Source organism: Antechinus flavipes, chromosome 1 (genome assembly GCF_016432865.1).
Source record: "Antechinus flavipes isolate AdamAnt ecotype Samford, QLD, Australia chromosome 1, AdamAnt_v2, whole genome shotgun sequence".
Taxonomy (NCBI): domain Eukaryota; kingdom Metazoa; phylum Chordata; class Mammalia; order Dasyuromorphia; family Dasyuridae; genus Antechinus; species Antechinus flavipes.
This window is the reverse complement of record NC_067398.1, coordinates 694819726-695108083: the sequence shown is the minus strand read 5'-3', so window position 1 is coordinate 695108083 and position 288358 is coordinate 694819726. Positions and strand designations below refer to the sequence as shown.

The 288358-nt window shown below is 40.2% G+C and overlaps 4 protein-coding genes and 1 long non-coding RNA gene across 9 annotated transcripts; 3 read left to right on the top strand and 2 right to left on the bottom strand.

Annotated features, from left to right (window-relative positions):
* Nucleotides 1–9114: 9114 nt before the first annotated feature.
* LOC127545454 (uncharacterized) lies at nt 9115–13082 on the bottom strand. Its single transcript, XR_007949663.1, has 2 exons — nt 11980–13082; nt 9115–9576 (listed from the first exon to the last, which is right to left on the bottom strand). It is a non-coding gene; the product is annotated as an uncharacterized LOC127545454 (long non-coding RNA).
* LOC127545453 (P2X purinoceptor 7-like) lies at nt 9560–50525 on the top strand. The gene is made up of 13 exons (XM_051972760.1): nt 9560–9684; nt 14920–15064; nt 19037–19105; nt 26767–26839; nt 29721–29817; nt 32067–32147; nt 32245–32374; nt 34717–34853; nt 39466–39556; nt 42022–42087; nt 42825–42974; nt 45282–45383; nt 49620–50525. Exons 1-13 carry the CDS (start codon nt 9560–9562, stop codon nt 50145–50147), a joined length of 1794 nt encoding a protein of 597 aa, XP_051828720.1. The 3' UTR covers nt 50148–50525.
* A 77459-nt stretch (nt 50526–127984) lies between these two features.
* Nucleotides 127985–159910, top strand: LOC127545452 (P2X purinoceptor 7-like). The gene is made up of 13 exons (XM_051972759.1): nt 127985–129046; nt 130529–130673; nt 135119–135187; nt 139167–139239; nt 141323–141464; nt 143739–143819; nt 143957–144086; nt 146491–146654; nt 152666–152756; nt 154191–154256; nt 154343–154492; nt 156744–156845; nt 157641–159910. The coding sequence occupies exons 1-13, from the start codon at nt 128877–128879 to the stop codon at nt 158187–158189; spliced, it is 1932 nt and encodes a 643-aa protein (XP_051828719.1). The 5' UTR covers nt 127985–128876; the 3' UTR covers nt 158190–159910.
* Nucleotides 159911–178536: 18626 nt separating this feature from the next.
* On the top strand, nt 178537–210377 carry P2RX4 (purinergic receptor P2X 4). The gene is made up of 12 exons (XM_051972758.1): nt 178537–178740; nt 187186–187333; nt 196048–196119; nt 196281–196353; nt 196977–197073; nt 204368–204448; nt 204854–204995; nt 205252–205388; nt 207611–207704; nt 207836–207901; nt 208992–209087; nt 209681–210377. The coding sequence occupies exons 1-12, from the start codon at nt 178607–178609 to the stop codon at nt 209708–209710; spliced, it is 1170 nt and encodes a 389-aa protein (XP_051828718.1). The 5' UTR covers nt 178537–178606; the 3' UTR covers nt 209711–210377.
* Nucleotides 210378–215712: 5335 nt separating this feature from the next.
* CAMKK2 (calcium/calmodulin dependent protein kinase kinase 2) lies at nt 215713–284463 on the bottom strand. Of its 5 annotated transcripts, none has more exons than XM_051972752.1 (17): nt 284357–284462; nt 257561–258079; nt 251870–251917; nt 250656–250709; nt 249226–249277; nt 247506–247639; nt 246254–246290; nt 241211–241232; nt 240986–241074; nt 239387–239586; nt 238658–238711; nt 234693–234766; nt 234049–234136; nt 232587–232715; nt 228365–228465; nt 222891–222933; nt 215713–219114 (listed from the first exon to the last, which is right to left on the bottom strand). In XM_051972752.1, exons 2-17 carry the CDS (start codon nt 258020–258022, stop codon nt 218941–218943), a joined length of 1761 nt encoding a protein of 586 aa, XP_051828712.1. In that variant the 5' UTR covers nt 258023–258079; nt 284357–284462; the 3' UTR covers nt 215713–218940. The 5 variants fall into 5 exon arrangements, with proteins under 5 accessions (XP_051828712.1, XP_051828713.1, XP_051828715.1 ...); XM_051972753.1 differs by lacking the exon at nt 284357–284462 and adding an exon at nt 267639–267658; XM_051972755.1 differs by lacking the exon at nt 232587–232715.
* Between the last annotated feature and the right edge of the window lie 3895 nt (nt 284464–288358).

Below are 288358 nucleotides of genomic sequence, written 5' to 3'. Positions count from 1 at the left end.
TAAGTGCCTACTATGTGTCAAGCCCTGGGTTAAATACAGGGGATACAGAAAGAGGAAAAAGACAGCCCCTGTCCTCAAGGAGTCTAATGGGGAGACAATTCAATTCAATAAACATTAAGTGCCTGGTGTCAGGCAACGTGATAAGTTTTGGGGCTACAAAAAGGGAGAAAAGACAGTCCCTATTCTTAAGAAGTTTACAGTGTAATGGGGAGATAACATGTTAAAATATATATATATATATATATATATATATATATATATATATACACACACACATACACAGAGAGAGAAGCTATAAACAGGATAAATAGGAATTAACAGAAGGAAGACCCTGAAATTAAGATGGGCTGAGAAAGACTTCCTATAGAAGATGGGATTTTTTTTTTTTTTTTTTTGCTGAGGCAGTTGGGGTTAAGTGACTTGCCCAGGGTCAGCAGAAGTTGGGATTTTAACTGGAACTTGCAGGAGGACAGTAGGCAGAGATGAGGAGCGAGAGCATTCCAAGCACATGACAAAGGCAGAGAAAACACCCAGAATTGGGAGATGACATGTTTTGTCTGAAAAAATAGAAAGAATCCATATTAATAGAACACTTGATTCGGGTCAATATTGGTTAAATCCCAACAGGCTTAATGTGAGGTACAGCTAAGTAGGTACTGAGACAAGGGTGTCAAACGAATAGCTGGTAGGCTACAAACCACCACTGGGTAATTCTGCCCAAACCAGATTAAACTGCAGTCAGGAAATATTTATTTATTTATTTTATTATAGCTTTTTATTTACAAGATATATGCATGGGTAATTTTTCAGCATTGACAGTTGCAAAACCTTTTGTTCCAACTTTCTCCTTTCTTCCCTCCACCCACTCCCCCAGATGGCAGGTTGACCAATACATGTTAAATATGTTAAAGTATAAATTAAATACAAAATAAGTATACATGTCCAAACCGTTATTTTGCTGTTCAAAAAGAATCAGTCTCTGAAATAATGTACAATTAGCCTATGAAGGAAATCAAAAATGCAGGCAGACAAAAATAGAGGGATTGGGAATTCTATGAAGTGGTTCATAGTCATCTCTCAGAGTTCTTTCGCTGGGCGTAGCTGGTTCAGTTCATTACTGCTCCATTGGAACTGATTTGGTTCATCTCATTGCTGAAGAGGGTCAGGTCCATCAGAATTGATCATCATGTAGAAGTGTTGTTGAGGTATATAATGATCTCCTGCTCTTGCTCATTTCACTCAGCATCAGTTCATGCCAGTCTCTCCAGGCCTTTCTGAAATCATCCTGCTGGTCATTTCTTACCGAACAATAATATTCCATAACATTCATATACCAGAATTTATTCAGCCATTCTCCAACTGATGGGCAGCCACTCAGGTTCCAGTTTCTGGCCACTACAAGCAGGATACCACAAACATTCTTGCACATACAGGTCCCTTAGTCGGGAAATATTTACAAAATAAATAAGAATGCAATAAAACACAGACAATATTATGTCTTCAGACTAAGTCAATATGAGATCTGCAAGAATCCCTGTGTGTGGAATAGTGGCTCCCATTTTTATCTAAGTCTGACATCACTACAATATAGTACACGAGACCCCAGCTGTTGCTGGCAATTTATACCTGAATGGGACAAGACTTATTTCTATGTGTGAGGTTTTAAAAAAAAAGTCTGCCTGCAATCTGGGGCAGTTCTGTACTGGGAAGGTGGACAGCCATTCTCCCCCACGGCAGCTTTATTAGGAGAGGCTCTGGAGGAGGCTAGCTGCAAGGGAAAGCAGTGGACTGGCAGACGTTAAGTGGGAGACTGTTCCAATGTAGAAGAGAGCAGGGAGGAAGTCCTGGAGGTGGGCATGGAAAAGGAGAGAGAGCCAAATAATATCTGGCTTCCTAGGAGTGCAGGCGACACCGGGGAGAAGAGCAATGGGAGCTGGGTAGGAATAGGCAAGTGTGTGAGTGTTGGGGAGATGGATAGGGATGGTAAAAGCACCAGATCTGTCTCTTCACGTGTCCCAGTCTATTCCTCTGATGATTATACTGGTCCTGATCTTGTGTAATGGTTTTCAGATTTCAGATTTAGAGGTAGAAGGGACCTTAGTGGTCTTTTGGGCCAACCCACTCTTTACAACTGTGGAGACTGAAGCCCAGAGAATCAAGGTGGACTGTACCAATCCCCTCACTTTATAGAGGTCTACAGGGGAAGCTATGTGCCATAGCTGGTAAGGGACAGAACAATATGGCACCTTCATCTCCCTGCCCTACTGTCCTAGGAGAATGGCAGGCTCTTTGACGGGTTCTCATTGGGAAGCCTTCTGCTGCTCTCACTTTGTTCGATTCCTTTATCAACAACATCAGATAAGAGATTGTGTTTTTAAAGAGGGAAGTCTTGGAGTCTTCCCACTAAGAACAATATGCAGTCCCATGGAACAGACCCAATCTTTTGTTTTTGCATTTGTTCTTTTTTGTTTTGGTTGAAGACAGTGACCTTGTGAGTTCTGCAAGGTCAGGAGATAAAGCCTCTGGGAGCCGTCTTTCACTCTGGATTCTGGAAATCTGAATTCATGCTGGATTTTTGCCACTATCACGTCATCAATACAATGAGTGACTCTCAGGAGTGACCTTCAGGACCCACCCCAGCTGTATCTGAGACAAGAACTCATTAGGCATTAGTGTCACATATGGACATTAATGGAGCAGAACCAATCCTGTGCTGTCTTTTTTTTCCTTTTAAACATATTTCCACATTTATTATGCTGCACAAAATAATCAGATCAAAAAGGAAAAAGAGAGAGAAAAAAAGAAACTAAAGACAAGGGTGGTATATAGGGGAGAGTGTACCCCTAAAATGTTGGGGGGAGATGTGTATAATTTTCTTCTTGTTATAATTTTGAAGTAAATGGCCCTTTCAAAAAATTTAATTGATGATAAGTGGTTAAAAGAAATAGCTATTACTCAAAGGATGTTTCATTCTCAAAAAGGACTAATGACATCAGGAGGGTGATGTCTTGACTTGTGAGTAAATTAGATTTAAGTGAGACAGAGCTGTGTAAAGTCATCAGCCTTTCTCTCTCCTCCGGAGCCATCTGGATCCACCAGCAAGACAGACATAGGTCAGGATGACTAGAGATGGCACAGGATGCAGTGGGAGACTTGGTCTTTTTAAACTAAGCTCTTTCCAGGTCTCAGTTTGTACCTAATAGTAGAGTGAAGTGGTATAATTGAGTAGAACCAAGAGAACATTGTACACAACAGCAACAGGATTGTGTGATGTTTAACTGTGATGGACGTGGCTCCTTTCAGCAATAGGGAGATTTGGGCCAATTCCAATCGACTTGTGATGGAAAGAAACATCTGCGTCCAGAAAAAGGATGTTGGGACTGAATATGGATCATAACTTAGTATTTTTCAAATTAATTAATTAATTAACAGAGCATATGCATAGATCATTTTTCCAACATTGACCCTTGCAAAACCTTTTATTCCAAATTCTCCCCTCCTTCCCCCCACCCTCTCCCCTAGCTGGCAGGTAGTCCAATACATGTTAAATATACAACTTGGTATTTTCACCTTTTTGTTGTTGCTTGTTTTTTTTTTTCTCTCTCTCTCCCTTTTTCTTTTTTTATATGATTTTTCTCATTCAGCATAATAAATGTGGAAACATGTTTAGAAGAAAAAAAATAGAAACTTCAACCTTTCAGAGGTAATCTAGAACCTTGAAGGAAGATATAACTGACCTGGCTCTGGGAGAGCCCAGAGCATAGTTGTATGGTCATTGATAATTTGCTCTCACATTTCAAGAGACCTTAAGGTTAATAAAATGTTTTCCTCACAGTTATGTGAGATGACTATCACATACATTATTATCCCAACTTTGCATATGGTAGACTCTTGATAAATGCGTGTTAAACTGAGTTGAATTATTCCCATTTTACAGAGAAAAAAGCTAACTCTCAAATTCTTTTGTCCAAGATCACTCAGCTTGCAAAGGTCAGGACTGGGATTCAACCCCAAGTCTCCTCCTCCAAGGTTAATGTTCTGTTTGCTTGGCTGTTTTTCTTGGGATATACAGTGCTTGATGGGGACATGATTTCATAGCATCATCCCAGCTTCTGCCCCTTCCTGAAATCACACTAGAGCAGTGTGAGCCATTAAAAACCCAGGATAGACCCAGACTGACTCATAAACACTCTTCAAATACCACTGTGATGATACAGGTGTTGGAATCAGAAAGACCTGAGTTTGAATCCTTCCTCATATACTTGTAGCTTTGTGACCCTGAATAAGTCAGAGTCATTTTCAACCTCAGTTTCCCCATTTGTTAAAAACTCAGGTGATGATTGCACTTACCAGGTTGGATTATTGTGAGGAACAAATGAATGCCTAAGCATTAAAGGGCCATATAAATGCCAGTTATTGTTATTATAATAGGGCCAAAGACTTGGGATCAGCGTCACACTGGGCTCTATTTACAGCCTTGTTAGATCTCTGCTTCCTCACTAAACACTATCACGATCATCTACACACTGTCTGATTCTTACATTCCCAAGATGAAAGGGCAAAAAATCCCCAAATGGAATCATGGAAAGACTGAAATGATTGAACAACAACAACTTCTCACAGAATAAAATAAGGGACTTATAATAAATCACTTCCCAAATCTTAAAACACTAAATAAATATTTTATTATCATCATATTATTATATTATGATATATGATAGGATAGTATTATAACCAAATTAAGAAAAGCAATGAGACATAATGGAAGGGTGACTTGCATTCACAAAAATCTGGTTTTATGTCCCTCTTTTGGATACCCACTACCTTTTCTTCTTCCTTCTTCTTCTTCTTCTTCTACTTCTTCTTCTTTTTCTTCTTCTTCACATTCTTCACATTCTTCTTGTTTTTGTTCTTGTTTTTCTTGTTCTTATTCCCTCCTCTTCTTCTTCTTCTTTTTTCTTCTTCTCTTTCTTTCTTTCTTCTTCTTCTTCTTCTTCTTCTTCTTTTTCTTCTACTACTTCTTTTTCTTCTTCTTCACATTCTACATGTTCTTGTTCTTCTTCCCTCCTCCTCTTCTCTTCTTTTTCTTCTTCTTCATCATCATCATCATCTCCTCTTCTTTTTCCTCTTCCTTCTTCTCCTCCTCCTCTTCCTCTCCTTTGTCTTTTCTTCCTCCTCTCCAAGCAAGTCACAATCTCTCCATGCCTCAGTTTCCTTATCAATAAAATAGTTATAGCAATTGAACTATCTCTCCAGGTTGTTGTGAGGATCAAAAATACTTTGGGAACCTTGAAGTCTTAAGAGAAAGCTGAGGAGAGGCAGCTGATACAATGACAAGAGGACTGATTTGGAGACAGAGGACCTGGGTTCAAATTCTATCTCTGTAGCTTCCTAGCTGTGTGACCTAGGGTTAATTACATGGACTTAAAAGCTTCTAAGGTCTCTTCTAGGTCTAGATCTTTAATCCTGAAGGGAATTTTTTTTCCTTTATTCCCTCCAAGAATCCTTCCTGATCATAGCTTGTGATTTCACACAGAAATCACATGAAAGCGATTTCTCCCTTCTTGAACTTCCCTTGTTCTCCTTTCCCCGAATCCTATTCTCTTTTATCTCACACTTAACAAAACTTAACCTCAGGGAGAACTTCTGGCCAAGCACCTAATCACATTCAAAACTAACTTATTTCTATCTATCCTTTTAATGTTTATTTTTCATATCTTTAGGTACTTTTAGCCTCTCCCCCATTAAGATATAAGGTCTTTGGGCGGGATTTACAAATGTAAAACTCTTTACTTGCCACCCAATAGGTGTTTAACTAATGTTTGTTGATTGACTGATTGGTGGATTGATAAGGACCTGGGCTTGGCCATTTCACGTCCAGCCCCATTATTTGCCCTTCCCAACACCAGAGGGTGCTAGGAAAACAATAATTATCAGTCTGGCACCTTTTTTTTAAGTCCCTCAAACCCTTGGCTTTCAGTTAAAATCTTACTGCTGCCTCTCTCCTCTCCCCCCTCTTCAATATGAAAGGAAATAAATTCAAGAAATTCTAGAAACTACCGTGCACATGAACATAGAATAGGTTAATTACAATAAAACTATTTATAATACAACACAATTATAATACGATAGAATATTTTTTCATAAAAACTTTAGTAATAATTTTGAAAATATCTAACTTTGTGTTTTTTGATTGTGTTAGACTCTTTGTGGCCCCACTTACGGTTTTCTTGGCAAAAATACTGTACTGGTTTGCCAGTTTCTTTTCCTGCTCATTTTAGTTGAGGAAACTGAGGTAAACGAGTGACTTGCCCCAGCTCATAAGTATCCGAGACCAGATTTAAATTCAGGTCCTTCTGACTCCAGGTCCCACTAGAGTGGGTGCTTAATAAATACTTATTGACTACTTGTCTGCTTATGAGGCACTTAAGAATAATTAGTATTCACCCTGAATTTTAAGATTTTCAAGGCGATTTACAAATAGTATCTCATTTCCTCTTGTAGCGATCATGGGAGATAGGTGCTATTATTATTCCCATTTTACATGGAGTAGAAGCATAAAATATTATTGCATTTCACAGACAATGAAATAGAGGCACAGGGGGATTGAGTGGCTTGTTCAGGGCCTTACAACTGATGAGTCTCTGAGTCTGTATTCGAACTTAGTTCTTCCTAACCCTTGCTTTTCTTATTTTAAACTTGGTTGCCTGGAGGCCCATCCGATTGCTGAGACATTAGGACAGGGATAGAACTGAAGCGGATCAATTTTTTTTTTAAGGGAAGAGAACACTCTGCAAATTGTAGGACTGTGACCTTGACATGGTTTCACAGGAAAATTCTAGAACAAATTACTAGAGATAAGACTATTTAATCTTAGTCTAAAAGGTCTACAAAGGGAAGCAGTGATCACAAAAGTCAACATGATTTCAAAATAAATAGGTCAAGTCAGATTAACCCATTTTCCTGTTTTAGTAAATTTCTTTTCTAAATCTCACAATAATGGGAGGTAGTTGCTATTATTGTCCCCATTTTACAAATGAGGAATCTGTGTGTGTGTGTGTGTGTGTGTGTGTGTGTGCAAACATATTTATACAAATCTCTTGTTGCACAAGAAAAATCAGCTCAAAAAGGAAAGAAAATGTGGGGCAGCTAAGTGGAGCTGTGATTAGAGCACCAGCCCTGAAGTCAGGAGGACCTGAGTTCAAATCTGGTCTCAGACACTTAACACTTCCTAGCTGTGTGACCCTGGGCAAGTCACTTAACCCCAATTGTCTCAGGGGGAAAAAAGGAAAGAAAATGAGTAAGAAAACAAAATGGAAATGAACAACATCAAAAAGAGTGAGAGGGTTATGTTGTGATCCACACTCAGTTCCCACAGTCTCTCTCTGGGGGTAGCCGGCTCTCTCTTCAACACAAAATCATTGGAACTGGCCTGAATCATTCCACATCCGTCAGAATTGATCATCTTATAGTCTTGTTGTTGAGGTATATAATGATCTCCTGGTCCTGCTCGTTTCACTCAGCATCAGTTCATGTCAGTCTCTCCAGACCTCTCTGAAATTATCCTCAGAACAATAATATTCCCTTATATTCATATACCACGATTTATTCAGCCATTCCCCAACTGATGGGCATCCACTGGTTTCTTGTGGCTACAAAAAGGGCTGCCACAAACATTTTTGCACATGTGGGTCCCTTTCCCCAAAGGAAGAATCGGAGGCACAGAAAGGTTAAGTGACTCACCTAGGATCACACAGCTAGTAAGGGAGAATAAATTTGAACTCGGGTTTTCCTGACTCTTCGTCCAGGGCTCTCTCTACTTCTCCCCCCACTACTCCTAAGAGAGCACTTGATGACATTCCAGAAGGAATTGAAGGTCCAGAGGTGTTGGAAGCACAATATGCCCTTTTTTGGTAGGTGCCCTAGCCACATGTCTTTTCTTAGACATGTCTTGCCACATGCGCTGTCTATGTGTATGTCCGCCATACTGGAGGCCTTCTGGGTGCTGTGTTTCCCTCTGATGGTGTGGGATTTGTGGGGGAATCCATACTAGCTTTAACTGGAGAACTAACCTATTTTTCTCCCCTACTTTTCTGAAAGCTTTTTTCTTTTAAACAATTGTGGGTCAGCTGTAAAAAACCCAAACCGTTGGGATAGGATTGTGAGCTCTAGCTTTGAGTAGAAGCAGACCCAACGTACCTTAGACTCAGGATGTGTCAAGTGACTTGAGAATGTCTTTTGGAATTGTGCATGTTTAACATATTACTTACTATCCAAGGATGGGGGTGGGGAGAAGGGAGGGAGAAAAAAAAATGGAACACAAAGTTTTACTAGGATGAATGTTGAAAATTATGTGTTTTGGAAATAAAAAGTTTTAATAAAAAATTAATTAATTTTAAGATGTCCTCTGATTAGGTCAGAGTAAGGCAGGGCTGTCACCTTCTTCCATCTAGACAGGTTCCTTCCTTAGTGTCAGGTACGACTATAATAGGTTTTCCGTGCCTTGGTTTGCTACCAGACCCACTTCTGTTGATGCACATTGAGCTTGCTTTACACTCATAACCCAAGACTCTTCTATATGAGTGATCGCTCAGGCCTCCCTTCTCCAATCTGTACTTGTGAAGTTGAATCCTCCAACCCGTGATTTCATTTGCCTGCCTTTGACCCTTTCTCCTGGTCTCTTAAGGTTTTCGGATCCTGACTCTATTGTCCAAAGGATTCGTTATTCCTCCCAACTCAGTGTCATCATCCAATGGGACAAATATAGATGACTTAAGAAGATGGATAATGGGGCAGCTAGGTGGTGCAGGGGTTAGAGCACCAGCCCTGAAGTCAGGAGGACCTGAGTTCAAATCTGGCCTCAGACACCTGATACTTCCTAGATGGTGTGACCTTGGGCAAGTCACTTAACCCCAATTACCTCAGGGGGAAAAAAAAGATGGGCTGAAATTTGTTTATTCCTGCCTGTTTCCAATAGAAATTTTAGTCAGCCCACAAATTTCTGCAGCACTGGGAGCCAGTGGGGGGAATTTGCTTTCCTTTCGGTCTGTCAGGTGCGGCAATGGGGACAGCTGGACCCCCTTTTATAGAGCACAGTCACAGGCCTGGACCTCCTGACATTTAAAATGCTTCCCCTTTATTCAGACAGAAATGAATCGCACTATTAACACTATGAGGTCAAAGCAGAATGAGGGAATTTCAAAAATGCCCTTCCCCTGAACACCATCTTTGTGCAGACTTCTGGGGGTGGAGTTGGGTGAGAAAGGAGGGGGAAAGGAGTCGTTTGCTTGTCAGAAAGGGAAAGACTGCCATTTCTTTTCCAATCTATTTCTTTTTGCTGTTTTTTTTTTTTTTTTTTTTTTTTACCCAGCTATGACCACATCGGCTGCCTTTGCCAGGTCCCGCCTCCCCTTCCCTGTCATTGGAGGAAGTGAAAGTGATGGGATCCTCTTCAAAAACAGGATGTTCCCAGTCTTCTGGTTCTCTTGGGCTGACTGCCATCGTTGCTTTTCAACTGTGAGCTCTTCCTTGGGGAGCCGGAGGACGCCTGCCATCAGCCATGTGCCCCTGCTGCAGCTGGAGGGACATGTGCAAGTATGAGACTGCCAAGGTCATCCGTGTCCAAAGCATGACCTATGGGACTATAAGATGGACCCTCTGTATGATAGTCTTCTTCTATGTTTGGTAAGCCAGCTGGGACCGCTTCATTCTTTGGCTAACAACTCGGCCCCTAACCCTCCCCCAGCCCCAAGTAACACATTTCTTCCCCGTCCCTCCTCCATGTGTGGTCCGACATCCCCATCCCTCCTTCCACTGACCGTTACCATGTCAGAGGGAAAAAGCAGGCCCAGGAGGCTGCCCAATAGAAGCCTTGGTGGGTATTTGGGCACAAAACTTTGATTTATCATCGATGAGTCAGAAAGAAACTACAGAATCAAAAGCAAAGGAGCTTTGACTTAAAATTTCTCCTCAGGTATTACATATCTATCTCCATTGTCTCTTAAGCTTCTTGGGCTTCAGTTTCCATAGAAAGGAGTGGATAGACTCGATAGCCTCTAAAATTCATTCCTGCCCTAAAATTATGACTCCGGGTCAAATATCACTTTTGATGCTGACTACTAGTCACTAACCCTTCTGAGCCTCAGTTTACCCATCTGTAAAAAGAGAGAGTCAGCCTAGATGGCTTCCGAGAGCCCTTTTAAGGTCTACATCTGTGCTTCTACAATGTAATTGTGGGAAGGTTCGGGAAAAAATGTAGATTTTTGAAAGCCCAGGCTGGATTCCCTCCACTGGCAAACAGTGGGCGTCTCTGCCAGCTTATGACAAGCTTGGGTGGGCAGAATATTGTAGCCTACAGAGGAAAAATTGCCTGAAGGTTTTAGTTGTCCTATGTTCAGGGGCAAAAGTGGCAGGTTTCTATGGAAGAGACCTTGTCTTTCGAGGGGTCTCTCACCCTGCTGGGACTGAGTAGCTGGTAGGTCTGTCTTTGTCTAGGAAACCTGGAGGCGGGCTGAAGTTCTGAGAAGACTGCGATCTGATCAGCAGCATATAAGTACCCTGGGTGAAGGGCTGGGGAGGAACCGGAAGAGATCGGAAAACTCCCCTCTCTGGTTCTACCAGGATCTTGCTGTTTTAGTTGGCTCCCAACGTCTGTTGATACTGCCTCCAGCCAGTACAGAAATCAACCTGCCTGGTGCAATGGAATGATGTGGGATGAAAGACATATTGCTTTGTAGTCAGAGGATCTCTGGGCAAAGCCTGTGACTCAGTTTACTTCTTTGTAAGATAAGGGGTGGGATTTGGACTAAATGACTTCTGTTGCTCTTCCCAGCTCTAAGTCTAGAACCCTAAGTGGGTTATAGTTCCAGCTCTTCCTAGGACTAAGTCCTGGAGAAGAGACTTCTCTCTGGGATTCATTTTCCCCATTTCTAAAATGGGCGGGGTGAGATCACTGAGACAACTTTCAGTTAAAAAATTCTTTTCTGCTCTAACCTCTGCTCAGACAGATTATGAAAATCAAACAAGTTTAAGAAAGAGTCTGTGATCTAACCACCCACCCATCCATCCATCCATCAATCTCTCATAACCAAGCCACTGGATCCATCTGTCCCATCCACCCGTCTAGTGCATCCATCTCTCTCTCCAACATAATCCTGGGGGAATACGGGGAGTGCACCTATGCAGCTGGGCAGGGGAAGGGAAAGCACCTTTAGTCCTCTTGTTCCGGGTAACACTATTCAAAGCTAGGGGGTCCTGGGTAATCACCAGCCCTGCTTTGTGGCGCTTTTCCTGCCATGGGAGACAGCTCATTACAGGGGGATCCTACCTATAATTTATCTGGCAGGCAGAGCAGGGGAGCAGACGGCTTAAAGGAAGGGAAGCCCATCAGAACAAGTCCATGAAGGAGGGCTTGGAAAGTAAGGGGAAACCGGTGTCATGGAGATGTGTCAGGAAGGGATTAGGCGTCATCGGATCACTCATTTAGAGCAGGAAGAAGGGAGCTGAGTCCAATCTTCTCATTTTACAGATGAGAAAACCGAGGTTCAGAGGAGTCAATTCGCCTGTCCAAGGTCACCCGGATACAGGATCTGAATCCCTGCCCTCTGATGCCATTCGCACTGCTCTTCTTAATGGGTCATTCTGCCTCCCTCGTTAATGTGGAGGAGCTGCAGCAGGAGCCCAGTCACATACACTGAGGTCCAGAGATAAGACAGGAGGGAGGGGGGATGGATTCAATTCAATTTAATTAGCATGAAGTGCTGAGCACTGTGAGGAATTAACTATTAGGATACAAACATACAGGGAGAGGGAAACAACTCCTGCCTTTAAGGGATGCAATTTACAGTGGGGACAGCCCTAGTCTTGAAGAACTGGAGTGGGGAGCAGGGACCAGGTCACAGGCGGCAGCTCGGCGTAGGGCGAGGAGCACTGAATTTAGAGTGAGAAGAGCCGGATTCAACTCCTGGCTCTGCTACTTACTGTGTAATCCTGGGCAAGTCACTGTTAACTGCCTCGGCCTGCTTTCTCATCTATAAAACAAAAAGTTTGGATTAGACCAGGGATCCTTTGGCCAGCTGGTGAATCCCATCTTCTCAGAGGGATCCCTAGATCTTTTCTCAAAACCATGTTTTTAAATGCATAAAATAAAATACACAGGATTAGCAAGGAAACAGATGATACTGGAATATAGTTGTCAAAATAGGAAAAGTTCCAAGTTCCAAGTTCACGGACTCCTTGAAATCTCCCCATAAACTCCTTGGGTGTCCATGGACTCCAGATAAAGGATGTCTGGACTAATACTAGCACCGTCCCTCTCTTCTTTTCTAAATACCCTGTAAGTAGCTTATTTATACTTTTTTCTTTTTTAAATATTGTCTCCCTCAAAATCAGGGGTCCTCAAATTTTTTAAATAGGGGGCCAGTTCACGTCCCTCAGACTGTTGGAGGGCCGGACTATAGTAAAAATAAAAATTTTGTTTTGTGGACTTTTAAATAAAGAAACTTCATAGCCCTGGGTGAGGGGGATAATCGTCCTCAGCTGCTGCATCTGGCTGTGGGCCATAGTTTGAGGACCTCTGCATTATACTGTGAGCCAGCCCATCAAAACCAACAACTGTCATTTGCCTCTTTGTATCTCCAGGGCTTAGTACAATGCCTGGCACATTGTAAGTGCTCAATAAATGCTTATTGACTGACTTGACTAAACAGTTTCTAAGATCCTTTCTGGCTTTAAGTTCTATTATATTTTATTTCTCTCAGCCTTAGGATCCTCATCTCCAAAATGGTGATAACAATACCTGTACCTGATGATCTTACACGGTTGTGATTAAGAATGTGCTTCATAAACATTAAAGCATAGAAATGGAAAAAATGAGGGGAAAAAGAGAAAAAAAGAAATTAAAAGCTTAGAAATGAGAGTTGTTGTTATCCAAGGGAAGACTGGAAATCTTGCCCAGTTCTAACAGGTACTTTTTGAAAAGGACCTGTGGCTTCTCTTTCTGTCTCGGTCTGTTTGTCTCTCTCTTCCTTCCTTCCTTCCTTCCTTCCTTCCTTCCTTCCTTCCTTCCTTCCTTCCTTCCTTCCTTCCTTCCTTCCTTCCTTCCTTCTTCCTTCCTTCCTTCTTTATTTCCTTCCTTCCTTCTATTAGAAAGGATATGAGAGGCAGAGAAAGTGTTTTTTTTTTTTAACAACTACATTTTTTCTAAAAAAAAAATAAAGAATCCCTATGCAATCTATGATCCTCTCTTAGCCAGTCACAGAAGACTATTTGTCATATCTACTAGGATCTCTTGTCTCATTTTTTTACTCTTCTAAACACCTCCTTCTTGCTCCTTGAAAATTCTATGGAAACAGAGAAAGGCAGCAGACAAACAGGACATAGTTCAGTCTAGTGGGAAGATGATCTGGACTCAAATCTTGTCTTTATTTTAAATTTCCTATCACTTAATCTCTCAGGGCCTCAGTTTCTTCTGCTGTAAACTGATGGGGTTGGACTAGACAGCTGCTAAAGTCCCCTTCGGCTCTAAATCTCAAATCCTGGGATCTTAATTAAATTACTTCTTCCTGGGCTTCAGTTTCCTCATCTGTCAAATAAGGGTGGTGGTCTCTGAGGTTCTTTCAAGGCCTGAATCTGTGACACTGTAAAGTCCCATAATAACTCATTTCTGAAGGGCTTTCAGGCTTACAAAGAGAACTGGGAAAGAGAAGATTGGCACAGGAACCCATGGCAGCTGCTGAATTAGTGACTGAGAAGTACCTCCCTGGCTCCAGGCTCCTGCTTTCTTCGTGAATGAAGATCTGTCTCTTCATGCCTCAGACAGTTTTACGCCTGTTCTTGCTTTCTTTCCTCTTTATCTCAGCTTATCAAGATCTTTAAGAGACTATGTGTCTCCTTCATAGCATTGGGTCAGAGGAAGGAAAGAAGGAAGGAAGGAAGGAAGGCAGGAAGGAAGGAAGGAAGGAAGGAAGGAAGGAAGGAAGGAAGGAAGGAAGGGAAAGGGGGAAGAAATAAAAAAGGAAGAAAGGAAGGAAGGGAAGAGATCAGAACAAAGGAAGGGAAAAAGGAAGGAGAGGGAAGGAAGAAGAGAAGAAAGAGAGGGAGGGAAGGAAAAAGGGAGGAAAAGAAGGAAAGGAAGAGAGGACAGAAGAAAGTAAAGGGAAAAGGAAGAAATATAAGGAAGAAAAGAAGGAAGGGAAGGAAAGGAGGGAGAGTCAAGTGATTCCCTTTTCCTGAAATGTATGTCCTCCCACTTCTGCTCCCGAGAATCCCTAGCTTCCTTCAAAACTCAATTCAGGTGCTCCCTCCTACACAAAATCTTTCCTGATCTCCCATGATGAGCTTTCTCTACTTCTTGAAATTACTTAGTATGACTTTTGAAATATATTTACTTCTTTGTGCACATGTAGTATCTTTTCTATAGCTCACAAGCTTCTTGAACACAAAGACTAATTCATATTTTTCTTTTTTGGCATTTTGCACAGTACCCAGCACACACTAGGCACTTAATGCCAGTTGAACTAAAGTCAATTCTTCTGTCAGAGAACTCGCTATCTCTGACTAATGGGTAGGAGATCAGACCTAGATGGAGAGGGCTCAGTTCAGTCAAGGACAAAATGATGATTTATGCTTATACATCTTTTTCTCAACCTTCACCACTAGTCCCAAATGAAGTATTTAGCCAGTGTCCTGGCAGTATCTGGGGCAAAGTATGGATCCAGATTCTGCTTGTGTCTACGTGAGTAAAAGAACAGAGGATTTAATTCCATTTCTCCAGCCTGGAATCTTCCTTTCTCTCCCTCCCTTTCCCCCTCATCTCTCTTTTCAAAGGCAGGACTGCATCAGTTAAGGAGGGGTTAGCACAACGAGTTCAATGATTTTCACAAAGCAAGAACTTGGGCCTTTTTTTCTTGCCACATTTAGCTTTTCCTTGGTGAGTGACAAGCTGTATCAGCAGAAGGAACCCCTCATCAGCTCAGTGCAAACCAAAGTGAAAGGCATAGCAGAGGTGAAGGATGGGAGCACGTCTCGAGTGCTGGACACAGCCGATTACACATTTCCTTTGCAGGTGAGTGTTTGTGCTCCAGAATGGAAAAGGCAGAGGGATACCTTTCTTGGCCATAGCACCAAGAACTTCTCCCCTCCTGTCTTGGGTGGAAGCATGGAAGTCCTAACCCAAGATAAAAAAAAACAAACATAAAATCTTAATGTCATTAGTATAACATGGAAGGGACCTGGTTAGAGCCAGAATCTCTGGAAAAAAAAGATGGGGTGGGTGGGTGGGGGAAAATGATGTGGCAGTTAAATGGTGCAGTAGATAGGGCCCTGAGCTTAAAGCTCAATTTACTATCTTGGGCAAGTCATTTTATCTTAGTCTACCTCAGTCTCCTTGCCTGTAAATAATGATAGTACTTTCCTTTCAGAATTTTATGAGGATCAAATGAAATAATATTTGCAAAGTGCCTGGCACAAAGTGGGTGCTTAATAAATGCTTATTAAATTTTTTAAAAATTGAAGTGTTTTAGTGGATTATGAATTCAGTTAATTAGCTAAAGAGCATCTGAGTGATGGAACTCAGGATGTTGAAGGTCCTCAAGTTCCTGTCATATGAGGATTAGTCGAAGGAACCGAGGTTGTTTATCCTGGATAAAAGAAAATTTTTTGTGGGGGGAGGACTTGATGGTCTTTTCTCGAAGTGTTTGAGGAGCTGTTCCATGGAAGATCGATTGCACATGGTCTCATTAGTCCCAAAAGTCAGAACTAGGTACAGTGTTTGGAGGCTACAAAGAGGGAAATTTGGGCTTGATTTAAAGGAAAACCTCTTTCCAAAGTGTAATGGAAACATATAGAAGTATATGTTATCTCAAAGAAGAAAGGGCTACATCGAAAGGCTGTAGGTCTTTGAGGAAGGGCCAAATGACTCCTTATCAAAGACATACAAAGGATTCCAGTTTTGACCTGGTTGGGTATAGGCTACAATGAATGGATGGTTTGCGAAGTCCCTTCCAACTCTGAAAGTCTGTCATTGGCTGATTCAAGAATCAGATCCTAACATGTGGGCCCCAACTATATTCAATTCAATTCAATCCAATCCAATATAGCAAACACTCATTAGGCTACTTTGTGCAAAGTACCTACTAGGTGCTAGGGATAAAAAGACCAAAAAAAAGGGGGGAACTGTTCATACCTTTAAGGAATTTACATTAAATGGTGTTGGGGGTATCAATAACACAACTGATAAATAAAATGGCCACTGTCAGGGAAAGAGTGGGGATGATTCCTAAGTGATTCTTGAAGGACAATAAGGATTCAGGGAAGAAGGTACAGAATTGAGAAAGAAGGATATTCTATACATAAAGGACAGCTTGAGAAAATGTAGGAAGATATGAGATGAAAGGAGCTTGGTGAAATAGCCTAGTTAGGCTAGAAATTGAGTATGTGAAAGGGAATAATGTGAAATAAGCTAGAGAGTATCAGAAGATAATAGATTTAGAGCTGGAAGGGATATTGGAGATATTTGAGTTCAACTCCCCTATTTGGAAGGAAAAAAGAAAGAAGGAAGGAAAGAAGGAAGGAAGGAAGGAAGGGAGAAAAGAGGGAGGGAGGAACAGAGGGAGGAAGGGAGGGAGGAAGGGAGGGAGGAAGGAAAAAAAGAAAAAGAGAGGAAGGGAAGAAAAGAAGGAAGAAACGAGAAGGAACAGAAGGAAGGAAGAAGGAATGAGGAAGGGAAGAAAATAAGGGAGGAGGGCAGAAACAAGGAAGGAGAGATGGAAGGAGAAAGAGGAAGAAAGGAAGGAGGGAAAGAGAAGGGAAGGAAAGAGGGAAGGAAGAAAGGAAGGACAAAAACAAGGAAGGAAGGAAATAGGAAAAAAAGAAGGAAGAAAGAAAGGAGAGAAGAGAAGAAAGCAAGAATCAAAACAAGGAAGGAAGGAAGGGAGGAAAGATGAAAAGAAGGAAGGAGGGGAGGAAAAAAGAAAGGAAGGAAGAAAAGAAAGGAGAAAGGAAAAAAGCATTTATTATGTATCTAATCTATGTCAGGGACTGTGCTAAGCAATTTACAAATATTATCTCTTGTGATCCTCACCATAACATTGCAAAGTAGGTCCCATTTTACAGTTGAGGAAACCGAGGCAAATAGCAATTAAGTCGATTTGTCCAGAGTCACACAGTTAATAAGTATTTGAGATTGAATTGGAACTCAAGTCCTCTTGACTCCAGGCTCAGATAAGGAAAGTGAGAAGAAGATATTTTAATAACTTGCCTCATTTTGAACAGTTGGCATCTAAGGTAGAATCCAGGTCCTCCTAACTTTGAATTCAATATCCCGTATCCTATGTCATGTTGCCTTTTGGAAAAAATAAGTTGCTGCCAACTTCAGAAGCCCTCAAATGGCAAGCGAAGGGACTCATAGTCAATCTAGAGGCACTAGGGCTCTGCTTACAATTTTTTTTTAACAGGTAAGTGCCTTAGGAAGATAAATTTAGCAATTGTGTGGGGGAAGAGTTTGGTGAAGGGAAAGTCTAGGAGCTGGAAAACCAATTAAGAAGTCATTATAATAAATCAGATAGAAGGGATGAGTGGCCAGATGGGCAGAGAGATGGGAATCGATGCCAGAAATGTTGTGAAGATAGAATGAGCAGATAGAAGCTAATGAGAAATGATTGGATATTGAGAATCCAGGGAAACACAGATTTTGAGGGCTGGGAGAGACCTCGCTGGCTTTTTGGTATAGCCCATGCATGAAGGAACTCTCAATGTAGCAGGAAAAAAGCTAAATCCTCTCTTATGTGATAGACCTTCAGATACTTGAAGATGGCTAAAAATGCTTCCCCTCCCTACTCCAGGAGCCTTCTCCTGCCTAAACATCCCTGTTCTTTCAACAGCTTCTTCAAAGTCATGGGCTTCAGGCTTTTCTACATCCTGGTAACCTTCTTCCAGTTTACCAATGTCCTTCTTAAACAGTGGTACCCAGAATTCAACACAATACTCCAGATGATAGAATCTAAGTAACTGACCCAATGTCACACCAGGAGAGCAAAGAACGGAATGAAATCATGGGGTCATAAGACCACAGGTCCTCTGACTGAAAATACAGCAGCCTGGTTATTTGTTTTTGTTGTCATTATTCAATCGTTTTCCAGTCATGTTCCATTCTTCCTGATGCCATTTGCAGCTTTGTTGTCAGAGTTACTGGTTTGCCATTTCCTTCTCCAGCTCATTTTTCAGATAAGGAAACTGAGGCAATCAGAGTTAAAGGACTTGTCCAGGATCACCCAGTCAGTAATTGTCCCATCTTAGATGGGAGAGGAAAAGAATGATTGAAGAGGAAATATTTTAGGAGACATATGAAGGGACAGAATCAAGGGAAGAAATTGTGTGTGTGTGTGTATAATGTGTGTGCAAATGTATGTCCGTGTGTGTGAGCATGCGTGTGCATGTGAACAAGTAGATGTGCATGGATATTTTACCATGTGTGACATACATATACGTGGTGTGTACATGTGTGTATGTGTATTGTTCATGTGTGTGTGCTTTTGTGTATATTTGTGTGTGTGTGTGTATGTGAGTGTGAGTGTGTATGGTGAGAACAGTGTGGCCATGGCTAAGAACAGACTCCCTTCAGAGACTGAAGCAGGGAACAGGATGCAGAAGGTACACAGGGATTTTGAGATGTGAACTTGGAACCCAATTTCATCTCAGACACTTGTACTAGTTGTAAGATCCTGGGCAAGTCACTTAACTAGTTTGTTCCTCAATTTCTTCATCTGAAAATTGGAGGAATCAGACTTAACCTCCAAGCTCCTTTCTAGTTCCCAATCTACCATCCTGATGATTCTGTGAGATGAGGAACTTCCCGCTGGATGGCTTTGATGTCAGATGTAGTAGGAGACAAGGTTGTCTGTTGAGAGATCCCTGGAGATGGAGGAAGGACTCTTGGTACAGAAGAGATCATGAGAAATGGCTTTCCTAAGAGGACCCAGATCAATTTGAGGGAGATCATCCATCTTACCCAAGCTCCTGTGTTCTCTTTTGTCTCCAGGGAAACTCATTCTTTGTGATGACTAACTTCATATCCACGGAAGGCCAGACACAAGGACTTTGTCCCGAGGTAAGGGAGGGCTGTGAGTTTTAGAACTGGAGATGACAGATGCTCTGTCATGCAGAGGCCTGTTTTACAGCCCAATAGGGCAGACAGAAGCATCTCTCTGCATGTAGCATTTTTGTTGAAAAAAATTTATTGAGAAAAGTGAGCGGGGCCCCATGAAAGATCCAAAGTGTCCATGGCTAGAGATGCAACGATCCCAACATCTACATGAAATGTGCTCTAATTAGCTACATTCTCCTGGAAGAAAATGACATATATGCAGAAAATTAAATTTTAAACATATAAAAATTATATATATATAATGAAAAAATATAAAAATAATTCCAAGGAGAAGTAGTAGCAGCCAGGAGATCAGAATAAGCTACCTATTGAATTGAGTTTTGAAGAGAAGAATTTTAAGAGATAAAGGCAGAAGTGCATTTCATATTATTGTTCTATAAGAAATGATCAGCAGGATTATTTCAGAGAGGCCTGGAGAGCCTTACAGGACCTGATGCTGAGTGAAGCGAGCAGAACCAGGAGATCATTGTACACAGCAGCAGCAATACTATACAATGATTAATTTTGATGGATGTGGCTATTTCCAGTAATGAGATGATTGAGACCAGTTCCAATGATCTTGTGATGAAGAGAGCCATCTACACCCAGAGAGAGGATTGTGGGAATTAACCATGGATCACAATATAACATTCTCACTCTTTTGTTGTTGTTCGCTTGCATTTTGTTTTCTTACTCATTTTTCTTTTTGATCTGATTTTTCTTATGCAGGAAGATAATTGTATAAATATATTTACACATATTGGATTTAACATATTTTAACATATATTTGATTGCTTGTCATCTAGGAGAGGGAGTGGGGGGGAGGAGGGGAAATTTTGGAACACAAGGCTATGCAAGGGGCAGTGTTGAAAAATTATTCGTGCATATGTTTTGAAAATAAAAAGCTTTCCAAAAAAGGAAGTGCATTCCAGTCATGAGCGGTAGTCTGGGGAATACTGAGAGATGGAAAACACAGTGGGCCAGACAATGTGGCTGCAACAGAGCGCCTGATGGGCAGTCGTAATCATTCAAAGCTTCAGATTTTTCATCTTTAAAATGGGTATAATAAGACACTGCCCTCTCCATGTAGTTTTTGAGTGATATTATGGGTGATTATTGTGAAATCTGCTTTGGGTTTTACAAGTCATTAAGTTTTTAGATTTAACATCTTAGAATTCTAATATGATTGGTTGTTGGCCTTTGTTCTCCAAGAGAATCAAAGTGGCTTCACTGTGTTGGGGTCAAGGAGTAGAATGTCCAAAGGTGGCTGATCAAAACAATATGAGCTTGGAAGGCTCTACCAAGTCAGACACAAATTGTCAATATAAGTAATATGATATACTTACTAACCCACAATAATGTTCTCTCTCCCCATTCATTCCCCTACCACAAGCAATGTAAGTGAATCTAAAAAATTGCTTTTAGTTTTAGTTTCAAGTTTTCTCCCCACCTTTAATGCTTCCCCATCTACTTTTGAGGACAAAAAATGTGATATCCATTATATATGTATGTGTGTGTGTGTATATATATGTCATGAAATACAAATTTCTACATTAACCATGTTTGTTTTTTTTAAAGAAAGGAAAAGGGGCAGCTAGATGCCACAGTGGATAGAACATTGGCTCTGGATTCAGGAGGACCTCAGTTCAACTCTGCCTCAGATACTTAACACTTACTAGTTTGTGTGACCCTGGGCAGGTCACTTAACCCCAATGGCCTTGCAAAAAAGAAAGAAAGAAAGAGAGAGAGAGAAAGAAAGAGAGAGAAAAAAAGAAAGAAAGAAAGAAAGAAAGAAAGAAAGAAAGAAAGAAAGAAAGAAAGAAAGAAAGAAAGAAAAAGAAAGAAGAAGAAGGAAGGAAGGAAGGAAGGAAGGAAAAAAAAGAAAAAGAAAGGAAAGAAGGAAGGAAAGAAGGAAGAAAAAATATCCTCTGATCTGTATTTGAGATCACCAGTTCTCTATCTAGAGATGAATCATACTTTAATGTAAATGAATTTTAACAATAGCCTTCTGCAGATAATGCCTCAGTCCAAAGGACTCTTTGTGGTCCAGCGGATAGAGGGTTGGTTTGAATCCTGCCTCAGACACCATACTAGCTAGGTGACTGTGGATATGTTATTTTACTTTCCTGTGTCACAGTTTCCTCATCTGTAAAATGAGGGTGTGGAACTGGATGGTTGCTTCCAGCTCTAAATATATGATCTTAAATTTGCAACAGTGGAGAACATTTTAAGGAGGATGAGGAAGGAGAAGTTGGTTTTTCCCTCAAACAATCTCAGCTCCAGTTTGCTAGGATTAACTGAGATGATATACACAAAGCAATTTGCCGATCTTAAAGTACTATGTTGTTGAGTCATTTCAGTCATGTCCAACTCTTTGTGACCCCATTTGGGTTTTCTTAGCAGAGATACTAGAGTGTTTTGACACTTCTTTCTCCAGCTCATTTTACAGATGAGGAAACTGAGGCAGACAGGGTTAAGTGACTTAGCCAGGATCACAGCTGATAAATGTCTGTGGTCAGATTTGAACTCAAAAGATGAGTCTTCCCGACTCTAAACCTGGTGCTCTATGCACTATGGCACTACGATGCCCGCAAAGTGCTCTGTAAATGCCAGCTATTATCAGACATGATTATGAAGGCAAGGCCTAACTCTGACCACCTGCATTTCCTCTCCTGTTTGCTGCCCCAACCATCTGTTTTCTCCAGACCCAGAGCCAAATTGAAATTCCCTTGACTCTCCTACCTCGGTAGAAGGCACTCCTCTTGGCTCGCTATTCCTTCTCTCCATGTCTCACTCCCCCACCTTCCTGATGAAGTGGGCAGCCACTTCCATTGAGTACTTCCTGCCTTCCCCCAATTCCCAGAAGCGACTCTTCCCAGCTTTCGAGCCAAGCTAAGCTTAATTCCAGGCCACATGGCTGTTTTTGGGTTCCAATTCTCTTTTTGGCAAGAAATGTGTATTCCTCCTTCATGTGCATCGGTTTGCCAAGGCACTGTTTAAGTAATAGAGGCTTAGGAGTCAGTCTATAAAAGAGGAGAATAATTCTGGTAAGCACAGTGAATAATTGCTGGACTCGAGAGAGCTGGGAGAAACACATTCCTGAGTTCAGAAGCACAAAGGACCGGGAAACGAGTCCTTATTCCTGGGGATTGTAGTTTTCACAAGCTGAAATTTATTTTTTGTTGGCATAGCGCCCCATCTCTTATCACCAGCAGGAAATGTAATAGTCCCCTCTATAGACAAATCCTTTTATGAATGGCTTTTACAGACCCTACATTATTTTCTTTAAGCCTCCTACCAACCATTTGAAGCAGGCATTATTTTCCCAATTTTTTTTTGAGACTCGAATTCTACAGCATAGATAATGCAAAGAATTAGTGGCAGGATTGGTACCAAAAAGAATCTGGGTTTTAGATCCCAAGGACCTAGGTTGGGTTTTTTGGTCCATTTATTTTTTAGAGTACTTTATTTTTTTCCCCAATTATGTATAAAGACAATTTTTAATATTCAATTTTACAAAATGTGGAGTTCCAAATTTTTTTCCTTTCCCTCCCTAAAATAATAAGCAAAGGGCAGTTAGGTGATGCAGTGGATAGAGTACCAGCCCTGAAGTCAGGAGGACCTGAGTTCAAATCTGGCCTCAGACACTTAACACTTCCTAGCTGTGTGAGCAAGTCACTGAACCCCAATTGTCTCAGCCAAAAAAAAAAAAGCAATTTGATATAGGTTATGTATGTACGATCAAGCAAAACATCGTGAAAGAAGAAAGATCAAAAGAGGGAAAACAAAGAAAAATGAGGAAAGTGAAAATATCATACTTCCATCTGCATTCAGAGTTCTTTCTCTGGAGGTGGTTACATTTTCCATCATGAGTCCTTTGTGATTACCTTGAATCATTGTATCCATGAGAAAAGCTAAGTCATTCACAGCTAATCATCATACAATGTTGCTGTTACTATTTACAGTGTTCTGGTTCTGCTCATTTTACTTTGCATCAGTTCATATGAGTCTTTCCAGGTTTTTCTGAAATCTGCTTGCTCATCATTTCCAAGGACCTAGTTTTGAAAGTGTTTATGGGATTTTGGACAAGTCTTTTTACTCCCTCTGAGCCTCTGTAAAGTTAGGTCAGACTCAACGACCTCTGGGACTCTTCTAGTTCTAGATCTAGGATCTCATGAACTTATAAACCCAGGTTGTTGTCGTTCTTCTGCCTTAACTACACAATTTTTTAATATACAAAGTGTCCCAAAAGTCTTAGTGCAGTTTTGAGCTTTAAAAGCTAAAGCTTAAGTTACAAGCTATTAAAGCTTAAAACTTCACTATGATTTTCAGGACAATCCCTTGAGTCAATTCCCAATTATATATTAAAATGCAAGAGGAAAAAACGTATATCAGATAGTCCCAAATATCAGAGAGTGAAGATACATGTGTTGTAAAGTTAAGATCAAGGAATTTAGTTACAGGATCTAGATTCAAATTTTGCCTTGGCTACTTAATTTCCTAGGTTACTTCAGGCAAATCATTTCACCTTTCAGGAGCTCATTTTCCTCATTAGTGAAATGGGATTTTCTAAGTCCCTTCTAGCTCCAAATCTTTAGTCCTATGATTTCTTGTTATTAATTTTAAAGTTGGGAAATCTTCCTAGAATTTCTTTTAGGCTGTACCATAGAGTAAATTTATTTTCTTCATTAAACTTTGCTCAATTTGCTGTTGAGATAAGCTTGCTTTCCCTGAGCCATGTTGGTGGATCATGGAGGGGGAGAGGTGGTGTCCTAGATGCATACTGATTAAAGATTGTGAAGGTAGTTGGAAGGAAACTTGAGTGATCATTTGATCGATCAATGGACCAATCAACAAATGTGTTGTGCCAAGCAGTGGGACTAGAAGTACAAAAAATGAAAAATATCCCTATTCACAGAGGGCTTACATTCTCTCCTCTATAATTTATAGGTAAAGAAACAGAAACAGAAAAGTCACATGATAGATATATGTGAAAATATGCTTAGAAGAATTGTGGATGTTTAACTTATATTGGATTACTTGCTGTCTAGGGGAAGGGAGTGGGGGGAAGGGATGGAGAAAATTTTGGAACACAGGGTTTTGCAAGGGTAAATGCTGAAATTTATCTTTGCATGTATTTGGAAAAATAAAAAGCTATTATTAATAGAAAAGTTACTTTGCAATACCAGAGAAACTGAGGCAAACCTAGGTAAGAAGGTTTCTTTAATGTGAAGAGTTTAAGCTAGCTGACTGCATGGGACTCTTGTCCAAAGCATTCAGTGTCTGAGACTCCCTTAAATACTTTGTACAATTACATCACTATAGCACACTGAACATGTGTAACCATTACATCACCATAAGCACCATGCTGTCCTAGATTCAAGTATACTTCTTCAGAGTTCCGGCCCTCTACAATATATCAAAAAAAGAAAGACATTCCATGAGCTCAGGGAGCCAACAATCTGTGTTGTTGTTTGTCCTTGTTCTCAAAGGGGACTATGACATCAGAGAGTTGATACCATCACATGTAAGTGAACTGGATTTAAGCGAGGGAGGGCAATGCAAAATCACCAACCTCACTTTCTCCTCCAGAACTATCTGGGCTCAGTGACCAGATATAGATAAGGATGACTGCAGATGGCCCTGGATTCAGTGTGAGACCTTGGTCTTTTTAAGCAAAGGTCTTTAGCAGGTCTCAGTTTGATTAAGTCAATATCTAAATCAGTAATTGAGACTAGGAACCAATCATCTAGTGGGGGAAGATGATACACAAAAGGAACCTAAAAAGGATGGAGTTCAGAAGGTACTTGATGAAGAGGCATGGTGGAGAATATATTATATCATATTCCAATATACATTCAAATATATGTTTCTTGAATCAAGAACTATCTCACTTAAAATTATAGATACTTAATTGTGATGACCACATATTTAAAATCAGCCGGAGTCAGAAATTCAGGTTAAGGGAAAAATCTTCAATCTTTATTGAAGTGAAGAGGTGAATAAGGATTGCGATAGCAATATGGGCAAGAAAGATTGCGATAGCAATATGGGCAGCTGCGACAGGAAGCCAGCTAACAGAGAGGGATCTGAGCTGAAAGGCCGTCGCAATGGCAGTGTGAGCAGTCTCTCCTTCCCCTTCCTTTTCCACTCCCCTGCCTCCACCCACCAAAATCGTCATTTCCTATACAACACATCAGGACTTGCACAAAGAGTGGGCGGGGGCCATTCTTCCTCCAAGCATATATATTAATAGAGTATGGTCCAATTACTATTTAGCCTCATGTGCTTGGGACCTCAGTGCATCAACTTGAGCCTCAGCCCATTACACACAAAGGCAATAAATCGAGATTTGAATCCAGATCTTGAGATTATTGCTTCTGAGCTAAAAGGGACTTTAAAGTCATCTTACCCACTTACTCCATTTTACAGATCAGGAACATGGATAGTGACAAGTGACAAAAGAGCTGTGTTCCTCATGCCGAAGAGCATTTTCTACAGAAAAATCACAAAGTATAGATTCAGCTCTGTTTCAATCTAACATATGGAAATGACAGTTCACTAGTAGGTACTCAAAGCATAAAGAGGAGAATAAAAAGCATTAATTTTCACTTCTAAAAGCTCTTCCCAGAAACCTCTCTGGCTACCCTTGAGGATAATTAGGTGCCATGATGGATAGAAGACCCATCCTGAAATCAGGAGACTCTAAGTTCAAATATGGCCTTAGATACTTCCTAGCTCTATGATTCTGGGCAAGTCACTGTGTGCCTCAGTTTCCTTATCTGTAAAATGAGCTGGAGAAGGAAATGTTAAACTTTTCAAGTATCTTTGTAAGAAAACATTAAATCTTGCCTCAGACATTTACTAGCTGTGCGACCCTGGGAAGTCACTTAAAATTGTTTGCCTCAGTTTCCTCACCTGTAAAATGAGCTGGAGAAGGAAATGGCAATCCACTCCAGTATCTTTCCCAAGAAAATCCCAAATGGGGTCAAGAATACTTGGACATGACTAAGTGACTAAACAACAACAGCATTCTTATGGGCAAAGTTCAGGTCTGATCTCATTATCTCAGGCCAGCTAAGGCTGCTGGCTCATGTCCTACCTGCATTCCCTGCTGATTCTTTCAATTGAGATGCTCAGTCTTTGATATTCTCTCCCTTGTTCAGCCCTCAAGCCAGTGGAATATTTAGACCAGGTCTCTCCCTCCCTACCAAATGGTTTTTCTCTAGTTATCACTGAAGAAAGTCCCATGGTGACTGACATCCTTTTTTTTTTTTTTTTTTAAAGTAATAATAGCTCTTATATCCCTATCATTTAAAACTTATAAAGTACTTTTCTTATGCAACAATCCTTTGTGATAGATGATACCGAAAAAAATCTGCTCACCAGGTAGGATACAAGAAAGATTTCTAATGGGATATGAGTTGGCCTGGATCACAGTCTGAGCAGTCTTTCATCTCTGAGATTCTCTACAATCATCCCCATTTAACAGATGAGAAAACTGAGAGATAAAAGCACTGTTCCCCTCCCCAACAAGGTTATGTAGCTGCTAGATGGTAGTACTGTGAACTTTCTAAATTCAGTGTGGCTGCTTATTCTGTTATGTCCTGTCCTTTCCTCTGCAGTATCCCACCCGAATAACTCTTTGTTCCACTGATCGGGGGTGTAAAAAAGGCAAGAAGGATCCACTGAGCAAAGGTTTGTTCTTTCAAGTTCTTAAGACTGTGTGATAGGGGCAGCTAGGTGGTGCAGTAGATAGAGCACCAGCCCTGAAGTCAGGAGGACCCGAGTTCAAATCTGGCCCCAAACACACTTCCTAGCTGTGTGACCCTGGGCAAGTCACTTAACCCCGATTATCTTAGCAAAAAAAAAAAAAAAAAAAAGACTGTGAGAGAAAATTGAGTCCTGGGTAAGAAGCTGACATTCTATTTCCCTTTCCTAATTACATAAGTTTCTTAAGAGAGATCTGATTCAAATAGTCCCCTTATTTAGGTTAAATATGGGAATGAAATGAAATGCACATGGAACATTTAGTAGTTAACAAAAGATTCACTTAGCTATAGCCAAGGAAAGACATTCAGGGCAGGGAAAAGATATTCCAAGTGGATATAAATGATTCAGCTGAGCTCAGTTTTTCTATGCTGGTATTGGCTATCCTGCTGGTCTACCATTAGGAGGAGCCTGAGGGAGGACCTGGAGGACTTTATGGTCTGGTTCTTTCTGGATTCTGGTCAAGGAGCTGAGCTTTAGGTCAGTATTGAGAAAAACTAGCTTAATTTACACAGGTAGGGACCTGAGGATACTGTTCTCACCATACCTGAGCCTCTGGCAGGATCCAGGGACTTTGCCTTGAGTGATGCAATAAATAGGCCATTGGGCCTCTCCAATTCAGCCTCAGATACTTACTAGCTCTTTGACCCCAAGCAACTCACTTAACTTCAGTTTCCTCAGCTATAAAATGGAGATAATAATAGCACCTAGCTCCCTCCCAAAATTGTTGTACGGATCAAATGAGATAATATTTATTAAGCACTTAAATTTATTTCACTCACCATTACCATGAGGCAGGTGAATCCTCAGGAAACCCAACTTATAGCAAAATCCACTTTCATCATTCTCCCCTCTTGTGGTAAAACCAGGTAGCACATCATTCACCTCATTAGAATGAACATCCTAACTAACCTGGGCATTGCGTAATATCCTGGAAAATGAGAGGATGGAAGAAAGGAAGGAAGGAGAGAAGGAGAGAAGGAGAGAAGGAAGGAAGGAAGGAAGGAAGGAAGGAAGGAAGGAAGGAAGGAAGGAAGGAAGGAAGGAAGGAAGGAAGGAAGGAAGGAAGGAAGGAAGGAAGGAAGGAAGGAAGAAGGAAGGAAGGAAGGAAAGAAAGAAGGAAAGAAAGAAGGAAGAAAGGAAGGAAAAAAACAGGGATTCTAAAAGTGGTTGATATTCCAGATGTGGTAGGATGTTATGGAAGTATAGAGATAGGAGATACAATGTCATATAACAATTAATCAATCAAAAAGTATTTATTCCTTGGACAACTTTAAAAGAGCTTTTTATTTTTTATTTACTTTTTTTTTTTTTTAACATTTTTACTCAAAGTTTTGAGTTCCAAATTTTATCCTTCCTTTCCCTCCTCTCCCTGAGGCAGTAAGCAATCAGATATAGGTTATATGTGTGGAAATATGTAAAATATTTACATATTAGACATTTTGTACAAGAAAAATAAAAGAAAAGAAAGTGGAAAATAGCAAGTTTCAGACTGTATTTAATTAATATCAGTTCTTTCTCTCAATAAGTATTATTAAGTAGCTAGGAGGTACCAGGCACTGGGTCAAGTAAAAATAAAAAATTTTGGTTGGAACATAGAGTACATGAAGGGAGTGAAATACTATAAGCCTAGAGAAGTGGACTGGAGTCAGACCAAGAATTGACTTTAAATGTCAGAAAGAGAAGTTTGTATGTTTTCCTAGAGACAACAGAGAGTCATTGGACCTTTTTGAACAAAGTAGTGATGTGGTCAGACCTGGCTGGAAGTAATTGATTCCTAATTGGTCTTCCTGACTTCAGCTCTCTTTCCTGCCAAGTCCAGATTCTCTCCCCACTTTTCTACTCTGTTTCAGTTTCTGATGAACAGGTAACTCTTCTTGCCAACACCAATCCTTTATTTGAGCCCTAGATCCTAACACATTTTCACTTGCAGATTGCCTTCACAGCCATCTGTTATTTCTCTCTAACTTCTAATCTCTCTTTATCTCCTGGCTACTTCCCCGAGGCCTAGAATCCTGCCCCAACCTTCTCTACCCTTAAATAACCCCTTTTCTGTCTTTCCTCCTCCTCCTCTTCCTCTTCCTATTTCTTCTCCTTCCCCTCCTCCTCCTTTTCCTCTTTCTTCTCCTTCCCCTCCTCTTCCTCTTCCTTCTCCTTCCTTTCCTCCTCCTCTTTCTTCTTCTTCTTTCTTCTTTCTTTTCCTTCTTCCCCTTCTCCACCTCTTTCTTCTCTCTCTCTCTCATTGCTTTCTCTCTCTCTTTTTCTCTCTCTCTCTTTCTCTCTCATTCTAGATAATGAAGTCTATTTAGGACAAATTGAGTCTTATATGCCTATGGACCCTCCAAAGGGCAATGCCCAATAGGCATTTGGTGCTGTTGAACCACAGCTCAGGAAGAAGTTTAGGGCTGGGTGTATAGCTTTGGAGTTAAATGCATAGAGATGATCATTGAACTCATGGGAACACATGAGATCATGAAAGAGAGAGACTATAGAGAGAAGGACTTCAGACAGAGCCTTTGAGTACCTCCAAAGTAGGAAGTCCAGCAAAGAAGACAGAAGAGGATTGGTTCAGCCAGGTAGGAGGAGAGTCAAAGCAGATTTTCATTTTTTTGATGCTTCCATTGTTCCATGCAAAAACTTGTTTTGATTTTCCTTAGTTACTGGATACAAGTTTCTGTTTGAGCTTAATGGGGAATCTAGAGAGAATATTTCTTGATGCCTTAGTCATGTCTCAATCTGAGACAGGGGAGTTGGGTTTCATGATATCTAAGAGGTCCTTTGAATTTTTAAGAATATGTGATTCCTACAGGGATTCAGACAGGAAGGTGCGTGCAGTACAATGCAACCCAAAAGACCTGTGAGGTCTCTGCTTGGTGCCCTGTGGAACCAGAAAGAGATGCTCCTAAGTAAGTAAGATGTGTTATCCATTCCTACCTTCCTCAGTATCTTAACTGAAGTGAACTGTAAAGTACAGGTTGTGTAGCTGGTCCCTCTCAACTCTGGGAACAGTCTGATTCTGTTTGGTTGCATGAAACCTATTTGATCAATGTTTGTTGAATGAACAAATAAACAAATGAATGTATGAGTCACTTGAATCTGTGCCTGCAGTGACAAAGTAGAACACATATCTAATTTTTGTGGGATCAAGTAAAGCTGTGACAGCAGGTAGGTAGCTAACATATAGACTAGACTTACCAACTAGTCTCTACCCAGAAACTGCTTAACACAAAAGGTAGAAGCTAAGAAGGGGAGAACCACTGGGGTATAATAGATAAAGCGCTAGACCTAGAATCAGAAAGACTTGGATTCAAATCCTGCCTGACATTTAGTGGTCAGGGGATCCTGATTGAGTCATTAAACCATTATAAGCCTCAGTTTCCTCATCTGTTAGATGAGAGGGTTGATCTTCAGAGCCCATAAGATTTGAATCTATCATGTCTCAGTACTCTTCTCTGGGAACACACATCCCTTCACTGAAACTTGTCTTTAAACAGCTTCTTTAGAATCCAGTGACGAGAGGGAGGAAAATACTGAGGACTGACTTTTTAAAAGAATTTAGGAGTTCAAATCTTGTCTCAGACATTTAACCACTAGCAGTGTGGTCCCGGGCAAGTCACTTAACCCCAATTTTCTCTAAAAAAAAAAAAAGTAAAAGAATTTAGGAAAAAGACATACTCTACTGTCAGAGGGATAAGGATGTGTGAACACCTCCATCCCCCACTCATCTCTAGCTCTGGGAACTGTAATCAAAGCAACAGGATCATTCTTAAATAGGGAATACTAATCATATGCGCTATGGGCTCTATCTACCAGTCCTTTGACCTTCCTCTCTGCCCTCCCACTCCCCATACATTGTTTTCCCTTTTAGAAGGTATACTCTATTAGGGCAGGGATTCATGATTTTTTTCTTCCTTCCTTTCTCTCTCTCTCTCTCTCTCTCTCTCCCTCCCTCTCTCCCTCTCTTTCTCTCTCTTTCTCCCTCTTTCTTTCTTTCTTCTTTCTTTCTTTCTTTCTTTCTTCCTTCCTTCCTTCCTTCCTTCCTTCCTTCCTTCCTTCCTTCCTTCCTTCCTTCCTTCCTTCCTTCCTTCCTTCTTTCTTTCTTCTTCTTTCTTTCTTTCTTTCTTTCTTTCTTTCTTTCTTTCTTTCTTTCTTTCTTCTTTCTTCTTTCTTTCTTTCTTCCTTTCTTCCTTTCTTTCTTTCTTCCTTTCTTCCTTTCTTTCTTCCTTTCTTCTTCCCAGTGCTTAGCAAAGCGTTTGACAAATTAATCACTGTTTTTACATGCATGCCTCCATTCATTGATTCAATATTAGCTCAGGATGCATCAAGCAACTGAAATTGCCTATCATCTCATTCTAGTTGCTTAGAACTCCTCATCTGCAAAAAGGAGATAATAACAGCACTTACCTTCCAGGATTGTTGTGAAGATAAAATGAGCTAATATTTGCAAAGCGTGTCCCAAGCTATAAAAATGTTGGCTATTATTATCTCTATCTTTAAACCATAAGCCCCTATACTTAACACAATAGTCCAGATGCATTCTAATAACGGCTGAGGACACCTGCCTAATCCTAGAAGCTATGTTTTCCTCCTTTTTGATTTGGAAGAGGTAATTGACCTTGATTTAAGAAAGACTAGTCACACCAGTCCCTGGTGGCCCCTTAAAAGGCTGAACTCTACAGCTTTGCAGGAGTCTAGGGGACAAACAAAACCTTGTCCTTGAAAGAGAATTGCTTTTTTGCCACTTGAAGGAGAGATGGGAGAGCAGAATTTTCTCTATCTTCTACCCTGAACCTCAGTTTCTCCATCTGTAAAATAAAGACTTCTAATGTGCCTTCCAGTTCTAATCCCATGATCCTGTCAAGCAGTTCTAGCTATTTTCTTTATAGACCTAACTCTTCTTGAAGCACATCCCCTTACCATCCCCCACATTCCCAGTCCATAATGAATTGTCTCATATTAGAACTCATAAACCACTTGGTTTGCACTTCTCTTGTGGATCTTCCAAAGATTATTCTGCATTCTAATTTTCTCTGTGCTTGCTGGATCCCCTTATTAGACTCTCAGCTGTCATAGCAGCTCTTGACATTGTCAAAGATTTTGAGATTTGGAACTGAGCCATGGTCCTTACCATTCATATTCTATTTCTTCCTCTCAGGCCAGCTCTCCTAATTAGTGCCGAAAACTTCACTGTGCTCATAAAGAACAACATTGATTTCCCAGGCCACAACTATACCACGTAAGTGTTCTAAGTTCCTGACTCAGCCCCAAAATGAGGTGAACACAACTTTTTAATGAAAATTTTCCTTCTTCTAAAAATGGAATTTTTTTTTCAGAAGAAACATTTTACCAGGAGTCAATATTACTTGTACATTTCATAAGACTCAGAATCCACAGTGTCCAATCTTTAGGCTGGGAGATATCTTCCGAGAAGTAGGGGAAAATTTTTCTGATGTGGCTATACAGGTGAGAAAAACTTTTTTTTTTTTGGCAAAAAAGAGTACCTATACCTGGCATTTCTTACCTTAAAAAGTTTGAGTATAAAGTAGTCTAAGATGAAGACCATCATGAAGATGTCCATGAGGTACCATGTCATCAATTACACTTTGGTAGCTCAGGTCACACTATTGCTCTCTCCCTTCAAGATAATGAGAAACAGTGTCTATTAGTCTACATGTCATTAGGCAAACACCTAATGAATAAAATGATTTTGGTCTGGGCTTCAGGCCTGGAAAATTTTTGTAACACTCTTCATGGATGGAGAGAATAATGGCACCATGCTAAGTGCAAAGTCCATATTACGTCATCATCATCATCAACATCATTATCGTCATCATCATTATTATCATAAATAGCATAAATATGGTGCCTTTAAGACTTGCAAAACTGATTTAATTATCCACAGAGGATCTGGAGCAATCCTCCTGAAACTAAGGATTAGGAATAGAATTGATTCAGGTAATTGAATGGCACTACCCTCTATCTATTATCTCTTGTATTAGAGTGTAAGCTTCTCGAGCCCAGGAACTAATTCAGTTTTTTCCCTTGTATCCTTAGCTCCTAGCATCATGCTTGGCTATTATCAATCAATGAACAAATATTTATTAAGTGCATATTATGTGCCACAAATTATGGTAGGAACTGGAAGAATGAGACAATCCAAACTTGCATATTCTGTGCATTAAATCACTTAGTTGCCTCATACATTCTAATGGGAGAGACAAATATGTAAAAATGCAGTATGGGTATAAATATAAAGTTAACATGTATACACACAAAGTAGTTAAAAACAAGAGAGTTTGGGAGGGAGGGCAACAGCAATTTGAGGGGTGACTTCATGAAAATATGACACATAAAAAGCTCTTAAAAGTACTATTTTTCATCTTGTCCTTGTAATACCCAAACCAAGGGATTTAGAGAATGGTAGTTTATCCAGAAATAGATATATTAGAATTGGTGGCACATGCTATTTGACTTTTGGTCTTATATCCCCAGCATTTAGAATAGATATTTGTCATGTAGTATTAATAAATACTAATCTATTGCTTTATAGTGCTAGTATCTTGCATCTGGATGGTACATTGGTTAGAGTGCAGGCCTTGGAATCAAGAAGACCTGAATTCAAATCTGTTCTTAGACACTTACTAATTATGTGACCCTGAGGATAACATTTTACTCTGTTTGCCTCAGTTTGCTCATCTGGAAAATGAGCTGGAGAGGAAAATGGCAAACCACTCCAGTATTTTTGCCAAGAAAACCCCAAATGGGATCATGAAAAGTCCTTCACGACTGAACAAAATTATCCATTAATGTGATAAGATATCCACTAATGTGACAATGTGATATCCACTAATATAATGCGTACTCTCTAAATAATGATCAGCTTTTGTTCTTATTCAGTAGTTTTTCCAATTGCATCCAACTCTTCATGATCCCTTTTGGAGTTTTCTTGATAAAGATTTTAGAGTAGTTTGCCATTTCCTTCTCCAGCTCATTTAACAGCTGAGGAAACTAAAGCAAACAGGATAGAGTGACTTGCCCAGGGTTATACATCTAGTAAATTTCTGAGGCTGGATTTGAACTCCAGAAGCTGAGTCTTCCTAATTCCAGGCTTGCATACTCAGCGCATTAAATCACCTAATTGCCTCGATGATCAGCTATGGCTACTCAATTCACTGCTTAAATTGATTTTTACCCTGCAACCAAGAAGCCTTGAATTTCTATTTTAATCTTCAAGTAAAGTGTCAAGCAACAAACATTTAGCACAGAGACATAGAACCTCAAGAGTTGGAAGAAATTTCAGAAGTTACCTAATCCATTCCCCACTACAAAAAGAATCCCCCTTACAACATTCCCTGTGAATGTTCATCTAGTTGTATTGAATACCAATTGGATTATGGGGGCTTAGAGAGTACAGAGTAAAATACAATCTCTGCCTTCAAGGGTTTTGAATTGAGTTGAAGACTAGGAAATATACAAATAAGAAAAGTCACTAATTATGTTAAATAGCAATGGTTAATATTAAATGATCAGAGTGAATAATAAATGCTTGTGGAGGGAGAGAGTCCTTTTGGGATTGTATTCTTTGGATTGGGTCTGGAAAGATGGCTAGAATTTAGCTAGTCAGAGAACAATATAGAGGACACATCAATAAAGGAGCAAAGGAGCAAAGATATCAATAATAGAAAACTTCAACGCCATTTGTGGGAGAGTGTAGACCAGTTTGGCTGATGTCTAGCCCTGATGATAGTGAAGTGAACCTTTAGGCTCTGAAGTAGTTAATGTTATCTCATGTTTCATGTTTCCAGGGTGGAATTATGGGCATTGAGATCTACTGGGACTGCAACTTAGACCGATGGTTCCATTCCTGCCGCCCAAAGTATAGTTTCCGTCGTCTTGATGACAGGACCACCATTGAGTCTTTATACCCTGGCTATAATTTCAGGTAAAGTACTACAAGATGTCACTAATAGCAAGTGATTGGATTTCCTAGGTTTTGCCAATATTTTCTGGTACATCAAGATGCTAAATTTATCATCTTAAATACTTATTAAACACTCTGTCTATTTGTCTATCTATCATCTATCTATCCCTCCATCTGTACATATCCATGTATCTATCTGTCTGTCTGACGGTCTACTTATCCATCCATCCATCTATCTATTCATTCACTTATCTCTCTCTTTCCATCATCTATCCATCCATCCATCCATCTATCTATATATCCATTTATACATATCCATCCATCTATTTATCTACTTATCTACCCATCCATCTATCCACCTAGCCATCCATCCATTCATTTATCCATCTATCTTTCTATCATCTATCTATGCATCTACTTACCCGTATACCTTTTGTTTTGTTTAATTGTTTTAGTTGTGTCCAATATAGATGTGACTCCATGAACCCATCTGGGATTTTCTTGGCAAAAGTACTGGAATGGCTTTCCATTCCTTTTTCATATCATTTTACATATGATGAAATTGAAGCAAAAAGGGTATAGTGACTTGCCCAGGCTAACACAGTCAGTATGTCTAAAGCCAGATTTGAATTCAGGCTCAGCTCTTTATGTACCATAGTGCCACTTAGCAGTCCTACCTGTATATCTCCCTATATAAATTACATGTTAGGGGCTTACTATTTAATAGATGCTTATTACTAAATGAGTGAGTCACTAGATTATCTTTAAGGTCCGTTCCAGCTCTAAATCCTGTCCTTCAAAGTCCCAAAATAAGGAGAAAGCTTTTGTAATTTTTTTGAGAAATTGGAAGAGGATAGAGGGAGGCAGAAGAGTGTGTGTGTGTGTATGTGTGTGTGTGTGTGTGTGTGCGTGTTCACCTTCTTTCTTAATGCTGCATCTTCTGGCTGAATACTTTTTTATCATTACAGGAAAAATGAACATGATTAGACATTACCTTCCTGTCAGTAGGAGCTAGATTGGGAAACCATAAGGAGCAATCTGTCAGTTTGATGCTAGTAAATGTCCTTTGAGTCTCCAAGCTAAGTCTGAGAACATGAGTTCCTAGGGTGATGTTGAATTCTCTGAGAAACAGAGACAGGTATAACATTGATATTTGTTAAGAATAAAGTGTTAGATTATGTATTTCACTGAATAAGCAATAGAGAAAATCTTTGTAGAAAGAGAAAATGGCAATACCTGAGAGATTTCCCCAAAAGCTCTTCTCAAAATAATCTTACAAGTTAGGAGAAGACAGGTTATGGCTGTTATTCAATCCAAATCAATTCAGTTCAACAAGCATAGGTTAAACACCTACCATGTGCCTAGTACAGTGTTAGATGCAGAGAATATAAAGGCGAAAAATACCTGTCATCAGGTAGCTTACGTTCTACTATCTCTTTACAGTTGGACTCTGCAGGTTATGTCATACACGTCTATTTTTCTCAGAAGGTGATGGGAAAGGGCGTAAATTTGTTCCCCAACATTGTGGCTCAGCCCTTTGTTGCTCCTTGTTGAACTTGTATGTCAGTAAGAGAGAAAACCAAAACTATCACTCTCTATTTAGCTTGCATTTGAATGTGCTGAATTACCAAACTAGCTTTACATTCACTTCCATAACCTAACATATTTACAATTGAAACCATTAATTTAAAAACCATAAAATGCTGCTAACTTCTGTCTGCTTTGAAATAATCATTTGAAATGAATGCAGTTTGCCTTCAGCCATCAGATTTCTTTCTAATCTTTCATCCAGTCAGGTTTTTAAAAGTTATTTTTAGGAAGAAACATAAAATTTAAAATATTTCCCTCAAATTCCCAGGGGGTAGGGAGATAGAGAGGAAGTGGGGAAAGATGGACGATATAAGGAGGGAGATATGGGAAGAGAAGAAGGAAGTTAAGTGGATTGAGAGGAGAAAGATAATAGAGATGGAAAGAGAAGACAGAGAGGCAGACAAAGGCAGACAGACAGAGACAGACAGATAGAAAGACAGAGAGAGGGAGGGAGAGAGAGGCAAAGAAAAAGAGAAAAGATAAGGGGATTGAGATAAGGAAGAAAGAGAGGAACAAGATATAGAGGACCATGTGCTTTATTCTCTTCTATCCACGATTCTTGGGTTTTGACCCCTTGTGATGCTTTCCTTTGCCTCCAAATTCTTTCCTCTATGCCTTCAAATATTCTTTTTTCTCTAAAGTACTCAGTCCTGGAAATCCAAGGATTCAGAGAGATAGGGTTCAGAAACTCCCACTCTAGGTCATCTAGATCTCCTCTCCCCAGCTGACATTTCTAGGGCTGAGTGGAGAGGAGTAGATGGTGCCTGGTGGGAAGTAGGCACTGTGCCCATGTACATATTTCACTCACCAGGGACCCAAATCTACCTCGGTTGTCTTTGGATCTCATACCAACAGGGAATACCAAAATACACTAATTACTATTATAGAAGCTTATTAAAATATTTTTGGAAAACGTTCCTTTAAATCTTATGTGGCTTATCTCCTCTTGTTGGAGGGAGGAAGGGCTATATATGGGGAATATAAAGATAGTTATGAGAGAAGGAAGAAAGATCGAGAGGGGAGAGAGAGAGAGAAAGAGAGAGAGAGAAGAGAGAAGGAGAGAGAGAGGAGAAGAGAGAAAGGGAGAGAGAGGAGGAGAGGGGGGGAGAAAGAGAGAAGGAAGGAGAGAGACAGGGAGAGAAAGAGAGAAGGAAGAGAGAGAGAAGGGAGAGAGAGAGAGTGTGTGTGTGTGAGAGAGAAAGAGAGAGAGAAAAGGAGAGAGACACACACAGAGAGAGGCAGAGAGACAGAGAGAGGGAGAGAAAAGGAGAGAGAGAAGGAGGGAGGGAGGGAGGGGGGGAGTCTATGATCTGGTTCTCATAAGCAGAATTTCATAGATTTCACAATAATTATTATATAGGCAAAGCCAGGCCTTCACCTACATAAAGGGCATGAGTCTGGTGGATCAGAGGAAAAGAAAAATGGCATTTATTTCATGTATGGCCATAAAAACAAGTTCCTGAACTGGAGAGTATAGATCAGATCATTACAGAAAAAGAAGAAATGAATTTTAAATTGGGAAGCATTTGACTACAGATTGACACAGACACACAGATGTCTTAGAGTAGTGGGAAAGGGACATTGTGACAGTGGAAGGGATATGTTTCTAGGTTTTCTCCTTTCTGTATACCAATAGAGGATATGTTTCTTAGGATCCCTCTAAACATAGCCTTTATAAGTACCTACTATGTGCTGGACATTGTGCTAAGGACTTGGGGTACAAAGAAAGGAAACAGGTAATCTTTGTTCTCTAGGGGCTCCTAATCTTGTAAAAAAAAGGGGGGGGAGATTTTCTGAGGTGGGCAGCCAAGGTGAAAATGATCTGAGAAAGTGTGAACGTCAGGGTTGATTTCATCTTGCAGAATGAGGAATTTCTGAAAATGGTGACGTCTAGGAAAGCAGATAAAAGTGGGACATGATAAAGGTTCCCTAGGATCTCTCCTTAAATGCTAGAGGATCAGAGAGGAGCTCCCCACTCCATCCAGAGACACAGAGACAGAAAGAGACAGAGAAACAGAGACAGACAAAGAGAGACAAGAGACAGAGACAGAGAAACAGAGAGAGATAAAGAGAGATTGAGAGACACAAAGAAACAGAGACAGAGAAAGACAGACAAAGAGAGATAGAGAGACTGAGACAGAAAGACACACACAGAGAAGCCTCATAAGTTGTTGAGGACTGGAATTAATTTCTTCATCCAGAGTGATAAGTTTCTGGAGATGGTCCAGGAAAGCTGCCAGATGGGAAAGGATCCATTATTGCCTGTTATTAGGAGTTGAGGGAACTTAGCAAGCAGAGGTTAAGTGATGTGCCTGGGATCACAAGAGCTACCAAGTGTCTGAAGTTGGATTTCATCTCAGATCTTTCTAGCTCCAGGCCCAGGACTCTGTCCACTCACTCTCCATCTACCACTGATGCAGATCTCCCTTCCTCCCCCTCCCCCTCATACTTTTACTTGGCTGCTGGCATTAGAGTTTCAGTGGCTGGAAAGTTCCTCCCCTGCTGCTAGGCTGATGACTAATGATCCTCAGACAACTGACCTATACCCCACTGCTGTGTCCAAAGTCCTTAGCTTTCAAGGCTCTTTACTAGTTTATAGTCTGAGGATCTGGGGATTTCCCAGCAAGTCTAAAAGACCATCAGAACTTTAAGAAGGGCTGCAATTTGGGGGCTGGTGGAAGAAATGTCAAAACATCAAAACACTCATAAAATCACAGATGCCTAAGACTGAATGAACCACAATTGAGCCAGAAAATGCTCTAGCTGACGATGTCACCCTAACTTTTGTGGGACTCAGTTTCTCCATATGTAAGATGAGGGAATTGGATTAGATGAATGCTAAGGTCACAATTATAAATCTATAAACCTATCATTCTGGCAACTTAACTTCTCTTGGCCTCAGTTTCCCCACCTATAAAATGAAGAAAGTGGCCTTTAAGGCTATTTCTAGCTTGAAATCTATATGTCACAAGGCAGGACAGGCTTTTCCCCCTCATCAAAAAGTTTTGTATTTTGCTAATTGTGTGTTCTTCCTTTCTTACAGATTTGCCAGATATTATATGGAAGGAAACGTCGAAAAACGGAATCTGATTAAAGCTTTTGGAATCCGCTTTGACATTCTGGTTTTTGGCACAGTAAGCATTTCTCTTCCATCCATTCCTATGGCCAATTATCCGTGTAACTGCTCGGAGGAATGAAGAAGTGACTCTTCTCTTTTCCTCAATTCCTTGTATTTTGAAGGTAGATCAAGGAGGAAGAAATGTCCTGAGTATGAAAATCCAGTAGGAGGGCAGGAAGATTCTAGCATTTAAATTAAGAGAAATCAGCAAATGATAATTATTGTTTCCTATTTGCCAATAATTTAATATGAATGTGAGCTCCTGCCATTTCTCTTTGTATCCTCAATGCGTAGTAGAAAATAGATAAGGATTATAGACTATGGTTAGGACAGCTAGGTGGCGCCATAGTGCACAGAGCACTGCTCTTGGAATTGGGAAAACTCATCTTCATGAATTCAAGATACAAGCTGTGTGACCCTGGACAAGTTACTTAACTCTGCCTCAGTTTCCTCATCTGTAAAATGAACAGGAGAAGGAAATGGCAAATCATTCTAGTATCTTTACCAAGGAAACCACAAATGGGGTCATGAAGAATCAGATATGATTTAAAAATAATTAAAGTGACACCAATGGTTGGGGATCTGCTATTCAAGGCAATGAACCTTCCTCCACCAATGCAAATCAGCACTTTCTCAGCAACTAGTAGTCTTAGGGGTCCTCAAACTTTTAAAATAGGGGGCCAGTTCACTGTCCCTCAGACTGTTGGAGGGCCGGACTATAGTAAAAACAAAAACTTTGTTTTGTGGGCCTTTAAATAAAGAAACTTCATAGTCCTGGGTGAGGGGGATAAACGTCCTCAGCTACTGCATCTGGCTCAAGCCCGTAGTTTGAGGACCCCTGTCTTAGAGGATTGAAAAGCTAAGTGACTTGTCTAGGGTCACACAGTCAGTATGTGTCAGAGGGGACACTTGAAACCAGATTTTCCTAACTATTACATCAGTCCTTCTTCCACTACCCACCCTCCTCCATAGCTTCTCCTGAACTATTAATGCTGATAATAATAACATAATTATAAACTGCTTATTATACTTTAAAAAGCATTTCCCTTAAAACAGTCCTTTGAGGTAGACAGTCTAAATATTAATACTAAATTATAGTAAAACCCAAGTTTGAATGCTGACTCAAGGCTCTTACTATCTATCAAACAAGAATAATAATGTACCCATCTTAAAAGCTTTACTGTGAGAATCAAATTATATAAGCTCCGTAAAATACTTTCCAAACCTTAAATCATGTAGAAATGCAATAAAATATAATTTGCTATTGTTTTGTAGCTGGGTATGGAGTTGGGGCTCAAATGTTTGTTGATTGACTGACCAAGGACACTAAGATGACTGATGCTCAGAATCAGTTGATTAAGTGCATATAGTCAGCAGGATGCAAATGAACTATCCAAATCCAAGAGAGATGACCTTTTCCCAGGGGTCTTTAATCTTTTTTGTGTATTAGACCCTTTGGGTCTGGCCTAGGAACTCCTTAGATTCCTGTTTCTAAAAACACTTGAGGGCACTAGGTGGCGCCACAGTGGATAAAGCGCCTGGCTTGAAGTCAAGAAAACTCATTTTCATTAGTTCAAATCTGGCCTCAGACACTAAATAGCTGTGTGATCCCGGAAAGTGACCTTTCACCTCATTCTTTGCCTCAGTTTCCTCATCTATAAGTGAGCTGGAGAAGGAAATGGACAACCACTCTAGTATCTCTGCCAACAAAATCTCATCAGTCAGACAAAACTGAAACATGAATGAACAATAATAAAAAATGTAAAATAATTTACAAAGGATTACAACAATTAGAAAGGATAATAATATTGAAATGTAGGCATGTAAACCTATATTTTATTATTTATTGTGTTGGGTGGAAGGTGGGGGAACGAGAGGAAGGGATAGAATTTGGAACTCATAATTTTAAATAAAAATGTTTAAAAAATAAAAAAGAATAATATCGATAAAATATAGATATAAAAATATTTTTAAATCCCATAGTCATGGAATCTGTCCTTGGCCCTCAGGTAGATAAGTCCCATTTTGATTTATGCTTCTATGATTTTAGAAATTTCCAAAAGACCAGCCACAATCTGTCTAAACAGATGCTTCCTGACATTTGTTTTTAGATCCAAAGGAAGCAAATTCGGAAGTTTTACCTTCTCACTGAAAAGCAATCGTTCTGGAATATTCTTTAGCCCCATTATTGGAGGGTTGAACTATAATCAGGACATGCCCTGGGCCAACCCTAAACTAGATCGGAGAAACAGAGTTTATGGAAGTTAAACAGTAGGCGAGCCTTTAATCAAAGACAGTTTGGCTCCCATTTTATTGTGGCCACTGTCATGAGCATTTTAGAAGGATCTGTCAAATTATGATATCTTATTTCTGCCACATAATAGCTATCTCCACCTTTCCATCCATCAATGACAATTGCAATGTCAGAATGTGACTGCTTCCATTCTGAATTTGAATGTAACATGTCTCATTTTGTTTAAGGGAGGAAAGTTTGACTTTATCCAAATAATCATGTACATTGGCTCAACTCTCTCCTACTTTGGTTTGGTGAGTATCTCATTTCCATAATTTTTTAATGCTTTGATTTGTTTTGTTTGGCTACATTATTTCATCAATTTAGGAACTTAGGGTGTGCAAATCCCTTCATCAATAGAGATTAGCAACTTCTCTTAAATTTGCTAAGATTATAGTTATAGACAGTAACAGCAACATTGTGTGATGATCAACTATGATAGAATTAGCTTTTCTCAGAAATATAATGACTTAAGACAATTCCAAAAGCTTGTGATAGAAAATACTATCTCCATCTAAAGGAAGAACTAGGGAGCCTGAACACAAATGGAAGCTTACTATTTTTGCTTTTTTGTTTGTTTGTTTTGTGATTTTTCCTTTTTGTTCTATTTCTTCTTTCACAACATGACTACTGTGGAAATATTTTTAACACTATTGCACATGTATAATCTATAGCAGATTGTTTGCTGTCTTGGGGAGGAAGAGAGAAAGGAGAAAGAAAATTTTGGAACTCAAAATCTTATAAAAATAAATATTGAAAATCATTTTTACATGTAATTAAAAATAAAATACTATTTACCAAAAAAGACCAGTTGTAGAGAGTTGCATAGAACCCTGAGAATTTACAGCTATTAAGAACTGGAGGGAGGGTTTAAAATTAGGTTTTCCTGATTCCAAAGCTAGCCTTCTCTCTGCTCTGCCTAATTTATTTTTTAGACATTCAAAGATTAATTAGTAAAAGAATAACTCTAACTTCTCTACATTTTCGCTAGGCCACAGTATTCATTGATTTTCTCATTGATACATACTCAAGTACCTGTTGCCGAACTAGTGTTTATCGTTGCTGTCCAGTCTGTAAGCCTTGTGGGGTCAATGAGTATTACTACAGGAAGAAGTGTGAGACCGTTGAGGAGCCCAAGAGGGTAAGGGGTGGATACCATCTTACTTTTAATTATGCTAAAATCAAAATATGCTATGTTCATTTTTTTTCTGTTTATTCTGTTTTTTTTTCCTTCTTGTGGTTTTTCCCTTTTGTTCTGATTTTTCTCTCTCAACATGAATCATAAGGAAATATGTTAAAGAAGAATGTACGTGTATAACCAAAAAAAAGTTTGTTTTTTTAATATGTAACTGGGGGGAAAAAAAACTCATGCAAAGGTCAATATGATGCTGGACATTGATTAACTCAGTTAAAAACATGAATCAACACTTGCTGTCTAGAGGAGGGGATGGGGAGGAAGGGAGGGAAAAATTTGAAATTCAAGGTTTTGCAAAGGTGAATGTTGAAAATATCCATGCATATATTTTGAAAATAAAAAGCTTTAATTAAGAAAAAGGAATTAAATTTAAGGATGGAAGGTAATATAGTAGTAGCTGACATTTTAAATTGTTCTCTCTGAAAACTTTATAACAATAAATGTGAATAAGATTAATATAAAAATAAATGTTAAAATTATTATTACATGTAATTAGGAAAAATAAAAGATTATTTAAAATTTTTTTTAAATGAATCAGGTCATCAAGCATGGTAATCCAACACCAAAGTCATGAGTTCTACTTCTTTGTGGGCCATTGAACTTTACTACATTGCCAGGAGACTATTCCTCTAATGGTAACCAACTTTCTTTTAGAAGCTTGCCTTGGCTTTAAAAGAAACCCCCTCCCCACAATAAAATGGGGAAGGAAGGAGTAGAGACAATAAATTTCACTGGTTATGTCATTTGGCCAAGGGCTGCCTGACTGAGAATCAATCACATTGAGCCCTAGTTATGGCCGAGTGCCCAGAGAATACTGTTCAAGACTTTAGCTTTGAGTTTCATTATTCCTTGTATTTATAGCCGTATAACTGGCATTTTAAACAGCACACACAGAGCCTTCCTTTGTTCTTCAATGTGTCTGTCTTTTTCCTTACAGCACTGCTCCATGCACAATTTATTGTCTATTGTACAATTTTAAAAACCATAAGAAGAAATTCATCTTCAATGCAAAAAATCCCAAAACACTAATTTGTGACCTAAAATAAAATGAAATTGCTTAGGTTTGCTAATGGTATATACTATAGTAATAGTTATTATGCTAGTATATTGTATTATATATGCTTTATTATATTTTATTTTGCTATATGAAAGTCTTCTGGAGCTAGTCACATTAGAAATTACTGATAGCTGAGAAAATATAAATGATTTCAGAAGTTTTTAAGGGATACTTGAGAATGAACCTAATTTAGGTCATGAGTAAGAGACTTTCCAAAAGTGTGGTCTAATAGGTGATTTCTGAGACTAAGAGGATATCTAAATTCCATTTTTGACTCATGGTTGAAGTGGAATTGACAGAAATAATGAACTTCTAGTGGGCTAAGGAAGAAGTGTTGAAGGGGTGGTGGTAAGTAGGACTAGGGGGAGAGGATAGATGTGGGGATGCTATAGAAGTAGAATCAACAAGGATTTATTAATATAAAGATAATATTCTCCCCTTAAATAATGAGGTATTATTTGTAAAATTACTTAGCACACTTCCTGACACTGATTAGATACTTAATGCTCATTTCCTTTCTTCTTCCCCTTCCTTCTCCTTCCTTCCTTCCTTCCTTCCTTCCTTCCTTCCTTCCTTCCTTCCTTCCTTCCTTCTTTCCTTCCTTCCCTTAAATAATGTTAATATACTATGTCAAACAAGCAATCACAACATCATGAGATTTATGTGAAAGCCAGGTTTATTACAAGAGAAATGGGCATGCATATGGAGCCCCAAAAGTTCACAATTCATACAGAAGCTTGCATATTTATAATATTAGAGCAAAGGAAAGAGGAGAAAGGAGGAAGGGACATGACATGGGAAGGTGACTAAAGGTAGGAAAATGTTAAAACCCTTCTTGAAGGGGAGGAATAAGGTGATAGATAGCAAAAGCCCCATTTTTTCCCCTTCAGAATTGCTAGACCATGAAAATGGGAAGACCTACTAATCTACAGGATCCCAGCTGCACAAGCAATTTCTCAGCCTGGCACAGATTGACTGGCGCCTGTCTTGAGTCCAATTTGAGACACAAACAACAAATTACATCAGCTGGGGTGGGGTATTATCCTTGACTCCTTCCGGCCTTCTGCATGTTCTGGGGCCATTGTTTCTGGAAAATATGACAACTCAAAAAGACAAGTTCAGGGGAGTTCTTCACAGATCTTAACAGCTACATCATTAGAAAGTCATTTTGTCTTCTCTTTTTTTTTTCCTTCTAGACTTTAAAGTATGTGTCCTTTGTGGATGAGCCCCACATTCGGATGGTGGATCAACAGTTATTGGGGAAAAGTTTGCAAGAAGTGGAAGGTGAAGAGGTTCCAGTAAGTTAAACTGTTGATATTTATGGCATTTGGGATTGACTTATTGGTTTGAATCAGACAAGGAAAGAGAGTATTCTGGAAGTTTAAAATTTTTAAAATCTTAAACGTGCACCAAGACTTTTGAGATATTCTGTATATGTAAAGTGCTTTGCAAACCTTAGAAATGTTAATACTTACTTTCCCTTCTACCAAAAAATAAAGCTAGTTAAATGGAAGTATGGGTGTATGCTTTGTGGGAGAGTCTTGCTTCTCAAAAATGGATTGTCTCCATCACTAGGACGCTCACAATTTTCATTTGAGCTAGTTTTTGTTGAATGAGTCTATCCAGATTTTTTGACAGCACTCCTTATAGCATATTAGATGAGGCATTAAATGAATGGAATTAAGAAGTTCAATGTTAGATATTTACTAGCTGTGAGAAGTTGGGCTAGGAATTGAGCCATTCTGTCCCTCAGTTGCCTATAAACTGAGGCAGTTTGGCCTTCAGAGTCTCTTCCAGTTTTAAGTCTATGATCCTATGTACAAAACAGTAATCCCTCCATCCCTAATCCTGCCCTTCCTTCTAACTTCCCTATTTCTATTAATAATTGTATCATCTTCCTTCTCCCAATCAGCTATGGTTGAAACTTTAGAGTCTTCTGTAATTCTTCCTTCCCCTTCACCTCACCACTTTTAGTTGCCCAATACTGTTGATTCTACTTCCATAGCATCCCCCACATCTATCCTCTCCCCCTAGTCCTACTTACCACCACCCCTTCAACACTTCTTCCTTAGACTACTTCACAGTTGCCCAAATGTTCTGTGTCCAGACGCTGCCCACATAAGAGAATTGTGGGGATTGAGCAAACCACACTGACTCCATCTTGTGATTCAATTCTGGAGCTTTTCTGTTCCCCTTTTATACAACTTATGTCTTGTGAGAAAATTTTATTCAATTATGGAAATTGTGAGAAAACTTTATTGCATTGTTTGAACCCAGTGACTGTGAAGCTGGACCTGCTGGTTAGAGACCCTTAACTGAGGACTATCTGAAGATTAATATAAGAAGTTCTCTCACCACTATAACATTTCAAGCAATTCATATGTCTTATCTGAAAACTGGTTTTATATTTATTAATCAGTTACTGTTTACCTATTCCTTTGATCAAATACAGATACTTGGGGGTGAGAGCAGAGTGGGATATCTTTTTCTGATTTCAGGGGATTGCATCTGTTTCCTTTCTCCTTCAATTCCAAAAGTCCCTAATCTTTCCACCATTTAGAAATCAGATTACTTATCCTTGCATCCTGGTCTTGTTGTTGTGGTTTGTCATTTCTTTCTATAGCTTATTTTACAGATAAGGAAACTGAGGTAAATAGGGTGAAGTGACATGCTCAAGGTCACTTAACTATAAGTATCTGAGACTGAATTTGAATTCAGGGAGATGAGTCTTCTTGGCTCTAAGCTTGGTACTCTATCCACTATGTTATCTGCCAGTTTAAATCCTGTTATTTTCTTTTAATGCATAAAAACCTATCTCTCCCTGGTTTGGGGATCCAGTGCCAAACTGAGGAGGCCTAGTCCCAGTTTGTTATTTGATTTGCATGCATTTCTTAATCAATTGATATGCTCTGAACTTTGAATCTAAATTTCCTCAATTATTTTAGAATTCATTCATCATACATACAATTTTTTGAAAAGAAGAAAGGTTCTAGGATAACAAGTTGAGAGCTAGAGGGGAATCTTAGGGGAAATAAAATCCAATCTCTTTGTTCATAAGGAATCTGAGGGCCATGGGGGCTATGCAATAGTTCATCTTCATATTACCAGTAAAAGGAAGCATGGTAAAGGGTATAGAAAATTGATTTCAGAATCAGGAAGACTTGCTTTCAAGTCTCACCTCTGACAAATCCTGACTCTTATCATTCTGGGCAATAGACTTAACTTCTCAAGGCTTGAATCAATTTTCTAAGAACAAGTTATAGAAAAGGTTCTATTCTGAAATGGAAGAGGGGGTTTCCTCAGAAACACCTTCTGGCAATGAAATGACAGGTCTGGTTTGAAAATATACATTTAATATGTGCACATACACACACACACACACACATATACACACATTCATATATATGTAGAACTACTCCAGTATTTTTGCCAAGAAATCCCCAAATGAAGCCCTACTCAGACACAACTGAAAAAGACTGAACCACATATATTATTAGAATGTAACTATTGAGATTAGGAAGTGGACCTCAAAGGTTTGCAGTCACAGATAGTCAAGAAGCAGTTTATTGTAATTGTAATGCCATTAGAAGCAGGCTGAATTCCAAAAGAAATTAGCAAAGAAACAGAAGCAAGGAGACCCCTTTATAGAGCTTTCTATCATTGACATGCTAATTCTGTGGCCCAGAGGAGTAGTCTCTGGAATTTGGTTACCACTGACCAGATTATCAGTCAGCAATGAATTGAGGAGTAGTCTATTCAGAATCAGATAAATTGAGCAGGGGAATTACCTTTGGCTCACTCTAAAATCAGAAGATTTAGATTTACTGATTTATTGTTAGAACAGAAGCCCCCCTAAAATCAGGAGACCACAAAATCATTGCTATATTACATCATAACCTTTTTTTCTGAAACAATCAGCGTTAAGTGATTTGTCTAGGGTCACACAGCTAGTAAGTATCTGGAGTCAGATTTGAATTTAGATCCTCCTGACTCAGGGTTGATATTTTATGCACTGTGCCACCTAGATGCCCCTAACTTTCTTTAAAGTAGAGATTTTTTTTCATTCTTTTCATGCAGAATCTAGCAAATAAGATTAGGAATAGACTTCTGATTTCACTGAACTAGGACTCTCCTCTACTGTAGGAAGGTACCTTTTCAGCAATTTATTGTCTTAGAGAACATACAGGAGCCATGAAAAGTAAAATCAGTGTGTCAATGTATTGTGCAAACACAGGTCCTGCCTTAAAGAAGCTTACATTTTAATGGAGGAGGCAGCTTGAAAACAATTGGGCACATACAACATAAATACTGAATAGATGGGAGTTAATTGGAAGTAAAGGCATCAGGGGGCCTGGAAGAAGCCTATTACAGAAAGTCGAGTTTTATTTGAACCTTGAAGGGAAATTAAGAGGAAGATGTGAACAGGGATTCATTTCTAAGCATTGGCGACAGTCAGTACAAAAGGTTTGGGAGGAGCATTGTTTTGTTATTATTGTTTGGTTTTTTATAATAGTTTCTTATTTTCTAACTACATGCAAAGATAATTTTCAACATTTACCTTTGCAAAACCTTGTGCTACAAATTTTTCTCTCTCTTGCCTTCCTTGGCCCTTCCCTAAGCAGCAAGCAATCCATTATAGGATTTTTCTATAATTTTTCTATGTATTTTTTTCTAAATAAGCAATTTTTCTAAATATATTTCTATATTCATCATGTGGCTTAAGAAAAATCAGATCAAAAAAGAAAACAAAAGATGAGAAAGAAAGAAAAAAAAAACAAGCAAGCAAACAAACAAACAACAACAACAAAAGATAAAAATTCTATGTTGTGATCCACATTCAGTCTCCATAGTCCTATTTCTGGATGCAGATGGCTTTCTCCATCCCAAGTCTATTGGAATTGGCTTGAATTACCTCATTGTTGAAAAAAGCTGCGTCCATCAGAATTGATCAGAATTGATCATCACATAATCTTGTCATTGCCGTGTACAATGTTCTCCTGGTTCTGCTCACTTCTCTTAGCATCATTTCATGAAAGTCTTTCCAGGCTTTTATGAAATCATTCTGCTCATCATTTCTTATGAACAGTAATATTCCATTATATTCATATACCATAACTTATTCAGCCATTCCCCAACTGAGGGGCTTTCATTCAGTTTCCAATTCCTTGTCACTACAAAAAGGGGTGCTATCAACATTTTTATATATGTAGGTCTTTTTTCCTTGTTTATGATGGGAGGAGCATTGTTAAGCAAATGGGGCTGGCTAGAAAGAACTAAATTGAAAGTAAGAAGGCTGGAGAGATAGAAGCGGTCTGATTATGAAGAGCTTAAAGTGCCAAACATGGGAATTTGTCTTTGATCCTGACGGTGATTGGGATTGAGGTTCATAGAATAAGGGGGTGACATAGTCAGACGTATATTTTAGAAAAATCTCCTTGAAAGCTGAGTGGGAGATGGATTGTAATGGGTTGAGGGAGAGACTTAAGGTAGAAGGCTATTCATTTCTAATGAATCTGGACATTTGCCTTCTGCAGAGACCCCGAATGGATTTCACAGACTTGGCCAAGCTTCTTCCACCACAGCCTGATGCCAGCCTCAGCCCTGTATCCCCAGAAGAAATGCGACTCCTGAAGAAAGAGCCAAGTCCTCCAACCCAGGCAAAGCCCAAATGGTGTCACTGTGGGCACTGCCGCCCATCCCAACTCCCAGGAAGCAACAAGTGCCTGGAAGAGCTGTGCTGTCGCAGGAGTGAGGGTCCCTGTATCACCACCTCGGCCCTCTTTGAGGAGCTGGTCCTCTCCAGGGCCACCCTGCGCTTCATCTTGCTCTACCAAGAGCCCTTCCTGGACATGAACGTAGATGCCCTGACCAACCAGCTCCGGCACTGTGCTTATAGGCGCTACATTGACTGGCGCTTTGGCAGCGATGACATGGCCAGCTTCTCCATCCTGCCCAGTTGCTGCCGGTGGACTATCCGAGATCATTTTCCCAAGCAGGAGGGAAAGTATACTGGCTTCAAGAACCCTTTTCCATACACATATTTGGAACCAAAGAGTTTCTAAAATCGACTTCTTTCATCTTTAACTTTCTTTACCTTCTGGGAGAAAGATTTGAGAGATTCAACCTTGGGTTATGAAAACTTCCTTTCTCATCTTGAAACTGAAGATATAGGGAGGGAACAACCTGATTTGGGAGAAAGAACTCTGGTTTGAAAGTTTGGGCTCTCTCTAGAAAGGTAATTCCCCACGGGCACGGCTACTTAAGTTTAGTGCCTCGGTTTCTTCATCTGGAAAATTATAACAAAAACCTGCCTTGCCAATCCAAAGAGACCTTTTGAGGATAAAATCATACCCTATAAATGAAAATGTTTTGTAAAAGGTTAAATGTGCCACAAAACTATACTATTCTTTTAATTATATAAAAATGGATATGGTAACCAACACGGAGTATGAATAATGTAGATCTAAGTTCTGAATTCTGGGTTCATAGATTTAGAGCCTGTCCTCAAGGTCAGAATCTTTGATTCCATCTCCTGAATGAATGAGTGGAGAAGCATTTCATAAGTACTCACTGTGGGCTATGTGCTAGAGACAGAAATAAAAGAAATTAGATAGTTCTCAAGGAACTTATATTCTAATTGGAAAGACAACTCAAATGGGGAATAGAAAGGGGAAAGGGCATGCACATACTGTAGCATGGGCTGGAAATGGCCAGGAAGTAGCCCAGTTTCAGACAAAGTCAGGCAAAAGTTCATTTATCTGAGCCCAGAATTCTGTGGGCAGAGTCTGAGTTCAGTAGAAAGTTGCAGGAGACATCATTTGGAAATGACCTATCTGTTCTCTCTCCTCCACTCACATGACCGCCAACCTCATTTGCACCCTCATCACTGATGACTCCTCTGGACTACATCAACAAACAGCCTCTTATGTGGTCTCCCTCCCTCCACTGTCTCCTCACTCCAATCTACCCTCTACAAAGTTGACAATTTGAGACTCTTAAAGTATAGCTCTGATCATGTCATTTCTCTCTAGGACAGTGGTTCCCACAATCTTTTTTGTTTCAAGAACTCCTTTTCAACAAAAACAAAAATGGGTTATAAGCCTACAAGGTAGTTTAATACACTACTCATAATATTCTTTATGATTATTTATTTCTTAAGGTATGGATCATCATTGCAAACTCTGAAGATATTCTCCAACTATCACTGGGAACCACTGTTCTTTGATTATGTGGAAACTCCTCTATTTGGCTTTTAAATCTTTACAATCTGATTTCAACCTATTTTTCCAGATTCTCTCTCTGTAGCTCTTTCTGTTTCTCTCTCTCTCTGTCTCCCTCACTCCTCCTCTCTCTGTCTGTCTCTCCTTTCCTCTCTCCTCCCTCATCCTTTTCCCTCCTCTTCCTCCTCCTCCTCCTCCTCCTTTCTCTTCCTCCTCTCTTTCTCTCTCTTTCTCTCTCTCTCTCTTCTCTCTCTCTCCCTCCTCCTTTTTTTTCCCTCCCTCCCTCTCTCCCTCTATCCCTCTCATTCATCTGAATGACTTAGCAGTCACTAGACTTAATTTCCATTATACTTTCTCTTCCAATTACATTCCAGCTAGACTAGCCTTTCTACTGTTCTGAAGAACCATTTTGTCTCCTGCTTCAGCACAGGCTGTCCCCCACATCTGGGATGCTCTCTCTGCTTCTTGTACCTCTTTAGATTTCTTCAAGGATCAATTCAGATATCACCTCCTATAGGCGATCTCTCTTGCTAATCCCTCCACCCACCCTCAGTTGCTAGTCCTCCCTCACTTCTATGACTTTGAATATATTTAGTCTTACATTGCCATATGCATGTTCTTTCCTTTAGTAGAATATAATCTACTTGAGGGCAGGGGAAGCTTTCATGTTTGTCCCTGCATCTCCAGCACCTAGAAGAGTACCTGACACACATGTTTAATAAATTCTTCTTGAATTCAACTAAGTTGAAATGGGACAGGGAGTTCTAAAGTCTAGTGCAATCTCTTCATTGCACAGATCAGGAAGCTGAGAACTGAAGTGACTTATTTAAGATCACACAAGTACTAAGTGGTCAAGTCAGATCCTGTGACTCCATACTGAGTGCTCTTTCTAAGGACTGAGTTCTTGCTAAGTAGTAGGGCCTATGATTTCTTCAGATGATTGCAGGATCGGTCAATGAATCAGGCAGACAAATATTTATTAAGCACCTACTCTGCACCATGTGTGGATGCTAAGTGTTAGGGATAAAAAGAGATGCATAAGATAGTCCCTGCTTTCAAAGAGCTCCCAGCTTAACGGATCATAGACCCAGAGTCAGAAATTTCTACAGAGATTCAGGTTTCATCATCTCAAGCTTGGTCAATATCATGAAGGAAGAAAAAAGTCCCCCAAGTTTGAGTTTCTTCTCAGTATTTCTAGTATAGTCCTTGGTGGTTTACTCTTGGAATACCTCAAATTAAAAAAAACCTTCCCATTGTGTTTCTCCAGCTCAGTATTATGCATCTGGGAAGAAGATTGTATAGTTTCTAAGGTCTAGAAACCCTCCCAATGTGTCTTTGATTTCCTGTGCTTTTGCAGCCAATCAGAATTACTACAGTAGAGAGAAGTTTAAATATTTCTGGGAAAAAATGAAACTCTTTCCATACAAAGTCTTCTTGAAGGCTGACTACTAGAAGGCTGGGGAAAAGACATTGCCCCAAATATCATCCATTTACAAGATCCCTCCTGTAAGGTTTCTTTGTACCAAGGTTGAATGTAGATCTTCTAACCTGTGCTGGCAATGAGGCATGGCATTGGGTTTGGGGGCAGGAGGACTTGTAGTCACCTCCTGCCTCAGACACTTCCCAGTTATATGATCCTGGATTAATCATTTAGCTTTAATTTCTTCATCTGCAAAATGGAAGTGAGGGCAGGGGAAGGCATTGAACCTAATGACCTCTGAGAATGATTCCATCTTCAAGTCTATAGTCTTCTATTTTCTTTGTACAGTGCTACATTTAAAGAAATACTGACTATTCTAATAGATATTAAGATGAGCATATATAAGGTCCTTTGTGTACACAACTGTGGCTGAATCATGTCTGTGTTTTAAGATGCATTGTTTTAAAATGTTTATTTTTTCAAAAATACATTTTTTGGATGACTGACTTATTTACTCCTTTCCAGTCATAGCTTCCTTCTTTAAAAATTGATTCCTTTCTTGTAACAAAGATGAGTGAAGCCAAATCAATGAAAATAACATCTATGACCATGGATGATTTTGAAAAATGAACAGCTTTGCATTTCAATGATAAAAAGCATTATGAATGAGCCTTTTATAAATGGGATTTTATCAGGATTCAAACTCAGGAATTAAAGTAATTGGGCCAGATTCTCTTCGAGAATGACACACTATGAGCCTTTTAAAGAAAATTGCTGTTCCATGATATTTTTTGGAAACTGGGCTGTATTTGGTTTCATGGGAATGGAAATTATTTGCTCTATGAAGTTTGCCTTTTTATTCTCCCATGTCTGTATCCAAATGGCCCCAGAGTGGGTAGTGCCAGAACTTCATCTCCATGTGATTTCTTTTTTTTCTATATTTATTTTATTTATTTTTTATATTTTGAGCTCCAAGTTGTCTCCCTTCCTCCCTCCCAACCCACATTAGAGAAATCCAGCATTTGATATAAATATAGATGTAGAACTTTACCAAGCATTCTTCTATGTATCAGTTCTTTCTCTGGAGATGAAGAACAATTTCCTTCTTAAGTCTTTCATAGTTGATATGAATGATCATGTTACTTAGAATAGCTTAGTCATTCACAGTAATTTTTCTAACAATATTGCTATTATTGTATACAGTGTTCTTTTGCTTCTGCTCATTTTACTTCATTATTTCATGAAAGTTTTTTCTATTTTTTTCTTAGAAACAATGGGTTCATCGCGTCTTACAACATAGTATTCTACAACTTATTCAGTCATTCCCCAATTGTTAAGAATCCTCTCAATTTTCAATTCTTTGCCACCACAAAAAACTGCTACAAATATTTTAGAATGTATAAGTTGTTTTCCTTTCCCCCTGATTACCATGGGAAACAGAGCTAATAGTGGTATTGCTGTGTCAAAGAGTATGTACATTGTTTTATAACTCTTTGGGCATGATTCCAGAATGCTCTCCAAAACGGCTAAATTGGTTTACAATTTCACTAACAATGTAGCAGTGTCCCAGTTTTTCACACATTCCTCCAGTATTTGTTATTTTCTCCTTCTTTCATTTTAGCCAATCTGATAGACGAGATATTTTAATTTATATTTCTCTAATCAATAATGATTCAGAGCAATGCCTATATATAACTTTGATTTCTTCTCCCCAAAACTGCTTGTTCATATCCTTTGATCATCAATTGGGGAATGGCTCAAATTCTTATACATTTGACTCATTCATATATTTGAGATATGAGACCTTTATCTGAGAAATTGTCTATAAAATCCCTTCCCCCCATTTTCTGCCTTCCTTCTAATCTAAGCTACATTGGTTTTATTTCTATTAAATTGTCTTAATTTAGTGCAATTAAAATTATCCATTTTATATCCCACAATGCTCTTTTAATACAAATTTCTTGCTTATTCCTCTTCTAATTTGATAGGTTAATATGTTCCATTGTCTTCTAATTGTGATATGTCCTTTTATGTCTAGGTCATGTATATATTTTGACAATATATTGGTAAATAGTGAAAGATATTCGTCTATACCAAGTTTCTGTCAGACCGCGTTCTAGTTTTCCCAGCAATTTTACCAAATGATAAGTTTGTATCCCCAAAGTTTATATTTTTATATTTACCAAACACAAGATTATTATAATCATTTTCTACTGTGTATTGTACACCTACTCCATTTCCACTGATTCACTATTTTATTCCTTAGCCAGTACCAAATAGTTTCCATTATTACTACCTTACCTCCTTCCTTTACATTTTTAATTAATTCCTTTGATATTTTTGGTCTTCTGTTCTTCCAAATAAAATTTGTTATTATTTGTTCTAGTTCAATAAAATAATTTTTTGATAGTTTAACTTGGATGGCACTGAATAAGTAGATAAGTTTAAGTAGAATTGTCATTTTTATTATATCAGCTTAGCCTATCCATGAACAAGGAATGTTTCTCCAATTATTTAAACCTGACTTTGTGTTTGTAGAGAAGATATTTCGTAATTATGTTCATAGAGTTCCTGGATGTCTTGGCAGCTATATTCATGGATGTTTTCTATTTCTTATGGTTATTTTAAATTAAATATTTCTTATAATCTCTTCTTGCAGGGCTGTGTTGGTGATATATAGAAACAGTAATGATTTATGTGAACTAATTTATAGTTTTACACTTTGCTAAAAAATTATTAATTGTCTTAATTCATTTTGTAGTTGAATATCTAGGATTTTCCAACCATACTATCATATTATATGCAAAAAGATAGTTTTATCTTTTCATTGCCCATTCTGATTCTTTCCATTTCTTTTCCTTCTCTTATTGCTATTGGTAGCATTTCAAATACAATTCTGAAAATTTTGGATGACAATGGGCATTCTTTTTTCACTTCTGATCTTATTGGGGAAGTTGCTAGTTTATTCCTGTTGCTAATAATGCTTGCCATTGGTTTTTGGTAGATGCTTTTAACATTTTAAGGAAAAATCCATTTATACTTATGTTTTCAAGTAGGATTTTTTTTTAGTAGAAATGAATGTTGTATTTTGTCAAAAGTTTTTCTGCACCTATTAATATAGTCATATGATTTTTATTCTTTTGTTATTGATATATCGATTATATTAACATTTTCATTCAATTACATTAATATTTCATATTGAATTTCATTCAATTATGTCAATATTTCATGTTGAACCAATCTGGCATTCCTGGTAGAAAGCTCACTTGGTCATCTCCATGTAATCTCCGACTTGTTTTTATTACACCATCTAGATCATAATCCTATGAATGACTCAGAAATACTTGGTCAGCTACTTCTTCAGCTTCTGCAGTAGCACCATGATGTGTGATTGCAGTCATTTATGCCAAATGCCCCATCTTCCTCCCAGATGAATGAATCTTGCTCAAAAGTGTGCTTTAAATAATGCCATTTCCAGGAACAATTTAGAAAGTATCCTAGCCTTTTGTGGGAATCATAAAATCGAGTTCTAATCCATCCTCTAGATCAGAGCTTCTTAAACTTTTTTCCACTCACAACCCTTTTTATCTGAGAAATTTTTATACGATCCCGGGTATATAATGTATAAAATACATTATAGAAAGCAAACAGTTACTGATAACAAATCATAATTTTGCAACCCTCGTATTCAGTTGCACAACCCCAGTCGGGCTTCCGAACCACAATTTAAAATTTCCTCTAGATGATGTAAATATTTTATTATTAACTTCCCCTAGTCAGTATCTGATCTGTTATTTTTACAGCAACACTGATACATTTCTGGTTTCATTTAGCCATAAATGGTAATACATTGTCATTTTTCTCATTAGGGGAAAGCACCTTATATTATGTTATTCATATATTTTGTTTTTATATCACTTCCATCTCTCTTCCTTCATAACAAAAAAAAAAAGAGAGAGAGAGAAAAACAAACCAGCAAAACTGTAAAAACATATCCACCAAGGTGTCTTTTTCTTTATTTTTAAAATTAAGAAATAATATTAGGAAAGGAACTGGTCAGAATTTTTTTTCTATTGCTATCGGATTCTGGATGAATTTTTGAGCACTTATGTGTTGGAAGACACTTCACTGTAGTTTCTCATTGAATTGCTTGATCATTATTTGAGTTGATGTGATTTTTAGGAGTAACCCATACTTAAAGGTTATTTGCATGAGAATCTCCTCACTAGTGAAGATCTCTGCACATCTATGTGAGGGGCCTAATTGGCAAGAGTTTATGGGGAGAGAGATCCTGGTATTCTGTTTTCCAGCTCTGAGAAAAGACATGTGGTCCCAGATTCCTTTTAGGTCTCTGAAGAGAGAGAAAGATTTTAGGATGAGTCTGACATGAGGAACTGGCACCTCAATTATATTTCTACCCCCAACTTTCTACAATGAGATTTATGGGAACTTCCTATTATATGAGGATGGGGGCTTTCTTGATTAAGCTCCCAGTGAAAGATTTCATTCATTCTGTGACTTGTCTGGCTTTCTGGAATAGTTGTAGGAGAACTAAGCTGTTTTCTCTTCAAATAGCCATCCTGGTTGGAAATCTTTTTAAAATTAAGCAATAAAAATATGGTATTTTAGTCTGAAGCCATTAATCCCAACTGAATAAAAATACTTTTAAAAACCTAATAAATGTCAAGACAGCAATGACCTACTTTGCTTTTATCAAAGACTTAATCAGTTTTTATAATAGAATAATACTACTAACATTAGTTAACTTTTATGTAGCATCCACTATGTGATAGAAACTTTACATATAATATCATTTGATCTTCACAACAATATTTTCTACATTTTATAGTTAAGAAACAAGTTCTGTGATGTGGCCAACATCACCCAAATAGGAAATATAGGAGGCTGGATTTGATCTCAGGGATCATCTTGGAAATTTCCTGACTCCAGCTCTAACTGTGCTTTAAGCATTGCATCACCAGTTAACTTTTTTAACAGAAGACTGAGTTAAGTTCGGGAAGGAATCCTGATTCCTTGAAACTCAAATTATCATAGTGACTAAATCAAGAGGGGGAATTGCTTTTAAGAGCAGCATCTCTTTGTTCATTTAGCTGGACTGAATGGTTTCAGGCAGTCATTTCTCCAAGGCCACACTGATAGTGATATGACTTGTTTAAGCAAATCAAAATGCTTGACCTTGCTATTGCAAATATTTTTAAAAGTCCGAGTTTTGCACTTTTGTTCTAGCTTGCTGTAGAATTTTGCTTTGGGATTTTGATTGCTACAAAATGTAAGGGATTGTTAATCGGCCAAAGAATTCCAATTAGTGGAGGAAATCTCTCCAGTGTGGAGCTCTCTTTAAACAACAATGCTTGAGTATCAATAACCCTAACCCTAACCCGACTCTAACCCTAACCCTAACCCTTTGAATGAAATGCAGAATTACAAAATTTTTCTTCCACAATTAAATGGTGTTGAGACTAGGTAGAAGTCAGTATGGCCTTGGACTGCTATAAATAACAGCCCAATATAATAGAGCTGTATGGCTGGCAAAGGGCTTTACAAAAGTTGTCTCATTTGACCTTCACTACAATGACAACCAGGTAAGTGCCCTTGTTATCCATCCTCCCCTAAAGATGAGGGAACTGAGACTGGGAGATGTACAGATAGGCACTTTAGTGCATCTTAAGGCACTCATGCTAGCTGTTACTATGATTGATTGGGCAGCAAGGTGGCGCCATAGTGCATAGAGTCAGGAAAATTCATCCTATTGAATTTATATCTGATCTCAGAAACTAAAGGTGACTCTGGGCAAGTTATTTCACGCTGCTTGCCTCAGTTTCCCCATCTGTAAAATCAGCTGCAAAAGGAAATGGCAAATTACTCCAGTATCTTTGCCAAGAAGAGCCCAAATGGGGTCATGAAGAGTCAAATATTGTGGTCTGACAACTGTAATAACAACTATTATTGATAGGCAGAAGCTACCAGAAAGCCTTAGAAGTCTCAAGTCAGTAGTCTTGAAATCTCTAATAATGTGAAAGAAGGTCCAAGTCCAAAAACTAATTTTTCAAAAGTGCTCCTAGTCAGTCTTATCTCCTTTCTCTTATTTCTCTTGATCCTTGCTTGACCCTTGCCAATGGAGAGGGAAAAGGAGTGAATCCTTTGGAACTTGATCAAATACATTACAAGGGTACAATGAAGCTTCCTTCCCCTATGCCATGATCTCCCCAGGATTTTTCCCCAGATTCAGGCTAAACTAAACACCACAAAAATTCACTTTTTGATAAAGAATTAAAAAAAAAAAAAAGGAATGAGACTTAATAAGAAGGGAAAAGGACTTTGACTTCTTTTTTTGCTAACTCCTAGGAGAAGCCTTTTGGACTCCAGGTGATTTTTGCAATCTGATTAAAGAATTTCCTTTTTTCAATTTTTAATTATTTGATAAGAGAAGGAAGTAGAGGGAAGAATTAATAGTTGCCATGATCTTCAGGGAGATGTAAATCAATTCTAAAGTGCTGTGGTCAATCAATCAAAAAGCATTTATTAAATGCCCACTGTATGACAGAGTATTATGCTAAAAGCTGGAAATACAAATCCAAAAATAAAGCAATTTGCCAAATGAAATCAGGCAAAGATTCAAGGAAGAGATATGATGTCAAATATTGATCCCAGACAAGGTAAGGATCTAGTTCAGACTGAATTATTGTTGTGAAGTTATGTTCCAATCTTGGAGACCCCATTTGGGATTTTCATGACAGAGATACTGAAGTGATTTGCCCTTTCCTTCTCCAATTCATTTTATATATAAGGAAAGTGAGGCCCAGGGTCACACAGCTAGTAAATGTCTGAGGACAGATTTGAACTCAGGAAGATGAGCACCCTGACTTCAAACACAAATTCTATTCACTTCATGATCTATCTGCCCTAGTTCAGCCTAGATAGGAATTTTTTCTTTAATATTTTATTTTTCCAAATGCATACAAAGATAGTTTTTAATATTCATCTTTGCAAAACCTTGTGTTCCAAATTCTCCCTCTCTCCCCTCCATCCCTTCCCCTAGACAGCAAGCAATCCAATATTGGTTAAACATGTGCAGTTCTTCTAAACATATTTCCATATTCATCATGCTGAACAATAAAAATATAATCAAAAGGGGAAAACATGAGAAAGAAAAAAAAACAAGCAATCAAACAACAATAATAACAAAAGCTGAAAATACTATGCTTTGATCCACATTCAGTCTCCCTGGATGCAGATGGCACTTTTCATCACAAGTTTATTGGAATAGCCTTGAATCACCTCATTGTTGAAAAGCATCCAGTTGATTACACATAATCTTCTTGTTGCTGTGTACAATGTTCCCTTGGTTCTGCTCACTTCACTCAGCATCAGTCTTTCCAGACTTTTCTGAAATCAGCCTGCTCATCATTTCTTTTTTAAAAATTTATTTGTTTTTAAGAAATATTTTATTCAAACAATGTAAGAAAAAAAAAGAAATAATAAAAGAAAACATTGTCATGTGCCCAACAGAACATGAGGGAGAATTCAAAATATAAATTAACAGATCAAGAAAATATATATCTACATACATATATTAGTAGAAGAAATTATATTCATGAATATCCATCTTTACTTCCTTGTAAATTGTGTTTTGTTCTCAGCTGTGGACCTTTTTTACTTTATTTTTTTACCTTTTCATCTCTCCCACCCCAAGAAAGCTATAGTTTAGAAAAGATCTATTTATGTATACATATGTAGATATATATACACACACACATACATACACACCACATCCTCCCCATATACACACATCTTTCCTATCTTTGTAGAAAATTTTAATTCTTTGCTTTAATTCTGCTCCTTAACTTGCCTTGATATTAATTAACCTTCCCCATCCAAGGATCTCTCCCTTTTCTTCTTCCCTTACTCTTTGCTTCCCCATTCGCCCATCCTTCTTCCTTTATTTCTTTAAAAATTTTGGAGGGTGCTATATACCCTTCATGGGAATATGTGGTGTTGCCTATTTAGTCCATTCCAGATATGAGTAGATTTTCAGAACAACAACCCTCTTCCCTCCTCTACTGCCTCTATGCCTATTCGGCACTTTTCCCATTACCTCTTTTTACACTATGTACCTCATTAATATACTGATGACTATTAACCTTAACTCTGCTCCAATCTTTCTTTTGAGCTATCCTATTGTTGATGTCAATCTTTAACATATGGTATACATTTCTCATGTTAAAAAAAACATAGAGGCAGTTATGTGGCACAGTGGATAGAGCACTAGCCCTGAAGTCAGAAGGACCTGAGTTCAAATTTTATCTCAGACACTTAACACGTCCTGGCTATGTGACTCTGGGCAAGTCATTTAACCCCAATTGCCTCAGCAAAAAAACAAAAAAAGAAAAAAAACAAATAAACATTATTTGTCCATATCAATTGAATTCCTTGAAATTGATACTGGCTCTTATATGTTAATTTTTCTATTAAGTTCAGGTTTGGTTGATAGAAAGTCCTGAAAATCTGCAAGTTCGTTGAATGTCCATTTTTCTTGTTCAATATTACAGATAATTTACTGGATATATTTTTGGCCACAGGTTTAGTTTTTTTTATTGTCAGTACATATGATTTCAGTACCTGCAGGCTTTTATTGCGGCTGCTGCTAAGCTCTGTCCAATTCTATTTGTAGTTCCAGTATATTTGAATTGTTTTTTTCTTGTTCCTTGCAAAATTTTCTCTTTGATATGGGGGTTTCAAAATTTGGCAATAATATTCCTTTTTTAAAAAAATAACTTTTTATTGACAGAACCCATGCCAGGGTAATTTTTTTACAGCATTATCCCTTGCACTCACTTCTGTTCCAATTTTTCCCCTCCCTCTCTCCACCCCCTCCCCGAGATGGCAAGCAGTCCTTTACATGTTAAATAGGTTACAATATGGCAATAATATTCCTATGTGTTTTCCAACAAAGGATCTCATTGAGGTGATGATTGGCATATTTTTTTCTATTTCTACTTTCCCCTCATGTTTTATCACTCCAGGACAATTTCCTTAGATTATTTCTTGCATTCTTGTGTCAAGGTTTTTTTTTTTGGTTACAACTTTCAGGCAATCCAATTATTCTTATATTTCCTCCTCTTGATCTGTTCTCCAGATCTGTTGTTTTTGTTATAAGATACTTCACATTCTGTTCTATTTTTTCATTCTTTAAAATCTGTTTTGTCATTTCTTGGTCTTTCGTGGCTTCACTGGCTTCCAACTCTAATTTTCAAAGAATTATTCTTATCTTTGAGACCTATATCTCCTTTTCTAGTTGGTTAACTTTCCCCCCTAATCGTCTTATTTTTCTTGGATGATTTTTAGTATTATTTTTTAGTTTTTCCTCAATGTCTCTCATTTGATTTTTAAATTCTCTTTTTAATTCTTCTATATATTAGCTCTGGGTAGGAGCCATTTCACATTATTCTTTGGGATAGAAGCTTTTTTTACTTTGGTGTCCTCTTCTGAAGATGAACCCTGGTCTTCTCTGTTCTTATAGTTAAGTTTTTATACTTGGGATCTTTCTTCTTTGCCAATTCATTAAAAAAAAAGAGGTATTAGTGTAAGTACCTCAAATTATGGGATGAGGGAATGGTCTTCTAGGTTCACCTCAGCTCCTCTTCTGAGCTGGAACCTCAAACCAAGAGCTCCACCCTCCAGCAAGTGCCTGCAACCAGCATCGTCCCTGCCCCCCTATTTCTGCACTCCCAGTGTGCTGGTTCCTTCTCACCCTGCAGCACAGCTGGGTCTGGTATTTTCAATCAGCCAAGGTTCACTCTTTATTCCTGGACCCCCACTTCTCAAGCTGTCCCTGAGGTGAAAGTCTCTGTGGTTCCTGCTGAGTATCCAACAACACCTAGCTCCTCACTTGCTGTTTGGGAGTTAATCGAGAGGTGTTTGCACTTCACATGGGTTAATCCTCAACCCAGAGTCTTTCTTTAGATCTTCTTGGGTTTTACCTGGAGGATTCCTGTTCTGCTTCAAGTCTTCTTGATTTTTTGCCAGTCTATGTTCACCCTGAGGCACATATTTATTCTATTTGTGGGAGAAATCTGGAGCATTTGAAACTTACCAACTCCCTCTACTATCTTCCCAGAATCTTCCCCTAATCATTTTTATAGAACAATAATATCCATATGTCATAAATTATTCAGTCATTGCCCAACTGATAGGTCTCTACTTAATTTCTAGTTTGCCATTACAAAAAGAGCTGCTTTGAACACTTTTGCACATGAGGATCCTTTTCCCTCTTTTATGATTTCTTTGGGATATAAGCCCAGTAATGGCACTGCTGGATCAAAGCCTTTTGGGTATAATTCCAAATTACTCTCCAGAATGATTGGATCAGTTCACAACTCCACCAACAATGCATCAGTATCCCATTTTTCTTTCCTATATCTCCTCCGACATTCATCATTATCTTTCCCTGTCATCTTAATCTGAGAGGTTTAAAGTGGTACCTGAAAGTTGCCTTAATTTGCATTTCTCTAATCAATAGTGATTAAGAACATCTTTTCATATAACTAAAATTGGCTTTAATTTCTTCATCTGAAAATTGTTCATGTCCTTTCACCATTTATCAATATATTCTTCTAAATTTGAGTCAATTCTCTATATATTTCACAAATGAAGCCTTTATCAGAAACACTGGCTGTAAAAAATTTTCCCGAGGTTTCTGCTTGATTTCTAATCTTCATTGCTTGGTTTGGTTTGTGTAAAACCTTTTTAATTTAATGTAATCAAAATTATCCATTTTTCATTTCATGTTTTCTAGTTGTTCTTTGGCCATAAATCTAGATAGGAATTGTATAGTGTGATCTTTGTGACCCATTCTAAGGAAACAGCCTGGGGGAAAATTAATAATTACCAGTAGGATGAGGCTAAACATCTGGCATATGATTTAGATTGTCTAAAGGGCATTTACTAGCATTTACTACATTTACTAAAGTATTTACTAGCATATACAAACATTAATAATTCTATCTTACTTTCTGGGGTTTGGACAGATAAATTATAGGATCATTTGGAGATAATCAACAGAGGGATGACTCTGGAGGATGGTCTGGGTGGGAAGACTTGAGACAGGGTGATCAACCAACAGACTAGTGTGATAATTCAGATGGGAGGTGATAAGGGCCTGTGCCAGAAAAGAGAAGGAAGCATATGTCAGAGATATTAAGTAAGTAGACCTAGTCTCTGAGTGGATATGAAAAATGAGGAAAACATCTGGTTTTCTAGTTTAGGTGATTGGGGCAATGGTGGTCCCATTAATAGTTAAACAATAATAATTGGATCTAATTAGGTGTGATCTAGACCTAATAATTGTATTTAATTAGAATAATAATTAGACTTTAGGCATTTTCAATAGCTTTCTCCATTTCTAATACATTCTGCCTTGTCATATCTGTTTAGAAGGTGGGAAGATCTGGGAGGAAGTGATTTGGGAAGCATATCAATAGTCAACAAGAATTAGTAGTGTTATCAGAATTTTGCTGTCTCAGTCTCTAAACTGTGGATAGCTAGTCCTACACAAAGCAGTTTTTTTAATATTAGCTTTTTATTTTCAAAATATATGCAAAGATAGTTTTCAATATTCACCGTTACAACCTTGTGTTCCAAATTTTTTCCCTCCCTTTTCCCTTCCTTCCTCCCCTAGACAGCTCATAATCCAATATATGTTAAACAGGTTCAATTCTTCTAAACATATTTCCGCATTTATCATGGTGCACAAGAAAAATCAGATCAAAAAGAAAAAAAAAGCCAGAAAATAGCAACAAAAATGGTAAAAATACGGTGTTGTGATCCACATTCAGTTCCCACAGAACTCTTTCTAGATTCTACAAATCTATTGGAATTGGCCTGAATCACATCATTGTTAAAAAGAGCCACAAGAGATAGATTTTAGAGATTAAGTAGCCATTTAAGCAATCACTTTCACAGTGAGGAATAGAGTTTGCAAATAGGAATTTCTCCTGGGAAAGAGGTCTCCTCCTGTGGCAAGAAGGTAAGAGATTTTGTATAGAAATCATAAATGGGAAGGGAGGGGGAAAGTGGATTACAATACAGTCAGATTAAGGGCCTGAATGGTTTACTATGACAAGCCCACAAAGGCAGGACAATATGGGTCTCCTCTGGTTCTGTAGGAATAGTTCTTAAGTGATTATTTCAAATCACAAGAGTCATTACTTGATGGGAGACAGGACCAGAGTTCTATGACAGGAACAGGTTCTACAATCTTTGATTGATCACTTAACATTTACAGGAGAGCATTAAGAACTGATTGATTATTTCAGGCTGCAGTGTAAGACTGACTCTCGAGTCAGAAGAGGCAGCTCAGAAATCTAAATGATTAGTATATTCATTATACTTATCATCTTAGTATTTATTAAAATCATACTAATTTATTAATCATTATATTTATCTTGACATTTATTAAAATCATAATAATTTTTCCTCAGGCATAATTTAAAATAACTAGCATCTATATAATACTTTACCTTCATTCAACAGGAGAAGTAGAAAAAAATAATGTTATCCTGAAACAAACTGGCCAAGGAATGTGCTGAAACAATCTTAGCTTCCAGATAGGAAGATTGTTCTTAGACCACAAAAGATACTCATGGGAAGCCCCAGTTAAGGCCTTCTGGCTACTGATCTTAAAGGCATTTTCTACAACCTGGTAATTGAGTCCCCACTAAAGAATATCAAAGAAAAACATTTTGGAACCTTACTAGAAAGGATGCTATCAGATGTTGCTCACCATTAACATGGCTATCAATTCTCAAAGTCTTTGTCCTTGGATCCATGGATCATGCCTTTAAGAGACTTTATTTATTTTTTATTTTTTGAAGCTTTTATTCTTCATTAAAAGCCTTTTAAAAACTAGACATGTAGCACATACTTGTGAGAAATACTGAAAAGTTGGGTTTCCACGTGTTGCAAGCTTTGAAGTATTGTAGGATAATGGGTACCATTGACCAATAGGTTTTTCAGAATGTGAGAAGTTAAGAAAGGTTAAGATTCCATAGAACAATTAAGTGATCAATAGAAGCCTTGAGCAAACAAGGAATTGGGGAGCTAGGAATCAGCAGCCAATCAGAAAGGATCTTGTGGTTTTGAGAAAACCACAAATTTAAGATAATAGCAGATCCCACCCAAACTAGTTGGGGTCAATTACCTGTCTTGACCAAATCAATATTGTCCCTGCTCAATAGGCTAATTGAATATTAAACAACACAGCCCATAGGAGAAGTTTTCTGCCATTTTTGAACATGGGATGTATGATGAGGGAGGAGGGACATGCTGATACATATTTAGGGGTAAATATATAGTGGATGTATCAGAAAGGCTGTAACCTAGAAGGGAACAGACCAATCCAGTCTCTGAAGGGAAGGACTGCACCAAACTAACAAGTATAAAGCTTCTCCTGTTTGTGCTCAGGGTTCCCTCTTCCTGAAGAGGAGTCGAGGTTGCTTCTGGCCAGAAATGTTAAGACAATTCCTTAAGATTCTTCTTTAATAAATTTTCCTCGATATCTGATTCTTATTTAATAAAATTTCCTCAATATCTGATTCTTCTTTAATAAATTTTCCTCGATATGTTTCTAACAATCCTGTAGTACCTACAGCAAAGGAGGTAATTAAAAAGTTAACAACAGCTTGTTAAAAAGCTTTTAAAGACTTACATTTAAGATTTAATATCTTAAACTGCAGTAAGACTTGTGGGATACCCTGTACATTATGGCTTAAAAAGAGATCACAGGTTGGGGCAATTCGAATATACCAGGGCCTTAGAACAAGAGCACAAATGAATCTATTCTAGATGGATTTGGGCAAGCTCCATGTCATTTCTGCACCAGGATTTCACATGGGAATGCCCCTGCTGAGGCAGTCCAGTGGGACGGCTCTGAGGTTCAGGATTTCTTGAATGTAATTGATGAAAATTGACTTGTCAAGTTAAATAATCCCTCACCAATGGCCATAGATGTTTGTCAGGCTGTGAGTGTAGCCACTTAGAATACACCTTTCATTCCTATGGTCTTATTAAAAGACTTTGAGTTTTGACTTACAAGGCCTTACTAGAACCCAGAGGAGAATATATGTGGGATTTTGTGGTCTACTATGATATGTAGGAGATTAAGGACCAGTTTATTTGTAATAAGTAGAATGGAAATAATTTTAGATATTTGGTATGGAATTGAAAAATTATGGACTTCACAGCTATTCTAGTAGCACATAGATAAAAATGGAAAACCTAATTATAGGAAATAAGATCTAATGGGTTGGGCAAAGAATAGGAAGTCTCCTAAGTAGATAAAAATTCTTTCAAGACATTGGTAGCTTCATCGAAGAAACTGGTACTAGAATTGTACTTGTTGACTTCTAAGATTCTTTCCACCTTTAAATCTACTGATATAATCAGATTGATTCTGTATCTTTAAAATTTTTTCCCCTATTTACAGTTAGTTGATTTTGTCCTATAACTATGATTCTTTGTTTCTAAATTTAATTCAGAAACTTACATGGCCTATATGTAATGAGTTAAATTTAGAAATGCAGTTCTGTTGATCACTTCTATTCTTTTTTATTTCTTTTAAATAGTATTTTATTTTTCAAAATACATGCTAAGTAAGATAGTTTTAAATATTCACCTTTGCAAATCCTTGTGTTCCAATTTTTATCCCTTTCTCCCTTCCTCTACCCTCCCCAAGACAGCAAGCGATCAAATATAAGTTAAACATGTGCAGTTATCCTAAACATATCTCCATATTCATCATGCTGCATGAGAAAAATCAGATCAAAAGAGGAAAAACACTAGAAAGAAAAAATAAGCAAATAAAGAACTACAATAGCAACAAAAAAGGTGAAATCCACATTTGATCCACATTCAGTCTCCATAGTTCTCTCTCTGAGTAAGGATGGCATTGTTCTATTCTTGTCTTAAAGAGATATGTTACCTTTGAAGGATGCAAGTGGACACCAGGTAGTACCTTTACACCGTCATGTATCCTTTAGGGACCTAACAGGTCTGTTATCCAAAGAAATCTGGTTTGTTGTGTCTTTGCAAATGCAGATGGCCTCAAAGAGTGAACATTTCTTAATCACTGGAAGGAAGGAGGAGGTTGTCACTAGCCATCCTTCCTAATTTCGATTCAATCAAATTTTCTTCCATTTCTGATGCTAACCTTCCTATTTTCTATATTACCCAAAACGATAAAAGAAACTCGTCCCCCTCATTCAAATTCTTGGTTTGGGAAACTGAGAACTCATTGATTGGTGAATTTGTGCTTTACTAGTGAAGTAATTGTGCTAGGAACTTTGTGCTTTAAGGTTGGCAACCACAAGAGGCTTTAGGGAAGGGAAGTCGATCCCTTGTGGGGAATTCTCCTATTAAGAGTACTCAGTGAGATTTTTCACCAACGGGCATCTCTGCTGAAAGCTGCACCTGGATTAGACTCCTTTCTCCAGGCCCAGCCTTTCCAAGAGAAGGTAAACCCCATATGCACTATTAGGGAAGTCTGAGCTTCTTTAACTTTTGTCCTATTCAACTTTAAGTGCGACCGTCAACAACATTTGGCAATGGTAAATCTGTGAATCAGAACAAGGGATTAAGTAAAGTCTTGGGAAAAATTTCTTTCTTTTGGAGGCAATGGCTTGCCCAGGATCACATTTGAACTCAGGACTCCTGATTCCAGAACTGATGGCCTTAAGTAGCTTATTGTCATTCAATTGTTTCAGTCATGTCTGACTCTTTGGGATCCTATTCGGGATTTTCTTGGCAGAGATACTGAAGTGATTTGCCATTTCCTTCTCTACTTCTTGTTACATATGAAGAAACCGAGGCAAACAAGGTTCAGTGACTTGTTCAGGATCACCCAGTTAGTAAGGGTCTGAAACCAGATTTGAACACAAGATGACTCACTTATCTCACAATATCCCTTCTCTGTACCCTATTCCTTGGCTGCCAATAAATCTTCCCAAGGTACAAGTCTATATCATTCCACTGCTCAAAAGCCTCTAGTAGCTCAAGAAGGGAGTGATCATGTTTATGATTACTTAGTTCATGGGCCAGTAGTTATAAAGAGCAGAGGAGACAATATGTGCCAATTGCTTCATAAAACTTTAAGGTCATTAATAATTATTATTAAATAAAAAATAAACTTCCCAGGCAATCATTTAATGCTCTCAGTAGTCTGGCTCCCACCTGCCATTCCAGGAATATTTCATTTTACTCCATAATGTTCATATATGCTATGTCGGACTATTAAAGTAATTCCTTATCTTCTCCTCTAAAACTTCATTATCTGGATTATATTTACTTTCTCCTCTCTGATCTGTAAATTCTTCTATTTCTCCAAAGTACATTTGAGGTCTTGTCTCTTCTGTGAAGAGGAAGGGAACAAAGCATGTGTGAAGTGCCTACAATGGGCCAGATGTTACACTAATGCTTTACAAATATTACCTTATCTGATCTTCACAATAATCCTTCAATATAGATAATATTATTAATCTCATTTTATAGTTGAGAAAACTGAGGCAGATATCAATTAAGTGAGTTGTCCAGGGTTATACAGTTAGTAAACGTCTGACAAATATTGTATTTGATTGTCTCAAGATCACAAAACTAGTAAGTGTCTAAGGTCAGATTTGAACTTAGTAAAATGAATCTTCCTGACTCTGATCCAGTACTCCATCTACTGCTCCATCTAGTTCACATGGAAAAAATTGTCTAAAAATCCACAAATTAAAAATTGGTCATTCCCTCCTTAATTACCCAAGAGCACTTGGTCTGAATCTCTCTTTTATCTTTATCACAATGAACCTTTGGCCATTTGAAGGAAGGAAGGAAGAAAGGAGGAGGAGAAGGAAGGAGAGAAGGAAGGAAGGAGGGAAGGAAGGAATGAAGAAGAGAAGGAAGGAAGAAAGGAAAGAAGAGAGGGAAAGAAAGAGATAGAAAGAAAAAAAGAAATGTTATTGATATCTTTTATTTTTATATGTCATTTCTGGAATTAAGGTTCCCTAACTTTAACCCCCACTTCTTTTATATCTCAACTTTTATCTAAGAAAAAACAGCTAAAAAAATCAACCAATCTGCTCATTGTATATGAAAAGTGTATATATCATCCCACAATCAGGACCATATATATCAAAATATTTATAACATTTTTTTGTGATAACAAAGAACAAGAAACAACATAGATAGCCATCAGTTGGGTAGAGGCCATATAAATTGCAATGCATAAATATAATGAGTTACTATTGTTCTAAAGAAAATGATGAGAATGAGGGATTCTGAGAAACCTGGGAAGTCTTAAATGAATAGATGTAAAATGAAGTAAATAGAACCATGAGGACACAAATACACACACGTATACCCCCATACAGCAGCAGCAGCTAGATAGCACAATGTATAAAGTATCAGCTCTTCTGATAGAAGTTCAGACACTTCTTAGTTGTGAGACCCTGATCAAATCACTTAACTTATATATATGTATATGTATATATGTACATATGTACATATATACATATACATATATAATATACATATATATGGACAGAGAGGAATATTTATATATATAATATATGCATATATATAAAATACAAAAAGCATATATTATACATAGATAGATATTTGTGTATATGTGCATGTATGACTCCAACAACGTAAACTCCAAAAACGTTTTCCAATTTTAAAATTGAATTTCAATTTCAACTTTTAAAAATTGAAAGGGAGCTCAGTATGATAATAAGGACCAAGTTTTCCCCAAAAAAGAGCTTTGAGAAAGTCCCTCCCTCCCTTCTTAATCCTTTGGCCTCATGGCTGTGGAACACTGAATATAATAATGTTAGACTCAGTGGATATGATGGTTAATTTGATAAAACAAATTTTTTCCACTCTATTTTTGTTCTTTGTTATATAAAAGACAACTCTGGGTGGGGGAGAGATTTATTAGGAAATAAGAGTGATGCTAAAGCAAAAAATACCAATTTTTAAAATTATTTATAATCTAGTCACAGGTGTGAAAGTACCTCTTTCCATTCCTCTCTAATTTTTTTAGGATGATACTTTCTATATTTAAGCATGTTAAGTATCTATGATGCTGTTTCAAACCTCTCTTCCTCAAGCCAATTGCAATATCCTCTTCCACTTCTATCAAAATTAAGAACTTGTCTCACGCTGAGGCAATACTCCAAAAAATTGGAGAGATGCTCTCTTCTCTTTAATTCTGCACTTCAATCATTTCACCATCATTCTCCACTCTCTCCTTCGCTGTTCCAGTTTCAGAGGAAGGGGTGGCCCTTCTCTTTACCAAATCCATTTGCTAAGCCTTCTAATTAATCCCTGCACTCTCTACAAAAAAAAACCCAAAAAAACAAAAACCAAGAAACCAAAAAACCACAAACCTTTATTGCTTTATTCTTGTTTCTTTCCCTACTGATTTGAAAACCTCTCTTCCTCAAGCCAATTGCAATATCCTCTTCCATTTCTGTCAAAATTAAGAACTTGTCTCACACCGAAGCAATACTCCAAAAAGTTGGAGAGATGCTCTCTTCTCTTTAATTCTGCACTTCAATCATTTCACCATCATTCTCCACTCTCTCCTTAGCTGTTCCAGTTTCAGAGGAAGGTACCAAATCCATTGATACCAAATCCATTTGCTAGGCCTTCTAATTAATTCCTGTTCTCTCTACCAAAAAAAAAAAAAAACAAAACCCAAAAAACCACAAACCTTTATTGCTTTATTCTTGTTTCTTTCCCTACTGATTTGAAACATGAACAAATCTCTTTCTTCCTTTAAAATTCTCTTTATGAAAATGAGCCTTTTTAAAGGCTGATTGCCAGAAGGGTGGGATTGATTGATAGTTATGGTTAGAATGTATGGTTCTAAACACTACCCCTTCTACAAATCCTCTCCACCATGTTTTTCCTTTCAAGGGACAAATAATAGAATTGGCTTTTTCTGTTCTTTACATATTGCCACCTTTAAAGAAATTCTGAACTATTTAGAGATTTTAGCACATTTTTGAGAAAAGTGCTAAATGTAGTAGTGTTCAGTGCTACATGTGACTGTGATGAGGTTCCAAGACATTTCATTTGGATAGCTTTTATAAGCTAGAAGCTTTGCATTTATAGCACCCTCTCTGAGCCCACTGTTTCAACCCTTTAATATCATTCATAAGCTAGAATACCAGAGAAGAACTAACTGTTTTTTGTCTTCTGTTTTCCAAGGGGACCAATGATATTACAGGGGAATGATTCGTGTGTAAATTGGATTTAAATGAGGTGAAGTTGCACAAAATAATCAACCTCACTTTCCCAGTCATCAAAACACAGTGGCAAAACATGTCAGGATGACTGGTGATGGCCTGGGATGCAGTGGACGACCTGGGCATCTTCATTGCCCAGGACAAGTTCTAAGCACTCATCTGTAAAATGAGATATTATTATCTTAATAGCTTTGGAACTAATTGTTCTCATTCATTCGTTCTATTAGAAAAAGTCTCTATGTACCTGGTTAGACATGTCCCTAACTCACCGACGGGTTTGAGGTCTATCAGTTTTCTTCAACTTGTTATACATCTGCTAAGATGGTTTGCCAGAATGTGGCTGTTGGGCATCCTATAGTTTCACAGATGACAATTGAATGAATCAGGCAGACACAAAAGGTGGATGAACAGCCCTAAAAAAGGCTTGACAAGCCCTCACACAAGAGGTATTAGTCCTCCTGAACATCCCTACATCCCACATGTCTAATTACTTCTTCCTAGACTATGTCTCCCCTCTTACTTCGAAAGATAATCCTGAGGAATGAGGAAGTTTCTCTGGTACTCACAAGCTGACACAATGGCGTGCTCCCAATGGAGGAGTATGGTCTTACTAGACTATATTTTTAAATATGATCTCATCTCATCACTGAGATAATAGAGTGAGATTTTATAAAAAAAAATAGTTCTCCCAAAATCCAAGAGAAAAAATGGTCTCAAACTTAGAGAGCACATATGGCAAAGGGTTGACTCATAGCTCCTGGTTGGATGGAAGAGCTTCTCTTCCTTTCTAGAGTCCTCATGAATTTCCCCTGTGTTCTATGTAGCTCTTGGCTGGGCCCTAAGCCCTCAGAGATCCCAGAAATTACATTTCTCTCTACTCTAAAGTGGCCAAACTCCCTGCAGTTAAGACCGAGTTAGCCCCCTGGATACTCCAGAATTAGCTGGAGTCAGGATAAGCAGAAGTCCTTGGTCTTTATTCTTGGTCTTTAGAGGTAGAAGTGAAGGAATGGACACAGGATCTCCATGATCTTCCTTCTCCTTGTTTACTGCCGAAGTGACTCTGGCTAGTCTTACTCCACCCCTACTCCTTCCTACAATTCTCTGTATACACCAATTATTGAGACAGCACAGAATAGTGGGAAGGGCCATTTTCCAAGCATATGCTAATAGAGTATTGTCCAATCAGTAATTAGCCTTAAGTGCTGGGTTGTCTAACCCCAGGGCATCAACTCAGAGTTTCAACCCTTTATAACTTATCATTTTGTAAAGCCTGTAAATCATGTCTAAATCTGTACTTTGTATTATACAGACTGAGCTGTGTAAAATTCTTCCCCTTAAAAAATCAAATGTAAGTGTGCTAGTATAATATAAAGACTAACATGTAACTGGCTTTATGGAGAACTAGTCATTTATCTTACTAAAGAAATTATTTTTAAACCATTTCTAATATTGGATCAAAACCTTGGATATCTTAATTTGTAGTTTTAATAGTAAATACAACACTTAATCCATGCATGTCTTTTATTAATGATCTTATTTAATGACAGCTCATATTCCTATAGTGCTATAAAGTTTAGAAAACTTCTGTACAACAAAAATAGATTAAGAAGGCAGCATAAATAGTGTCATCCCTATTTTCAAGATGAGGAAACTGAGGCTCAGAAATCCTTACAGCAGCTAATGTCTTTTCCCTAAAGGTTAGCTCTACTGTATTGGGGCAGCTAGGTTATATAGTGGCCTGGAGTCAAATCTGGCCTCAGGCACCTTCTAGTTGTGGGACCCTGGACAAGTCACTTCATCTTGTCTGCCTCAGTTTCCTCATCTGTAAAATGAGCAGGTAAAGAAAATGGCAGACCACCCCAAGAAAACCCCAAATGTGATTATGAAGTGTTGGGTATGACTGTGTCAGTCAGTAAACAAACATCTATTAAGCACTTATTACATGTCAGATACTGTGCAAAGCACTGGGAATATAAAGAAAGGCAAAAACAAATAAAGGTCAATGCCTTCAATTAGAGTCAGTTCTAATGGTGGTGACAACGTGCAAAAAAATAGGAACATACAAGATTATATACAAAGTAGATGAAAGGTGAATTCAGAGGAGAATGCACCCCAATGGGGGAGAGGGAAGGGGACAAGAAAGGTATTCTGCTGAAAGTGGGGCAAGAGCTCATTCTTCAAAGGAACCGTGACAGCCAAGAGGCATAAATGAGGAAAATCCATTCCATCATGAGGAACATCTTGAAGATGGAAGATGGAGATTGTGATGTCTGAGCATCTGCAAGTAGACCAGTTATAACTAGCTTGTGGAGGTTATGTAGGATAGTAAAATATGAGGAGATGATTGGAAAAATGAAGATGTGCTTGGCTTTGAAGGGCTAAGCAGAGGATTTTCTTTCTTTTTCTCATAATTAAAACTTTTTATTGACAGAACCCATGCCAGGGTAATTTTTTACAGCATTATCCCTTGCACTCACTTCTGTTCCGATTTTTCCCCTCCCTCCCTCCACCCCCTCCCCCAGATAGCAAGCAGTCCTTTACATGTTAACTAGATTACAGTATATCCTAGATAAAATATATATGTGCAGAACTGAACAGTTCTCTTGTTGCACAGGGAGAATTGGATTCAGAAGGTAAAAATAACCCGGGAAGAAAAACAAAAATGCAAATAGTTTACAGTCATTTCCCAGTGTTCTTTCTTTGGGTGTAGCTGCTTCTGTCCATCCTTGATCAATTGAAACTGAGTTAGATCTCTTTGTCGAAGAAATCCACTTCCATCACAATACATCCTCAAACAATATTGTTGTTAAGGTATATAATGATCTCCTGGTTCTGCTCATTTCACTTAGCATTAGTTCATGTAAGTCTCGCCAATCCTCTCTATATTCATCCTAAGCAGAGGATTTTCAATTTAAACATAGAAGCAATAGGGAGCCAATGAAACTCATTAAGCTGGAGAGATGACTTGATCAGACATAGACTTCATTTCCCCTCTCATTGCCGACATATTTTATTTGAGGCTCTGCTTGGAATTGTGGGGTTATTTGCTTTTGTGTTTGCATTATAGATATCTCTGGATCCATAGCAATAATGTCAAGATTTATGCCATTCAGCTCTTTCGGTGATCTATCAGGGTCATGAGCTACTGTAAGTCAAGAACAATCTCATATTTAAGGTTTTGTTTTATTGATGTTGTTGAGTTGTTGAGTTTGTGTGTGACTTGTCATGTCTCCAGTTGGAGTTTTCTTGGCAGAAATCCTGGAGTGGTTTGTTATTTCCTTCTCCAAGTCATGTTTATAGATGAGGAACTGTAGCAAACAGGGTCAAGTGACTCAGCCAAGGTCACACAGCTAGTAAGTGTCTGAGGCTGGATGTGAACTCATGAAGATGAGTCTTCCTGATTCCAAGCCTGGTATTCATTCATTTTGCTAACTACCTGTCCTCATATTTAGAGTACCTGTACTCTAATTAAAATTTGTTGATCTAAAAATTGTGTGATTCTTAATATTTATTCTCACCACTCAGTCACCATCATTGCAGAAGCAAAGGGGAGCCTTAAAGCACTGAGAATATTTTTATATTTTTCTTTGTTTCATGGGATGCTACAGACAAAGATATCACCAGATGGCTAACCTACCAGGAATGTAATTGTAAATACTTGGTCAGAAAATAGACTTAACGTTAAATCAATAGGGAAACAAATAGGAACAGAGAGGGAAAAGAATAGAGTAGAAGGAAGAGTAGATTCAGGGAGTAATTAATCATAAGCAAAACAAATTCATGCTTCAATGGGTAGATTATGAAGAGAGGATTAAAAAGAAAGAAAGGGTAAGAGCTGTTGTGATGGGGAATGGGACAAAAGGGAGAGAGAAGGGGAAGGAGAGCATAAGTGGCTGGCTTGACTCATAAACTACTGGTGTTCTTTTCTCACCATTCTGTTCTTTGTAAAGAGTGGGAATGAGAGGAAAGAGGAGAAAGTATATGAGGGAATATACAATTAATAATCATAACAGGGTGCAAATTCACATAAAATTAAAAAGGTTGGAAAAATGTATTAGAAAACATAATACAATAACATGTCCTTTTCTTTTTTAACATGGTTTTTATTTTTTATTTTATTATTTTTTTTTTTTTGCTGAGGCATTTGGGGTTAAGTGATTTACCTAATGTCACACAGCTAGTAAATATTTAGTGTCTAATGCCAGGTTTTGAACTCAGTCCTCCCAACTTCAGGACTGCTGCCTTATCCATTGTACCATCTAGCTGCTTCTAATATGTCATTTTCGAGAAACATATTTGCAATATAAAGATTAATACAGAACTAAAAATAAGGAATCATGACAAAATGTTCTGTGCCTAAGGTGAAGTAAAAAACAAAAGAAGGGGTAACAATCATGAACTTAGATAAGGCACCAGTAAAAATAGACATCATTAAAATAGAAAACTATAAAAGACTTGAAGGCATGGTGGATAATTAATATCACTAATTAACATGTACGTGCCGAGTGGCATAGCGTCTAATTACCTAAAGGAAATATTAACCAATTTTCAGGGAAAATGTGGGAAGGAAGAGGGCTTAATAGTATCAGTTTTCAAATGATATTACAAGGCAGTAATTATAAAAATTGGTCTGGTTCAACTAAAATTAGAAGGAAAGCAGAAAATGGGGGAAATTTTTTTATAGTAAATATCACTAATAAAAACGTCTTTTCTCAATATAGAGAGAAATAAATTAAATGTATAAGAATATAACTCATTCCTCAATTTAAAAGGGTCGAAGGATATGAACAGGCAGTTCTCAGACAAAGAAATCAAAACTATAGTCATATAAAAATGTCCTAAATCACTATTGATTAGAAAAATACAAATTAAAATAAATCTGATACCATCTTAGAACTATCAGAATGACTAATATGACAAAAAAGGAGTGATATATGTTGGAGGTGATGTGGGAAAACTTGGTCACTAATGCACTATTTGTGGAGTTGTGAACTGATCCAACTAATCGAGAGAACAATTTGGAACTGTGTCCAAAGGGCTATAAAACTCTGCAGGCCCTTTGATCCAGCAATGCCTGTATCTCAAATTTACCCAAAGGTTTGTATCCCAAAGAGATGAAAAAAGGGAGTGGGAAGGATCTGTTTGTACAAATTATTTCTACAACTCTTTTGTGGTATCTAAGAATTGGAAATGGAGGGGAGGTCCATCAATTAAGAAATGGCTGAACAAGTTGTTGTATGTGATTGTGATGGAATATTATTTTCTATAAGTAAGGACAAGCAGGATGATTTCTGAGAAATGTAGAAACTTACATGATTTGATACAAAGTAAAGTAAGCAGGCCCAGGAGAATATCGTACACAGTAAGAGTAATATTGTATGAGCAAGAATTGTAAACAACTTAGCTATTCTCAGCAATAGAATGATCCAAGACAATCCCAAAGGACTTATGAAAAATGATATCCACTTCCAGAGAAAGAATTGATGTTGTCTGAATACAGATTGAAACATACAATTTTTCTCTTTTTTCTTCCCTTCCTCTCACCCTCCTTCCTTTCCTCCCTCTCTTTCTCCTTTCCTCTTTTCTCCTTCCCTCCCTTCCTCTTTTCCTCCCTTCTTTCTTCTTTCCTCCCTCCCTCCTTTCCTCCTTCTTCCTTCTCTTGATTCCTCCTTCCTTCTTCCTTCCTTTCTTCCTCCCTCCCTTCCTCCTTCCTTCTTTCTTCCTCTTTCCCTACCTCCTTCTCTCCTTCCTTCCCTCCTTTTGTCCCTCCTTCCTTCCTTCCTTTCTTCCATCCATCTTTTCTTTCTTTCTATCTTTCTTTCTTCCTTTTCATATAACTTAGATTGTTTCCTGTCTCGGTGGGACAGAATTTGGAATGCAAAACTTTAAACAGCAATTTAAAAAACCCCAACAAATACTAAAGTTTGTTTTTACATGTAATTGAGAGGAAACAAAATATTGTTTTAAAAAACTCATCTAATCACCATGTCTTTTTTTTTTTATAGATAGGAAACCTGTTATGAGAGTCATCAATTCAACAAGCATTTATTAAGTGCTTACTATATACCAGGTACATAGGTGGCAGCTAGGTGGCACAGAGAGCTGGGCTGGAGTCAGGAAGACTCATCTTAAATTCTGCCTCAGATACTTAAAAATGGCAAACCACTCCAGTATCTTTGCCAAGAAAAACCCAAATGGGATTGTGAAGAGTTGGACACAACTAAAATGTTTCGATAACATGTGCTAGGCACTGGGCATATTTAGGCAAAAAATAAATAATCTATATCTTACAGAGGCTTATCTTCTACCAGAAGAAAACAAAATATATATAGGAAAGAAAACACTATAATCACACATGTGTATATAAATATATGTATATACATACATGCTGGTATGTGCTCTCCATACTTGTTATTTATGTGTATATATGAATTCACACATAAAAATCAAGTATAAAGAGCACATTTCTGCATGTAGCAGGTTGTAAATAATGTGGGCCCACATTTAACAATGGCTAATAAAACCTGGGCTTTTACTACACTAATTGGTAAATCACCCATTCTAAGTCTGACACTTGACTTATTGCTATCATATTTAATTTTTGTCCTCCAAAGCTTTAAATTGATCTTAGGGTGTGATCGAATAATTTATCTCCCATTAATAAACTTTCTTCTTCTTGTTCAGTCATTTCAATTGTATTCAACTCTTTGCAACCCCTTTGGGGTTTTTTTGGCAAAGATACTGGAATGGTTGGCCATTTCCTTCTCAGCTCACTTTAGAGATGAGGAAACTGAGGCAAATAGGTTAAGTGAGTAGCCCAGGGCCACACAGCTAGCAAGTGACTGAGGCTAGATTTGAACTCAGGTCTTCTGACTCCAGATTCAGCACTCTATCCATTATCCCAACTAGCTGCCCTTTCTTATTGGGTAATTAATTAGTTTGCATCCACATCCCAGTCTATTAAACAGTAATACTTAATATTTAATCATATGAGAGAGAGATAATAATATCTCTTCTGATGACTTCATCAATTCCCATGAGATCAGCTAACATCTCTGTAAAGGTGATTCTAAGACATATGTGTCCAGCCTTAGTGTCTCTCCTGAGTACCCTATCCATATCACTAGTCACTTTTTGGATATTTCAAAGTGATTGTCCCATAGGCATCTCAAACTCAACATGTAACGGAAACAAGCATTTTCAAAGTCCCTTCTGTGAGCCAGGCACTGTGTTAAATGCTGGGGATACAAAGAGAGGCAAAAAAAAAGTCCTTGCTTTCAACTTGTTTATAGTCTAATGACAGATTCCAACATACAAATAAATAAATATCTATATTTATCTATCTATACACACATACATATGTGTGTATATGTATATATGTGTATATATATATATATATATATGGTAGAACAAGAAAGATTTCTTTCAGACAGTGGGATCTTAAGTGAGCCTTGAAGAAATCCAAGGAAACATGAGTCAAAGATGAGTCAGAGGAAAATTCTAGACATGTGGGAGAGCCCATAAAAATGGCAGGAGTTGGAAGATGGAGTGTTTAGGGCAAGAAAGAGCCAGGAGACCAGTGTGGCTGCACTGGAGAGTTCTAGAGGGGAGGAAGGTATAAGAAGATTAGAAAGATGAGAAGGGAGCAGACTATGAAAGCTTTACCAGCCAGACAGAGGATGCTGGATTTGATCCTGGAGGCAACAGAGAGTCACTGGAATTTATTCAATAGAAGAACAACATGCTTAGAACGGTGCTTTAGGAAGATCGATTTGACAGCAGAATGGACTATGGACTGGAATGGGGAAGATGAAGCATGGAGACTGATCTGAAGGCTATTTCAATAGTCCAGATGTGAAATGCTGAGAGTGTGCCCCAGGATGGTAATAATGTCAGTGAAGAAAAGGGCACATTCACGAGAGATTTTATATAGGTAGAGCCAACAGGACTTGACAACAGAGGAGATATGAGGGATGAGAGAAAAGGAAGAGTCAAGAATAACACATAGATTGTGAGCTTAGTGACCTGGAAAGGTGTCCTCAACAGTTATAGGAAAGGTAGGAAGAGAAGAAAATGAACTCAGTTTTGGGCACTATGAATTTATGATGTTTATGGAGCATCCAGTTCAAGATGTTCAGCAGACAGTTGAAGATATGATTCTAGAGACCAGGAGAGAGGGAGGACTGGATGGGTAGCCTTAGAAATCATAACCATCCTCATTATCTAACGCTCTTAAAACCTTCTCCTCCTCTGAATTACCTATTACTTTTGAAGGTACCACCATCTCCCAGTTATCCAGTTTCAAAGTCTTAATGTCATCTTCAACTCTTCACTCCCACTCCCCCACCAAGAAGTGCAATCCAATATGTAATCTTTTTTTTTATCTCTGTACCATCTCTCATACTCTCTTCTCCACTCACACAGCCACCATCCTCATTCAGATCTTTGTCACCTTTTGCCTAAACAATTACAATTAGCTCCTAACTCGTCTTCCTGGATCAAGTCATTCCCTTTCCCAATTCATATTCTCTCAGTTCTTAAAGCACAGGTCTGACCATGCTCATCTTCTCCTTCCCACACATACACACACTCACACTCAATGAACACCTGTGACTCCATTTTGCATGCAAGATCCAACATAACCTCCTCAGTTTAGTGTTTAAGTCCTTCATAACCCAGCTCTTCCCTCCCCCTCCAATCTTCTCACACTTAACCCTACTCTAACTGCACATTCTAGTCCCAGTGGCTTACTTGCTGCCCCTCACCCATGACACTCCATCTCTATATATTTTCATTGACTGTGGCTCAAGGGAAGGTTCTGCCTCTTTATTCCTGCCTCTTCCAACCTGTGACTTCCTTGAGGACTCAGTTTAACCATTATCCTTCCCAAGTCCAGTCCCCTCTCCAACCCCCCCAAAGTTACCTTGCAGCTACAATGCAGGACTCTCTTATGGACTTAATTTTTTATACATTCTCTCCTCCACTAGAATATAAACCCTTTTGCCTTTCTTTGTATTCCCAAAGCTTACTTAGCAACAGCGTCTAACATACTGTTATATGTTGTTTGATTGTCTCAGTCATGTCTGACTCTTTGTGACCCCATTCTGGAGTTTTCTTGACAAAGATCCTGGAGTGGTTAACTATTTCCTCCTCCGGTTCATTGAATACATGAAAAAACTGAGGCAAAGAGGATTTAGTGACTTACCCAGGGTCACCCAGCTAGTAAGTGTCTCAGATTGTAGTTTTCTTAGCAGAGACACTGGAGTGGTTTGCCATTTCCTCCTCCAACTTATTTGATAGGTGGGGAAACTGAGGCAAATAGAGTGAAGTGATTTGCCTAGGATCACACAGTTTAAAAGTGTCTGAATCAGATTTGAGCTCAGGTCTTCTTGACTCCAGGCCTGGCATTTTATCCACTTTGCTATCTAATGTCTGCCGATTGAATGCTGAACTAGAAAAACCTCCTTTCTCAGTCATTACTAATATTTAGTTATTCTTAGATAAGCAACAAAATTACTAAATATGTATAATTTATTAGCAAATGGAATCTATAGTGAACAGAAACATTTATGAAGAAAATACTCTCTGACTTCATGTTCCCAAAGCAATATCAATTATAATCTCTCTTCAGAGTTCTAGGGGTACCCAAGGGGCAGTAAGGTAACTTTTTCTCTCTAAAACTATTAGCTAAAAAAAATAAAAATAAAAGCTGAAGTTCCCATTCTTAGTGTGCCCCGCCCCCCACTGTTAAATGCCAGTTCCAGGTAACCAACTAATATCAATTCATTTTTATAAAGGAATATTTATTTTAAAGATATAGCAAGAATTAGAAATACAACACCTCCAAGATATACGCTTCCCAACTGGGAATAATAGTAGGTTCAAACTTAGAGCATTTTTTCACTTGGTATTAATCCCACCAAGTATGAGTCAAAATATGGCATGCATCCCTTGACTCACTGGATTGGTCTGAAAGTCACTACCTGGGGTCTCATAAGTAATTGGGCACAAAATCCGGCATGGACTCCATTCCCATACCTCCAGGATCACAGGTGGCTTACTCTCCTGACCTTTAGAAACTTCCAAGGTTGCTTTCTACAGATTGATATCCTTCACCAAAAGTGAAAGAGCAAAAAGTTGGGGTTCATATTCATTGATCATATATTAGCCTTGAGAGGAGAGAGCCTGAGTTCTCTCTCTCTCCCTACTGAATTGTCTTTCTCTTGACATCATCAGCTAGGAAGAAGTTGAAGGAAAAGGAGAGTTTAAGGAAGAGGAGGACAAGGCTAACTAGATATCCATTCAATAAATATGCATTTATTAAGTGCCTAGTATACACCAGGCAGCTGGGTGTGTGGAGAGAGTGAGTGCTGGACCAAGAGGTGGAAAGATTCCTCTTCCTGAGTACAAATCTTAGCTCGGACACTTACTAGTTGTGTTACCTCTGGGCAAGTCATTTAACATTGTTTGCCTCAGTTTCCTCACAGAAAGAAATGGCAGACCATTCTAGTATCTTTGTCAAGAAATCTCCAAATGAGGTCACAAGGAGTAATACATGACAGAAATGACATCAGGCAGTTTACTTAATGTTGGGGATATAAAGAAAGACAAAAGGCAGTCCCTGCTCTCAAGGAACTCAAATTAAAATGAGACAGTAAGCAAACAAGCTAGACATAGGATAAAAGAGGGAAGGCATTAAAATTAGCACTTTTTGAATGGATTGGGGCTGAACAATTGCAATCAAAGGGATTGCTTTTCCATATGGTTAGTGGTCTAGAATAGTTACCAAAAGTATATCCCATGGAGTTGTGATCTGATCCAACCATTCTGGAGGGCAATTTGGAAATATGCCCAAAGGGCTATAAACTGCACATACTCTTTCATCCAGATCCAGTAATTACTGGGTCTATATTTCAAAGAGATCAAAATGGGAAAGGAACTCACATGCACAAAAATATTTATAGCAACTTTTTTTTGTGGTGACAAAGAATTGGAAATTGAGGGGATGCCCATCATTTGGGAAATGGCTGAACAAATGGTGGTATATCAATGTAATGGAATACTATTTTTTAAAAAATAATTATAACTTTTTATTGACAGAACCCATGCCTGGGTAATTTTTTACAGCATTATCCCTTGCATTCACTTCTGTTCCAACTTTTCCCCTCCCTCCCTCCACCCCCTCCCCAAGATGGCAAGCAGTCTTATACATGTTAAATATGTCACAGTATATCCTAGATACAATCTATGTGTGCAGAACCGAACAGTTCTCTTGTTGCACAGGGAGAATTGGATTCAGAAGGTAAAAATAACCCGGGAAGAAAAACAAAAATGCAAACAATTTACATTCATTTCCTAGTGTTCTTTCTTTGGGTCCATCATTGAGAAATTGAAACTACATTAGATCTCTTTGTCGAAGAAATCCACTTCCGTCAGAATACATCCTCATACAGTATCATTGTTGAAGTGTATAATGATCTCCTGGTTCTGCTCATTTCACTCAGCATCAGTTCATGTAAGTCTCGCCAGTCCTCTCTGTATTCATCCTGCTGTTCATTTCTTACAAACCAATAATATTCCATAACATTCATATACCACAATTTACCCAGCCATTCTCTAATTGATGGGCATCCATTCATTTTCCAGTTTCTAGCCACTACAAACAGGGCTGCCACAAACATTTTGGCACATACAGGTCCCTTTCCCTTCTTTAGTATTTCTTTGGGGTATAAGTCCAGTAATAGCACTGCTGGATCAAAGGGTATGCATAGTTTGATAACTTTGATAACTTTTTGGGCATAATTCCAGATTGCTCTCCAGAATGGTTGGATCCATTCACAACTCCACCAACAATGTATCAGTGTTCCAGTTTTCCCGCGTCCCCTCCAATGGAATACTATTGTTTTATAAGAAATGGTAGATAGGTAGATATCAGGAAAACTGCAAAGACTTATATGAACTGATACTAAGTGAAGTGAGCAGAACCAGGAGAACATTGTACATAATAACAGCAAGATAAAGTCATGATCCAGAAAGAGGTCTGTGGGGGCTGAATATGGATCACAGCATAGTATTTTCACCTTTTTTGGAGAAAATTTTGAAACATAAGGTTTCGCAAGAGTAAATGTTGAAAACTATCCTTGCATATATTTTGAAAATAAAAAGCTGTTATTTAAAAAAAGATTAAGTAATGACCAACTAGGAAAGACTTCACTCTTCTTAGCAATATAATGATCCAAGACAATTGCAAAAGACTTATGATGGAAAATGTCATCCACATAAAGAGAAAGAACTATGGATGCAGATAGAAGCATACTATTTTCATTTTTAAAGTTTTTTTGTTTTTTCTTTCTTGTGATATTTCTCTTTTATTCTGATTATTCTTTCACAACAGAATAATCTAAAAAGACTAATGTGGAAGTATGTTTAACATGATTGTATATGTATAACCTGTATTGTATTACTTGCCATCTTGGAGAGGAGAGAGAAAAAAAGGAAAATTTGCAAGTCAAAATCTTACAAAAACAAATATTGAAAATTCTCTTTATAAGTAATTGAAAAAACATGCTGCTAAGTGCAAAAAGTGCACCCCAAATCTTTCTAAGACATTTATCATGCCTTCCAAAAAGGATTTCCCCAGAGTCTTCCCTGGAGAGAACGGCACTTTGTCCATGTTTATAAAGATTGGGCTCCGTGACTCTTCTCCCATGTAAATGAATTATTTACGCTATTTTGATTATGGCCAACGTCATAGATCCAATTTCCTCCAACCCCCCATGTTGTCATAGTTGACTCCTCTTCATTTGTCTGAAAATTCTGCATTATTCTACTCAGTGTCTCTTAGGAGATGAAATAGAATCTCTTTAAATTTTCTTCATCAGCTAAAGCTGAAAAGTCTCTCTCGTCTTTATTTTTAAGATAGCATTCTTTTCAGGGGAAATTATTTTGTCAGCTTCTCAGGCTACCACTCTTAAAAATATCCTTTTATAGTCTATAGATACATGTAGGTCAATGACCCAAATACCCCAGACACATACACATACCCAGATACACACATACATGCTACTGCTACTGTTTTTCCTCTTAGATCACCTCCTATTCACACTATATATTGATTGTATGTACATTTGATTCACATGTTGTCTCCTCTACTGAAATGTGAGCTCCTGAAGGCCAGGGGTCATGCTTTTGCCTTCCTTTTTATCCCCAGTGCTTTCTGAGAAAGGGAATAAAGCATTTCTATAGCATCTGCTAAGTATGTTCCAGGCATCATGTTGCTAAGTGCTAAGAAATATCTTATTTGCTTAGTATAGAAGCAAATACTACTTACTAAACCAGATTTAGTAAGCTCTTCCTTAATGCCTGTTGTTCAAGTGAATGACTCTAAAGAGAGAAGTAATGAACATTAAGTCATTTTCTCAATTGACTATTCATAGATCCTCAATAATCAAATAGGAAAAAAAAAGTACACACATACTTTCTCCCTGACTTTCACATCAATTCATTTCCTCAGCTGACTTTTACAATGATCAATACAAAACTGGTTTTCTCAGCATTTTATGTGAGCTTTATTTGCCTTTCTCTCTGTGTTTTCTAATGAAATCTAGCACCTTTCATATACTTAAAGCTTTTTTCATTCCTATCAAGTTCTTTAAGCTTCAGTAATAATATCTATAAGCTCTTTGAGAGATGTGTTTGAAAGAGATCACACAACTAGTAGTAGCCAAGAATATCCAGTTTCTTGAAAATAATTTGTTGTCAAGTTGTTTTTCACTCATATCTAACTTGTGGAAGCAAGGGGATACAAGGCTGTCTAAGGAGGGATGAAGCAGCCTAAGTAGGAAACAGAGCATAGCAGAGCTTCTGAGAAGTTCATACTGGGACAAAGCCCATGAATCAAGCATCTAAGTGGTGCAGTAGATAGAGCACTGGGCTTGGATTCATCTTTGTATGTTCAAAACAGGCCCTGGGCAAGTCACTTAACCCTGTTTACTTCATCTGGGAAATGAGCTGGGGAAGAAAATGACTAACCACTACAACATCTTTACCAAGAAATTCCCAAATGGGCTCAGGAAGAGTTGGCTACAATGGGAAGCCCATCCAAATCCATGAATAAAATAGACATTTTATTTTATTTATTCATTTTATAAATGACTACAGTAATCATCTTTTTTTAAAATGCATTAATAAAACATCAAAAAGTATAAAACATTACACAGAATTCATCAATAAATTATGTTGCTGAAGGAGTAACCACTTCTGCACTATCATAATTTAGACTATAGATTAGATAGGTCTAATTCTCATGAGACCAATTAACGGTTATATATTTAAGCGAGTTGACATTATAAACTCACACCAGCCTTTTTAAAACTCTACACAGCTGCGGCTCTGAGCATCTCTTTTCTCAGAAGCTCTTTGCTGACTGAGCAATAAACTAAATTTCAAGCATCTGAGATACTGTTTCAATATAGCAGTTTCCTTTTGACTAACTTTAACCATTTAACTGTATCTGGCGGATATAGTTATCTATAACTATATCTAACAGCTTACTTATTACTTTTCTTTTTAAATGTAGGCTTTTAAGGAGGATGAGCCATATGTGCTTGTCTGGTCTTAAACTATGGACCTTCAGTTGGTGCAGATCCAAAGTGAACATCAAATGTCTATTTTACAGATCCGGGGCTCTATAGGAAGCACAATAGGAGTTCTGGGTTGATATTTCATGCTTTGTTTTTTGTCCTTTATGTATTTCTTTTCAAATGGAAGAAATAAATAGCTGTCCTAAATCTGGTATAAAAAATGTAGGCTTTTGCTTTAAGTGATTTTCTAATTTACTCTTCAGTTGAAATCTCTCATTCAGTTGAACTCTTTCAAATTTAAGTAATGGTATTCTGAATAGCCACGTTTGTTTATTTTTTTCCTGCAAAATTCTATCTTTTTAAAGATATGTTAGTACTGTGTGTCTGCCCACATACAGGTACAATTTTGCCCATGTAAATTGTGTGTGTCCAAACAGGTCTGTCTTCGTGCATCTTGAAAGAAAGCAAAAATCTTTATACTCTGTTCCCTTTAACCATCTCCAAGGAAGATTTTGATTGATTTCTTCCAGAAGGAAAAGCAGGAGGTTAAGGCCAGAGGCTAGTCACTCTCTCTCCTCAGAGAGAAAGGGTACCAGGCCAGAGCTATATCTATCTACTCCCTTACATATTTCTATTCAGTTATATCTGATTCTTTGTGACCCCATTTGGGGTTTTCTTGGCAAAGATACTGAAGTGATTTGCCATTTCCTTCTCCAGCTCATTTTACAGATGAAGTAACTGAGGCAAAAAAGGCTAAGTGATTATCCAGGGTCTAACAAGTATTAAGTGTCAGAGACCAGATTTGAACTCACAAAGATACAAGTCCAAGGGCAGTACTCTATCCATTATGGTACCACCTAAGTGCCCTGGAATATTATTAGTCTAGGACAAGGCTTCCTAAACTTTTCCCACTCATGTGCTCTTTTCGCCAGAGAAATTTTTCCGTGACTCTGGGTATACAGGAATATAAAATAGATATACAAATCAAAATTTACTGATAATAAATTATAAATAAATTTATTTTAAAACAATTCTTTGGTATACATACAATTTTACCACTTATTAAAGATGAAAACAAATTTACATCCTAATTTAATAGATGTGCTTGTCTATTTTTACATATAGAATTAAATCTTGGTGGAATATTTGGTATCTTTTACTATTACTAAATTTTTTTTTTACCAACCTCCACATTCACTATGTGACCCTATGTGGGGTTGCAGTCCACAGTTTAAGAAACTTTGGTCTAGGGCAAATATTTTTTAAGTAAAGGAGTGCTATTCCTTTGTAGGAAAGGAGTACCCCAAGCTATATATCTAAAGCTTGACTTCCTTCCCATTAGGTGCCAGACACACAATGATGTAGCCAATGGCAAAAATAATGACAGCAAAAATTTATCCAAATAGCAAACAAATCTATGAAAATATACAGATGAGAATATTAGCAAATAATATACAATGAATGATCTCTCCCAGTATTAAATAACTAAACTTAACCAAAAGAGAGAGTCCCAGATATCACCCAACTGGAAATTCCCTAAAGTTTCTACTTTAGTAAATTGGGGACAGGCACATGATTGAAAAGATTACAATTTCATAATTTCTTTTTGATGCTTTATGCTGATCTATTTTTATGTTCTGCATCTACCCCCTAAAATCAGGAAGCTCTTATGATTTTTTAGTCCAAAAAAGAGAGATAATTTTATGTTAAACAAATCTACTTCCATTTTAAAAATAGTAATAAAAAGATTTATATCTTACAATCAATAAATATATGTTACTGTCATCAATTATCATTAGCACTATCAGATACTTTCCATAACTATGTCTGGTATTTACACAGAACTTAAAATTTTGCAACTATTATCTCATTTTTATCCTCCCAAAAACCTTATGAAATAGATGTTCATATTATCTCCATTCTACAGATGAGGAAACTAAGGCAGCCTGGAATTAAGTTAACTATCGAGAGTCACATAGCTAGTAAGTATCTCAGGCTAGATTTGAACTCTAATCTTGCTGAACTCCAGGCCCACAGGTCTATCCATTGGGCCATTTGGCTTTGAGATGAACTTTGTAGGGGATGGATTTCAAGAGATAGAGGTTAGGAGAAGGAACAGTTCAAGAATAGGAGAGAGTCTATAGAAAGATGAGATTAAACAGTCAAATACCGGTGTCTACTTAGTCCAAGACAAAATCTTTTGTTCCACCATATTGTTCTGCTTCTCCAAACTAGAAAGAACTTTTATAGACTTGTAAGATCTCTGAATTGAAAAGGTCCTTAGATATTTTCTAGTCCAACCTTATTTTCTACATAGGAATTGCTTCTACAGAATCCCAAAATTGATGGTAATCCAGTCTATTTATGAATACCTTCAGAGATGGAAAGCTCACTAAGTGCCCAAAGAACTCTAAATCTTTCCTCCCTTCCCTCTCTGTCTCTGAGAATGGAGACTTTTCCACCTGAGAAATTTTTGCATGACCTCAGGTATATAAGTATATAAAATAGGTATAAAGGTCAAACATTTACTGATAATAAATCATAATTTTGTAATCCTCATATTAAGTTACAATGCTTCAGATAGGATCATGAGCCATAGTTATAAGAAACTGGGATCTAAAGCAACAGAATCTGTCACATTCAACAACTTAATTTCATTCTTTAAATCTTTATGCTTCGTAGTAGTAATATTTCTCCCAGAGACATGGGACAAGGTTTTGCATTATCCCAAAGAATGCAACAAGCCAGAAGGTTTTCCTTCACTTTGCTATAGTTTTCTTTTCTTTTCCATCCTTTGTAAAGGGTTAAGAAATTTCACTAGAGTAGTTGGAAAGGATGCAAATCTGATCAGATGCCACTGGTTTATCTTTTGAAATGCCAGTGTCACCCTGGTTTAGACTCAACATTTTGCAGCTTTGGTAAGGTTCCCAAGGGATTAAATAAACCAAATCCCAGAGGGTACTCTGTCTCCTTAATAAACCCTGACTGGATTTATTTCTATCTGGACAAGATGGTTGATTTTAGAAAAATATAGAAAGACTTACATGAAATAATGAGGAGTGGAATGAGCAGAACAAAGACAATGTTGTATACAGTAGCAGCAATATTGTTCAAAGAACAATTGGGAATGATTGAGTTATTCTGAATATTATAAATACTCAAACCCACTACAAAGTGCCTATGTATGAAGATGCTATACAACTCTAGGGAAAGAACTAATGAATAAAAGTATACATTTTATAGATTCTATAGGTGTAGATGTAGATAGGTATAGATATACATATATATTACACATTCATGAGAGAGAGAGAGAGAGACTTTGTCTAATTCTCTAATGTATGGTGAGAAGGGAAAGAGGGAGACAGTTCAGAATTTAAAATTTAACAAAAGAAGAAAGGAAGGAAGGGAAAGAGAGAGAAAAGGGAAAAGGGGAGGAAGGAAGGAAGGAAGGGAGAGAGGAAGGGAAGGAGGAATGAAGGATAGGAGGGAGGGAAGAAGGAAGAAAGCTCATTACTTTACTCATTGCTCCATTCCATGTCTGAGACAGTTTTTATTCTTGGAAAATGGTCCCTTTTTAAGTCTTCTATTCTCCACCCTGTGTCCCCAAATAACATCCATCATTCTGTATATGATAGTTCCTAGATCCCTTATTTTCCTGGCTGTCATCCTCTGGATATACTCAGCTTGTTAATCATTCAGTTCTCTGGTTCATTATGCCCATTTAGTTAAAACCTGAAATTGTCAGTTTTGGATCCCTTCAGGAGTAGCTACCATGAAGAATTAGAAAGTAAGTAGATGCCCATCAACTGGGTAATGGTTAAATAAGTTACAGTATATGAAAGTAATGAAATATTATTATTCTATAAAATGATAAACAAGATGATTTTATTTTATTTAAAATTTTTTATTAATGCTTTTTATTTTCAAAATTATGCATGGATAATTTTCACCATTCACCCTTGCAAAATCTTATGTTCAAAATTTTTTCCACTCTTTCCCCCACCGCCTCCCCTAGACAGCAAGTAATCCAATATATATTAAACATGTGCAATTCTTCCATACATATTCCCACAATTATCATGTTGCACAAGAAAAATCAGATCAAAAAGGAAAAAAATGAGAAAGAAAACAAAATGCAAGCAAACAATAAAAAGAGAAAAATGTTGTGATCCACACTCAGTTCCCACAGTCTTCTCTCTGGGTGCAGATGCTTCTCTGTTGGCCTGAATCATCTTACTGTTGAAAAGAACCAGGTCCATCAGAATTGATCATCATATAATCTTTTTTATTAAAGCTTTTTATTTTAAAACATATGCCATAGATAATTTTTCAACACTGTCCCTTGCAAAACCTTGTGTTCAAATTTTCCCTCTCCCTTTCCCTCATCCTCTCCCCTAGATGGCAAATAATCCAATACATATTAAACATGTTAAAAATATGTGTAAAATCCTATATATATATACAATTATCTTGTTGCACAAGAAAAATCAGATCAAAAAGGAAAGAAAATAAGAAAGAAAACAAAATGCAAGCAAACAACAACAAAAAGAGTGAAAATGCTATATTGTGATCCACACTCAGTTCTCACAGTCCTCTCTTTGGGTGTAAACGGCTCTCTTTATCACAAGACTATTGGAACTGGCCTCAATCATCTCATTGCTGAAGAGTCAGGTCCATCAGAATTGATCTTTGTATAAACTTGTTGTTGCCATGTACAATGATCTCCTGGTTCTGCTCATTTCACTCAGCAGCTATTCATGTAAGTCTCTCCAGGTTTCACTGAAATCATCCTGCTGATCATTTCTTATAGAACAATAATGTTCTATAGCATTCATATGCCATCACTTATTCAGCCATTCTCCAACTGATGGGCATCCACTCAGTTTCCAGTTTCCTGCTACTACAAAAAGGGCTGCCACAAACATTTTTGCACATGTGGATAATTTTTTATCTATTTTCCTCTTGCCTTTTATTGCATGTAATTTTATTGCATGATGATGTGAACAAATGCATTTGCTATTTCTACCTTTCTACATTTGATTTTGAAGGTTTTATGCCCTGAAATACGGTCAATTTTGTATAATTCCATGTACTGCCAAGAAAAGAGTCTTTTCTGTCTCCAATTTTCTCTAAAGATCTATCATATTTAACTTTTCTAGAACCCTTAACTTCTGCTGTCCCTCAGATCAACACCAGATCTTAACCTCCTTAACTTCTTTCTTATTTATTTTGTGATTCAATTTATCTAGTTCTGAGAGAACAAGATTGAGATCCCCCACTAGTATAGTTTTGCTGTCTTCTTGCAGCTCTCTTAACATCTCCTCTAGGAATTTGGATGCTATACTATGTGATGTATATATGTTTAGTATTGATATTACTTCATTATCTCTGGTACTTTTAAGCAAAATTTAGTTTCCTTTCTTATCTCTTTTAATTTGATATATTTTTGCTTTTGCTTGATCTGAGATCAGGATCGCTACTCTTATTTTTATTTTAACTTCAACTGAACCATAATAGATTCTATTCCAGTTTTTTACCTTTACTCTGAATGTATCACTCTGCTTTAACTGTGTTTCTTGTAAATAACATGTTGTATGATTCTGACTTTTAATAGAGTCTGCTGTTTCCATTTCATGGGGCAATTCATCCCATTCACATTCACAGTTAAAATTACTAACTCTATATTTCTCGACATCTTATTTTTTCCAAGTTATATTTTTCTCTTTCTTTTCTCCCTTTCCTTCCTACTCAATATTTTATTTCTGACTACTACCTCCCTCAAACAGTCCTCCTCTTTTACAGCCCCTTCCCCTTTCTTTTACCTTTCCCTTTCAACTTTTGTTCTCTCTTCTATTAGTCTCTCCCTTTCCTTTCTCCTTTCCCCTCTTATTTCCCTATGAAATGAGACAAATTTCTCTGTGAAGCTAAATATGTCTGATATTCTCTCTTTGAACCAAATCTTATGAGAGTAAGATTCACACAATGCTCATTCTCCTCTCTTCTTTCCCTCAACGGTTAATAGGTCTTTTTTTGCCTCTTCATGAGATGTAATTTACCCAATTTTAACTCCATTTTCCTCTTCTTCCAGTAGAATCTTCTTTCTTCCTTTAGTTTCTTTTTATATCATCACAGTAAAATCAAATTATATTTGCACTCTCTAAGTATACTCATAACAGAGATACAGATTTCAAGAGTTAAATATATCATTTTCCCATATAGGGATGTAAGCTTTTTAACTTTTTAATGAAATGAGAGCCTTGTGATATAGGGAGCAATTCATATCACCCTTTGGGGCTTCATCTGGAGATGATTTGCCTTTAGTATCCTCAGGATTTGAGGTCTGTTCTCCATAAAAGTTATTTATGGTCAGAGTTATTTTTGGTTTTTTGCTTATTTTTTTTTAGTGTTGAGGTCTGCTCTTAGAGCAAAGGGGAGATTGTTCCAAGCTTCCTCTACAGGAACACTATGCTGAGCTAGTGCTGCTGACTTCCTTCTGGTGCTGGATGGGCATGGCCAAGTTCCACATTATTCTGGGGTTCAGAGGCTCAATATTTGCTTTTTGTATTTGCATTGGATGTCTTCTTCACCATTTTGGCTCCACCCCCAACAAGCTGATTTTAGGAAGGCCTAGAAAGATTTACATGAACTGATGCTGAATGAAACAAGCAGAACCAGGAATACATTGTACACAGGAACGGCAAGATTGTGCCATGATCAACTATGAAAGACTTGGTTCTTCTCAGCGAAGCAGTGGTTCAAGGCAATTCCAATAAACTTTGGATAAAAAACACCATCTGCATCCAGAGAGATAAATATGGAGAATGAATGTAAATTAACAATGCTATATTCACTTGTGTTTGTTTTTCTCTTTTGGTTTTTTCCTTTTGTTCGGATTTTTCTCCCTCAACATAGTTCATAAAAAATGTGTATCTAAAAAACAACTAATATACATGTTTAACCAGAAAAATAAAGAAAACAATAAAAAAGAGTAATCACCAGCTCTTCCTTGCCAGCTCTCAGGCTTAGTAGGCTTAAAACATATGTCCATTTTATTTATTTGTAAGTTAAAAACAGAAAGGCTTTATCTCTGAACCCACTGAAAATGAGGGCTCCCACCCACTGGAAGGCCAGTTCCCTTTTTATTTTATTTTTATTCTTTTAAGCTTTTTATTTTTGAAACATGTGCAAGGGTAATTTTTCAACATTGACCCTTGCATAGCTTTGTGTTTCAGATTTTCCCCTCCTTTCTCCCACCCCCACCCGTAGATGGCAAGCAATTCAATATATGTTATACATATTAAAATATATGTTAAATCCAATATGTATAAACATATTTATACAATTCTCTTGTTGCATAAGAAAAATCAGATCAAAAAGGAAAGAAAATGAATAAGAAAACAAAACGCAAGTGAACAACATTAAAAGAAGTGAGAATGTTATGTGGTAATCCACATTGAGTTCTCACAGTCCTTTCTCTGAGTATAGATGGTACTCTTCATCACAAGATCATTGGAGCCAGTTCCCTTTTTAAAGACCTAGTTCATCTGTAGAGTTCATAATAATATATTTGGTGAGATTCCAGGAAAGGGAAAGAATAAAGCTTGCTTCTTGAAATATTCACCTATAGTGCTCCTTTCTATGCCCTTTGAAGTTCCTTCTAACCTATATGTGTCATTCTCAGATCAGCCATCTCCCACAGGTCTCAATGGGATATCTGTAGCTCCTGGCACCATGGGAGCTCAATACTGTTGCCCACTCCTCTGTCACTCTCCAGAAGACGTCATTTAAGACCTCTTGGGAACCAGCTCTTGAGCAGCTGGCCATTGTAGAGAGATAGATTGCCATGGAGCCTCAGTCAAAAGGAGAACAGCTCCAAAAAGCCCCCAACAGGCCAGAGTACCTCCATTCTTGTGAAACTGGCTGCTTCTGCATACATGAATGCTGCATTCCATACCATTCCACTCAAAACAGATCTTCTCAGAGGAGGCTATCATCTTACAAGAGCAGGTAAGAGACACAGTGAATAGAGTGCTAGACCTGGAGTCAAGAAAACCAGCGTTCAAATCTGGCCTCACACATTAAATGGGCAAGTCATTTGATTCTCTTTGTCTCAGTTCCTCTTCTGTAAAAAGGGGGAAACTTTGCAGAAGGAAATGGCAAATCACTCCAGTGTCTTTGCCAAGAAAATCCCATGGACTTTGTTCAAGGAGGCCAATAAAGTTGGACATGACTGAACAACTGAACAACAAACATGGTACCTGTTATTTACCAAAAACTGAAGGTAAATTCCTCAAGCACAGTTACTTAAATTGTTTTTTGTACCCTTTTGTCTGGCAAACAGTAGGTGCTTCATAAATACTTATTATTTGAGATTGGAAATTATCATGTACCTATTCTCTTCTCCTTATTGCCAGTCGCTTCAACTCGTCTTCTTATAGCATGAAGTTGAGAGATTACCCTTTCTGGTTAGTCCTTTCTGGACATTTTACACTTAGGTAGCTAGTCCAAACCATACTTAACTAAGAATTCCTTTCACAACATTCCCAAGTGATCACAAAAGCTCCTCATGAAGACCACCAGTAAGGCAGAGTGGTCTCCATTTATTCATTCTGCCTGGATTTTCTGATATCAACACTAATGAAAGGATTTACTTTGAAGTCACCAAAGTATTCCTTGGTGGTCCAGAGCAGTGATTTCATTTTCAAGGGTTACTCAGGATAAGGACTCGGCCTATTTATACAATATACAAAATACACTCTTATATGAGGCCACTTATTTTACTTTTGAAATTTGAATAATTCTAATTGTAAGGAAGGTTTTCTTTCTATCAAGCTATCCTTTCCTAGAATCACGATGGCCTGAGTTCAAATCTGCCCTAAAACACGTATAAGTTGTATGATCTTGAGCAAGTAGTTTTGCCCTATTTGCCTCAGTTTCCTCATCTGTAAAATACACTGGAGAAGTAAATGGGCAAACCATTGGTATCTTTGCCAAGGAAACCCCAAATAGGGTCACAGTCAAAGAACAACTGAACAACAACAAAATCCTATCTTCTACAGGAAGTCTTTCCCAAACACCTTTTATGTCAGTGCCCTCTCTCTGTTTATCATCTTCAATTTATCTTATATAGATATTGTTTGTCCTTAGTTGGCATATTGTCTTTCCCCTACCTTTGATTGGGAGCTACTTGAGGGCAGGGCAGTCTTTTGCCTTTCTTTGTGCCTTCAGAGCTGTGCACAGTGCCTGGCACACAGTAGGTGCCTATGCTTATTGATATGATTGGCTAACTGGCGACTTAAGCAGATCTTAAATCCATCTAAATACTATTACCTATACCATATCTTTCCTCTTCTCTCTCAGAACACCATCTACCAAGGTATCTACCAAGACATGGCTTTGCAGTTAGCAATGATCATGAGACTAATCACACTGAAGAAATCATAGATATTTGAAATATTTAAATGAAATGGGAGGTAGATCAGAACCCTCTTGGAGGAAATTTTGTTCTTTATTCTAAAAGCAATGAAGAACCACAGTTTTCTGAGCAAAGACATTACATTATCTAAGTTGTGGATAAATAAAATGAATTAACTCTGTGGTCTCAGGTGGTGTTTATTTGGTTTAGCAAGTGTGAGAGCCCCTAGAAGATTTTTCACAAAGGAAGTGAGATAGATGTGTCTGGGAAGAAACACCTCCAGAGAATTCTAACCCTGACAAGTTGACCAAAATAGAGAATATTGTGTGAAGATAAAAAGACCTAAATTTCCTTTGCTTTGAATGTTGTATTTGCGAACTGAGCTCAGATTTAGAACAGGAAAAAACAGCAGTGTGGGGAGATCGTCTCTGAGTCAGGGAGAGGCCCTGGGTCCCTGAATGTCTTTCAAGATCAAAGCATTGCATATGGAAGCATGAGATAGGTCATGGTCATACGTGTCCAGTAAGTCTAATGCTGGAAATGAAATTCTTGTCTTTGAAAATCTGTCCCTCACACATCTCTCCAGCCTCATCTCCAATCATTCCTCAAAGCAAATACTAAATTCCAAACATATTCACTTCCTTTGATCCATCTACTGCCCTGAACATTCCTGTATTTTTTCCCACAATGCCCTCTGCCAGAAATGCCTTTTTTTTCCTATCCATCTTTCAATGCCAAACTAAAATCTTGTCTGATTTATGTTCCAATTCACTAGCAAGGTTGCCCTCTATCACCATTATTATTTAATATTGTATTAGAAACACTAGCCTCGGCAATAAGAGTCGAGAAAGATATTAAAGGAATTAGAGTAGGCAATGAAGAAACCAAACTATCACTCTTTGCAGATGATATGATGGTATACTTAGAGAACCCCAGAGATTCTACTAAAAAGCTATTAGAAATAATTCATAATTTTATCCAAGTAGCTGGCTACAAAATAAATCCCCATAAATCCTCAGCATTTTTATACATCTCCAACAAAACTCAACAGCAAGAGATACAAAGAGAAATTCCATTCAGAATAACTGTTGATACCATAAAATATTTGGGAATCTATCTACCAAAGGAAAGTCAGGAATTATATGAGCAAAATTATAAAAAAAGTCTCCACACAAATAAAGTCAGACTTAAATAATTGGAAAAATATTAAGTGCTCTTGGATCGGCCGAGCGAACATAATAAAGATGACAATACTCCCTAAACTAATCTATTTATTTAGTGCTATACCAATCAGACTTCCAAGAAAATATTTCAATGATCTAGAAAAAAATAACAACAAAATTCATATGGAACAATAAAAAGTCGAGAATCTCAAGGGAATTAATGAAAAAAATCAAATGAAGGTGGCCTAGCTGATCTAAAATTATATTATAAAGCAGCAGTCACCAAAACCATTTGGTATTGGCTAAGAAATAGATTAGTGGATCAGTGGAAAAGGTTAGGTTCACAAGACAGAATAGTCAACTATAGCAATCTAGTGTTTGACAAACCCAAAGCCCCTAACTTCTGGGAAAAGAATTCATTATTTGATAAAAACTGCTGGGATAATTGGAAATTAGTATGGCAGAAATTAGGCAAGGACCCACACTTAACACCACATACCAAGATAAGATCAAAATGGGTCCATGACCTAGGCATAAAGAACGAGATTATAAATAAATTAGAGGAACATAGAATAGTTTATCTCTCAGACTTGTGGAGGAGAAAGAAATTTGTGACCAAAGATGAACTAGAGAGCATTACTGATCACAAAATAGAAAATTTTGATTACATCAAATTAAAAAGCCTTTGTACAAACAAAACTAATGCAAACAAGATTAGAAGGGAAGCAACAAACTGGGAAAACATCTTCACAGTTAAAGGTTCTGATAAAGGCCTCATTTCTAAAATATATAGAGAACTGACTCAAATTTATAAGAAATCAAGCCATTCTCCAATTGATAAATGGTCAAAGGATATGAACAGACAATTTTCAGAGGATGAAATTGAAACTATTACCACTCATATGAAAGAGTGTTCCAAATCATTATTGATCAGAGAAATGCAAATTAAGACAACTCTGAGATATCACTACACACCTGTCAGATTGGCTAAGATGACAGGAAAAAATGATGAATGTTGGAGGGGATGCGGGAAAACTGGGATACTAATGCATTGTTGGTGGAGTTGTGAACGAATCCAACCATTCTGGAGAGCAATCTGGAATTATGCCCAAAAAATTATCAAATTGTGCATACCCTTTGATCCAGCAGTGTTTCTATTGGGCTTATATCCCAAAGAAATACTAAAGAAGGGAAAGGGGCCTGTATGTGCCAAAATGTTTGTAGCAGCCCTATTTGTAGTGGCTAGAAACTGGAAAATGAATGGATGCCCATCAATTGGAGAATGGCTGGGTAAATTGTGGTATATGAATGTTATGGAATATTATTGTTCTGTAAGAAATGACCAGCAGGATGAATACAGAGAGGACTGGCGAGACTTACATGAACTGATGCTAAGTGAAATGAGCAGAACCAGGAGATCATTATACACTTCGACAACGATATTGTATGAGGACATATTTTGATGGAAGTGGATTTCTTTGACAAAGAGACCTAACTAAGTTTCAATTGATAAATGACGGACAAAAGCAGCTACACCCAAAGAACGAACACTGGGAAACGAATGTGAATTTTAGTTTTTCTTCCCGGGTTATTTATACCTTCTGAATCCAATTCTCCCTATGCAACAAGAGAACTGTTCGGTTCTGCAAACATATATTGTATCTAGGATATACTGCAACATATCCAACATATAAAGGACTGTTTGCCATCTAGGGGAGGGGGTGGAGGGAGGGAGGGGAAAAAAAATGTTCCAATTCACTGTGACCTCTCCAGGAAGAGTATGCTGTCAAATGATTTACCTGCTTCCCTCTCCCCAATACTTTAAATTTAATCTGTTATTAACATTTTATCTATCACTTTCTTTCCCTGCCCCACATTTTAATAGTATTTTATTTTTTTCCAAATAGATGCAAAGGTAGTTTTCAATATTCATCTTTGCAAAAACCTTGTGTTCCAAATTTTTCTCCCTCTTTTCCTCCTCTCCTTCCCCAAGACAGCAAGCAATCCAATACAGGTTAAACATGTAATTCTTCCAAACATATTTCTATATCCACCATGATGCGAAAGAAAAATCTGTCACTATCACTTTCTTAAACCTAGATAATCAGTAAAAATAATAATAATAATAATAAGTCAAGTCCAAACTTCTGAGGTGTAAATGCTCACACTGAAAATTTAACCACCAGCTCTCCCTCCAGCACATCCTTTCCTCTCCTTCCCATAGAAGTAATTGCTAAAGATTAGAGCTGGGGGGGTCAGTACAACTACTTTCTACTTATGGAACACTCATGGAACAAATCATTCCCTGAGCCTCAGTTTCCACCTCTGTAAATGGGAAGGAGTGGGGAGGAGAAAGTGGACTAGATGGTGTCTAAGGTCTTGCCCAGATCTAAACTCAAGATTAGTCTAGACCTCCCCTTTTATAAAGGATATCTCAGACATCAAACAAGCAAATAAAAAGCTAAAACAAGGACCTTTCCACTGTATAACCGTGTGTGCTGATTTGCTCTACCATACAGTCTTAAGATACCACATATCATTAAATTCTTTATCTGTGTGTGTGCAAATATATACATGGCTATGTGTGTATTTATATGTGCACATAGATATGTTCATATATGTGCTCACATATAGGGATATCCTTATTTTATACATTATATACACATATACACACTATATGTATAGTTCTCTAAAGAATAAGTATTTGGGGGATATATATATGTATATCTATATTTAGATATATACATATATGTACACACAAACATACATATTATCTATGTTTGTGTATATGTGTGTATGTGAATAGATAGAAATAAGAGAAATAATTATTAATAATCAATTATTTAGGGAGATCCAGAATCTCTCCCTTTCTCTAAAATACTCATTTCAAGGCTCAACCTCTGAAGAATAGAAGTGATGATAGCAGAGAAGATTAACCTTTTCCTTAGTCTAGGTGCTGCTATCCCATCTAACCTTACAAAGAATTTAATCTAAAGTGAAACTCTACACCCATCATGCTCTCCTTAGGCTCAGGTTGGGATTAACAATCCTGGAGTGATTTGGAAGTAAAAATCATGATCCACGTTACATTCCCCTAATCTCTCATTAGATTAGTTCCATCTCTTATTATATTATTCATTCTCTCTCATTAATTGTTAACCAGCCAGAGTGGATTACCATTCTCAGGAACATCTACTCTTCCCAGGCCTATCTGTAATGTTCTTCTCTAAAATATATTGTTTTCTGGGAGCAGGTTTGTTAGAGGGCTTCTGGAGGCAGCCAGTAATCACCACAAGTGCAGTCTAGGGATTAAGGTCTGAATCCTTTATTGTTTCTTTAAAGTCTTGTCTCTTTCCCTGGGGCCTGGTTAGCTTTCTTAGAGGCCTATCTCTCTCCTTGGGCCCAAGAGGTCCTGCCGCTAGTCCTTTACCTCTGCCAGCTTCAGCCTCCAGCTCCCTCCGAATGTCTCCAGCCAGCACAAAGGTGGAAGATAGAATGAATCTGTCTCCTCCTCTGAGAGTGGGCTTGTTCTTTAAGTGGGCTTGTCTTCCTTGGCCCTGACAGCTCCTCCTTATATATGCTCTCTTAAAGGTATGAATCTTGTGGAATTATAGTAAGTACTAAGTACATGTAAATTAGAGAATCATTATCTCATCAATTCCACTGACTTAGCACCTTGTAAGAATCCTAACATCTCCTTCTTTCTTTTGATTTAGAACATAGGTGGCCATGATCTCCCTGACTTCTCAAGGAGGTGAGAACCCCAAAAAAGGTGATCACGCCCTCCCTGACTGCTCAAAAAATGGGGTGAAAACACCATAAAAAGGAGGTGATCACGCCCTCCCTGACATCTCAGGAAGGGAGATGAAAACACCAGAGGAAATGGAAAATCAAATCAGATTAGTGGGTTTCTGGAGGGGCTCAGGTATACATAAATCGACCAATATGGGAGGTATTACACATAATTACATAAATTACATAAGCACATAGTAACACAGACTAGTAGTGATGTAACAAATAACATGAATCAGCATGAGGATTTATACATGTCCATAAGTCCTAGAAATTGTCCAAAAGGAATCTATTGTCCATTATTTCATGTGCCTGGAATCCAATAATTCCTGCAAGCTTTGAAGTCTTGCAATAGTCTCATCAACAATTTTTCATCTCAAAAAATCCAATGATTCCCTCTGGTTTTCAAGTCCTGCAACAATCTCATCTTGTGTTAAGGAATCCAATGATTCCTGTAGATTTTGTTCTTAGGTCTTCTCTTTTGTTTTGAGGTTTTTCTCTTTTTCTGTCTCTCTCCAATGGACAAGGCGAATATGGCTCGTTGGCACCCATTTGATTCCTTCTCCATCTGTAGAAATACAAGCAAACCCTCTCTCTCAGGCAGTTAACCTATCTAATTCCCTTCTATTTACCACTTTTGGGATTTCTCCTCATCACCTGGCAATTACAGCAGAGCTGCTTCCACTGGACGCTGCCTTGTGGGGTTAAAAAGCCTGTATTCTCCCCAACTGTAATCTCTTTCTGCCATGTCATTGCTTTTTGGCTGATAAATCACATCAGAATCCTGACCTTCTAAAGACTCTCTGGGTGTAACCTCAGCTGCCATCATGACCCACCTGTCTTTTGTATGATATCTTGAAGCTGGGCTCTGCCTCTCATTTCCCTGGGTCAATCTACATTCTGAGGCCCCATGGAAGCCCTTGTGGCATTTTGGACAGAGGGTTTTAGGTCTTCTCTCAGCTTGTCTTCTCACTCTATCTCCATACCTACATTGGGCTCTCAGATGTCCTATTTTTCCACACTGAAAACATCAACAACTTTCTCTAGAAGTCCCTTGCCAAGAAGGACCTTGTCTTCCCATGTTCATCATAGTTTGGGTATAATAAGCATTTGTGCCCACTGTGGCACAGCGCCTTATGATCTCCTCTAAAGGAGCATCTTTGTCTAGTCACCGTATAATTCTTTTGCAAACCTCATTGGCATTTTCCTTAGCCAAATGTCTAGTCATTATTTCTGTGGCTGCATTATCTCCAAAGGTTCTTATTACAGCTGTTTGCAAATGTCCCACAAAATCCACAAAGGGCTCATTGGGACCTTGCTCTATTTTTGTGAAGGCTTCCCCTCAATCTTTTCCTGGGAGGGAACCCTAAGCTTTTATAGCAGCAGTAGCAATTTGTTCATAAGTTGTTATGGGATAATTAATCTGTGCTAAATTCTCTGCATATTGACCTTCACCTGCTAGTTGGTCAAAGGTGACTTGTATCTTAATTCTTATTTGCCTATTTCATTGGGCTTGAATACTACATAATTCATGATACTCCAAAAGCCACAATAAGTTTTGTCCAGATTCTAAACATGTCCTTGCTATGGATTTCCAACTACAAGGGGTTAAGATTTCATAAGCCAAATTATCTAGTAACATCTTAACATAAGATGATGTAGCCCCATAAAGAGTGCAATCCTTTTTCAAATCCTTAATTTTTCCCAGATCAAAAGGAGTGTATCTTCTCCTTTTTTGACCTGAAAAATCAAGCTCTTCAATCACAAGGTATGCATTTATTTTTAAATCAGCTATATCCCTGACTTTCTCTCTTAGCCTTAACCAATGCATTTTGTAATCTTGTCATAGGCTGCTTAATAGGTGGTTCTGTTGTGTCACTGCCTCTCATCCTCCTCCTTCTCCCTCCACCCATGAATGGTTAATTGAGGGAAATAGGTCAGGGGATGTGGAATGATCTAATTTCTCCTGCTGTGAAGTATCACTCAAAATTGTACTTAACTCCATTTTTATCTGATTCTTTATCCTTTTCACCTAGTTTAGTTGGCTCCTCCCTCTCCTGCTCTTTTGTCTTTTTCCTTCTTCTAACACTTAAATAATTTCCTAAAGCCAGTTGTATTAAATTATATGTATTAAGTGTGTCTTTGGAAATTGAGTCAGGTCCATTTTCATTGTGGAATTGACATAGTTGCTCTCCTACTAATTTCCACTCATTTGGATCCAATTCTTTTTCCTTAGAGAACTAAGGAGATGTGTACTGTATAGTTTTTAAAAGATCAATGATCTACTCCCAGGTTACAATTAAACCTTGATTTTTTATCAGTCTAACCAAGCTTTTGACACATTTTCCTTGAAGAAGAAAAGCAGATTTCTAAATATCTGTCCCATTTTAACTGAAATTCCACTTTAGCTCTTTAACAAAGTTTCCTTGTTGTACTCACTCTAATTTCTGGGTCACAGATGAAGGTTCTTGGTCCCATGTTCGGGCACCAAAATGTAATGTTCTTCTCTAAAATATATTGTTCTCTGGGAGGAGGTTTCTTGGGGGGCTTCTGGAGGCAGCCAATAATCACCACAAATGCAGTCAGGGATTAAAGTCCAAATCCTTTATTGTTTCCTTCAAAGTCTCTTTTCCTGGGGCTGGTTAGCTTTCTTAGAGGCCTATCTCTCTCCTTGGGTCTGAGAGATCTTGCCACTAATCCTTCATCTCTGCCAGCTTTAGCCTCCAGCTCCCTCCAAATGTCTCCAGCCAGCACAAAGGTGGAAGATGGAAAGAATCTGTCTCCTCTTCTGAGAGTGGGCTTGTTCTTTAGTGGGCTTGTCTTCCTTGGCCCTGACAGCTCCTCCTTATATATGCTCTCTTAAAGGTGTGAATCTTGTAAGTACTAAGTACATGTAAATTAGAGAATCATTATCTCATCAATTCCATTGATTTAGTACCTTGTAAGAATCCTAACACCTATCAACTGTGAATCCACCACCATGAATTGTCTTTGATATTTAACACTATTATCACCCCAACCCATTTTATTAGTAATATACTAGCATTATTATTTTTTTAAATGATTGCTTTTAATCAGCAGAATAATTAACTAACAGAAACCCTGTCTCTTGAAATTTTTTAATGTCACAGGGATATGACCTGGACCTAGGATGTCATAAGGTACTCCAGGAGGAGGAAACACCCTCTACTAATACAGGCTGACATCTCCTTAGAGAACAGACTAGGAGATGGAATAGCAAATCTTCCTCTTTCTGCAGCCAGTTCTCTATCCACTGTATCATACTGTATGTAAATAGGTATATATATATATATATATATATATATACACATACATGTTCATATGTACTTGCATAGAGAGACACATAGTAATGTATAGTTAGTGTACTATATTATATAATCAACATACATATATGTATGTATATATGAATTTATAAATATATATAGGATTATATATGTATGTATCTATAAACACACATTTATATATGTATACATGTGCATTTTTTCCAGACCTATGATTTCATTTATAAGAGGGTATTATAGGACAACTCCCTCTGCCAGAAGACCCTGGCACTTTCTCTGTAACTTATAGTCTTAGAGTATTGCCTAACTGAGAAGTCCGGTGACTTGTTCAGGGTCACACAGCTAGTAAGTACAGAAGGTCCCATTTGAACTCAGGTCCTTCTTACTCAGACCCAGTGCTCTATCCACTGTACCACATACAGAATAGAAGGCAAAGTATGTTTATATTTGGCGTTTTCAAGACCTTGCTTAAGATATGAGCTCCTGTCCCCATTGTCTTAGTGAGAAGAGAGTAGAGAAGAAATATTCATTATTATATATTACATATTGTTATATATTATATAATGCATATTACATATCATATCTATAATATATAATATAATGCATATTATATATCATATGTAATATATATGATACATAATATAATAATATTCCAATATTATTATTCTTGTGATGTGCCTGACATTGTGCTAAGTGCTTTACAATGTTATCTCCCTTGCTCCTCATGGCAATTTTGTGTTGGTGGAGTATTGGAGGGTCCCACTCCTCAGCTACCGACAGCACAAAGAGGGAGAGCAAGGTGTCTAGTTTGGGAACTGAATGTGGATGGAGATGATTGGGCAGTGAACAGAGAGGCAGCTGGGCCGAGAAGGGTTTCAGATGATCCCCACCTTGGCCAAGGTCTCTTACCGCATGGGGGCCATCCCTAATCACCCTGATCTCTATCTGGCCAGTGGACCTGGATGGCTCTGGAGGGGAAAGTGAGGCAGGGGACCCTGCCCAGCCCTCCCTCCCTTAAACCCAGGTCACTTGCACGTCATGGCATCACCTGCCTGATGTCATGGTCTTCTTGAAACAAAGCACAAGCAATAACCGCCATCCCGTACCACCCTGTATGACAACTCCATCCAGTTCTAGTGAGAATCGGTTAAAATTAGAAGCCAACATCCTGTAACTCTCCTTCCTTTTTGAGCAAACTCACAGAAAATGCTGCCTACACTCCTTTCCTCTACTTCCTATCCTCCCACTCACTTCTTTTAATCTGCCTTCAAACCTCACCCTTCAACTAAAACTGACCTCTCCAGTATTTCTCAAATACTAAAAATTGGAAGGTCTTTTCTCAGTTCTCATCCTTCTTGACCTTTCTGAGAATTTCAATAATGGCCACTCTCTTCATTCAGATTTCATGAGATTGTTCCCTTCTAATTCTCCTCCTCCCTATCTGAGCACCTACTATGTGCCAGCCACTCTTAAGCACAAAATGAGGCAAAAAAAAAAAAAATCCTATTCTCCTCCCTCCTCATTTTTTTTGAAGCAATGGGGGTTAAGTGACTTGCCAGGGTCACACAGCTAAGAAGTGTTCAATATCTAAGGTCGTATTTGAAATCTGGTCCTAGTCTCTGCTCTCAAGCTTTCTTTAATGGGAGACAACATTCAAACAACTGAGTACAAATTGCAGAATGTTAGGATCCCGGTAGTATCTAGGGCAGAGTTAGAAGCATAGGGTGTGACATTTACTTTCCTTTCCTTCACTCTCCCTCTTTCCCTCCCTCTTCCTCTCTCCCTTTTCTTTTCTCTGTCTCTGTCTTGCTGTCTCTCTGTCCCTCTTTCTCTTTCTTTTTCTCCTTCTCTCCCTCCTTCTCTTCCTCTCTTTCTCTCTCTTTCTTCCTCTCCCTCTCTCCCTTCTTCCTTCTCTCCTTCCCTCCTTCCCTTACCTTCTGTCTCTTTGTCCTTTTTTTTTCTCTCTCTTTTTTTCTGTGTCTCTGTCTCTCTCTCCCCCATTCTCCTTCTCTCTCCCTCTTCCTCCCTTTCTGCCTCCCTCTCTCTCCTTGCCCTCTGTATCTGTCTCTCTGTCTCTCTCACTCTCTCTCTCTGTTTCTGTCTCTGTCTCTGTCTCTATTTCTGACTGTCTCTCTCTTCCCTTCCCTCTCTTTTCCTTCCTCCCCTTCTCTCTCTCCCCTTTTTTCTTTCATTCTTTGATGTAGAAATGAATTTATTAATAAAGATGTTGAAATGTATGCATACCAATTAAATACAAAGCACTTTTAACCCTAGCAATCATTTACACTAAAATAGTAGCAGATTTGACAATCTTATTCACAATTATAATAATAGTTTGCAAAGCTTTTAATGAATATTTCCTCTACTCTTCTACCTCCCATTGCATGGGTTACTCCTCTCTGTTGGTTGGTTAAACTAAGGATCCCAGACCCCTGTTCTCAAAGTCTAAGGCTGAAGCCTAACACTTTAATTATGCATATATAGCTAAAGGAGTAAAAAGTGCCCCCCAATTTCCCTAGTCTGGTCTTCCTGACTCTGAAGCCCACTATTTATGACTCCATATATGTCAAACATGAGACCCAAGAATCCCAGGACATTCCTGAGTGGGCCTGAACCAGATTAAAATGGAATTGGGAAATATTTAACAAAATATGTAAAAACACAATTCCATATGGATAATGTTAGTTCATGGTTTTCTAGTCAATATGTAGCCCACAGGGATCCATTTTTACTGAAGTCTGACACCCCTGCACTATCCCACACTGCATATAAATAAGTATATGGACACATATACGTATATAGAGACATATGTGCACATATTTATATATGCAGGCATATGTGCACATATTTATATATGCCTATGTATAGATATATGCTTTTTTCTCCAGATCTGTGATTTCATCACAATGGTAAACTCCTTTTAAGTTACTGTCTTTTCTGCAATTTATAGTCTTAAAAATGTTGTCCAGATCGGTGATATCAAACAAATAGACATGGGGCCATAAAACTTTACATAAGGATTCTTCTTATTCTTATCATCTATGGCTTGTAAATTTTATCCACAAAGTCTCAGAAATATCTATGGAATTGAGTTTAGATTTTCTCCTTTGTCCTGTTTAAATCCCATACTTTGTACATTTGAAAATAAGTGTCTCCCACCATGGGTGCTACCATTGGCTTTTTTTTTTTTTGAATGTAGTCTCCAACAAATTATTGATCCTCTCTCTTTCACTACTCTTTCTGGTGCCAGACTTACCATGTATATGTGGGCAGTATTAATCCTCGTCTTCCTTATGAACAGATTTGAAAGCCTTAATTATGTTATTACTGTGCCTTCTGGGGTCCATTCCATCATCTTTGTCTATATTTTAATCCATACTCTAGAAATCCAAACCCCATTCCGGACACTATCTTTTTAGCCAGCTGTTCATTTCTCAAATCCACGATTCTCTTTCTAATTACCTATTTTTACACCAAAATAGTGATGAAAATCTGTTGTGATACAGGAGCCACCTGCCAGTGGCTGTTGGAGTTCTAATTCAGACCTGTAGAACGGATCTCTTCATGTGAGCGGCAGATGATGAGGATGATACAAGGAGACTGAAAGGCAGTTGCGTTCTCTGATCTCTCTCCTTTTCCCTCTTGCCTCCAATTTATTTCATTCCCAACCCACAAGGAACATCTGTGTAAGTAAAGGCTGCTTTGCAACTCCTTCAAGTGTTATGATCCACAGCTGTGGAGACTCTCAGAGAATTGACCTGCCCCTTCACACTTACGCATGGTCCTTAACAAAAATCCATACCATATGCTTCAGTTCTTTACTGTTTTTGCCCAGGATTTCAGGGTTATAGAATCTGAGTAGGAAAGGAGCTCAGAAACCATCAAGTATAAGCTGAAGTATACGAGAATATTCTCTACATCAAACCTGAGAAAGGTTCATCTATAAAAGGTCACAGAATATGAACAAGAAGTTTTCAGACAAAATAATCAAAGCTATCCATCGTCATATGAAAAAATGCTTAAAAGCACTACTGATTAGAAAAATGCAAATGAAAACAACTCTGAGGTACCACCACATACTTATCAGATTGACTATTAAGAAAAAAAAGAAAAATTATAAATGTTGGCAGACATTTGGGAAAATTGGGACAATACTTCTGCATTATTGAACCGATCCAACCATTCTGGAGATGATTTGGAATTATGCCCAAAGGACTATTCAATTATGCATATTATTGGACCAAGCAATGCTACCACTACATCTGTATCTGAAAGAGATAAAAAACAAAAGAGAAAGGGACTTGTAATTACAAAAATAATTATAGCTGTTTTTAATGGTGGCAAAGAATTGGAAATTGAGCAGATATCCATCAATTGGGGAATAGCTAAACAAGTTGCTGTGTGATTGTGATGGACTATTATTGTACTATAATGATAAGCAGGATACTCTCAGAAAAATCAGCAAAGATTACATAGACTGATGCAAATTGAAATGAGCAGAACTAGGAGAACATTGTACACAGTAACAGCCACATTGTAATTGTTGGAATCCTTACAAAGTGTTAAGTCATTAGAATTGATAGAGACAATAATTATCTAATTTAGCATGGTTCAGTATGATTGATCTGATCCTTCAAGGAGATGTTATGGGCCAGAACTTGAAACAAGGTACTAAGTGGAATTGATGGAAGCAATGCTTGTGTGCTTGGGTTTGCACCTTTAAGAGTTTGCACATTAGAGCTCACACATTGGAGTTCACAAGTAGGGGAGATACACAAATTTTGTAACTTTGTGAATTCACACCTCCCATAATCCCACTCTCGGAGGAGAAGTCAACCTTTGAGAGAACATAAAAACAGCTGAGCTCAGTCAGCAGAGTTCAATTGAAAAGATTCAAAGTGGAGGAGAGTCAGTTCAGAAGAAGCCACGAGTCGGAGTTGAACTAGAGCCAGAAGTCACTTCGGAAGATTGACAGAGTGAGAGTTCAGTTTGGGAGATTGAGAAGCTAATTTGCAGTTGGACAGAACCAAGATTCAGAGAGAGGCAGAAACTAGCAACAAGAGCTCTCGGAACCAAAGAAAGTTAACTGGGCTATTTTGGGAGAAACAATAAAGAACTATTTTAACACCTGGCTGCATTTGGAGTGATTATTACTTTGAACTGAAACTAAGGCTGCCTCCAGGAAACCTCCCCAAGAAACCTGCTCCCAGAGAACGATCATATATTTTTAAAAAGAAGAGAACACCACAGTAATGATGATCAATTAAGGATGACTTAGCTATTTTCAGCAAAAAAAAATGATCTAAGATAATTCTGAAGGATTTATAATGAAAGGTGCTGTACATCTCCAGAGAAGGTGCAAATGTAGCTCAGATGCAAATGAAAGATACTTTTTCTTTATTTTCTTTATTTTTCTTGGGATTTTTTTAATATGTTTTCTTTCACAGCATGATTTATATGAATATGTTTTGCATGACTTCACATTTATACCTAATATCAAATTGTTTGCCTTCTCAATGAAGAAGAAAGGAAGGGGAGAAAGAATTTGGAATTCAAAATTTGAAAAAAAATGTGAAAATTGTACATGTAATTAGGGAAAATAAAATATAAAATGTTATGGGCCAGAACTCTGAACTTGAAACAAAGATTTTTACAAAGTGCTAAGTCAGTGGAATTGATAGAGACAATGGTTATCTAGTTTAGCATGGTTCAGTATGATAGATTTAATCCTACAACAAATAATGATTTCCTAGTGATATAATGATTGGTTTATATTCAGTGTAGAGCATATAAGTTAGGAGCCTCAGCCAGGATTCATTCAGAGAGATTCAGAAAGCAGAGAAGACAGATGGGGAGAAATTCACTTTGATCTTTGATCTTCCTGGTGGCTGGCCTGGACCCCTGTACTTCCCCCCTAAGACTAAGGCCTGTCTGAAAGGCTCCCCAGAAAGCTGCCCAGCCCCAGGAAGAAGATAATAAAGAATCTGGACTATAAGAAAGCAAACCGGGCCCCAAGAAAGGAGACAAGACTTGGGCAGAGATAATAAAGGATTTGGACTTTAACACCTGGCTGTCCTTGTGGTGATTACTGAACTGAAAGGAAGGCTGCTTCCAGAGGCCCCAAGGAAACCTAACCAAGAGAACATTACATTACAATAAAACTCTCTCTGTGTGTGTGTGTGTGTGTGTGTGTATGTGTGTGTATGTGTGTGTGTGTGTAAAACATTAAGGATCCTCCAAGAAAGGAAGAAAAAGGATTGTCTGATCTTTGTTCTAAATACTTCAGTAAGCGAGAACCTACTGAGGATGGCTATGAAATTATTTGTTGTTGTTAAGTTTTATTTGTCTTTTTATGACTGCATTTGGGGCTTTCTTAGCAAAGATACTAGAGTGCTTTGCCATTTAGTTCTCCAGCTGATTTTATAGATATGTGCAGATTAGAATCTCTCTCTCTCTCTCTCTCTCTCTCTCTCTCTCTCTCTCTCTCTCTCTCTCTGCCTCTGTCTGTCTCTCTGTCTGTCTGTCTCTCTGTGTCTCTGTCTCTGTGTCTCTCTCTCTCCCTCTCTCTTTTTCTCTGTCTGTCTCTCTCTCTCCCCCCCTCTCCAATATATAATATAGCATATATTTCTTATATATCACACATATATATGAACTGATTAATAGAATGAAAGAAGGATGTGACTAAACTGTAGATTTCCCCCAAAGAATTGTTTTTTAAAAACTGGAAACTCCATATGAGTTAATAGTATGATGTAGAAAATCAGGAAGCTATGGTTAGACTGTCTTTAAAAAAATCTAACTTTCTGAAATACGAAGCAGAAAGTCCTTCTGGCTCATGCCCTGATCAGACTCCTTTTCACAGCTGGCATCACAATTTCGGAAGCATGCTGATGAGTTGGGGAGAATATGGCTTGGATGGTAGAGGCCAGAGACCAGACCATATGAAGAATCTGAAGATGTTTAATTTGGAGCAAAGGTGTAAAATACATGAGCTGCCTGAAACACTCCCAGAAATCTGGGCCAAATTCAGATGTAATTGGGAAATATTTGACAAAATACATAAAAATACAATCAAAGATAAATAGCATGCATAAATAGTTTTAAACTCAATTTGTGGCCTACAGTGTTCCTAAAGTTTCTTTTTGAGTTTGAGACCTTGAACCTAGAGAATCATAATCTGGAGGAGAGGCAGGAAGAGCTTGGGACACTATAGTTGTCTTCAGGTATTTGAAAGATTTGTTCAGTCATAACTGACTCTTCATAACCACAGTTGGGTTTTCTTGGCAAAGATAACAAGTGGTTTGCCATCTCCCTTTCAGCTCATTTTCCAGATAAGGAAACTGAGGCAAATAGGGCTAAGTGACTTGCAAATGGTCACATAGCTAGTTGTTAAGTGTCTGAGACAGAATTTGAATTCAGATCTTCCTGATTCCAGACCCAGAACTCTAACCACTGCACAACCTAGCTGTCCTATTTGAAATGTCACTAAGTTTAAAAATGAATTAGTCTTGTTCAGCTTGGATCCAAGGGGCAGAATGACATAAATTATGTAGAGGTTACAAAGAGAAATTTTTAGTTTAGAGTCAGGAAACTCTTTCTAGTAGGTAGAGCTCCCTCTAATCTAAATATCTAATGAATCATATCTCAGCAGAGGTGTTTGGGCAATCTGAATGATACATTATAGAGGAGATTGTCGTTCAAATATAGATTGGGCTAAATGTTTTCTGCCATTTAATCCAACTCTAAATCTTTGGGACGCTATGGTCGGGGAATGTCATTAATTCCATCAGATACCATGGGGAATCAATAATTCAATTCATTGTGAGCCCCATGTTTTAGGATACTCATATTCTGGGAATCATCAACAGATAAAGAACAGGGAGGATGACACATCTTAAGATCTTAAGTTCTTAAGACCTTACAGAATTTCACCTGTAGAATATTTAAGGGAAACCTGGAAGCCATCTACTTATTCCTAAAGGACCATCATGTGGGGGGGAAAAGTTTAGATTTTTTTCTATTTAGCCCAGAAGGATGGAACAGGAAGCAGTAAGTACAAGTTGCAGAAAAGTAGTTTTATTCAATATAAGAAAAAATCTCATGACAACTAAAACTATCCAAAAGTAGAATGGGAGGCCATAGGTTTCCATTCATGACAGGTCTTCAAAAATAAGCCAAATCTCCTTTTGTTGGCTTCCTTATGGAAGATATTCTTCAGGTCTACTCTGGGAGTGGATGAGGTAGCCTGTGGGAACCCAGGTGGGAACTCTTGACCTTGTGTGATCCCAAGATCTCTAATGAGTTTGGAAATTTACTTTCTGCAGAGACCCCGAAGGGATTTCATATATTTGGTCAAGCTTCCCTCACCCTCAACCCTGATACCAACTGCAGCCCCATACCCCCAGAAGAAATGTAGCTCTATAAGAAAGAGCCAAGTCCTCCATCCCCAGCAAGGTCCAAGTAATGCTGCTATGGACACTTCTGCCCATCCTAACTCCCAGGAAGCAGCAAGTTGCTGAGGAGCTCTGCTGTCACAGGAAAGGGGTTCCCTGCATCCCTACCATATCCCTCTATGAGGAGTTGATCCTCACAAGCACCTCAAATTTTTCTACCAAGAGCCCTTGTTGGAGATGGATGTAGATGCCCTGAACAACCAGTTCAGTCACAGGAGCTACATCCAGAGCTTTGACTCTCAAGACCCGGCCAACTGCTCCATCTCTGCCCAGCTGCTATGGGTGAAAGATCCAGGAGCTCTTTACCAATGAGAATGGGTAGTTTAAGGAATTATCACCCATATATTCCTTATGCTAAGGAAATCACAGGTTCAGGAGCTCTTTACCAATGAAAACGGGTGGTTTAAGGAACTATCACCCAAATACTCCTTATGCTAAGGAAATCACAGGTTTAGTCCTCACCCCAATCCCTAAGTATGAGAGATACAAAGTTGTGACAACTTCTGCCTGTAGGGGAGGGGAATTAGGTCTTTAAAGTGAACATAGGTAGAATAAAAAGAAAAGATCAAAAGGGTCGGGAGGAAGCATGAATGACTTTACTAAGGAGATGGCCCTAGAGTTCAGCCTAAAAAGAATAGAAATAAATTCTCCTGTTTTGGAAGGGAACATAGTCTCATCTTCCAGTGAATTCAATTATTAATTAATTGAAAGACATATATAATACTATGCCGGGCATCGGGAATATAGACAGTCCACATGTTTCCCAACTACCTTCTTTCATTTTGAAGATTTGAATATTCAGCTCTTATTAAATGCTTGTAAAGAAACACAGCTTTTACACTAAAGTGGCTCCTTTGACTTTTTGACATTTCCTTTTGACTAAACTTTGCAGTTTCTAATAGATTGCTTTCCGTTTCATTACACATCTGGTTTCCTGTTTTCTAAGTCACTAAGAAGTTATATAACTAAAATAATCTGGGTTAAATCTTGGAGTGTCCAAGTAACTGGGTCATAGATTAGAGTTGCATGGGATCTCAAAGTCATCTCATCCAAGCTTCTCATTTTACAAATAAAGAAACTGAGGTTTTAGCTAATAAGTAGTAAAACTGGGATTTGAACCCAGGCAAAAACAGTCCTTGGTCTTATGAAGCTCACATTCTAATGGGGAAAATGACATATACAAGATATAGAATAGATGGAAGGTAGCCTTAAAGGGGAAGGCTGGAGAAAATGGGGAAGGCTGAGCCTTGAAGGAATTCTGAGAGATTAAAAGGCAGAAGTGGAGAGAGAGGGCATAACAGACATGAGGCACAACCCGGGCAAAGAGGTAGAGTCAAGTTATAGCTCACTGTGTTTGAAGAACTCAATCAATCAATAAACATTTATTCAATGCCTTTTGTATTTGTATTGGATACAAAAAAGGGTAAAAGACAGCCTCTGTTCTCAAGGAGCTTAAAATCTAATAAGGAGACAACAAACAAGTGTGTGCAAACAAGTCATGTTGTTGATCAGTTGTGTGTAACTCTTCATGACCCCATTTGGGATTTTCTTATCAGATAATGGTGGTTTGCCATTTTCTCCCCCAGTTCATTTTATAGATGAGACACAAGATAAAGTGACCTGCTCAGAATCACACAGTATCTTTGAGCCCAGATTTTAACTCAAGTTTTCCCGAATTCAGACCTGGAGTGCTATCCATTGTACTACCTGACTGCTGACAAACAAACTATATACAGAATAAGTAGGAAGTAATCAAAAAAAAAAAAAAAAAAAAGGAAGACACTGCAATTTAGAGGGATTGGAGAAGGTAGGATTTTAGCTGGGACATAAAGGAAGCTGGAGAGGTCAGTAGTCTGAGTGGAGGAGTGAGGATGTTTCAGGCAGAGGGGTAGGTAATGAAAAGTCAGGGTTGGGAGGTCAAGTGTTGTTATCATCAATAGAGTAAATGTAAGAAGACTGGAAAGGTGAGAAAGAGCCAGGTGAGAGGCAAAATGATTTGTCCATTAAGTATCCAAACTGGAGCATTTCCATGCTGGTGTATATAAAAGGTAATGTGAAGTAATGAATAGAGAGCTGACTTTAAAAGACCTAAGTTCAAGTCCCATTTGTACCATATACTGACCATGCAACCTTGGAGAGCTCCAGAATGCCTCAGTATTCTTCAGTATTTGTTGCAGACATAATAATCAGGACTGGTGCAAGTTCTCATATAGAAGAACCAGGAGAGTCCATATTCAGAAAAACCTGAAGATGTGTAATTGAAGTACTCTGCAGAAGTCTGAAGTATGATCTAACCTTCTCTATAACTGGTTCCTATCGCATGAAGAAGAGGCTTGGTGTTTGGTTAGGGAGCTGGAACTGGTATCCCTGGTCTTCCTCCTGCTTGTCTGATTGTTCAAGTGAGGGATGATGTTGTAAGAGAAGAAACCTTGGATCCCCCCTATCTGAGACCCACAAATGCTCCAGAAATACAGTCCCTGCTATTTGCTGCTTATCATTTATTCTTTCTTGGGTTAGGTGAAGGAGATTGGAGAGGGCTACAACCTTGTGAGTTGAGACACCAGAAGGTCTATAATTGGCGTACAGGATGGTTCAGAAGTCAGCCAGTCCAGCATCAAGACCCCAAGACTACTATTACCTTTGGGACCCAGTTCAACAATAGTAGAAATGGCATTTGATGCACCCTTTTGCCATGAATAACAAATTTGGAAGTGAACTTTGGTCTGATCAATGCTACATAGGAACTGCTTAAGTCTGAACCCACCCTCCCTAGAGACAAAGATGCTTAAGTATGACATCATATATTGGGGGGGATAGTTGCCCTTTTTTTCTTTACATATATATGTATGTATGTATGTATATACATATATATATATAAATATCTCTTTATAAAAGCTAACCTCTGTTAATTAGTTCAGTGGAATTGAAGATGTTAATTAGGAATGTGATGGAGAAAGAGGAAATAACTAAAGAAAGAGCTTCCCAAAATATCAGTTTACTAAACAGTGCATACCCATTGCATTTCAAATCAAGACCAGACCTCAGCTTCTCACTGGACCCTAAATATAGGAAGAGATAGATTTTAATGCATTAAAAAACGCAATTAGAAAAATTATGTAATCCATTTTCTAATTGGAAGAAATATTAGCAGCTCTCTGAGTTGGGAGTAAGAGAGTAAACAGGGTATAATTGCATGAAATCAGAAAAAAAAATTCCCATAATTGTCTGTATTCAATCAAAGGAATAAGAAAACAGTAACTAAATGACCATTTCGGGGCCACTTTTCAGATAATACATGCGTTGTTTGAGCTGTATAATTGTAAGAAAATTCCAACAGTCTTAGGATCTTACTGGGTTTCTGGTTAAAGTAACATACATTGTTAGTTTGGGTTCTCTAAACAAAAGATAGAGGTGGTTCAATTTCCCAATTATACAGGGTTAGATTCAGAACAAAGCAATAAAGTTTTCTCACAATTCCCATAACTGAATAAAAATTTCTCACAAGACAAAAATTGGACTAAGACCCATAATTGACTAGAAAGGGAACTGAGCTAGTTTCAGAACTGAGTCACAAGATGGAGTCAGTGTGGTTCACTCAGTTCTCCCATTTCCCTCATAGGGATTATATGAGAATGGGGATTCAAGGTGATGGTATTAGAGGAGAAACAACTTAACCCCTGAAAAGTGTCCCTAGAACTCTAAGGGACCAGAAGATCACAATATATTTCAACAAAAATACTACATGATGATCAATTCTGATGGTCGTGGCTCTCTTCAACAATGAAGGTGAACCAAATCAGTTCCAATAGAGCAGTAATGAACTGAACCAGCTACACCCAGCGAAAGAACTCTGGGAGATGACTATGAACCACTACATAGAATTCCCAATCAGTCTATTTTTGTCCGCCTGCATTTTTCTTTACTTCACAGGCTAATTGTACACCATTGCAAACTCCGATTCTTTTTATACAGCAAATTAACTGTTTGGACATGTATACACATATTGTATTTAACTTATACTTTAAATTATTTAACATGTATTGGTCAATCTGCCATCTGGGGAAAGGGGTGGGAGGAAGGAGGGAAAAAGTTGGAACAAAAGGATTTGCAACTGTCAATGCTGAAAAATTACCCATGCATATATCTTGTAAATAAAAAGCTATTAAAAAAAAAAGAACTCTAAGGGGAAGATATAAATAAACAGTCCCTCTCTAATGATAGGATCAGAATCTTCCCTCCACAGAGAAAGTGTAGACCTATGTTGGTCAGAGTTTCCTCAGTCAAAAGTCAATGAACACTTATCGTGTTTTAAACAAATGATGGCTCAAATTGCGGGTGCTGTTCCAAGGTTGGGGATACAAAAAGAGGCAAAAAGCAGTGTCTGCTCTCAAGGAGCTTACAATTTAATGAGGGAAACAACAAGCAAACACATACATACAAACAAATTACAAACAGGATAAATAGGAAATAATCAGCTGAGGGAAGACACTGTAATTAAGAGGGGTTAGGGAAGGCTTCCTATAGAAGAGGGATTTTAGTAGGGACATGAAGGAAGTCAGAAGGGAGATATGAAGAAGGGAGAAATTTCCAGGCATGGAAGACAGACAGAGAAAATGTCTATAATTGAGAGATAGAGTGTCTTGTTTATGGAACAGTTAAGAGATCAGTGTCACTAGATATTGGGAAGTAAGATATAAGAAAACTAGAAAAGTGGAGGGGAGGAAGACAGGTTATAAAGAGCTTGAATATTAAGGAGAAGATTCTTACCCCATACATCTAATCAATTATTGAATCATGTAGTTTTTCTTCACAGCACCCCTCAGAGATTTATCTACATTCACAAGCTACTCCCCTAGTCCCCTAGACTTTTTTTTTAAATTTGTAGCAATAGTGAATTTTATACATCTAGTATTTTTTTTTATTTACAAGATAAATGCACAGGTAAATCCCCTAGACTTCTGACATTCCTGCCTCTAGTCTCCGTCATGTCTCCAATCCAAGCAACTGGTAGTGCTTTAGGAAATAATTGATCATTTCTCTCCTCAGGAAACTCCAGTAGATCCTGCTTGCTTCTAGAATCAAAATTAAACATCTCTGTTTGGCATTTAATGCTTTTCATAATTCTGGCTCCTTCCTGTCTTTTCCTTTTCACATATTACCTCTCTTCATTCCCTTGATAATCTAGATACACTAGACCATTCAAAGTATAGCACTTAATGCAATTCCTGGCACACAGTAGGCATTGAATAAATGTTTATTTGATTGCTTGAGTTCCTCAAACATATCACTCTACTTCCTGCCTTGATGTCTTTTCCTTGGCTGTGACTCATTCTTGTTATGCCCTCTCTTCACTTCTGCCTCTTAGCCTCCCTGGATTGCTTCTGATTTAGACAACAGGAAATCAGAAGTGGTAGTGAAAGAGAAAGTAATCTGTACAAAAGTCACAAAGTCTAGTCAAAAGAAAAGGTCAGGAAGTCAATATAGCCATCTCTGGGTAAGGAGGAAAGGTGTGTTTATTCCTAAATCCCCTCCCCACCCCAATGCTGAATATTCGTATCTTCAAATGAAAGCAAGTGCTTGGAAACTCATCAATTGTCTTTATATTCCAAATGGTGCACACAGTAATATAATATATAAGTATATATATATATATATATATATATATATATATATGTTAGTGTGTATATGTATATACACACATATATGTACACACATATATGAATATATGAGTATAAACACACATATTTATGTACATATATACATATATATCTTTTAATCAATTAAAAGTTGAATTCAGTGGAAAATGAGACCACACTCCCTCAAATTAAATAGGAGATTCATGTTGTATCAGCTTTTAAACTATTAGCTCCTTGAGGACAGGGACTTTCCCTTTACCTTTTTTGTGTGTGCTTAGCATGGTGCCTGGCACATAATAGGTGTTCAATAAACGCTTGTGGATTGACTGAATCCCTAGGAGTACAGAAAACTCCCGAAGAAAATCCTTAGTCTAGAAAAAGCAAGACTTAGGGAGGATTTCGTTTTTTATTTATGGATAGTACCTGTAACTAAATTGATGTAAAAGGACTCTTGGTAAGGAAACATCCTCTTCTGATTCATATCCTCAATTTTTTTTTTGCCATCTCTAATCTGCAAGAGTTATTGGGGGCAATGAGAGTGGCCATGATTCCTCCACCCATAAAGGGTTAATTGAGGGGAGTAGGTCAAGGTATGAGGAATGCCCTAATGGCTCCTGCTGTGAAGCACCACATTCCTTAATTTCATCAGCACTGTACTTAACTCCTTTCTTGTCTAATTCTTCATGTTTTTCAATTGTTTTATCAGTACCCTGCTCCTGCTTTTTCTTCTTTTTCATAATTCTGATACTTATGTAATTCCTTAAAGCCAATTTTATTCAGTTATATAAAGAGAATGTTTCTTTAGGAATTGAATCAGGACCATTATCATTGTAGTGTTCAATTAATTGCTTTCCTACTAGTTTCCACTAGTCTGGCTCTAATTCTTCTTCCTTAGAGAATCAAGGGAAGATGTACTCTAATGTTTCTAAAAGTTCATTGATTCGCTCCCAAGTTACAATCAAACATTGTTTTTTATTAGTTTAACTATGCTTTCTACACATTTTCCTTGCAGTGGAGAAGGCTGTTTTCTAAACATTTATCCCATTTCAGCTGAAACACTAGTTTACCCCTTAACAAAGTTTCCTGCTTGTCTATTTTTGTACTCACCCTATTTCCAGGTAATGGATATAGGTCCTTAGTCCACGTTCGGGCGCCAAAATGTAATGTTCTGGTTTGCTTTCTGGAGGTTTTGGGACTAACCTTTGTTTCAGCAGAGTAATCACCATGAGAATAGCCAGGGAGAAAGTCCAAATTCTTTATTATATTCTTCACAGTCTGTCTCCTTCACTTGGGGCCTGGCTGGCTTTCTGGAGGGCCTTCAGACAAGCCTTGTTTTCAGTGAAGAAAGCAGGAGAGTCATCACAATGGTCTCTGTCTTGAAGTCTGTCTCAGGCAGGGAGCTTGAGCTCCAGGCTCCAGTCCTCTGTCTTCTCAGAGTCTGTCTCTGGATGAGTTTGTCCCCAGTTTATATGCTCTATTTCAATTATATCATTACAGTATACTGAGTAGGAACTGTTATTTATTGTAAGATTAAATCAATCATACTGAACTAGAGAACTCACATGCTAAACTAGATAACCATTGTCTTATCAATTCCACTGAGTTAACACCTTATTTAAATCAATCCTACTGAGCCTTAAATATATTTCTCCAAAGTTCCTGCCCTTTACATCTAACCATGTACCCATTTTGACCTTGGCATATAGAATGAAAATGTTGGTGTATATCTGATTTCTTTCCCAAACTGCTTTCCAGTTTTCCCAGGAATTTTTGTAAAATAATGAATTCTTTTTTTTTTTAATTTTATTTTATTTAATAATAACTTTGTATTGACAGAATCCATGCCAGGATAATTTTTTTACAACATTATCCCTTGCACTCGCTTATGTTTCGTTTTTTCCCCTCCCTCCCTCCACCCCCCCCACTCCAAGATGGCAAGCAGTCCTATATATGTTAAATATGTTGCAGTATATCCTAGATACAATACATATTTGCAGAACCGAACAGTTCTCCCGCTGCACAGGGAGAATTGGATTCAGAAGGTAAAAATAACTCGGGAAGAAAATCAAAAATGCAAATAGTTCACATTCATTTCCCAGTGTTCCTTCTTTGGGTGTAGCTGTTTCTATCCATCATTTATCCATTGAAACTCAGTTAGGTCTCTTTGTCATAGAAATCCACTTCCATCAGAATACATCCTCATACAATATCGTTGTCGAAGTGTATAATGATCTCCTGGTTCTGCTCATCTCACTTAGCATCAGTCCATGTAGGTCTCTCCAAGCCTCTCTGTATTCATCCTGCTGGTCATTCCTTACAGAGCAATAATATTCCATAACATTCATATACCACAATTTACCCAGCCATTCTCCAATTGATGGGCATCCATTCATTTTCCAGTTTCTAGCCACTACAAACAGGGCTGCTATAAACATTTTGACACATACAGGTCCCTTTCCCTTTTTTAGTATCTCTTTGGGGTATAAGCCCAATAGAAACACTGCTGGATCAAAGGGTATGCACAGTTTGATAACTTTTTGGGCATAATTCCAGATTGCTCTCCAGAATGGCTGGATTCGTTCACAACTCCACCAACAATGCATCAGTGTCCCCGTTTTCCCGCATCCCCTCCAACATTCATCATTATTTTTTCCTGTCATCTTAGCCAATCTGACAGGTGTGTAGTGATATCTCAGAGTTGTCTTAATTTGCATTTCTCTGATCAATAGTGATTTGGAACACTCTTTCATGTGAGTGGTAATAGTTTCAATTTCTTCATCTGAAAATTGTCTGTTCATATCCTTTGACCAAAATAATGAATTCTTGTCCCAAAAGTTGGATCTTTACATTTGTCAAAGACTAGTATAGTATCATAATTCACAACTGTCTTTCGTGTACCTCACCTATTACACATTATTTCTTATATGAAGAAAGATGCTATCTGCACCCAGAGAAAGAACCAATAAATAGAAATACATATAGGATAATTTTACCCACACACATGCATGCATGCATACACCACATATTATTTATGCCTATTTGTGTCTAAGGGTAGACACAAATCTCTAGAATAGGGTGGGAGGGTAGAAAAGAGGGAAGGAAAAAAGAAGTTTACATGATAATTTTGTTGTATATTTGAAAGGAATAGCAAAATGTAGTTTCATTTCCAATCATCCTTTTTATTGTATTGTTATGTAAATACTTCTTTTATTCCACAAACCAAAAATAAAACTATTTTTTAATGTAAGAATATTATCTCTCCTATTAGCTCACAAATGGGGAGTTTGCTTAATGAATTGACTCAACCTGTTTTTCAGGTCCTGGAAGGAGCTGCGCTGACCCCTGGGATCTCTCAGTCAACAAGAGGAAAGATCCAATCCTCCTTGCATCCCTGGAGATCAGTTACTTAGCAACTCTGATGGTTCTGGGGAAATGCAACATTTAACTAGAATGAGTGAAGGTTGATCTTGGCTTTGGTGTAGTGGGAGGAGGTGGATCTTTTTAATGGAATCATATAGCACAAATCCTTTGTCCTTAAAGCTTTTTGCAAAGGTGAGCCATTGCCAATATCTCTAGGGCATCAAAGCTGTCAATAGACCAGAGGGAGATGGAGGGAAGTGATCGGAGTCCCCTGTTGAATTTAGGATGCTTCTCATTGTGTCCAAGTTACTCAGCATTCACCACCCTCACTCCCCACCAGTTTTTCATAGGTGAAACAGGTCATAGAATAAAGAACTAGAAGTGACTTTAGGGGGAAAGGGTGATTGCACCTATGATTTCTTTGGAACTCTTTTTGAGGAAAATATGACTCTGCTCCCATCTAACTCTGTGGTCTGAAAAATTCTGTTTGGAAGGCTCCTCTTCCCTCTTAGAGGCTTAATTTGAAATAAGGAGGTTGGATTAAATAGTCTCTAAGGTCCCTTCCAGCTCTAGATCATCAGTTTTCTTTTTTTAATGATTTTTTTATTATAACTTTTTATTGGCAAAACGTATGTATGGGTAATTTTTCAACATTGACCCTTGCAAAAACTTCTGTTCCAACTTTTCCCCTTCCTCTCCTAGATGGCAGGTAGTCCCATACATGTTAAATATGTTAAAGTATATGTTAAATACAATATATGTATATATATTTATACAGTTGTCTTGCTACACAAGAAAAATCAGATTTAGAAAGAAGGTAAAAATAACCTGGGAAGAAAAACAAAAATGCAAGCAAAAAATAAGAGAAAGAGTGGAAATGCTATGTTGTGGTCCCCACTCGTTTCCCAGTGTTCTTTCGCGGGGTGTAGCTGGTTCTGTTCATTACTGACCAGTTGGAACTAATTTGGATTAATCAGTTGAAGATTGTTCTCGTTGTTGAAGAGAGCCATATCCATTAGAATTGAGCATCATATAGTATTGTTGTTGAAGTGTATAATGATCCCCTGATTCTGCTCATTTCACTTAGCATCAGTTCATGTAAGTCTCTCCAAGCTTCTCTGTATTCATCCTGCTTAGACCATCAGGTTTCATGGGATTTAACTGTGGAGCCAGCTTCTTGGTTCATCTCTCTGCCTCAGGATTCTGGCTAAGGAGCATTTGAAATACCAAAAGGTCATAGAATATAAAATCCAAGAAATAATCCAATTGTGCAGTTTCCCACTTCTATACAAGAAAACCAAAGAATTGGTCAGATGAGCTAGAGAGGACATAACTGTGACCTCACAGATATCATTGAGGTGGATGGATTAGGGAGAACCATGACTAAATTATGATTCTGTATAGGTATAATTTAACCAAAAGAAACAGGATGGATAAAAAAGGCCATGGGAAGGTAGGCAGTCTGTTAAGGTGAGAAGGGGATATGAATAGGTGCCCCTCTAAAAAAAAAAAGAAAATGAGAAGAAAATAGGACATCTAGAAAGGATCACAGACTAGTATGATAGCTTAAAACCATAGAATCTGTGACCTACTTAAAGAGAAAAGGAAGTTCTCTCTATATAATGTAGAACTTTGATTCCAAGTACCAATATCTTTAATAAGTATGAGAAAACTCACTTTATTTGGGGTTCATTGAGTTCAGATTTTGAGGGGAGGAATATCTTGATATCATCTAGGAACCAGATCTGTTTAATTCTAAGAGGAAAGACTGTTCACTAGGGCAAAATGACAGGAAGCTTAGGGAGAAGTGATCACACCCTCCTATAATTTGTGACAGAGAAGAGAAAAGCTGAGCTTTAGGACATTAGTAGGTCTTCCATAGATTGGTTTCCTCACTCCCACACTCAATCCCTGCAGGCTGGTATACAGAAATCAAAGACCATATAACAGAGGTAATATGGCTTTAGTATGTTGGTTAGGAATTAAACAATGTATAAAAATATCACTACAACAAGAATCCCTTTATGGAACATGAACAAATCCCTCAGTTGAATCGAATTGGAAAGGGATTTTTGAATTAACTGGCTTAAGTTAATTTTTTAAATTTGAAAATTTAAAGTTTAAAAAGCTTAACCTACCAACCCTGGATTCAATGACATTTCCCCCCCAAAAAATGGGGGGGGAACTCCTTACCTCAGAAATTAACTCATCTTCCTCCTCTTCTGTTTCTGCCATTAGCAGTTCCATTCCCTTGACTACACATACTTGAAACCTCAATTGTTGCTGTTCAATTGTTTTTCAGTGATATCTATTATTCAAATATTATTCAAACAAACTCTTTAGGGTTTTCTTGGCAGAGATCCTGGAGTGGTCTACTATTTCCTTCACCAATTCATTTTACAGATGAGGAAACTGAGGCAAATAGAGTTAAATGGCTTGCCCAGGGTCACATAGCTAGTAAATTTCTGAGGTCAGATTTGAACTCAGGAAGATGAGTGTTCCTAGCTCCAAGTCCACTGCTCTATTCACTATGGCACCATCTAGAGGCGCCAAACCCTCAACTATCTTCAAATCTGGCTCTGTTTTAATTTTCCAGCTCTGCTGAATATTATTCTCTTTTTACGTAATCTCGATTCCAACCAAAATGTCCTTCTTGCTGTTTTCCATATAAACCATTCCACAATTGTTTCAAATGCCTTTGCAGAGCTGTCTCCCATACTTGCCATGTACTTCCTCCTTTCCTCTGCATCTTATTATCCCTAGTTTTGTTCAACATTAAGTTCTTTTTTTTCCTTTTTTTTATTATTAAAGGTTTTGTTTTGTCTTCTAAGGCAATTGGGATTAATTGACTTGCCAGGGTCACACAGCCAGGAAGTGTTAAGTGTCTGAGACCAGATTTCAACTCAGGTCCTCCTGACTTATCCACTGCACTACCTAGCTACCTCCAAAACTTTTTATTTTCAAAACATATACATGGATAATTTTTCAATATTGATCCTTGCCTAGTCTTACGTTCCAAATTTTCCCCTCCTTCTCCCCACCCCCTATCCTAGAAGGCAAATAATTCAATATATGTTATACATGTTAAAATATATGTTAAATCCAATATATGTAAACATATTTGTACAATTATCTTGCTGCACAAGAAAGATCATATCAAAAAGGAAAGAAAATGAATAAGAAAACAATATAAATAAACAACAAAAAGAGTGAGAATGTTATCAACATTAAGTTCTAACAGCACAAGAGATCTATTATTCCCCACCTCACATTGCTCCTATCCTTCCCCTGATAGTTACCTGTATTTATTTTGTTTTTACATTTTTGTATATGTAAATGTAAGGAATAATGGACTCAATCAATCAAGTCATCCCAACCTACCTAATGTAAGTGACCAAAGGCTATGTCTGGTATTTTCATAAGAAAATATCTCAAGCAATCATTGGCTTTAGACAAGGTTGGAGAAAACCCTTTATTGACGGGAATAGGGTTTGTATCGAAAGAGTGTTTAGATTGGCTAAGAAAACTTGGTCACCCTCTGTTGGCCAGGAAGCTAGTTCAGAACTCAAAAGATTTGAGTATGCAGAGAATAGAGAACATCCCAGTTAGACTCTGGAGAAAGAATAGACTGAGGTGAAAGAGCAGAGCTATGGATCTCAATTTCCCTTCCTACCCATTTACCTTGATGAGAGGTGAACTTAGGAGATCTAGAAAACTCTATCTTTAGCAAAGCAGAATTGAATTAGCCCCAAAATATGCAAAATTAGAGAAGCTACCATAAATATTCCTATGAACTATCTGTCTGACCTGTGGCAGACCATTCTGAGCTCATATTGTTCTGATCACTCACGGTCTGAGAAACTATAACTTGATTCTAACAAAGTGAGGTTATTTTGGTTCTCTTTGAAAAGGAAGGGCAACAATAAGAACAACGTTTTCCCATTGGCATGCTAATAACTGGTGATGGCCTTGACTTTTGTCTTGCGGCTGGACTCTGGAGGAGAGACATCTTGAGGATTCCAGCAAAAGGACTTTCATGAGCATCCCTTGGCCATGTGTGCTCTCTAAATTGGAGTCTACCTTCCCCTGGACTCTATTTGTACTTATGGGAGAATGTCTGTAAGAGGAATATTTTGTACTAACTCTTTTTGCTATATCACCTTAGTAAATTTGTTGTTGTTAAGTCATTTTTCAATTGTGTCTGATTCTTTGTGATCCCAATTCCTTCTGCAACTCATTTTATAGATGAGGACACTGAGGTAAACAAGGTGAAGTGCCCAGAGGCACACGATTAATGAGTGTCTGAAGTCAGATTTAAACTTGGGAAGATGAATCTTCCTGACTAAGCCTGGCATTCTATCCACTGTACCACTTAGCTACCCACCCTAGTAAATATTCCTTTCTAAAGCCCGAGTGTGGCTAATTAAATGCTATCAATTGATAATCATGGCAGGACCTACACTGTTGGGGGCTCAAGAATTGTCGTGGATTAATCCTGATGAAAGATAGTAGTTATGCTCTTGGGACCCAACTTTTTTTTAAATTTTTATTAAAGCTTCTTATTTTAAAAATATGCATGGATAATTTTTCAACATCAACCCTTGCAAAATCTTGTGTTCCAGTTTTCCCTCCCCTTCCCCCACCCTTCCCCTAGATGGCAAGTAATCCAATATATGTTAAACATGATATTATAGAATATATATTAAATCCAATATATGCATACATATTGTGTATATGCATACACAATTGTCTTGCTGCACAAGAAAAGTCAAATCAAACAGGGAAAAAATGAAAAAGAAAATAAAATGCAAGCAAACCACAACAACAACAACAACAAAAAATAAGAATGCTATGTTGTGAACCATACTCAGTTCCCAGAGACCTGTCTCTGGGTGTAAATGGCTCTCTCCATCACAAGATCATTGGAACTGATTTGGTTCATCTCATTGTTGAAGAGAGCCACATCCATCAGAATTGATCATCGTATAATCTTCTTGTTACTGTGTACAATGATCTCCTGGTTCTGCTCATTTCACTCAGCATCAGTTCGTGTCAGTCTCTCCAGGTCTCTCTGAAAATTCCATAACATTCATATACCATAACTTATTCAGTCATTCTCCCACTGATGGGCATCCACTCAGTTTCCAGTTCTGTGCCACTGGAAAAAGGGCTGCCACAAACATTTTGCATATCTGAGGACCCAACATTTCACTAGAAGTGGAAGTTGGGATATTTGTTTTAGAAAAGGCAGCTTGTATGAGTGATGAGTGACTTGACCTTGTTCAAACAGTGATGAGGTGAAAGAAGGAAGACATTATGAAATCTCAGAACTGGAAGGGACTGTTGGCAGAGGCTAGCTGGGGCATTCTGTCCCTGACCAAGACTCCCTCCAATACATCCCAGAAAAGTGGCCATTTGAAGGCCATCAGTAGAGGGATCCTGTGACTTCTTGAGGAAACATGGTCCATTCTTAGGAAGGACTTTTCTTATTTGCTCACCTTTGGTCCATTGCTCCTGGCTGGGCCTCTTGAGACCAAGAAGAACAAGGCTAATAATCCATAATCCACAACCTTGCAGGTACTTGAATAAAATGATTAATTACATCCCTCTAACACTTCTCTTCTCCAGATTAGCCTACCCACTGCATTCAACAAATCCTCCTATTGCACAGTCTCCAACCTTCTTGTGATCCTGGCCCTTCTCTTATGGATACACTCCAATGTATTCTTTGTATAATATTATCAAAATTGGACAGAACTCCAATCTGAGAAACCTTCAACCTCTTCACTGGTGACTCCTTCCCTAAGGCTGCCATTTTACGAAGGACTTCCGCCACTCTTCTCCTCATTCAGGGCTAGATGCTCTACAGAATCCTCATCTTCTCCTGTTATATTGCCTTTACACAGGTTCCCTTCCTCCATGGGAGTGCTGGTAAATGTTTAATAACCAGCTCTCTGAGGGAAAAAAATGTATGCAGGTCACACTTGTAAGTTTATTCTGCTTTGTTCACATTTCTTCCATCATTTTCTTAATTCTAGATAATTAACAAAACAATAAATTGAGTGTTGATTTGTAGTACTTGCTGATTTAAGAGTTGTAAATGATCATTTTTAAAAATTAAACTACCTGATTTGATTTTTCTTGTGTGGCAAGATAATTGTATAAATATGTAAAATGCATATGTTGGATTTAACATATATTTCTACCATGTTTAACATATATTCGACTACTTGCTATCTAGGGGAAGTCATGGGGAAAGGGAAGAAAATTGGAAGTACAGGGTTTTGCAAAGGCTAATGTTGAATAATTGTCCACGCATATGTTTTGAAAAATAAAAGGCTTTAATAAAGAAAAAAATTAAAATTAAATTACCATATCTTTGCAGCTGGCTCCAGTACACCCCTGCCTATTTCCCTTAACTCCCCCCTCTCTTACAAGTTCCTGTTTGTGTTGCCTTCCCCATGAGAATGTAATCTCTTTGAGGGCAGGGATTAACTTGCTTCCTTTTGTTTTTGTCCTTGATGTTTACCACAGTACCTGTCATATTGTAAGTTCTTAATAAAGGATTTATCTATCAATCTATCTATCCATCTAACATCTCTCTTCCTCTCTAATTTTTCTTCTTCTTTCTTTCCTCTCTCTTTAGCCATCCATTTTTTCTCACTCATCTATCCATTTATTTCTTTCCTTCCCTCCCTGTCTCTCTCTCTGTCTGTGTGTGATGTGTTTCTCTCCCTATCTCTGTCTCTTTCTATCTCTCTCTCTCATATATCTCTTATAGATTTTTTTTCTCTATTCATTCTCTCTCTGTCTTTTAGTGTCTTTTTTTTTCTCTCTTTCCCTTCCCCTCCCCTTTCTCCTCCCCTCTCTTTCTCCTCTATCTGTTATATTCTGACCAGAGCAAAGATCAAGGTGTGTCTAAATGGCAAACTATCAGAAAAGATTTTATCTCTAGATCAATCTCTCACCCTGCCAGGTGTTGGGCTCCTTCTTAAGCAAAACTGAAAGTGTTCTGCAAAATTGTCAAAAATCAAGACAGAAGTGCTTCTTAAGTGTTAACACTGCCCTTGTTCAGTCAGCCCTGACAGCACAGAAGAAGAAGTACTTCTGAGCACCATCCACCATCACTATTGCTGCCATGCAGGCAGTCAAGAAACCCCCTGTCCTGACAGCAAGGAAAGGCCTAACGGATTGGTGCTATTCTACTGGTCTGTTCAGTATTCAGACTGAGAAAGCTGTTATGATTCAGAACATCTGGTATGGGAGTGTGAAATGGGCCATTTTTGTGATCATTATCATCTACATTAGGTAAGTCTGTGACCCTAAACTACATTTGCCTTGTAATTCCCCAATCTACCCCTTCAACCCTATGTTCTTCTGCTCCTTTGAATAGGTTACTCTCCTCTAGCAGCTCCTATCCTTACCACCACCACCACTTGCCTTTTTTCATACATTGCCCTTTTCCTTTATTGCCTTCCCTTTCTTTTATCCAAATGCTACCCATCACCCAAAGCCCAGCTCATTTGCCTAACGAATGGCCTTAACTACTCCATCCCACCAATCCATCCTTCTCCATGGAACCCCACTAGAAGTTGGCGTAATGGACTGGTCCATCTTGGCAATCACTCTGGTGTCCAGTACATAATGGGTATGTGATAAATCCTGGTGGATTGACTTTGTGTCTTTTTTCTTCTATGTGAAGTGCTGAGCCCAAATTCAATAAATAATTATTGCCAATTGAATGAATGGAAATGTAGGTCAAATGATATCTACCTTATCTGACACTACGTTTTCTTGCCTATAAAATATATAAAACATAAATATGTTATGTTAACATACATATTATATGACATAATATTATATGATATGTTAATAATGTAATATATTATGAATAATTATATAAATATATCATTATATACATAAAACAATAATAAAATATAAAATACTATCTCATTGACATATTTTCTAGGATAGTAGTACAGTGATTAAAGGCAGTTAGATGGTATAGTGGATTCCAAAATTGAAATCAGGAGGACCTGAATTCCTATCTAGCCTTAGACACTTACTAGCTATGTGATCCTGGGCAAATCATTTAATATCTTTCAGTCTTAGTTTTCTCATCTGTAAAATGAGGGATACCTATCTCTCAGAATTGTCATGAAGATCAAGTGAGATAATACATGTAAAGTGCTTTGTAAACCTTAAATGCCCATATGCAAGCTAATTATTATTAGTGATCATGTGAAATTTATTCGAGGTAATGAGGGGAGAAGGCACTAATAACTGGGAAAGGTCAGGGAAAGTCTCAGTTCAGATTTGAAGGAAACTACTGATGGTGAAGGGGAAATGCATCCCAAGTATGGTGGGGTTGGAACAATACAAAGACCTGGAGGTGGGAGATGGAGTATGTGAAAGAAAATGCTATATAATAAATCAGTCCCTACCCTCAAAGAATTTACATTCCACTGGGAGACATAATATATACACAGATAAGTAAATATGAAGAACAGGAAATATCAGGAAAGATACATAGGAAAGATGCTATAGCTTAGCTGAATGTTGAAAAAAGCTTGCATTAAAAGAAGGGGGAATAATGAAAAGAGATACATTCTGGATAGATATTTATTGAATGAGGACAATCTAGCCTTGAAATTTCATTAGTCTAGAAATCTTTTTTCCCTTCCTCTCTTTTCCACAAATTTTAAGCTAAGAAAGGGCAAGTTCAATTAGAAAAAGGACTTAGAAATAACAGAAAAATGGTTATTTGTCTTTTCTTCTTACCTCATTCAGCTTTTGTTTGTGGAGTGAGAAATTGTATCAACGCAAGGAACCTCTGATCAGCTCCGTGCACACCAAAGTTAAAGGAATAGCAGAGGTGACTGTAGGGAATAATACCAGAGTGTTTGACTCAGCAGATTACACGTTGTCCTTGCAGGTGAGAATTCCTGAATTCCCATGCACAAGACTCAGTCTCCTTAAGTATTAACTTTCTCATCCCTCAAAGGTCTTTTTTTTATTTAATTTTTTTCAATTAACAAATACTTATTTTTTTCTCTCTCACTCTCCTCATTAAAAAATAAAAATAAAACAAAACCCTTATATTCAAGATGCACAGTCATTCAAAGCAAATATCCACATTGGCCATGTTGAAATATATATTTTTTTTATTCTGAACTGTGAACCTATCACATCTCTGTTAAGAATTAACCAGCATTCCTCATCACTGAGCCTGCAAAATCCTGTATAGTCATTGTGTTAATCAGTTTATAAATCTTTCAAACTTATTTTTCTTATCCAATTGTTGTGTATAGTATAAACTTTTCTCCTTCTGCTCACTTTCTTCTGCATCAGTTCATATAGCTCTTCCCCAGGTTTCTCTGAAACAGTTGCTTTGATTCTTTTTTTCACAATTTAAAAAATATATTAAAAATGAAGCAGATGTTGTAAGATTAGCATTTGACCTGGCACACCAAACATACCATACTACATGCTTACAGTTAGATACGAGATGACAAAATCCTAAAGAGAGTATGAAGCAACCGGATCCATAAGCTATTTCTCAATTTAGCAGGAACCTTATATCAGAATCATTAAAAAGTCCAACAGACAAATCATTTACTCCAGGATCAGTTCAAGAATCTTGGTCCTGTGATTGGTAACTCACAGGGCTCATTTGTATAAGATAGTTGGAAATCCTAGTTACTCTTAAAAATCTATGTAGTCTGCCATCTAGGGGAGGGGGCTGGAGGGAAGGAGGGGAAAAACTGGAACATAAGATTCTGCAGGGGTCAATGCTGAAAAATTAAACATGCATATGTCTTGTAAATAAAAATCTATAATTTAAAAAATAAATCTATGTAGTAAGGGGCAGCCAGGTGGCTCAGGGTATATCACACGAGATATGGAGTCAGGTGGACCTGAATTTAAATCGCAACTGAGACACTTGACAATTACCAGATGTATGACTTTGGGCAAGTCATGTAACTCCAATTGTCTCCTTCCACCAGAAAAACTAAAAATCTATGCAGTGAATGGCCCACTTATATTTGGTCTCATGACCTTGAACAAGTCATTTAACTCCTATTTACCTGAGTTCCTCATCTCTAAAATGAGGACACAATAGAGATGGAAATGGCTAACCGTTTTAGGATATTTACCAAGAAAACCTCAAGGGGTCAAGTAGAGTCTGACACTATTAAATGACTGAATAATAGCAACAATATGTTAAATACCTGAACACATACTCATATGATACCTATAGATTTGTATATAAACATATACAAATTTCTTTTTTGTGGAGGTAAATATGGTTTTTTAAATTATTATTATGGCTTTTTATTTACAAAACATATGCATGGGTAATTTTTCAACATTGACCCTTGCAAACAATTCTGTTCCACTTCCTTCCCCCCATCCTCTCCCCTAGATGGCAGGCACTCCCATACATGTTAAATATGTTAAAGTTTATGTTAAATCCAATATATTTGTACTTATTTATACAGTTATCCTGTTGCACAAGAAAAATCAGATCTAGAAAGAAGGTAAAAATAACCTGGGAAGAAAAATAAAAATGCAAGCAAACAATAACAGAAGGAGTGCAGATGCTATGTTGTGGTCCACACTCATTTCCAGAATGAGTTGTAGCTGGTTCTTTGATCTTTTTTTATAACACAATAATATTCTGTTCTATTCATGTACCATAATTTGTCCAGCCAATCCTCACTTGATGAGTATCCCTTTAATCTAGTTTTCTGCCTCCACAAAAAAATCAATATTTTTGTTGATATGAAGCCATTTCCTCTTTCTTTGATCTCTTTGGGACATATGTCTAGTTATGGTTAACACTGGGTTAAAGTCTATATGTTTAAAGACTTTTTTGATTGTATCAAAAGTTCACCCATTTCCATCTAGGAACCAGAGCATGGAAACCCTAACCAAAGAACTTAATGTAGGTGGACCCCTCATCTTGCAAACTGTCTACCAAAAAATGCAACTCACTAAACAAGAGAGAACAAGCACAAAATTGTCAAGCCTGTTAACAAATGACCATAGAACCACAGCAGCTCTGTAAATTGCTATTTACTCTTGAAAAAAAAAAAACAAACCACAAAAACTAGAGAGCTCACACATTAACTCTAAAAATATTTTTTTTTAAAAATTTAAAAAGAAAGAAAGAAAACTGAAGAGATAACAGTGGTCATAAGCAAAAGGCTTTCTTTATTTGGTCAGAGGAAGGAAATTAAGACTCACATGTAGGAGCCTTCCGTAGTAGAAGATGCACTTTAGTGTAGATAAATCTCAGTACATTTACCTATGGCCACACAGAAAGCTGAAGCTTTGTTAATGAAGGATAAATTTGATTCAAAGCAGGACTTGATGATGGGGACATGGATACTACAGGGGCTTATCTGAGTTCAGATACCCTCTGGTGCTTGTGGGAAACAATTCTGGAATTTTGCTCTGGCTGAAATCATCCAGAGGATGAGTGCAAAGGATTGTTATTATGTCAAGCTCAGAAAATAGGTTGCTTTCTGTGCCTTAGTTCTGGAAAACAGATATCTCATAATAATAAAAAGAGAGGAATTAAAAGAGAGGGGTGGTCTTGATGTAGGGGTCCGGAAAAGCTCTATCATGCTCACCCAGACCCAGATTAGGGGACAATGGATTTCTTTGCAAAAGCTTTCTTCACCTGACTCTTTACTATCACTTTCTTTAAGATAGAATCAACTTAAAATGACAATGAATATGTCTGATTTACAGCCTTTTCAGAAAGACATTCATATCAAAAGGAAAATACATTTAGCTTGAAAAGAAAGGAATCTTTGGAAAATGCTGTGTGTGCTTATTTATTTTTCATACCAACATTTCCCATATGCCTACTATATATCAGTGATCTGTACTAGGCAATAAGGCTAACAAAGTGTTAAATGAAATCCTGTCCCTGTCCTCAGGGAGTTTACAATTTAGCAGTGTAGAGCATCTTGACATAATGGACAGAGCTTTGGGTCTGCAGTCAGAAAGAGCTTCGTATGAATCCTAGTTTTGTGGGCAAGTAACTTAACTTCTGTCTGCCTCAGTTTCTTTATCCCTAAAATAGGGGAGTTGGTCCATCTGAAATCTAAAGTCTCTCCTAAATTTATCTGTTCTTGAGAGATGACCATGGGGTCACCAAAGGGAATACTGGAGTATAAACAATCCTAGTGAGTCTCAGCCATGTCTCTTGTGTAATTTTTTTCCTGAAAACAGGATCTGATGGAATACCAGGAAGCCCAGGTAGGGAAGGCCATCCTTCCTGTGCATTGATCAATGGGTTTCTTTTACTGCTGACCTGTGTTTGGTCAATTCCCGGCATAAACTGAGTCATCCTAAAGGAATGGACAAATATTCTCCTTGGTGGGTCCCTTGACACAGAGCATCCTGCACCTGGAAGACTGCTTTGAATCGAGTCACGTTATCAAAGGAGAATACCTAGAGTAGTGCCTTCTTTTGTTCTCAGCCTATAAAAACCCCATAGTGGAGTCTCTCCCAGGAAGAGATGCCTTGCCTAGGACCTTCCCGCTTCAGATTGTGCCCTGACCACTGGCTGAGATTTGGGGTTCCCCAATGCAAACCTCAGGTGTTGATGTTTCCCAAAGTGAGAAAGCTTTATGTTGTCTGGTTTTTTTCTTATATTGTCTTTATTGTTATAGCAATCGATGCATTTGTTGATTATGTATTACTTTTATGTTTCCTTTTCCCCTGTATCTTGTTTGAATCAAGGTTCTGAGCAATAATAAACTTACACTCACCCCCCTTTTAAGCCTGTGCCTGTCGAATGTGACTTCCGAACCTAGGTTAACCTTACCTGTGGCCATTCCCTGACTTTGACTAGGGTGAGTGTTAGGAGTAGGGTTAGGGAGTACCATGGTTGGTTGTCTTGGAAGGATAGGTTACCATCCATCGCCCACCCTCCTTATGGACTGATCTGGCCCCAGCTCCTACTTTGGAGACTGTTCTGCTGTTCCTGACTTTGCCTCTCTTTCTACCAGGATGTTTGTCACCACATTTTTCCAGACTTGTTCTTAATAAAGAAAGTAATAGTTTTCCTTAGGAATACTCTCGTCAATGTGTTATCATAACTTGCTTTATGATTCTACTAAACAAGTCTCGGAAATTCTCTCACCAAAATACCTGTCCCAAAATTTTATCTTCCCTCATATGACATACTATTTGTATCCTTATCACTTTAGCATAGTATCCGACATACAGTAGGTGCTTAATAAGTGTCTTTTTATTCATTGATGATAATAATATTGCCACTATTATTATTAACAGCAACGAAAATCTAGAACATTGACAAATTCCCCGTATTTGAAATTTCTGTGCTCTTTTTCTCCTCAGGGAAATTCATTCTTTGTGATCACCAACTTTCTAACTACAGAAGGCCAGACACAGGGGATCTGTCCCGAGGTAAGGGAGGTTCTGAAAGGGTGTGGGGACCCCATGAGGAAACCTGAACAAACAGGTCTGGTAGAGGCAGAAAGGGTGCAATCTGGAACTGAGACACCATCTTTCATGGTCTCTGAAGAGGGTGAGTGAATGAGTGTTTATGTATATGTTTTGGGGAGGAAGGAGGTAAAATAATAAGAAATGAGTATGGACACTCTAGCTACTCAAGGAAGGTAGGAACTGTCTTTCTTTATATTAATTGTAACCTCGACACTTAGCGCAATGCCTGGCACATAGTAGGTACTTAATGAATGTTTATTGAATTGAAATAAAGGCTAGCTTGGGATTTCCCAGGTACAGAAAATTCCCTTATGCTAAATACCTTTCAGAAGATAAGTCTGTACCATCCCAAAAACATCTCAGAAAGTAGCCAATAGCAGAGCTTCTTAAACTTTCCATTAATGATCCCTTTAAGCCCAAGAAATTTTTATGCAATCCCAGATATATGGATATATAAAACAGGTATACAAATCATTTACTGATAATAAATCATAAATTCATTTTAAAACAATTCTTTGGTATAGATATAATTTTACCATTTATTAAAGATGAAAGCAAATTTGCATGTTAATGAAATGGATGTACTTGTTTATTTTTACATAAAAAATGTCAGAATATTTAATATCTTTTACTGTTGCCAAATTTTTCACAACCACCACATTCAGTTACGGAATCCTCTATAGGGTTGCGCCCTACAGTTTAAGAAGCTTTGGCCTAGAGCATTGAGAATTTGAGTGACTTGCCCAATATCCCCTAACTAGTTCTGTATTGAGATGGGATTCAAATCCGGATCTTCTTGGCTCTGAGGTCTGCTTTCCCTTTGAGCTGCTTTTCTGCCATAGATACTCTAGCTCCATTTAGTTAGGAATGACAATGGGGGTCCCTGATGGTTCTTACAGCCCAGAGGTAAACTGAATCTTTCCAGCCCTTCAACTCATGCCAAGCCCAACAGGGAGCTCAACCCTGCTTTGTGTCCTCTTCCAAGAAGGGAAGGACTGCAAGAATCACTGACATTTATATTCTACCACGAAGTCTCAAAGTGCCCTGCATACAAGTTGGTGGAGAATAGGGTACTTTTGGGGTTTTAAGAGAAAGTGATCAATTTGATTAATCAATAACAAAACTCCTGGTGGGGTCAAAAAGCAAAATCTCAGGATCTTAAATGAAATATTATCTCCTCTGTCCTTCACAATGATCCTAGGAGTGTGGGGCCATCATTACTTCCATTTACAGATGTATGAGCTGTGTGACTTGTCCAGGGTCCCGCATCCAGGAAGTACCTGAAGACAGGTTTGAACTTAGTCTATGGGGCACAGTAGATAGAGCACTAGGCTTGAAGTCATTTATTAGATGTATGACTTGGAAAAATCCCTTAATCCTGTTTGCCTCAGTTTCCTCATCTGTAAAATGAGCTGGAAAAGGAAATGGCAAACCACGTCAGTATCTCTGCCAAGAAAACTCCAAATGAGGTCATGTGGCTCACCCATCTTATCTAGGATAGCCCATTTATTTAATAATTCAGTCATTATTTTAGTTGGAATTATGTTTTTTCTCCTTAATTCTGATAATTCTTTGTGCATGGAATACCTATTAGCATATTAATTTATTGGCCTCTCACTTCTTTTATTTATAAATACAACTCAATATTATTTTCCTGCTTTATTAGTATTGGAATTATATTATTTTCTCCTTAATTCTGATAATTCCTTGTGCATAGTATTAGTATATTAATTTGCTAGCCTCTGACTTCTTTTGTTTATAAACACAACTCAATATTCTTTTCCTGTTTTATTAGTATGGGCATTATGTTATTTTCTCCTTAATTCTGATAATTCCTTGTGCATGGTATTAGTATATTAATTTACTGGCCTCTGACTTCTTTTGTTTATAAATACAACTCAATATTCTTTTCCTGTTTTATTAGTATTGGAATTATGTTATTTTCTCCTTAATTCTGATAATTCCTTGTGCATGGTATTAGTATATTAATTTGCTAGCCTCTGATTTCTTTTGTTTATAAATACAACTCATATTCTTTTCCTGTTCTACTAGTTTTGGAATTATGTTATTTTCTCCTTAATTCTGATAATTCCTTGTGCATGTATATTAATTTATTAGTATATTAATTTACTAGCCTCTAACTTCTTTGTTTATAAATACAATTCAATATTCTTTTCCTGTTTTATTAGTATTGGAATTATGTTATTTTCTCCTTAATTCTGATAATTCCTTGTGCATGGTATTAGTATATTAATTTACTGGCCTCTGACTTCTTTTGTTAATAAATACAACTCAATATTCTTTTCCTTTTTCTTAGTATAAGTCTTCAGGGAGATAGATTTGCCTTTGAGGACCCACAAATTTAGTTCAATGTCCTAGTCCATTTTTCTGGATTCTGACTCTGTTATCCATTATATTAGCTTTCCTTCCTAGTTTGATACCAATCACGGATTTTTATACTATTCCATTTAGCCCTTTATTTAAGTAATTGATTGGGCAGCTAGTTGGCATAATGGATAGAGTACCAGCTCTGGATCAGGAGGATGTGAGTTCAAATCCAGTCTCAGACACTTACTGTGTAATCCTTGGGCATGTTATTTAACCCTGTCTGCCTCAGTTTCTTCATCTGTAAAATGAGCTGGAAAAGAAAATGGCAAACCACATCAGTACCTCTGCCAAGAAAACCCCAAATGGGGTCACAAAGAGACAGATAGGACTAAAATATAAAACTACAGCAAATCATTGATAAAAATACTAAGTAACTTAGAGCTAAGCACAGATCCCTAGAGCCCTCTGCTGGAAACCTCCTTGGAAGTTAAGGATTACTCTTCAAACTCCAACCAGTCCTAAATCCTCCTGATTGCATCATTTGCTAATTCTACTTCTCCATGTTTTTCATAAACTAGTCCACTTATCCATCATCTCTAAGGCTCTCTCCAGATCTCATTGAATGAAACCATCCCAACACTTTTTAAAAATGAAAAGGTGGGTGAGTGAAGCAATGAAAAAACATTTATTACAGACTGAGCCCCACACGAAGCACTAGAGATGCAAATGTTTACCTTCTAATACAAGAAGATGATACATATAGGGCAGTATTAACTAGGGAGAGGCGAATTGGTTTGGGAAGTTGGAATGATGGTGAGTGGAGCAACAGATTCCAAGGGCAATGGCAGAAGTGATTTGTTCAGGGGCCCAGAATTGGAAATAGGGCCTAGAGAGGGTACATCCATCACAGCAAGGTATGGCTGGGCTATAGAGTGAAGCTAAAGACAGCCTAAATACATTGCACCATGAGATTCCTCCTTGGCACGACTTTTGGTTCTGGTGGAGAGAAAAGAATGAGAGAAAATGGCTTAGGTATAAGAGAGATTTTTTTTAAAGTAACTGTTCACATGAACTGATGCTGAGTGAAACAAGTAGAATCAGGCTTACATTTTACACAATAACAGCAAAAATGTGCGATGATCAACTATGAAAGAAAGGCTTGGATCTTCTCAGTGGTTCAGTGATCCAGGGCAATTCCAATAGACTTGGCTAGAAAATACCATCTGCAACCAGAGAAAGAACTAAGGAGACTGAATGTAAATCAATACTTGCTATGTTCACTTCTTTTATCTGGTTTTTTTTTTATCTCTTTTGCTCTGATTTGTCTCTCCCAACATGGTTCATAAAGCAAAGTGTATCAAAAATAAATACATTTACTAGGAAAAAAGTAACTGTTTGTATAGCCCTTTAAAGTTTGTAAAACACTTTTTCAGGCAACAACATAATGAAGTTGATGGGACAAATCCGGTGTCCCCATTCCCTAGGTAATGAAGAGCTGAAGTTTGTCACAGAGCTAGTGGGACCCGAAAATTTGGAGCTTGAAGCCAGTGTACCCGACTGGAAATCCCATGCTTTTTTCTCATATCCTCTTGTCTTGTGGCTTATCCTGCAGTTTCCCACCAACAAGACTTGCTGTTCTTCGGATAAAGATTGTGAAAAGGGGAGTACTGATCCACTGAGCAAAGGTACATCTTATTTCCTATTCCTAAGACCCTGAGTCCAGTATGATAAAGAAGCTCTAATTTTAGGCATATCACTCCCTCATTTTAGGCATAAACTCCCACTTAAGCCTCTATTGGAACCCAGAGTCTTCAATCTCAAATCCTTCTATAATGTATTATTGTTACTCTTATCACTCAAATTCTACTCCAAAGCCATGTGTAGGGGACCCTGAAATTTCAAAGACTATGCCAGTGGAGCACGGTGTCTAAAAGACAATGGAAGCCCCTTGAGGACAGAAACAGTTTCCTTTTTATTTTTGTATTCTCAGCCACTAAACTAGTGCATAAGAGCTAGGAAAAGTACAACACATTCTTTTTTTTTCTTCTACTAATATATATATATATATTTTTATTATAGTTTTTTATTTTCAAAATATATGCATGGATAATTTTTGACATTCACCCCTACAAAACTCTCTATTCTAATTTTTTCCCTCCCTTCCCTCCCCTCCCTGTGTTAGCCATAGCATGATTCTTAAAGAAACATTTCATTCCTCCAATAGAATGTAAGCTCCGCCAGTGTAGAAACTGTTTACTTTTTCCTTTCTGTGTCACTAGCTCCTAATCCAGGGTCTGGCATAAAGGTACTACTTAATAAATGATTGTTAAATGGAATTAAAATAAGTAACTCAATTGTTTCATTAATTTTTTAAATGACTCTCTGATTATTAACATCAAGAGAGAGATAAATTAATCCTGGTATGGTGGGTATCAAGTACAAAATCCAAAGGGAAGAGAGAGTCCTATAATTAGCAGAATGCCCTGCCCTTGTAAAGTGCTCAATAAATGCTTATTAATTGGTTCTCTGACCTATGGCTCGTAAGATCTTTCAAGAAATTTTTTATATGGATGGAAGTACCCTGACTGAATCATGCTCCAGAAAATGGCAAAGCCTGCTAAATGAGAGTCAGTGCAGCTTAACCAGAGAAGGGGTGAGGGGCAGTGCAAAGAATGAGGTTTTGGGGTCCAAGACCCCTGGTTAAATCTCAGCCATGGCAACTTGTTACCTCTGTGAACAAAGAATTACAGATCTAGGGCAAGAAGGGATCTCTCTAGATCATATAGTTCAACCCTCCCATTTTACAGATAAGAAAATTGAGACCCGGAAACATTAGTGCTTTGCTAAATGTCATATAGAGGGAGAATTTAAAATGATAGGTTGGAGTCAGCAGCTTCTAAAGAACTATATAGTTCTAGTTCTATGTTCCTGTGACCTTTGAACTTCTTTATTAATAATCCTTTGACCCAGTCTTCTGCCTCTGGGTTCTTGGGAATGTCTAGTTTTTAAAGGAAGGAGCTTCTAGGTAGCACAATATTGAACCTGGAGTCAGAAAGATCTGAGTTCAAAGCCAGCCTCTGCTACTTACTAGCTGGGTGATCCTAAACAAGTCACTTCATTCATCCTGTGTGCCTCAGTTTCCTCATCTGCAAAATGAGCTGGAAATGGCAAACCACTCCAGTATCTTTGCCAATAAAATCCAAAATGGAGTCAAGAAGAATAGGAGACAGCTGAAAAAAATCACTCCCAACAACAAATGTGCTAGGCACTGTGCTAAGTGCTAGGGATTCAGCTAACAAAAAGATAATCTCTGCCCTCAAAGAGTTTACAGTCTAAAGACCGACAACATAATATTCTGAGGCAGAAAAGTAGGGGTTAGAGAATGGGATACTAAGGAGCATCCAGTTAAAACCAGCAGCAGATGCAAAGTGGAATGTAAGCAACTTGAGGACAGGAACTGGATTTTTTTTTCCTTTCTTTGGATCTCTAAAGCTTAGTATACACTAAGCCTTTAATAAATGCTTGTTGATTGGTGTCATATCTCCACTGAACCTCACAAAAATCCAGTAAAGTGGGTGCTATTGGATCTCAGCAGCCACATTTTAATGATGAAGGTGATGAAACTTAGAAAAGTTAGATCCACAAACCCAATATGTGGCAGAGCTAGGATTTGAACACAGATCTCTCCTGTTTTCAAGTCCAGCTCCCTTCCCACCATGCCATTCTATTCTTCCCAGCAATGACTTTCCAATGGTATCATTCCAATAGGGATTCAAACGGGAAAATGTGTAAAATATAATGTGACCAAGGACCACCCAAAGATCCAAGACCTCCCAGATGTTTGTAAGCACCAAAAGACCTGCGAAATTTCTACCTGGTGTCCTACAGAGACAAGAAAAAAGACTCCTCAGTAAGTATGAAGCAGAATGGACTTATTCCTATCCTAGTATACGGCACACAGAAGGTACTATTTCAATATCTGTTGAAAAAAGAATGCATATATAAATTTTTATGCTTTTTTGTTAATTTTTAACTTTTCTTTTCAGTTCCAAATTCTTTCTCTCCCTCCACTGCACGCCTCATCCATTAAAGAATCAAAAAATAGAATACCTATTATATATATATATATATATATATATAGTCATGCAAAACATTTCCAACATGTACTAATGAATTAAATCTCCTTGAACAGTGCTGTTAGAGCTTAAATTAAGGTTTTCTTAGATTTTTGCAGAACCTGGTCAAGTTAAGACAGTGGGTGGGGGACACTCAGCAAGGCAAACATACAGGAAGCCACTAGTACCTCTCTATATCCTTAAATAACTTTCTATTTATTTTATATGTATAGTCTGTGTGAAAGAAAACATGTGGTTCCCTTATCCAACCCACATATCTACTTCTTAGTTGATGTAATTATAGAAATCCCAGGCTCTAATTCATAAGATGATAATGAAATGTTAATTCAGCTATAAAAAGGGTTTATTCCTTGATCCCCTTACAAGAAGAACTAAATTTTTGTTTTTGGCAAAGCAATTGGGGTTGATTGATTTGTCCAAGGTCACACAGCTACTAAGTATTATGTATTTAAGGTGATATTTGAACTCAGGTATACCTGACTCCAGGGCCAGTGCAGGATCCACTGCACCATCTAATTGCCTGACAACCAGATATTTGATTGTAAGCTCTTTGAGGGCAGGGATAATCTTTTGTCTCTTTTTATATATAGTGCTTAGCTTAGCAAAATGTCTGGCATTGGTAGGCCATTAATTAATAAATGTTTATTAACTGATTGGCTCAGGAAGGGAAAGATACTTGCCTAGCTGGTGGTGGTGTTCGGTGGTGTTTCCGTCATGTCCGACTCTTCATGACCCCTTCTGGGATTTTCCTTTTTTTCTTTTAATTTAATTTTTTAAATAATGTTGTATTTTTTCCTTTGCTCATTGTAAAAAGAATTTTTAACATTTGAAGAGTAGAAAATGACTGAAAAGCCCCAACCACAATACCTAAGCAAAACCAAACTTGGCCATGTCTGCCAATATGCCTCATCCTGGGCTTAGTCCATCACTCCTCCGTTAAGAGAATGAAGGCATCCTCATCTAATAGCCCTTTAAAGTCAAGATTGATGATAGAGAGAAGGAAATAAAAAAGATATGGGAGAAAAATATGAAGTAATTTTGTTGGCTGCACTAAAATCTCAGGGAATGAGAGTTAGCTGGAAGCCCCCCAAAGAGCAGGTCTTTCTTCTCCCCAGCTCTCATTGATTCCATGTGCCCTTCACACAAGCTCTAGATAGTGAGTAATCAATCTCCACCAATGAGGAAAGAATTCTTTACAGATGGCTTTCAGTTTCAGCCAAGATTTAAACTATTTTTCAGTCAAGCCAGCCCTCTTAGAGCTCCCTGACCTCAGCGATCCATCTCCTTCCATACTTTTACAGAGGTTGATTCCCCACTGGAATTCCCTCACTCTTTATCTTAATCTTTTAGAATCCCTAGCTTCCTTCAAAGATCAGTTCATAAATCGCCTCCTATAGGTAGAGTTTCCCCATCTCCCTAATTGTTAGTACAATCTCCTTCTCAGACAATTTTTTATTTATTTGCTTGTCATATCTCCCAGTAGCTAAGTAAAGTACTTGAACACAGGAACCATTTCCCCCCAATTTTGTCTTTAGATTGAAAAATGCCTTCATCCAATAGGAATCTAATAAACATTTGTGGAATTGGATTGAATATTGTTTATATGCCCTATCTCCCAGGGCAACTGGGTATCACAGTGAATCGAACACAGGCTTGGAATCAGGAAGATTCATCTTCATGATTTTCAAATCCAGCCTTAAATACTCCCTAGCTGTGTAACTCTGGGCAAGTCACTCTCTTTGCCTCAGTTCCTCATCTGTAAAATGATGAGAAGGAAATGCAAACCATTCCACTATCTTTGCTAAGAAAACATAAAAATAAAGTAACAAAGACTGAACAAGAAGCATCTGCCTTCTTACTCAGATATGAGATCTTTAAGAGTCAAGGACTGTGTCTTATTGAATGTCCCAGCTCCACATCTCTGAGCTACCTCAGATTTCTGCACAAAGTGCGGCCCCATACGTATTTTTGTGGAACTTGTCCCAACTTTTCCCTAACTGGTGCTGGACAATGATCACCACAACACATCCTGTATTTTCTCGTCTTAGGCCGGCACTCCTGGCCAGTGCTGAAAACTTTACTGTCCTCATAAAGAACAGCATTCACTTCCCAGGCTTCAACTATAGCACGTAAGTAGGGTTTTTTTTTTCATTCCCCTTGCAAACTTATATAAATTGTTTTTCATTCATTCATTCACTATTAAAAAGGAAGTAGGCACAACTTTTCCAAAAAATGTGATTCAGTTACCTGTTTTTTACTTTTGCAGAAGAAATATCTTGCCTGAAACGAACATTTACTGTACATTTCACAAGACCCTCAGACCAGACTGTCCAATTTTCCGGCTGGGAGATATTTTACAGGAAACAGGGGCCAATTTTTCATCTGTGGCCGTTCATGTAAGTAGAGCCATTTTACTATGAAAAATATCTTTCCGACATCCTTATGTGAATTTGGTTCAGAGTTCGGAGGGGAATGAATAGGCAGTAGCAACCACCATATAAAGTGGGAACAGCCACAAAAGAGACCAGATGACTTGGATATCATGCCCAAGAGGTAAGACCTCTCCTAATTCTCCTACATAAATATAAGCAGTACGAGTATTCCACAAGCCAGTGGGCAAAGGCCCAGTTGCCCCTGTAGTTAAGGACTTGGACTGGCCATTCCCCATTTCCCAGAACACACTCCTTTCTCCCTTTACTTCAAAGAATCCCTTACTTCTTCGAGATATAACTGAAACATTATTTTGTACAAGAAGCCTAAACCCCCCCACTACTTGTGCCCATTATAACTGCCACCTAGAGATTTTGAATTTATTCTACATATACTTATGTAGCCCCTTCCAAAAGCCTCTGAGTGACTACAGAGATAATTCCATTGTATGAGGGAGTTGGTGATCACAGCTATGCAGAATATTGGAAGGAAGAAAAATGAGATCTGGTAGCCATGCAAAGCTTAAGAGCATGGAGAGATAAGCAGAAACTGCATGAAAGCAGATTGCCTCCCACAGGCCAACCAGGCACCAGTAAGCAGTGGCAGCCAGTGGACATGTCACATATTGCTCATGAGGGCAAGCAGCTGACAACATGTTCTCTCTTCTTTTTTCTCCCCTCTATCTTAGACAAAGTGGGGATTCTCTTTTTCCCCTAGAGATTTTTATTCCTTTTTATACAGATCCTTTACTTGTACATAATTTTTTGTTTGAGGTTTTATTATTTAATTAAATGCGACTGGTTTAGATAAGCAGTTGGTTTGTGAATTCTCTAAAGGCGGGTCAATTCTGAGGAGATTTTTGCATTTCACAGAAAATATAAGTGAGGATCTATATCCTGGTGTGGTGTGTGAAGGAGACTGTCTAGAAGCCTGTTTTATGAGCTATTTATTCAATAGATGTCATAGATAATTGAGATAAATCATAAGGCTTTCTTTCTGATTTCTGGTTGTGATCAGCTAGGTAAGTATCTTCCTTCCCCTTTTCCTCAGGAGAGACAATGGAGGGAGAGTATAGAGAAAACGTATTCTAACTGATCAAGGAGATAGAGATGGGGTGATCTGTGATCTTTTCTAGGGGGAAGGGCAAGAACGGACGCAGACAAATGGAATCTATAGGGTCACTTTGAGTGCAAGATCTGTTTTCTTTTTTAGTTCCCCAGGTGCCTGGCATACAGTAAGGCCTCAAAAAATAGTTTTTGAATAAATGAATATTATGTCCTTCCTACAGAATGTGAAATTCTTTTTTTATTATTATTATTAAAGCTTTTTATTCACAAAGCATTTGCATGGGTGATTTTTCCAACGTTGACCCCTGCATAACTCCCTGACACAAATTGTTCCCTTCTTCCCCCCATTCCCTCTCCCACCCAGCAGGCAGTCTAATACATGCCAAATATGCCAAAATACATGCCAGATCCATTATGTGTATACATGTTCACACAGCCATCTGGTTGCACAAGAAAAATCAGATCAAGAAGGAAGAAAAAGAAAAATCGAGAAAAAAGAAACAAAATGCAAGCAAATAAGAACAGAGAGAGTGATAATGCTATGCTGTGTTCCACCCTTTGTTCCCATGGTTCTCTCTCTGGGTGTAGACGGCTCTCTTCATCACTGCACAAGTAGAACTTATTTGAATTTTGTCACTGCTGAAGAGAGCCAAGTCCATCAGAATTGATCATCCTATAGTCTTGTTGCCATGTATAATGATCTCCTGGTTCTGCTCATTTCACTTTGCATCAGTTCATGAAATCTGAAATTCTTAAAGGAATCAACTGTTTCACTTATGTCTTGGTTGTTTAAGGGATGTTTAAGTTGGAGGGGAAGACTCATTTACACGAGCTGTGAATGTGAAATTCTTAAAGAAATCAACTGTTCCACTTACGTCTTGGTTTACCCAGTGCCTAGCTAGATGTTGAATAAATATTTATTGATTGATTAGAACAGAAAGTTAGAGCTATTTTCCCCCATTCTTTTTCTCTTAAGATTAAACAATGGGGCAGCAAGATGATGCTGTGGATAGAACACCAACCCTGAAGTCAGGAGGACCTGAGTTCAAGACTGGTCTCAGACACTTCCTGGCTAAGTGATCCTGGCCAAGTCACTTAACCCCAATTGCCTCAGAAAAAAAAAAAAAAAAAAAAAGATTAAACTCCATTGTGATGACAATTGCCTAAGCAAAGGTACAGAAAATTACCAAGTGTGATGCTGAGAAAGTGTAGGTGGGTTCTGCTAAAGCAGAGGACTTGCTTTATTCTGGTAAACTCCAAAGCTTAGCAATCCTTCATGTTGGTTTCTGTTTCTCTTTTCCAGGGTGGAATTGTGGGCATTGAGATCTCCTGGGACTGTAACTTAGATGCTTGGTTCCACTCCTGCAGCCCCAAATATAGTTTCCGTCGCCTGGAAGACACGATGATCTTGAAGTCTTTGGACCCAGAGAATAGTTGGTTAGCTTCAGTTTTATCAGGATCTTTCAGGTACGTGAACCAGTGCATGATGACCTCAGAGCCACCACAGTCCTCCAAGAGGCATTTAAGAGATTTTTCCTCCAAGGGAGGAATTGTCTCAGTTCTAAAACGTTATATTTATCTAATATATTCCATATTAACCTGATTCATTGAAAGTAGGAAGTAAAGGGTGGTGGGATTGCAATATATTAACAAGATGTATAAATACTGGTGTAGGAAGCATAGAACATGTTCAACCGGTGCTTCCAGGGTTTGGAGCACACCTTATGAAGTGCTGAACTGATGGCGTGGTCACTTCTTGAGAAATAAGCTCAGCACTTTGGAGTCCAGCAAAGCTTGAATGGTGCCTCTGTTCTCCCTTACTCCCAACCATGAATATAGTTGGAATTCTTCATCAGTTTAAGAACTTCTGTTCTCTAGGTATCCCCATATCCTTCTTTTCCCTCTTTCTTGGGGTCTAACTCTTCTTCTGGCTTATCAAAAGCACAGACCAGAAGGCAGTTATTCAAACAGTGAGGAGGCAAATGAAATTGCTGAAATGCAGCAATCTTCCACACCCATTATTATAACATCCTTTAAAGTGTTCGAATGAGTTGTAATGAGTTTTCTCATGTTGGGATGCATTTAAGACTGTAAAACATATAATAATGGTGGTGGTGAGGTATTTCAGTCATGTCTAACTCTTCATGACCCCATTTGGGGTTTTCTTGGTGATTTGCTATTTCCTTCTCCAGCTCATTTTATAGATGGGGAAACTGAGGCAAACAGGGTTATTAGCCAGTTTCACACAGCTAGGAAGTGACTGAGGCCAGATTTGAACTCAGGAAGAACAGTCTTACTGATTCCAATTCCGGCACTCTATCCACTATGGTGCTACCTAGTGGCCCCATATATAATACTAATGCAGTTTATTCTTAGAAATGGCTCCGTTGATAGAGTCCAGACTTGGTGCTTAGAAGACCTCATTTCAAATCGAATCTGACACTTACCAGCTCTGTGATCCTGGATAAGTTGCTGAACCTCTCTGGGCCTCTGTAAAAAGGGTTTAATAATAGCTTTACCTCTAATGTTGTTATGAGAATCAGATAAGTTAATAAATGTAAAGTACTTTGTAAATCTTAAAACACTATCTATGTGCTAGCTATGGCTCTAATGTTTTCAATGTCAGCCTCCTGGGAAAGTATAATATTAAATTAACAATATAATTATAATATATAATTATAGTATAATATTATAATATATAATTATGAGCATAATTATAAGTAACATTTAAGTATCAATAAAGTTTTTAGAATCTTTTGTATTTTTTAAGTATTTCTTATGCAGTAAAGGAAACAAATTGCTGATCTGAAAATCTATCCTATATATTAAGCACCTTCCAATTCTTTTTTGGGAAAAGGGAAGGGAATAATCATATATTTAACATATATAGTGCCTATGTTTCAGACTGTATGCTAAGCATCTTTACAAATATATACTAATTTGATCTTTACAACAACCATGCAAGGTATTAATATCTCCATTTTACAGGTGAGGAAATTGAGCCCAACAGAATTAAGTGACTTGCTCAGGGTCCCACAACTAGGAAGTGACTGAGGTTGGATTTGAACTCATACTTTCCATACTAGGACTCTACTGTACCACCTGGCTGCTCTAGCTTTAGTCTAAAATCACACCAAAGCTTTTGTAAAGTGATTTCCTCTGGTCCACAATGAGGATTCAACACAGCAAGATTTGAGGTAAAAAAGGTTGACTCCTTTTTGAACCTCATCTGCAATCATGAGTCCAGAGCTGAAGGGGATGTTTAAGTTGGAGAGAAAGACTCATTAACACGAGTTCAAGTTCAGCCTCAGATATTTATTAGTCATGAGACCCTGGATAAGTCACTTAACTTCAGCTCCCCTAGGCCCAGTAGCATGTGTGAACCTTGTTGCCCTGGACCAATCAGGAATGTTCTGGTAAATGTTTGGGATTTTTTTTTTTTAGAAAACATGTTCAGTACATTTTTTAAGCATAGTTTATATCACTAAAATTTTCTCCTTCCCTTTCTGTAATCTAGATAATCAAACAATAAATAACTCAAGCCACCATTTGTAGCATTTGCCAATTTCTGACGCATAAATGCTCATCCTGAAAATTTAACAACACTGGGGCTCCAAACACACCCTTGGAACCAATTTTCTTTGCCTCACTTCTCTGTGGATGACGGGTGCTGAGAGCAGATGGCTGATGAGCTCAGAAATAAGACAGTGATGTGAAAGGACTCCTGTTCAAATCCTTTAAATGGCAGAAGCACGTCAGGGTCCCACAGGACTGAACACACATGGGTCTAGATGAGACATTGGGCCAAGGGGTGCTCACTGTCTCGCTCTTCCTAAGCGCTGGACTCTGGGCTCATGCAGAAAAACTGTTCAATTTCTGGGGAACCTGGGACCTAAAAGAAAGGCTTTGAAAAAAACCTCTCTGACTCCTTATACTCCAATGCTTATATGTGGCTCATTTATCTAGGGTGGTCCCTGAAAGAAATAGGAAGATACTTGATACATATGGAACATGTTCAATGGGGGCTTCCAGGGACTCTCTAGTCTGCTCTGTTCATGTTTTTTATATTTATCATATTCATATTTCATTTATTCATATTCAGATGAATATGAATATCATATTCATCTTTGTTCATCTTCTCTAAGAAGCACTTACAGAAGCTCTAGGGAACATTTCCCAGAATACATCAAGCATAGACTGAGGGAAATAGGGACTAGACGTCTCAAACTTACAAGTTCTACCTCAGAATCACTGTTTAGTGACCCATGCTCAGAAAAAGAAAGAAAAAGCATGAGAGACAATCAGAGGCCCAAGCTCAAGGTTGTCTATGGGAAGCCCCACTTTAGCTGCCAGATGTGAGCAGTGGCCATTTCTGCTAGAGTGAGGAGAGCATAAAATATTACTTTAGGATTCATACAAATATATATATATATAATACATATGATATGTCACATACATGGCAACTATGGGGTGCCATAGTGCACAGAGTGCTAGGCTTGGAATCAGGAAGACTCATCTTCATTAGTTCAAATCCAACCTCAGACACTTATTAGCTAGTCAATTAATCCTGATTGCCTCGGTTTCCTTATCTGTAAAATGAGCTGGAGAAGGAAATGGTAAACCACTTTAGGATCTTTGCCAAGAAAACCCCAAATGGAGTCACAAATGGGGTCATGACTGAAAGAACTAAATAAATAAACATACACATACTGTATCCCCAAAGTCTTAGCATGGGTTAAGTTTTAATAACTTAAATAAACAAATAATTAAATGATTATTCAAATATGAACTTTTTTTGAAGTACCCATTGTAATTATCAAATGATTTATGGACTGCATGTTAAATTTGTTTCTTCCCATTCTACCTTCAAAATTGAAATTTTGACTTTCAATAGCCTCAAACTATTGAAACTTTTGGGGGATGCTGAATATATCAGAATACCCATACTTTATAATAGCAGAGGGCATATTCTTAATCATCTTTCCACATGTTTAAAAGAACATTTAATATTTATAATAAAACAATAACATTTTTATCTCATTTCAATTTAACAAGTGTTTATTAATAGCTATGCCAGAATTCTGGGAAACAGAAGAACAAAAGTGAAAACAGTGACTAAAGGGCTTAATTTAGAGTCAAAAAGGTTCAAATCTAACCTTAGGTACTTACTGGCTATATGACATTGGATAAATCATTTTACTTCTTTCTTCCTCAGTTTCCTCCTTTTTAAAATGAAGATAATAATTGTGCCTACCTCCCAAAGATATAACTGGCAATCCCCTTCACCTTTGCCTGCATCAGTTTCTTTCTCTATGAAATGGGGATAATGATAGTCCCTGTTTCTCAGAGTTGTGAGAATCAAAGAAGTTAATAATTTTAAAACTATTTGGAAGGGAAGCTAGGTGGTGCAGTGGATGGAGCACCAGCCCTGAAGTTCAAATCTGGCCTCAGACACTTAACATTTCCTAGCTGTGTGATCTTAGGCAAGACACTTAACCTCAATTGCCTCAGCAAAAATAAATAGATAGATAGATAGATAGATAAAAAATAAATAAATAGATAACTATTTGGAGACCTCAGAGTGACAGAGAAATGTAAGCTTTTCTATTTTGAAGTCCATTCTTTAACCTCTTTTGATCATTATCAACAACCCTATCATATAAAACAGGTAATATGATATGTAATATCATACATATGATACTTAATATCACATATATGATATATAATATATAATATGATACCATGTTATGATATATCATATACATGATACTTAATATCATGTATATGATATATCATATATAATATAAATGATATATAATAACCTTTTTATTATACCCTAGTCCATAGATGAAGAAACTGCTATTCAAAGCAGTTGTGTTACATGATCACAACAGGTTAAGAAACAGGATTTAACCCAGATCCTTACCAGCTCCAAGTCTAGCCCTCTTCCACCTACATCAATTCTAAAAGAAGAAAAGCACAAAGAAGACAAAGTTAGGGAATAGAGTCGAACTTCTGTGACATGAAACTCGAGATTTATTAATCATCCATTTCAAAAAACTCAAACTCTGGAGTTTGGGCAAAGATGGCAGAGGGGGTCATTTGTACATTTGGCAGTGGCTATATATAGTAAGCACTTAATAAGTACTTGTGGACTGGCTGATTTCTTGTGTTCCTGTGTCCCTGCTCCACCTGCTGGAGTCCATGCAGCCTCCAATTACTAGTATACAAGGACAAGCTTCTTAGTGTTCTAAACCTTTAATGATAGCTTAGAAGGCAGTGCTATTATTTCCCAAGATGTAATAGAACTGCTGGAGTTTGATTTTAAATGTCACTTTTCTCTGGTTGTTCTCATAAAGGTTTTAATGACCTTTTAGGGCTAGTAGCTTATTCATCTTAATAGCAAATTGGAAAGCAGCTACTCACTGTGTAATTGATGGACTATGTTGATCTTGAATTAGTGGAGGCGGAGCCTTGGGGATGAAATCCCTGAGAACGGTTATTGGGTTTGGATTGAATTCTTGGACCAGAAGAACAAAGCCACACTAGAAAATGGACCAGCAAGCATTGCCTCCCTTTCCCCATTGAGGGCTTGGCCCCTTGGAGGGCAAAATGACTTGGACGTTTTAGAACAAAAGAATTTGGCACAGTATTAATAAATACTTTGGTGACTGGCTTACTAAGGGCCAGTCCAATCCCAACTCAATAATCTTCATCCTTATGGGACTTATGTGACCCTAAAGAATGATTCTAAATCCTTGCACTTATCCTTTCTTTAAGTCTCTTTCCTTTATCTTAACAGAATGGAGTAGTGGATAGAATGATGGACTTAGAGTCAGGAACTCAAGACAATAAATATTTATTGAGCACTAACTGTATGCTAGGCACTGTGTTGAATCCTGGGGATACTGATACAAGCTATAAGAAAGATAGCACTTCCTTAAAGACCTTATATTCTAATGGGAGAAGACAACAACAAAAAGGGAGATAGGGAGGTCCCTTCTCCGCAAAGGGAAACATGGTATAGCAGTCCAGAGAAAGAAGAATGGCTTCCTCAAAATGGAGATTCTGGAAGGAACTGATCAATGAAACCCCTTTCCCATCTCCCCCAATCTCCTATAAAAGTAGAGGGAGAAGGCAGCTAAAGCATGGGTTCAAATCCGATCTTAGACACACTTACTGAGTGACCCCGAGCACATCACTTAACTCTGTTTGCCTCAGTTTCTTCATCTGTAAAATGAAGGGGACTCTAAGGTCTCTTCCAGCTCCAAATATCTCAATCAAATTTAGTTTTCTACATAAGGTCTAGCCCTTTTGCAAACCTGGATGCGATCTACCCCATCATCCAAATCCATTGATATCCAAGGTCCTAGTCTTATCCCAAAACAAAGAAAGATATTTGCTTCTTTGTGGGGCTTTTTTCTTCCCTTAACAGCATCACCAGAGGCTTCTAATTATGGTTCCTTTCCTTCTTATAGATATGCCAAATATTATATGGAAGACGGTATAGAAAAACGAACTCTCATCAAAGCTTTTGGGATCCGATTTGACATTCTAGTTTTCGGCACAGTAAGTACTGCCTCCTCTCCCAACCTCACCCCCTTCAACTCTCTGCTTGTGCTTAGAACTACTCAGAAGTATTTCTGGCTCAGTAATTACAAGCTAGCTCTCATGCAGTTAAACTGGGAAAGAAACAACCTTTATACTTTATAATTAATAATTAAAGGAAAAACTACAAGGAAAAGCTAACATTTGAATGATCATTTCTTCGTGCATTTGTTGATTCATCTCCTAATTTATCATCTCATTTTTTGGTTTATCAGTTTATTCATTTGTTTGTTTGTTTAATTTGAGAATGAGAATTGCCTGATCTTTCCTATTTTTGCAGCAGCTACTTCCAGATCTGATTCTATTCCTTTTGGGCTCTGAAATTTTAACCTGTTTCGTTTTCCTTAGTTAGGCTGGTTCATCCCCTCCTTAGTTAACCTGATTCACCATTTTAGTGTCAGAGTGGACAATCTATATTGGCTTTGACTCTTTTGAAACTCAGAATTCCTAAACTCGATTAATCTACCATTCTCAGTGTTCCCTGCACAAGGACTACAGGCAGGTGCTACAATGCTCAGTTAACACCTGAATTTAAGAAAATTCTCTTGGTATTTGTCAAGCTTGTTAAGCATATTATAATTATTGAATAATTATGATGATTCATTGCAAGGTAGTTCATGTTCATACAAGGTAGTATGGTATAGTAGCTAGAGTCAGATCAGGGAGACCAGCTTTCAAATCCTAGCACTGATTGATCCTGGTTGACACCCCCAGGTTACTTTCTGGGACTAGGAGTTGCAGAAAAAATTCTCTCAGAATAAAGGGAATTCCCTCATCCAGAATTCCCTATATCACGGGTTTAGTCTATTTAACTTACTCATTATATAGTCTATAAAGTATTGGAAACAATCCTAAAAGGCTGAAATCCCAGTATTATTGTTCCCATTTTAGAGGGAAGGAAACTGAAGCTCATGTCTGATGCCCAAAGCAAGAACTAATTATACCTGTACATAGGCAACAAGACACATGGAGAAGAATCTGTGCTATGCTGGCTAACTGGTAGCAGCCAAGACAATCTTGCAGATCCATAGTGGGGTAACTGGTCCAAAAGTTTCACTTTCTAAAGGAAAAATGATTCAGCACTAGCCTTTCCTTCGAGTGCTGGCCCCAAAAGGAACTTCTCAAATCAGAGTTTCCACCAGGCCCAAATAGATCCAGGCTGGATCACAGGAACAAGGCAAATGCAAATCAAATCCCTTGAAACCTTTTAGTCATTCCTTGCCTGTCAGTCAACTTAGTTTTATTGTGACATTTCCCATGAGCACTTTAATGGCTCTGTCAATTTTTGCTATTCAATGGGTGTTCCCCATGACAATCCATCAAAGGAAATTGTGATGTTTGGGCCCAAGTGCTTCCATCCTGAATTTTAAATAATCTTTTTCCATTTTATTTAAGGGAGGAAAATTTGATATTATTCAACTGATTGTGTACATTGGGTCCACCCTCTCCTACTTTGGTTTGGTAAGCAATTTTATATTCTACAATTTTGAAACCTTTTTGGTTTAAGAAGAGTTCTAACTCCCCCCCCCCCTTTTTTTTTTCCTTAGGCCACAGTGTTGATTAACTTTCTTATTCAGATGTACACAAACAAATGCTGTCGATCTTGGCTTTATCCTACTTGTAAGGTCTGTGAGTCCTGTTCTGTCAATGAATACTACTATGAAAAGAAATATGAAACCATTGGCCAGCCTATACCGGTAAGGGTTACTGTCTTCCATAACTTAATGCCTGAATGCTGATGTGATTAAAAAAAAAAAAGTCAGTTGGCACCCAGAGGCTCATAGGTCTAGGCCTAGAAGTGATCTCATTGGCCACCTAGTCTAACCCTTTTATTTTAAAAATGAGAAAACTGAGGGCCTGGAAAGTTTAAATATGTGGCCCATGGTTACAAAGCTGGTTAGCAGGGGGATTTTATCCCATAAAGGACCCTAGGGTCCTGGGTTTGATCCCATATGTGCTACTAAACTTCACCATTCTTTACTCACAGACTACTAACTTTGAGTCTTCTTAGGCTATACTATTGTTTATAAGGTGTCTCCAAACAAAAGTGGGAAGCAGAAGGATAAGGAAAACAGGCTTCACAATTTGGCCAAGAGGAGGGCTCTCAGGGTAGGGAATCCACCATGGATTGAAACTGCAAAACAGCAACTAAAGAACTAAAAAATTCTTCATGACTTGAATTCCCATGTTACTTGTTCAGTCTAGAACTGAAAAGGACCATGAAGGGAAACAAAAACAAAAACTCAGGCCCATTTCTCAGTACTATATGGCCTAAGGGAAATATGAGAGAGGTGATCCTCCAAACTGAATGGTGTTACCTGATTTGAGAGAAGAAGTCCTTCATCTTCAGATGTAAATGCAAATGCAGGAGGAACCTAGACTGTGCTCAGGTAAATTGTTTTAAGATAGTTTCAACTAATAGGAAAAACAACAGATTGAGAATTAGGAGACTTGGGTTGTAGTCTCTGCTCTGATTAGTAGTTATTTATTTGGCCCTACTCCTTAATCTCGATAATTCAACTGGGAAAAGGTTACTTTCAATCCTAAGGTCGTTTGGCACAGAAAGTCCATATATTTATCAGTTCTCTTGTCTCCCAGAAGCAGATTTCCCAGCATCTTCCTTGTAGGTGACTCTATTTTGGTGGTCTAAGAACAGATCCCCATCATACAAAGAAAAAGCAAAATAATACCCACCCTCAAGTAGTTTAATTTCTAAATGATGAGATAACATGTAAATAAATATACTTAAGATAAATATAGACTAGAAGGAAGATAGCCTTAATATTGGAGTATTTATACAAAGTGCTATGTGAAGTTAACTCTCAAGGACTTACAAAAACATTATGTCATTCTTTTTTAATCCAAGAAAATAGATATCTTTACTTTATGGCATGGTTGAATGAAGTACTCCTTGTTTATTAGACAGATTTTTAAAACCTTAAATAAGCATTCAGCTTCATCGGGGGGAAAAAAAACCCAGTACTTCATGGGAACTGAAATGAGGATGAAATTATTGGGTGGGATTGGGAGAGGTAATCAGTTATTTCTAAATATTTCACTTGGCTATCCTATAGAATTCTGGGCATTTTCTTATCTTAAAGTACTAATAACTTAGAAAATACAAATAATTTCAAAAGTTTATAAATGATAGGTGATCAACTTAGGTTAAAAGCAGCAAAGAAAGTTCTTTTAATAGGCAATGTCCCAGACTGGTGGGCAAGATACATAGGCCTCATTTTTTACTCCTAGATGGACTTGGGAATTGGATTAATGGACATAATTAAAATTGCATTGGATCTCTATATCTGGGGAGGTGGAAAATGGATTATATCTGCCTTTGGGCAGCTAGGCGGTACAGGGGATGGAATACTGGGCTTGGAATCAAGAAGACTTATCTTGCTGAGTTCAAATTAGGGCTCAAACATTTTTTAACTGTATGACTCCAAGCAAGTCACTTATCCCTGTTTGTCTTAGTTTCCCCATCTGTAAAATAAACTGGAGAAGAAAACGGCAAATCACTCTAGTATCTTTGCCAAGAAAATCCCAAAACAAAGAATTGGACACAACCGAAAAAGGACTGAATATTTCAGTCAAGGGCAAATATTTGCCCTTGGACAATAATTGTAAAGTAATTTCTCATGAGAAAATCCAGCAACCCCATCTAATCCAATGGTCTAATTTTAATTAATCAATTAATAACAAGTATTTATTAAGCACCTACCATGTTCCAGGCACTGTACTAAGCAATGGAGACCCTGTGAGACCTGAGGAAGGGGAGTAGTTTGCTTTTGGTCACAAGCTAATAGATGGCAAAGATAGAATTCATACCAAGGACTTCAGAATCTGGATTTTGTGCCGTTTTCAGTGTCCCGATCCGCTAGATGATCCCATTGTGTTGGGTGTTCATAATTATTAATGGGTCATTTTTTTCTTCCCTTTTTGTTCTAGACATCAAGGTATGTTTCCTTTGTGGATGAGCCATACATTCGGCTGGTAAATCAAGATTCACTAATGGAAAGTTTGCAAGATATGGAGGGTGAAAAAATTTCAGTAAGTTAAACTACTTAAATTTATGGTATATGGAATTTGTTTTTCTATTGTTCTTTATTGAGAATCAACCAAATAGTTAGCGGGCATTCATTGTCAAGCACTCTACTGGGCATTGGAGACACAAGTCCGAAGAATGACGCATTGGCTGATTGTGTAGGGCTAATTCCCATTTTACCAAATAAGAATGAAAAAGAAGGGGAAAAATCAGTTGAGTAAAATTGAATAATCAATTGGAAAATTCTTTCAATATATAAAGTATTCAATACCACATCCTCCATCTCTGCAAAGAGTAGGGAGAACCTGTCATTTTTTTGTCTCTAACACCTAGCAAGGTATCTTGAATTAATAAATGGTTGTCTAATCAGGTGAAATTGATTTGTGTCTGTATGGAGGTAGGTGAGGAATTCAGATCCTCTTCAGAAGTACAAGTGAAGAAACCTCTCTCTCTCTCTCTCTCTCTCTCTCTCTCTCTCTCTCTCTCTCTCTCTCTCTCTCCTTCTCCCTCCCTTTCTCCCTTTTCCTCTCCCCCCTCTTCTTCTTTCTCTCTCCCCCTCTCCCTCTCTCCCTCTGTCTCCCTCTCCTTTCTCTCTCTCTGCAATTGGGGTTAAGTGACTTGCCCAGGGTCACACAGCCAGGAAGCATTAAGTGTCTGAGATCAGACTTGAACTCAGGTCCTCCTGACTTCAGGGCTGGGGCTCTATCCACTGCACTATCTAGCTGCCCCCAAACCCATTTCTTAAGTAGTTGGATAGGGACATGCCATTTTGGATAAATCTGGAACCTTGTCTTTTGCAGAGACCTCAGAAGGATTTCAAAGACTTGGATAAGATGTCCCCCTCATCTGACACCAGCCCCAGCTCTGTAGAAATTCAACTCCTTAATGAAGAGCCAAGTCCTCCATCCCATGGCAGGCCTGAGTGGTGCCGCTGTGGGCACTGCCGCCCGTCCCAACTCCCAGAGAGCAACAAGCGCCTGGAGGAGCTGTGCTGTCGCAGGAAGGAGGGTCCTTGTATCACCACTTCAGCCCTCTTTGAGGAGCTGGTCCTCTCTAGAGCCACCCTGCGCTTCATCTTGCTCTACCAAGAGCCCTTCCTGGAGATGGATTCAGATGCCCTAAACAACCGGCTCCGGCACTGTGCCTACGGGCGCTACATCGACTGGTGCTTTGGGTCCAAGGATATGGCTGACCTTGCCATCCTGCCCAGCTGCTGCCGATGGAAGATCCGGGAACGCTTTCCCAAGCAGGATGGAAAGTACACTGGCTTCAGGAATCCTAACAGACACAAACAGTCCTGGAGAGGGCTAACTCTTAGAGATCATTCTTTTAAGGACTCACCCATTTAACCGTTTACATTAACATGTGCTTTCCTGGCTTGAAGCTCTGAATGCATCCGCATACACAACACCCAACAGGAAAAACAACAGATTGAGAGTTAGGAGACCTGGGTTCTAGTCTCTGCTCTGATAAAGTTTGGTAGTGACTTATTTGGCCCTACTTTTTAGTCTCCATAATTCAATATCTGTATTTGCAAAATAGAAAAAAAAATAATAATACCTGCCTAGTTTATCAGCCTTGGTAGTATAAATTATCCCCTTGTCTGTCTTTGTATCTGGCAGTAGCTAGATGGTGCTGTGAATTGAGTTCTGCCCCTGAAATCGGAAAATCCTAAATTTAAATCTGCCTTCAAGGAGCAGCTGGATGGCACAGTGAATAGTCTGTAGACTATTGGAGTCTGGAAGGCCTGAATTCAAATGTGTCCTTAGATACTTAACACTTACTAGCTATGTGTCATATAATCCCAAGTGCCTCAAATTTTATATATATATATATAATTAATCTGCTCTCATATATTTTTCTTAGCTGTGTGACCCCTGGACAAGTCACATAACCTCAGTTGCCTCGCCTCCAAAAACTAAATAATAAATAAATATAATAAATAAATAAATAGATCTGTCTTTCTATATTTTTCTTAGGTATGTGAACCTAGGCAAGTCACTTAACTGCTGTCAGCCTCAGTTTATCTATCTGTAAAATGAGGATAATAATAACACCCATCTACCTTCCAGATGGTTGTGAGGATAAAATGAGATAATATTTGTAAAGCTTTTGGCAAACCTTAATATGCTATATAAATACTGGCTGCTGTTATTATCCATCTTATTAAGACATTTTAAGATATGAAGCACTCACTACCAAAAGCAATGAATAAATGTTAGACTTTTTAGTGTATCTTTTAAAAGTACCATGCTGGGCAGTTAGTTGGTGCAGTGGATGGAGCACCAGCCCTGAAGTCAGGAGGACCTGAGTTAAAATCTGGCCTCAGACACACTTCCTAGCTGGGTGACCCTGGGCAAGTCACTTAAGCCCAATTGCCTCAGCAACAAAAAAGAAAGAAAAAGTACTGTGTTTAACAGTTTAGATACTAATCTGAGAAAGTAAAACATGCAGGAATGCATGAAAAGCATCTTTTAATTCTTTTGTTTGCTGTTATTCGCAATCCCCAGACTTGAAACCTTAGAGAGAAGTCTCACTGACCCCAAACCAAAACCATGAGAGTAAGCCTCCACTTGTCTGAGGTAAATACACTTACAAGGTCAACCATGAGGCCAGCCAGAGCCCTGCACTCCATCCTTCCTGTCTTTTCATCTTCCTTCACTCCCCTCTATCAGTTATAATACTCAGGGATCTTAGACGTAGATTCTGGAGCAGTAGCCACAGCTCACACTTCATGTCTCCACCAATGATTTCTTTAGGATCCCTGGGAACTGAGAATACCAGTGGCACATCCCTAATGCGTGTCATGGTAAGCCTTGTTCTCCATCTCATGCAAAAGCTTAGAAGCTGCTTTTTGCTACTATATCCCACAATGGATGTGTAGATCCTGGAGGTTGCACGTCACAGATGGGGCATGGAAGACAGCCTGGAAGCCCAAAACAAGGTTCATTCTTTCTTCCCTGTGCATCTGAAAGAAAATTGAAGTGCTATCTATCTTTGTTTCCTCATTGAAGGTCTAGCTTGTTATAAAACAATCTTTAATAAATCTCTATATAACTTTTGTACATAAGCTGTTTTTTTTTTTGACATAGCCACTCATTAAGAAAACATTTGCAACTAAATAGTAGGGAGATAGGAGCATTTGATCACTTCTCCTGCTCCTAACAGCTCAAATTAAGTCACTATGTCACAGAGAGATTGTGGGGATAAAATAAGATAATACTCATGAAAATTCTTTCCAACAAAACTGGAATAAGAGTTCTCGGTTCAAAGGGGGACTCTGACAATTATACTATTAACATGACTTTAATCAGCCACTTCTCTACTCTTCAGTTTCCTTGCTGGTAAAATGAGATGATCTTTGGAATTGCTTCCAACTCTAAAAAAATGATGAGTTAAAAGTATTATTTAAATGTAAAGATCAGAATCACAAAGTTGGAAGCAAACTTTAGTCTATCTAGTTCAATCCAAACTGAGAATTTTGTCTAAAACTTCTCTAACAAATGACCATGCAACCTTTCTTTGAGAAACCCTATTAACAGGGAACCTGTCACCTTCTGAGAAAACCCATTTCACTTTGGATAATTATAATTGTCAGTAAGTTTTTCTTCACATTAATCCTAGTTACATATTTCTGAAACTTCCACCAGAAAAAGAACTGGCTCCCATTTTTGCCCTCTGGGGCCAAATGGAACAAGCCTAGTCCCTTTTCCACATGACATCCCTTCAAATGCTTGAAGGTCACTATCATATTCCTCCCAAGTATCCTCTTCTTTGATCTAAATATACCCTATTCTGTCGATGAATCTTCACATACATTGAACAGGAAACCTTCTAAAATGTTCTTGGCTGCCTTCCTCTGGACACTCCAGTTCATCAATGTCCTTCCTAAAATTTGGTGCCCAGAGCCAACCTCCAAATTTGTTCTGAGCAACACTAAACACAGGAAGCAGCACTTTTGTTAATGCAGCCAAGATGGCACCATATCACATGGAGCTTTTCATTCCCATCAGACTCCCAGGTCTTTCTCAGATGTTCTGCCATTAAGCTTCTCTCCTCTTGTATATGTTAGTATGTATATTCTTCACCTCAAAGGATTAGAGCCATCATTCCAGTTAGTCAAAAATCTTTTGGATCCTGCACCTACCATCCAAAATGTTTGCTGCCCATCTATGAATTGTGGGCAAATTTGATAAGCTCATAGCACATACAATTCATTGAAAAATATATGTGTGTGTGTGTGTGTGTGTGTGTATATATATAATATATTACATAACATATATGATGAATATCTAAGTAGTACAGTAGATAGAGAACTGGATTTGGAACCAAGAAGACTCATCTTCCTGAGTTCAAATCTAGCCTTACTAGCTGTGTCACCCTGGTCAAGTCACTTTATCTTGTTTGCCTCAGTTTCCTCATCTGTAAAATGAGCTGGAGAAGGAAATGGCAAACTACTTCAGTATCCTTGCCAAGAAAACCCCAAATGAAATCATGAGGAGTTGGACACATTTGAAACAATTAAACAACAATATTATATATATTATGTAATACGAATGTAATAACATCCCCATCTACTCTAATAGAGATCTCCGTCCAAGTTTACATGATAAGTGATAAGTTCATAAAGCTATGGATTACATATAGAGATGGATACAGATATATGGATATCTCTTTTCTTCATCGAGAGTTTTATGTACCACTAAAATGACAGATCTGGATACAAGACAAACAAACAAATTTTCCCTTTAATTATATAAAGCATTGTGAAGAAGATTGCTGAGGTAATTATTCCTCAATGTAATAATATTACTACTAATAATAAAATTTATTGTCTTTCTGAAAGATGTAGCTAGTATATAATGTAAAGCCTTTTAATAACCATTTAATATCTTTAAATATATTTATAATATAAAGTCTTTATCTTATCAAAATAGATGACTATTCACTAAAGGGATTGTTTCAAAAGGATACTAGAAAGTATTGCCAATTATAATAGATTCTTCAGTCATCAATTATCAAAAATGTTTATTAAGCACTTACTGTGTGCCAGGCACTATACAAGCCCTGGAAATACAAAAAGAGGCAACAGTACTTTTTCTCAAAGAGTTTATAATCCAATGGGGAAGATAACATACAAGTAAATAGATATAAAGCAAGCTGCATACATGCTAAAAGACATAATTAACAGATAAAAGGCATTCGAATTAAAAGGAATTGGGAAGATTTTGTGTAAAATAAGGGATTTAAGTTGGGACAGTAAGAAATTAAAAATCATAAGATTGCAGGTGATTTTCACGAGTGCTACCCATCAAAGCAAGGGAGATAAGAGCAAAATAAAATGGTATGGTAAAGAAGTAATTGGCAAGAGACAGCATTTGAGAGTAAGAGTTGTGTTTTCCCGCCACTGCTTGAAATATAGGTATGACAAGCTCTTATTCAAGGATGGATAAATGGATAACAAAGGCATGTAAGAATAAGTCTGTCTGGTGCTTTGAAAATATAATTTAGGAGATTAGATTAATTAAAGGTTAAATAAGGAAAAGGCTATAATTTTATAGATATATTCTGGTTATTTGACCCTGGACAGGCCATTTAACCTCTTAGTAATCTAGGTTCTCTGTAGGATTGAAAATTGCAGAGAAGACAATCCACCTGAACTAGTAAATTTTTCCCGATCTGAAACTTTCACCATAAGAGCACTGGCTCCCATTTCTGCCCCTTGGGCCAAATGGAACAAGCCTAGTTCCTCTTCCACATGACATGATTCTATCTATAAACTAGATACCATATAGAGTAACCACAAGGAAGGAAGAAAACTTGAGAAGTTGAGATACCTAGAAGTTCATAGCATATAAAATCCCAAAAATAATCCAGTTGTAAAATGTTTGGCTTCCCATGTCTATACACAGATAACCAAAGATTAGGCCAGGTGAACTAGAGATCTCGAAGAGGCCCTTGTGACCTCACAGGTATCACTGAGAAGGAGGAGGATGGGGGAGCCTTGACTACATGGTGGCTCTGTCTGGGTATAAGAGCAGGGGCCTAATATTGTATATTAAGAAGGTATGCAGGTTATAAGATGGGAAGAAGAAATGGATAAGTTCCCCCACCCCAAAAATGAAAAAAGAACAGAAGGAAATCTAGAAGTAATCACGGACCAGTAGGACATTGAAAATTACATGTAAAATCTATGACATATAAAAATAAAAAAGCAAGCTCTGTCTACATAATAGGGAACCCCCATTCCATGTACTATCATCTTCTATGAATATAGGAAAGCTCATTTTATTTGGCATTTGTTGAGTTTAGGTTTTGATTGTTATTGCGTTGAAGAACTGGGATGGGGGAAGAGGGGAGGCAAACTCATGTGAACTCATCTAGGAACCAGATCTGTTTAATTCTAATAGGAAAGACTGTGTCCATTAGAACAGAAATGATAGAAAATTTGAAATAATAAAAATGATAGAATACCTCTCTAGAGTTTATGATGGAGAAGAGGAAAGATGAGCATTCACATATAGGATGTTATTATTTTTTAGTCATGTCTAATTCTCCATGACCCCATTTGGAGCTTTCTTAGCAGAGATATTGAAATGGTTTGCCATTTCCCATTCCAGATCATTTTACAAATGAGGAAACTGAGGCAAATAGGGTTAAATAACTTGCCCAGAATCATGCAGTAAGTGTCCATCATTCTTCAATGAATTGGAAAGAGAGTTAGGGATTGACTGGCTGAAAATTGCCTTGGATATTCTTTAAAAAGCTTACTCTGCCAACCATGGAATCAATAAATCGGCTGAAAGTTAGGATCAGATGGTTGTTGAGTTGGCTTCTGTGCCTACACCAGGCTAGCACAGTGAGAGAAGGAAACAGGTATTTCTCTCTTCTCCCTCCTCTCCATGAACTATAACATCTAGCAGTTGAACTACTTGCCCATTAGGAGACATCCCATCCAAGTAGTTCAAGAACTCATTGGTTGGAGTGTCTAGGCAGGAAGTATCAATGAATATAAACTTATACTCTACACTTGGACATAGACACAAAGAAGGAAGAGAGAGAGAGACATAGGAGTCATTCCTTTCAAAAGTTTCTGAGCAGATGACTCTTCCTGGTGCAATGGCCAAGCTCTCAAGATGTAGCTTTTCCCTTCTCCCTTCCCCCTGGTAATCACAACAGCAAGGAATTCTGAAGAACCATTCAGGATTTGTTGCATCATTCCAAAGCACTGGGTCCTTCGGGAATCCTTGGAAGTTGCCAAGAGAGCCTGATGAATGCTCCATGGGCTTGGCCCCACTTTGCTAGTTAATTAAACACTTATTAAGTGGCTACTATGTTCCAGGACAACTAGGCAGTGCAGTAAATAGTTCCAGGTATGGAATCAAGAAGGCTCTTCAAATCTAGCCTCAGACACTGCCTAGTTTTGTGATTCTGGTCAAGTCACTCCACTTTATTTGCCTCAGTTTTGTCATCTGTAAAATCTGTAAAATAAGCTGGAGAAAGAAATGGCAAACCACTCTAGTATCCCTGCCAAGAAAACCCCAAATAGGGTCACAAAGAGTTGGACGTGGTTGAAACAATTGAACAAAACAGCATCACGTGTCAGGCACTGTACTGTGCTAAGTACTGAACTAAGTTCCCTGTCCTCAGGAAATTTAACAATTTAATGGAGAAGGAAATATTAAAAAGAAATTTGAAAAGGTGAGAGAAAGATATCTGGCATGAGATAATGATGGAAAAGGCAGTGTTCAAAATGAGTACCTCTAGGTGGGGAAATATTTGATGTCTGAGGAGGACATGTCCCATGAAGCATCTTCCAATCCAACCCTCATTATATATAAAATCTTTAGACTTGGAGAGAGCTAATTAGAAGGGATGAAGAAGAAGGCTAAACAAGATCCCCTGGAATAAATTAATAAGTATAATAATAAATAATAATTAAGTAGAACAAAAAAGTCTTATAAATAACTAATAAATGCTAGAGAACTCTCAGGAGAGAGAGGGCATTTTGGGCTGAGTTTGTCGAGAAGGATTTCATGGAGAGCTGGGATTTGCTCTGGACCTTAGAGGAGAAGTAAGATTCAAGCAGGAGAAGAGTATTTTAGGTGATCATTATTTGTGTTATCTGTCCTTAGTTCTCAAAGCGGATTATGACCTCTTGAGGTCTCAACTTGTAAGTGAACTGGATTTAAGCAAGGCAGAGCTGCATACTTAATACGTGCAAGATGTTGGACTAAGTGTTGGAGACACAATTATAAGTAAAAAGAAAAAGTACCTTCGCCTTCAAGAAACTTATGTTCTAATTTTAGAAAAGTACATGGCCTCTTGGAGAGGATGGACCACTTTCCCTAAAGCATCCAGCAGATTACCATTTTTGGTGATAATGGAAAAGCCTGCCCAGCTGTGCTTAATCTCCCCTTCTGTTTCCTTTTTCCAAAGTAGAATTATAGAACTTGAGATCTCCTGGCATTGCAGCCTAGGCCCCTGGTCCCATCACTGCCAAGAAAAATACAGCTTCTGACACCTGAATGGCAAGATGAGGAACGAGTCCCTATATCCTGAACAGCAAACAGATGCTGACAGTTTTATTAGGATCTGCCACATATATCAAATTATTTCTTAATTTTATGAGCCACAAACTGGCCAAGCTTTCCAGTCCTGGGCTCCTATTTGAGCAAGAAGAACTAAATGTGTTGGAAAGAGCTGTGAATTTGGAGTCAGGCTGTCTGGATTTTAATTCTGACTCTTCTAGTTAATATCTGAATGACCTTAGGCAAATTAACAATGGGTCTCAGTTTCCTCATCTGTAAAATGAGGCGTCCCCTGAAGTTCCTTCCTGCTCAAGATCAGGGATCCTTTGATAAGCCATTTAACAAGTGTAAGCTTTCCTAAAACAGGATTGACTCAAGCTAACTTAAGCTCTCTATCAAAAGCCTCCTGGAGCAATGCTGGCCTATGTTTTTTAAATGAATAAAATGACAGAAGTTAGCTAGTGAGGCTTCTTTCTAAATTCTATGCTATCTAGGCTCTTACAGAGCTACCATGTAATATTTGGTATATTTTTATCCTTTCTTCTTTTACTCTTCTATTCTTTCACCAGGTGGTTCACCTCTAAGCTATCATAAAAATACACACACACACACACACACACACACACACATACACACACACACACACCCCTCTGAGAATTTAGCACAGAGTTGGGCACACTGAATTTTAGTCATTTTTCAGTTGTGTTTGACTCTTTGTAATTCCAAAGATACTGGAATAGTTTGCCATTTCCTTCTCCAGCTCATCTTACAGATGAGAAACTGAAGCAAACAGGATTAAGTGACTAAGTATAAATAACTGTCTGAAAGTAACAACAAGATTATGTGATGATCAACTGTGCTGGACTTGGCTCTTCTCAGCAATGAGGTAATTCAAGACAATCCAATAGACTTGAGATAGAAAATGTCATCTGCATCCAGAGAGAGAACTATGGAAACTAATGTGGATCTAAGCATAGTATTTTCACAATTTTGTTTGTTTTTTCTCATAGGCTTTTTTTTCCCCTTTTGGTCTGATTTTTCTTGTATGACAAATAAGGAAATATGTTTGAAAGGATTGCATATGTTTAATTTATATCAGATTGCTTGCTCTTTTGGAGAGAGGGAAGGGAAGGAGAAAAAGAACAAAAAGTTTTACAAAAATGAATGCTGAAAACCATCTTTATATGTATTTGGAAAAATAAAGAACATTTGAAATGCAAAAAGAAAAACATATATATCTAAAGATAAATTTGAATTCAGGTCTTCTTGGCTCCAAGTTTAACATTCTTTTCACTGCACCACCTAGCTAACAATGGATATATTGAAGATAGTCATTTAATGTTCAACAGGTTTAGGATTTATTTGTATGTAGTTCTTTGCATTAGATTGTGAACTCCTTGAAAGCAGGGATGGTAGTTTTGCCTCTAGCACAATGCTTGGCACATAGTAGGTATTTAATAAATGCTTATTGAATAAGTGGTAGACCTGGTTCGTTTTTAATCAGCCCCTAAGAACTTGAACTGACTCTTTACCTGGGCAGTCACATCAACAAGTAACTACTATGTGCCAGGATATACAAACAGAAGCAAAACAGAAACCCTCTAGGAAATCAGTGTAATGGGAGAGACAACAAGCAAACCAATAAGTACAAATAAATAATGTACAAGACAAACAGGAAATAATTAACAGAAGTAGGAAAGCATCTTTTTCTCGGTATAATTAGCATTCCACCCAGGATCCTAAAACAACTTGAATATTTATAACTCTTCTATAAAATTACTGTTGGTCCCTTTGGTTTCTGCCAGTTTTTGACTTTGCCAATTAGTAGGATGCCAGGGCATGATCTAAAATGCTCTGCCTGCCTCCTGAGGAGAACCTTGAAAACCCCTAAGGAGCAATCTATCTAGTAGATGTTTGTAAACTCTTGAAATCCCCAAGCAAAGGTACCTCCTTGTGAACTGATGGGTCCTCTGGAAAATGGAGACAGTTCTGATGATGGCAATTTTTAAGACTAAAATGTGAGGGGACTGGTTTTGCTGAGTGAACAACAAGAAAGAGGCTTTGAAGAAGACTGTAGAAAGATAAAAGGTGACATCTGATAGGTGACCAGAAAATCTCTTCTTAAAATACTAAAAAAGCTAAGAAAGTGCATGTTATTCCTAATAAATGACACATTGATTTGTGGAGGGAATAGTTGTACTAGTACTCATAGCAGGGAAGCTAGATGGTACAGTGAATAGAGTACCCAGCCCTGGAGTCAGGAGAATTTGGTTCAAATCCAGTTTCAGACACCTAATACTTACTAGCTTTGTGACCATGGGCAAGTCACTTAACCCCAATTGCTTCACCAAAAAAAGAAAGGAACGAAGGAAGGAAGGAAGGAAGGACAGAAGGAAGGAAGAAAAATAGTTATTGTAAAGTCCCTTTAAAGCTCCAATAAGGTGGTTAAAAATGTAAAATTTTAGGAACATACAATAATAATAGCTAGCATTTAAAAATACGTGTGTGTGGGCATTATATATGTGTGTGTATGTTGTATAAACATATGCACATATTTTCTCACTTGATCCCCACAATAACCCTGGGAAATAGGTTCTATGATTATTCTCATTTTACAGATGAGAAAACTCAAGCTGAGGGAGATTTAAGTGATTCGACTAGAGATATACAGTTAACAAGGATCAAAAGCAGAATTTGAACTCTGCTTTTCCTCAAAGTCTAGTGCTCTATCCACTAATGTCACTCAAGTAAGGCAGAACAAATCCAAATGGAGTCTTGAAAGATGCTAGAATCAGAGAATTTTGAAGTCAGAAGAGACATTATAGAGGATCTAGTCCAATCTCTTCATTTCCTCCTTCAGAGGTTCTTTACATTTTCTATGTCCCAGACCTTTTTGGCAATCTGAAGTCCATGCAACCTTTCTCAGAATAGCATTTCTAAATGTGAAAAACAAAGTATTGGGCTGATGAAGAAATACAGATATCAAATATGAAAATGTTCAAGGACGATAAGTGAAGAATTCCTATAAAATGGAGAAAAGTGGGGCACAAATCTAACCAATGGGATCCTAGAAATCCAGGACTGGAAGCCAACAATTCCTTCTACAATATTACTTGTGTGAGGCAGACGGCATTAGAAACTTTGTCAAGTGCTTTGCTGAAATGTAGGGCAACTATACCTTAAGTATCCCCTTAATTTATCTAGTAACTCTGTACCAAGAAAAGACATAGGGTTAGTCTGGCGTGACTTGTTCTTAGTGAAACCAAACCATAATCATTAGCATATTGCTCTTTTCTATTTATTGTCAATCATCTGGCCCTGCCTCTATTTTTTAAAAATCTGAGCCAGTCAGTGAATTTTCTGTACAACCAAATCAATCTCTTTAGGCACCTTCTCTCTTTATTCTTCCCTGAAATAATTTCCCTTTGAGTTTTCAGAATTTCATTCATGACACCTTCCCATTCCCTAGCTAATTTCTTCTGCAGATTATTAAACTATTAAATCTTACCAATTCTTTCTCAGTCTTTCCAAATCTTCTCTCTTAAAATCTTTGTCAAACTATTTCTGGCTTTCCTTTCCTTCTCTATTACAAACCTTATGATGGCAAAGTCATTTGCATGTACACACACACACACAGAGAAAATTCTCATCTTTTTCTGTGACAGTTCCTCATTTTAGTAAAATCAAGTACCAAATAGGAAGTATTCATATTATTTCTACTTCTCCTGAAGAATGAAATTATCATTACAATGAAGCAAGAATTGGTGGGCAAAGGAAAAGCTCCTGTAGATATCTAGATGTTAGGAGGATGAAATGAAATCAAATTTTTAAAATGTTTTTGCAAACCTTAAAGTGCTGTATAATATAATATTATGGTGTTAGATATTATAATTATTTCTAACATGATAAATATCAACAAATATAACTCATATAAATAAAAATTTCTTGAGAGAGTCCTTAATAATTTTTAAGAGGTAAAGGGGACCTGAGATTAAAAAGATTTAAGAATTGCTGCTCAATAAGGTCTATCCCCAACTTTCTAAAACTCTAAAATCGCCAAGAATGAGGAGAAACTTCATTGGCAAAGGGCAGTTTCCTCACCCGGAAATCCTCTATGCTAAAGATATATCTAAAGATATCTTTAGAGTAATCCCTATCCCTTAATGGTTCTAGTGCCATGTTGAGACCAGCATTTAAATTCAGTGCTGTGTGTTACTGGGATGGGGCACTGAGGTAGCACAGTGGATAGAGCACTGAATTCGGAATCAGGAAGATTAATTCAAATCCTGCTTCAGATACTACCTGGGTAACCCTGAGACAAATCATTTAATGTCTCATTTACTCCCTAGAGATCACATGAGATAATAAAGAGCTTTGCAAACTTGAAAGCAATATATAAACCTCAATATTGTCATTTTATTATGATATTATTATTCAATCTATATAAATTCTATTATCAGGGACTTTTGATTTCATCATGTTTTTATTCCACAATGTACCAATTAGACAGCTAGTCAACAATCAACAAGAATTTATTAAGTACCTATTATATGCCAAGTACTGTCCCAAACACTGGGGACAATTTTTTTTTTTTTAAGAACAGCTTTGCATTTAAATGATAGTAAGTGTCAAGCATAAAATTTTCCTCTAAAGGATATTATTAGGATTCAAAGTTAGGAATGAAATTAATTGGGCCAGATTCTCTCAGAGGATGAGATGCTTTGATCTTTATTTTTGCTGCCGTTCTAAGATATTTTTGGAAACGGGGCTGTTGCTGGCTTCATGGGAATGGAAACTGCTTGCTCTTTGAATTATACAGTCTTATTCTTCTCTAGTTATATCTAAAAACTCCCAAAACCTCATCTGCAGACACTATCCCAGCACATTTTCACCACTACCCATGGGTCCTCCCAAAAAAATCACTGTTCTAAACTTCCTATTTTCTCCTATCTTTTCACTGGGGCCGTGGGAAGTATGATGATGAGATCCTCCTCCAAATACATCATATTTTTTAACTTGCTGCATAACAATAACATCCTAGGAAGACTCTTCCTCTATTTTGTAGGGGCTGTTAATCATTCTCTATCCTGTGCCAATTAGACTATTGGATTCATTACTTTGTCAGGATCAATATATTCCTGGTTCGTGTTGAATTTTATATGACAACATATTTTACAATTGACATCGTGATCTCCATCTTATTTCAAGTCCCACTTCTAAGCCATCCTGTTTACGTGATTCTGGGAAACTCACCACCTCTTAAGGTCCCTCTCATTGCTGCCTGACAACTCTCAAATACTAGAGAAGGTAGAACAATTAGGGATCTGAATTTCAAAAAAGTATTTTCTTACCAAAAGTTCCTTTTACATCAATTCAATCCAAAAAAAAAAAAAAAAAACCACTAATCTTCCCTAAGTCTTCTTTTCTGCAGACCAAACAGTATTACTTTTCTACTAATACTAGAGTCAGTCAGCCCACAAGCATTCATCAAGCACCTACTATGTGCCAGGCATTGGGGATACAAAGAAAGGTTAAAAAAAAGAGTTCCTACTCCTAGTTTAAAGGGAGATAGTTGAAGACTCGAGACTCAGTCTTGCCACCCAACTCCTTATATACATCTTTTCTCCTCTTAAGCATTATTTTCAACTTCTAAAGAGATGTGAAAGAGGAATTCAACTTGCTCTATTTAACTTTATGGATTTAAACCTTGGATGCAAGGCAAAATTTTCTAACAATGAGAGCTGTCCTAAGTAGCACAGGCCTCTTTTAATGTACTGATTCCCTCAATAAAAGTCTTCAAGCAAAAGATAGATGACTATGTGTGGGGAAAGCAGAGTGTGGATCCTCAGCCACCTATGTCAATCTGTTCATTTGCTTTTATTAACTCCTGGAGGTTAAACTAGCTTGCTGTTTTATATACAGGAATTCTTTCAGCCAGTCACAAGAAATCACCTATCTTTATCCAATGATCAAAGTACTTTAATCCTTTCAAATTAATTAGTTTACACAGATTCGGTTAATTGATTCAGCAGAGCAGTTTGGGCCTTCTGTTTTGGAAAGTGTGCATGTGTGTTTACATTAATTTGTGGGGAGGTTTCACCCTTCCATATACATAGGACACATCTTGTTGCAGAAGGTCTCTAAGGCAACATTTTACTCTATTTTTTTGTAATGTTCCACAAACAATAAAGCATAATGTGATCTTGGATTTTCAAATTATTTGAAGTTTCAAATCAAATCAAAAATTGAAACAAAGTTTCAATATACTATGGATTGTCTGTTCTTTCCCTCCTAATACTTTAATGAAGGACATGTACATTACTGGAGCAACAATTTTATATGGATAGAAAAGTTGGCAAATAGGTCATCAGCTCTTGATACTTCCATAGGAATGAGGATGTCTGAGATTTTTTCCCTAAACCTTTGGCCTCTTTCCCTTTGTAAGGCATCTTGTGATCTATTCCTTAATGCCTTCCCTCAAAGTTTTGTCATCTCAAACACAAATCTTCATGGACCCACTTCAATCCTGCTTGCTTTTCTCTTCTTTGTTCCTTCTTCTCCAGACTCAGCTAGGACTATGAAGTTTAAACAATATAGGAACATTTTTATAATATCACTATTCTAATTTTTTTACATTATAATAGCATCTTATTTTTCCAAATTCATGCAAAGGTAGTTTTAAACATTTACCTTTATAAAACTTTGTGTTCCAAATTTTTCCTCCCTCTCTCCCCTTTTTCCCTCTACCCAAGAGAATAAACAATCTGATATAGGTTAAACATGTGCAATTCTTCTAAACATAATATCAATATTCTACCCAGGATTGTTCTATACCCATGATTCGTGGAACACTATATTCATCAAAGAGTTTAAAATTACTGTTACCTACTCTGGCATGAGTTCTATCAATAAAAAGTTATTAATAAATAAATAAATAGATTCAAATCTAAAAATAAAATAAAATAAAATAAAATTACTGTTACCTAGAGGACACAAAAGATGTACATAATGGCAACAATAATATTATATTCTGATAGTCGTGACTCTTTCCAACATTGAGATGATTAAGGCCAGTTTCAATGATCTTGTGATGAAAAGAGCCATCTGCATCCAGAGAGAGAACTGTGGGAACTAAGTGTGGATCACAACATAGCATTTCCACTTCTTTGTTGTTGTTCGCTTGCATTTTGTTTTCTTATTAATTTTCTTTCTTTTTTGATCTAATTTTTCTTGTGCAGCAAGAGAATTGTATAAATATGTTTACATATATTGGATTTAACATATATAACATATATTAGATTACTTGCCATCAAGGGGAAAGGATGGGGGGAAAGAGGGGGAAATTTAGAATACAAGGCTATGCAAGGGTCAGTGTTGAAAAATTATCCATGCATATGTTTTAGAAAACAAAAAGCTGTAATAAAAATAAAAATAAAACAAAGATGTACATAGAGAGCATAATAGGTTCTAATAGATTACAAGTGAGCAACTGTTCCAGAGACTAGTAGTACATGTCACTAAATAAATGTATAAATCAGAAGGAATTGGAATATGGGTTAGCCATATGGTACAAGATCAGATTATACCACTGGAAAACATTCTACATTATCTCTGAGCTGTTGAGAGAAGTCAAGGAAATCTTCCTCACCTCCTCATCCCTGAACCCAAATCAGATGAGCACCTTGGGAGGAGCCCCTAATGGGAGGGCAAAGACAAAACATGTGTTTGGGGTAATAGTCTGGGATAGTTTGAAATATAGAATTTAAGAAAGAAACCCCAAATTGATAAACTCACAAATCCATTAGAATAATAGATTTGTAAATGTCTTATAGCGGGTCTTCTAGATCAAGAAGTGTAGAAAAAGCAATGGATATGGAATTGGAGGATCTGGGTGTGAGTTCTCCCATTTAGGAACCATGATTCAGTTTCCCCACTAGTAAAATGAAAGGACATCCCTAATGTCTCTTCCAATTCAGTTGTCATTTTTTTTTTTGCATACACCAATAGTGTCTAATAAAAATTTGAATGTGTGACCACATTATTGCATCACTAATGTCAGGAAGTGTATACACCCAAAGTTAGATATACTGATAAGCACCCACAGACACAGCACAGAAAAGCTATAATACTTACAGTGTTTCTGTTTTTCACATTTCTTCCCACAACTAAAAAGTGAGTTTGAATGATGGGTGTGATCCCACAACTAAAAAGTGAGTTTGAATGGCTATAACCACACCGGGTAATTGCGGCCTGTGCCTCATTTGGGTACAACAGGGCTCAGCTGTTGAAGACTCGAGACTCAATCTTGCCACCCAATTCCTTAGCACTGTCAAATGACTTTTCTTTTTTTCTTTTAAAAATTATTTACTTTTAAGTTTTTGAGTTTCAAATTCTTTCCCTCTTTCCCATCCATTGACAAAAAAGCAATAATTTTCTCTTCTTTAAAATAAGAGTTAATAGAGGAAATTATGAAATGCAAAATGGATAATTTTGATTATATTAAATTAAAGAGGTTTTGTACAAACCAAATCAATGCGGTCAAGATTAGAAAGGAAACAGAAAAGTGAGAAAAATTTTATATCCAAGGGTTATGATAAATGCATTTCTAAAAATATAGATAATTGACTCAAATTTGTAATAGAAACCATTCTCAAATTGATAAATGATCAAAAGATATGAACAATTTTTTTCAGATGAAATCAAAGTCATTTCTAGTCATATGAAAAAATGTTTCAAATTACTATTGATTAGAGAAATACAAATTAAGACAACCCTGAGATACCACTACACACCTCTCAGATTAGCTAAGATGACAGGAAAAGATAATGACAAAGGTTGTAGGGGATGTGGGAAAACTGGGATACTGATACATTGTTGGTGGAATTGTGAACTGATTCAACCATTCTGGAGAGCAATTTGGAACTATGCACAAAGCACTATCAAACTATGCATACCCATTGATCCAGCAGTGCCTCTACCTGGTCTGTATCCCAAAGAGATCATAAAAAAGGGAAAAAAAACCATACGTTTGTAAAATATTTGTAGAAGCCTTTTTTGTAATGGCAAGGAACTGGAAACTAAGTGGATAGCCATCAGTTAAGGAATGGCTAAATAAGGTATGACATCTGAATGTTATGGAATATTATTATTCTATAAGAAATGATCATTAGGATGATTTTAGAAAAGCCTGGAGAGACTTACATGAACTGATGCTAAGTGAAGTGAGTAGAATCAAGTTCTGTACACAGCAACAAGATTATGTGATGATCAACTGTGATGGACTTGGCTCTTTTCAATAATGAAGTGATTCAGGCCACTTCCAATAGATTTATAATGGAGAGACTCATCTTCATCCAGAAAGGACTATGGAACTGAATATGTATTTTCACCGTTTTTGTCATTGTTTGCTTTTTTTTTCTTTCTCATTTTTCCCCTTTTGACCTGATTTTTCTTGTGCAGTATGATAAATGTGAAAATATGTTTAGAAGAATTACACATGTTTACCCTATATTGGCTTACTTGCTGTTTAGGGGAGGAAGGTGGAGGGAAATGAGAAAGAAAAATGTGGAATACAAGGTTCTGCAAGGATGAATGTTGAAAACTATCTTTGTATTTTGAAAATAAAAAGCTATTATTTAAAAATTTACAAAAATAAAATAAAGGACTTAAATGAAATCTCCATGGCCCCTTCTAGCTCTGATCCGGTACTCCAAAGTCCCTCCCAGCTCTGACATTCTGTTCTAAGGTCCTTCTGGCTCTAATATTCTATGTCCTAAAGATCCGTTTCTTTCGTGACACACAACCATACCTCTCCCAGGCCTGCTAGTCCCTGTCTAAGGCCCCTCCCAGCTCTGACATCCCCTGTTCTAAGACCCCTCCCAGCTTTGACATTCATGCTTTCATGGCCTGAATTTTTCCAATTATAAAATGAAGATAACAGTACCTGACCCAGTTATCTCACCATCTTGTGGAGGAATCAGTTGTAGATTCCTACAGTTGTAAGAAAAAGAGTTTCTAAGTGTACTGCATTCATGTAAAGCAGCCTGATTCTGTCTGCCTCCCTTTTCCCCCCCACTGGGGGCTCCCAAGCCCATTCCCTCTCCCTCTCTCTCTCCTACCCCCGCCTCTTCCCACCTCATGCTCGGTCTCCGGGAAGCACTCTTCCACCCTCTAGTCCAGTTGTCTGAAAGCCAATGTCATGGCAGAAGGACACTTGAGGCTATGATGGCCTCCAGGATCTCTCCTAAGTATCCCATCAGCAGCCCCAGGCTGTTTTCCCTCACATGCTCCTCAGACAGGGTGCCCTTGAAGGAGATTCTCCTAGAGGGACAGAACGGGAGCCAGGCAGAGGAAGTGAGCTGCCCTCACAGTGTCCCTCAGGCCCCCCTGTGCTTTCTGAAGGTCTTCTACTCTGGGCAATGAAGTTTAACTGAATTCAACACATTCCACAAGGTTTCATATAGGCATCCAGGGGAGTAGAAGGCTGATTAGGAGAGGGAGTATCATATAAAAAATGGAGTTTAGAAGATCTGAGTTCAAATATTGACTGGGTTCCTTTATGCCTGTGTGATCCAAGGGAAAATCCCTTTACTTCCTAAATAATGATTTTCCCACCTATAAAATTAACAGATTTCACTAATGCTTTCTAGTTCTAAATCTAAGATAACTAAGATCTAGTTAGGGAAACCCTTACCTTAACTCACTACATCATCTCATTCAAAATAGTTCTCCCTCTCTGGGGCTCATTTTCCCCATCAATCTCCATGAGAATGCTGAGCCTCTGTTCTCTCTCACTCTCTCAGCTCTGGAATTATCTATTCTAAGGCTTCTCCAGGTGTTGATGTAGATATTCCAAGGCCCCTTCCAACTCTGACAGTCCGTGTTCTAAGGTCCTTTCCAACCTTGACATTTAAGATTCCCAGTCCCCTTGCAGTTCTAAATCCTGTGAGACTATGATCATATATTCCTGAACTCAAGTAGCTTATAGTCTAGTAGGGGAGACTGCTCTTAATTTATTGGTATGCTCTCAGGCAAGTTACCTTCCCCCTCTTTGAGCGTAGCTTTTCTTGTTATCAAATGAGTAGACTAGACTAGCTTCTCTCTCCTCTAGTTCTAACATCTGCCCCAAGGTTCCCTCCAGCTCCAGCATTTTAGCTTCTAAGAGCCCTTCCTTCTAGAACCGGCAGGAACGGACCTTAGAAGAGGAATATAGAATAAGATGGAGGTTGGACGCAGAACTCTTTCCAGCCTACCCCCTTAAATTGTCCTGAGTCTCATTATGCATTTGTTCCACTGGCTTAATGGACCTGGGCAAAGTTTGGCAGGAGTCAGAGAAAGAACCGACTTGGCTCTTGGATGGGCCAGATGGCTTCATGGGCAGACATCCTTCTCCAGTTAAAGATGATCACTCTAATATGGCCAGTAAATAATCTTTCAGAAACTTGTCTCTTCTCCATCACATATCCACTGGATTTGTGGATAAGGTACAGCAGCTCATCCTTGATGGCGCTAAATGAATAAATTCCGTTCTGCAGAGGGAATAGCAATATTGCTTATATATAGGATAGAGGGCACATTCTGAGTCTGAGCAATCTTCAAGGGATCCCCTACTCACACTGGTTCTAACATTAGCCAAGGAAGCATGTGTCCTCTCAGAGTCTAAAAAACAAAGCTACATTAAGGGTCAATTACACTTGTATTAGAATGGCTTAACTAAGGAAAATGGCAGAAACACATTCTCTACATATAAATTCAGGGGGCATATCTAGCCTAAAATCCTTCTACTAGGTCCTTCTCCACCACAACTATCATGGAATAAATTGCCCATCAGTAATAAAAGGATTAAAAATCAAATTCCCAAAGCATTTTCTCTGGAAGGTGCCTTGTAAAAATGGATAAATGTCACCTCTTCATTAATTGCACCTGTTTTCCAGGTCTGGGAAGGAGCTGCCCTGGGATCTCTCAATAGGAGAAAGACTGCATCCTCCTCAACATCCCCAGAGATCAGTTGCTTAGCAACCTGATGCCTCTGGGGAAATTCAATAATTAAGAGAGAAAATGAAAAGGGGGTCTCCACCTTGGTGGGATGGGAGTGGTGGATCCTGTATAAAAAATAAAAGCTCTTTGTGAAGAGGAACCATTATTCACATCTCCAGTGGATGCAGGAAGTTAAGCAAGAGGACTCTAAGAGCATCCTGCAGTGCAACTCCGCTGGGTTAAATCACACTTTTCATTGTGTTTTAACCCAATCCCCAGGTTTCATAGGTGAAATGACAGAATTCAGATGTGGAAAAGGACTTTGGGAGGCAGGGGAAGGGAGAGGTGGACCTGTAAGCTCACTGGAAGTCCTTGTAGATAAATCTGAAGGAGCTGGGGGAAAGGAAGGAAGGAAGGTGGGAGAAAAGAGAGACAGAGAAAGGCAAGGGAAGAGAGAGAAAGGAGGAAGGAGGGAGAGAAACAGAGGAAGAGAAAGATAGAGGGAGGGAGGGAAGGAGAAAGAGACAGAAAGACCGGAGACAGAGGGAGACGGACTCATCCCTCAATTTGAAATAAAGAGGCTGGATTAGATTGTCTCTAAGGTGTCTTCCAGCTCTATAAGGTGCCAGGAGGAACCTGGGGCCAGTCTCTTGGCTCATGTCAGTACCTGTCCCTGGCTATGGCCCTCAGCCTTAACCTCGAGCTCGGCCGCGGGCTAGTTAAAGGTGGATAAGAATGCTTGTGTTTTTAAGAAGTTTATGTCAGTCCCTAAAAGGGCAGAAACCTCCGAGGCAAGAAGTTCTGGATTCGAATCCTGCCCCTGACGCAGGTCGGCCGGTACCGGGCGAGTGACTTTCAGGAGCCCCAGGAAGTACTCCAGGTTTCAGTTACCAGCGAGTTGCTGCTGGGCACGAGTGGAGGGAGAATCCACGCAGAACTGATGCAACTGATTTGGTTTCACTTTGATAATCACAGGTTCAGACCCCCTGACGCGGCCCAGGTCAGGTCTGCTTTCACCTCTAGCCCTTAACCCAGAGCGGCCTGAGGCTCTCCACGTTCTCGCGCTCCACAAATTCATACCCTGCCCCGCTGCGGGACAGCTACGCGGGGGACTCCGGCTCCGGGCGGGGGGAGGGGTGTGGGGCGGGGCCGGTGCGGCCCTTTCCCGGCCGGGGCGGGGCCCGGCCGCTCTCCCTGCGCTCGGTTCGGCTGCCACCGGAGGCTGCAGACTGCGAGCCTGGCCCCGAGCCCGGCGGACCATGGCGGCCTGCTCGGCTTCGTTGTCGAGCTTCTTCTTCGAGTATGACACGCCGCGCATCGTGCTCATCCGCAGCCGCAAAGTGGGGCTCATGAACCGCGGCGTGCAGCTGCTCATCCTCGCCTACGTCATCGGGTAAGCGCGCGCCCGGGGGCCGAGGCGGGGACTGCTCGCGCGCGCGGCCTCCCTCCATCCACCTTTCCAGACTCCTTGTGCGCGCGGCCCCAGGTACCAGGCGGAACCGCTCAGGCGTGCGACCACCCCCCGGAGAGACTATATGGGACCAGGCAGGAGGGTTCTCCCCTCCTCGGCCACTCGGGACCACCCGGGGCCTGCCCGGAGCGCGCGCCCGCTCTCCCTGCGGGCACGTGGGGACGAGGACCGAGGAAGGGGTTAATGCCACGCCCCCTGCGGCAGTGCTGGGCGGCGGGGACCCTTCCTCCGCTCCCCTCCCCGGGGCGACCTTTCCTCGCGCTAGGAAGTCACGAGTGGGGAGGCCCCGGAGGAAGCGGGAGCCTCGGATGGGAGGACCGACGGTTTCCGTGGGCGCAGGGTGGGAGGGGCAAGTTCTGTGCAGAAGCTTGAAATGGGGAGAGACCGAGGTCCCTGCGCTGACTTTTCCAGCCCCCCCGACCCAGCCTTAAGTCCCCACATCCTCCGGCCCCCTACCCCAAAACCTCCCAAAGCGTGGTTCAATTCTGCTCCCTCCCCCACCCCCTGCGGATGTCCAGCACGCCCCGCCCCCAGGCTCCGCCTCAGCCCAGCCCCAGCTGGACACGACGTATCGATCTGCTCCGGCTTATCTGGCTGCCGGCTGCTGGCCACACCCCCTCCTCCCAGGGAGATTTATCCCGGACATTCGCTTGTGCTTTAGCCGTTCTTTCTCCTTCCCCACCTTCCCGGTCAGAATCTGTAAGAAAGTGCGGCAACAAACAATTATTAATCACCTGCTGTGTGCGTATGTGCACTAGCGGCTTCAGACACTTTCTAGCTTTGTGACCCTGGGGAAGTCACTTTACCCTGCTTGCCTCAGTTTCCTCATATGTTAAATGCTCACAGCCCCATGTGGGACACAACCTCCTAACAATTCTATACACACAAGCTCTTTACAAGATAACTGGGGGGAAATCCACAGAGGGAAAACATTAGAATAAAATGGGAAGACTTCCTGTAGGAGGTGGGATTTCTGCTGGAGGACTTGGAAGATTACCAAGGGAGCCTGGGAAAGATTTGAGGACGAAGTCCCCAGTCTAGAGAGAATGTCCTGTTTGAGCAATGTGAGAGGCTTCCAGAAGGCCAATGTAAATGGATTGAAGAGTTCATGGGATGAAGGGAGAAGTAAGTAGTACAGGATATAAGATTAGAAAGCTAGGCTATAAATAGCTTGGAATACCAAGGGGAGGATTCTTTTTTGATCCTAGAGGTGATGGAGTCTCCAGGAATTTATGAAGTAGAGGAAACTTGAATGGAGAATAAAATGGAGTGACTTGAGAAAGATCAACCACCTGTTGCAAATAGTCATATAGCTGCAGAGAGCAGCACTTGTACCAGTAATGGGAATGTCAGTCTAGGTGGAAGGAGGAGAAGAAGGCAACTTGATATGAGAAAAGCAGCTCTTCTATTGGGGTTGAGGGCCCTGGCAAGGAGACACTTTGAGGTGATGACCCAAGCATTTAGCATCTCTGTATTTTCCCCAGAGCCCCTGGGGGAACTGCATTCTATAAGAATACTAGCAATATAGCCCTTGAAAGTTGTGAAGTAAATTTACCTCTATTATCTCATTTGATCCTCACAACAACCTTAGGAGGAAGGTATTGTTATTATCTCTATTCTACAGATGGGGAAACTGAGGCAGACAGGTTAAGTGGCTTGTCCAGGATCAGCCAGCTAGTATGTGTCTGAGGCTAGATTTGAACTCAGGACTTCACAACTCCAGGATCTGCATCATCGGAATTTTGTGGTGGGGGACCCTGGATTTGAAGTACATTGAGGTAATAATCCTATTTTAAAACTTTTTTTTCCTCTTTGAGATTTTGAAGCTCAAGAAAAAAAGATTTCTTGACTTTTCTAGCAGCATCTCTTGTGATGCTCGTGGCTTTTAGCAATTGATTGCCTTCCTTAGTTTTTGATGTTTACTTTTATAAGATTTTGATTTCCATTTTTGTTCCCTCCCTTCCCTCACCTCTTTCCAAGATGACAATCAATTTGATATCATTATACATATACAGTCATATTAAGCTTATTTCTGTATTCATCATACTGTGAAAGAAGAATCAGAACAAAAGGGGAAAACCAAGAGAAAGAAAAAACAATAACAAAAGTGAAAATAGTCTGCGTCAATCTGCATTTACACTCCATAGTTTTCTCTCTGGATTTGGAAATAATTTTCCATCATGAGGTTTTTGGAATTGTCTTGGATCACTGATTCTATTGCCAAGAGGAGCAAAGTCTATCAAAGTTGATCATCCTCACAATGTGACTGTTACTGTGTTCAGTGTTCTCCTTATTTTTTGTGGGATTTGGTATGACATTTTAAATGGTTCCCCAGTGCCCATATACCCAGTTCTCCTCATCCAAGATTAGATGACCCTGGAAAACAGAAACAAGCCTTCTCCATCTTATTCCCACCGTACTTAGCATGCTTGCCTCATTTACCGGTGCCCAGTAAATATTTGTACAGTGAAAAAATGACTTCAGGGCCCAGTTCAAGCCAGCAAGATTTGTTTTATGTCAAAGTTAGGAAATTAAAATGATCTTTCCTGCTTGGCTCTAAGACAGGTCATGTGATTGACAAGCATTTATTAAGCCCGTGCTATGTTCCTAGCATTGGGCAAAGTTCTGGAAATACACAGAAACAACAATAGACAGTCCCTCCCCTGCTCAAACTCTCAGTTTAATGGGGGGGGGGGGAGTCAAAGTGTGGACCAGATATAGACAGGATAAGTGGGGGATGGGAGTGGGAGGCACTGAAATTAAGAACCATGAAAAGCTTCTTGCAAAAGGGAAGATTTTAGCTAAGAATTGGAGGAAGCCAGGAGGCAGAGATTAGAAGGAAGAGAGTAAAAGGAATGAGGGGCAACCAGTGAAAATGGCAGAGCGAGGATATGGAGTGTCTTGGTAAGGGAACAGCCCTAGAAAGTGACCTAGATTACTAAAATGTCAAATGACTTGTTTAGGGTCACACAGTTGGAATGTGTCTAAAAATACAGTCTTTCCCTGCTCCCATCCTGCTTAACCTTTAGTTATATTTGCTTGTCACAAAGTAAGTACTTAATAAATGTTTATGGATTGATTGATTGATACTAGACTGAAAAGCAGGGAAGGAAGAAAGTTGTACAAAGACTAGCAAGGTAGGATGGGACCGGCCAGATCAGAATTTAGAAGCTAGAGTATTTTACATTTGATCCTGAAGGGAGCCATTGGGATTTATTAAATGGGAGGATGGTGAATCAGACATATTATTTTGACAGATGAGTGGGAGATGGCTGGGGTGGAAAGAGAGACAGGCTATTGCAGTGATCCAGGTGTGAGACCCTCAATGGGCATGAGGGGAGAGAAGAAAGAGATTGAGATATTCTGAAGCCCCAAAGCACTTGATAAATGATTGGATATGGACACTGAAATAGACTGTGCTACAGAGGAAATGTTGCCTCTTTTATTTGTGGATGTTAGCAGTATCTCCCATCTCACAGTTGGGATCCAGCTCCCAAACCAGAGTCAAAGAAGGTCAGTGAAGTCATCCACCTGAATGGAACTTAATGAATTGGTATTTTACCATTCCTTCTTCTGCTTTTTCAGTCTTATGTGAAAGGAGCTAAGACTTGTTTGCGTCCTTCCTAGAAGATCTATAAGCTCCTGTAGATCAAAGATAAAATTCTCAGTTTGCTTTAATCATTTCTGTCTACTCTGTTTTCTCAAGTCAGAATTCTTCAGGGAGAAGAATCTCTATTTTTCAATTAAATTTCTGGATTCATTCTCCTTAATGATTCTTTGCCTCTGGCAAAGCCCATGCTGACCCTCAAAACAATTCTCTTGCAAAAAGCAGCTTTTTAGGGGTAAATTTTAGTTTCTATTATAATTTTGACAAACAGAAACATTTCCATACACAAGAAAAAGTGGATTGTTTATGAAATCATAAATATTACCCACAAATTAATTTTAAATATATGTTAAATTTAACTTATTAGCAATACTGCTCATGTTCCTTTATGAAATTAGTTCTGCTTTCTTATATATCTTTTAATAGACATTTATAGTCATAATGTTTAATGTATATTTATATGTTTAATATTATATAGCATAATGGAAGATAGGAAGCAGGTTTTAATATCCGTCTTCTGGAGTCATGACTACTCTTTGCACTGATCAAAGTTCTTAAGGTTTTTTACAGATGTTTACCTCATTTATAGTCATTGTATAATTTGTCCCCCTGATTCTGCCCACTTCATTCTGCATCATTTCATACGAGTCTTCCCAGACATCATTAAATCTTTTTTCATTTCTTATTCTATCCCTTTAAATCATATTCTAGTTATATTCCAGAATATAATTGCAAAAATATAACATTTAGAATATATACTCCTTGCAAGTAGGGATTATGAGTTTTTTAACATATATATTTGTATCTCCAGTGCTGGGAATATAGTTGGCACTTAATAAATATTTGCTGATTAGCTGACATGACATAATAGGCACCTACTTTGTCTCAAGTTCTTTCCTGTGCCAACAAAAGGTGCTATTTATAAACTTTTGGATACATATGGAGTCCTTGCCCTCTGCTTTTGATCTCTTTGGGATAAAGACCTAACCGTGGTATAGATTTTAGTGACATGAACATATTTCCAAAATGATCGGACCAGTCCACAGCTTCATCAACACTGTATTAAGTGTGCCTGCCTGACCTTAGTCTCTCTAGTGATTGTAATTTTGGGGGGAGATTCCTCTTTGCCTATCTAATGGGCTAGGAGATACAACTTCAGAGTTTTAAAAATCTGCATTTCTTATCAGTGACTGGAAGCTTTTTTCATACAACTGTTGACAACATATCTCTTCTTTTGAAAACTGCCTATTCAACCTTAGTATATACTTCAGACAATTCCCTATATAGGTTGGATATAGATAAAAAGTAGTCATTTTTAAAATCAGTAAACAAAGGACTTCCAAAATGAATTTCCCAGACCCAAATTCTGCAACTTTCAGTAGCATTTTAGTTTTCATCACTTGGTATGGCCCAGGTAGGATTGATTTGAGGCCATGTACTTTGAGTTGCATTTTGATGTTAATTAGTGATGGTAAGATATTAATATTCTTGTCCTAGGAGTGAGCAGTTCCATTCAATTGAAACAAGCTGAGGAGTAACTGATAGAAGTAACTCAGAAAGAGAAACAAAATATAAATTCCTATTTGTATTTATAGCATCAGGACCAGAAAGTTCTCTTGTCAAAGATTATCAATTTATACTTGTCTTATTACTTTAAAAGTTTTCTGATATTCATCCGCTACTATCAGCCCTTTTATCTTCCTCCCCGATAGTCAGGGTTTAAAAAGGATAGTCTATTTAATATGTTTAACATGTATGGGACTGACTGTTGTCTAGGGGAGGGAGTAGAGGGAAAGAAGGGAAAAGTTGGAACAGAAGTGTTTGCAAGGGTCAGTGTTAAAAAATTATCCATGCATATGTTCTGTCATTAAAAAGCTATAACAGTTTAAAAAAAGGATAGTTTAACTTTCCTTATGGTTGTGAGAGAAAAGAAATATTAAAATCATACTCCACAGTTTAGGCATAAGTCTGCCAGAAATAATGTTTATTCAGTTATCAATTCAAGCATTGTTCTGCTTGTGAGGGAACTGTTCAAACTAGAAGAATATGTCATGACTTCATGCAGCCCTTCCAATTTGAAATAACATTTACAGGATTTCTAAACAAGGAAATTTCACAATATGATAAAACACAGGTTATATGATTCAGGATAAGGGAAAAGTAATCATTTTGTTTCATTGATCTAAAACCAGTAGTCATAATCTTAAAGAATCAGTTTCCTAAAACCACTGAATTTCTCTCCTCAAACAGTTCTCCCATTCTGGTGATAAGTGACCTGAAGTAACTGTGACTGTCCCCCAAACTTCATCCTAGGTCATCTACATCCTTCTAGATTATCTTGCTTAGTAATCTTGGTAATCAGACCCCATGGATTTAATGATCATCTTTTTGTCTTTGGTTTTCACTTCTTTTTTCCAGCCCCAACCTCTCTCTTGACCTGTAGTCTTTGAAATACCAATTGCCCATTGAATATTTAAGTCCTGGAGACATCTCAAACTCAACATGGACAAAATAAATCTTCTTTTCTTTTCCCTACATCTTTCCCTCTTCCAGGCTCCCCTGTAACTATCAAGAGTACCATCATTCTTCTAATCACCCAAGCTCCTTACCTTGTTGTATAAGCCTCAGTTCCTCACTAACATTCACCCTACATTTTCACCTTGTCACCAACATCTGTCATTTTTATCTTCACAACCTGACTGCTGATCTTAATAACAGAGTTTCCTGGTTTTTTGATCTCATGCTGTTTTACATTCCAATGGATTCCTCCTTCCCCCATCAAACTCCAGTGACTCCCTCTTACCTCCAAGATCAAATATGAAATCTTGTAGCTTTTAAAGCCCTTCACAACCAGGCCCTTTCCTACCTTTCCAACCTTGTTACCTACTCCCTCCTCAATACGCTGTAAAATAGTGACACCGTCTTTGCTCTTCTTCACACAAGATATGGCCATAACCCAACTTTATAACTTCTCACTTGTAATCTCCATGCCTAGATTGTTCTCCCTCCTCACCCTTCAGATGTCAGAGCTACTGCTGAGGTGGATCAATCCTGGGCCTCTACTCTTTATCCTTGTCTTAGAACCTTCCAAATTACTACAAGGGAAGAGACTTTCCTAGGCTAATCAAAGACTGGGCCGTAGCTCTTGTTTCAGAATTAGAAATTGACTGATTGATAAGAGTTTCTCTTTCAGATTAGTTGAAAGCTCTCAAGGATAGGATAATGTAAAAATATTTAATGTTTTTAAAATCAATCATTAAACATTTATTAATTTATGCAAGAAAGGCAAAAGACAAATCTTTGATCAGAGAGACAACATGCAAGCAACTATGTAGAAACAAGATATAAACAAGTAGCACAGGGCAATCTAAAGTGTAAGAGGATCAAAAACATTGACTGGGGGAGCTTAGTGTTACTATACCCCCATAGCTTCCCGGGCAGGTATTAAAGGCCTACCAAAGTTTCTGTATGATCTGGAAGGTGTTAGGGAGCCACTGGAATCCATTGAGGAGCATAATGACATGCTGGGACCTGTGCTTGGTGGCTGACTGGAGAAAGGACTAGAGTGGGGGTAGTTCTGAGAGAGCCCAGATAGGAGATGATAAAGGTTTCTCTTCAGAGGAGTAGCAGTATCAGAGGAAAGGAGATTTCTTAATCTGGTTCCTCTATATTTCCCAGACCAGGAAACAAGAATTTTCACAGGAAAGGGAGATAAGGAATACAGAATCTGCTGGAATGTAAATCCCTTGCAGCCAGGGATTATCTTATACATTTCTGTAATTCCTGCAAATCTGGTGCAATAGGCAATATTGGTATCCAACCAACCATTAATGATCCTGAAAGGGGAGGCTCTCATTATCAGAAGTTACCTAGAGGCAATGAGCTATCTCTTCATCTTATTGCTTGTACTACAGCCATCGTGGTGGTGCCATAGTGCATAGACTGTCTGGACTCAGGAAGATTCATCACTTAAACGCTGTTTGCCTCAGTTTCCCCATTTGTTAAATGAGCTGGAAAAGGAAATGGAAAACCACTCCAATATCTTTCCCAAAATAATCCCAAATGAAATTGTGAAGAGTCAAATATCACTGAATAATTGAATAAAATCATCACCTTCCCTCTTTCCCTCTTTCCACTCAACTTCCATAACCTTGCACCAGACCACCAGAATCGTATAGGGAAGCTTTCGCCATATCTTATACTTAGCACTGTACAATCAGTTCCCAATATCCTTATCCCATACCCCTAGAATTGCTTATTCTCCCTTCCATCTCCCCTTGATACATCATCTCCCCCATTAAAATTTAAGCTCCTGGGGCCGCTAGTTGGTGTAGTGGATAGAGAACCAGCCCTGAAGTCAAGAGGACCTGAGTTCAAATCTAGTCTCAGACACTTAACACTTTCTGGCTGTGTGACCCTAAGCAAGTCACTTAATCCCAATTGCCTCAGCAAAAAAAAAAAAGTAAGCTCTTGAAGGCAAGAACTGTTTTCATTGCTTCCATTTATATCCCCAGAGCCTGATATATATAAATGTTTTTTCCATCTATCTAGAAAAAAATCTGGATTTGCCATCAGAAGACCTGGAATTAAATTACATTTCTGCTAATTATGTCACTTCCCTTCTCATCTGCAAAATGCAGAGCTTTGGACAAATGATCTCCAAGGTTCCTTCCCACCCTAAATCTAAATAATGTAACAACATGGAGAAAGCACTAGCCCCATTGTACAAAGATACATATAATCAGCTTTCTATTTTGCAGATGGGTGTTTGTTTGGGAAAAAGGTTACCAAGAGATGGATTCGGTGGTCAGTTCTAGTACCACAAAGGTGAAAGGCGTGGCTCTGACCAATACCTCTGACCTGGGGCTCAGGATCTGGGATGTGGCAGATTATGTGATCCCGGCTCAGGTATGTTTCACACTTTGTCCCTTCCCCGTACTCACTCATGCCTTACATTTATTTGCTTTGCAGTTGTGCTTAATGGTTATTACTCCCATGACCATCCTAAGTTCCTGCTGACAAACTTTTTTTTTTTTTTCTGGTCTAGATTGACACATGATTTTATTAGTGGGTGGTGAATTCCTGATGTGGAAATCTCCTTCCATTGTTGCAAATCAGGAACTTTTTTGTAACTTAGCACCTCAGCAATCAGAGAGTTCAAGTGAATATGTGTCAAAGGCAAGACTTGAACCAGTCTTCCTGACCCAGATCTGTCCAGATTTGTCCCTTATGGACAAAACGACAAGCAAGCCTAAGTAGTTCATTTAGTGTCCATTTAGTCTGGAGGTTTGGTTGGATAGTGGGGTAATCCTTATTGTCACTTCTTCAGCTACAAAGCTTTAAGGGTTAAACAACAACTACAACACAAAACCTGACATATCGAGAGAAATCAATGTCAGGGCCCGAGAAACATGAAAACTCTTGTGCTTTGAGTTTATTTGGAAACTAGAGAAAGCTAATTTTCTATGCCTGAATTGGTACCATATTGTTTTTGTTTCATCATTTCAGTCATGACATACTCTTTCATGATCTCGTTTTTGGGGTTTTCTCAACAAAGATATTGGGGACACAGGGTTAGATGACTTTTCCAGGTCACACAACTTGTGTGGGAAGCCGCTTTTGGATTCAGGTCTTCCTGATTCCGGGACCACAGTTCCCTCTATTGGAGCCACCTCACTGCCCCAATGTGCTACAATATTATATAGCAGCAGAGAATTACATTTATAGACTAACAGCTTTGATAGTAATGAGCTGAGAACAAAACTGACCCAGAAAGATAGGACCCATAAAGGATGAAGAGTGAAGGAAGCAATTCATTGAACCAATGTGCCAAAAACAGTATAGAAAACAGCTTTGAAAGACTCAAGAACTCTGATCTATGCAATGCCTGACCATGATTCCCTAGAACTGAATATCTTACCTCTTGAGCTGATTGACCTGAGACACAGAAGAAGAGAAATATTTTCCAACATGATCAATGTAGAAATTTGTTTTTGTTTGACTGTGTGTTTGTTACAAAGGCTTTGTTTTTCTTTTCTTTAATTTTTTTTCCTAATGGGAGTGGGTGGGAAGAAGAAAGGGGACAGGGATAAAATAGCAAAAAAAAAAAAAAAAAAAAAAGAAAAGAAAAAGAAAAAAAAGACATTAAAATATACCTTTTAAAAAATATATACAGAATAGAACAGAGAGAAGGCCAGAAAGAAACACCAACAGATAAGACAGCTTTGAAAGTTACATGTTGAATTTATCGTGTATTTCAAAGTAAAACAAGTACTCAATAGAGATCCACAATCTCACATGAAATATTTTCCTCTTATACTATGTAGGGAAATGCTTGTTTTATTTGATGTTAAATTCAAGGAAAAAAAGAAACAGGGAAGTGAGAATATTGCATCCTACTCTGACATGTTCTGCTTTTTCTGAGGGTACACCATCTTAAATTAGAAGGGATTTCAGGGACATCTGGTCCAATGTGGACCCCAAAATCAAATCTATTCTCTTCTTGAAGACTTCTAGTAAGAGGGAAATAATTACTATTATATTACCCAGTTAATTTGGGTTAGCTTTAATTATTGGGAATTTTTTCCTTATATTAAGTCAAAATTTTCCTCTGCAGTTTCTGCCCATTGTTCCTAGTTTTGTCTTCTCCAACTGAGCAGAGCACATCAAAAACTTCCTCTACAATACAGCTGTTCAAAAATCTAAGGTCTTTCATCATAACCCTTCCCTGGTGGGTCATCATTTCTCCAGGATAAATAGCACACATACCTTTTATCCTTTTTTAGATCTACCATTGTGTTAGCCATCCCTCCCAGCCTTATTTGCCAGTATGATAGACATTCTATGTATGTCCTTATCCAGGTCATTGATAAAAATATTAAATTACATAGGCCAAGCATATGCTTTTGTTTCAGAGAAATGGGGATAGTCTACTAGAGCCGTCCATCTAAGGTTACAACCACCCATTAATGGACTATTCTTTGGGTTCAGTTTTTTGAATCTACCTAACTATACCATCATTTAACCTGTTTCTATCTTGTTCACAAAGATTGTATTAGAGAAACTTTGTTCTTTCCAGCTCTGAGATTTTGGAATTCTTAAGATAAAAGATGATGTGACTAATAATAAAAAGTTTGCAAATCAAAACAACCCTGAAGTTTCACCTCAGCAAATTGGCCAAGATGGAAATAGTCAATATTGTCAATAGATAGATTGTTGTGTAGTTGTTCAATTGTGTCCAAGTTTTAATGACCCTGTGGACTATAGCATGCTACACACACACACACACACACACACACACACACACACACACACACACACTACTATCCATTGGAGTTTTATTGGCAAAGATAATGGAGTGGTTGCTACTTCCTTCTCCAGTGGATCACCTTTTGTCAGAATTCTTCACTATGATTTGTCCTTCTTGGATAACCATGCATGACACAGCTAATTGTTTCCTTGAGTTACACAAGCCCCTCTGCCATGATGAGACATAATTCAGGAAGGGGATATATTGTTAGTAAATGAATGGTACAGTTATTTTGTAAAGCGATTTAGAATTAAGCAAATAAATGAGTAAAATTTTCATAAACTAGAGGTATTATTGCTAGGCTTGTGTCTCAAAGAAATCACTGACAAAAAAGTCTCCAAAAGTATGTATAGCAACTTTTTTCGTGGAAGGCAAGAACTAGAAACAAAGTAGATGCTCATCAATTGAGAAAATACCAAAAAAAAAAAAAAAAAAAAAAACCATGATTCATAAAAATAATAGAATGTTATTGCATTGTAAGAAATTAAGATTACAGAGAAGCAAAAGAAAATTGATATGAACTGTTACAAAGTGAAGTAAGCAGAGCTAGGAAAATATATACATTGTGTATTGTACTGCAACAATATAACTGAAAGAACAGTTACCACAAAACAGCAGAAAAAGTATGTGGTGGGAATAGAATATAATTCTAGGTTTCTAATGATCCTAGAGATAGAAGATGGATCCCTCTTTTCCTTGAAGAAGTGGAGGATGATCCACAGGTGTGGAACATTGAATTTAACATCCAATTTTTTAAACATATTGACTGGCTTTACTGATTTTTTTCTTTCTTCTTTTAAATTTTCTTTTGTTATAAGGGGCAGTTTGGGGAGGGAAGAAAGGGAAGAAAGCTGAAGAGGGAAATTCAGGGAGTATAAAAACAAAATATATTAATAATGTTTTAAAAGCCAAGTGAGCAAACGGCAAAATAGAAAAAGGTTGTTCTTGTCTAGGGATTAGCTTTCTAAGCTATGATCTCTGAGTTAGGGGGAAAAAAAAGTCCTAAAGTAAACATTAACATTTCACAACTTTTAATGACTGTTTTTTCCTCTTTAGAACATAGAAATTTGTACCTTTTACTCCATATAGTTTATATCCACAAGTGTGATCCCAAGGAGATAAGCTGCTACCCCTAATTCAGGACTGATGGAAGAATTTTTGGAGCGAGGAGGACAGTCTTGGATCTACACTTTTATGAATGTGGATCAATCAGATCATGGTAGTTTAGATCTCATGGGAGACTTAAAATTATGCAAAGAAAAATATGCAAAAATAAATGCCCTGGAGCCTTGCAAATCCCCCTCTCTTCAAGCCTATTTATATCATGTCAACTTTTTTTTAAGAATAGGAAGCTGTGCATTTTTGTTTTTCTTCTCAGGTTATTTTTACCTTCTTTCTAAATCCAATTTTTCTTGTGCAACAAGATAACTGTATAAATATGTATACATAGATTGTATTTAACATATACTTTAACATATTTAACATGTATTAGTCTAACTGCCATCTAGGAGAGGGGTTGGAGGGAGGGAGGGGAAAAGTTGGAACAGAAGTTTTTGCAGGGGTCAATATTGAAAAATTACCCATGTATATGTTGTCAATAAAAAGCTATAATAATAAAAAAAAATAGAATAGATCCTTTTGGCCATAGAAACTCTTAAAGGTAAGAAGGATTGGGATCTAGGATCCCTGTCATTTGGCCAGTATCTATCTAAATAAAATCACAAATCCTTCAAATATTAAGGTGAATATGAGGTTCCAGAGAAGGGAAGAGTAGTTAGCATTCTGTAAAGGGAATTAAAATAAGTATTGTGGTTAGATGACTGTTGCATCCATAGATTGCAGGGTTTTTTAATGAGAATTTAATTTGATCAGCACGGTGCCTGGAATATATAGTAGATTTTTAATAAATGCTTGTTGACTTAATTTGACTTTAACCTGTTCCTGAGAATTCAAGGACCTGCTGTATCTTCTTGTAGAAAGACAACATGGAATAATGAGTAGAATCTGGATGTGGTATGAGGAAGGGCCAGATCTGAATCCTGTATGATCTCAGGCAAGTCCCTTGTTATGGGCCAGAACTCTGTACTTAAAACAAGGATTCTTATAAGGTGCTAAGTCAGTGGAATAGATAAAGACAATGGTTATCTAGTTTAGCATGGTGATTAATAGTTCTCTAGTTCAGTACATGTACTTAGTACTTACTATAGTTCCACAAGATTCCCACCTATGATAATTAGAATAGAGCATAGAAGCTGGGACAGACTTAGCCAGGATCAGACAATGTAACCACCTCTCAGTCAGAGAACAGCAACTGCCTCTCAGTCTCCTTGTATCATCCTTTCACAAGAGGAGATCCATTCTGGTTTGGAGATCCATTCTGGGTTGGATCTCCAACAGCCACTGTCAGGTCACTCCCTTATATTCCAACAGTCCTTTTACCTCTGAACCTCAGTAAAACAGTAAAATCCACTTCACAGGAGGATTGCGAGGGTCAAATGAATCAACATTAGGAAAGTGTTTGGCATACTTTAATTTGCTATGGCAGTGGTAGCTCTGTCTTGATTATCATTAGTATTAATATTTTTATTACAACTGTTGTAAGGTAATACACAGCCACGGTGCCTTCTATGGCAGATCTGAACAAAATGCTTTACGGATTATACAAAAACTCTTCTTTCTTAATGGGATTAAAGATTCATTGGCTTCTTCACAAATAAACTTTACAAGTTCCATCTGCATAATTTCTTCCAGTTTCTATTATTCCCTTTTTGCCTATTACAAGCTCTTCTATTCCTTCTTTGCCCAGACTGAATAGAAATTTTTATTTGTTGATTTGTATTTATTGAATACAGTGCTGGTCCTAAAATTAGCTGTTGGTTCTATGTTGATCAAGGTATCTGTGAAATAATAGAGGCAGCCTGGGGCAATGACTGGAGGGCTGGGTTTGGAGTTCATATGTTGGGTTTATGTCCTGCTTCTCAAACTTACCAGTTGTATGACATTGAGCAAGTCACTTGTACTAGTCCCTAAAATTAGGAGGCAACTCCCAGACTGAGCAAATCATGGCTTGGTGTTTGGACTCTGACCGACTCCTTATAGTGTTGACTCTGTCTTCCTCTGTTCACCATAGGAGCCAGTAAGGGAAGAGTTTTACAACTCAATTCTCTTCCTCTCTGTTCTGCAATCAATTCCAAGGTGGTTATCCCAACTTAAATTCAACAAACCTTTATTAAGTTCTTCCTATGTACAAATCTCTGGGCTGGCCAGATGGGAGAGAGAGAATAGATGGCATTATTTCTGCCCTCAAGGAACTTGTAATTCACTGTGGGGAATGATCTATAGGTAAACATAATGCAATGCAGAACATGAAAGAGATCAGGTCGATGCTTTCCGAAAATTTGAAGAGGGAGGAGAAAGCAGTTTCAGGTTCAAAAATTGATTTTGGACTTAAGTACTTCTCAGAAAAATCAGATTGATCAGTTAATACTGAAGTTACAGGTTTTCAGGATTATATTTCACATTTATCTTCAACTCCTTTCAGTTTCTTTGGGGAAAGCAAAATGCTATAATAGAAAAGGTATTGACCGCAGGACTGGAGTTGGGAGGACCTGAATTCAAATCTAGCCTTAGACACTTATTGCAGGGCAAGTCATTTAATCCTGTTTGCCTCATCTGTAAAAGGAAACGACAAACCACTCCAGTATCTTTGCCAAGAAAACCCCAAATGAGGTCACAAAGACTTGGTTATGATTGAAATGAATGAACAAGGAAATTTAATTGGGATTCAGAAGACCTGGATTTAAATCTTGACTCTGTCATTTTTTCATTTTTAATGATAACTTTTAATATTCAAAACACATGCAGAGATAGTTTTCAACATTCACTCTTGCAAAACCCTATGTTCCAAGTTTTTTTTCCCCTTCTTTCCCCCTACCCCTTTTCCCTAGACAGTAAACAATTCAATATAGGTTAATCATGTGCACATTTATCAACCAGCTTAAGAAAAATCGGATCCAAAAGGGAAAAATGAGAAAGGGGGAAAACAAGCAAACAACAACAACAACAAAGGTACACATACTATGTTGTGATCCACATTCAGTCTGCATAATCCTCTCTGGGTGCAGATGGCTCTCTCCATCACAAGTCCATTGGAACTGGCCTGAATCACCTCACTGTTGCAAAGAACCAGCTCCATCAGAGTTGATCATCACATAATTTTGTTTTGGCTCTGCTATTCTGTGTGACCTGGGATAAATCACTTCATTTCTCCAGTTCTTCAACTGTTAAATAATGGGGTTAGATTTGAAGACTTCTTAGATCCGTTCTAAATCTCTGATCCTCTGATTTTATGAATTAGAAGGACTTGTTGAACAGAAAGAATCCCAGCTCTACCATTCTAATGCCTATGTGAACCTAGCAACTTTTCTTCTCTATTTGTATTTCTCAAATTCTGAATCTTTCATTCTCCTTTTCAGAACCTGTGAAACTGAATTGAAAATGAAATTCTGACATTCTATATTACCAACTCTCTTGTTTTGCCTTACTGATTTCTTTTTCTTTTATTTCAGAGTCATTTTTTTGATTATATAGCTTTTTATTTGCAAGATATATGCATGGGTAATTTTTCAGCATTGATAATTGCAAAACCTTTTGTGCCAATTTTTCCCCTTCCTCCCCCAACCACCTCCCCCAGATGACAGATTAACCAATACATGTAAAATATGTCAAAGTATAAGTTAAATACAACATATGTATACATGTCCATACAGTTATTTTGCTGCACAAAAAGAATCAGACTTTGAAATAGTGTACAGTTAACCTGTGAAGGAAATAAAAAATACAGGTGGACAAAAATAGAGGGATTGGGAATTCTATGTAGTGGTTCATAGTCATCTCCCAGAGTTCTTTTGCTGGATATAGCTGGTTCAATTCATTTTTGCAGAGTCATTATTTAAAAGAATTTGGAGAGTTTTGAAGATGAGCTTGGATGAGTCCTTGCCTTTACTCTACCATCCTGGCTCGATCCTTCTGCAATCTTATTTCTATCCAAATTTTAGTTTTAATCTCTGTCTTTATTTCCTCCTTTAAACTTCTTACATCTCTTTTAAGCCATTCCAGAGTTTTTGTGGTGTTCTCCTAGACTTTAAAGATCTGGTTTCTCTTTCATTGGAGGTTTTCTAATCATGCTATGTCTTAAGACGCTTTCTCAAGTCATCTGACTCAGCCTAATAGTTCTTTATTATGTTATGACTTTCTAGTTGTTCACCTTCATCTTTATTTCTTCTAGTCTCCCTCTTGTTTTTTTTCTGTTTTTGTCTTCATTCTCTTCCAATCAGATTAAGAATCGAACTCAATCAGCTTGAAAATTCACTCAGAGGGTCAGCTAGATGGCGCAGTGGATAGAGCACCAGCTCTGAAGTCCGGAGGATCCGAGTTCAAGTGTGATCTCAGATACATAACATTTCCTAGCTGTGTGATCCTGGGCAAGTCACTTAAGCCCAATTGCCTCAGCAAATAAAATTTTTTAAAAACTCATTCAGAGGACTGAAATAAGCTCTTCCTTAAAAAGTAGACTTTATACACAGAGATACAAAGCAAGTTGAAAATATCATGTGACATACTGCTATGTGACTAAATGCCTAAAGGATGAATGATACAAGCCAATTCTGTAGTTATTTGGACCTGGCTGGAAGAGATAAGCAAAGACTCAATGTCTCATACACACAGATGTTTGGCGGACACTTAGTTATTAGTATCTTGAGAGAATAAGAAAAATGGATTTCAAAATCTCTGTCTGAGATGAAAAGATGAAGGGAAGATGAGGGACAAGACTTTCAGATCTTTCTTGTGGTAGAATGGTTATCCAACCTGACAAAGAAAAGACAGACTTTGATCTTACCATAGCTCTCCAATCAGGAATCTTGTGCTAAGGACATTAAATAGGTTCTGTAAAATGTACCCACAAGGTCGGATAAAGTTTGGAAGAGAATATCCAAAGAAATATGTAGGTTGTGAAGAAATCCCTCTACATCCTACCATGCTGGTCATGATGATTGATCAGCACCAAGCCTAAGTACCTGAGTACCTGGGGTAAAAGTTTATATAAAGAAAGAACAGTCATTTCTCCAAAAGCCTGTCTTTGTCAAGAGACTCTAAATGGTGAATCTTTTTCGTAGGGAGCACCAGGTTGCTTTCCACTATGGCACTTGAGAGCAGCCGATAGTATATGAATCGACAGCTGGCTGACTTTTCTGTCTGTATGTGTGGGCTGTAGATAGATGTCAACATCCTTGTCTTTCTTCCCATTCTACAGCAGGAGAACGCACTGTTTATCATGACCAACATGATTGCTACCTTGAATCAGAGACAGAGCACCTGTGCTGAGGTAGGTGATAAGCATTTCCTGTAGAACAGGCTACCAGCGATGGTCTTCTTCCTTGTGCCTTGTTCTTTTGAGTGCCGTGGGTCCTAGGACGTGGGTACTGGCTGTGGTTTCAAAAGTAAACCCACATGCGCCTTATTTTTCCTCATTTTTGTCTTCTTCAGCTTCCGAGTGCTGAAACTAAGTGTAAATCAGACGATGACTGTTCTTCTGGCTCCATTGATGTCCATGGCAGTGGTATGACCTTATCTCCCATGGTGCACTTTATACAACCTATTTGATCTTCTTGGCTTCTTGGCTAGAAAAGGCCAGCAGGCTCAAAGTTCATGTTTTCTTTATGGGTTCAGATAATAGCCCTTTGTTTGATTGGAACAGCAGTCTAGACTAACACTTGGAAAATCAAGCCCTTCTCAATGTGACTTTCTGTAATGGAGAGAACAGCCTTGAGTTTTTTCTATCAGAGAAGTAAGGCCATCTTACTTTAGTATGGAGTTATTCCTTCTCTGATAGAAAAAAAAAAAAAAAACTTAAGGGCCAAGAAGACTTCAGGATTCCCTGGGATTGTCTTATAACAAGACCAGTATTTAATAATCCAGATCTCTGGTCCTCTGCAATTTTCTCAGACCCCAGGAAGCATCTATTTGCCTTGAGAAAAAAGTAATTCCCTTGTGAGATCATTGATCTCATGCTGCTATGCAGTTGGACTTCATGCTGATGCCCAAATCTTTACACGTTAAAGTTGCTTGATGGTTTGATTAAGATGCCCATGGATCCAATAGTAGAAAATGGTGGGGAGGGAGTTGGGATGTCTACACTATGGTGAGACACTTGTCTCATTGTTCCTCCTGATCCTGCTCCAGGAGTGACAACTGGAAGATGTATAAACTATAATGCTCACGTGAAGACATGTGAGGTGATGGCTTGGTGTCCAGTGGAGAATGATACTTACGTGCCCCGGTGAGTCATGACAGATTGGCCCAGGCCTAAGGCTAGGGAAAGTGAAGAGATCATAAACTATGATTAGTAAGAGAGGATTTGGTCCCATTCAACAAATATTTACTGTGCTAGATGGTGTCCCAGATGTTTCCTAAAAGTTGCCAGTTATGGCCGAGTAAAAACTCCTAGAATATTTTGCTCTGGAAGAAGCCTTAGATCTTTTGATCCAATCTGCTTATTTTACAAATGAAAGAAAAGGGTAAAAATTGTCCATTCAAGTGCAAAAATATTAATCAAACCAGTTTAGGAGAGAAGAATTATGACTAGACAAAGAAATAACGCCCAACGTAAATGACTGGAGTTTTTAGTGAACAGGAAGCCCAGTAAGTCAAAACAGGCTTAAGGGAGAAAAAAAGCTAATGAATTCTTTATTATTGTTTAATTGTTTTCATATCTGACTCTTTGTGACACTTTTTGGAGTTTTCTTAGCAAAAATACTGGAATGGCTTGCCATTTCCTTCTCCAGCTCTTTTTACAGATGAGGAAACTGAGGCAAACAAAGTTAAATGACTTGCTCAGAGTTACACAACTAGTAAGTATCTGAGGCCAGATTTAAATTCAGGTCTTTCTGACTACAGGCCTGGTATTATATCACCTATACCACCTAACCCTAACCCATAATAGCTATTGGGGGCACTTAATAAAAGTAGTGTGTCCAGAACAGAAGTGATAGGCTTGCCATTCTCTGTTAAGCCTCTAATCCACTAAAACTCCCAGATCTTTTTTCAGAACAATTGCTGTCCAACTGTGTCTCCCTCATCTTGTGTATTGATTTTTTAATACCCAGGTATAAATCTTTTTATTTATCTCTACTGAATTTTATCGGATGAGATTCAGCTTTTAACCCATCAAGATCCTTTTGGATCCTGATTCTATCATCCACTAGGTTAGCTCTTTATGCTCTTTTGGTGTCACCTTCAAAACTGATGAGCAAGCCATCTCTGTCTTTATCCACATCACTGATTTTTAAAAATGTTAATCAACACCAGGAAAAACACAGAATTCTGGGACACTTCCCTAGAGGCTTCCTCAAACATTCATATTGAGGTGTTAACAATTATCATTTGAGTTCAACAATCTTAGCAGCTCTAAATCCAGCTAATGATATTGCCATAGAATCCAAATTATCTCCAACTGGAGAGTATAAGATAGGTACTTTTACCCAAAGTTTTGCTAACGAAGATAAGCTCAATATACAGCCTTCTTCTTACCATCTAATTTAGTAATCCTTTCAAAAAAGGAAGTGAGACTAGTCAAAAACACAAAAACATCCCATCCTTGATGATGCCATACTGACCCTTTGTAACCAACACTTTTCTTTCTCCATATTTCATAACTCTTTAGTGATCTATTCTAGAATTGACTCAGGAACAAAAGTCACATTCACTGACCCGTAGGTGACAGAGTCTACTCTTTCTTCCTTTTTAAAAACTGGGATGTTTGCCCCTTTTCCAGTTTGTGGTCCCTCTCCGCCTTGCCATGCCCATTCGAGCATTTCCAACAGTGACTCTGCAATCCCATGTGCCTGTTCTCCCAGGACCCAAGGACACAGTTCCTCCGGCCTGGGCACATTGAATTCATCATGGGAGATGGGTGTGCTCTTATTCTGTCATCACCCATCTTGGATATCAGTTCCGGGTTACTCAATCTTTTCCTGTTGTTCCTCTGGCAGAGAAAGCAGAAGCAAAGTAGGCATTGAACAGCTTTCTCCATCATCATCTTCAGTTATCATCCCACCCATGCTAAACAAAGATCCTGGACCTTCTCTGATCCTCCTTTTTCTCCTAGGGGAGTCTTTTTGAAACCCTTCTTGTTTGCACACTTCAAAACACACCCACAAAATCAATAGCATTTCTATGTAGTAAGAATAAAAACTAAAAAGTCATATTGGCAAGGGAGATTCCACTCAAAATAAGCACAAAATAGATAAAACATTAGGTAACAAAGCTAACAAAAAAGGCAAAATGCTTCTATTTATCCAATTACAAACTGCTCTTTAATGAAATAAAGAACTTAAAAAGCTGTTGTCCTTAGCTTTCCTCTCCAACCTCAGCTTGTTATGAGTTTTAGCATTCTCAGCACTGGATTTTTTTTTATACTCTCTTTTAAAATGAATTATATGCGATCATGTTAGCTTTCACTTATTACCCTTGTGAGCTATTTCCCAAAACTTTTCCATTTTCCTTTTTGTCCAGATGGCCTGTAGTATTTTCTAATGACCAAATGACTTCACTTTCTACTTCCATTGACCTTGACTTTTAAATATTCTCTGAGGTAGTTCCCCTCTCTCAATTTTGAACTTGCTCTTACAAACAAACTTTTAGAATATGTTGCTATCTTACCTCAGCTCCCTTTTTTCTCTCTCCTCTTTCTTTCTCACCCATCCATAACCATAGATGTTCTCGTGGTAGATTTTATTGTCATGTCTGAGCTTTGCCCCTTGTGTTAAAACCAACAATTCCCCTTGTTTCCTAAACTCTGGCTTTTGGATCCAGACCCTTGAGGAAGCTTTGGATTTTGCTATTAAAGGCCCTTTCCCCATCCCCATCTTTCTAGTCTTCTTATACCTTATGCCATTTTTCTCTCCTTGTGACATACCCTGTCAAGTGACACCAGCCTCCTGGCTGTTGCTCTCACCAGATTCTCCATCTCCAAGCTCCAGGCATTTCTCCTGGCTGTCCCCTATGCCTGGAGTGCTTCCCTCCTCATCCCTACTTTTAGGTTTCTCTGGATTCCTTCAAGTCTCAGAGGGTATCCCCCTTCTGTAAAGAAGTCTTTCCCAAATTTCCTTAATGCCATTCCCTTCCCGCTATAGATTGTCCAGTTTATTTTGTCAGTAGCTATTTGAACAGAAGTGTTTTTTGGGTCTTCCCCATTAGATTGGGAGGTCCTTGAGAACTGCAACTGTCTTTTTTGCCTTTCTTTATATGGTACTTAACACAGGGCCTAGTATACAGTAGGCACTTAATAAATCTCCTGGCTACCTCTGGCTCTTTAAGCTGTTCTTTTTTCTCCTTTATATCTCCTATCTATGGGATCCCTAGACCAAGCCCCATTGGGTCATGTTTGGGTCCTGATTGAGTCAGATTGAATGTAAATAAATAGCAGTCATTTCGGCTTTGGTTGGAAACCCTGAGAATCTTCCCCTCCTAGATTCATTCATTCATTCAGATTTGGCAGGGCTAGGTGAAAGAAGAGATTCTTTGTCTCCATTGCTACCTCTCCTTACTCACTGAATGGGTGTTGCCTCAGTCAAACTGAGACTTTTTGAAGATTTTAGCTTAAAAAGGCCAAGATCTCCCATTTCATCCAGAACCCTCTCCAGGGATCCTGATCTATGTCTGGCTACTGGACCCCTATGGCTCTGGAGGGGAAAGTGAACTGGTGACTGCACAGCCTTAAATTACTTAAATCCAATAAACTTGCATGTCATGGCATCCCCTCCCTGTTGTCATGGTTCTCTTGGAGAACGAAGGACAAACAGCAGTATCAGTGAAATCTAATTATGGGGTTACACACAGGAATTCTTCTCCCTCCCCTGCTTGATTCAATCTGAAGATCTATTCTTGGATGCTTTTGGCAGGTGGATTCCCTTTGGAGCTAGGTATCATCACTCCTGTATTTTAAACTATGATCCAGGAGTCCAGATGCAATTCCCAGACACCACCATCTTAGCTGCTATTTATTTCCCAAATTACTTTTTGTTCTATATCCCTTGCCTTCAAGGGCCAACAGTTTCTTGCCTGAGGCTTCCTAATAATCTGCAGTATTTTCCAGCTTCCTTCTGGGAATGCCATTAGTATCCATGGGACTCACCGGAAATGAGTGGTTGTATTCCATTTGGGTAAGTCTTAGGAGGCTGTCGTTACACCTTAGTTACCTGCCCAAGAAGACAGCAAAGCGCTGTGGTTCTTAATCAGATCATCAAAGGAAGCAGACAATCAGCAACTCCAGCTATTCTCCTTCCCGCCGCCCCCCCACTCATCCTGAATGATGGCTTTCTCATCCACTAGCTTCTACAGCCATTAGCTCCCTCCCTCCCTGCTTACCTCTTCAGAAAAGTCCCAAGTCTCTCTTTAAGTTCTGTCATTGCCCTTCCCTTTCTCCTCTGGGTTACGTTCTTCAACTCATGAACATCTTGTCATCTGGGGAGAGAAGTGGCTATTCTCAGATCCCATTTTTCCCCATTGAACCCTCCCTTCTGTTTCCCATGAGATTGCTTCTTTCTCTCTATCAGCCTGAAGACTATTTTGCTCTGAGTCCCATCCTTTTGTCCTCTAGGGGAAAGGTCAGCCTCCAGTTAGAGAAAAGTCACTGATCTGTGACAGAAGTATCAAAAATCTGAAGGCAAATATCTGGAAGCAAGTCACTGCAGAGTTTTTCTACTCATAATGGTAGAGGGCAACACCAATCTCCCAGTCCCCCAGGCTTCCAACCTAGGAATCATCCTGGACTCCTCCTGGCTCTTACCTCCCCATATCCAAGGCCTTTAGCCAAGGCCATTTGATTGTATCTTTGCAGCTTCTCTCAAATACAGCCCCTTCTCTCCTCTAACAATCCCACCCCCTGAAGCAGACTCTTGTTACTTAGCATCTGGATCGAAGTCTACTGTTTCTACTCTCTCCACTCCAGTCCATTCTCCATTCAGCCACTAAAGTGGTTTTCTAAAAGTACATATCCAATGATGTCACCTCCTCCCAAATAAACTGCAATGGCTCCCTATTGTCTTCAGAATTATATATGTATATATGCTCTGTTTGATATTTAAAGATTTTCATAAACTGGCCCCTCCCTCATGTCCACTTTCCTTACCCCTAACTCCCTAAGATATATTCTTTGATCCTCTGACCCTGGCCTCCTACTTATTTTATAATAAAAGACTCTCCTTCTCTCAGCTCTGGGCATTTTCTCTGACTGTTCTTCGTGCCTGAGAGGCTTTCTCCTCTTTCCTCTGACTAGAGACCTCTCTGGCTTCCTTTAATTCCCTACTTAGAATCCTACTTTCTATGTGAAGCCTCCCCTAGCGCCACCCCCCCCCCAATTCCAGTGTCTTCTACTTTTAATTATTTTGTATCTCTCTTCTGCATCACTTGTTTTGTTTGTGTGATGTCTCCCCTATTGGACCATAAGTTCTTTGAGGGCAGGAACTGTCTTTTGCTTCTTTTTTAATCTCCAATCCTTAGCACAATGCCTGGGACACGATAGGTGTTTAATAAAATTGTATTGATTGAGATTTCCAGTATTTTCATTTCAGTTTATTTTTACCTCCTTGTGAATGTTTATGCCTCTTGTCACTTCTTAATAACTTATTTATTCCATTCAGCTCTTTTCCTTAGTCTTTCCAGTTCCATAGTCACACGTATCTATTTGTCAGCCCTGTACCAATCCCGTTTCATCAATTTGCCCACCCACCAATCCACTCCATCAAATTGCTTCCCCCTCTAATTGTTCCACTGATCTTTTCCTACTTTATCTCTTCTGCTTTTCCTTTTTGAACCTACCTATTCACATTCTACTCCTTCATCCCCTTATAGAACTGGATTCATTATCTCTCCTTCTCCCCTACCAAAATCTCCCCTCTTCTCAACCACCTCTAATCATTGAAGGCATCATCACCCTTCCGATCACTTTTGCTCATACTCATCTCTTTATGTGCACCCAACCCATACATCAACTCTATTATCACATTTTGTCATTTCTACCTTAACAATGTCTCTTATAAATGTCCCAGTCTCTCTAGAGAGTCACAAGGCTACCAAGGCCACAAGCATTTGTTAAGCACGTGTTGAGCTGAGCACCGTGTTAAGCACTGGGGCAAGGACTCTACCTCATCTGATTTTGTGTCACTCAAAGTTCCTATCCTGGTACTTTGTATACAGCAAGTACCAAGTAAATGTTGATAATAATTTCATATTGCTTAGATTAGGACTATTTATCAAGCAAAATCTATAGTCTTGACTCCCCTTATAGAAATGTATCAGAAACTAGGCTATTTGGAAACTGAGGCAATGCCCCTCACTGGCTTAATGAACTATAATGTATGTTTCTGATGGAATACTATTGGGCTGTAAGAAGTAGTAAAGAAGATGGTTTCAGAAAAATCTGGGAAGATTTATATGAGCTGATGCAAAGTGAAATAAGCAGAACCAGGAGAACATTGCACATAGTAGCTACAATATTATAATAATAATCAACTATAAAAGACTTAGCTACTCTGATTGATGCAAAGATTCAAGACAATTGCAAAGAACTTATGATAAAAAAAAATAGCTAACCATTACCAGAGAGAGAACCGATAAACTCTGTCTGAGTGTAGATTGAAGCACAATGATTTTCATCCTCTTTGTTTTAATTGGTTTTTTTCCCTCACAGCATAGCCAATGTGGAACTATGTTTTGCATGACTTCCTATATATAATGGTATATTAATTGCCTTTGCAGTAGGTGAAGGAGGGAGTAAAGTAAAAGAAGGCACAGAATTTAGAACTGAAAATTAAAAGTTTAATTTTTTTAAAGGAAGATGCAGGGCCCTCTCAGAATTGCGAGAGGCTTGGTGAACAGAAAGCAGCCAGGAAGTGAAGGGGAACTCCTTGATGGTCACAATGCCAGGAGAGGCATGCCCACAATGTGCCCATCAGGGAAGGGTATCAGCATGCAGGCAGACTTAACTTTGGTTGGACTTGTAAAACCAGACCTGTCACAATGGCCACTAAACTGTCTGGGGATGTATACATAAACTCAATCCCAAGGGCTCACTGTAAATGTTGTCATAAATGCACAGTGAATGACCCACCTCCTCAGCCAGTACTCTAGCTTGTTTGTTTCCTCTCTCTCCTGGGAAAAGCTAGGAACATACTCTGTTATAGAATTCACAAGCATAACTTCATGATTGAAGTGGTTTGCTATTTCCTTCTCCAGCTCATAATACAGATGGGGAAACTGAGGCAAACAGGGTTTAGTGACTCTCTGAGGTCACACGACTAAGAAATGTCTGAGGCCAGATTTGAACTCATGAAGATGAGTGCTCTGATTCCAAGCCAGGTGCTCTATCCACTATGGTGCCACCTAGCCACCCCATGCTCACAAGCTAGGAAACTTCTCAAAGTGATTGAGAACCCTTCTTGTCCCCAACATTTCGCATCCTTCTTTGTGTAGTTGGAGGCAGCGGGTCTGGTTCTGTCTGAGAGAAGGAAAGGAGAGACAGATAGAATAACCCAAAGCGGTTTACATTTGTCTGTGTGTGTGTGTGATTTCAGACCTGCCTTTCTGAAGGCTGCAGAGAATTTCACCCTCTTGATTAAGAACCACATCTGGTATCCCAAGTTTAATTTCACCAAGTAAGTATTGGGGCCTTTACTCCTGAGGGCGGAGTCCTTGGCTCGTAAGCCTCTGCCAGCCATGGGCATTGGTCCTCCCAAGCTGGAAAAATCTAGGGGTAGACCCTGTCCATCATTAGCTAGGCTAGTCCTTAAGAGGATGTTTATCGCCAGGGTTGGCCAGCAGGGATTGGGGGGGGGGGGAAGAGGGGGAGGAGAAGAGGAGACAGAGGTGTCCCAGAACTATCTCCTAAGAAGCCAAATAGCCTATTGGCACTGATGGAAGAGGTGGAGTCCTGAATTCTCTAAGGAAGTCCTCAGGAAGGGCATGAAGCTTGACTAGAGTCCTGGAGGAATGCTGTTGGTAACCAGTTCTCCCTCTACCTTCCTTACCTCATATTCCCTTTTGCTCCCTTCCTGCTATAGGAGGAATATCCTTCCCAACACTAATGCGACCTACCTCAAGTCCTGTATCTATGACGCCAAGACAAATCCATACTGCCCCATATTCCGTCTTGGCCAAATAGTGGAGAGCGCAGGGCAGAACTTCCAGCAGATGGCCATGGAGGTAAGTGCTGGCTTTTATTCATTCTGTCCCAGCTTTTTCCTAAAAGAGCATTTCTAGCATGGCTCCACAAGAGAACCTTCTTGGGACTGATAGCCACCCTCTAGGTCGTCATCTGCAGCTGATGGGAGTTCTTTTTAACTCTTTAGTGGCTTTAAAAACATATTTATTGATTTTTTTTACATGATCAAATGGTCTCAGTATATTAGCTAAGCTCCAAGATGAGCAAATGACCTCCTTCTTGCTTTGAAACATGCAGGGAGGTATCATGGGCATTCAGATCAACTGGAACTGCAACCTGGACCTGGCCGCCTCCCACTGCTTGCCAAAGTATTCCTTTCTCCGCCTTGATAATCAAGACTCTTCCCACACTGTCGCTCCTGGCTATAACTTCAGGTGGGAGGGGTCATAGGATTCATTTTTTATTTGCCTAGATGTTGGGGTGGGAGTTGGGAGAGGACAAACATTATTGATCAGCTGGGATTAAGAAATAATGTCCATTTCTAATGTCTGTGCCCTTTGAGAACTAGGCCAGAGAACCCCGGGCAAGGCTGACTTCTTGTAACTAGTTTTTGAAAACCGCTGCAGATAAATCCAAGTTGAATTGGGCACATGCATTTGGAGGGTTTGTGAAGTAAGTAAATTGGAGGTTTGAATCTCAACTGAGGACCAGTCACATTGGACAAGTCACTTCATCCATGTGAGCTCCTTTCTGCCTTAGTAAAATGAAGGATGGATTGAAGGTTCACCCCATTTTCTGGGTTCCGGATCCCTTGGGCAGACAATTGGGAGAAGCCTGTGAATCCTGCTCAGAAACACGACTTTAAATGCATAAGTAAAATAGAATTATTGAGAAAATCTATTGTGAAATGCAATTATCAATGTTTTATGAAAGCTCATTAGTAGACCCTAGCTTAAGAACCCCTGGCTTGGTGTCCCACCAGAGGACAGCACACAGATGTTAACTCTAGGAGGGCCTAGGGGTTACCTCACACTCATGTAAGATTTTTGGTGAAGCAGTAATAGAGCGAGGTATTCTTGTCTTCCTCTCCCTTTCTGAAACAGCACGACGTGGGGCAGTGTAAGTTTGTTTTATTTGGTTCTTCTGTGCAGCCCTCCATCAGCTCCCCTTTTTTGCCTGCAAACTGTATCAGAGGCCCAGTGGAAAATGTCTCTTGGGTTCCTCAGCAGTATTCTGTGCTGCGTGGTCTCCCTCTTGTGGTGAATCGGCAGCTTAGACGCAGAACCCCAACAAAGCATCCAGAGGAAAAAATCCTCTTTTACAATAATAGCCAGACAGTAATTTTTTTTTTAGATGCAGAGGTGATACCACGTCCTTGAGCATGAATGAATTTGTACTTGTCCCAGCAGAGGGGCTGGCTTTGCTGCAGCTGAATACTCCTCCTCCCGATTTTCTGTGCAGTGGGGCAGTGCCCACCAGCTCAGTCCGTGGCCACACAAGAAGGAACTTCCTGAGGGCAAGGCACCAAGCTAAGCATAGAACAGAGTGGAGAGAACTATGGCCTCAGGAGCACTGTCATTTTCCAACCAGCCACAGGCAGTCATTGCCCACGAGCTAAATGGAGGCAGATTGAATATTTCATAGTCAAGTCACCTAATGCTTCTGACATATCCCCATAAGCCTTCAGTGGAATGGCTTTGCCTTTTTCCCTCCTTTTTTCCCCTAAAAATAAAGTCCACAAGATGGAATTGGCTTCTAGAATAGGTCATTCTCTATGAGCATGGAGAGGTGTAACTGCTTTCTGCAGCTGACTGAATTAAAACTGTATTAAAACATGTTTAAAGGAAGTAGCAACTAGATAGTGATATAAAGATAATTATCTAGTTGCTATTTCCTTTAAAAATGTTTTAATTTTTTAAAGTGGTCAGGTGATTTTAATATATTAGAAATAACACTCAATGGCAATTGAATAGTATAGTCAGACTCGAAACAGAGCCATGTGCACAGTCAGTACTTAATAAATTGAATTGGTTTGAATTGGTACCAACTATGATGAGGACAGAAAAAGGAACTTTCTGATGCCCAAATATTGAACATCCCTCCCTTGTGAGGAAGGCTTTGTCTTGGTCTTTTAGGTAGATTATAGAGAAAGTGGGCGAGTAGGGAGTGCAATGGGATAGAATGCTGGGCCTGGAGTCAGGAAAAATGAGTTCTTCTGAGGTCAACTCTGACCTCAGACACTTCTTAACCATGTGACTTTGGGCAAGTCCCTTAACTCCAATTGCCTCAGTTTCCTCAACTGTATAATAAGCTTGAGAAAGAAATGGCAAACCACTCCAGTATTTTTGCCAAGAAAACCTCAAGTGGGGTCACAAAGAGTCAGAAATGACTGAACAAGGAAAAAAAACACTTTTAATTACCAGAACTCTCTTTATTCATTCATCAAGTCCCTATCATACACTTAGTACATGTAAGGCACTGGTTCTGCTGCGTGATGTTATAACTCTTTAAAACTGATTAAACAGCACCCACTGCTGCTTATTAACCTACTAATTGATGTGAACAAATTAGAGAGCCCCAGAGTTAGTGAAGAGCCTGGAGTCACTTCTTGTAGCATCTATAGGGCTATACTGAAACATCTACCTTTCCTCCCCAGGTTTGCCAAATACTATAAGGATCCCAATGGCACAGAAGCCCGGACCCTCATCAAGGCCTATGGCATTCGCTTTGACATCATTGTCTTTGGAAAGGTAGAGTCCAAACCGCTCTCCCGTCTCAGCTGGTTTTAAGCCATAGACCTTCTGAGAAACCAGAGGAAACACTTCTCCTCCCCTTTTCCCTTCTCCTCTTGACCCAATCTCAAACATTTCTTATTTGTCAGGCTGGAAAATTTGATATCATCCCTACCATGATAAACATTGGCTCTGGATTGGCACTGCTTGGAGTGGTAAGAAGCCTGTATTTCTTCTGTGCTAACCAAATGGTGGGAGGGTATCCCAGAGAGGCAGATCACACTGTACTCACTGAGTCCCTTTGGCAAGAAGGGACTAATGGGGAGCTCTTTATTTAATTTTCTCCTAAGTTTATTTCTCCTCCTTCCTGGAGAAGCTTGGCAGAATTAATACCAAGACTCCTCCCCAGAGCTGCTGTCCTCAGGTTGGGAGCCATCCTGAAGCAGCATGAGCTTCCTGGGAAAGGAGGGGTTCCTTAACCCTGTGGGTCACCAAGCAGAAGGCAGATGACCATTTGGTAGGGATGTTATGGGCAGAAGTGTTATTTAAGTGTGGATTAGACCCGCTGGCCTCTGAGATTTGTTTCTGTATTAGATTTTTTAACTAATTCTCTGATCTGTTCTTCTGATATGAGAATCTAAGGCCCATAAGCAGCTGGGGGATCCATTATAGTTGGGTGGCCCTGGAGTCTGGAAGATCTAAATGTGACTTCCACCCTGCACACTCAATCGTTTCAATGCTGTCCAGCTCCTCACAACTTTGGGGTTTTCTTGGCAATGACTGGAGTAGTTTACCATTTCCTTCTTCAGCTCATTTTGACAGATGAGACAACTAAGGCAAACAGGGTTAAGTTACTTGCCCAGGGTCATATGTGAGGCAGGATTTGAACTAATCTCTTCCTGACTCCAGACCTGGCACTCTGTTTACTATGGCACCACCTGGCTGTGTAACCGAAAGCAAAATCATCTCCCTTCTCTCAACCTATTTCCTCGTCTACAAAATGGGAAAGATCAGAGAAGGAATGGCAATCCACTCCAACAGCTTTGCCCAAAAAAAAAAAAAACCCAAATAAGGTCACAAAGAGTTGGACATGACTGAAAAATGATGAAACAGTGACAAAACAGGAATGATAACCATGCTTCCCAAGTCTATGATCCACTGAGATTGTATACCCATTGTCCTCCGAACCTTAAAGTACTATCTGCCAGCTGTTATTAAAAGGAAAGAAGGGAGTGAATAATCTGAGTAGCATTAAACGAGAGGGGCTGAATCACTCTGATCTTCCATTGTCTTTCATTCCTTCAGGCCACAGTTCTGTGTGACATCATCGTCCTCTATTTCATGAAAAAGAGGTTTTATTACCGAGAGAAGAAATACAAATATGTAGAAGACTACGAGCAGGTAATCAGTCCCTTCTAAACTTCACAGGAAAAATGAACTGAGGTAGATTCTTACTTTCACCTCCAGGCTCTTAGGAGAAGAGAGAAGAATAGTATGGTTCCTATGGCCATCATGGTGAAGGCTCCCAAAGTGATGAATGAATTACATGAAGGAAGCAGCATTTATTAAGCACTTACTAAGTACAAACACTGAGCTAAGTGTTAGGGATGCAAATGCAAAGACAGGCTCCACCTTCAAAGAGCTTATGTTCTTGAATGGGAAACAGCAATGGCCAAGGAGAGACGTTTTGACCCTGGCAGTTTCAGGGATGATGACTGGAACCTAGATTGGCGTGTTCCATTCAGGAACAGTGGCAGATTTGATTATGGTTCCAGAATTAGCAAGGAATAAGAGAAGGTGCACAGGCAGTTGTGGAAGTTATCAAGGTGATGATGGGAGAATTAGGAGTAAAGTGAAATGCAGCTGGGGTTAATAAGATCAGAGTAATCTGTTCAAAATGAGAGCCACACACAGACAAAAAGTGTACTAACAGAGCAGCGCATTCATCCATAACCAGCCTGTGTTGAAAGGGAGTCACTTATGCTTCTTTGCAGAGACTCACTGGAGAGTCTAGAACTGAATAAGGAAGTTAGCCCTATGGTGTCCAGGACCAGATTCAGCCCTCTCCCTACACTGCCAAGGAGTGCTCGTCTCTGCAGGATGACAAAGGAGGGAAAAATCAGCTGCCCTTGGAGAAAGCCGGTCCTCCTCTCACAATCACAATTCACTGCCTGCTCCTGGGTCTTCAGGATTGCTGTCCTAAGGGTCACATGCTGGACATCTGTTTGCCCATAAATGGGTTGTAATTTGGTCCTGTTTTGCTGCTCAAGTTTGGCATTCTTTTCTGTTATTATAACAGAAAATATCCTGAAGGCCGTTGGTCCTATCCATGCTCAGTATCATCAGTGTATCTTGTGGGACATTGGATAATCCTTTTCTATTGTAATTTTGATTCTTTCTTCCAAAACTTCGAGCTACCTTAGCCTTCGACAAAGGTCCCATTCTCCCAGCTTCTGACAACCACATCTCTGAATCTAAACACACAAGTTCAAGTACTTTTGAGGAAAGATCAGCCGGGAATACAGTACTGAAGATTACAGGGTCCCTTGAGCTGTTCACAACTTACTTATTTCCTATGAGCCAGAGAAATTGTCCACATTATTTTGATGTATATTTAGGAGTATTTCTCCTTGTTCTGATTCCTTTGTAACTAAAGACCTAAAAAAATAAAATATATTTTATGAGTTGAAATATTGTATGACTATATGACTAGAATGGATCTTAGTTGAAATGAATTTAATATAATTGTTTGGCAGATATGGAAACTGAGGACCACAAAAAAAAAAAAAAAAGGAATGACTGCCTTGAGTCAGGTAGTAATTAGCAGAGCAAGAAGTGAAACCCAGATCTCCAATTTCAGATCTAGTGGTCTTTCCACCACCATGAGCTACCTTTATAGTATAGTCTATAGTATTGTACATTTTCCCTCATTAGGTTCAATAATCTGTTCCATGAAGATAATTTTTAGATGTATTTATCCAGTTCTAGTTTCTCTCCTGAGTACCAGACACACCGCCTTTTGGATAGACCAAATTAGGAGTTTTTTAGGCATTTCAAAATCAACACAGTTTGGTATCTTCTTCCTCCCCATCTCCTACACAAATTCAACTCTGTTCCTAACCAGGAAGAGATGTGTCAAGGACACTTTTAGCATTATCTATCTACATTGCCCAAGGCCCACTCTCAGTGCCATACTCAACTTCTGACTCAAATCTAGCCCACATATCCAATGCATTGTCAAGGGAGCATTCCAGCATGGAAACAGTGGAGAGATGGATGAAGGAAGAAGCATTCATTAAGACATTCTATGCCAGTGCTAGGGGTAAAAGTGCAAGCAAACAAAAGTCCCCAACTTCAAGGAGCTCATATTCTAATGAGGGAAGACAAGACATAACGGGAGCCTGAAAGGTGAGGATGTCAGCCTGGTTTGGAGTCATCCAATAATTGATACAATATCACACAAGATAAGATGAAAACGCACTTTTCAGAGGGGGCAGAGGGAATACAGTGTCAGGTGGGAAGGAGTTGAGGATGCCCAAAGATCCAGGGATATGTTGTGTTAGAAACAGGAGATCTGGTCATTTTTTCCCTTTTGATCTGATCTTTTTTTGCACAGCATGACAAATATGGAAATATGTTTAGAAGAATTGCACATGTTTAACGTATATTAGATTGCTTGCTGTCCAGGGGAGGAAGGAGAGTAGGAGAGAGGGATAAAAATTTGGAACACAAGGTTTTGCAAGGGTGGATGTTGCAAACTATCTTTGCATGTATTTTGAAAAATAAAAAGATAATATATTTTTTAAAAGAAACAAGAGATTTGGAGCTGGAAAGTTCCTTGGAGGACTTTGAGTTGAGCCTCACCATTTTACCAATGTAGTGACTGAAGTTCAGAGAAGGTAAAAAATGTATCTAAGATTACATAATAAGTATCTGAGGTAGAGTTTGAATTCAGGTCTCCCTGACCCCAAGTCTACAGCTCTATCCACTACACCAAGATCTGTGATTTTGTCTTTTGATTTTTATATTCAGGTTTGGGGTGAAGTACAGGTGAAAATGTTACCCCAGCCACCCAAAGAAGAACTGTTTGCTAACTTGCTAGTGCCCAGAACTAACCAATGCAGTCCTCCTTTGAAAATTTTCCAACTTCCTGACCAGAGGTTCTTAATCAGACTGAATGAACTTTTTTTTTTAATAATTTTGAGAGTCACTTCAATGTAATTCATTTCTTTATAATCCCATACATTTTATGCGTTTAAAAATATAATACTGCTTTAACTATTCTCAGCAATACAGTGATCCAAGACAATTCTGAAGGACTCTTGATGAGAAATACTATCCATCCCCAGAAAAGAACTGATGGTGTCCGAATACAGTTGAAGCATACTATTTTACTTTCTTATTTTTCTTAAGGGTATTTTTTGTCTGTTTTGGAAATGTTTTGCATGATTACACATGTATAACCTATACTGAATTACTTACATTCTCAGTGAGGGGAAGGAGGACAGGAGAAAATCTGAAACTCAAAATTTTAAAAATGAATGTTAAAATTGTTTTTACTTATATATTTATATAACATAAATATACATATTTATATATAATATATTTTATATATTCACATACTATATGTTTATATTATATATCATATATTTATATAATATAAATACATATATTTTATATATCTATATAAGTATGTTTATATTATATTTATATATTTATGTAAGTATATATGTTTATATTCTATATCATATAACATATATGATATATAATATAAATAACATTTTTTAAAAATGAATAAAATCAAAATTATTCTGAAAGGGGGTCAATGTGCTTCTCTGAATCCCCAAGGAGTCCCAGAGATAAAGAAGATGAAGGACAGTCCTGCTCTAGATTCAATTGAAAATATTTTAATATTACTTCCAATTTCCCCTGGATGGCTCTTGTATGTGTGTGGTTATTTGTAGTTGTAATATCCAGTTTTGATTCGTTTAGAGAAGGGACTGTTTTTGTCTTTTATGCTCCCAGCTCTTTGCATAATCCTGACACATAGTAAGTACTTAGCAAATGCTTGCAGACTGACTATACGCTCCAGCTTTTTAATCATTTTATTCTAATATGATATAGGGGAAAAAAAGCCTCCTCCTAAGAGCTCAAATCTTGCCTTGTAACATACTATTCATTTGACCTTGGCCAAGGCTCTCTCTGGATTCTTTCTGCATCTGTACAAATGACAGTGGCTTTGAAGTTTCCCTTCAGCTTCAAATCTGTGATGTTACGAAAGTATGGCCCCAGTGGTCCAGGGGGGGCAGGGAGGAGCCTTTCTCACGCCGACGCAGAATAGCCTGTCCCTCCCACAGACAGTCCCATCTTGAGCTGTTGGAAAATGTCTTCCATGGAATCACACCTCCATCTGTTGGGCTGCTCCAATATTGCCTCTAAAGATTTCTGAGGGCCTGCAACCTGATCTTCAAAACTACTGGTATAAAATGTGAGTGGAAGATGTTTTCACACAGTACTCAGCACCAGGTCATGCTTTCCCTCCAGATCAAGGGCAGCTTCTTCCAGGCTTTGGATCTCATCCTGTAACCAATAGATGTTCCTCTTGGATCTCAAAGGTCAACGGATTCCCTCCTTCGGGACTCTAACTTTTCCCGACAATCTCATCAATTCCAACAGATTCAGTTATCATCGTCCTAATAGCTAATATTTATAGAGGATTATTTTTTAAGTTTGCAAAGAATTTTACAATTATCTCTTTTGGTCCTCAAAGCAATATTGGGAGTAAGTGCTATCATTATTCCCATTTTGCAGATGTCATTCAATACTTCAATCTCAAAGACATCAGGAGGGTGATGGATTTGAGTGGCCCAAAGCTTTGCCAAATTACCTGCTTCACTCTTTCCTTCAGGCTTCAGAGTCCAGGGCCAAAACATAGGTCATGTCAGCCAGTGATGGCAGATAGCAGTTAGGTGACCTGACCAGGACCACACTGCTTATTAAGTGTCTGAAGTAAGATCTGAATTCAGGTCTTACTGATTTCAGGTACAAAGCTCTATTTGCTATGTCACTTAGCTAACCCTTAAATTTTATTTAAATTAAAATTTTGTCTTAAAGATAATTTTTTAAATTATTTTATGCAGAAGATTCCAGTTTTCATCCTTCTTTAAAATTTCAGTCCTCAAATCAACTACTACCTCCATGACTTTTCTCCTTGTTATCAGCTTCATTCAGGCCCTCATGGCTTCCTACCTAGATCCCTGGAATAGCTGCTGGTGGGGCTGTCTCCCTCAGGCCTGTCCCCGTTTCCAGTTCATTCGCCACTTAGCTGCCAAAGTGATCTAAAGCCTGACTGTGTGGTTCCCTATTGCTCTAAGATGTCAGATCCTCTGGCTGGTTTTTAATTGCTCACATGAGCTGGCCCTTTCTCACCTTTCCAGTCTTACATACCTTACTCCTTGCTATGTTCTTCCATCCAGTGATACTGGCCTCCTGGCTGCTGCCCGTACAACCATCTCCAGGCATTTTCTCTGACTGTCCCCCATGCCTAGAATGCTCTCGCTCCTCATCCCTACCTCCTGGTTTCCCTGGCTTCCTTCAAGTCCCAGATAATATCTTCCCTCCTTACAAGAAACCTGTGCTGATGCCTCTAATTTCTAGTGGCTTCCCACAATCCCCAATATATCCTGTATATTTGCCATATTGGTCTGCTTTTGATGGCTAGCATTTATATAGCACTTCCAGGTTTCCAGAGCACTTTATATGTGTAACTTATTTCATCCTCACAACAACCCTGGACAGCAGGTGCTACTACTATAACCATTTTACAGATGAGGGAACTGAGTCAGGTCAGATTTGAATTTTAGCTCTGAGTCTGGGTTCATAAGAGGCATTAAATATTTGTCTTGACATGCTAGATATTTTTACCTGAAAATTCTATGTTATTGTCGTTGTTCAGTCATTTCGGTTATATCCTATTCTTTATGACCCTATTTTGGGTTTTCTTGGCAAAGATACTGCAGTAGTTTGTCATTTCCTTCTCTAGGTCATTTTACAGATGAGTAAACTCAAGCAAACAGAGTTAAACCACTTACCCAGGATCACACAGCTAGTAAGTGTCTGAAGCCAGATTTGAACTCGGGAAAATGAGTCTTCCAGACACCAGGCCTGATGCTCCATCCACTAAGTTATCTCTGGATTTCTTAAATTCATTTTCAAACGGAGTTCATCTTTTCCCCAGAACCCATTTCTCTTCCTAACACCCCTATTTTTTTTGAGAGTATTACTCATACTCCTTCCAGTCACTTTGGTTCACTATCATTCTCGACTCATCCCATTGATAAATACACAATATTTCACTTCCATTTTCAGATGCCAAATCTCATCAAATTCTATCTCCACAGCTCTTGTTAGTGAACAAACTCCCTAGTTCCTCTCTCCTCACATGTTAATTACTTCAGTCTAATTGCCTTCCTGCTCTTCTTTCTGATCCATCCTTACAAAATTATCATATAGATATTTCTGAGGAATAGCTCCACCCATATCATACCTGTACTCAAGAAGCTTCAGTGGCTCCCATTGGGTTCTGAGATCAAATACCAACTCTTCTGTTTGGCATTTAAGCCCCTGACATTCTAGCTCCAATCCATCTTTCCAGACTGATCTCCCCCCTCGGCCCCCCCCCCCCCCCCCCGGTAAATACTTGTTAAATCGAAAGGGGAATGGCTGTAAATTTGTATATTCTTGCATTGGAATCTAAGCTTCATGAAGGCAGAAGCTGTTTTTGCTTTCCTGGTATCCCCCAAATTTAACAGCACCTAGCTTAATAACTAACACACATTGTATCCGATTATACGAAGGTTTTAGAGATGCATGGGAAGATTTATATGAACTAATGCCAAGGGAAGTGAGTAGAAACCAAGGGAACAAATCAGACGGTAACTACAATTACATAAACAAAACCTGAAAACAGTGGGGAGGGGGGATTGGATTCTGAGGAGAGGGTGTAATAATCACAGCAAAGCACAAGACCATTTTGCTATCTGTTTATTCAAGTTTACAGAGAAGCTTCAACATCTGTGGAAAAACACCAAAGTTTCGTTTTCTCTTAAGTTCATGTAATTTAAGTGATAAATACACAGTATTTAACTTTATACACCTGATAAAAGGAAAATGCATAGTAAAAAGGACTAGGAATGAACACAAGCATCGGGCATTAAATAGACCACAGAATTAAAAAGGCAGTGGCAATCTCTCAAAACCTGTCACAACCAGTGGAAACCATAGAGAAGATGGAACCAGAGTCAACCTTTTTCTTTTCCATGGCATTTCGGGAGACCTGTGAAGATCACAGCTTTCTAACATTTAAAGGAAATCTAGCCACTGCTGCCAAAAAAAATAGAGAGGGGTAATCCTAACCTAGGGAGGGGAGAGTTATACCTTGTATGCTAATATTGGGGATCTGCATGGCCCACACATTGCCATTCCAAGGGAAAATGAAGCGAGTAAGAGAAAAGAGGCACATGAGACGGCCAGAGAGTCTAGTTTCTTATGCTCACCTGGAAGTTCCTTCTCCCCCGCCTCCAAACTCCCAACCCCATCTCCCCCATTCACACATAAACAAGCTAGCTCCACCAAACTCGGACCTCAAAGACAGAAAGTTGGCAAATGATGAAAATAGGTTCTGGGGTCACCAATTTAGGAGCCTTGCATTCTCCCCCCAAAAAAATTTTACACATGAGGGAACTGAGGTCCAGAGAGGTGATGGTCCAAGATTATTTCATAGACCATACAGGACAAAATATGAACCTTGGTCCCTCTTTATCTGCCTTTGGGGGGGGGGGGAGAGCAGAGGGGAAGAGGAGGCTTCCATGCTTTCATGCTTGCATTAACATTATTGGACTTTTGAAAAAAAATCCCAAGGTGCTTAATGATCACTCTATCTTTCTTAATAACTGTGCTTAATTTTTTTAAGGACATGAATTCCAAAGAGTTTGTGCCAAAGGAAGGTTGTAAGCCTTGAGTGCCCCCTGCCTATGGTGTCCATGAAAACCAATTGGGGTGGGACTGACGTGGCCAGAGCGATGACTCTGAAGTCACAGCCTCTTTGCCAGTTTACCATCTGTGTGATCTCCGGCCAGTCTCTAACCTCAGTTTCCTCCCCTGTAAAGTAAGGAGGAGGGAGTTGGACTGGACGACCTCGCAGATCCCCTTTTGCTTGAAATCCCTGATCTTTGGCTGACCCGCAGCACAGACATCAGAAACCGCAGCGAGACCCAAACCCCTAAAACTGAAAATCCATGGCACTGCCCGATGCAGTTGTGCAAACACGAGGGAGAGTCGCTACAATGGCTAAGTGCCGCTTGACCACCTCACACGAGCCGGGACGAAGGCGAAGGTTCACACTCACCACTTCCAAAAGGTGCTACCCATTTACCAACAACAGGGGGTGGATCTATAGATTTGTGCAGGGACTTGTCATCAATTTTTAAATGTGCTGGAGGAGGAAATATTCTGTGGTCGAGGACCATCAGGACAAAGAATTAATGATCGGATGTCAGAATGGCACAGAATGACTCAGCCCTTGGCTTTCCTGACATCCAGAAAGTCTGTCGAAGCTCTACTCGAAGGAAAAGGGATGGAGCCCAGACCTCTTGGGGAGGGCCAGGAGAGGAGCAGGGCACCAGGCCCGGCCTGTCTCTGTGGCTATTGAGCTGTTCAGACTAGAGTGAAAAATAGCCCCAAGAAAGCGGGCTCGGGCACCTGAACAATTCCACCCAATCCAACTCTCAAAATGTATAAGAAAGGTGTGCTTTGAAGCCAAGAAACAAAGGTGGAACCTTACTAACTCCCCTTCCATGGGGGCTTCAGACGGGCCCACCAGTGTCCCTGGCAGGAAGCAGATTCCAAGTTAAAAAAGAATGCATAGTCATGCTTTTGGTGGGAAGAAAAAAAGGAAATGATCTCGATTTCCCACCACCAGGAAGAACATCTCATCGGGACAGCTGAGACCTGTCTCACCCGTCACCTGGGGACTGTTCCAGGTGTGTACAATCTCCGCCAGGAACAGACCAGAAGTGGAGGTTTCCCAGCAGGCTTCACACCGCGGCTGGAAGGAAATTCCCTCTCAGCCCCCGGAAGTGAACTGTGACAACTCACCAGCTATACAGCCAGCTAGTGTAGGAGGTGGAAACAAGCCATGAGAGGCTTTCCAAGTGTGCAAGCGAAGGTACTGGAGATCGAGCGGCCCGCCCAGCACTTCTAAAAGCCCCCGATCCCCTGTGGGAAGCTCTAAAGAGAGCCCTGGAAAACCACTAAGCTGATGTCTAGATCGTTTCTGAACTCTAAATTCTAACCTAGTCAAATAATTAAAAACCGTAAGCCATGTAATGTACATGGAAGCGGAGGATTTCACCCTGAATTTGAAAGTTAACAGTAATAAACCTACTAGCTCACGAATGGATTTCAGAAATGCACTCTCCCCACAGTCCTTTGAAAGCTGATGAAAAGCAATGGATTGCGCGCCCACCTCCCCCTCTGGGGATCACACCCCACCCCCACCCCTGCTGCTGCCGTTCCCCCTCCCCCAAGCAAGCCACAGTCGTTGAACTTGGAGCCCTTTCATGAATTTGTTGTTCCTAAGGTATTATGTCCAAAAGTTGTAGGGGTTCCTCCCCAAAATGAGGGATAGCCTTCACCGGGGAGAGAGGAAGGCGAAGGCAAACCAAAGTCCTGGGGATGGATGAGTCTCCCGAGCAGTTCGGACTCTGTCCAAAGCCCGGAGGCCGGAGCCCTTTTGGGAGGTGGGCGAGTTGAGGACGAGAGATGGCAAGGTTTCCCGGGTGGGGTCCCTGGGGCCCACCGCCTCTGGTGTTTCCCCCGCCAGCGTGGCGAAAGCCTCGCCCTTGACGCCCACTGCGGCCCCGCCAACTTGCCACAACTTGCCACATCGGGCATCGAAGCGGTTTCCTCCGGAGTCTCCCCACCTACACCCCCCCCCACACGGCGTCAGACTGGGGAGCCTGCGGCTCCTCTCTCTGGGCCCGCCGGCCAGTGTCCCAGTCCCGGAGTAGATGTCATGCCCCCCCGCCCCCCACCCCTTAAAACGACAACGGAAAAGAAACAACCCGAGATGAAGGGCAACGCTTTACACAAGTGGTCAGTTTCGGGAGGGCATGCGGCTATGGAGACAGCGGGAGTTGGCGGCCCGGGCCCCGCGGGGATGAGCAGGCCGCTCCGTGGACGGGCCCGGCGGACCTTATTCGGTCTCCATCGCTGCTTCTCCGGGCGGAGGCAGCGGCCGGTGCCCGGCGTCCGGCAGGCGGGGTGCGGCCCGCGCTTCCACTAGGGCGGCGGTTCTCACCAGATCACCTCCTCCTCCCCGACATGGGGCAGGTCGCTGCACCGGAGGATGTCTTCGCTGCCTTGTTTCCTGCTCGAAACACAGAGAACCAAGAGTCAGTTCGGCTCCCTCCTTCCGGCGGCAGCGGCGACCCCCTGCGGACCACAGGGGCAGCGCACTGCAGACTGGCTCCCCAAGCCCTCAAGCGGGCTTCTCTTCCGAGGCCCGGCAGAGGGCAAAGGGCAAAGGGCAGGCTTGTGGGTGGGACCGACCGGAAAGGATTCCCCATAGATGCTCGGCGTGAGAACAAAGAAGCCACGTGGGGAGGTAGGCGTGAGGGAGCCGGACTGGGCCCAGGGCCCTGAGTTCCCTTCTAGTCTCAGCTACTCGGCAGCGGTCTGAACCTGAGCAAGTTACAAGCTTTGTCACCTCGCCAACAACTGGCACAACTGAAACGTCTAAAACTCCCTAACAGAGAATCCTCCCCACTCCCTTCCCTCCTGCCGTCCCTCGCAAAGCCCACGGCTCACAAGCCGGGAGTCACGTGGAGCTCCTCACTCTCCCTCCCTCCCCACAGCCAATCAGATGCCGTCCATCCTGCTCTGCCCCTCCTGGGACACGTCTAAAACTCCCTAACAGAGAATCCCCCCCCCCCTTCCCTTCCCTACAGCCGTCCCTCGCAAAGCCCACGGCTCACAAGCCGGGAGTCACGTGGAGCTTCTCACTCTCCCTCCCTCCCCACAGCCAACCAGATGCCGTCCATCCTGCTCTGCCCCTCCCGGGACACGTCTAAAACTCCCTAACAGAGAATCCTCCCCCTTCCTTTCCTACTGCCGTCCCTCGCAAAGCCCACGGCTCACAAGCCGGGAGTCACGTGGAGCTCCTCACTCTCCCTCCCTCCCCACAGCCAACCAGATGCCGTCCACCCTGCTCTGCCCCGCCCCGCAGCCCTCCGTCACCTCACACCGTCTTCACTCCGCCACTAGCGGGTATTCCTACAGCACACGTCCGACCTGATCGCCCACCTGTCCTCCGGAAACTTCGGGGGCTCCCCAGGGCTTTCGGGAGCAAATACAAACTCCTCCGAGGCTGTCAAAGCCTTTCCTAACTTGGCCCTTCACTGCCTTTCCAGTCTTTTTATACCTTACTCCCCAAAACATGTTCTCGGATGCAGTGACACTGACTCCTGACTACTCCATGGACAAAACACTCCACGGCTTGGCTCTGTTCTCCCTGGCTGTCCTCCGTATCTGGAACGGTCTCCCTCCTTCACTCCAACCACTGATCTTCCCGGCTTCCACCACAGGAAGCCTTCCCCAACTGCTCTAGACCCTAGTGCTTTCCCTCTGTTAATTAGTTCTATTTATCTTTGTATATACATGTTTGCTGGCATTCTCCCCCTAAGATTATAAGCCCCTTGAAGACAGGTGGTGCCTTCTGTCTCTTTTGTATCCCCACAGTTTAGCACACACAGTTCTGGACAGGAACTGAATAAATGTTTATTGATCGAATAATCTGCTGCACAAGAAAAATAGGGAAAAAACTGAGAAGGAAAACAAAAGTGCAAGCAAACAACATCAGAAAGAGTGGAAGTGCTATGGTGTGAACCACACTCAGTTCCCGCGGTTCTCTCTCTGGGTGTAGAGGGCTCTCTTCGTCACTGAATAAATGGAACTGGTTTGAATCAATTCATTGTTGAAGAGAGCCACAACTATCAGAATTTTGATGAAATTATTTGAAATGACTGTGATCGCGAATCAGAAAGAACATTAAAGGTCTGGCCCAACCTCCTACTTCCCAGATAGTGAAAGTGAGGCTCAAAAAAGTTAACTGATGACCAAGTTCACCGCACAAATGACAGAGCTGAGAGGCAGTGTGGTTTAGTGGGTAAAACACTGGGTTCAAATTCTACCTTTGACACTTATTAGCTGTGTGACTTTAATAACCTCTGCCTCAGTTTTCTCATCTGTAAAATGAAGGGATTGGACTTGATGGCATCTAAAGTCCCTTCCAGCTCTAAATTTATGACTTTGTGAACTAGGATTTGAACCTGGCTCCCCCAGTTCCAAATCTGGCACTCTTTCTGCTACTCCACAAAATGAAAAGTATGGACGTGGGAACTTCTGAGGTCCCTTCCTAAAGCAATAATTCTCTGATTACTAGACCACAAATGGACCCCTCCAAACCACCTTGTATCACTGAGAAGCAGCATCTCCAATAAGACAAAGCAGGTTTGGGGGGATCCAGAGACCAAAAATGATCTAGAACTCCAGAGGGACATAAGACTTTAGAAAAGCTGGAAATAGCATCTCTTCCTTCAATGGGAGAAAGGCTCCCACAGTCCTGAGTTGAAACCATACAAAGATAAACTTTAAAATTCCAATAATATTCTCATTTTTTGTAATTGTAGATTGGGGAATAGCTCAGAGTGAGGAAAATGCATTTTAGAGACTAACATCACAGGATTAGAGCTGAAAATTCATTTAAGAGAACAGTGATCATCTAGTCCAATGTCCTCATTATACAGATGAGTAAACTGAGGCCCAGAGAAGGTCACATGGGTAATAAGAATGATTATGAGAACCCAGACCCTATTCCATGTTCTTTCCCTCTACACCAAGTAGGAAAGTATGAGGCAAATAAGCCATTTCCCAATATATTCCAAAATATATAGCAGCTCTTTGTTGTGAAGGGAAAGAACTGGAAACGAAGGGGATCTCCATCAATTGGAAACTGACTGATTAAGATATGGCAGAAGAATGTAATGGGATAGTATTATGTAAAAGACAAAAAAGGATGATTTCAGAGAAGCCTGGGAAGACTCGCATGAACTGACGCAGAGTGAAGTGAGCAGAACCAGAACAACTTGGACAATAACAACAAAGATGCAATAAAGACAAATGATTTTGAAAGACTTCGAACTTTTAAGTAGCACAATGACCAACCCGCCCAGGATTCCAGAGGCCTGATATAGTAGCATTCAATCCACCTCCTGACAGAAGTGAACAGGCTCGGGATGCAGAGTCAGAACCATGTTTAGATACGGCCAGTGCAAAAATTTGTTTTGCTTGACCATGAATATTAGTTATAAGGGGTTTTGTTTTTCAATTAAGGGCAGGAAGATGAAAGAGAAAAATAGGTGGTTGCTAATTGAAAAGTAAAAGTTATTTCCCCCCAAAATATTCTCAGGAGCCCCATTTCCTACTGCAGTAAATCCTTTCACATGGTCCTTTTTAAAAACGTCCTTCAGAGAATGAATAGTGAAATAATATTGACCTAAGGGGCTAGGAATGGGAAGGAAAGAATATCTTACGGATTGAAACTCCCACCACCAACCGGATATCTCGCTCTCTCCCCTCCCCTCTGTCTCTAGGGTCTTGTCTCCAGTCCCCTGGCAGCAGCCAAATCACACGTCAATCCCCATGCACAATTTTGGGTGCCTCAGGAGGGTATCTCAGATGCCTCTCCTCTAGTTCCATGCAGCAGCAGGTCCCAGGACTGCATGCACTGAGCCCTGGGTGGTCCTGGCCCCTCGGTCACCTTTGTGGGAAGACATTTGGTACCTTCCAAAGCACCCTCACACCAGTGCCAAGGGGATCCTTAGAGAGTCAGCTCCTCCCAGCTCCTAGCCCCTGGCTTCCTTCTCCACCAGCACTCCATAGCTGGGGGTTCTGCATCAGTGTCTCAGCTTGCCTGGCTGCCCAAATAGGCTGAGTGTGGAGGGAGCGTGCAGGCCCCTTGCCCCCCAGATCCAAGGGCCCACGTGCTCAGCAGCCATCCCCGTGCCCCCAGGGATGCACAGGCAAACAGAGGCCTAGGCGGTTGGGTGGGTGGGCAGGCAGGCAGGCAGGTACAGCTGGCTTTACCTTGGACTCCAGGAAGGGCTCACATCCCCCTGTTTGTTTTTTTCTGGAATTGGGGGAAGGGGAAGGAAAAGGGACATGAGAAGGGACCCACAAGAGCTTCTGAAGATCCTTCCCCAGCCCAAACACTCGGGTCCCAGGCAGGAGGAGAGGGCTTCTTATTTACCACTCTGATTTCCACTTTTTTTTCTGAATGCTATACCTTGGAACCTACTATTCCTTTGACTTTTGTTCAAAACAAATCTGACCTGCTGGTGGCCACAATTCTTCTTCCTTCTCAAGAGTTCCCTCCCTAGTTTATCCTCTTCCTCTCTACCCTAATCTTGCCAGTATACTTGGAGACTTCAATATACTTGTTGCCATCCCCCTCCCTCAAATGCCAGGCTTCCCATTCCATTAATATCAGTGACATCCTCTTTCTTCCACTGCCTGAGCCACACACACAAATGGACATAGCCTTCAAATTATCAGCCCCAAGAGTTCCACCACTGACATTTCTCTGTCCTACCATAACCTACTATTCTCCCACCTCTCCTTGCACCTCATTCATCGTCTTCATCATCTTCCTCTTTTTCTTAAAAGCCATGTCATAACCTCAAGTCCCATCATTCCTTAGTGTTCTCCCAGGCCAATATTCCTGATCTGCCTTGAGTTTCTTTCCTTCTTAATCACCACCCTTCTGTTAACCAATTCAACTCGACCATCCTCTGCCCTCAGATTCCTTCTACCCCATCTTGATCTTCACTACTCGTATTTTGTGAAATTCCATCCCTGCACCACTCCCCACATCAATCTGCTCTGCTCCTATTCACTTGCTGTCAATTCAAAGGCTCACAGCCAAACTGGGGGTGCTATATATTTGTATTATTTAATCCCACCTGGACCCTCAGCATTGCAAACCCCTAATGTTGTCTGCAATGTACCTTCCTTCCTCCTCTTCCACCCAGAATGTGCTTTCCCATTCTTGTGACCCGAGGCTCTGATTGGTGATGATTTATCCTTTCTGACTGGATCTCAGGCTACTCCTGAGACTCCCCCTTCAGTCACCACAACTGCTCAAAATACGCCTCTCTGGTCACTACCTTCCTACTCCCCTTTAGAATTTCAATTCTGTGAGAATAGAAATTGTCTTTCTTGCTTCTATTTAGCAGGTTAATAGTAAGTAGTAATGCATGAGTGAAGAGAAGAGAACAGATACGGAATTAGAACTGACAAAACTTGGTTTTGTGAACCAAGTGTGAAGAGTTGAGAGTTCCTCTGAGGTTGGGAAGCTGGGTGACCAAAAAAATAAAAATGCCCTTCATAGAAAGAGAGATTCAGAAGTCAAGTGGGTTTGGGCAGGAAGATAACAAGTAATAAATACTAAGACTTAATTTTTTTTCCTTCATCCTTTCATTCATTTAGTGCTCCCCACCTTAGCCACTCAAAACATTTTCTTTTTCCCCTCAAGGTGTCTAAGCCATTCTTTTTCCAATTCTTTTCAGCAGAGGGCTGGCATCATATTTCACTGGGAAAATTAAATATATTCATCAAGAGATCCCTGTCCTTCCCACTTCTACATTTCAAGTCCCCTCGATATTATTTTTGATTGTCTTCTTTTCAAGCCTCAGAGGAAAACATGCTTCTCCTTGCCAAGGTCAACCATTCCACTCAGGCCCAAAATCCTACTGTTCCCATCTCTTTTAGGAGCTGCTCCTTCCATTCTCTTTCTTCTGCTTAATTTTTAAATTCTTTATATATTTGTCTCCTTACCTCACGTCCCTCTAACACCCTCTTCCATTATCTTCTCCTTCACTCTACTCCCTCATCACAGAGATGGCCCTTCTCTTTGTCAAGACCAGCCCTACTCCATGTGCCCTGAGCCCATTTTACTATGTTCTCCAAAAAAATCATCCCCACACTCATTAACCTTCAATCTTTTCCCATCTACTGGCTCCTTCCCTGCTGCCCTCCCCATTCTTTAAAAAGAAAATCCTCCAGCTGAACTCTTTTATTTGGTTCCTCCTTTCTCTCTTCTCATGAATCTTCTCTCTTCTTATGAATCTTTATTTGGTCCTTCCTTTCTCTCGTATCAATCATTTCTAATCTCACCATGTTAAATGAAACTGTTCCTCCTAAAGTCACCACTGCTCTCTTTACTGCCAAATCTAACAGCCTTTCTCCATCTTGATCTTTGACCTCCTTGCCAGCTTCCGGCATTGTCAATCACCACGGTCCCCTGCATCACCTAAAAGTTCTCTAAGAGTTCATGACACTGCTCTTTCCAAGTTATGCTAATTTTTTTTTTTAGTCTTTGTTGAATCATCATCTCAATCTTGTTCCCTAATTGAGTATTCCCCAAAATTGTCCAAGCTCTGCCTTCTCTTCTTTTTTTTTTCCCCTGAGGCAATTGGGATTAAGTGACTTGCTCAGAGTCACACAGCCAGGAAGTGTTAAGTGTCTGACACCAGATTTGAACTTAGATCCTCCTGACTTCAGGGCTGGTTCTCTATCTACTTTACCACCTAGCTGCCCCTCTGCCTTTTCTTCTTAATGACCTCATCAGCTCCCACAGGTTCATTGACCACCTCTATGCAGATGACTCTCGGATGGACAAATCCAGTCTTTATCTCTCTTCTGTGCTATAATCCCACATCACCAACTGCCTGGTATATCTACCAGCTGTATGTCCCACAGGCATCTCTAAAACTCGTTATCTTTCCCAAAAATCCACCTTTTTCATTTTCATCCTTTTGGCTACCCAGCTTCCCAACCTCAAAGGTACTCTCAATTTCTCACACGTCTAATGAGTTACCAAATCTTATCAATCCTAACTCCCCAACATCTGTCCCCTTCTCTTCTCTCACACAGTAATCCAGGTTAAGCCCTTATTGTCTTTCACTTGGATGACTGTGATAACCTTCTATCTGATCTCTCTGCCAAAGTGATTTCTCGAAATGTCAGATCTATCCCACACTCAATAAACTCCAGTAGTTCCCTATTATCTTGAAGATTAAAAAAAAAATAACCCTTGTTTGATATTTAAAGTTCTTCAGTCTGGTCCTTTCCTCATCTTCCAAGGCTTCTTATTTGCTATTCTTCAACTCCATTTCCTACCCTATCTCTTTTTTTTTAATTTAGTTTTTTTTAAATGTAACTATTTATTTTTCCAATTACATATAAAGACCAATTTCAATATTTATTTTTTGAAATATTTTGAGTTCTAGATTTTTCTCCCTCCCTCTCTCCTCTTCCCCAAGATGACAAGCAATCTGATGTACCATCTCAACACAGGCTGTCCCCCCTTGCCTCCTTACCTTCACCTCTCCTTTCTTCAAGACTCACTTTCTGCAAGAGACCTTACCTGCTTTTCCCAGACACTAATGTCTTCCCTTCTAAGATCCCTTGCATCTCTTCATCACAGATCTTGTACGTGACTGTTTATACACATGTTGGCATCCCCACTGGAGGGTAAGCACTTTAAGGGAAGGGAATCCCTTGCTTTTGTCACTGTGTCCCCAGCACCTAGGCCAGGGCCCAGCCCAAAGGAAGTACTTAACATCTGTTGGCTAATTGAGTGGATATAGAGCTAGTTTCTGAGAGAAACCCCTTATCTCAACTTGGCTCATCCTGGCTGTGTGACCTGGGACAAATCACCTCTCAGTGAGTTAAGAGAAGGTGACAACCCGCATGCAAAGTGGAATTTCCCAAGCTGATGAAATGAAATAAATATTTTGTATTCATTTCTTTATACAATACTAAAAAATTGAGTGATTGTCCACTATGTGGCAGGCGTTGGGTTAAGGCCTGGGGATACATATAAGAAAAGAAGACAGTTCCTTTCCTCAAGAAGTTTACAATCTAATGGGGGAAGAGAAAGCATAAAAGGAAGTTTGCAGGGAGAGGAAAGAAATGGGAAGAGAAGACATGATTAAGGAGGGGAATCTACAGTGAAACTGATGGGAAATGGAGAATTGCCTGGGCTTTGGGGCTGTCTATATGGAGGCTTTAGGAGGAACATACATTTTTTATTATATGAGAATTTATTATCTGAAAAATTTTAAAAGTGAATAAGTTTCACAGACGCCCAATAAAATGGGAGCTCCTTAAGGGCAGAGGCTGTCTTATTTTATTTTTGGCTTTGTATGCCTCCAACCTAGCAAGATGCCTGCCACATAGTGGGTGTTTAACAAATTTTTGTTGATTAAATGAACAGACCTTTAAGAGAGTCTGTACCAGAATTGAAGCAGGGGCTACTATTTCTTTGTCATGTACTGAGAGGCTTCGGGAAGCCCTTTTCTTGGGAAAAGAAAATAATGGCTATCATTATGTAAGTAAAATGCAAAACATTTTATTATATATGTTATCTCACTTAGTCCCCCAACAACCATGGGAAAGTAGGTGCTACTTTTATCCCCATTTTACAGATGAGGAAACTGAGTCAAACAGAAGTTAATTTACTTACTCAGGGTCACACACCCTCTTAAGTGTCTAAAGCAGGATTCAAAATCAGGTCCTCCTGATCCCCGATCTAGCTCTTTGGGCACTGTACCACTTCCCACTCTGTAATCATACTTTATATGACCAAGTCTAAAAAGCTACCATCTGAGCTTCATTTTTTTTGGTTTCTAAAGACTTTTTTTTGCCAAAAGTTCCACCCAAGAGGGGTTACGCCTTGTCTTCAACTACTGCCTTCTAGTGGGGATTAACTGAGAGCAAGGCTCCCAAGAAAGGAAGATAAACTGGAAGTCAAGGAAGGAATGGAGGAAGAAGAAGGAGTAGATGGGATGGGACCAAATTCCTTCATTCACAACACAGTCCAGCTTGGTCACCATTGCCTTTCTTTACCAAGAAATGTCACTGGGTATTATGTGGGAGTGGAGTTCAAGGGATCATAGATTTAGAGTGAAAATGATCCTTAATGGCCATTGATTCCAAGCTGCTCACTTTATAGATGAAGAGTCTAGAAAGCTCAAATAACTCAAAATAGCTAATAAGGAGCTGAGGTAGGATTTGAATTCAGGTCTTTCTGATTCCTCACCTCTTACCCACTACACCACACTGCTCTGCATTCCTACCTCCTCCTCCAAGGTTTAATGGGGCTTCTAAAAGTCTTCTTAACAGAGAGGTACAAAGACTTTCTCCCCATTTCACAATGAAGTTGTAGGCAGATGTTCCCATGCCAGAGAAGACCCCTGCCTAAAGATGACAAATAAAGCCAGAGGCCTTCTCCTTCAGAGTTACTGGGCCCCTATGAAAGCTGGAGGGAGGGAGGAAAAGATTGATAGAGGAAGGGAGGAAGACAGAGACAGAGAAAGAAAGAGACAGAGACAGGGAATGGAGGATGGGGAGGGAAGGCAAGGGAGGAGAAGAAGGACAGAGTAAAAGGGAGAGAGACACAGAGAAACAGAGACAGAGAGAAAAGAAGAAAGGAAAAGAAAGAGAAGGAGAGGAAGGAGGAGGAGGAAGAGGAGAGAAGACAGGGGAAGGGCACTCACATGAGTAGGTTTCCAGGGGCAGACAAGGACCGTTCTTCTCGCCGACTGCCCTCAAAAGGGTTCCCAAAAGAGCGTTTACGGATCATCGTCTTCACCAGGATCTGGAGAGTGAGAGAAGAGTATGTTTGTGATTGCTCAGACACCAAGAGCAGCCATGCCCCTTCTACTTCTACCCTCAGTCCATGGCCCCCTTGAGCCACCCTGTCGTGACAGCAGCCACTCTTACTACCAGGGATCCAACATGTTCAGAGCCCTTTAGGCTCCTATCTGGGAAAGGCCCAATCAGGGATCTAGTAGCAGGTGCTGTTACCAAGACCCCCCAACCCTTCTTGCAAAATGCTCCTTGTTTCCAGCATGGTGTTTAACAAATAGTAGTTGCTTAATAAATGTTTGTTGATTGATCTATTGCTTCTTTTACAAGGATTACTACTAGAACTGGCTCTCATCACTCTTCCCTTGACTGTTCCATAACACCAACCATGTAACTAAATCCCCCAGTCTATTCTCTCCTTGTGTTGATAGGCAATGTGTATAATTGATAGAGTCTTAAACTTGTAGGAGAGAACCTGGGTTCAAGTCTTAACTCACGCTTTTACTAACTGTGTGACTCTGGGCAAGAAACAATCTCTCTGGGACTCATTTTCCTCATCCGTAATATGAAAAGTTTGAATTCAATGACCTCTAAGCTTGTTCCCAGTTCTAAACATATAATCTAAACCTAGAAATCATCCTTCATTGTTTCAAGGATCCATGATTTTGTCAGGGGTAAGGCATCTTCACTGATGCAGATTGCAACCCTCTTAGCCTTCAGGAGCTAGTTACTATAAGTTACTATGGTCAAAAAATTATACAATTCATAGAGACCTGAAATCCACATTTTACTGATACCTACTGATCCCACTAAGAAGAATATAACTGAATATATCTGAATTTTCAAATTGAAAGCCTTCTACCTGAGTTTCTTCAAAACTTCTACCTGGGATCTAGTACTTTGTTAAAGAATCCCTCCTCATTCTGGTCCTCCTCCCCAGGATACCCTCCGGTGTATAAATGTCCATCTTAAAAAGCAGTGTCCTAATGGACTAGTATATTTTAGAGGGAGTCTGCCCAGTTGGGTCCAGCAGGACCATCGCCTCCTTTCTTCTGGAATCCTTTGTCCTATATTGATATTGATCATTTGGATCCATGTGCAGGACTTTACATTTATTCCCACTCAATGTAACCTTGTCACTTATGATTGCTGGGTCTAACGCATCAAACTCTTTTAGAATCTGGAATCTATCGATTCATATATAGCTTTTCCTCCCAGCTCTGTGCTGCAATCTATACATCTGGGTTTTTTTCATTTAAAAATCTAATTTTTTCTATTTAAAATTTTTAATTAGAAAAATTTTAATTTAAAAATTATCAATCTTAGACATCCCTATATTACCTTGGTACCTTTTGCATATTAGGAGCTCATTCAGTGTTTGTTTTATGGATTCATAATCTTCAAGTAGTCTAGAAGTTATAGACGAGCTCAAGACTGCTAAGACTGTGCTAATTGTCCTGCAGGAAACCCTGCCCGGGTCTCCATTATTCTGTCCATCTTCCTCTCTGTTATTTTCCATCTAGTCTGCCTACCTCTGGTACAAACACATTTTCTCAATTCCTTGAGAGCAGAAACCATCTCTCTGCCTTTATTTGTGTGCAAAGCAGAGGGGCTGACACATGATAAGACAGTAAATGCTAGTTGACTGAATGCTTTTTGGAGGAAGACAGATGGAGGAGGCATATGGTATCAGGACCAAGGACAGGGAAGTGTCCAAATTGAGAGAGCTGTGGGAGCTAAGGCTCAGCCCATTACATAGAGATTGGGGGAGGGAATTTAAGACTTCATTAGAAATTTCTACAAAGGGCCTAGCACACCTAGCTCTCAGGAATCATGGGCTAAGTTGGAAGAGATTTTGAGGGTCTTGTACCCCATCCAATACTTGAACAGAAATCTCTGCAACACTCCCCAGTAGTCTCTGGGCAAAGATCCCACCTCCACCTTAGATACTCACTAGCCATTCTATCCTGGCCAAGTCATTTAATTTCCTTTTGCCTTAATATCCCTAATTAGAAAAGGAGCTAGAATCCTATGAATTTCCATATTATATTTATAACAATTAAAAGTTTATAAAGCAATTTACATAAATAATCTCTTTTGATCCCCAGAATAAACCTGGGAGTTTGGTGTTATTCCTATCTCCATTTTACAAATGAGGAAACTGAGGCAGATAGAGGTTAAATGTGCTCAATAAATAAGTGTCTGAGAAAAAATTTGAACTCAGGTCTTCCTGATTTTAAGATCAATGTGCTAACCACTGTGCTCGAAGCTCCCACTTGTTCCTGGAGGAGTCCATTGCATGTTGTTTGATTTTTGCTTGAAAATTTCTCTGACATCAAACCTAAATCTATCTCTCCTCTGCTGTTCCCACTTCCACTGCCTCAGGTCAGGAAGGAAAAATCTTCTTCTTCTTCTAAATGGCAGCTGAAGGCTGAGGTCACTTCTCCCCACTTACATCATCTTCTCTAAGCTAAACACCTCGGAGCTGTCCCACCCCCTCCTCCCTGAGCTATCTCGTGGCGAGTCTGGCTGGGCTGGTGCTTTCTGGGCGTCCATCTCCAAGGATCTCCAAGCTCTATGTAACTTCCCAGGACATGGGGCACAGGAGTGCAAGATCACCCCCCAGCAGCCTCACAGACTGAAACTGAGACCCCACTGCTCTGCCCAGAACAGTCTAGAGCCCTTTGATCCTCTTCATCAGGACCAAAAAACTGCATCTCCGAAGCCTCCCCTTGCCCAAGGCTGGGGCCGGACCCCCAGCCCCAAAGGAAAGCCCCAGAGGGACCCCTCTAGAGTGAGCAGGCTCACACCACCAGGCGTAGGAGAGGCGGAGAAGAGTGAAGAGGGGGTGGGTTTTAAGTTGAGATTGACATGCAGAGACCCTAGTGAAGGAGAGGAGGATGTTCATGAATTCCAGACCCGGGAGATTCAAAGGCTTGGGGGAGAATGAGAGAGACAGAGTGAGTGTGTGAGGAGGCAGGGGCGGAGGGGGGGTCCCGGCGGGTGCAGAGCTGAGCGAGTGGAAATCTAGGATCCGTCCTCCTCCTGCTGACAAGGGAAGTTACTCCAGCCCTCAGGAAGTCTACCGTGGCCCGCAAGGCTGACCCTGATGCCCTCGGACACCTCGGGCAGCTCTCTCGGCTATTCTGATGCGCCAGCCCCCAGCCAGCATAATAACTGCTGGGGACACCACAAGTGAAAGGCAGGGGTTCGATGGGCAGATGGGTGCCTTCCTGGCAACCCACAGGGGGGAGCTGGGACAGAACCTGCCTCTCCATATGGCATCTGAGCAGCCTTTCTCCAACTGGACAGAGAGCAAGTTCCTCTCCCTGGCCAGCTCACCATCCTAAGAAAGCAGGATGGGGGGCCCGGGCCCAGGGCCTGGGGGTCCCAAGCTCCTCTACACCCCCTCTTCTGGAAAAGCCTGAACTCCAAGGCATAAGAGCATCAAGCCACCCTAACCAAACTCCAGACTTGGGAGGCTGCGAGCCACATCCGCCAGGACAGAGAGGAGGATTTGTCCAGGCTTTTTCAGGAGAGAGGCTGTAGAGTAACTAAAAGATCCACAGGGTGCCAGGGAGATCAAGTCCCGCTGATATGTACTGGCTGCGTGACCCTGAGCAAGTCCTTCAACCAGGCAAGTCTCGAATTACAGAAAAGATGCACTGGTAGGGAGAGTCTCCTCATTTGGGAGCTCTCAGTGAAACTGCAGATCGAGTCCCCGTCTGCAAGTGAAAGCCCAAAGTCTCTCCCAGACGGAGAAACCTGTTCAGGGTCCTCAGCAAGCTTTACATTAGCCCACTTAGCCCAACAAAGGCTATTTGGAGATTTGACCATATCAGAGGCTCCCTCTCCAGCTAACAACCCTCTCCTTCTCCCCTACCCCATCTCCAATTACTCGGTGCATGAAACTCAGGGCTTCCCCAAGTTGGCGTCCCCATCTCCAATCTTACAGAAGTGGAAGTGGGGGCTCCAAGACAACGAGGGGTCCCCGTAAGTCTTAGCTAGCCAGGAAGCTACGGCCCCGCTGCTCCCTGCTCCCGGACGCCTCTCACGGGCTCTCCCTAGGCAACGGCTCCTGCCTTCCTCCGTGTCTCGGTCTCTGCACTCAGTGGGCTCTGCCCGCCTTACCACGGTCGCCAGGCTGGGGATGTGTTTGACGGAGTTCTCCACCTCCTCTTCCGTCACCTCCACCAAGGTGCAGTTCTCATCCTCCGTTGGCAGCGGCTCCGCCCCGTGCCTTGTGACCCAGGGGTGTAGCTTCAATGAATAACAGGAGGGGTGAGGGGCGGGGAGCACCTCCGGGAGGACGGAGAGCAACGGGGACGCCCTGCCAGCGTGACGGAAGGAGCATGCAGGGAGAAGGACGGAGGGGGAGAGCCCCCCCAGGCAGACATGCAGGTGAGTGGGCCAGCCAGGCAGATGGATGGTGGCAGGAAGCAGAAGGAGAGAGAATCAGAAGGAAATGTGGAAGGGAGGGGAGGGAGGACCATAACACCACAGACACCTCGGGCTTATTTCCAGATCCAGTTGGAAAAAACAACTTTAAATCTTGCTCAGGCCGACAACACAAACACATGAGGCTTGTTACTGCCTCGGTCCTGCTTTCATCCTGTACTTCTCAAGCCTGCGCCCCAGCCTCAGTTATTTAGGATCCATGATATCTTGGGGAAGCCATTATCCCAAAGCCTCAGCTTTCTCCTCTGTACAGTTAGAGGGCTAGACTAGGCAGCTTCTGGGGTGCCTTTGAGTGCTAGACTTATAATCTCATGAAGATCCTAGGAATTGTCTCCCATTTCACAGAAGGGCACAAACCAGACTCAGGGAAGAGAGTTACTGGGGTTGGAGGCAGTTGGCAGCAAAGCTGGGAAGAGAGAACCCAGGAATCCTGAGCTTCCCTTCCACAAGACACCACATTTCAGTTTCACTCCATCGCCTTCAAAAGCAATTTGAGATTCCAGAGTTGCTTCTGTTGGCTATGGATAAGGCTCTTTCCTGGCCAGATTTCCGGGCCACACCAAGGCCCCTCTCCAGACCCTGGGCTGTGTCTGGGGCTCCAGCAGGGACAGGGGAAGCTGCCTCCCAGGGCATCCTGGGAAGCTCCCCTGCTGTACAGGCCCAAAAGGGCCCATAAAGGGCCCAAGTCAGCTCCTCAGTCCAGGCCCTCACCTGGGAAGAGAATCCCCAGTACTCTCCCTCCTGCCACTGGGAAAGAGGGTGGGACGGGCCCAAGGGAACAGCCACAATGGTTTGAGCTGAGCACGAGGAGAGAGGGCAGCAGGCCGAAGGCCTGCCAAGGGGACACGGGAGCGACCAGTAGTGGGACCGGGTGAGACCATCAGTCTCAGGATGGCTCCTGGTGGCCCAGAGGGTACAACGTGGGAGGACAGAAGGGGCGCAGACCAGCTCCAGCGACGGATGCCAGCGACCGTGGAGCCGAGGTTGGGGCGGAGCAAGCGGAGGCTCGTGCCCCAGGGGAGGTCAGCCAAACACGTCCAAGCACACAGGACAGAGACCAAGCCACACGATGTGCCTGCTGCCTTGGCTCGCCCCCCTCCCCGGCAGCCTCTGTGTCCGTGCCAGCCGGCAGTACCTTGATTTCTGGGACAATGATCCTCGACTCGGGGTTCTTGTCCAACATGCGCACAATCAGGTCCTTCAGATCATCAGCAATATCTGGCCTGCAATGGAGAAGACGGTCAACCAAATAATTAACAAGCACTTATTAAGCACCTACTATGTGCTGCACATTGTGCCAGGTGCTAGGGAGATCAATGCAATGATTGAAATAATCTCTGCTCTCAAGAACGGGGGGGTCAATTTAAATATCTGTCAATCAATTAACAAACATCAAACACCTACTATGTGTCAGGCACTGTGCTGAGCTAGTGGATACAAAGAAAAGCAAAAAGAGTCCTTGCCCTCAAGAAACTTATATTCTAAAAGAGGAGACAAACATAAGTCAACATATGGAGTATAAATATAAAGAGAATAAATACAAAGTAATTGTGAGGAGACCAAGAAAGGCTTTATATAGAAGGCGAAGCCTGAAGTACTTTTAGAGAAAGGGACTCTTCTAATACAAATAAGGAGAAAGGGCAGTCCAGACTATAATCTAAGCAAAGGCATGGAGGTGGGAAATGGAGGTACTGAGGGCAGAACTAGGGTGGTGACTCTGTGCATAAAGAAAAGCAGGAAATGTAAGATAACATTGCAGAAGTTTGAGGTGCTACTTACTGGTCGGGGAATTCCAGGGCCTGGCTTTTGATCTTACTATGTAAAGACAAGATCCGTTCATCCATAAAGGGACACTAGAGAAAAGAGTCAATGAAAGAAGAATCAGCTGACTACAATGGCGTGCCGAACCAACTCAAAAGGACTCTGGAGAGGTGATGGTTAAATTTTCTGTGGAAACGCCTGCCCGTTGGAAATTGGTTCCAGAGAGCCAATTGTTAAAATTTCCATCTTGAAAATCAGCAAACACTACTAATCAAAGCTTGATTTATGATTACATTTATTATAATATATTATTATATTTGTCTAAACCCAAGAAAGTGATGGAACAAATGTTGCTAATGCAAATTAAATTTAAAATGGATATTGTGAGTATTTTTTCCCTCCCAAAAAGCTGATTGTTAAACATTTTCCAGCACACCCTTGACTGGCTCATCTATACCACAGGAACAACACTTCTATGTCAAAGGGACTATCCTTTCAAGGCTAAGTTTAGGTGGCTAGGATTATTCCTTGTATCATAGATGGGAAAACCAAGGTAAGTCCATGGCAGGGAAGAAAACACACAACTAGCCTGTGTCAGAAGCGGGACGTGGCAGAGGCCAGTTCTTTCTGACTTAGAAGCCAACTCTCCAACCCTTACACCAGGTTTCCCTTAGGCTCACTATTAATGACAACTGACTCATTCACCAGAGATTAACTGAGCACCTGTTCTGCACAGGGCCCTATGTGAGAAGCCACAGGGACATACGGATGAATAAGGCAGAGAACAGAATCTTGCTGTGACAGCCAAAGATGTCGGTTTGAAAAATGAACAGTTTGATGCTGAGTGAAATGAGCAGAACCAGGAGATCATTGTACACGGCAACAACAAGATTATACGATGATCAATTCTGATGGATGTGGCTCTTTCCAACAGTGAGATGATTCAGGCCAGTTCCAATGATCTTGTGGTAGAGAGTGCCATCTGCTCCCAGAGAGAACTGAGGGAGGATCACAATAGCATTTTCACCCTTTCTGTTGTTGTTTGCTTGCATTTTATTTTCTTTCTCATTTTTTCTCTTTTTTGATCTGATTTTTCTTGTGCAGCAAGATAACATATATTTAAGATGTTTAACATATATTGGATGACTTGCCATCTGGGGGGAAGGAGGAAAATTTGGAACACAAGGTTTTGCATGGGTCAATGTTGAAAAATTATTCATGCATATGTTTTGAAAATAAAAAGCTTTCATTTAAAAAAAAAGAAAAATGAACAGTTTGTACATGGTAAAAAAAATTCATGTATATGTTTTGAAAATTAAAAGCTTTAATTTAAAAAAAAAGAAAAATGAATGGTTTGTACACAGCTCCTATCAAGTCTTCCTAGTCCTCTCCTGCCAAGGGTCACATCTGGAGAATACCACTTATCCCCAAACTACTATCTTTCCTCAGAAATCAGCTGCCCTCAGTGCCAGAGATTCAACTTCCATGGATAGAGGATCAAAAAAAAAAAAAAAAAAAAAAAGCAAATGGAAAAAAGTACCATTCTGTATCCTTGGATCTGGATAAAGAAATCAGAAAATGACAGCCTACAACTAATATAATAAAAATAACAGTACCATCTAGGAAAAGGTAAAAAGAGGAATTATCTCATACAAACAAAGTGTGAGAGGAAGAACTGACGCAGAGGAATTAGGAGAGGAGAGCTGGTGCTTCTGGAATCCTGCTCTCAAAGGGAATGGGTTAAAGAAGGAATGACACATAAACATCTAGAAGGGAATAAAAATCTTCTAAATTCAGAATGAAATAAGAGGCTACAGGGATAGGGAGGGGAGAGAGAATAAGGGATGGATTTTCATAGGGAACCCTATTCACACCAGATTTGGGTTAAAGAGAGAACAATTGATACCTTTAGAAGGCAATAAAAGTCTTCTCAATTTATAAAGAAATAAGAAGGAAGAGGGTAAGAAGGCTGTATAGATTGACGAGAAAGGAACAAAGAGGGAATGACATACATATTTGGAAGAGTATAAGTCTTCAAGTTCTGTAGAAACAAGAAGACAAGGGTATGGGGGGGGAGGATAAAGGACACATCCTTGGGGAGGGATGGTAGGTTTAATAAGAGGAGGGCAAGGTAGTACATAGAAGTGAAACAGAGGAATCAGGAGGGATAGGAAATAATATATACATACAAACAAACAAAAAAAGATCAGGAGTAGAATTTATTAGAAAAAAAAGCAGGGATAGTAATCATGATCCCACAAAACTAAAGCTAAAAAAAGATTTAATCAAAAAAGAAAAATAGGAAAATACACTATATGTCATCTAGTGTTTTAGACTATTTAAAATAACTGGACTTTATAAGTTGGAAAGTTGCTGAAATGTAGAAAATGAGTGGATTGAGAAAAACATGGAAAAACTTGGATTTATGAAAGAAGATGGTATCCACCTTCAAAGAAACAGAGGTCAAGTGGAAATAAGCAGAGTATGATCTTACTTAGATGCATACGAATATACTGTGTATTTTATGTATGATTATACATATCTATGTAGATGTATATGTCCATATATGTATTATATATTAAAATATATCTGATTTTATTTTAGCCTTCTTGGGAGGAGTGGGAAGGAAGTAAGAAAAATATTATAAGGTAAAAATTACACAAAAGAGAAGAAAAACCCCTATAAAGGAAGCAAAGAAAAGATGGACAGCTCTGAACACAATGGGTGGTATTTATTACACTGGCCTTTTTGAAATGGAAAGTTATTGCTTTATATCTCAAATCCTCTCATCTTCTACTGCGCACATGACAATGTTTTTTTTTTCCTATTTTATATTTAAGTTTTAAATAAATAAAATAAGAAAAAAGAATAATGGTAATAACAATAATGACAATAATGATGATATTACCAGTTAGCATTTATATAGTGCTTTAAGACTGGTAAAGTGCTTTACAAATATTATCTCATTTTATCTTCACAACAATCCTGAGAGGCGGCCCATTTTACAGATAAGGACACTGAGTTGGCCAGGTTTATTGACTTGTCCAGAACTACATCGATGCTAAGTATCTGAGGCTGCATATGGATCCAGCAGGTCCAGCACTTTAGGTACCATGTGCCCCCAAGAAGCCTCTGAGAGATTCAATACAGGTTTTGTCCAGTTGGGTCAGACTCAAATCTGATGAATGATGTTAGATTTTGAGTTAGAAGATTTGGGTCCAAATTCTGGCTCTTCTGATGTAAACTGAGATCTTTTGGGGAGGGGAATGATGAAACCTTTATGGGGGCCCGGATATAAACTGTGTCCCCTTTGGGGAGACTCTCAAACCCTGGGAAAAGCCTACCTTTCCCAGACTAGCCCTTCCCAAGTTAAATGGTTTCATTCAATCAGAGATCTTGGTCAACCACCCTCCACTGAAACTGAGATCTTGAGAAGGATCCCCTTCAGGGAGCTCCCAGACCCTGGGGAAAGCCTTCAAACTCCTAGTTAAGTGATTTTATTCAATTGGAGATCTCTGCCTGATAGTCCTCTATTGATTAGCCCAGACAGCTCCCAGCCCCAGGCCAATATTTATCCATATAAGGGGAGGGTCTGTTAACCCACCTCTGCCAAATTCCTAATGAGGAGTTTTGCCCCCTAAGAAAGCTTCCTTCTTAGTGAACAATAAAAATCCCTTTTTGCCACACAGATTTCAGGTTTGCACGTTCTTTTGCATTGGACCTGCACCAGTTCTTGCACCTCTTCACTACCACTAACCTCATCATTTGCACCTCATCACTTCCACCTACTTCCTTGTGCCCCCAGGCAAGGTCATCTCAATGGCTTTTGAAGTTCTCCCAGCTCTATGATTATAGAGAGTGAATGCTTGGTGACTAGAGAGGCACCCCCCACCCACACTCCCTCCCTTGGTGACTAGAGAGGCACCCCCCCATCCCACTCCCTCCCATGATGGAGTAGGTAAAAACCGCTCCCACTGGGTTACCTGGCCAAAGACAAAGCAGTAGAGGGTCACTCCCATGGCCCACACGTCCAGAGCCTGAAAAGAGAAGATGCCTCAGCAGGTGGAGTGGAGATAATGACAAAAACAGCAACAGAAACATTGGAATTCTTCTTTTTTTTTTTTTAAGACAATCAAGGTCATGCAGTTAATAAGTGTCTGAAACCAGATTTGAACTCGGGAAGATGAGTCTAGCTGACTCCAAGCTCGGCGCCGTCTAAGGCCTCAATATCTAACATTCTTAAAAGACTAAAGTTTATTTTGTAATGGAAATAGTCTGCTTTTAGTGGGAGGGACACTGGAGGTATTAATAACCCTCTCTTACAGATGAAGAAACAGATTTAGATGTCACTTGACTTGCCCAGAACCACACAGCAAGCGAGCGTCAAAGGAAAGATTTGCACGCGGGTTCTCCCGTCTCCCCGCCCAAGTTCTGCCCACTACGCTGAATCCTCTGGGTCTGATGGGTACTTTTGGCTTTCAGTCACCTCCACCCCGAGGTGCCAACTAGGTCTGCCCTTTTCTAGCTCCCTCTTTTATGTTTTCTTCCCCTAGAGACGCTCCATGAGGGCAGAGGCATCTTGCTCACTTGTAATTGTTTCTCTGGTACTACAAACATGAAGTGCTTAATCAATGCTGTTTCCATCTAAACTTTTTTCTCTAATGTATCAGGACAAAGGGTGGCTTCCATCCCCACCCACCTGCCCCTCCTACCTTCCCTGAGAAGATCTTCCGCGTCTCCGACAGTGTTTCAGGAGCCATGAAGGCAGGCGTGCCCACGGTGTTGGTGAGGAGGGCATCGGTGCCCTTGAATTCGTTGCTCACGCCAAAGTCAGCGATCTTGATGTGTCCGTCCTCTCCAACCAGGAGGTTGGATGGCTTGATGTCTCGGTGGATGATCTTCTGGTAGTGCACTGGGGAGGGAGGAGGGCCAGACACAGAGTAAGCCCAAAAAAGTTCACCCACTCACAAAAGTGACCAAGTGTTCCCTCCCATTCCAGCAACTCCAAAGCAGCTCTAGGGCATTGTCCCCATTCTACAGACAAGAAAATTGGGAAGGTGAAGTGAAGCCCAAAGTCACGTAGCAGCTAATGGAAGCTGGGCTCAACCCTAGATCTCCTGAGACCAAAACTTTCCGGGACAGTCAGGGAAGACTCCAGACTCCCTCGGGAATAATCAAGGCTGGCCAGGAGTTTGGAACCCTGTGCCTTGGGGAAAGTTCAGCCTCTGCTTTTCTCCCATTTTCCTCCACCTAACTCTGAAGAGAGGAAGGGATCATCTCTGAGGGAGCTTCCTTTCACCTTCAAAATAAGCAAGTCATTTCTTCCCACTAAAGAGCAAAGGCCCCAAATAGGGAGCAAGACTTCACAAATTATCCTTCTGTTTCAAAAACTAAGTATTACTTCAAGTCACATTTTAGGACTGTTGCTTTTACTGATACTAGCACTCAGATAAGAGAGGCAAGACCCAGAAAATCCAAGTATGTTCTCATGACTCCACGCTGGGCCTGGAATCAGGAAAATCTGAGTCCAAATCCACCTTTAAGATACTTATTAGGCTGTGTGATCCTGGCCAAGTCACTTAACATCTGTCTGCCTCAGTTTCCTCAACTATAAAATGAGGGCAAAAGCAGCATCTACTTTCCTTGATTTTTGTGAGAATCAAATGAGAAATCTGCAAAGTGGCACCTAGCACATAGTAGGCACTTTATTTCCTTCCTTGTTTTTATTTGTAAAAGGTTTTGATTCAATTAACAGGTTGTTAATTAAATGCCAGGAGTTATGGCTTATTTGGTTGGAAAAGTAAACAAATGATAGTCCAATAAAAGTCTAACCTTTTCAATCCTTTGAACTTCAAATCAACTATGATGACCTCAATGCTATTTGGGAGATATCCTGACTCTTATTTACCAGATTTGTCTTGGATTTCTGACCATAATGCTCCATTAGTGGTGCAGTGGACAGAATGCCAGGCTTTGAGTCAGAAAGACTAACCTCCGAATCTGGCCTCAGACACTTCCTAACTACGTGAATCTGAGCAAGTCACTTCACTTTGACTCAGTTTCCCCATCTGTAAAATAAGCTCGAGAAGGAAATAACAAATCACTCCAGTGTGTCTGCCAAGACCAACAACAACAAAATCTGACCATAATTCTTCATCGCAGAGCCTCAAGCAGTTTATGACTATATCTTAGAGAATGTACTCCTCCCCTTTCCCTGGAGAGAAATTCAAGAAATCTGAAAATGTTTCCACCTCCCTGGATCTCCTACTCTCCCTACCACCACCACCCCGATCGGCTCAAGGCTGACTTACAATATTCGATGCCTTTGATCAGATCTTGGAAGTAGAATCGGGCCTGGTCTTCAGTCAGTGGCTTGACCGTGGGCACTTCCATTACAGGCCTGAACATTTATTGGCCAAAAAAAAAAAATCTAATTAGGTCAATGTAACCGTTCCCCTCCCCCCAGCCTCTGGGCTCACAGCACTCAGCTCAGCCCCTTGGGAATCCCGGTAGGGCTTCTGGCCTGGAATACTCACCCCTGATTGACCAGTTCAAACACTGTAAGGAAAGAAAGAAGATGACAGATTGGGAGCTGTTTATTCTACCATTCAGTCTTGTGCTTCCCTTCCCTTCTCCACCCCTGCCTGTGTCCACCTAGAGTTCACTTTATTCCACCAGAGTTTTCCCCAAAAAATATCCTTTAAGTGGATAAGGGATGGGAAAACAAAGGGGGAGGAAGCTGAATTCCTCAGAAACAGAGAATACAAATGCCTGCAGCCTACTACCACCCTTGTCATTCTCAGGAAAAAACCCAATGTTAGAACCATGTTTCTACACAGCTTTCAGATTCATAAAACCAACAGCCCATGTAGGGGGGTAGTGCATCCATCCCATTCTACAGATGAGGAAACTGGGGCCCACACAAGAAAGAATTTGTCCATCACTAAATCCTCATCTGTAAAATGAGCTGGAGAAGAAATTGTCCTATGTGAATGGAATGGAATATTCCCGGAGTCTAAGAACTAACGAACAGGTGGATTACTGAAAAACCTCAAAGGATTCATGAGCTGCTGCAAAGTGAAGTAACTGCACCCAGTGACAGCAAAACTGGATGATGATCAACTACAAATGACTTAGCTCTTCTCGGCAGAACCGGGAGGACATTGTACCCAGTGACAGCAAAATCGGATGATGATCCATGTGCCAAAATGTTTGTGGCAGCCCTGTTTGTAGTGGCCAGAAACTGGAAATTGAATGGATGCCCATCAGTTGGAGAATGGCTGGGTAAATTGTGGTATATGAATGTTATGGAATATTATTGTTCTGTAAGGAATGACCAGCAGGATGATTTCAGAAAGACTTGAGAGACTTATAGGAACTGATGCTGAGGGAAAGGAGCAGAACCAAGAGATCATTATACACTTCAACAACGATACTGTATGAGGATGTATGAGGATGGAAGTGGATTTCTTCGACAATGAGAAGATCCAATTCAGTTCCAATTGATCAGTGATGGACAGAATCAGCTACACCCAGAAAAGAACATTGGGAAATGAATGTGGACTGCTTGCGTTTTGGTTTTTCTTCCCAGGTTATTTTTACCTCCTGACTCCGATTTTTCTTGTGCAACAAGAGAACTGTATGGATCTGTACACATATATTGTATAAACTTTAGCATGTTTAACATGTATGAGACTACCTGTCATCTAGGAGAGGGGGTGGAGGGAGGGAAGGGAAAAGTTGGAACAGAAGTGAGTGCAAGGGACAATGTTGAAAAATTACCCATGCATATGTTCTGTCATTAAAAAGCTATAATTAAAAAAAAAAAAACCTGGATGACGATCAACTACAAATGACTTGGCTCTTCTCAGCAGAATCAGGAGAACATTGCACCCAGTGACAGCAAAATCTTTTGATGATAATTATAAATGACTTAGCTCTTCTCAGCAGAACCAGGAGGACATTGTACCCAGTTACAGCAACATTGTACTATGATCAACTATAAATCACTTAGCTCTTCTCAGCAATACTGATTGAAGCATACTATTTTTCATTTTCTGTATTTTTGGTCTTTTTTTCTTTAGAATTGTATCTTCTTTGAGAACAAGACGAATATAATAATGTATTTTGCATGATTGAACATATATAATCTATATCAAACTGCTTACTGTCTCAGGAAGAGGCAAGGTAAGGGAGGTAGAAAGAAAATTCGGAACTCAAAAAAATTTTAAATGAATGTTTAAAATTGTCTTTACGTGTAACTGGGGGAATTTTTAAAAATATTATTTATAAAATGAGCTGGAGAAGGAAATGGCAAACTACTCCAGTATCTTTGCCAAGAAAATCCCAAAAGGGATGATGAAGAGTGAGACACGACTGAAATGACTCAATAACAACAATGTCCATCCCGTTGATGGCATTAAGTCTCTTGACTCCAACCAAGTTTGACAGCCTCCTTTTCCCACAGTGGGCTGCTACATGGGCCACAATAACGGCGTATACCCTCCAAGCCTTAAATCCAAAACTGATGTGGACGGACAGACGCAAGCCAAGACAAAGCATCCTTGACTACAGTTGAAAAGACATCATTGTGTGTCGGAAGACTTCAGAGAAGAGGAGAATGCAACGAGGTGTCTAAGCAGCTGGCAGATCACAGATCATGGAGGCCGGATCTGGCTCATGTTTCTCGTGGTTATTTTAGTCTTTATGGCTGAGGGCTGGTTCACAAAACCCACTGTGGTCTAACTTCCTCCCTCCTTCTGCCTCACTCCACCCAAATACCATAAACTAGCCAGGAGCGAGTGGGTTGATCTGTTTGTATGAAACCAGCCCATTTCTGGCCCAAACTGCTAAACAACTCCAGAGGCTCTGAAAAGAGCTTCATCAGACTTTCCAAAGAGTCCAGGATATAATATAGGAATAAAACCCCCTACTCTAGAGCAATGAAACAGATGTATAAATTACAGGTTTTTTTCCAGATCTAATTATCTATCGTTTTATTTAATAAACATACCTTTAATAAGTCACCATAGTTAGGAATTCAAAACTTGGGCTAATTGTGATGGATAGTTTTCATGTTAAACCCTCAGAGTTAAATGGTTCCGATATCAGTTATCAGAATTGTCATTCCTTTCTATTAATGGGTAACGTATACAACCATAAAGTGACATGTATTATGTACCTTTGTTATTAAATTGTTAGGCAGTTCAGGTGAACTCTTGTGAGACAGGAGGAAGCCTAACACTACATGGCCTAGTGGATGGGGCACTGGACTTACAGTCAAGGAGACCTGGGTTCAAATCTCTCTTCTTATACTTAACTAGCTATGATCCCTAGCTCAGTTTCAATTTCTTCATCTGTAACATCAGTGGAGCTATGTCCCGATAGGGGTGAATAACGAATCCCCTAAAGTGCTCTCATGTACTTGAATTCAAATGATTCAAAGTTATAATTATGTTAAATATGGTCATTCATCTGAGGCCAGAAGAAAATATGATGTAAATCTGATTAATGCAACCACTTCTGGGAGATTCATTATTTGCACTAATCAGGATCTAGCTGTATAACAGATTTCCTTCACAGGATTTTTTTTTTTGATGAGGAAAGCATTTAGCAATAACTCACATTTGTAGATTATAATTCTCTTTAGGATTTACGATGATAATTCAACATTTTTTTCAATGAGCTGGATTAAGGGACTCTTCGCAAATCAGGAGATGACAGAAAGCAGGGTAGAAAAACTAACAAACTAATAAGAGAATTAGAATTTTTTAAATCTTGAAAGGTAAGGATGATGGACTGAACTAAAACACAATAAAAGGTGATGGGAACAAATGTAAAATCCTATACTTAGGCTGACAAATTTAAAAAAAACCAATTTCACAAGTGCAAGATGAGGGAGAAATGTGATTGGGCAATAATTCCTGTGTTGGTTAACTGATGTGAAAAAGATCTCGAGTAGACTGCAAGTACCATGTGTCACAATCTATGATGGCAGTTGAGGAAGCCAGTGGGATCTCAGGCTGCGTGACTAGGGGTCAAATACCTAGAGTAAGAGAGGTGACCAGGCAGCTGCCCTCTGCCCTAGACAGAGCTTATACTGAATAATATAATCAGCTCTGGGTGTACAGAAAGGGTTGTAGAGACAGGGTTGGGAGAAGTTGAAGCACCTGGAATTATTTAGTCTCAGGAAGAGAAGGCTGGGGGAGTGTGGTAGGGGAGGGGAGAACATTACAGTTCTCAAGTCTGAAGGTCCAAGATGTGCAAGAGGAAATTGGATTTGGCCCACAGGGGTTGAACCTGGAGCAGCAAGCTTCAATTGACAAGAGGTTGATTTATGCTCAATATTATAATAAAATAGCTCGTATTTATGTAATATGTTTGGTTTAAGTTTGCAAAGCATTTTATCTGTGTTATTGAGTTTCACAACCTTATGAGGTAGATACCATTATCATTCCCATTTAACAGATGAGGAAAATGAGATCAAAAGAAGTTAAAGGATGACCCAGGGTCACACTGATAGTATGTGTCTAAGGAAAGATTCAAACTCAGATCTTGCAAAGTCTCTCACTCTATCCACTGGGTCCTTTAGCTACTTCTAAGAGAAAACTTCTTAAGAATGGGAACTGTCCATAAGAGAAATGGGAAGCCTCAGAGGCTGGTGAGTTCCACAGCCCAAGAGATCTCTGAGCAGAGGCTGGACAGTCAGAGACGTTGTATGAGGGAGATTTAGGCACGTCCTCCATCTTAGATTAAGCGATCGCTGAGGTCCCTTCCAGCCTGGATGCTAGGATTTCCAAAAAGGAATTTCCCAAGATGCTTTGAGTGAGGGTAGAATCTTGGGACTATGTAGCCAGCCTCCGAAGGAGATTATACTCCTCGGCACACACTAGTTCTGGGTAATTTTTTTATAAAAGTCTCAGATACTTTCAAGTTCCATCTGGCGTTCTGTACAGTGAGTTTTCCATTTCCCCCATGGGTGTGTATCATCCACAGTGTTCAAAGAATAGGCTCCTGCCTTCTCCCTCATCCCACTCCCTTCCCTCCATCCCCAGGACACTGAGTCCTCCCTGCCCACTGTTATTTGAGGTAAACTCAAGAAACACAAGTTCATTTTCATATTAGCCCAAACTAAACATAATCAGAAAGAGGGACTTGTGACCAAAAAAGTGTGATCTGGCCTAGAATACAGTTCCAGTTCCAAGAGAAAAGATTCTTCCTGTTTATTATTTTTATTATTAAGATTGATTAAGATGATTAAGAAAATCAGCTAGGTTTTAGAGTCAGGAAAACCTAAATTCAAATCTGGCCTTAGCCATTTCTTTGTCTGACCCTGGACAAGTCAGTTAACGTCTGCCTCAGCTTCCACATTTGTAAAATGGGAATAAGAATAGCCGTTGGTTGTTGTAAGGCTCAAATGAGCTGGTGAATGCAAAGTTCCTAGCCAGTCTTCAGGCACTATAGAAATGTAAGTGATTATGACAAAAGAAGGGACACTTCAGCAAGTCAAAGAGGAAAGCACACTGGGGCTTTGGCAGGCACAGGCCGGGACCAGCGGAAGGGAAAGCTGGCTTTCTTACCCATGTACAGATGGTCCTCATTTGGGTCATCCAGGACCTGTCAAGAAAGACACAAACATGGAAAATGTGAGAAGAGGAGAGGAAAGAATGAGAAGGCATAAGGTCCATATCCTCCCAATCTGCGCTTTAGAGGCAGGTCGGCTATACTCTCTATTCCTACTCTCCAAAATGAAGACAAAGATCTAAGGAAAAGATCCAAAACTTGGGAACTAAAAACTCATTCCTGTGGTCCACTATGGCCAACCAGAGCGGCCACGCTCAGACTTCTAACAACCGCACATAGCCTCACAAATTCGGTCTTTCCTCTCCCCACACACGGTCCCCACCCGTGTTTGGGAAGATTTTTCAAGGCTATGCAGTGGGATGGAGGGAGATAACTATTTGGGGTCGGTACGACCTGAGTTCAAAGGCTGAGATGTGATTCGAACTTAATTCTCTCTAACTCCAAAGAACTTAAAACTCCCTAACTGTCCAATACACCGCCTCTCTACAAAGCATCAAGTTCCAGTCTGAGACCAGGAAGTTACAGCTCCTGGGCTTCTCTGTCTTGTTTAGTGATTGTTGTGGAGTCATTTCCATTGTGTGACACTTCATGACCCAGTTGGGCTTTCCTTGGCAGAGACACTGGAGTGGTTGGCCACTTCCTTCTCCAAGTCATTTTACAAATGAGGAAACTGAGGCAAACAGGATGAAATGACTAGGCCAGGATCACACAACTAGGAAGTGTCTGAAAGCACATTCCTGATTCCAGGCTGGCTATGGTACTATGATGCTACTTAGCCGTTCCACATTTATTATAAGGCAAGCAAATAACCATCTGTATAATTAATTAAGAGGCCCACCTCCCTCTACCTTCTTTGCAAAAGTGAGGGACTATGGATAGAAAATATTGTATATATAAGGTCTGATCTTTTTGGATCCGTTGTCTGTTTTGCTAAAATGCTTCTTTCCCTTTTTATCCATTCTTTGTTATAAAAATTGGGTCTCTGGGAAGGGTGATGAGAGGAATATGCTGATAAATGTAGGTAACATATAAATAAAGATAGCAATATAATTTTATTTTGTCCCTCGCCAGCTTTTGATCTGCCATCAGCATATAGGTAACCCCTGTACTTGGGCAAAAGCTCAGATTACAGCCATCTCCAGGTCTCCTAAACCAGCCCTCATATCTTCTCCCTCTCTACCATACGGATGGCTTAAACTCAAAGCTGCTCTGCCCTCACCCTTCTCCTCCCACTGCCCCGTGTCTCACCTCCACCAACTTCACCACATTGGGATGGTCCAATTTTTTGAGAATAGCAATCTCTTGGTAGACCTGTTCAATGGGGCCCTTGGGCTGGATGCAGCCTTCGGAGGCAGGCTTGGTACCACGGGGCGGGGGACGGCCTGATAGGGAAGAACAAACATACCACACTGTGAGGACCTGATGCGACCGGAAGAAGAGTTAACCATCCCAGAAAAGGTCTGGCAATGGGAACATGGGATACTGAGACCTGTCCACTGCTCAACGTCTCTGCTAGTTTCTTGCTGCGCCTTCGATGGAGATCAAGTTTGTGATCTTGCATTTCTAGGTACAACCTGGTTTTAATAAACCTTTTAGGACTAATTTTACATTATTCCCATTTACACACCATACATCCCAATCCAACTGGTCTGCTTATCACCTACGGCAGGGGTCCTCAAACTTTTTAAATAGGGGGCCAGTTCACTGTCCCTCAGACTGTTGGAGGGCTGAACTACAGTAAAAACAAAAACTTTGTTTTGTGGGCCTTTAAATAAAGAAACTTCATAGCCCTGGGTGAGGGGGATAAATGTCCTCAGCTGCCGCATCTGCCCCGCGGGGCATAGTTTGAGGACCCCTGGTATGGTTTGCAGGTTCTCCTGTTTCTTGCCTTTCTCACATTATTCTTTATACACAAAATGCCCCCTGACCTGTTGATATCCCATCCAGGCTTTAAGACCCAACATAAATGCCTCTTCTTTCTGATTGGATAATCTGGGCCAAGGGAGCCCCTGGCCCAAATCAAAGAAAATGAAATTTAGTAGGGATCAATGGAAAGACTAACAATTGTATTAAAAAAAAAAAAAGTCACCTAAATGAGAACAAGAGGGAAAGACGGGGAAAGCACAATTTAGATGGCCATTTGTCTGGAAAAATGCCTGGGGATTTTAGTGGGCTGCAAGCTCAACATGGTGGCCAAAAAAACAAAGATCAGCAGGTCTTCCAGTTACTCTATTTATACATTGGGGGAAGTCGGGATGTTTTTCTTGGATGTTTTTTCAATTTTCTTTTGCTTGTGAATGATAATGAGCAAACATAATCATTGCACACACAATGGACAAACAAATGATTGTGTAGAGAAGTTGTTTACACAGTATTGTTTCTTTTCAGTGGATACTAAACTTAACAAGGTAGTAACAAAATTATCATTTGTTTCTCTTTCTGTACTTCTTCCAGTGGCAGATGGGGAAGTGAGGGGGAGGGGTGTGGAAGAAGAAAAGAGAGGAGGTAGAGGCCAAGGGGAGGGAGGATGGAGGGCAGGGGAGGAAAGAATGGAAGCTAAAGGGAGGAGGGATAGAAAAAAGGCCAAGGGGAAAGAAAGAGGGGAGGCCAAGAGGAGAAAGGGGGAGAAAAAGACCAAAGGGAGGGGAATGGAGGAGAGGGAAGAGTGGAGGTTAACAGGGAAAGGAGGGAGGTAGAGGCCAATAGGTGGAGGTTGGAAGGGAAGCTGGGGGAAGGAAGAATACAGAGACCAAGGGAGGAAAAGTGGAGGCAGAAGCCAAGGAGAGCATCTGGAGGGGAGGCTGAGACAGCCCGAACTAAAAGGCCTGGCTGAGAAAACATCTCCTTTCCAGTCCCCTCAGGGGCTCCCATCCAGTCTAGATTGCTCTCTTCGGTCATGGGGTACTCGTGGGATTCCCCCAAACCAGTCCTCCCTCGAACAGTTTCCATCCCAAGACCACACACTCACGCGGAAAGCCCGCTTGCCGCACCAGCTTCTTTTTGGAAAGCACCTTCATGGCCTGGAAGAGAAAAGTTCCAAGGTCCAAGTTACTATTGATGAGTCACTCTGGATTCTGCCCAGGAGCCCCGGCCTTCCCTGGGCTCCGTGGCCTCAAGTCACCGCTCTGAGTGCAGAACAACACAGTAACTCCCCATCGGATCCTCCCAGCCTGGTGGGGAGCTCCCATGGCCAGGGCTTCCAAACAAAGAAAGGGCCCAAGGGACAGGTTTGGGCAAGACAACTGGAAAATGTACCGAAAGAGGAGGAACTCTGACAACAACTCATTGTGAGACTTTGGCGAGCTCTTGCCTCAGTTTCCCCATTTGCAAAAATGGGAACAAAAGCATTTTCTGAACACATAAGGATGATTTCATCATAGGGTCATATTCTATGGCTCCTAGGATCATGTGAGATCACATGTGTAGAGCATTTTGTAAACCTTAAAAGTGTCCCATAAATGCCATTATTATTATTATCATTATATCATCACTTTAGCACTAAAGGGTTCCTCAGGAGGGTCCTCTGGTGCTCCTGGGCCACTGGATAGCACTGAGTATCGTGTTAGACTTGAAGGCAGGAAGAACCAAGTTCGAATCCCACCTAAGAACTTTACCGGTTGTTTGCCTTTGTCACTCTCAGCCTCAGATGCTTCATTTGTAAAATGAGAACCATCATTGTGTTTGTCTCTCAGAGTTGTTGGGAGGATACACGAGATAATGTGTGTGGGCCATGTCACAAACCCCAAAGGACTACACAAACGCCAGCTTTTGTCACCACTCTTACTATCAGGAGTAGTTCAAACTCTCCATTTTACAGAGGGCCAAAGGCATTGAGTGACTGGCTCAGCCACACAGCAGTGAGCAGCAAACCCAAGTCTCTGTCCTTCTCACTGTGGAAAAAAGTGCTGGGACCCAAGTACCAACCTGGCTCGGATACTCACTTATTACTCTCTCTGGACTTGGGGCAAGTGTCTTCATCCCTACCCCCCCCCCCACTCAGGGCCTCAGTTTCCCCATCTGTAAAAGGAGAGGTTCGCCTCCATGGCCTCGGGGGACCCTTCCTGCTCTGAATCTATAGATACTTCTGGGCCTCAGTTTCCTAATCTGTAAATTGGGGAGAGGACGAGATGGACTCAAGTGCCAAAACTATGGTATGATCACGTCATTTCTTCTCTCTGGTCTCAGTTTTCTCATCTGTAAAATGGGGAAGATGGACAAGATAGCTTCTAGATCCCTTGCCCTTTCTAAATTAGCGATCCCTCCTCACTTCCCTGTGCCTCCGCTTCCCCATCTATAAAAGGAGTGAGTTGGAAAGGTTTAATCGGGCCAGGAGCGAGGAATCTGTGCAGTTGGCAGGTGCAGAAAAGCTCTCCCCGGGGCAGGAAGCCGGATACTCACATAGTAAGTATTGTCGTCTTCATTGTAAGCCAGCTTGACCACTCCATAGGAACCCTGAATGAAGGAGAGCACATCCATGATCCTCCACTCCCTCCCATCATGCCCTGGGCAGGGGGCAGGAGCATTCCCCCCGAGCAACCTGCCACAGTCCCACCCAAAGTCCTGGAGCAGTCCCAGCTGCCGTCCCCACAGGGTCACCTCTCCAGCTCCCAGCCAGCCTGCAGGGCTGAGCCCAGCCTTCCTTGGCCACTCTAATCCCCTCTCCCGCAGGCCGGGGCCCAGCCCAAGATTATGATTATTTTCTCTGGGTCTTTTCCACATCATTTATTTCTTCAGCACGAAGCACGAAGCCACACACATACTTTGTATTTCTCTCACCAAAGACAACAATGGAGAATCTATCCAGCGCTCTCTGTGTGAAATAATGGCCTGTCCTTCTTAGGGGGACATGATGCTCCAGCCACCAGGAGGGTATAGCAGGGAAATCAAGATGGGGGAGTGGGAAGGCCTGAGTTCAAGTTCCACTGAAGACATTTATTAGCTGGGTTACTTCAGGCAAGTCATTTAACCCCTGTGCCTCGGTTTCCTCATTTGTAAAATGAAAGGGATGACCTCAATGATCTCTAAAATCCTTTCCAACTCTAAATCTGTGCTCCGTTGTGCACCAAATCCTCAGGTCATGGGCTGACCTGAAGCAACCATACTCCCCTCCACTCCTCCCTGGAGACCGCCATGTTTCCCAAGTCAGTGGCTGTGAAACAGATTCTTTTTCTTTGCCTCTTGCCAACTCCTGGGACCTCAAGCCTCCCTTCCTGGGTCTCAGTTTCCCCACCCAGGTGATCTCAATGGGATATTCAAGCAAAGGCTGAAAAACCATTTGTCTGGCTCGCTTTAGTGAAGATCTGACCCAAGTCCAGATGGGATTAGATGCTCCTAAGATTCCTTCTGGCTCATTCATGACTACAATGGGACAATATCTTTACCACTTAGTGGCTCAATAGGATTTTTTCTTACAGAAATAACTTTAATTTTCTTTTAAAAATCAAAACAAAACAAAGAAACCCGTCAAAAGCAACAGCACCAAACAACGGAATCCTCCCCTCCTCTAGGGGAGCCCCCCTCACCCATCTCTCCTTTTCCTCCTCCTCCCACACCCCCCTCTAGTATCTGGGAAGCACCAGCCCAGACCCCAACAGGCCCCTCTTTTTATTTACCTTCCCAATCTCATCTTTCAGCGTATACTGATTAAGCTGTACACAATCCTGTAGGGGAGACAGGAAGACAAGGGAGAAAATGTCAGAGGCTTCCCTATTAAGGGGTAGGAGGGAAGGAGGAAGAGAAAATAAATAATTATAAACTGGGGGCAAAAATAGAAGTTTTAAAAAAACACCTAAAAGATATTTCTGGCTAAGCCCAGACAGTAGGAGGTGGGCTCCAAGACCTCCTAGACACTCACAAAATGTCTGCACTCTGATGCCCTGAAGAGGAAAGTCGGGAGAGCCCCAGGAAGCAATTCATGGGCCATTAGAGCGAAAGAAAGTAGAAAAAAAGTGTTACTGCCCTTCTTCTCCAGCAAAATCCCTTTGCAAAGTAGAAAACAAAGCAGTCATAACAACAACAACAATAGTTAATATTAATATGATGTCATGTATATTATATTACATGTTATATAATATATATGTTAAATTATATAACATATAATGCATTATATTATCTATTATAAAGCATCATATAATATATATCATGTGTAATTATCATATCTGTAATATACATATATTATATACATCTATAATTACAATGATGGTATCTATTATATATTTATTATTTATATTACATATAATGTTATGTTTTATTTATTATCATATTGTTATATAACATGTGTTATATAAAATATAACATATTATATTGTATATTATAGAACATAATATATTATACATAATTATTGTGTTACTATATATTTATTATATATAATGTTGTATAATATAATGTTATAAGGGTTACAAAGCACTTTACAAATACTATCTCAGCCTGGTAAGGAAGGTAATATTATCTTGATTTTACAGTTCAGGAAACTGAGGCAAAGTTTAAATTACTTGTCCATGGTCACAGAGGCAGAATTTGAACTCAGGTCTCCCTGACTCCAATACTAGCGATCTCTATTCATTGCTCAAGAGCCACAGAAGGTGCAATTGGCCCAACAAAGAGATCGGGGCTCTAAGGGACCACATCTCCAAGCTTTTGCCCAGCTAAGAGGGCACTGTGACCTGGAAACGGCAAGGAAATCCCAAATGAGATCACAAAGAGTTGGACAAAACTGAAAATGACTAAATAACAACATTGCATCATAAAAACAAAAGATCTTATGTTATAAAAGGCAGTATTGCCTGATGGATAGAACTAGCCTCAGATCCTGGATCTGCAAGGGTGAATATTGAAAACTATCAATGCATATGTTGAAAATAAAAAGCTTTTTAAAAAAGAAAAGAAAATGAAAATTTATAAGAAATTAAAATAAAATACAATAAATAAAAGTTACATTGAAAAGGGATTCTTCTTCAGAGGACCAGACATAATGTGACTTCTATCAATGGCTGCAGAATAAGGTTAGGGCCCCCCAGTAACTGAAATCTTGGCTTACCTGACTTGGTAAGGTATCCCCTTACCCTCCCCCCAAACACCTTGCTCCAGGATGTATAAGGGCCCAGGGAGGTTCCATTCTCTTCAAAGGAACTACCCTAAGTCCTTTGCTACCCAATAGCTGAAGATGGGGAGTGGCTGTCAGGTCTCCCCAGAATCCTCCTGGGTTTTTTCAGGCCTTGTGATCCAGGCGGGGTCCCCAGCCTGTCCAGAGCTGCCTTCTCCCCTGGGTTTTCAACCACATGGCTCTTCCCATCCCAGGTGAAATTGCAGTGACTTCCTCCCAAACTCGTAATTAGGGAAGCTGGGGCTTTTACACTCAGCCTGTTTACTTCCTCCTGTTCTTGTGGTAATCACTCCCTTCTGGGGGCAGATTCTGAAATGTTCGGCTGGGTATCCCCACCTCCAACCCCCATTTTGTTTCTACCCCCTGGCAACCGTACTACAGGAGCCACAGGCCCCAGAGATAAATAATGCAGCAAGGTGGCCTTGAGGTACCAGCTGTGGCCTGAGCAAGCCCCTTAGCCCGTCTGCCTCAGTTTCCTGATCTTTAAAATGAGGATAATAATTGCACCTCCCTCACAGTTTTTGTGTGAATAAAATAACATATGTAAAGAATTTAACGAATTCATCCTCTGCCTGCCCCCCTCCAACCTGGCCTGAATTTCCTGGATGTGTTTCCTTGAAGGCTAAACTTGGGGGTTTTCAATGAACGCTGGGATTCCATGGCTCAGCTCTGCAGGTTCCTTTCAGAACCTTTTCTGGGAGAGGTTATAGCTCTCCAGAATTAGGTGAAGCAATCCCCGACCCTTCCCTGGGGATGATCTTTTCCAGAAGGAGGCAAATGAGATCCAGAGCAAGGAAGGAACAGGCCCTAAATTTAAAATGCTATTACTATTATTGCTATTATTATTAGTTAGAAGTAATTTTATAATTATTACTAGTTTTATAATTATTAATCACCAAACAAGGGCTAGAAGCAATTAATTGTAAGATAAAATGGATAATTCTGATTATATGAAATTGAAACATTTTGGCATAAACAAAATTAATACCACTGGAATTAGTAGAAAGTGGTAGATTGGGGGAAAACTTTATATCAAACATCGATGACAAGGGTCCGATGTCCAGGATATATGGCCAACTAATAAATATATAAGAATAAAAGCCGTTGCCAGTAGGGAAGTGGTCAAAGAATATAAAAAAGAAAGGCAATTATGGGATACCATAGCGCACAGAGTGTTGGTCCTGGCTATGTGATCCCAAGCATGTTACTTAACTTTTCCTTCCTCAGTTTTCTCATCTGTATGATGGGGACAATAACAGCTCCTACTTCCCGGGGTGTTTGTGAGAATCAAATGAGATATTTGTAAAATGTTTAGCACAGTGCCGGGCACATAGCACTGTTCTCTAATAATGTAGAATTGCCAACTATTGGCTTACCGTGAGAAAGAATATAACATATCAACAATCCTAAAGGAAATACAGATTGAAAAAAACCTGAAGTTTCAGCTCACACCGTAGCATGATGGTAAATGAGCAATGTGGAACCGGGCCAGGCGGGTGCTCAGATAATGCACCCGGGAGTCCTTGCCTGATGAGGAATCTGAGGGAGGCGTTAATTAGGACTGGAAATCTAGAACAGGACCTGGAGAAACCTCTATCCCTTCCTATTAGAGGTGAGAAAAATGACGCTTAAGAAATTAAGTGGCTAAAATCATAAGGGTATTGAGAGGAGAACCAAAATTTAAACCAGGTCATAGGATCCTGACAGCTGGGTGGCGCCATAGTGGATAGAGCACAAAGCCTGGATCGGGAAGATTTAAGTCACTTTACCCTGTTTGCCTCAGTTTCCACACCTGTCATTTTACTTTGGGAGGTGATTTCATCTCTAAAATTTCATTTCGGAGATATGGAAACAAGGCCACGCAGTTTAAATGGTTTGTCCCCAAAGCCTCAGACGTGGGGATTTGAACCAGGAGCCTCCATGCGAGAACTGGTCTGGAGGGAGGAGGCTTAACCCAGAGCTTTGAGTAAAAAGAAGGTGGGACTGAGGAGTGAGGAGACACGTTCTCATCCTGCTCGCTCAGCTTTTGTCTTTGGGGCTCGCTCCTTCCCTTCCGTGAGTCTCATTTATCTCCATCTGGAAAAGACCATTCCCAAGAAAGGGCTCCAGGATGGCCTGACCTAATTCTGGGGAGCTGCGGCCTGTCCCAGGAAAGGTTCTGGCAGGAATCCAGAAGCTCCCAAGTTTAGCCTTCTAGGAAATATGCTCAGGAAGTTCCTGCTGGAGAGGGGGAGAAGACAATGGAGGAGAAATCCATTAAACGGCAGATGCAATCATCTGCTCCCTCCATGCAGAGTATTGTGGGCTTCTGGGAAAAAACATGGATTTGGAGTCAGAGAACCCTGGGGCTTGACACTTCTCATCCATGGGACCTCAAACAAAAAACTGACCTCTCTGAGCATGATTTTTTCATCTGCAAAATAGGTTGGGACTAAATTATCTCTAGTTTTCTCTTGGGCACTTCAAATTCAATATGCACTGAATGGCATACTTCCTCTTTTCTTTTTCAAACTTTCCCTGCCTCCTGACTTCCCCTTCTGACTCCGTGGTATCACCTTTAGGGAAAGTCTTCCAGATCTACAACTTAGGGATCCTCCTCTCTTTCTTTTCCCATCTAGGAACACAGTGTGGTCCCTGGATTACCACAGTCTAGACTTCTTCATTCTCCCTCCTCCAATCTATCCTTTACAAAGAATCATTCTTCCAGGTAGATCTGACCCTCTCACTCCTGTGCTCAAGAATTTTCCATGGCTCCCATTCCTCTTTTCTTCATAACCTAGGAGCACCTCGCTCGCCCAGGCTCATCTTAGATGACTACCTTTCATGCATATAACTGGACCATCCCGTGAACATTTGCTGTGTTCTCGGAACTCTGTTATGTTCAGGCTCTTCCTTACACCTGGGATGCCCTCCCTTCTTTCTCACTCTTGCCACCAGAAATGCTGGTCATCCCATAAAGTCCATCTCATAGGCAACCTCCTCCAGGAAGCTTTCCTTGATTGTTCTAGTAAACAACAGCTTTCTCCTTCAGATCTGACTTAACTTGAAAGGCAACCTCTTCTGGGAAGTCTTCCTTGATTGTTCTGGTAAAGAACAGCTTTCTCCTTCAGATCTGACATAGCTTGAAAGGCAACTTTTTCCAGGAAGCCTTCCTTAATTGTTCTAGCAAAGAACACCCTTCTCCTTTAGACCTGACATATCTTGAAAGGCAATCTCCTCCAGGAAGCCTTCCTTGATTGTTCTGGTAAAGAATACCTTTCCCCTTCAGATCTGACATAGCTTGAAAGGCAGCCTCGTCCTGGAAGCCTTCCTTGTTGTTCTAGCAAAGAGCACCTTTCTCCTTCAGATCTGACATAGATTGAAAGGCCACCTCCTCCAGGAAGCCTTCCTTGGTTGTTCTAGGAAAAAATACCTTTCCCCTTCAGATCTGACATAGCGTGAAAGGCAGCCTCCTCCTGGAAGCCTTCCTTGGTTGTTCTAGCAAAGAACCCCTTTCTCCTTCAGCTCTGACACAGCGTTATTAGGCAGCCCAGGATCAGTGCATTAGTGAGCTAAAGCACACCACAAAGTGCAATCTGTACTGGTGTTTTACCTAAGCCGTCCTAATGAGCATTTATTAAGCACCTTCTGTGTGCCAGACAGCCTGTCATCCTAGGTGCTAGACTACAAAAACCATGCACAAAAAGATCTTTGCCTGGGAGGAATTTCCTTTCCGGCAGCCTGGAAACTCCCGGGGCAGGGCCCGAGTCCTGTCTCTCAGTCTCTGGCTATTGCTGTACCTTCGGCAGAGTTTAATCCCTTATAGATCACAATTAATTACAACATAAGAGATAAATAATATCAGCATAATAGACAACATTGCTAGCTAGTCTAAGAGCAGGAGTTCATCACCAGTTGTCAGGCTAAGGTTTTTCTAGCCCCATACTACGAGCAGGAGGAAAGGAGGGGTCACGAGAATGAGGCGAGTTGAGGGAGGAAAAGCTGGAAGTTCTCAGGACTTAGACCCTGGCTTCCAATCTTCCCTGAGGCACTTACTAGTGGTGTGATTCTGAGCCGTCATTCATCTCCTCCGCCTCAGTTTTGTCTTCCACAAAATGGGAAGAGAGGTCTACTCTAAGGCAGCTTCTAAGGAAGCTCTATCGCCCCCCTCCCCCATGGGCCGGAAAAGGGAGGAGAGCTTGGGCGTCTGGGCGCTGCTTACCTGCATCCCCGTGATGGAGACGTGCCGAGACTCCACGGTGGGCCTGCGGGGGAGCCGGGGGGAGGACTGGGGGGAGCTGACGGGAGAGTAGGGAAGAGAGGGGTAGATGAAGCGGCCGTTGACGCCCCCGCTGCCGCCGGGGGACTGGGCGGCCTGCGAGCGCTCCTGCAGGGACAGCTTGCGGCCAGAGAGGAGGGGCCGGGCCTGGGGCCCGGGGGCCGCGGGGGCCTGGAGAGCGTCCTCCTGCGCCCCGCCCTGCTCCATCTGCTCGTCCGGCCGGGCCTGGCCCTGGGCCCCGCCGGGCTCGCACTCCGTCACCACGATGAAGGACTCCATGCTGCCCAGGTGGAGGCTCAGCGACGAGAGCCCGTGCAGGGCCTCGCAGGGCTTTGGGGGCTCATCCCGGGCCGCGGGCCGCTCCGAAGGGGCCGGGGCGGGCTGGCTAGTGACACATGATGACATGGTGCCCGCGGCGGCTTCATCCGGTCTGCGGGGGGTCTCCCATCCGACAGCTCCGACCTGGGGAGAGGGGGGAGCGTTAGCGGCGCCCCGGGCCACGGCGGGATCCTGGGGGGGAGGCGCAATCCTCCTGGAAGCCAGAGAAGCGCATTTTGTCCTTCCAGCTCATGGACATCCCAGGGCTGCAACTACCACCTGCACTGGGGGGGAGGGGGAGAGGGAAAGGACATCACTGGGGCTCAGTGCCCCTCTCTGAGAAATCAGGGGCTCGCACCCACCGCAAGCTTGACGTCCTCCTGGGTGCCAGGCTGCAAAGGGCAGACGTTTGTATAGGACTTGATAATTTACTAAATGCTTTGCAGGCGTCATGTCCCCTCTGTGATCTATCCCCCACACCTCCCAAATGAAGGAAGGAGGGAGGGGAGAAAGAAGAGAGGAAGGAAGGGAGGGAGGAAGGGAGGAAGGGAGGGAGGGAGGAAGGGAGGAAGGAAGGAAGGAAGGAAAAGAGAGAGGGAGAAAGGGAGGGAGGAAGAAAGACAGGAAGGAAAAAAGGAAGAGAAAGGAAGGGAAGTGGAAGGGAGAAAAGGGCTAAGGGAAGAGAAGGAGGGAGAGAGAGAGGAAGGCAGGAGTTTCTACTCGAAGACATTGAAGCCCCCTCTACTCTGCTTTGCCCATGGAGCAGGCAGGACACCAGAAGAGACCTAGGCCCCTCCTCCCAGTTTCCCTTCAGAACAGTCATTCAGGCTCTTCCCAATAGGCCTGAGAAAAACTGCTGGAAGCCTCCCATCGATTTCCCTCCCCTGCCTCTGCCTGAGGGAACTGCAGCCTTTTTGTAAAATAAATGCCCAAGGTGTCACTCCAGAAACCATCAAGGGAGATTTTTCTCTGCAGCAGGGAAATTATTATCGATTTACACTCCAGGGCAAGGACAGCTCCCGGCTCTGCTGACTAGGAGAAGGATGGTGGAGGTAGAATCTTGTGTCTGAGAGCCCAGGCAGCTGGGTTCCAATCAAGGGTATGGACCTGCTCCTCCCCTTTGTCGTTTCCCCCCCTCCCCATCTCCCCCATCCCTGCCCCCAACCTTCCAGCTGCTCAATGTATCTGGAGTCTACAGCCTTTTCCAGGTTGCTTCCCCCATTGGAACAGAAGCTCCTCGAGGACAAATGTTTGTCTTGTTTGCTCCTATTTGAATCCTCAGCATTTGGCACAGAGCCTGACAAAACGGCATTTAATAAATGCCCACCAAGGAGGAACAGGTTCACAGTGCAGAACCAGCCGGGTAGCACATTGGATAGCCCTTTGGTTTGGGACCTGAGTTCAAATTCAGATTCAGCCACTTACTACCCATGCGACCCTGGATAATTTATATAATCTCCCTTAGCCTCAGTTTCCTTTTTTGTAAAATGGAGCCAATTACCTCCCAGAGTCATCATAAGGACCAAATGAGACATAAAGTACTTTCCAAAAGTGCTTTACAAATCACGATTTGATTCATTGTTTTGTTAATTATCTAGACTCAAGTGATGGAAAAAAAATATTAATAGCACAGATTCCACTGGAAAGTGTGTCCTGTCAGAGAGCCAGTCGTTAAACATTCAGCCAAGGCTGGACGATTAATTGTTAGGGAGGCAAATGAGGAGATGGAAGGAATGAGTGGAAGAGGAGATGAGACAACTTTTTAAGTCCTTTCCAGAACTGAGAATGCCATAGTCCCTTCATTTCACAGATGAGGAAATGAACACCCAGGAGACTGAGTGGATTTACACAGATTCGAACTCTTTTGTCTTTTGACCCTAATCCTATGACCTTTCCAATATACCATCTTTAGGAATACCCCAGTATTAACTGATCTCGAGGGAACCCTGGTCCTAGGGGAAATAGAGCTTCAAAAATCCCCAATCAGGAATCCTTCCCAGGGGGCTCAATACCCTCATATCCCAGAATAATCTTCATGCTTTTTCCAGGAAACCAAGTAGAAATTGTCCTGGAACTGCTGACCTTGAAACTCCCAACCTCCCACCTCAGCCAAATATACGTGGGAGGCTGAAGCCTCACAAGAGTCTGCAGGAGAGGGATTAGGAGACAATAGCTCCCGTACCACAGGCTTGTGGCAGCAGCTGCCCAGCCAACCCCTTCCCAAAGAGCTTTGCGCTCCGCCCAGAGCCCCAGAGCAAAGCCTCAGGCAATGCTGTCCACCAGATCTTGGGACCTGGGAAACAGTCAAATGGGCTGAGGTCCCCGGATGGGATGCACCCTCAGAGCACGTAAGAAACAGCAAAAACGAGGAGTTTAAAGGAAGACTTACAGGCATGGCAAACAGCGGGCGCTAAGGAGTGGGTATTGATTGACTGCAGAGGGAAGAACATTTGTGAGCAGCACTGTGGTACCATGGACAGAGCATCAGGAACCTCTGAGTTCAAATCCTGACTCAGGCATATCCTTGTCTATGTAAACTCAGACAAGTTACTTGTCCTTTCTGTTTCCTCATCCCAGGGAGGGAGGGAAGGATGAAAGAACAGAGAGAGGGAGAGAGGGAAGGAAGGAGGAAAAGAGGGAAGGAGGAAGGAAGGCAGGAAGAAAGGGAGGGAGGGAGTAGGAATAAAAGAGGGGAGGGAGGGAAGGACGGAAGGAGAGAGGAAGAAAGTAAGAAAAGAAAAAAGAAATGACTATGATGTGGAAAAGATATTATAAAACTTCAGCTTTGGGTGTTGTTGTTTTTAAAGAATGGGCTCCCTTGGGAGACACGGGTTTCACCTCATCTATCATCCTCTCCCCCTCCCATCCCCAGCAAAGACCGAATAACCATTTATTGGGGATATTTATAATGGGGAATTTTTTTTCAGGTGGGGGGCTGGGCTTGGTGGCCACTAAAGTGGCCTTTTGTTTCTGAGAATCTGTGATTAGATGAAAAGCTGTGGTTCTCAGAGGCCCTCCAATCCAATGCTTAATTTATTCTAACTCATCTTCTTCCCAAGGCGACTATCTGAGGCAAACAATCATCCCTCAAGGACTGAGGGCCACTCCTAGCGAGTAAGGTCATCTTGCCCTTGAGCCCCAGGGAAGAACATGGTGCCCCAAACAGACTTTGGAACCCTTACAACAAAGATCCTGGCAGAAAATTCCAGCTAATGCAGTCCTCGTGTAGGAGGTTGTTCCACCAGGTGGGTGGGAAGACTGCCCAAGTGCTATCCCTAAGGCACAGGTCTGACCACATCACTCCCTGGTGGTGATAGCTCAGGACAAAATTTAAGGCATACCAAGGCCCCCCCATTCAAAACCAAGAGAAAACATGCCAATCCTGCTTCCAGCCCAGCCCTAACAGCCATTATCAGGGAAGCAGCTCCTGAGGAGGAGTAGCCATCCCTACCAACTGCCACCCAGAGCCAGCACAGCTTAAATAGCCAGATGCACTGGGAGCACAGGAGGCAGCATGTGCCACGGTCAAATCGCCACCTTGACCACCATCTCCCCTAGACCTCAGTGAGAACCTCCTGAACCCAAGGGCCTTGAGAATGACAGCCAGTGCCCCTATCTATCATCCAGGGGATGGAGCTAGACATTGATCCACTGAATACCAGTCACAGCTCCTGAAGACCCAGAAAAGAAGGTTCTTGTTGCCCAAATCCTCGGTGCTCTCCAACTCACCATGGGAAATACGCACTTCTGTCTGTGAAAATGGCCCTAGGGAAGCGGCGCCCACCATCTGCTGTCCCCGCATCCTGAGGTCCCCATCGGCTGAAACCGTACACACAGCTGCCGTCTCCCCGACAGAATGTGTGCTCCCCAAGGGCAAGGACCTCTGACTTCTCCATTCGGAACCCCACTTCCTAGCACGGTGCTCTGCACGTAGAAAGTGCTTACTAAAGACTTGGGGATGTTTCTTCATCCATTCCCAGTCTTGTGAAGCTTTTCAGGCTCCCTTTTGCCTCCAGAATAAACAAGAAATTTCTCTGACGAATCTGGTTGCAACCTAATCTGCCCAGGCTGATTTCACACTGGTTCCACTCACATGGGAGGCAGGATGGTGCAGTGGGCAGAGAAAACAGAAGCCTCTGCAACCTAGGGTCAAGATACCTAAACGCTCGGCAACGTGCAAGTTTCTAATAAGTCACTGAGAAGATGCTGATCTGCGCCGGGAAGAGTCTGCTCCCTGGGGTACCCCTCTACCGATGAAATCCCAAGTCCAGTCCCTTCCCCATCCCCTACTCACACATTCTCCCTTCCAGCCAAAGCCGCTTACAAGCTGCTCTGCCGGGCTGACATCCACCTCCTGCCTCGGTATCTCTGGATAAACATCCCCCACGCCTGGAATGCCCTCCCTCCTCACTTCCATTACCTTTTAAGTACCATCTCCTGGCTGACACTGTCTGATCCCCCTAGCTGCCGGTGCTCTCCCCACCTTGAAATTACTTTGTAAGAACTCCCTTTTCTGAAAAGGACCTAAGTGATCCACACTCAGTCCCCACAGTTCTCGCTCTGGGTGCAGGTGGCTCTCTCCATCACAAGATCATTGGAAATGAATTACCTGCCAGATGAAAAGAGCCACCAGAATTCATCATCACATAATCTTGCTGTTGCCATGTACAGTATCACGTACAGTATTATAGCCCTTTGGGCATAGTTCCATATTGATCTCCAAAACGGCTGGATTCGTTCACAACTCCATCCAAGATGCATTATGGACACAAATATTGCAAAAGAACACAGGAACATTTGTAACAGTAAGTGAAATACACAGAACCAGGAGATCGTTGCACACGGCAACAGCAAGATTATGTGATGGTCAATTCAGACGGACGGGGCTCTTTTCAACTGGGAGGTAATTCAGTTCCAATGGTCTTGTGATGGAGAGAGCCATCTGCACCCAGAGAGAGACTGTGGGAACTGAGTGTGGAGCACAACACAGGATTTTTCACTTTTGTTGTTGTTTGTTTGCATTTTGTTTTCTTTCTCATTTTTTTCTTTTTTGATTTGAGTTTTCTCAGCAAGAGAATTGTGGAAATATGTTTAAAAGAACTGCACATGTTTAATCTATATTGAACTACTTGCCATCTAGGGGAGGGGTTGGGGGAAAGGGAGAGAAAAAAATGTGGACACAAGGTTTTGCAGGGGTGGATGTTGAAAACTTATCTATGCATATATTTTGAAAATAAAAAGCTTTAATAAAAATATTAATAAAAAAGAACTTCCTTTTCTATTTGTGGAAGTATGGAAGAAAGTCAGCCCCGAGTCAGGAAGGCTGTGCCATCTTAGGCAGTCATTTAAGTCCCTTGTGTTCCAGATAACTCTCTGAGACTACCCAGGCAGCAGAAAGGATTTCCTTCTATTGGTCTCCCCAGGGTCATTCCCTCACCAATCACATCTCAGGGATGTGTCTGTCTCAATATATGTGTTGTTGAGTTTTTTGTTGTTGTTTTTGAGACAATTGGAATTAAGTGACTTGCCCAAGTGCAAGTAACACTTGCACACAACTAGGAAGTGTTTCACATCTAAGGTCGGATTTGAACTCAGGTCCTCCTGAATTCAGGACCAGCTCTCTATCCACTGTACCACCTAGCTGCCCCTGGTCTCAATATATGTTGTTTCAGTTATATCCAGCTCTCCTTGACCCAATTTGGAGTTTCCTTGGCAAAGATAATGGAGTGGTTTGCCATTTCCTTTTCCAGCTCATTTTACAGATGAGGAAACAGAGGCACACAGGGTTGAGTGACTCGCCCAGGGTCATACAGATAGTGAGTTTAAACTCAGACTGGATTTAAATTAGGTTCTCCTGCCTCCAGGACTGGCATCCATCCATTGCATCACCTATCTATTCTCTCTGTGTATATGTGTGTTATATGAAAATATATATATATATATATTTCTTTATTTATATATTACTTAACCCTGCTTCATTAGCCCGATGTTTACCAGCAAACTAGCTTTTTCCAGATGAAAAGCTATAGAGATCAAAAGGAAACAAACAAAGACATTTGTTATCCCCATCCCCTACTCCCTGCTGGTATCCTAACTTTGATGTAAGCTCCCTAGAGGCAGGAACAATTTCATTCTTGTGACATTAATCCCTTCACTATTCTCAGGCTCAGTTTCCTCATCTGTAAATGAGGGGATTGGCCCAAATGCCCTTTTAGGTTCCTTTCAACTTGAATATCATGAACTCTGAGCACTCAGTACCGTGCTTGGCACACAATGTGCATTGAATTTATATATATTTGTTGTATTAAATTGAATTTAACTGCCTCCATTTCAAGTCATGGGCTGAGGGTTTTGGGTCAATCCCTAATGCAAAACCAAATTGCTCTCTGAGATGGAGGTGGTTCTGAGGCTCCCAGTCTGCTGGGACATCAGGGGTTAAGGCTTCAATTCCAGTATTTTGGCACAGTCTAGTGGCACTGTCATGCTCTGAAATCCCGTGATACCCGACCTGCCAGGCTGGTCTCGGGGATAAGGTTTCACAGCTAGACTTTCAACCACCTCTCTAGGGGGAAGCTCTCAGAGGAAGAATTTTTTAGTCTGATAATTGGACCCCATTCTAGTCCCTACCTTGAAGACATCAGGATCTTTCCAAAATAAATAGATGGCCAAAAGATAACAACAAATAGTTTTCTGAAGAATTGTAAACCCTCAACCACTCCCTAAAAACAGAGTTCCAATCTCTAATCATAAGAGAAATGAAAATGAAGATATAGGCTCACACCCATCAAATTAGCATGATGATAAAAGCTACAGAAATCCAATACTGATGGAGATGAGGAGAAATTGGTATCCTGGTTCTCCTTTGGAGAATCGTGAAGTGATTTACAGAAAACAAAAGGAAAAATGACAAAAGTATTCAATCACTTCCAATCTGTCCTCCTCCTTCTACTGAAATTGCTCCCTAATGTCTCTTAAATGCTAAAGTTAAGGGCTTTTTCTTGGTCTTCATCTATTTGCCCTCTCTGCAGCCTCTGGCCCTATCCACTCCTCCCTCCTCCCACACTGTCTCTTTGGAAGGTTCCTATAAATCTGCTCTCGATTTTCTTCTTTCCCATCTGACAAACTCTTTAGCTTATGACCCAGCCCATGTTTTCCCTATATCCTCTCTCCCGGTGATCTCATCAATACCAACGGGTTCAGAAATTATCTCCACGAACTCTCAAAGCCCTAATCTCTCCACTGGACTCTAAAGTCTCTTTCACCCTCTGCTTGTCAGGGATTGCACCTGGATAACCTGTAACATCTCAAACTTTTCTGGAGAAAAAATAGAACTCATCTTACCCAAAATCTTCCATTCTCTAAACTCTATTATTTCTGTCAATCACCATGACTTTTGTAATCACCCAGATTTGTAATTTCAGAGGCACCTTTTATTTTTCCTTTCTTTCCATCAGCTCTCACATCCATTAAGCTGCCAATCCTAGGAATCACCCAGGTTTGTGACCCCAGAGGCACCTTTGACTCTTCCTTTCTCTCCATCAGCTCTCACATCCAATCAGTTGTTATTTCTACCTTCACAACAGACAACTATCATCCTGCTTGAGACTCATCATCAGATCATTACAGCAGCTTTCTTCTTGGTCTGCCTGCCTCCATTCTTTTTCCTTGCCAGTCCATCCTCCGTATTACCAAGGATGAATCCAGACTTTGAAGGACTTCCAGATGCCAAATATAAGGGTTTGTATTGATCCTGGAGACAATAGAGATCCACTGGAGCTTCTTGAGAAAGGGTGGGCTATACTCAGACCTGTACTTTTGTAATAAGTTTGGAAGTTGCATAGTACCAGCTTCTATCCATTTTTCATTCTGGCAACTAATATTTATTTATTTTTATGAGCTCATTGAGATAAAGGGACTTGCCCAGGATCCCACAGCTAGTCAAGTGTCTGAGGCTGGATTTGAACTCAGTCCTTTTGATTCCAGGGACAGCTGCCTCTGGCAGCTATTATTTTTGGCTGCTAGGTGGTATCAGGAAGACATGCATTCAAATCCAGTCTCAGAAACTTACTGGGTGACCCAGAACAAGTCACTTAACCTTGGTCTCAGTTTCCTCAATTGTAAAATGGGGATAATAATAGCACCTACCTCCTACAGTTTTTGTGAGGATCAAATGAAGTATTTGTAAAGCACTTAGTAAAGTGTGTAGTACTTAATAAATCCTTGTTCCCTTCCTTTTCTCCTCTTCAAACAGTAGTAGGCATTCAAATCATGCAGCCTACTTACTGAATTGAAGGAAATAAGGTACCATGTTGCTACTAAAATGATCTGCCTAAAATACGGCTGTCACCATGCTCAAAAAGCTTCGGTGCTTCCTTATTGTCTCTCGGCAGATTTCAGACTTAAGATAACTGCTTTTCACCTAAAGAACTTCGTGCTAATAAATTTTGCTAAAAGAGAGTAACACTTTTTCAGCGCCCCGCTATGAGCAGCTATCTGCTAAAAGAGCTCAACACCGCATCTGCAGCCAAAAAGTAGCTGAAAAGCAGAAGCTATGAGGAGCAAAAGGGGAAATTCTAGCAGAGAAGTACACAATGATTACTAAAGAGCTCAGTCTAGGTTTCCCGTTGTTATGTTCCTGGGTGTGCCCACTTCCCTTTCACAATTATTGTGTTCACTGGCATAAGAATACGGATAAGCCAGGTTTGTGGAGGGACTGTGACCTTCCTATTATTCCTGAGATAGATGGGAAGCACATCAGGAGAGAGGCTTAAAAGCTACAGCATTAAGAAATTGAAGAGTAATCGCCTTACATCAGTGTTATCCCTAGGACAATGAAAGTTGAGTAGTCGCTAAGTGATGACACCCGTGGTTATCTTATACTCTGGTGAAACTCTTAGTACTTTTCAGTGTGAGTTTTAGTCGAGTGTAAATGAGTCAGTTCAAAGATAATAGAAGTGGAGTCCGAGCACCAGGTTATACGTGAGTTACACTGTTAAGCTCCACTCTTAAGAAATTATGACTATGAATAATTCAGAGAAACATGAGAAGCCTGGTATACCATAGGCAGGTAACAAAATACAGTAGAAAGAACAGTGACTCCGAAGCCCAAGGACCTGGATTCAAATCCCATTTTTGCCACATACCTCCTATGTAACCATGAGCAAGTCAGTTGGTATGTTAGAAAGCATGCTAAATTTACTAAATTAGAAACCCCATTTCAAATCCCAGCTCTGCCACTTATTATCTGTCTAACATAAGCAAGTTATTTCTATTCCTCAGTTTCCTCATCTATAAAACCAGGGTGGCAACTAGACCTCGGAGGTCCCTTCCAGTTTTATGGTCCTGTGAACGGATGCAGCATGAAATAAAACAGAACCAGAAAACAATTTTGATAATGACTATAATGTCAAATGAAAGAAACACATAAGAAGGAAAAATGTTCAATTATAATAAGACACAATCCTGAAAATAAACCACAAGAATAAGAGTAACACGTCATTTATCTAACACATTAAGATTCAAAAATACTTTACAGAAATTATTTCATAAGTCTTTATATAGCACTTACTATGTGCCAGCTACTGCCCTAAGTGCTTTACAATATTATCTAATTTTGTCCTCACAACACCTCCAAGAGGTAAGTGCTATGAATATCCTTATTTTACAGATGAGGAAACTGAGGCAAATATATTAAGTGACTTACCCAAGGTCACATAGCTTTTAAGTATACAAGGCTGCTTTGGAACTTGGATCTTCTTTGACTCAGGGTACTACGCTCTATCCAAGACCTCCGTCAAGGATGAGAAAATATATTTCTCTCCCTTCACTGAAGAAGCAGGGAGCTAGGCACATAGACACAGCATATGTTATCACATATAACTGGATAGTTTTGCTCAACTTTTTTTAGATTAAACATGTGCAATTCTTCTAAACATTTTCATACTCACCATGCTGGGGGAAAAAAAAATCAGATTGAAAGGCAAAAACCATGAGAAAGGAACAACAAACAAGCACAAAAAGCAAAAGCAAAAAAACAAAAGGTGAAAACACTAGGCTTCAATCCATATTCAGTCTCCATGGTTCTCTCTCTGGATGTGAATTGGCACTTTCCATCCCAAGTCTATTGGAATTGCCTTGAATCACTTCATTGTTGAAAAGAGTCATGTCCATCACAGTTGATCATCACATAATCTTGTGGTTACTATATACACTATTCTCTTGGTCCTGCTCATCTCACTCAGCATCAGTTCATGTCAGTCTCTCCAGGCCTCTCTGAAATCATCCTGCTGGTCATTTCTTACAGAAAAATAATATTCCATAATATTCATATCCCATAACTTAATCATTCCCCCACGGATGGGCATCCACCCAGTTTCTGGTTTCTTGCCACTACAAAAGCGCTGCCACAAATATTTTTATACATGTGGGTCCTTTGCTCTTTCTTCTGATCTCTTTGAGATAGAGACCCAGTAGAGTCTATGCCACTACAGAAAGATTTCTGCACATGTGGGTCCCTTTCCCTCCTTTAAGTTTCTTTGGGATACAGATCCGGTAGTGTTGAATCAAAGGGTATTCATAATTTAACAGCTCTTTGAGCATAGTTTCAAATTGCTCTCTAGAATGGTTAGCTCAGTTCACAATTCCACCAACAATGTATCAGTGTCCCAGTTTTCCCACATCCCCTCCAACATTCTGCATTATCTTTTCCTGACATTTTAGTCAATCTGAAAGGCAGAAGTGGTACCTCAGAGGTGCTTAATTTGCATTTCACTAATCAATAGTAATTTAGTTTGCTAAACTTTTTTCCCCTGAGGCAATCGGGGTTAAGTGACTTGCCAGGTCACACAGCCAGGAAGTGTTAAGTGTCTGAGACCAGATTTGAACTCAGGTCCTCCTGACTTCAGGGCTGGGGCTCCATCCACTGCACCACCGAGCTGCTCCCTGCTAAATTTTTTTAATGTTTTTTTCAATCTTTTACAAAGACTTTGTTGAAATGGAAATAGGGAAATTTTTCAGAAATGAGCATGATGACATCAACAGAAAAAGAACTGGGAAAGGAATCGGGCCCTTGATTTCAATGTAGATAAGTGAAGGAAATTCCCTCTAGTGATGCAGGTTGGCACCTTCTATACCTACAGGTTCAGGTTAAATGACTCATCCAGAGTCACAGTCCATGTGCATCAGAGGCCAAGATCTAAGTCTTTCTGATTCCTGAGACAGCATCTATACACGGAAAATTAAACATTTTTTTTCTTTAAAGAAGACCTCTGGCACTACTACACACCTGTCAGATTGGCTAAGATGACAGGAAAAGATAATGCGGAATGTTGGAGGGGATGTGGGAAAACTGGGACACTGATACAATGTTGGTGGAGTTGTGAACAGAGCCAACCATTCTGGAGAGCGATTTGGAATTATGCCCAAAGGGATATCACACTGTGCATACCTTCTGATCTAGCAGTCTCACTACTGGATCTGTATCCCAAAGAATCTTAAAGGAGGGAAAGGCACCCACATGTGCAGAAATCTTTCTGTAGTGGCAAAAAACTGGAAACTGAGTGGATGCCTATCAACTGGAGAATGGCTGAAAAAGTTATGGGATATGAATGCTATGGGATATTATTGTTCTGTAAGAAACGACCAGCAGGATGATTTCAGAGAGACCTGGAGAGACTTACATGAACTGATGCTGAGAGAAGTGAGCAGAACCCAGAGATCATCATACATGGCAACAACAGGATTATACGATGATCAATTCCAACGGACGTGGCTCTTTTCAACGAGATGATTCAGGCCAGTTCCAATGGTCTTGTGATAGAGAGAGCGGCTACTCCCAGAGAGAGACTGTGGGAACTGACTGTGGATCACAACATGGATTTTTCACTTTTATTGTTGTTTGCTTGCATTTTGTTTTCTTTCTCATTTTTTCTTTTTTGATCCAAGTTTTCTCAGCAAGAGAATTGTGGAAATATGTTTAGAAGAACTGCACATGTTTAATCTATATCGAATTACTTGCCATCTAGGGAAGGAGTTAGGGGAAAGGGAGAGAAAAAAATTTTGAAACAAAAAGTTTTGCAGAGGTGAATGTTGATAATTATCTAGGCATACATTTTGAAAATTAAAAAAATACTTTAATAAAAATAAAAGAAGAAAACCTCTGGGGTCCCTCCCTGCAAGAGCCTGAAAGCTAAAACTCTGCTAAGAGTCTCTCCTTCATGCCCCTCTGCCATCATGACATTAGGAATCAGGTATCAGAAATCTCCAACTTTAACCCCTACGGTGGTCCCCCTGCTATAGCATTGAGAACACTTGAACCTTTGAGACAAAAAGGCCCTGAAAATTTAAGTGAACAAATTTTGACCAAGAAGGAAAGGAACAGGGGGGCCTGGGTAAATATCCCTCCTCTGGACAATCCTTCAGAGTTGCCTCTCCCTAGGACTGAACTGACCTTGACATCCTAGACTTGCTTCTCTCAAGGCCAGTCTCATACGTGGGCATCAGAACGGGAACGCAGCTAACCCCTGGCCTGGCTGGCATTTGCCAAAGATCTGAAAGGGGAAGAGAGGCTAAAAGGGTTGATCCGTGAAGCACACAATTTTCAACTTTTGTTTTTTCTTTCTTGTGGTTTTCCCCTTTTGCTTTGATTTTTCTTTTTTTTGGTCATTAACATGACTAATATGGAAATAAGTTTAAAATAACTGTACATAGACAACCTATATCAGATTGCTTGTTGTCTTGGGGAGGGGGGAGCAAAGAGAGGGAGAAAAAAATTGGAACTCAAAATCTTATAAAAGTGAATGTTGATAACTATCTTTACACGTAATTGGAATAAATAAAATACTATTAAAGGAAAACTAAATAATATATAATATTAATAAATAAATAATAATAATAATCTATTCTCAGTCCAAAGCACATGCCCAGTCCCACCTCAGCCACAAACTAGGGTATAACATTAGACAGATCACTTCCTTCCCCTCTCTATAAAATGAAGGGACTGCCCTATGAAGGATTTAAGAACTCTGACCAACTCAATGGCCAACCTCGATTCCAGAGGACTGCTGATGGAGTATTCTGCTTGTCCCTTAACAGAGAAATGATGGACTTTGTGTACCTGTTCATGTGTACTTGTTACAAGGATTTATTTTTCTCCTTTTTTTCATTTAGGAAGAGGGGATGTGGAGAGATTTTTCTTCATTAAAAAAATACTTCTTTAAAAATGAAAGGACAGCTACATGGCGCTATAGTGAATAAAGCATTGGTCCTGGAGTCAGGAAGATGTGAGTTCAAATCCAACCTCAGGTACTTGACAATTACTACCTATGAGATCCCGGGCAAGTCATTTAAACCCAATCGCCTTGCCAAAAAACAAACAAACAAAAAATGAGGAAGTTAGTAAAGAGATACTGAATTTGGTGTTTAAAAAAAAAAAATCTTTGGGGCCAACTAGGTGGTGCAGCAGTTAGAACATCAGTCCTCGAGTCAGGAAGACTTGTGACTTCAGACACTTGACACTTACCGTGTGACCCTGGACAAGTCACTTAACCTCAATTGCCTCCCTCCCCCAAAAAAGGAAAAGTCTCAAAAATATTTTTTGAAAAAAAAAAATGAGGCAATTGATAGAACTGGATCTAAAAGAGACATTAGGGACCACGTGGTCCAATTCTCTTTTGTAGTTGAGAGTTTGGTGAAGGGATTCACCCAGCCTGACCAAGGAACTAAAGGCCAAGTTAGGATTGAAATCTGGGTCCTCTACATCCCTCCCAGTCTCAATATAAGCAGAGGCTGCACTCTCCACCTATTCTGCCCTTGCCCCTGTTTTCTTCTCCAAATTATACCTTGTTTTTCCCGAGTTAAGCTCCCACTGCAGGCGCAAGCCCAAAGACACTGACAAAAGGCATTCCACGCATGAGCTCCACGGTCAAGGCTCCCTTGGCTCCTTCCAACGGCATCTTTCCAAGGAAAACAAGCGGCCACCTGCAAACCTCCAGGCCACCAGGAGGGACGACTTCCTGCCTTACCCACTTACATCTGCCCAACAAGCAAACGTGCATTCTTAATCTAAGAGGCCCTCTCAGACCAAAGCTTCCTCTTTTTTTTTTTTTAAAGGGTAGGATAAGGACGGTTAAAAGTATATAGTTGGGGCCAGCTCAAAAATAAGTGAAATGGCTAATAACAAAAATAGTTTAATGATATATTTGAGACTGGTGAACATAACTCATGGGATCTTTACTGCAGACCTAGGAGATAGAAAGAACACCAGCTCCGGAATCAAAGGTCCCGAGTTCAAATCTCACCTACGATGGTTACCACTTGGGTGACAACAGTCCACATTTTCGGTTCCTTCTCTATAAAATGGATGGGTCAGACTAGCAGACTTCTGAGATCTTTCCTAGCTCTAGAACCACAAAAGAGTCTATAAGGTGATGAGCCTCCGGGTGCCTCATTATCCTCCCAGGGGCCTCCTATCTAGCGCTATATTATAATCCTCCAAGATAAGGTACCAGACTTTGAGGTCCTTTCTCAAGTTGAACTGCGTGGAGCTTTCTAACTCTGCGGCAGAATGCAACTCCAATGGGCAGGTCCGTTGTTTGAATGTCTAATGTATGTTTGCCTAAAAGACTACTTTATGAAGAACTCACACGTGGAGCTCAGGAAAAGATCGACAAGGGCACCATCAAGGTCTTCCCAAAGAACTGAGATTGATTGTGAGACATAGGAACTGGCAGGACCTTGCCACACGGTGTGCCCACATCAAAGAAGGTGCCAGGCTTTATAAGCAAAGCAGAATTGCAGCAGATGAAGGAAATGTGAACTGTGCAAATCCAGAGACATCCCTGTGTTCTACTGGAATATTTGTGTCCATAATGCATCTTTGGTGGAGTTGTGAACTGACCCAGCCATTCTGGAGAGCAGTCTGGAACTTTGCCCAAAGGGCTGTAAAATTATGCATACTCTTTGATCCAGCAGCCTCACTACTCTCCCAAAGAGATCATTAAAAGGGGGAAAGGAGCCATATGTGCCAAAATGTTTGTGGTAGCCCTGTTTGTACTGGCAAGGAACTGGAATCTGAGCGGATGCCCATCAGCTGGGGAGTGACTGAATGAGTTAGGGTATATGAATGTTATGGAATATTATTGTTCTGTAAGAAATGATCAGCAGGAAGATTTCAGAAAGACCTGGAGAGACTGACAGGAACTGATGTTCCTGAGTAAAATAAGCAGAACCAGGAGAACACCGTACACAGTAACAGCAACTTTGCATGATGATCAACTGTGACGGAGATACAATATGTGATCCCCCTAGAAGGGGTTGGAAAATGCCATCCGCATCCAGAAAAGAAAAAAAAGGAACATGTACAATCTATGGAAGAGACTTGGTCTGATCAACCACAGCCAAACACACTGCACCTGGATCCCAACACTGTGATGTCATCAATCCTCTTCCAAAATGAAGGATGAACAAGGGGCTGGCACAGAGCCAGAGTGCTGGAGGCAGAATCTGAACCCAGACCTTCCCACGTTCAGATTTAGGGCTCACCCAGCAAGCCAGAAAGCAGGCACTTTTAGAATGAACCCATTTCTCCCTCCCCCATCAAGGCTGGAGAAGAAGCTCCTGGGTCCTCTTCCTGAAAAGCTGACCATGCCCTGGGGGAAAGCTGCAGGTTAGAAGAGTTATTGCCCCATTGATGATTACATAATGTAGCTCTGAGCCCTACAGAGGAAACACTGAAGTCGATCTCAGAGGGCTGGCTGGAAACCCAAAAGCCTGCAGGGATGGGACTTGGGGGAGAGCAGCTTTTGTTTTCCCTGGTCCTTGCCCCATCCATCCCCATGCCCCCTCCCGCCAGCTGAAAGAGGCCCCGGGGCTTTCCTGAGAGCAAGATGTGTGCCCACACACAGAGGAAAGGAATGAATTCCTCTCCCACAGGCACGTCCCCACTGCCTGGCAACTTGGAAGGCGCCTTGGTGGAGTCTTCAGGCAGCCTGTGCCCACTCACAGCCCGCCCTCGATATCGCTGTTTGGAATGGCAAGGCTGGAGCTGCCCAAACCAGGCCATCCTTAGGCAGAAAGCTCCCCAAGTGCTGGGGGGGAAAGGGGAGAAAAATGGGGGGGAGAAGAAGAGGAAGGGGAGGAAGAAAAGGAAGAGGGAAAGGGAAATGAGAAGGGAAAAAGGGAAAGAGGAGGGAAAGGGAAAGGGGAGAAAAGAGAAGAAAGGAGCAAAGGAGAAAGGGAAAAGGAAAGGGGAGAAAGGGAAAGGAGAAAGGGAAGGGGGAAGAAAAGGAAAAGGGAGAAGAGAAAGGGAAGGAGGAGGGAAAGGGAAAGGAGAAGAGGGAAGGAAGCGGAAAAGAGAGAAGGGGGAGGGAAAGGGACAAGGGCAGAGGAGGAGAAGAAGGGAGAGGGAAAGGGAAGTGGGGAGGAATGGGGAGCAATTTCTCCTACCTAGCACAGAAGCCAGAGTCCTAGAAACAATATGGATGGGAGCAGGGCAATTTCTGGTGAGCCCCACCTAAAAGTTCCTCCTGACCTAGAGACAAATCCCACCTGTATAATCTTGGGCAAGTAAACCAGGATAAACTCTCTGAACCTCTGAAACCTACAGTTTCTTCATCTGTAATTAAGACATTGGTCTTGGTGAACTCTGAGATCTCTAAATCAATAACGATCCTCCAAGAATATTAATAATAATCATTTTACACAGGCCTTTAAAGCTGGCAAAACCCTTTTAGAGTCATCGATTTATTTGCTTCTCATCAACAGCCATGTGAGTTCGATGCTCCTGGGATAGTGACTGTCATCTTAACATCATCTTCCTCTCCAATACTTATTAAAGGACCGTGACTGTTGGAAAATCACTTTGCCTTTCCAAGCCTCAGTTTCCTCATCTGTAAAGTGAGCTTGACCACGCTCCTCTCCCGGGGCTTTGGAGAAGCGCTAAGCTGACAAGGGGAGGACTGTCATGTTCCATCATTCCTACTCCTGGCCATGTTACCTGGGCCCAATCCCTCCCCGCTTCCCCGCCTTCTGCCCTCCCCCACTGCTTCTTCCTTCTGCCAGGATTTATTATCTTATCTCGGTAGCTCTGTTTCTTCTAGCTGTCTCTACTATTTACAGAACGTCAGGATAAAAAGAGGGCATACAAAAATAGTTGTTCTGCAGCTTTCAGAAAAAAGATACAACAAAATCTTAAGAATTGCTTTCTCCTTTCTCAAGGGGGAGGGGAGGTTTTCCCACATCTTTTCCTAAGGGTCCCCAAGCCCTTCTCCACGTGCTTCCAGCTCAAGGTCCCTGATTCAGTCCCTGATCGCCGCACCCTGCTCCGGTCTGGCCTGGCCGGCCACCCTTGGGTGCCCCCTTCTGCTGCCTTCTCCGGGAAAATTCCTTGGCGTTTTTTGTATTTGTTCAACAATAAATATGTACATTCACAAAGAAATACATTGTACTTATATACTTTATCATTATATAATATACACTTTATTATACATAAGTACGTGTATTTATATATAATATATAACACATATGTACATATATATGTATATAGTATGTATACTTATGTATGTCTGTCCTTTTGATCTATTTCATTGGATTATGAGTCCATTACAAGGAGGGAATGTTTCATCCTCTGTTCTCATGCAGTGCCTGACACATGGTAATCAATTAATAAATGCTTGTTAATTGATGCCTTCCCAACCTCTTCCCGATCAATCAACAAGCATTTATTAAGCCCCTGCTGTGTACACATAAGGCACTCTGTTTACAAAGACAAAGAATCAAACAAGCATTTATTAAGCCCCTGCTGTGTACACATCAGGCACTCTGGTTACAAAGACAAAGAATAAAACAAGCATTTATTAACCCCTGCTGTGTACACATCAGGCACTCTGGTTACAAAGACAAAGAATCAAACAAGCATTTATTAAGCCCCTGCTGTGTACACATCAGGCACTCTAGTTACAAAGACAAAGAATAAAACAAGCATTTATTAACCCCTGCTGTGTACACATCAGACAAAGAATCAAACAAGCATTTATCAAGACCCCCCACTCCCTCCACTATATACACATCAGGCACTCTGATTACAAAATCAAAGAATTAAGCAAGGATTTATTAAGCCCTTGCTGTGTACACATCAGACACCTTGGTTACAAAGACAAAGAATTAAATAAACAAGTATTAAGTCCCTGCTGTGTGCTTGTCAAACACTTTAGTTACAAAGACAAAGAATTAAACAATCTCTGCCTTCCACAAGCTTATAGTCTAGCAAACCCTTGGGGTTATCCAGTCCAACTTTCTCTTTTTATAGATGAGGGAACAGAAACTGAAAGGTGAAATGATTCAGTTAGTGGCAAAAGTGGAGTTTGAAGTTAAATCCTCTGATTGGTTAATCACCAAGTACTTAATGAAGTGCTTACTCTGTGTCAGGAAGGGGAAGCTAGGTGGCGCCATAGTGGATAGAGCACTAGCCCTGGAATCAGGAGGACCTGAGTTCAAATCCCACCTCAGGCACTCGATGCTTTCTAGCTGTTACCTGAAGTCACTCACTCAGTTTGGGGAGTGGGTAGGAGAGCAGAGGCCTTGGTGATGCCCCCAAAACTTGATTTTCAATAAATAAACAAGGTCATTTGGAAACCTTCCCTTCATCACAACAGGTACAACTCCACAACTCCGTACCCCAAAAAACTGGATTCTCTGAGTAATGGGCAGAACTGAAGCGACAATGCAAAGGTATGGATTTCATGGAGGGTCCCACCATCAGACTGGCTTCCATTGCCCTCCAGACATCAAATAGGCAATCCCATCTGCCACACAATTCTTGAATAGAAGCAGCAGAGGACAATGGATCTGCTGCTAAACTTTCAGGCACAACCCCTGGGTTCGAATTCCAGGTCTGATCTCTGCTAGCTCTGTGACCATGAATAAATCACTTAATCTCTGAATCCCAGCTTTTTCACCAATTGGGCTCAATGACATCTGAGGACCTTTCCAAGTGCTACAACTATCCCCCCCACCCTCGTCCTCTTCCCCATTGGTTTCTCCAAAGGAGACTGGACTCAGACACCTCTAAGGCTCTCCCAGTCCTAGATTTATGATTCCATGAAGTCCCTGGCCTTAGTTTCTCCACCTACAAAATGAGAGGATTGTTCCAAAAGGCTTCTGAAGTCTCTAAAATTCCCTTCAACCTTTAGAGATAGGAGTCTAAGGACTGGAGACAACAAGATAGCACAGTGGGCCTGGAAGTGAAGTCTTCTGGGATCTGAATTTGAACCCTGCCTCAGACCCTTCCTACAGGTATGATCCTAAACAAGTTACTTTGTCAATCAATGGACAAGCACTTATTAGTCACCTACTATGTTCTGGGCACTGTCACAGGCCCTGAGAATACAAATACAAAAAAGGAAATGATCCCTTTTCTCCCTCTTTCAGCTTGTTTCCTCATCTATAAATGGGAATAATAATAACACCTACCTTCTTAGGGCTGTTATAAGGAGCAAAGACAGGGGAAGGGGGAAGAGAACAAGCATTCATTAACCGCCTACAATGTGCCAGGCATTGAGCTAAGAGCTTTACAAATATTAACTAACTTAATCCCCGTTAATAGTCCTGAGATATAGGTGATTTTTATGATCTCCATTTTATAAAGGAGGAAATGAAGGAAGACAAAGGTTAAATGCCTTGCTGGGATAACACAGCTAGGAAATGTTTGACGCTGTATAGGAATTTAGTCTTATTGACGCAGGAATCACGGCTCTATCCACTGGGCTACCTGGCCATCATGTACAGTATTCTGTAAACCTTAAAAGCCCAACTATTACATACACGTGAGTTATTATTACCTTTGTTCTATTGGCGGAGAAGGTTGTGTGTCCTACAAAAGGGGAAGCATCTCTAGCCCGAGTCCCTGGAAACTTGTGGCTGTCCCCTGGGGAAATGGTCAGGCCTACTTAACAGAGATCAATTCATTCCAGTCATCCAATGATGGTCAACATGGAGTGATTTCCCTTCAGCCTACACCTCCCCCCAAACCCACCCTCTTTCACCAAGCTCTATGATAACCGGACTGAATCGGTCTCTATTAAATAGATCTGGTCCTTCTAGCTGTTCCTCCAGAATCCTTGAATTCTTTCCATTTTAAATCCATGATTCCTTATGCTAAGGGTGAGGCCAGGGACCATGGACTTATGCTGAGGATTCTAGAAATACAGTTAAAAGGGGCCTCAGAGTCCAAGAACCCAATTCCCTCATTTAACAGATGAGGAAACTGAGGTCCAGACTCATAGAGCCAAGCTTTGGACTCAGGTCCCCTCAATTCCAAACTCAGTATTCTTTCCAATGCCCCACATGTGACCAGTTCCAGAAGAGCCCCCAGCTTGGAGAGGAGGGATTGAGCAAACCCAGCCCTCGGATCTCTCACTAAATCACTGTACTCTCCACCCCCTGAAATCAAGGCAGAACGAAAAGTGAAGAGTTCTTGTTTGTGCATTTGGTTAATTCTATAGAGGCTGTGCTAGATCAGAGCTGGTTTGCATTCAGTTACAGTAAGGCGGCAGAAAGGACAAGAGAAACAGACATATCCTCCCTAGATTAGGATTTCTCTATAAACATCCAACTGGCGGAAAGGGGAAGAGGAGGAGGAGAGCAAAGTTTAGGAGAGGGGAGGGATGAGAAGGAGAAGAAAAGAAAGCAAGAAAGGAAAAAGGGATAAAGAGAAAGGAATGGAGGGAAAGGGAAGAAGAAAAAAAGGAAGGAAGAAAGGAAGGAAAGAAGGGAGGGAGGGAGAGACAGAGAGACAGAGAGAGAGACAGACAGAGAGAGAGAGAGAGAGAGAGAGAGAGAGAGAGAAAGAAATACGGTACTAAAGATCAAGGATTGGAACCATATTCCCTGGAAACTAAACCTATTGAACCTCCCAATCCACATGCACTAATTCAGACCAGATGGAGAGTGATTTACTTTGAAAAAACCCAAAACAACCCTACTCTTATAAAACAAACATAAATAAGAGGCCCTCTGACTCAAAGAGAAACCTGAAATAGCATTCACCCAGAAAAACACTGGCGCAGAAAGCATTCCGAAAGGCAAATAGGAACCATCTGCCCCTTGTGAGCCCATCCACTGGTGAAGAGTGTCGGGAGTTTGGTGACTCCCCAGCCGGCCCAGCTGGGCACTGGAACCGGGAAGTTACTTCACGGGGTGCCCTGAGTTTCTGTGTGCACCAAGTAGCATCACTTTCCAAAGACAGCATAAATGATCAGCTTTGCACATATATGGAGAGATAGTTTTCAAATGTGTCAATGTTATTTCTGATTTATAAAACACAAATCTCATTACAATGATAAAATAAATGAATTCTTGGCAGTCTTTTGTTATTACTCAATTATAAACAGATGCTAATAGTATGGCTGCTCCTATGATGGAGGGACGGGTGTGTCTGGTTTGTTTTGTTTTTTTTTTAACTTTATAAGGAACCTTTGGGTTTGAGAAGGCTGAGGAACCGATGAGTTTGGACAACAAGGGAGGAAGTATGATATTTCAGATCGATATTTTTTAATAAAGTATCGGCTACAGGCCAAGAGCGTGCTAGGGATACAGCTACAATGAGGCAATCCACCATATAAGCTTTGCTGAGTGGTTCTTCTGAAATAGTGGCGGGAATTTCCATGATAAGAGAGCTCTCACCCCATCACCCAAAAAAGACTCAAAGTTCCCTTCCCAATATAGGACCAAGGACTTGGCTGAGAGATCTTGGGCAAATCACATGATCTCTCTGTACCTCAGTTTCCTTATCTTTAAAATAAGGAAGCTGGACTCAAGGGCTTCAAAAATCCCTTCTAGCTCTAAATCTATTACACCATGATCCACCTGGTTACTGATCAAGCTGGGTTTACTAAGGTTTTCAGAGGCCTTCAAACTCCGGCCCTCGGGCCAGGTGCAGCAGCGGAGGACGATTATCCCCCTCCTCCAGGGCTATGAAGTTTCTTTATTTAAAGGCCCACAAAACAAAGTATTTGTTTTTAGGATAGTCCGGCCCTCCAACAGTCTGAGGCACAGTGAACTGGCCCCTTTTTAAAAAGTTTGAGGACCCCTGGTTTATATAGTAAAAGAAAAAAGAAAGTGGAAATGAAGTCTAGAATTAAATCCCAGTTCCTCCACCTATATAATTATAACAAGTTATGTGAGTTCTATGGACCTTAGTATCTTCATCTGTAAAATAGGTTTAAAGAAGAATCGGACTAGATGGTCTCTCCTCCTGGCTATTATCCTATTCTCTCTATTGGTTTTTTGAAAACTGGATTCAAATCTCTCTGATTTAAAGAATCTTAGAGAAGGGCCAAGAGTACTATGAAGTTCGAAAAATTTTAATCTTGTCTAAGGTCACACTGTCAGAGGATGTCAGAGGCAGGATTTGAACTCAGGTCTTCCAGACTCCAATATTAACCTTCTAGTTACCACATTATGCTGCTTCTCATACACTTACAATCCTAGTAATCTTACTGCTCAGTAGGGGTGGAAGAGGCAATACATGCCTCGAATTGCTGCTATGAGGATCAGAGATAAATTTATATATTTATATTATATGTGCCAGAAATGCTGGAGATATGTCAACTATCATCATCACCATCATCACCACCATCATTATCATCTAGACTGGGGCTCCTGACTGGAGAGATGAGCCTTTTCTCAGTCATCCATCCCCTCCCCCCCCAACATATAATCCAATGTTGTTCAGTCATTCAGTTGTGTCCAACTCTTGGCGACCCCATTTAGGATTTTCTCGGCAGAGATGCTGAAGCAGTTTGCCATTTCCTTCCCCAGTTCATTTTACAGATAAGGAAACTGAGGCAAACAGGGTAAAGCGACGTGTCATGGGTCCAGAAAAAGGAGGTGTCTGAGGCTAGATTTGAACTCAGGTCTTCCTAACTCCAAGCCTGATGCTCTAGCCCCTGCGCCATCTAGTACAAATCCCACCTAATCTTCTCAGTTTTCCTTCCACCAGATTATTTACTTAATACATTCAAGAAGTCCCTATTCTGTATCAGGTGCTGGAGACAGATACAAAGAGAAATATGAAATAGTCCCTGTCCTCAGGAGCTTACATTCTGTTGGGGAGAATATGTACAGAGAGTAATTTGGATGGAAGGAAGCATGGATGGATCTCAAGCAGGGAGTGACAAAAGCTTAGATTTGAGGGATGTTAGGGATTCCAAGAGATGGAGGAGGGGAGATTTGAGGAGGTTAAGAATAAATACTAGCTGTTTGACCCTGGGCAAGTATGCAACTTTTCTCAGCCTCCGTTTTCTCATCTACAAAATGGAGAGAGTAACAGTACCTAGTTCACTAGATTGTTGTGAGGACCCAATGAAATAACACATGTAAAACACAATATCAATGTTTTTGTTTCGTTCAGTCATTTTTCAGTCACATCTGGCTCTTCATGACCCCATCTGGGTTCTTCTTAGCAGAGATACTGGAGTACTTTGTCGTTTCCTTCTCCAGCTCATTTGACAAGATGAGAAAACTGAGGCAAAAATGAAGTGGTTCACCCAAGGTCTCACAGCTACTGTCTGAGGCCGGATTTGAATTCAAGACAGAGTCTTCCTGACACAGGCCCTCTACTCTATCCACTGTGCCATCTGCTCCCCATTATATGGTAACTATTATTATCATTATTAGTATTAATGCTAGCAAGGATCTTTGTGATTGTTGTTTATCCTCCAACTCGAAGACGACCATGACATCAGGAAGGGGATGTCATGACATGCAAGAGAATTGGAGTTAAGAGAGGGAGGGCTGTGCAAGGTCACCAGCCTCACTTTCCCCTCTAGAGTCAAGTGGGGCCAGTGGTCCAGATCAGGAGCATTGGAGATGGCTCTGGATGCAGTGGGAGACCTTGGCTCTGTTAGTTGCAGGGGTCCTCAAACTTTTTAAATAGGGGGCCAGTTCTCTGTCCCTCAGACTATTGGTCTGAGTAGTGAAAACAAAAACTTTGTTTTGTGGGCCTTTAAATAAAGAAACTTCATAGCCCTGGGTGAGGGGGATAAACATCCTCAGCTCCGCATCTGGCCCGCAGGCCATAGTTTGAGGACCCCTGATTTAAAGTAATAAGGATAGTGGATAGGAAACAGAACCATATAACCGCCTGATATGTCTGACCATTGTCCATCTCTGCCCAAGAAACTCCAGTTCCCTATTTCCTCTAGGATAAATACAGACTCCCCTTTGGCAGCTAAAGACCTTCACAGAATGGCTTCGCCTCGTCAGATGATGAAGATTGGGTTGGATTAGTGAGAGACTGGAGGCAGAGAGACCAATTAGGAGGCTAAGGTACTGGGAGCCTTAGCTAGGGTGGTGGCTGTGTGGGTAGAGAAGTCAGCAGCACAAACAGCAGCTCACATCAATACAAAGCACTTCCCCCACAACAAGCCCGGGAGGTACAATTTTAATTGTCCTAAATTTACAGATGAGAAGAAAAGAGACAAAAGGGAAAGTCAGAGCAGAGCCCCAAGAATGAAGAAGTGAAGAAAGACATTTCCTCCTCTCTAAAGGGGGAGGGGGAATGAGGGAACCCAGAGGTCTCTAAAATCCTTTCCAGCTCTAAATCTTGGTACCCTAAGGTCTCCAGACCTGTGGGAAAACATGGACAAGAGTCACAGAAACGGGAGGTTAAAATCTGTGCCAGAACTATCCATAGGCTCTCAGGGGCCGTTAAAGGTATCGGAATAGGGGGGAAAAAGAGCTTAGTATATTTAAGTGATCTGGTGTATTTAGGTGACAAGGTCACCTATAGATAGTCGTGGAACTAAGGCTCAAACTCAAGGCCTTTGTCTCCAAGGCGCAGAGTCCATTCTACTCCCCCACATCACCTTCTCCCTGGAACCCGCACTCTAATGTGTATTAAAACAACGGACTCCTAGGGTAAGCTCATATGAGCAAGGCTCCTATCTTATTCACTTTTATGTCTGTCCCCACCCCACTCCCACAATGGACCCACGTATCATCTTGATAAATATTAAGGAAGTGAATTTACCTTCCCAAATTAGGCAAAAAGAATGATTCCACAAGGACTCTGACCCTGGAAATCCAGTGTCTTCCCATAGAAGGTGATGACTATACAAAATAACAGTTCTCTGGAAAAAGGGATATTCCATCCCCACCCACTCTAATCTCTTCTCCAGGGAGAGGAGCTCTTTTGTCTACCAAGCTTTCCCTCTAGCACTCCCTGGGAACAAGAGAAATAGCCAGGAGAGGAAAGTTCAATTTCCAGGAGGAGGTGAATGGGTTAAACACCATTTTTTTTCCAGATCTTTTCTACCCATTATATAAAGGAGGAAACTGAGGCTGCAGGAGCTGGGCATCTACCCTTCTCCTCAATAGGTGCTTAAGCGTCTGACCTGAAGCGCCCACCTCTCTTGATTTAAAGGGGGCCTCAGGCTAGGAAAGAGGCAGAAGCAGGAGGTGGTGGGGCAGGAGACAGGTGAGAACAGCAAGGAAGTTGGGGGTAACTGTGAAAACACCCCACTGCTGAGACTAAGACAAAAGGAGGTGGAGGGGAGGCAGGAAAGGCTTCCAGGGCCCAGGGGAGCGGAAAGGAGCCAGGAGGGCTGGCAGAAGATGGAGCAGATCCCCACCTCTGACCCACTGACAAGACTGGCTCAAGAAGTTGCCTCGGTATCTCAAAGCCTCCCAGAAAAGGTCCTTCTCCCCAGGGCAGGGCGGCATCTGGGCTCTGAAGCCAAACTATCGGTAGAGATGGAAGTCTGGGCCAGCAGACCCCTTCAGAGACGCCCTCCAATACGGCAGGGAGGACCCCAGTGGGGAGGGACAAAGGCTCAGTGCAGGGGGATGCTGCCCCCGTGGGTTCCGGGGATGCTGCCCCCGTGGGTTTTGGGTCCCAGCCCGCCCGCCCCTCCAGCTCAGGAAGTGATGCGAGCCCAAGGTAGGCGGGCGGGCTGTCCCCCGGCCAGAGTCCCTGGCTGCCCAGGACCCAGGACCCCTGCTGGCCAAGCCGGGGCACGCACCGAAGGGAGAGGGTGAGGCCGACGCAGGGAGAGACGGACCTTGAACCGCCAGCGCCGACCCGGGTCACCGGGGGCCTGGAGAACTTGGGGCGGCGGGCACCTCTGCCACCCCCGCTCCCTTCCCACCCCGGACGCTGCGGAGCGCGGCAGCTGCAGTCTGCCGGCCCCTTGGCCGTGACCATGACCGTGACCGAGCGCGAGGTGGGGACGCCCACGTGGAGGCGGGTCCGAGGGTCCCCTCTCCCGCGGGGGAGCCCAGCCTCGGCCCTCTCGGGCCTCTCCCCTTTGTCTGCGCCGGCTCGGGATCTGAGCATCCCTCTCGGAAGGACGGGGACGCCCCCAGGGCTGGCCGCCCCCCACCCCCGGACCCGCCCCGCGTGCTGCTCGTCCCTCCCCTGCTCACCCGGCGGGGGTTCGTGCGCGCGGCTCGCGGGGCTGCCCGGAGTCCTGGAGCCTCGGGGCTGGGGCTGGGGCTGGGGCTGCCGCTGCGGCGGCGGCGGCGGCCGGGCTTCTGACTGCCGGGGCTCGGGTGGCCGGGCCGGCGCGGGCGGCGGCGCCGATTGGCTGCAGCCCGGGCTCACCGCGCCAGGGAGGGAGGAGGAAGAGGAGGAGGAGGAGGAGGAGGAACGAGCAGCCGGGTCCGGGGATTGGCCGCCCGGCGCCCAGCTCAGTGGCCCAGATGTGCGCCGCTGTACGCCGGCTCCCCATTGGCTTGTCAGGGCCCGCGGCCCCAGGACGGGGAGGGCAGGGGAGGATATGAAGGGATGGGAAGAAGGGGAGGGGGGGCGGCGCGATGCCATCCGCCCCCGCCCGGGCGCCTCTCTCCGCGGGTCTGCCACCTGCCTGCAGACTCGAGGGCATTGGTCCTTTTGATAGATCCGCGGAAGCCTCGCTCCAAGTTCACCCTGCCAACAGAGCCGGGAACCCAGGTCCTCTGCCCCGGGCCCTGAATACCTGTTTTTCCCGTGCTGCGGGTCACCTGCCACTTATTAAGAAGCTCCGGCGGAAAACAGGTGCCTCTCGCGCGCGCGCACCGCACCCCACACCCTTCCTCCCACTCCCCCCACACACACACACACACCCCTCCCCACGAAAGCTTCAGTCTATGGGAAGGACACTATTGCGAGGGATCCCCGGCGGCGCCACAGCAGAGTTTGCATGGGACACCTGCAAACTGCGGCAGGAACCTGCGAACCGCTGCTAGGGAGCCGCGCGAGCTGCAGCAGTGCGGGAGAATACGGGGAAACCGAGGCAGAACGCTCCGGCTTCCCAGATGCTCTTCCCCCTTTCAGCAAAACCGCTAGCACATGACCACGCCTCCGCGGGAGGGCCCGGCAGCGGTTAGTTGCAGGTACTTAATACAATAATTGGAGGAGTAGGTGAAGTTAGAAACCCATTGGAGAAGAAAGGGAGTTAGTCCGTTTTAATCCCCATCCCTGTGGAGTCCCCCCTCCCCCCAATCTGGGAGGGCTCCAGGAAGCTTGGGTTCCCTGAATCATCTGAGCCTGGACTAGGTTTGGAGGGAGAGGGCCCAAAGGGGCCGAGAAACAACCCACTGGGGTCAGGTGACGAGGGATTTTGAAAGCTAAACAGGCTTTATCTTTGAGCCTAGAAACTGCAGGATTTCACTGAAGTTGAGGCGAGTCAAATGGACAAATCTGTACCCGAGCAAGATTATTTTGGCAGCAATGTGGGCAATGAGCCGAATGGGAGACACCATTTCAGCGGCTGCTGCAGTTGTCTGGGGGCGAATGCTAGGGCCATGAACTAAAGTGTGGACTCCGTAAGTGGAGAGGTGCAGGGAGGTGAAGCGGGAGGCCAAAAAGGGCAGCGTCGAGGTGAACGAGGAGTCCAGCATAGTACCAGACGGAGGAACCTGGCCGATTGGGAGAATGCTGGTGTCTTCCACGGAAACAGGAACATTCGGCAGAAAACCTCGAGAGTCTCCCCCATCCCCACCACTGGGGATTGTGGTTGTTCGCTCATCTCACTCTTCATGAGTGAGGTTTTCTGGACAAAGATATTGGAGTGGTTTGTCATTGCCTTCTCCAGCTCATCTGACAGATGAGGAAACGGAGGCAAGCAGGATGGCTATCACTTGCCCAATGTCATATAGCTAGTAAGTGGCTGAGGCTGGATTTGAAATCAGGTCCTCCTGACTCGGGGCTTGACCGCTGGGGAATACAAATATGAAAAAAGAAAGAGTCACTGCCGTCCCAAGGAGCTGACAGTCTAAGGGGGAAGGCAACACTCTTTTGCCCCTCTTATCGGACAGTGGAGCCATGAACTCCCACGTAAGGAAGGAACTCAGTACAGCCATCTCATTTCCCATCTGGTTGTTCTACTTGGGGACTTCTTTGACCCTCCCCCATTGTTAGTTACTTTTCACTTTTCAGTTTCGTGTAGGGTATTATGTTCCCCAATTAGATTGTAAACTCCTTGAGGGCAGGAACTTTGTTTTTTCGTATTTGTAGCCCCAGCACTTAGCACAGTGACTGCCAGAGAACAGTACTTAATAAATGTTTATTCACTGTTATCGGCTATTGAGAAGACAGTTTGAAAGAAAAGATAATGATTTCTGTGATCATGTCACACACACACACACACACACACACACACACCCTCAGCAAACTCCCAGTGGCTACTTATTGCCTCCAGGAAATTTATGACTTAGCCCCCTCCTACCTTTGTTCCCTAAAGCAACTCTTGGCTCCAATGACGCTGCCCTGGGAGATACTCCATCTCCCAGCTCCAAGCCTTCTCTCTGCCTGTGCCCTATTCCTGGACTGCTCTCCCTCCTCCACTCCAATAGAAACTTCCCTGGCTTCTTTTAAGTCCAAACTAATGTCTTACCTTCTACAGGAAGCCTTCCTTAACCCTTTTTCATTCCTCTGCCTTCTCTCTGTCCTAGACATGGCCTGCTCTATATGTTTGTTGGCAAACAAATCACATCCCCCATTAGATTGGAAGGTTTTTGTCTTCAAGGAGCTTTTTTCTCTTTTTGTGTCTCCAGTGATTATCACAGTGCCTGGCACATTATACGCACTTAATAAATGTTTATTGATGGATTCATTTCAGTTGTATTTGAGGTGTCTTCAAATCACCCATTTTGAAATAGGCAATTGGTAATGTAGGCCTGGAATTCAAGGGAGAGACTGGGACTGGATCTGAAAGTCTTCTGTATTGAGATGATAGTGATAATCCATGGGAGTTGAGTTTGCTGAGAGAGGATTGCAGCAGGAGAAGGAAATAGGACCCAGGAAAGATCTTTGAGGAACAGCCACAGTAGGGCAGTATAATTGGACCACAAGGCAGGAGAATAAGAAAGATTGGCAAAGCCAGTTAGAAGTTAAATAAGTGTCAAAAAATCCAGAGAAGAAAGAGTAGGACCCAATAAAGATCTTTGAGGAACAGACACGGTATGGCAGTACAGTTTGGACCACAAGGCAGTACAGGAGGATACAAAAGATTGGTAAAGCCAGTTGGAAGTCAAAGTAGTGTCATGAAGATTCAGAGAAAAAAGAGTAGGACCCAAGAAAGCTCTTTCAGGAACAGTCACAGTATGGCAGTACAATTTGGACCACAAGGCAGTACAGGAGAATACGAAAGATTGGTAAAGCCAGTTGGACGTCAAAGTAGTGTCATGAAAATCCAGAGAAGAAAGAGTGGGACCCAAGAAAGCTCTTTGAGGAACAGTCACAGTATGGCAGTACAATTTGGACCACAAGGCAATACAGAAGAATAAGAAAGATTGGTAAATCCAGTTGAAAGTCAAAATAGTGTCATGAAAATCCAGAGAAAAAAGAATGTCCAGTAAGACTGTTCAATAGTGTCAAATGCAGCAGAGAGGTTGGGAGCTGACTGAGCAATGACCATTTAATTAGAAATTAAAATAACAAAATACAAGATGGCAGGTTAGAGATAACTCAGAACTCTCAACATTTCCCTTCAAACAACTCTAAAATAATTCCTCTGATCAAATTTTGCAGTATCAGAGCCAACAAAGGTCAAGATGAGATGTTTTTCCAGCCTAAGAAAACTCAGGGAGGTTAGGAGGGAAATATCATGACTGTGGAAGACTACCCTCACCTGCAATGGCAGGTTTGGGAGCTTTCAATCCTGACATCAGACAGCTGGTCAGAAAGTTATTACAGGGGACCTTTTGCTGGCAGTGGGTATAGCTGGCACTGATTGGCAACTCTATTGCCCATAGGTAGTCCACTCTCACAGTTCCAGGGTGGAGAGGAACACTGGAGATCAGTCACAAGGGAACAGGAGTCCTGGTCACAGTTATAAGGCAAAGAGAAGTACTGGCGCTTGCTGTTGGGAAGTAAAGACCAGAGTGTAGGCCAGAGGAACAGTAACCATAACTCTCCTGGGGTCACACCATGCTGGAAGCATCAAA

What these genes read in the sequence shown, in the direction of transcription:
- LOC127545453 (XM_051972760.1), top strand. Translation starts at nt 9,560, where the DNA reads ATGTGCCCCTGCTGCAGCTGGAGGGACATGTGCAAGTATGAGACTGCC. An exon ending in TACCCTGGCTATAATTTCAG is followed by an intron (nt 34,854 to 39,465) that starts GTAAAGTACTAC and finishes CCTTTCTTACAG; the next exon opens with ATTTGCCAGATATTATATGG. An exon ending in TGGAAGGTGAAGAGGTTCCA is followed by an intron (nt 45,384 to 49,619) that starts GTAAGTTAAACT and finishes TGCCTTCTGCAG; the next exon opens with AGACCCCGAATGGATTTCAC.
- LOC127545452 (XM_051972759.1), top strand. Translation starts at nt 128,877, where the DNA reads ATGCAGGCAGTCAAGAAACCCCCTGTCCTGACAGCAAGGAAAGGCCTA. An exon ending in ATCATTATCATCTACATTAG is followed by an intron (nt 129,047 to 130,528) that starts GTAAGTCTGTGA and finishes TACCTCATTCAG; the next exon opens with CTTTTGTTTGTGGAGTGAGA. An exon ending in TGGAGGGTGAAAAAATTTCA is followed by an intron (nt 156,846 to 157,640) that starts GTAAGTTAAACT and finishes TGTCTTTTGCAG; the next exon opens with AGACCTCAGAAGGATTTCAA.
- P2RX4 (XM_051972758.1), top strand. Translation starts at nt 178,607, where the DNA reads ATGGCGGCCTGCTCGGCTTCGTTGTCGAGCTTCTTCTTCGAGTATGAC. An exon ending in ATCCTCGCCTACGTCATCGG is followed by an intron (nt 178,741 to 187,185) that starts GTAAGCGCGCGC and finishes TCTATTTTGCAG; the next exon opens with ATGGGTGTTTGTTTGGGAAA. An exon ending in TCCAGCAGATGGCCATGGAG is followed by an intron (nt 204,996 to 205,251) that starts GTAAGTGCTGGC and finishes TGAAACATGCAG; the next exon opens with GGAGGTATCATGGGCATTCA.
- CAMKK2 (XM_051972752.1), bottom strand. Translation starts at nt 258,022, where the DNA reads ATGTCATCATGTGTCACTAGCCAGCCCGCCCCGGCCCCTTCGGAGCGG. An exon ending in ATGTGGTGAAGTTGGTGGAG is followed by an intron (nt 246,291 to 247,505) that starts GTGAGACACGGG and finishes CTTTCTTGACAG; the next exon opens with GTCCTGGATGACCCAAATGA. An exon ending in ACTGCTTTGTCTTTGGCCAG is followed by an intron (nt 234,767 to 238,657) that starts GTAACCCAGTGG and finishes TCTTTTCTCTAG; the next exon opens with TGTCCCTTTATGGATGAACG.